Source organism: Lepidochelys kempii, chromosome 21 (assembly GCF_965140285.1).
Source record: "Lepidochelys kempii isolate rLepKem1 chromosome 21, rLepKem1.hap1, whole genome shotgun sequence".
NCBI classification, from domain to species: domain Eukaryota; kingdom Metazoa; phylum Chordata; order Testudines; family Cheloniidae; genus Lepidochelys; species Lepidochelys kempii.
In genome coordinates, this window is record NC_136400.1 from 11,153,697 (window position 1) to 11,395,174 (window position 241,478).

At 50.8% G+C, this 241,478-nt stretch overlaps 6 protein-coding genes and 1 long non-coding RNA gene across 22 annotated transcripts; 5 read left to right on the forward strand and 2 right to left on the reverse strand.

Annotated features, from left to right (window-relative positions):
* The first annotated feature begins 5,772 nt into the window (after window positions 1–5,772).
* SCUBE3 (signal peptide, CUB domain and EGF like domain containing 3) lies at window positions 5,773–104,198 on the forward strand. 9 transcript variants are annotated; one of them, XR_013634867.1, is made up of 24 exons: window positions 5,773–6,312; window positions 24,023–24,145; window positions 27,935–28,060; window positions 40,045–40,179; window positions 53,131–53,256; window positions 55,965–56,081; window positions 64,200–64,247; window positions 74,845–74,961; window positions 79,217–79,339; window positions 82,449–82,565; window positions 87,269–87,391; window positions 89,296–89,412; window positions 90,022–90,114; window positions 90,220–90,336; window positions 90,481–90,642; window positions 91,623–91,826; window positions 92,105–92,266; window positions 92,992–93,159; window positions 94,641–94,802; window positions 95,298–95,495; window positions 96,581–96,733; window positions 98,299–98,378; window positions 99,046–99,796; window positions 102,655–102,726. XR_013634867.1 is itself a non-coding variant. In XM_073319490.2 (23 exons), exons 1-23 carry the CDS (start codon window positions 6,228–6,230, stop codon window positions 103,897–103,899), a joined length of 2,937 nt encoding a protein of 978 aa, XP_073175591.1. In that variant the 5' UTR covers window positions 5,773–6,227; the 3' UTR covers window positions 103,900–104,198. The 9 variants fall into 9 exon arrangements, 8 of the variants coding, with proteins under 8 accessions (XP_073175591.1, XP_073175592.1, XP_078705858.1 ...); XM_073319490.2 differs by lacking the exons at window positions 99,046–99,796; window positions 102,655–102,726 and adding an exon at window positions 103,819–104,198; XM_073319491.2 differs by lacking the exon at window positions 99,046–99,796 and having other exon boundaries at window positions 102,655–103,910.
* Window positions 57,374–76,863, reverse strand: LOC140901159 (uncharacterized). Its single transcript, XR_012155787.2, has 3 exons — window positions 76,626–76,863; window positions 76,377–76,530; window positions 57,374–58,355 (listed from the first exon to the last, which is right to left on the reverse strand). It is a non-coding gene; the product is annotated as an uncharacterized LOC140901159 (long non-coding RNA).
* A 1,338-nt stretch (window positions 104,199–105,536) lies between the features above and the next one.
* LOC140901158 (large ribosomal subunit protein uL1) lies at window positions 105,537–110,449 on the reverse strand. Its single transcript, XM_073319495.1, has 6 exons — window positions 110,393–110,449; window positions 109,084–109,158; window positions 108,784–108,864; window positions 108,239–108,387; window positions 107,549–107,721; window positions 105,537–105,735 (listed from the first exon to the last, which is right to left on the reverse strand). The coding sequence occupies exons 1-6, from the start codon at window positions 110,395–110,397 to the stop codon at window positions 105,565–105,567; spliced, it is 654 nt and encodes a 217-aa protein (XP_073175596.1). The 5' UTR covers window positions 110,398–110,449; the 3' UTR covers window positions 105,537–105,564.
* A 1,611-nt stretch (window positions 110,450–112,060) lies between these two features.
* Window positions 112,061–139,630, forward strand: ZNF76 (zinc finger protein 76). Its single transcript, XM_073320287.1, has 15 exons — window positions 112,061–112,223; window positions 118,913–119,103; window positions 122,701–122,781; window positions 123,544–123,621; window positions 124,692–124,894; window positions 130,027–130,101; window positions 130,915–131,031; window positions 132,151–132,226; window positions 132,588–132,713; window positions 133,765–133,944; window positions 134,762–134,995; window positions 136,248–136,363; window positions 137,494–137,646; window positions 137,736–137,849; window positions 138,524–139,630. Exons 2-15 carry the CDS (start codon window positions 119,031–119,033, stop codon window positions 138,626–138,628), a joined length of 1,731 nt encoding a protein of 576 aa, XP_073176388.1. The 5' UTR covers window positions 112,061–112,223; window positions 118,913–119,030; the 3' UTR covers window positions 138,629–139,630.
* Window positions 139,631–139,708: 78 nt separating this feature from the next.
* On the forward strand, window positions 139,709–175,381 carry DEF6 (DEF6 guanine nucleotide exchange factor). 3 transcript variants are annotated; one of them, XM_073320285.1, is made up of 12 exons: window positions 141,576–141,665; window positions 144,081–144,146; window positions 158,401–158,541; window positions 161,500–161,685; window positions 165,022–165,249; window positions 166,529–166,675; window positions 168,139–168,247; window positions 170,192–170,490; window positions 171,386–171,552; window positions 172,162–172,360; window positions 173,697–173,787; window positions 174,370–175,381. In XM_073320285.1, exons 3-12 carry the CDS (start codon window positions 158,509–158,511, stop codon window positions 174,579–174,581), a joined length of 1,671 nt encoding a protein of 556 aa, XP_073176386.1. In that variant the 5' UTR covers window positions 141,576–141,665; window positions 144,081–144,146; window positions 158,401–158,508; the 3' UTR covers window positions 174,582–175,381. The 3 variants fall into 3 exon arrangements, with proteins under 3 accessions (XP_073176385.1, XP_073176386.1, XP_073176387.1); XM_073320286.2 differs by lacking the exon at window positions 141,576–141,665 and adding an exon at window positions 143,265–143,505; XM_073320284.2 differs by lacking the exon at window positions 144,081–144,146 and having other exon boundaries at window positions 139,709–141,665.
* An 11,009-nt stretch (window positions 175,382–186,390) lies between these two features.
* Window positions 186,391–224,171, forward strand: PPARD (peroxisome proliferator activated receptor delta). 6 transcript variants are annotated; one of them, XM_073319584.2, is made up of 10 exons: window positions 186,414–186,472; window positions 200,453–200,553; window positions 201,220–201,370; window positions 207,193–207,366; window positions 211,069–211,299; window positions 212,332–212,483; window positions 213,416–213,554; window positions 215,053–215,255; window positions 218,193–218,643; window positions 219,081–224,171. In XM_073319584.2, the coding sequence occupies exons 5-10, from the start codon at window positions 211,170–211,172 to the stop codon at window positions 219,326–219,328; spliced, it is 1,323 nt and encodes a 440-aa protein (XP_073175685.1). In that variant the 5' UTR covers window positions 186,414–186,472; window positions 200,453–200,553; window positions 201,220–201,370; window positions 207,193–207,366; window positions 211,069–211,169; the 3' UTR covers window positions 219,329–224,171. The 6 variants fall into 6 exon arrangements, with proteins under 6 accessions (XP_073175684.1, XP_078705967.1, XP_073175685.1 ...); XM_073319585.2 differs by lacking the exon at window positions 186,414–186,472 and adding an exon at window positions 199,467–199,983; XM_078849841.1 differs by lacking the exon at window positions 200,453–200,553 and having other exon boundaries at window positions 186,405–186,472.
* A 7,801-nt stretch (window positions 224,172–231,972) lies between these two features.
* LOC140901190 (uncharacterized) lies at window positions 231,973–239,197 on the forward strand. The gene is made up of 8 exons (XM_073319582.1): window positions 231,973–232,184; window positions 233,872–233,991; window positions 234,915–235,222; window positions 235,515–235,609; window positions 236,414–236,622; window positions 237,112–237,222; window positions 237,422–237,554; window positions 238,179–239,197. The coding sequence occupies exons 1-8, from the start codon at window positions 231,973–231,975 to the stop codon at window positions 238,332–238,334; spliced, it is 1,344 nt and encodes a 447-aa protein (XP_073175683.1). The 3' UTR covers window positions 238,335–239,197.
* The last annotated feature ends 2,281 nt before the right edge of the window (window positions 239,198–241,478 follow it).

Consider the following 241,478-nt stretch of genomic DNA (forward strand, 5'->3'; position numbering starts at 1 on the left):
AGACTCGTGCTATGGAGCAGTCATAAGCAGCAATGGACAATTGAACCACTCGCATCGAGCCAAGTTTGCAAAGTAGCCTCCACTCAGCCCCTCATGTGTCCCCAAAGTAATGCTTCCACTCCCTGGGTTTTGGTCATGCACTTTTGGACATCCGTTTTCTCGGTAACCCACAAAGGCTTCGCGCAGGTTGTACACAAAAGGCTTATTCTGGGAGTGCAAGGAAAACAAACTCGCCCTTGTTCAAAATGGCGTCGTCGGCATCATGGTTAGCACAGGTCAGGGATGGCACTGGCTGCAGCAGTGTGAGCTTTCCCCATTCCTCCTCCCAGCGCCGCCTGGGCAGGGCCCATCCTTGAGGCAAGAAGAGTTCAGTCTCTGTGGCCCATTGGGTTGGTGTCCTCTGCGCTGAGCACACCAAAAAAGGGGTGGGGCTCATTGTGGTGGGAATTTTGTGGTGTGGGAATTTTGTGGTGTGGCCACCCGCCAGTCAAGAACTGGACTGAGACCAGCTCATTTCACACAGGCCTTCAAACAGTGTCTGGTTTTGCACCTCCATAGTTAGAAGCTCGTTTGGAAATTGTGGATGACTCATCCATCCCATTCCCACTGAGATCCCTGCCCTGAGACACAGACCACTCTGCTGAGGGAAACCAGCGAAGCTCCAACTATCTACATCAGCTGAAGATCTGGATCAGAGGGTCAGATTCATCTCCAGTGGAATTCCATTGGCTTCGCTGGGAATGAGGAATTATTTTGGGGCAGTTTTCTGGCCTGTGTTTTATGCAGGAGGTCAAAGGAGAGGATCATGGTGGTCCCTTGTGGCTTTCGAATCTAGAAAATGATGAGCTTGGCGCAGCACTGTCAAACCTAAATTCAGTCCTGAGCATGTTGCTAATACTTAGCTTTTCATCCAGTGTTGTCCACGAGGCCCGATGGTGTTTTGGCATTTTGATTACATGTGATGCTGTGTATTTAAGGCTGGTTTATGGGTGTTTACACTAGTGCGTAAACCTGTAATTTATAACCTCAGCGTATAAATCAACATAGTTAAAGGTCTTGTCTCTAGTGCCTTGAAGTCTGTCTCCAGATTTAGAAGACAGGTTTTGTTTTGTTTTTTAAAAAAATAGTGTTTAGTTTTCCTCTAGTTATGGTGACAAAAAAATCATCTGGTTGGAGAAGGACAGGTTCTGCTCTGAGTTACAGCATCAGCTGAGGCTTGCTGACGACAGTGAAGAAGCACTGGTGTGAGTGAGAGAAGAATTTCCATTTTGACTCAGGAGAGTGGGGACAGCGACTTGTAAGAAAATCTGATGTTTACATGACAAACCCACGTCTGGAAGGAAAGTTGATGCCATTGCACCCTTGTAGGAGGTGTGATGTCATGAGCTGGATGCTGGTTTCGGAGTGTACTGGGCAGAGTATTTCTATTACATACAGTGTGCAGTAACCTAAAAGGAGATTGGGGTCTCATTGCGCCAGTCCTTGCTCAGATGAAGACCACTGCTGTCCCAAGAACTTACAGTCTAAACAAACGAGACAGATGTTGGATCTTGTTAAACAGTCGAGAGGCGTTAGCAGAAAAATAAAATGAGAAGAACAAAAGCAGCTAGTTAAAAATTATTTCGAGAAGAGTAACTCTTAAGGGCTTGGGAAGGGGCTGACTAAAAACCCAGAGGACGTTCCCAACAGTGTCGTTCTTATCCAGATCTATAATACTCAGTAGTGTGTATTTGCACTGCTCCACTGTGTGTCATGGGTCCGATACTGGTAAGTATTCACGGTGATTTGCTTTCAGCTTGTACTGTGGAGGCCTAGGTTTTTGGAGCAGAAGGAGCCAAGTTCTGTCCCCGATGTTGCTGTGAAATTCCAAGTGGCCCTGGTGGGCAGCACAGTGACAACTGTGAAGTTGCTCGGTAACCACAGATTTGTTACGGCTGTTGTCAACCTGGCCTTTGCTAGTGTGGATTGGGAATGATGCAACTCGACCCTTCTGCCATTGCCTGGAGCCATTTTTGTGTTGTTTCTGCATTAGGGTAGCTACCCTTGAACAAAGCCCCTGTGCAGAAGCACTGTGCCAGTGTGACATAGTCCCGTAAATGACTGGGGTAAATCACATGGGTGCAACTCCTGTTTTGCACTCTGTCTATATTAGTGGCTTGCACTAGTGCAAACTGCCCTATTTATACAAGTCCTTACTCTAAATACAAAGGCTGTTGGCTGCCCCACCAGTACTCTCTGGCCAGTAAGGGATGATAGAGGGGTACTGGAAAGACAATTGTCTTTGGTTCATCTGCAGCCATCCAGCCAGTGAGAACTTGTACCTTTCGAGTTGTGTGTTTGAACACAGCTGAACTAAATGTTCGTATTAGGCTGGGAAGTGTGAGTGCAGCAGCCAGGATGTCGGTGCTGCTAATGGAAAGGAGCTTTATACATCCATCTTTCCTCATTTTCTTTCTCATTCCTGTGAGTGTCTTTCAGCTCTTGCCCCCCTCTCTCTCTTTGGAAGGGGTTGATTTTTGGGTTTATTGAAGGACCATCTCCACTTCGTACGTGTATGTCCCTGTTTGCATGCCAGTGGTGTCGAGAATCTGGGGATAGAGAGGAGAGGTTATGGTGACTCATGAGCACAGTGATTCTCCAGAGAGGGTCTTGATTGTGGTTAGGGAGGGAAAAGGAGGGGGTCTCAGTGGCAGGTGGCTTTTCAAAGATCCATTGTGCAGCAGGGATATCACTAGCAATTTATACACATGCTGCCGTCTTGCCTCATCCACAATATCCAAGACAACCTTGCTGCTACAAACACTCTGATCATTAGTGCCCTGATTCGGCAGCAAGGGGGCCCCTGCTCCTGCATGGAGGTTGAGTGTGTTCCGCACCGACCCTGCAGGACAGGTGCAGTATCCCCATGTAGGTTATAGTGGTTCCCCTGTCACTTCCTGCCCTAGGTTAAATCCCTGATCTCCAGTGCCTGGGAACAGAGAAATTGCCAGACTGGATCACACAAGGAGTCCATCTAGTCAGGATCCTGGTTCCAACAGTGGCCACCACCAGCTGCTTCCAAGGAAGGGGTAAGAAACCCTAAAGGAGGCAGTGATAGGATAACCTGCTCTCGGTTATTTATTCCTCACCCTCAGTAGGCAGAGGTTGGCTTACACCCTGAAGCATGAGGGCTGAGGTCCCTCCCAAACCCCTTTTATTTATTTTTAGAATGTAAGTTTTAACTTTGGATAACTTTGTTAGCCATCTCAGTGGATAACATTCAGCTTTGGTTCCGATTGGATAGGGGACTAGACGGATTCCTGGATCTTCCAAGGGTTTGCTGGGTGATCTTGGGCAAGTCACTTCCTCTCTCTCTGCACCTCATTAGCTGTAAAATGTGGATGATAATACTGAGCTCCTTTGTAAAGTGTTTTGAGATCTCCAGATGAAAAGCACTAAGAACTAGCTATTATTACTAAGCTCTTGGCTGCAGTGGTATCTTGAGGCTAATCGTGCTTGTGTGAAAGATGTCTTTCCTTTTATTGGTCTGGAATGCAGGGATATTTGTTTAGCCAGCCAGCCCTGTTTCGGACAACTGATCTGATTTCAAAAGTGTTTTGCTCACAAAACGTGCCACAAAGTGTCTCCACCCTCACACACTGACTAAGCTGTCCCAAAACTGATGCTGTCCATTTCCTGCTAGGTTCAGGCAAGCTTCCCCTCCTTTCACTGCGCCTTGCACTCCATCTCTCCCTCCTGCCAGACGGTTACATGCCTGGCTGGTCCCATCCAGTTCAGCAGGATGACACAAGTGCATTGCTGAGTCTCTGTCATTTCTTTGGCAAGGATGGCAAAAACAGTTGCAAGTTTGCTCATGTCCTGCATTGCTGCTCCCTGGGTGGGGAGAAAGGGTGGCTGCTTCTAGCAGTGTGGTCTAGCGGCAAGAGCACTGCACTGGGATTTAGGACCTGATCTAGGTGTTTTGGCTTGACAGCTCCAAGCATTTAAAAATGATTAGACTGGCTTAAAAATCTGTGCTTTCACCGAAAAATGAAATGGGGCTTCTTTGTATTTCGCTGCTGGTTTGGGAGCTTTGTGGGTGATGTCTCAGGATTTTCTCTGCAACCAGGAGGGCTAGAAACTTACTTCAAAGAAAAGAAAAATGAAATTCTCCCAACATCATTTGTCTCTGAGGTTTAAGAAAGATGATAAATATCACGAGACTTGGACAAGAACGGTGAGAATTGGCAGCACTGGGGTTCTATTGGCAGCTCTGCTACCGACCTGCTGAGCGACCCTGGTGAAGTTTCTTCCTCTCAGTGTACCTCTTTTTTTCCCCCTCCCACCCTTTGTCTGTCGTGTCTGTTTATACTTTGGGGTAGGGACCGTCTCTTACCGTGCCTAAGTCACTAGGACCCTGATTTCATATGGAGTCTATCGACATGACTGTCCTGCAAATAGGTGTTAATAATGGGTGGCAGTGCGTGGGGATAAAGCCCTGAAAGGAAAGTCCTCCCCACTGAATGTCATTGAAAGCGCATTTCGTTTGGTGCAGAATGTCAGTGCTCAGAGCTTCTAGAGCACCTTTCATCTGGGGATCTCAAAGCACTTTACAAACAGGAACTAATTATCATTTCACAACCCCTTCCCCACCATCTCTGTGGGGGATTTACGATGACCCCTATTTTACTGATGGAGAAACTGAGGCACAGAGCGATTGAGCTGATTTGCCGACATTCACGCAGTGGAGTCTGCCTGACAGAGATAGGGACTGGGACCCTGGATTCGTGCCTCCCTGCTCTAAGCACTAGGTAGCACTGCCTCCCAAAACTGGGAACAGAACCCAGGGTTTTTCTTGCTCTAACATGGTTTCCTGGAGATGGGACTAGTCCTGGCTCCTACTCCCACACTTAGCCCACACTTCCTCCCAGAAAATTGGCTCTTCAGAGGTATCTTGAATGATTCAGGGAGAAAGAGACCCTTGGGCTAAGATGGTTCACACACTATCCAGCGAAGGGGACAGGTCTCACCAGGGTAAGGCAAAGCCCCTGCCACCCATCTTAAATTCGTACACCAAGTGGTGGGGACTGGAACTGAGGAGAAGGGGGAAGCTGCTGAAATGCAGCAAAGATTCTAGATCATTTGCAGACTGATTCTTTTGCTATTTCTGATTCTCCCTCTCCCCGCCTGCCCCTCCCCTACACCCACACACAGAGCAAAAAGAAGAGGGCATATTCTTTGATCTGGAGTTTCCATTGATCCACAGAGTGAGGGTGCATAACATGCTCTCTTGTCTTGAGACTGGGCACCAAAGAGGTGTGCTGCAGATCATGGGATCTGTAAACTGGTTTCTTTAATTCCCTTTTCTGAACACACTCTATTTCCCGCCCCCTCCCGCCCCATACACCTGCCCAACCCCCCTATTCCTCCTGAACATGGCAAAAAGGGATGTGGGGGGAGAGAGATTGCACAGTTCTTGTTTAGTCTCTAAGGTGCCACAAGTCCTCCTTTTCTTTTTGCGAATACAGACTAACACGGCTGCTACTCTGAAACCATTCTTGTTGGGTCTGGAGGTTGCATGGGAGTCTTGCATTGATCCATTGAATGCACATGGTCTCTTGCCTGACCTCCTTGCTCCCAGGGAAGCTGTCTCCATGGCTACTGGCCCTGCTCCCCCAGTGGCAGACTGTAAATTCCTGCAGGCAGAGCAGAGCCTGGGGATGAGGGGGTGTGTGTGTGTGTGTGGAATCAAAGAAGGAGTAGCCAAAGCCAAATAGAAAGAAAGGAAGAAAGGGCGTTGCTTGGATGGATCTCTCCTTTCCACTCCCCTTTCTCAGGTCCCCAGCTCTAGACCAAGGCTCCTTGTTTCCCCCTTTCATTGCTGCTGCTGCTGCTCCCTTGCAAAACTGGAATTGGCTGGGATGATTTAAAAAAAAAAAAAAAAAAACACCAGAGGCAGCAGCCGGGAGAGCGATCAAGTCCACTTTCTTCAAACTGCCCTGGGTCTCCTTCTCTCACTCGCTTCTCTTTAGAATCAAGAGCCTCAAGCTGAACCCAGAGTAGCGTTTCCCATCATTTCAGTGCCTTTCCCTCCCCCAGTCTCTCACACAGCCAGAAGAGAGCTCCTTAAACTCTCCCCCCCACCACCACCTTTTTTTTGTTTCTTTCTTACATGTTTAGGCCGTTATTGAAAAGCATCAGAAAATTCCCCTCACCAACCATCCCCTGTCTTACACACACACACTGCAATGGGGGCTTTGCAGATTGCTGAATTTTGCATTCTCTTCTTTCTCCTCCACTCTGGAAACACGCTGGCAAATAAAGCCAGTCAAGGTAAGAAGAATCTTCACTGCTCTAAGGTTTACTGTTCTGTCTGCATGCAGGCGACTTGTACCTTTCCTTTGGGTTTTTAATTTCGTCTGCCGTCTGAGAATTGAGCAGCATTAACAATAAATTGTGGAAATGTTTGCGAGGTTGATCACAGAATGATCCTGCTCTCTCTTTAGGTTTTAGCCCTTTAATGAATGCTGTGTTCATGTCTTAGGGACTGGTTTAGACTTTCTTTGAGAGGAGAGGGGGGGAAATATTGGGTGGGAAAAGTTTTTGTTGTTGTTTTGTGGCTTTGTTTTGTTTTTAGTCCTAGAATCAGAGGCAAAAGGGAGCTGTTTTCTTCAGTGTCTCTATCTGTAAAATGGGAAGAAGAATACCTACTCCCATGTGGGTTGGGAAGACTAATTATCTAATGGTTTTAGAGTTAACAAGTGATGTTTAGAAAGGCAAAAAAGAGTTGATGTTGGTAATGATGGAAGGTGTAAAGTGCATATTAATATTTATTTTTGTGTATATTCAAGTTTATTTAACCTTGTAAACATTTAGCTACTCCTATGATGATGGATGCTAGAGACAAACTTAAGGTAGATGATGTATACTGCTTTGTGTGTGCCCACGCATGTGTGTGTATACACAACACACACCCGTCTTTATCTGCTTCAGGTTTTTCTATATCACCACTTCTATATTTACCTTTACTTATTTTATATACACGCATTTAGCTTTACGCGTGGTCTATCTGTATTTTAGGTGTTTTTTATAACACCTCTATATTTAGCTTAGATTTTTACACACACACACACACACGGTCTGGCTAGCCAGATCTTCATTTTTTCTATAGTACCCCTATTGGTGTCAATCTCTGTTTTTTCTATACACTCACACACACACAAACACACACACACTCTCTCTCTGTATGTATGTATGTATACATCATTTACATAAATCTGTCACGGCTTTTTTTTATACCAGTATCTAAGCACCTATGGACATGTTGAGATTAAATAGTGTGTAGGAGAAATAATGGGGTCATTAGGGGATGTTTCTAAAGATCATTAATGATAGTCATATTTCAGGCATGGGTATTCTTCCCCCTCGTCCCCATCCCCTGCAAAGTTGGAAGGAATTTCAAGGCTATTGTCTTATCTCTTTAAAAGTGTTTTTAAAACAATAGAAGACTTTATGGGAGGACTGTCTGGGCAAACGCAAGTGGATATTTTCCAGGGTTTGGAAAGAGAAAGTCCAGCTTAATGTAAAGCTTTATTATTTAGGCTCAGAAAGGAATGTTTAGTTTTTTATCCCGCCTCAAATTATCTTTGGTGTATACATTGCTTTCATTTCTTATCATAATATTTATTTATTAAGGCCTTTTGGTTTCCAGTTCCATTTAAGCCTGGCCCAGAATTGCATTAAAATAGCAAAGTAAAATTCCATCCTGCAGAGACTTGACAGATCCCTTCAGGGGAAGAAAGAGGAGGGGTGGGGAGAGACAAAACATTGGGCTAGATTCTCAACTGGGGTAAATCCAAGGGTTTACCCCAGTTGATGATCTGTCCTCTCCCCATTTCAATTTCTGATCCAATGAGCTGATAAATTTAATTATTCTTGCAACTGTAGATTAGCAGGCAACTCTTATAATCAGTTAATTCGGTAGCATACAATAATAGCTTATTCTCAGTGAGGATGTTTCCAGTGAATTGTGAGTGAAAAGTAGCTGTGAAAAAGTTTGAACTTGAGGGTAAGATCCTTCTATATCACTGGAAATACCTGAAGTCTTGAACTAAATGGTATGGAGAGAGGGAGAGACAGGGAAAAAGTTGAACTTGGAAAGCATGGAGTGTAAATTGCATATCACAGAGAAAAATGTATCCTCATTGAGAATCCAGTATCCGCTGGCTTTCAGAATGAACAAGTCACTGTAGGTCTCCGGGAAACTGACATGTAAAAATTAGTGTGGTTAAGGCATATTTTACCGGGAGGTTTTGAAAAATGATGGGCCGGATCCATGGCTGGTGTAAATCTATGAAGCTGTGCTGATTTACACCAGCTGAGGATGTGTCCTTGTATAAAATTATTTCCTCTTCTTTTTTTTTTTTTTTTTTTAAAGGGCTCTTTAAAAATCTACTAACTTTGAAGCTTTTATCCTTCTAATGCTACCACCCAGGCAACTGCCTTGAAACCTGGAGGCAGTTCATCTCCGTGTTACGGGTTTGCCTGCATTTTAATAAACGATCTCCGCATTTGTAAGGCTTGCTGATTCATAACTTTGAATTATCTGTTGGAAGTTTAGTCTGAAAGAAAGGAACGGATTTAGTACAATCATCCTCCAGGCCTCACTTAAGAAGAGCCAGTGTCTGGAAGAGCTTTGGACCTCTGGGGAACTTGTCAGGTTAGTTTAGGCAGGGAAAGGCAGGGGAATTAATAGAAAACCAAATAATCTGGGTTTAATTAACAAATAGACAAAAGAAGATGCTGGCAAGCCAAGAATTATATATACCAAGTTGCTAGTAAGGTCTGTGTTCTTCCCATAAACCCATGGATAAACCAGTCAAAGAGTATATTTCATGATACTTTGGAAGCCAGAGCTAAATGGCAAGTCTCCTTTTGTACTGAAGAGCTGATAAATTCACCCATTCTTGTTTACTCCTTTGTGTACCTGTTAAACCATTTTACGATCCATAAGAGTGTGATGTGGAAGCCACCTGCTCTACTGCTGGGCTTCACTCTTGTAAATAAGCCACAAGTGCAAGCCAACCTCTAACTACTAGGGGTCAGGAGAATATAAGAATGGCCCTACTGGGTCAGACCAAGGTCCATCTAGTCCAGTACCCTGTCTTCCGACAGTGGCCAGTGCCAGGTGCTCCAGAGGGAATGAACAAAGCAGCGAATCATCAAGTGATCTATCCCGTTGCTCATTTCCAGCTTCTTTCTCCCAGGAAGTCTTTCCTCGGGAGCAAGTCATCCCATCACTGCCTCTTGCAGGGTGTCTTGCACCTTCCTCTGAAGCAGCTGGTGCCAGCCTCTCTGAGACGGAATTCTGAGCCAGATGTGGACCCAATGTTTGCTCCAGTCTGGCTGTTCCTCTGGTCCTAGGTAATCATGCATCTCCTTTAGATCCTTCCTTAAGTCATTGAGCTGCAGCCTCCACGTTTTCAGAAGCAATGCAGAATTGTATTTGCCCTTTGATGGGCAAAATTTAGAAAGAAAATAAGGCTGGTGGGGGTGTGGGTGTAAATATAGCATCTATCAAAGGATTCTGCTACTTAGTTCTTAATACCAGCTAGTGCAAAGTCTACTACAGACCCTGTGCCAAGTACAGTAAAGCAAAATGAGGTTTAAAATCTCCTTTGTGTGTGTATGCACATGCATGCATGCACATGTGTGTTAAATAGAGACAACGCATAGCCTAAATAATTGTTAATCTACAAGTAGAAGCATTAATTAGCCTCTTTTCTTAAATATCTATAAAGACATAATACTTCCCTGGCTCCAGTTGCACTAGAAGGAACAGATCTTTCAGCTTCCCATCAAGAATCTTCCCTGTCTACCCAGAGGCATCAATCTCCAGTGTTATTATGAAGATGCTGATTGCAGATGGGTTTCTGGCGTAATGGGTTAGGTTCTCTTTTAATGGGAGTGCACCTGCAGGGCCCACAGCATGGGGAATTTTCAAGAATATAATTTATATGATTGCAGAGAAAAGACGCTCCCCTCCCATCTCAGTGTAACCTTTTCCCCTCACTCCTCCTCTTTCCTCTTCCCCCTGCTTATGCCCTGGAAAAGTCAGAGTATTAATATCACACTCCCCCCACCACCACGCTAAAATATGAGATATAAAACTGTAAACATTTCAACACGCAGCAATTCAAAGGAGGTCTTTGATTGAGGGTGTCTAACATGCCTGGACTTAGATTTTTTTTAAAAGGGGGGGTGAGGGGGAGGGAAGACTACTTTATTTGTAACTGACAACTGGAGTATAAATATCCAGACCCCTTGAATCTTCCCGTGCCAAGGTGCATTGCTGTCTTGGAAGGGTAGAGGATTTTTATTTATTTATTTTTCTGAGCAGAAAGTCACACTGGAGTAATCTATTTAGGAAAAAAATATGCGTGAATAACTTTACCCTTCACTTTCGAAACTGTAAGTCTCTAGAGAGGTGTTCGGAAAAGCTTGTGATGGTAAAGAAGGTTTGCTCTGTCTCACAATGTGAAACTAGTCCCAGTGTGCCATCCAGACTGACTTTTAGTTAAGGCCTTTTCCCTTCTGGAGATCACGTGATCGTCAGTTTCTAAACAGAAAACCTATATATTTTAAAAGGAAAGTTTGATTAGTTTAAAAAATCCACTATCCAAAGGGAAGGGACAGGGGACAGAAACAAAAACAAAAACCCCATAACAAAAAACATTCCTATTTTCTTAAAGAATTAAGGGCTGGTGCACTTCAGAATAGTTGCATCTAAATGGATTTAAAATCAGTCCATTAAACTGGTGCAAAAACCTCCTGGTGTAGACTGAATTGGAAGTAGAAGTGGGTTTAAATTGACACAGCTTTTCCAATGCAGATCAGCCCACAGGGACTGAGTCTGATCTCCTGCGTGCTGGTGTGAAATTGGTGTGAAGGAGAGGACCCAAACAATGATCTTCATTTTCCATCCTCTCCAGAGCAGAGCAAATTATATAAAAAAGAGCTTGGGGGTGTTGTAACCTGTTAAAGAAACAAGCCTTATGGGGGAGAGAAGCACGAAAACCACAAAGAAATTTACGAAAGAAAGACCAGCTTGTAGTGAGGTGTTCGAGATTGCACAGCACGAACTGTGGGGCTAGGACGGCGCAGGGAACCATGGAGCCACGGGCTGATTATAAAAAGCCATGAGAGCTCGTCAGCAATAATACGCAAGAGTGAGCAAGGTGCAATGGCGTGAAAGACTCAGCACTGCCTCCTACCCGCACCACTGAGTGAGGGAGCCCAGGATTGGCCCTCACGTGGGTATTATGGGGGTCAGCTGATGGCCCACTTGAGATCAGACTGTAAAATTGTTGCCTTGTGGCCAGATTCAGCTCTGTTACATGGAATTATCAAGCCATAATGCTGTCAAAGCCACTCCGTAACTGAGAGCAGAATTTGCCCATTCGTTGTCACAGTTTCCCTCCAAGGAACATGAACGCAGAAGAAGTAGCAATGTACCATAAACACGGCATACAGGAGCTTTGCTGCCCCAATGTCCTCATTGAATAGTCTCTCTTCTTTATATAAGGGAGGGTGTTGTTGAGGAGGAAATATGGCTAGTGGATAGGACCCTGGACTAGGCTGCAGGAGACCTGGGTTCAAACCCAGCCTCAGCCTTCCGGTGCATCCTTGAGCAAGTCATTTCATCTCCCTTTGCTGATGGTAAAATGGGGGATGACGCCTCCCGGGGCTTTGTGAAAAGACAGTCCCTTGTTGATTGTGAGGTGCTAAAATGCTGTGGGGATGAGAGCCACATACTGCTGTGATGAGAAAGCTGCTTCTGCCCTGAGATTGGCTGACCACAGTGAATTCATCCTTCCTTCTGTGGCAGAGGCCAGGCGGTGGTGGAGAGCGGCCAGGGAGGAGAGGAGCACATGGCAGCATACGTGCTAGCCAGCAAAAGGTCTGGTTTTGCCCAATAAGTGGTTACCATTCCTAGTGCAGGTGTGAGAAATTCTGCCCTCCTGCTGCATAAAATAGTGCTCACGACAAGCCTGTTGTTCCTGTTCTCCGCTGGTGATTTCAGTGGGTACGTCTACACGGCAGCTTGGCTGATGGGTCCCAGCGTGGGTAGAAAGACGAGCAATCTGGTCACAGTGGCATGGGTGGGCAGGCCCACCTGATCTCCAGGGTCCATCCCTGAGTGGCTAGTTCATGCTGTTGTGACCACTCTGCTCTTTTTAATGCACTAGCTTGTGCAGAGCTAGCATGTCTGTCTGCCCACATTAGGAAGCACTCTTCCAGCTGCTGTGTAGACATACCCTGTGGAGTGACTCCTGATTTATGCCAGGGAAAGGGAAAGGGCGGTCGGGCCTAGAGCATCTCTGCTCTCTCACTCCCTTCCCCTAGTAGCATAACCAAGGATTTTGCCCTTAGAGATTGTGTCTGAGATTTTCATGGCCCTTTAATTTTAGTGGGAAGTGGGTGTCCAAACTGGATGGCTTTGGGAATCTCAGCCTAGCAACAAGGGTACTTTCAAAGCGGTGTGGCCCCTTCTGATTGGTATGGCAGGACGGTCTTGTGGGCAGAGCACAGGACTAGGAGTCAGGACGCCTGGGTTCTGCACTGACTTGCTGTTCAGCTGTGGGCAAATCATTCTTTGCCTCTCCATGCTTTGAGTTCCCCCATCTGTGAAATAGGGATAATACCCCCTCGGAGCGGGAAGGGAGAGGGGGCATGAAAGCCTGCATAGTGGTTTGAGCCATGGGCAAGGAAGGCTATCGCGAAGGCCACTGGCTTGTGGTCATCTGTTGGAAGTGCACATAAATGCCTGCTCCGTCCTGTGCCAGATTTTCAGAAGAGCTCAGAATGTTGGGTGCTGGTCACGTGACATCCTGGCTCCACGTGTCTACTTGAGTTGCCAAATGCTAGGCCTGGCTAACACTGGAAAGCCCTGGGGTAGTGTTTGAGATTTGAACTCTGAGTCTTTGACTGCACACGTCCACTGCCTGTGGGTGTCTCTACCCCTCTCTCTTAACTTTGTAAAAACACCCCCTCACCCCCACCCCCCGGCCTCTAGGGTTGCCAATTTTGTTTGGAGGTATTTCTGGAGGTTTCATCATGTGACATAATCTTTAATTCCTGGAGACTCCAGAACAATCCTGGAGGGATGACAAGCCTATTGCTCTCTCCCCAAAACCAAGACTCTGTAGAGAGTTGTCTGGGGAAGCGGAGAGCTCTGAGGCCTCCTGATAGACCATTCCACTACAAAGAGACTCAGCCAGCCGGCTTCTTTTAGAGATGCCTCCGGAGTACATTCTGAGCTTGTGAGGCCTGTTTCTGGAGGAAGGGGCCATGTGTTCAGGCCGTTTCATCATCTTCCAGATGAAGCAGCGCGTTGTCCTGTGACCAGACCTTTTAAGTGCAATACAAATTGCCCTCCCGAGTCCCTCTGCTCCCTGGCTGTGCTGTGAGCCAAACAAATGATTAATAAACTGCACCGCAGTGTCTGAGGTGGTTCTTAATACCCTGGTGAAAAGGGCTCCTGAAGTTATAAAGCTTAAATTTGGCATTAAGGCTGAGTGGAAACTTAATGAGGCTGCCAACAACTACACACACAAGTGTGCGCGCACACGCACACACAGAAAGGCTGTTAACTTTATTTTTATATAGTGTATATATATTTAATTTAAAAGAAAAATCTGAAGCTCTTCTAGAGAGATGAAAATTACAGGATTTTTGTTTGTATTGGAGCTGTTTTTGCTACCACCCCGGCTTTGCACATTGATTTGGGCTTTTAGCCTAGAGATAAAAACGTATTGGTGGGGTTTTTTTGTCTTAACACAAAAAAGGAGGAGGAGAAAGGACCCATAGCCAGGCTTTTTAAAAAAATAAATGAAATAAAGCTGGTAGCACAGATAATGTGACCTAGTGGATGGAGCACTGGACTGGGATTCAGGAGACCTGTGTTCTGTTCCTGGCTCTGCTACTAGCCTGCTGGGTGACCTTGGGCAAGTAACATGTCTCCGTGCCTCGTTTCCCCATCTGTAAAATAGGGATAATAATAGTGACCTCTTGTGCAAAGCACTTTGAGAGCTGATGATGAAAAGTGGCCACATAAGAGCTAGGTGTTATTATGTGTATATACAACACTTAGTGCAGTGGAACCCTGGAACATCTAGCACCACTGCAGTATAAACAGGGCGGAAGTGAGGGACCACTGGTTAGGGTATTAGCCTGGGGCGCTGGAGATCTGGATTCAGTCCTTGCTCTGCCACAGACTTTCTGCGTCCCCTTGGACAAGTCACTTAGGGTACGTCTACACAGGGATAAAAGTCCCATGGTGGGCCTGGGTCAGCTGACTCGATCTCCTGGGGCTTGAAATCGCTGTGTAGATGTTTGGGCTTGGGCTGTAGCCCGAGCTCTGGCACCCTCCCCCATTGCCAGTTATTTAGGTGCCCAGATGGAAGCTGGGCTCTCTTGAAAATCCAGAACTAAGTGGAGACGCTGAGCCCTTCTGAAAATTCTGGCCTTGGTGTTTACACCTTTCATATCTTTGCAGACGTAAGACAGGGCAGTGCTGGTTTTGATTTTGCCTACAGTTGGCTGCATTTCCTTTGCTAACCAGATAACTGATCCTTGCGCTCCTGTTCCTTAGGAATGCCACACATCCTTGGATCTGCCAGCGTGGTCCTATGGCTGTCTTACCTTCCTGCTCCTATATGAAGAGCCAGCAGACGCTCTAGCTTGCTAGGTAGCTTAGGTATTTACAGGGCCCCCATTAATGCAGTTTCTGAGTGCCTTGCAATTTCTAATGTAGTTTTCCTTGTGGCAGGCCTAGAAGCTATTGTCCTCACTGTGCAGATGAGGAATTGAGGCACAGAGACATATAGCTAGATTTTTAAAAGTATTTCGGTGCCTAAAGGTGAAGATAAACGCCTAGGTGCCTAACTCCCTTTGAAAATCCCACTCGGCACCTGTCTATCTGTACCTTTGGGTGCCTAAAGACCTCTAGAAATTTGGCCCTCAGTGACATGTCCAAAGTCTTTGATGGAGCAGGGAATTGAGCCCAGGTCTCCCAAGTCTCAGGTTAGCACCCAAATCACTTAGACGATCACTTCTCAGTTGGCAGTGCAGAGGGCGATGGGTCCAGACAGCAACCCATAGCCATGAGCTCACTCTGTAGACTCCCCTTGCTATCTACACTCGGAGCAGCAGGAAGCCTTCTGGGGAGTCAGTGGGGCTATGAGGGAGAGGGGAATTCCCAAAGGGTAAAAAACAAGATGGGGTAGGAGAGGACAGTCAGAGTGAAAGTGATGGGGGAGAGCAGAAATGGTTAGGGGAAAGGAGAGAGAGTGGCAGCTGTGCCATGGGGCTGTGGGAACACCCAGGTGCTGGCTCATTGCAATGAGGGGGCTCCAGCTGACAGAGGTTGCGGCTGTCAGCATGAAGAGGAGCTGGAAGGGAGAAGGAGTGGGCTGTGGCTCAAGAGATGTGAGTGTGCAGGGGCTTCCCCCTCCCCCCAGGTTTCTCATTGTATTTATTTTTGCATTTGCCTTGGTGGTTTGAGGCTGTTTTGCTCCAGGAACCCCTGTCCTTGGTGTTCGTTTTTGTTTCTGACCAGCGGCCTCCCCGCCAGGGCCATGTCTCTGCTCCTTTGGGTGGGTGCAGAGGCCCTGAGGGTGATCGAAAGTGGGGGCTGTCCCCATGGCTAGGGAGCAACCCAAATAACTTCACCCTCAGCTTTTCCTTCTGCTTCTCCACCCCCACCTCCCCATTCTCCTCCTGAGTGACTCACAAAATTCCATTTGGGGCAGGCCGTGCCCTAGGCAGGTGCTGTGGTTGCCGCTTCCCAGAACCCTTTGCTGCTGCTGAGAATCCACTAGCACCTGGCCACGTGAAAGAGGAGGGAGAGACAGTGAAGAAGAAATTGTATCCTTACCCTCAGGTACCCAAATGCTTCCCCCCCCCCAATGTGACACCAGCCTTGGACCCATCCCACTGTGGGCCCGGTAGTGACAATTGTTAATAATTTAGTCCTTGGTCAAGATCAGTGTAGGCACGAGCACTACCCAGAGGGAGCTGCTGGCAGGATATTCTCCATGAGTGCCCGTGGGATTCACTGTCCACATGTTGGTCCAAAATACCCTGTGTGTCTCAACCTGCTGGTAAGCTGCAAAGTCAGCCATGTTCAGCAGGCGTTTGAGGGGGTCTGAGGGTGGGGGGGGTGTCTGTCTCTCAGGAATTTGCAGGGCGGTTGAGGGTTTTGAGCTGGTCTCTGAGACGTTGCAGTGACCGTGGATGGGAGGAGAATATGCTGATGTGATTTTTTTTTTTTTGCATTGGATTTTTAATTTCTGTGCCCAGAGCCTGGCATAGGCGGTGCCCGTGTTTTCCTTGCTATCAAAATAAGGCCTGGTGTATGCTTAAAAGTTAGGTCAGCACCGCTCTGGCACTCTCTGTGTGTTGTGGCTATGCCGATCTAACCCCCGGTGTAGGTGTATCTCAGTGCACCTAGCCACCACTGCTTGGAGAGGTGGATTACCTCTGGCAACGGAAGACCCCTTTCTCTTGCTAGAGGAAGTGTCTACATGACGGTGCTGCAGTGGCATACCTACTGCACCCATAGTGTAGACGTGGCCTAAGTGAAGGGTGAATTGTCTTGCAGCATGGGCTGAGCCAGCGTCCGGATGAGTTGCTGTGTTCTGATTGTCTAGAATCGTCTGGGAATGGTCACACAGTGAAAGTTTGTGTCGCTGTTTTACCCAGCACCTGAATTCATCCTAATGTGGCTGATAAGTCTGGCTTTGCCTGGAGACGGAGCTGCGCAGAAGAGCGTGAGGCTGCTAGGAAGAGCTCCTCTGGGAACGGCACCGTATAGTCTCTCTCCTCTCCTGTTCACTAATTCTTGGTGCCTCCATTTTTGGATGGATTTTTGAATTCATCTGGAGGTGTCACAGCTCAGCCCCATTGCAGATCAGACCCATAGGGTCTCCAGCTGGGTTCCCATAATTATTGCCCACTTCTAATCATTTAGGTTGAAGTAGGTAGCCGTGACTCTACACAAGGACAAATGACACCAGCCACTTCAACCCCAAAATGTTGAAATCCTTCCCCATGCTCCTAACTATGAGCCCTACTCATGGTCCAGGACCCCATTGTGCTGTATAAACTGAACAAATGTCAAATGTACGCTGGCTAGCTGCGGTGCTAGCTGTGTCAGGAAAGGATATTGCACACAGGAACTTCCTTTACCCAGAATGCCAGAAAAACCCTAAGTCTGAGGCTGGATTTGAGAGCGGAGACTAAGAGGACTTGCTTTCATCAAGGGGAAGCATCACATAGGTTGTGTCCTACATTTGAGAGAGAGAGAGAGAGAGAGGATTTTACAAAAGCAAATATGAACAGAAACATCAATGGGATGTTGAAAACATTCTGCTCAGCTGGTCTAATAATCAAAACCCTCCTGCCTTCCAAAGTGCTTGTCGTGCCTAGAACTTGTCAAAATTTTTCAACTGAAATTTTTTTCCTGCAGAAAAACGGGGTTGCATTGAAAACAAGTTTTTTTCCATGGGAAAAGGGGGTTTTTTTGGTGAGAAATTTTGAAAGGAAGTTAACTAAAAATGTTTGTTTCAAACTGAAACTTTTGCTTCATTTTGGTTTTCAAAAAAAAAACAACAATTTTTCAGGAGTTTTATGTTCTGCAATATGGGATTTTTAGTGGGAAGGGAGGTTTCCTTTGCCAGTGAATGAGTTGTATCGAGGAATTTGGGTGCGATGTATGTATGTTATTTTGTTTTCCCACATATAGTAACGTCTCAAAATTTCTCCAACTTTGGAAAAGTTACAAAATGGCAAAGTTTTCATTTATCCTTTTTGCCAATGTGTATCTTGACCAAAGTTGGAGATGTTTTGAAAAGCTACAGAATGCAAAAAATAAATAAAAAAGATCAGGGAGGAAAACCTTGGCGTTGTTCATTAAGTTGGATTCACTGGCAAAAAAAGAAAAAAATGACAAGAAAGCGAGGGAGCCCAAAGATGTGGTATTTTGAACATCTTCACTTTTCAAAAACCACATTGAAAATTTCCCACAAAATTATCGAAAAATTTCAAATGCAAAATTTTGAATGAAAATTTTTTGTTTGGAAATGTTCTTAGGAAAGAGAGAGGTTTTTTGACCAGCTTTAATTGAGCCTGTGCCCAGAAATCAGGATGTGAAACAGACTAATATCAGAAAGCAAAATGGTCTAGAACAGCGTTTTTCTCAAACCGGGGTCTGAGGACCCCTGGCTGTCCGTCGGGGTACTCCAGCGGGTCTGCGGGCCCTGATGATCAATCTCTCCCCTTCCTCCGGACGGGGCACACTCGGGGGAGGAGGTGGAAAGAGGCAGGGGTCGAGCGGGGACGGGAAGAGGTGGGGCCTTGTGAGAACGGGTGGAGTGGGGGCGGGGCCTGGGGCTGAGCAGGTGGTTTTGGGGTCTGTGGAAATTTTTAAATCAAAATGGGGGGTCCTCGGGTTGCTAAAGTTTGAGAACTGCTGGTCTAGAGGGTCTCATTGTCCCCGCTGAGTGAAAATGAAGCAGAGTAAATATCAAAAGAGTAAATTAAATATTTAGAATTTTCAAAGCTAATGTGATTTTATTATCAGCACAGGTTAAGAAGCGTCTTGCCTAGAAAGCTGTTAAGTAGCGCATCTGGGGACTGCTCCCGGATGCCTGCCTGTGTCCTAATTCCCATTCTGACTCCGATTCCCTCAGTGACTGTCCGCAAGTTACTTATGCCAAAACTTTCAAGCCCTGGTACCTAAAATTAGGCTCCTAAATCCAGATGTAGGTGCCTATGCATAAATGGCCTCATTTCCAGAAGTGCTGAGAACCCACAAATCCAAGTGAAGTCAATGGAAACTGATGTTGGTCAGCGCCTCTGAAAATCAGGCCACTTTTACTTAGGTGTTTAAATGTGGATTGGGGAGCCTCTGTTTAGCCTCCTCGGTTTGTATATTTTGGCCAAAGGTCTTTTGTTCTCTGTATAGCGCCAGTGGGCTCCTGGTCCGTGACAAGTGCTCAGAAGGAGGAGAGAAAGGTGATCTTGTGCTCTGAAGCATCAGACTTGGAGTAACGAGATCTGGGTGCCTGTGAAATCGATTCCCTGTGCACCTTTTGGGCCAATCATTTCCAGCACTTTCAAGCACCCACAGCGGCCACTGCAGGCCAGTGGAACCCCAAGTGCTCAGCACTTCTGAAAAGCCTTTGGGTCTGTGCCTCAGTTTCCTCATCTGTAAACTGATGCTTCCCTACTTCTGCAAGGCACAATCGGTTAGTGTCTGAAAAGTGCGGTGAAGATGGCAGCCGTGCCTAAGTGCTGAGTCTTGCTATTCTTAGCATCCCTTTCAATGCGATGAAAAAGGTTACACAGAGTTGAATATTCCTTTGAAAGTCTAATTGCAGCTGGACGCGATGCCAAATGGTGAGTTATGGTAATTCCAGCGCTTCCTCCTGCACTGAATGGCCCTTTGAGTGAAAAGTGTTTTAGCTGCAGACCTGTGAATCCTCCCCTTCTCCCTTGTAGCCGGCACCACGCAGGTCCCCAACTCTGTGGTACCGGCTGAGAGAGTGTTTGCAACCCGTGCCAGGGGCGGTTTGCTGGGGCACAAGACACCCTTGTCTGTATTAAGGGGCATCTCTGGCCTTTGCATAAGACTCCGGCGTCCCGTGTCTCCCCAGGGGCCGCATGTCAGGTCTGCGGATTGGTGTGGGCAGCAGCAAGAGTGTTGAAGCGGAAGGAAAAGGTTAGGGGGACTCTGCGTGTCCTGCAGCGACCATTAGCTTTTAACTTGGGATCCCTTCACCACAGCCTGAGCCACGGGTTCCTGGCCCTGTATACCTGAGGGGTTGGAGCCATTCCCGTTCAGTGGCGAGCGCTCTGAGCCCTTAGTCTCCTTTAGGAAATGTGGTCGTGGAGTTCTCTGTGTGATCCTGTGTGGAAATCTCAGCTCTGTTCCCGAGAGCCGGGAAATAGGACTCCGGGAGGGATGAACTTTACACTTTTGTGGGCTTTTGCAGGTTTTTCCATCTTGTTTTTATTTGCAGGCGTTTTTAATTTTAAAAGTGGTGCCTGCGTATTGTTGGGTGCGTGCGCCCTTGGGGGCAGGGTGAGGTGAGGAGGGGGGGCATATATTTCCACAATGAAATGCATGGCCCTGCTTGGGAGGAAATGACCTTACCCCTTGCTCCCGTAGAACTGAAAGGAACTTTGGGCCAGATCCCAAACTCAGCTACGTTTGTGTAAATCAGGAGTAATTACATTGAAATCAGTGGCATTACCCTGGAGTTACACCAGTATCACTGAAAACAGAATCTGACACTCATTTCCTTCCCTTCCATGTGTATCTAAGACCCCTGTGTCCTAAGAGTTCCCTGCAGTGGAGTCCATGTGAGTTCTAAGCTACAGCATTGTCCTTGGCTCGGTAGAAGCCCTTTCATCGTCACCTGTTGTTTGAGGGTCTGCGACGGTGGCTGCCCTCTTGGCTGAGCCTGCTGGAAATACACCGTTTCATAGGAACAAGGGGTTGGGAATCCCAGGAAGGGGGAAGGGTTGGACTAGCAAGGGCTCCCCTTTCCAGAAGTGTAAGCAATAGGGATGGGCAGCAGGGCAGGGACCAGGGTGAAAAGGCAATGAGAGGAAGGATGCAGGGAGTTGGGGCTGGGGACAGCCTTGATCCCAGCTTCAGAAAGGAAGGGAGGTGACCAGAAAGCGTCCCTGAGGAAGCTGGGCAGTTTTCATCACACACAGGCTCTTTATTGCAGCAGATTGGTGAATTGCGTGTGGCAGCAGTTGCGGGGGACAGGGACGGACAACGGGGAGCAGAGGGTAGGTCTGCAGCCGGGGAAGTCTCACAACCGACAGCTTTAACAGAGGGGACCGGCGCCTTCCTTGTGCCCAGCCAGTGCAAGCTATCAGCCGGGCCAAATGTGCTCAGATGAGTCACGCCTCAGAATGTGGCTGTCTCCATGTTGCTGAGTTATGAGGTAACCGCTCGGGTCTGACAGGGGTTGCTACTAGCCGGGAAAGCTTTGGCACAAAGAATCCGATTTCTCTCCTCTGTGCTGACGGGAGAGTGCTCTCCTGTCGGTGTGATTACTCCGCCTCCGCGAGAGAGCATCTCCCGTTGATACAGCACCGGTACGGACAGGGCTCAGATCGCTGTAACTTTTGATACTCACAGTGGTGACATCAAAATGTTGTTTCGTGCTCTTTTCCACCCTGTCTGGATGTGCCATGTGCCTCTTCTGACGACAGAAAGTTGGATCCAATTTCCCCACCCCGTGCTGTAAATCTTCTGTTGTCTCCAATCTGTTGGGTGAGGTTCTAATAGGTGATTAATGACCCTGGGGTTGCAGTGGTGGCTCCCGGCCATGATTAATGTCAGATAACAACAAATCTGAACGTATTGTGTAAATATTTATACAGTATACATGCATGTGCCCGCTCTGCCTTGCAAATGGAAACCTCCCAATAACAGCTCCTGTGATCTCCCTGCAAGTGTGAGAATAAGAGGCAGAGTGAGAGAGTAACTGGGGTTTTCTCCTGCTCAGTGTGGGACTCCCTCCTTGGGATAACTTCCATTGGTCACGTTCACGCTTCGAGTGGTGGCTTCCCCCACTTGGAAGTCTGCCCAGCAGCCCTTTAGATCTCCTGAGAGCAAAGATCTACTAGGCCAGCGGAATAGTCTCCCAAGAGAAGACTGCATGCCGCTTCCCTGCCATTCGGCTTTCCAAGCGAGACTGCGGGATCTGTGGCTTTCAATCTCCTTCCACTGAGATTAGCCGCTTGGGAAGGACCAAATAGTCACGACCCCCAGGCTGAGAGCCTGTGTATTGCAGGGAACCGTCCTGCTGTGGGTCAAGATCTATTTTATTAGCTCCCTTTCCTATGTCTTAGGCAGCTGTAGTGTCTGAGCCTCACAAGTATAAATGGACCTACCCAGGCAACACCCTTCCTATGATCCCCATGGTACAGATGAGGCACAGAGGGGTCAAGTGACTTGCGCATGGCCACAAAGGGAGTCTGTAGCAGAGCCAGGAATCGAACAGAGCTCTCCTGAGCCTCAGTCCCATGCCTCAGCCCAGTCAGCCCACCATTCCTCGAGCTCATGCGAAGGCATCTGTACAATACCCGGCAGTGGAGAAAGAGATGCAGCTATTGACTCGCTCTTCTTTTAGGGATTGTATCGTCATCACAACCCATTATTCTGTTCACCAGCACAGCTTCTGTGCCCTTTGCTCTTGTGCGAACCGGGGGTGCAAGCCAGCCTGGGGAGGAAGCAAAAGCAGAACAAGACCCCACAACAGCTCATCAGCCTGCTTGCAGTTTTGGGGGTGGGGCCTATACCTGTCAACCAGCTGGCTGGGGCTGAAAAGTCAACCCGTCAAGCTAATCACCCCCTCGGTAGTGGAAATGGCAGCCCTCTAGCTGAACGAATGAGACATGCTAGACATGCTAGTCCTACATGCTGCGGCGCGTGAAGACTCGGTTATTCACTTACGTCTACACTGTCGTAAAACACCCTCGCAGCGTCCCGAGCCTGGGCGCCAGCCCGAGCCCGAACGTCTACACTGCAGGTTTACAGCCCCGCAGCCACTGACATGGGCCAGCCACAGGTGTTTAATTGCAGTGTAGACATAGGGACCACATAGTGAAAAGCCAGAAGGGAACCAGGTGAATAGCCTATTACTCATAAACTGCAGTCCGGGGCTGTCTGTGTATAAATGGCCACTGTCATTAAAACCTCCAATAACTCTGCCTCCTGCTGTGTTAAACCTTTGCAGCCAGCAGACTGCGTCCTCCTGGAGCCGGGGTGTGCGGGGTGGTATGGAAGCCAGGCCTTTCCCTCCATCTCCTACTTGGTGTTTCTCCCCTGCCATCGCTAAATCGCCTGCCGGCGGAGCTGCTGCTGCTTCTGAATTGCAGCAGGGCTGGTGGGCACCTACTAGACAGTGAGCGAAAAATGGGGGACATGGGGAGAGGAAGGCCGTGTGAAGCGGATGGATGGAGAGAAAGGGAGGGAAGAAGAGAGTGAGGTTAAGCAGGGGGAGCTGGGAATGGGGACCAGGTTGGTGGGAGAAGGAGGTAGAAAGGGGGGAGGCTGGGGGGGGGCAGAAGAAGGGGGAGATGGGGGAGAGGAGACCTGGGTTGAGAGAGGAGGAGGAAGATTTGTTTGACATCCTCTCCCCCTGGCTCTCCACTCTGGAACAAGGAGTCAGGAGGATGGGCCACGGGTTAAGTCACAGACTGGGATACAGGAGACCTAGGTTCCGTTCTTGGTTCAGCCACAGTCCGACCTTGGGCCAGTCACCGAGTCGCTCCATGCCTCATCTGTGCAGTGGGGATCATAGCCCTGCCCGGCCTCACACGGAAGGTCTGAGGATAAACTCCATTGCTGAAAGGGGGGCCGGATGGAGACCTAGGCAGAGTGGAATGTCTCCTGCGGGGCTGAGAACCCGCTTCTGCAGACATGGGGAGTTTAGTCACTAGTCATTGTGGGGGCTTGGTGCTCTCTGGCTGTGCCGGGGAGAAGGCTGGCCGGGGAATTTTACAAGAACCAAGAAGGGAGCGGCGCTCTCTGACTGTGTGGGGATTCCCGCACCAAGCCCAAACGCTCATGGTTGAACTTGTTTGTACTGATCCTGATCCGGCTCCTGGTGAAGTCACCGGGAGTCTTTCCATTGATGTGAGCGCCGGCTGCGTGAGGCCTGTCCTTGGCAGCCTCAGCAGAGGCCAAGGGCTGGAGGAGGCCTGGAGACTGATGGCTTGGCCCTAGCTGAGGCCCTTTGATTGGGCATGGTCAGTGCACGTGGTGAGTCTGCCCTGCTGCTGCCCGTGCTGCACTTGCTCTGTGGCTACACCGCAAATTTCAGTCTCTCACGCTGATCTTCCACCCGCAGAGCAGCAGCAGCCAGGCGCAGTATTGACAGTCGGGGTGTTTTCAGCGCATCTCCAGGCAGTGCAGAGATTTATGATGTCGCTTCCTCCCTTCCTCCTCCCACAGATGTCGATGAATGCGTTGAGGGGACCGACAACTGCCACATTGACGCCCTCTGCCAGAACACCCCCAAATCCTACAAGTGCATCTGCAAGTCCGGATACTCCGGAGACGGGAAACATTGCAAAGGTAAGGAGCATGGGTTGGTCCAGCTGGGTGAAAAACCAACCCATGCTGTGACTGTGTTCTTAAAGAGTCAACAGGTGGAAGTTTTGTGAGTGCTGTGCTGGCTGGAGTGAAGGTCGATAGGTGGCTCTTTAAAGCCAGAGCGCTTTCTGCTACTGCTGCAGTCAGTTGTGCACCTTTATGGTCCTTTCCTGCCCAAATCCGGAGTTCGCCTGCTATTTTGGTAAATCCGTGGCACGTTAATGCTGTGGCTGCTGCTGTGGAGGGGTGACATTGAATCCAAAGTGGCTCTGTTTATACCACTGTGGCCTTGACTACTCTGACCCAAATGAGAAGCTGCAGTGAAGCTCTACTGTAGGATTGGATGACCGTGCTAAAAACAGTCCTGTCTACACTACTACAGCTGCCCTGTTACTACCAGCTGTGCAATGGGGAAATTAAAGGTCCCGTTTTTGCCTGCACAGGGGCAGCTTCTGGGCCAGGAGGAAGCTGGGTCTTATTTTTAATTGAAGGGTGGAATTTGGCTCTGAATCGAGAATTTGTTAAAACCAAAGCCGGGATGGCCAACCTCCCTCCCCCGCACCACCACCACACTTTTAGGAAAAGACAGATTCCCGCGATTGTATCTATTTAAATTCAAGTAGGATCCACTGGATTTTGTTTTAAACTAATCAGCCTTTTCCTGCTGTGTTTGCAACCCAAACCCTGCAGCCTTGTGCTAGGGCATGAGACCCTGAAAGCATGAAAAGGACTAGAACACAGGAGCGAAATTGACTGCCCATTTGGTGCTCTGTCCAGCCCTGCTCAGTCCAGTACCCTCACTTCTGTGACCCCTGTGTAAGGTCCATTCCAAAATGATTTCACTGAAATGAAGAGCAACAGTAAAATGGTTGCGCTGGAATTTTAATAGTCCTAGCTTTTTGCATGATTTGAAATCACACCCTGGGATCGGAATAGACTGGACACAAGTAGCTGATGGATTCATAGAATCATGGGACTGGCAGGGACCTCGAGAGGTCATCTAGTGAAGTCCCTTGCACTCATAGCAGGACTAAGTATTGTCTAGACCATCCCTGACAGGTGTTTGTCTGCATACAATCTAAGCTCAGAGATACCTCACTGTGGAAAAGAGTGCATTAGTAATCATCTTCAGCAATTTCAGGAAATCCAGTTAGGACTACTTCTTGTGCCAGAGACTCCATGAAGTCCGCTAGAGATTTCACTATTGCTGTTGATTCTACATGGCGCAGATGCTAAGATACTGTGATGATTGGCAGCGGGGGAAAAGCTAGAGGTAGATATTCTCTGCTCTGAGCAATTCCTGCCTCAGGACTCTATAACTGATTACACAGAAGAGATTCAAGTTTGATCTCTGTACCTTCCCTTCCCACCTTTTTCATCTCTCTAGGTTGTTGGCACCATCCATTTTCTATGCCCCAGCCAGGGACACCTTGTGGAAAGCTAATGTAAAGATCTTGAGGAACTTTCTGCAGTCATTCCTAGCCTAAGTTCTGGGACCTCCAGAGGGGTCTGTAGGGTAGATACGTGGTCAATAGCCAAACGTAGCTCAATACAAGATGCTGTGTAAAGTGTTATGTCTGAGCATTACAGTGGCTCCTTGGGCCCCATAGTGCTAGGGGCTGTACCTATACATCACAAGAGACAGTCCTTGCCCCCAGCAACTTATGATCTAAATGTAGAAGAATGGAACTATTATTATTCCCATTTTTCAGTTGGGCAATGGAGGAACAAAAAGATGAAGTGAGTTGCCCAAGCTCACACATGGGGAGTCTCTGGCAGAACCAGGCACTGAACCCAGATCTCTGGAGTCTGAGTCCAGTGTTTTAGCCACAAAACCATCTCTTCTAAAAAGTTGAGGGTTCCCACCCAATCACACCGCTCTTTTAGCTGTTGTAATTGCATTTGTGGTGCAAAGCAGCCACCATCTGCAGAGATATTAGCCCCAGTGCAGTCCATGGCTGGAAACAAGAGGGCATGGACTGATAGTGGGGAACCATTGTACAAGGTTGGTTTCCTGCACTCTGATTACATTGCCTTCCATAACGCTTTCCTCCTGAGCATGACACCCATTCCTTTAAGCACCAGAACCAACTCTCACCCATCTCTGGAGTATCTCAGCTTCCACTGACATGGTGAATGGTGGAGAAACAAACAAAGAGATTAAAGAGACGACAGCCAGTCAGCTGAGGTCCAAAATCTGGTTTTGTTGTGAGGGGAGGAAGGCATTCCTATACAGCTTAATAGGAAGCGAAACATTGCTGTGAAGTTCAACAAAAGAAACGAAAATGAGAACCAATTTTTAAAAATGCAAATGACCCCCTATATTGCCACCGCCCCACACACAGCAGCTTCAGACTGAGGGCGAGAATTTAACAAGAGCCAGGAAGGGATTGGATATTTACACGGATACCAAGCATATCCAGACTTACTGTAATTAATGACGACAAAAATTTGGAAGGGATATTAAGCCTCATGCTTCAGGGCTTATGCTGACTTCTAACTCTTAAAGACCAGAATGAGATCTGTGAGGTTCTTACAACTTTCTTTGGATGAGTTGGTTGTGGCCACGGTCAGAGATGGGATACTGGGCTGAATGGACCTTGGATCTGATCCAGCGTGGCCGTTCCTGTTGTTCCAGCCTTTGTACAGAAGCACAAACCAAGAGAATGAAAAACAGGCTTTAAACAGGGGCCAGGCTAGACTTGCTGTCACAGCTGAGAGAGAAGCAGAAAACACAAACTGCACCAACAGTGGAAGGTTAAACTGGATTTAATAATCCAAGGTGGTTTCGGTGATGATTCAAGTAATGACTTGTGGTTTTTCAATTGTACGTGGGTATATCCGGAGTTGTTTTATGTACAGTGCAACTCCATGGAAGATACGACTGTAAGTTGGCAAAGAGGTCAGCAATTTTATCTGCACAGCGTTACTTTAAACGTATCCGGTTCTTTACTAGACTAGCTTGCTCAGTGACCCATCCTGCCCTCTGTCCCATGGGCCCTACTGTCCCACAGCGAGAGTCCTGCTAAGGAGGTGGGGGGAAGAGAGCTCCCCATGCAGGATGTTTGCATCCCGTGCGGAGCTCCATGGGAGCATCCTCTTTCCCCATGCACGCATTCACCAGCTGCTCCCCGGTGCGTTAGCAGCAGGGGCTGCTGCAGGATCGGCTACTCCTCTGCAAACACCCCCTGTGTCAAGCCCAGCTATCCTGATTTGGTGCAGAATGGGGGTGGATTTTTCCCTTGGAGCCCACCACAAATGTCACGCTGTCTTTGCATGGCTTGTTCGGGTCGTGAGCCGAAGGCTTCCTTAGGACTGCGACCGTATCTGACATTTGAATGCGTGATCCCTGTTTTGCATCCCGTGCCTGCTGACTTTTGGCAGAGGCTGATAACAGGCCTGTGGTTATGGTGCTTTGCTCCTGTGGAGCTGCTTTTGGCTGGTCTCAGTGGAGATGGCATGCCCATCTTTCCTGCCGTACTGTTGCTGTCATGTGATAGGGAAGCTCCGGAGTAACTGGGGCAAGCAGCACCAAAATGCAAGTGGGTGGCACTAGCCCACACTGGGATGTGTGATGTTAGGGGACGTGCATGTCGCCCTGACCACAGCCAGTGTGGTGACCAAGAGCATCACATGTGTAATGAGTTAGCAAGTCTCAGTGAACCCCCATCCCGCTTAGGAAGCATGTAGCTGATCTGAGGTACAGCAATGGGCCTGGGGAGGGGATTCAGGTCTCTCACTGCTCTCTGGGGTTCTCTCTCCTCTCGGCAGACGTCGATGAGTGCGAGCGGGACGATAATGCTGGCTGCGTCCACGACTGTGTCAACATCCCGGGGAATTACCGCTGCACCTGCTATGACGGCTTCCGCCTGGCGCATGATGGCCACAACTGCCTGGGTAAGGATTTGGCAAGCTGCTCGGTGCGGGCGGGGATGGGGCCAGGTGTTTCCCACGAGTCTGAAGCCAGGGAATCTGCCCTGGCTGCAGAACTGTGCTCCGGATCTCAGTGCGCACCTTAATCATAGGATTAATCATAGAAATACAGGGCTGGAAGGGCCCTTGAGAATTCGTCTAGTCCACCCCTCCACCCCCCGGTCCTGAGGCAGGACCAAGTACCCCCACGCGCCACTGGCTGAGTCCTCAGCAGGGATTGACCCCACAGCTTCTGGATCTAAAAGTATGAGCCTGAGCTGAAGGACCAGCTCTAATGGCTTGAAGGCAGTAGCAGTCTTATAAAACCCTTATAGGTAGTCTAACCACTGTGGGATGCACATAAAGCTGGGCTGTGTTAATAGGGGTTACATTTCAAAACAGGGTGTTTCGAGCTTTCACAGTTGCAGAGAAAATGTGACCCCAGTGTAGTTGATAGGTGGGTGTTTTCCTGAGTCGGCAGGCAGCCTGAAAAAGCCTGCAAGAGGGATGGCTTGTTCCTTTCATCTCATTGGGGTGTTAACCCTGAATCCTGATTCTGGGCTTGAACCTGGGACATGTTGAGTGCTTCCTATGAGTTGCTGAGAACCTCCTGCTCCCATTGACATCAGTGAGGTAGGAGGGTGGTCAGCCCCTCAAGCAGCAGGCTCACAGTTCTCTGTTACATTGTGAGGCTGGGCACAGCAAATCAGTTCCTGTGGCTGAGAAGTCTCTGGTGGAGCAACCAGTCTCCGAGCCATTGCAATGTACCACCTCCCCCCTCAATGTCCTGCCTCACACGGGTGCAAGGAGGAGTGGCTCGGAGCTGCAGGGTGATCCATGTTCCCTCCTGCACCGCCAGACACGCAGTATGGCATTGCACAAATCCTCCAGCTGTGAGATTTTACTGCAGTGTTTATTGCTGCTGTGTCCCAGAGAGGAATGCAAGCTGCTCTAAGTGGCCAGTCCAGCTGTCCGAGTTAAAGGGCCCCCCGCCCTTTCTCTAAGGTCAGGCAGACACTGCTGGGCTTCTTCACTAGAGGATTTATCATGGGAAGGATTTGTTGTTGTTGTCCTACATCTGTGTTTAAACAGACCCTTGCAGATCTCCATTCTCTGTCCCCTTTATCCTGATGGGAAACAAGCTTTGACTCTGGGCTGTGGAAGGATGAAGCAAGAGTTGATGTCTGGCTCAGAGCCTCTGCGCGCGTATTATTGATGAGACAGCTACAGCTATTTTGTGCGTGGACCTGCCATTTATCATGTGCAGCCAGTAGCACAAAGGGGCCCAACCTGGAAATACTGCAGTAGTTATGGAGAAATAACAATACATGGTGATTCTTCTCCTTGGATTGAGGATGATGTGCCTTCAAGGAGGCAGAGCTCTGTGTCTCCCCCTGGTGGCAGGAGCAGCGGTTGGACATGGCGGTGGTTATACTGACCAAAGAAGCTGAGTTTCCTTCCTGCAATCATCCCATCAGGCCAATGATTGCCAGGGGATATGCCGGCCCCATAGGCCTGATAAGTGGGGAAGCTGAATACCTGCAGGATACATGAGTCCCGTTTCCGCCCCCCCGCCCCACACACACATTGTAGTCTAAAGGGATGAGTGTGAATCCCAGTAAGTGAACCTGGACAGCTCCTGCCCCTCTGAGTCTACAATCTGTACTGAGCCCAAGTGGGCAACCCCCCACACTGGGGGTCAGTGGAACAATGTACTCCATGGTCCGTGGTGTAAATCCTGGCTGGCGGAGAACCTGCAGCGTGTCTGTGTCCCTGCTGTAGTTTTTGCCTCCCAAGAAGCATAATCGGGAGGGTACCAAGCTGGGTAATGACCATCTGAGACCTTCCCAGACCCTCTGTTTTCATCTGGAGCTCCCAGGTGTCTGGACCAGTGCTTTGCAAATGATCAGGACAATGGGGACTTGCACAGGGATGGGGGAAGCCTGGTGTCCTCAGTCGATGTCAGGAATGGGTATCTTGGAGGAAGCTGGGTCTCTCGGCTCTTCCTAGCCGAGCCAAGGTTCCTTCCTCCTGCAGAGCTGGGATCCTCAGTGGGTCTTTGTGCACCAGCAGGGTAGATGACTCTCGCTCAAGAGCTTGGTGTAAACTCAAAAGCAGTTGGTCCAGTAAAAGATATCACCTCACCCACCTCGCCTCACTAATACCCTGCAGCCAACACGGCCACAACACGGCAAAAAAGAGAAAGTGTCACTTTTCTGCAGTATGGATGGAATCCAACTGAGATGAAACAGAGCCCCCAGGATTGGGTCCGGACAATCCCTTGACGTCTCATTTTGCGCCTTCTGAAGAATCTTTTGAGCCCAGAAAACTGGCTTTGGAAATGTCCAGAGTCCCATTCCACTGCACAAGCTTCCCAGCTGGTGTGACGCCGGCAAGGCCCTGCACAAGGTCTCGTGGAATGAAACAAGGGAGGAGACTCCTTCAGTACGATAGCAACTGTGTGGCCCGTCCCCAGCCCGTGGCGAATTCAGAACCGAACTACCAGTTCGCTATTCCGGTGCTATCCTAAGATCCCCCTTCCAAGGCTCAGGGTCCCCTTGGTACCGCCAACATGCCGTGCAATCTGTCATGTAGTTGTACGAAGGGCTCCGTGCAGACAGTCTTCACGGCCAGCTCCAGCGGGCGAGCAGTACAAGTATCACAAGTTTTCCCCACTGAACTGGGAAACAGCATTCCTAGAAATCTTGCTTGTCGTCAGCAAGTCCTGGCAGGTCCATGGACACCACCAGCCAAGAACTGGGACTCCCAGCTGCCGGGGAGTCTCGCTGAGCCGCTCACACGGGGAGCAAATCCTGGAGCGACAGAGAGAGACGTTTTAAGCGGCGTCAGAATTTGGAAAGAACTAGAAAATGGAGAAGCAGGAGCCAACAGAATGGATGCGGGAGGGTGTGATGAGCTGCTATCCCCTCTCTCCAGCCGCATCCTGCCATGCCCCCTTCCCTTCCCAGCCTTACGCCTCCCTTGCTCACCCATTCAGCCTTGTCAGGCAGCATTACACGAGCTCCCCTGTGATCTGCTGCCCAGTTTCCCCCATCTTCTCTGCTCAGATCTGTCCTGGAACATTCTAGGAGCTTCTTTTGCTTTCCCATCTTCCCGCTGTGCCCTCTCCCCGGCTCAACCTGGCCTGTCAGTATTGCATTCAGTTACCCAGCTCGGTCATGCCTTCCCATCGTCCCCCATCGCCGGGCCCTGATCCCTTGCTCAGCCCTGCCCAGCCGCATTCTAGCAGCATCCCTGATTTCTCAACTGTGGTCTATCCTCAGCTCTGCGGCCTAGAATCCAGTGTGTTAGAAACCAACACAAAAATGTATGTTGGGGGCAGAGCATCTTTTTTTTTTTTTTTTTTTTAAACCAGTTTTTGTTGTGTCTGGATGCAGCAGTAAGAACGGCCGCAACAGCTGGGAACCTTCAGAGACTCATCAGAGTTCTTTAAACACTGACATATCATCAGTGAAATGCTGACTCCCGCCCACCGCCCCTGCCCTGGACCTCGTGCTGAAAGATCGTAATCTCCCAGTTACGTATTTCAGACATGTTATTTGGGAAAATTGCTGACAGGAGGGATAGCCAGCCCCGGATCTCATCCCTGTGGTGGTATCTGTGAGCACGGAGCTCCCTGGGGGCTCCGAAATGGCAGCATCTAGTGATCAGTCCCTGCTTGGCCTGGGGTGGTTATTCCCCACGTAGGTGACAGTGGTGTCCTAAGGCTGTTCCTCATTCTGTGGCGGCACCCCAGGAGTGCGGATCTCCTCATGCCAGGAGAGAAGATCTGTGCTTCCCCGCTGCCCTGCCCCAGCCCTGGAATCCTCGGAGGGGCCATGGGGTCCAGCACAAAGGGGTCTGAGACGCAGGGACAGAGCGCGAGCCATCACGCAAGCAGAGGCTGCCTGCCATAGGGGCTCTCTGGGGTGGGTGGAGAGCAGGGCAGATGTCGCCCTGCACCAGGCTATGCAGCTACAAATAATGCTCATAGCCTCCTTCATCCTCATGTGGCTGCATGCCAGGCAAGCGCTAGCTGGGTTCGTCCTCAACCACCCCCTCTGCAAGGCTGGTTGCCTTTACAGGTGGAGAAACCGGGGCACAGGGGGCGGGGGGGTCACAGTGATGTGCATGGTCACACAAGCAGCCAGTGGCAGAGTTGGGGGTAGACTCCAGGAGATCAGCCAGCCAGCCAGCTCAGCCTCGGGGGGAGAGGGGAGCCCATCACACCGGGTCACCATGTGAGATGGTCTCTGTCTGGGAATAGCCTCCTGAATCCTGCTTCGGAGGCTGAGGAAGCTTGGTTGCTGTGTAGCGAGTGCTGAGTTGCAGGAGAGTAGCATGAGGAGTCAGGAGGGCGGCAAAGGAGCAGAAGTTCCCCACGTCAGCATGCACACACACCTGCACAGCCCTGGGTTTTGAGAGCTGCAGACCCCAGCTGCCAGGAGTGCATCTGTGTCTGTGGGGGAAACCAACATGAGCTGCCTCCCCCAATGGCCCTGCTGGCATGTGGGTGTGCGTCTGGCAGGGACATTCTGCTCTTCCCCTGCTACCCGAGAAGGGACCAGCCTTCCTCGGATGCAGGAGCCCCAGCTGCCCGTTCCCTTGGCTTGTGCTTGAAGGTCAGCCCTGCACCTGCCAAAATAGATGAGTTAATAGCAAATACAGCAGGGATGTTAACCAGCAACCAGGGTGGGTAAATAATCCCCGGGCCAAGACAAACCCTGCATCTGCCTACAAAGAGGTCGCACATCCTGTCCCCTATTGTGATTAGCACTGCCTCAACGGAACTAGCAGGCCAGCTACCCTCCTGTAGCATCAGCACCCCTTCCTCCGTTGGCACCCTCTGTGGTCGCGGCGGGTGGGGGAGAATAGCACAGTGGCTATTAGCACCCGGGGGGAGGGGGGTAGAGAAGCCAAGGAGATGGAGCAATTTACAGTCCCTCTCGCATCAGATCTCCGCAGAAGAGGTGGAAGTGGCCCCGTGCTGATTTCACTCTCGTTAGCGCCTGCAGCGGGGTCGGTAGTGAGCTCATCGCTGGGGGTTTATGCACACATACGTTTCGCATTAAGCCTCATCACCGGGATCGTGCCGTCCTCCCCGTTAATAGCGAGCCCGAGATTTACACAGCTGGAACCAGAGGCGGGAGGGGTGGCCCTGCCTTCCTTTCCCAGAAGATGAAGAGCCCAAGGAAAGAAAGCAGTGGACGTCATGTGTTTACAAAGGTCCTGGCTCCAGTGGGAGGGCCGGAATTCCACAGGATGGGTGAGAAGAGACTGTCTGCAGGAACTGGGAGCCACCGGTGCTGAAGGGTAGCTGGCTTTAGTAGACCTTGGCCAACAACAATCAAAGCATGGGGAAGGGGGATTATTTCACTGTTCTTCCCCACCCCTGTGAGTGTCCAGCTTTATCTTGATTCCTCCCAGTCAGGTGCCTCAGCCCAGGAGCTGGGTGCTAGGTAATGGGGACAAAATGAGGTGGGAAGCTGAGATCCTGCCTTCTCGTGCTGCTTGGGGTCTATGGGGCAGCGACCAATGCTGTAAGTGTGCCCCCTACGCGAGCCTCACCCATCCTCTCTCATGAGCACTGAATGTTTGGTTTTTTGGACGAGAGTTGTGGGAAGCAGTATAGCCCCGGGGACGGGGAGGAGTTTATCAGACAGAAAAAGCCCACTTCCTCCTCGCATGGATCTCTCTGCCTTGTCCCTGCGGCTCACCCAGGGACCATTGCTCTTTGCTTGCCCAGTGACGTTCCCTTCCCACTCACAGGGGTCTGTCACTCTGATCAACTTCCCTGCTTCTTACATTTCGCACCGTTTTTCCTTGGTTGGGAGACCCCCGCCAGCCAGGACAAATTCTTGTTCCCCTTGTATCAAACAAGCTCCCCCCAAAGTTTTCTTGGGCACCATCTCTGGTGGCTCTTCGCTCTAAAGCAACAGCGGCCTTCTTGGTGGCATGGAGAACCTGCTTCCAGCCAGTCTCCACCTCCTGTGAAATGGCAGCCAAGGTCAGGGTTAGACCAGTGATTGGCAATACTCACTGCTCTTGATTTACAGATGTTAGCTGTCCTCCCAGGAGGAAGGCCACATTTCACAGAGAGGGTGTGGGTAAACCAGAGTAATTAAGTGACTTGTCTATGCAGGATTCCTATCTTGAGACTCCTGACCTATCTGATTATTCCTCTCTTAGACGAGTGGGCAGTTCCAGGCAACCAGCTGTCATTAGCTTTAGGAATGCAACTGCTGGAAAATAACTCTAGGTTGCACGTCTAAAGGCGTCTTTTGGGCTAGGTTATCAGCGGGTGCAGGTGCTGTAGCTATGCCAATTTACACCAGCTGACGGTCTGGCCCTTTATCCGTGGCGCTCAAAGGAGGGTAGGTCTCCATTATCCCCATTTCACAGGCAAGTAAACTGAGGCTGTGTCTTCACTGGAAAAAATAAAAAGTGGTGTTCTTTCCATCTAGAGAGTTTTCCTGGTGTAAAATCCTAGTGGAGACAAGGCGCAGATAGTTATTACCTAAAGCTGGCTAGTTAAGATCAAACCTATACCCCACACCTGGGGTTTACCTTGTCTAGCTGCATCCAGGTGAAAACTCCTGTGCCTTTTTTGGCAGTGAAGACCTAACCTAAGGCACAGAGAGGCCCAGTGACTTGCTTAGGGCGTTGCAGTGAGTCAGTGGCAGAACTGGAAATAGAACCCAGGTGTCCTGACTCCCAGCCCCATGCCCTGTACGCTGGACCATGCATGGATCACACCTGCAGAATGGGGCACAAGGCCCTTGGCTTCAGCACGACATCTTCAGTGCTGTGGGGAGGGCGTGTGTGACAACGAGGGTGGGATCTGAGTAGCAGGCAGAGCCCGGGGGTTGCTCCTTCCATCCAATGAAGTGAGCTGTAGCTCACGAAAGCTCATGCTCAAATAAATTGGTTAGTCTCTAAGGTGCCACAAGTACTCCTTTTCTTCTAGGACTTGTAGAGGATTGTCTGCAACTTAGACGTTATTAAAAGAAATTCTGCCATGCAACCCCCGCTCCCCACCCCAAGATCCCGAGTGACCTTTTGAACCAGGATAGGAATTCAAGCCCTCGTCTCGCCACAGCGGCCTTTTGGCTTCTGGCTGTCGCCCTTGCATTTAATAAACCAGGCATTAGGGGCTGCAGAGCCTCATTTCAGCCCTTGGGTTTGAGCCGGTGCCTTGTCGTTCCTGTGCTGAGTTTGAAGAAGAAGTCGCAGGACGCTAAGCTCCTGTTATAAGTGAGGGATTTGAAGGGAGTTATTGGCCTGTATGGAACATGGCTTAGCTGGGACAAAAACTCAAGCTAAGGAGACAAACCTCCTGCCACGGAACGGGGGGTCCCTTTTCTGTCTTGCTGCCGGCTTTCCAAGCTGGCTACTGCCGAAAAACTGGCTGGAGCTAGCTTGGTCTGTGGAACAGTGAGGGCAAAGAAAATTTCCATGAGGAAAATTCTGATGTGGGGGTACAAATCCAAATGCCTTTTCTGAGGTGATGTGGTCTTTTATTTTTCTCTCTGGCTTTTATTCTTGCTCAGTCCCCAGGTTGAGCCACCTTGAGCTGTAATCTGGGTTACGTTTGCTAAGCTAAGCAAGGTTAAGCTGGGGAAGTGCATGGCTGGGTGATGTCCCTGGAACACCTGGGTGGGAGTGTTGTCCCAGACCGTGGGTGTCAGAGCTGAGCCATCATCCTAGCGGCGGGAGGCGCTGGTCTGGACTCTGAGTTGAATCTGAGTGGTGTGAAGGGGCCAGAAGGCAGCTGTATCAGCCCATCTGAGAATTCCCCTGGTATAGGGGAGCTCCTCCCTGGCCCTGGCCTGTGTAACTCCACGCCCAGGTCTGGGGTGGGAGACTGGGGGGGAGCATGCCAGGAGTGGGTGATGCTCAGCTGGTGCATAGTCCCTCAGGGACAGCTGGCCTAGGTTGGAACAGGGACTCAGGAGAGTCCAGGTGTGCCTGGAGAATTGTAATTGGTTCTCTTTGCTCAGCAAAGAAATGGGGTTGCTGCCTTTTGGGTTAAGTGTACAACTGAGGTACAGGTCCCTGTGTTCAGGGCAGATCTCCTGGCCCTTTTTCTAAAGGTAGAGATGCTAGCCACCATATCCTGGGTAAATCCCAACTTGGGGGTTTATGTTCTGCTGAGTTAAATTTCCCCTGTAGTTTTAATTCACTCTGGTCAGAAGCTGTTGGATTCCATCCCAGAGGTGGCTGCACTGCAGTGGTGGGTGAAGGGCCTCCTGCATCTCCTTCATGGGGTGCTGGAAGGATGAGCAGAGAAGTTGTTTGGGATCCTTGGATGAAAGCCAAGCATTTGTGTATTCTCTCTTCTCATCTCTTTCTCAAAATCAGTGCACCTGTGCCCTTTCAGCGAGAGACACCACCCCGTAGTGATAGGCCAAATGAAGAGCAAACCCCTGAAGATGGGGAGGAAAGTTACTAGCACTGGCCGTAGCTTTGGACTGCGTGCTGTTTTCAGGAGATAGCGAGTCCTGAGAATGCCATGGGATGCTACTCTGTAGGAAGCCCTTCCAGGGGGCAGCCTTGCCCTCCTGCTTCTCTTAGCCATTCATGACCCTCCCATGGGGGTTTTCCCCCTGGGTTCCATTCGGAGAAGCAAGTGATTGTGCCTGGCGCCTGCCAGCAAGGATTGCACAAAGGGTGCTGTTTGAGCGTGAGAGCCTTGCATGTGCAGGTAAGGGTGGGACGTCACACGGTGTGGCTGTGTACCTGGTGGCTCTCAGCAGGGCCAGCTCTCGGTGTTCTGCCAGCTGGAGCGTAAAACATTTTCGCAACCGCCACAGCCCAGAGTGGCTGCCAGCCAATTAGGGGAGGAAAGGGGTGTGGGGGAGCAGCACAGCGCTGTGACGCGCCCCCTGGCAGTTGTCACTCAGGCTGACCAGTCGCCCTGCTCACCTGCCCTGCGTCTCAGCATGAGTGTGTGCCTATGTGTGTCTCTGTGTAAGAGTGTGTGTGTCCTCAAATATCTGTGTGTGTGTCCAGCTGTCTCTGTAGGTGTGCATATATTTGACTTGGCGTGAGAGGGTACATGTGTGCACACATGTGTCTGTCTGTAAGAGGCCATGTGTGGACTTTGTGCATCCTTGTGTATGGGGGACCGTGTGTGTATTTTAATTAGCGTCTCAGACATTTGCTCAGGTTTTCAGACCTGATCTGGAATTCCTTCACTCCACACGCTGTCATCAACCTGCTAGTCCAGCTTTTCCGGAGTCCGCTCCACAGCCCCACTGCTGATGTCCGAGGGGCTCAGCTCTCCTCTTAGCTGCTGGGTTTGAAACGCTTGAGTTCACAGGAGGTTTTCTTTGGCACCGGGCCTCTCGCCTCTCATCCTGCTGCTTTCCCTGCACGTTTGGAGGGGAGAGGTCTGGTCGTATTTCTCCTCCACTCTTCACGGCTTTCTAGAATAGGGTCCAGGGCAGGAAGAATCCCTGGATGGAGAAGCCGCATCATTCCACAGATCTAAGCGTTTCAGGCCAAGGTGGTAAAAGGGGATCTTCAACTCTGTGATCTCACTGCAGACCAGTCCGGCACCCAGTGCAAGCCCCTGCCATAAGCTGGCCTGGTGCCTGAGAGAGAAAACAAGCTGAGAATTCTGTCCCCAGAACTACGTATTTGTAGGAGCCGGGAGATGCTGGAATCACTCATCCATAGGCAGACCTACTAGTCTGTTAGGTTCAGAATGACGTGGTGAACTCTCAGACATCCCAGGATTCCCCTCTGACAAAGCAACGGCGTGTTGATTTTGGGTAGGCAAGGGGCCAACTGAGACTTCTCTCTTTCTGCTAAGCCTGGTTCATTTTGCTACCTTCTTCTGCTCACCCCACTAGTCTGTTTTGTCGACCTGTCGCATCCTTTCTGACACCTAGATTGGGGTGACCTCGGGCGAGTCCCTGTATCCCTCGGTGCCTGGGTTCCCCATCAGTACAATGAGCATAACAGCCCTGCCTTACCTCACAGGGCGTGGGAGGAGAAGTATATCTAAGATTGTGAAAGCACTCAGATATTAAGGTAAGGGAAACCAGATAAGCACATAAGGTAGACAGTGAATTCTCTGGGATAGGAATTGTCCTCTTTGTGACTCTTCTGTACGGAGCCCACCACAATGGGGCCCTCGTCTTTGACTGGTGTTTATAGATACTGTCGCAGCGCAGACAAATGATGATGGGAATCCTCTCTATCTGGAGTTGGTCCCATTGCCATCTTTCCCCTAAAGGACTGTGATTCTTGTCGCTAGGAAGTGGATGAATGAGTGCATCTCCAAGGCATGGCTTGCAGTCTTCTATCCAGCCAGCCTTCATTTTTAACCCCAGGCTAGATCTTTGGTCCTCACCGTCAGGCCATGTGGCCTGAAGAACATCTGTGTGGCTCATTCAGAAGCGCAGTTCTTCACCTGCCCAATGTGTTTGTGTACTTGTGCCCGTATCAGAGGCAGCTGGGTTCATGTCCCATCCCCAGTGGCTGCCATTGCTGTCTGGGTAATAATTCGCTGGGATCGTGGCGGTCTGACAAACTTGTGGGCTGTCGTGAGGACAGGCTGAGATGCTGAACACTGTCACGGGGTGTCAGTGGGAACCGTGGGGCTAACTGCCCTGGTTCAGCTTGAACAACCTCACCCATGGTTTGCAATGAGTTGGAGTGCGGGGTGGGATCTCAGTCGAGGTCATGGTGGTCAGATGTCCAGTTCACAAGCTCAGCATCATAGGGGGCGCTCACCAGACCTCTGTTAGTCGTTGCAGGGGAGTGTGTGTTTGTGTGTGTGTGTGTGTGTGTAAAACTTCCACAATCTCTGCTCATGCTGTACTTGTGCTGGGGGCACTAGGAGACTCTGTTCTCCAGAGGGCAGTTAGGAAAGCAGTTCGGCTCTTGACCAGGGTATGGAGCAAGGGAGGCTGGAGCTCCTCTTCCAGCCAGGCTGATGCTAAGCCAGTCACGCTCCATGAGCAAACAGCCTTTGGGCTTCATTTTATTAAACCAAAATAGGCAAGAGGGCAGCAGCCAGATGAGGCTGCTGGGGATTTGAGTCTCTTCAGAATTAATTCTCCGAGCAAGCACTAAGCTGAGGTTTCTCTGCTCCAAGTAACAAACGTCTGGCATTTTCAGGCCTGTTAAAGGGCCAGAGAAGTTGGCTGGGCAGCGTTTCGGTCCAGATGTTCAAACCCAGTACCTAAAGTGAGGCTCCAGGGTGCATATTCAGGCAGTGGCTGTGAATAAGTGGCATGGCTCTTCAGAAGTGTTGAGCACCCAGCAGGCATGTCAGGTACAGGAAGAGGCTTCCCAGGGATCTAGCAGACAAAAACCTGGCCACTTACATATTCACAGAGGAAGGGAATTGAGTTTCGGAGCCAGTGTATTGTCGTGCAGCTAGAACAGGGACCTGAAAGTCAGGACTCCTGGTGGTTCTTCCACGTCTGCCACAGACTTCCTGTGTGACCTTGGATAAATCACGTCCTCGCTCCATGCCTCAGTTTACCCATGTATAGAGTAGGGATTATACCTGCTAGAGGAGTTGTAAAGCTTAATTAACCCTACTATTAATATACATAGTGCCTGTTCCACAGTGTTTTACACAAGAGGGTAAGTACCCCACCCCCATTTGTATAGAGGGGTCAGTCAAGGAACAGAGAGAGGAAGTGACATATTCAAGTCTCCACAGTGTGGCAGAGGCAGGAACAGAACCCAGATGTCCTGTTTCCCAGCCCAGTGCCCTAGCCACTGAGAAATGCTGCCCCCCATGTAACCACTATGTGCCTCAGTTTCTCCATTAATAATACTGAGATGGCTTTCAGCCATTTGTCTAAAGCACTGTCAGGTCCCGCTGCAAGCGCCTGTGGGACTCCCTAGCACACTGTGGTACTCTGGTGTACTCGTGCTTAGACGGAGGGTGAATGCGTGGTGGTGGTGAACGTCGCACTCATTCCCTCTCTCGCTTGCTCTGGCAGATCTGGATGAATGCTCGGAGGGGAACGGCGGCTGCCAGCAGACCTGTGTCAACATGATGGGGAGCTATGAATGCCACTGCCGGGACGGCTTCTTCCTGAGTGACAACCAGCACACCTGTATCCAGCGCCCAGAAGGTTGGTCTTTAACGGCTCTCACTCTCAGCCCAGTCACAGAGCGCCTCTCCCTACCTCCAGCATCTCCTTTACGGACTGCAGTGGGCAAGGAGGATGGGCAATCGCTTGGATGCTGGCGGTGTCTCAGGCTAGAGAGGGGCCATGATCTATAGGCCTTGTCTATGCTTGGGAGTACAACTTCCAGCATAGCTGCACCAGCGCAAAGCCCTGCTGTCGATGGGCAAAGCCACCCTTTGCCCCCTATGGAGCTACCTCGGTGGCTGGCCATTGATTGGGAATTGGCCCTGATTCCAACGATGTAGACAGGGTCTTAGCCACGATGACTCTCGCTCATGTGCAAAGAGTTGAACCAATCCCTAGCGCAGGGCTGGGACTGACCCCTTTGCACATCAGCCGGGACTATGGGGTCCAGTCTCCACCTTCTGAGGCCCACAGCAGGAATCGGCTATTGGGGCCGGGTGAGCATCCATCGCTTGTAATGGTAGAGGTCGGATATTGGCGAGTCTTGGTCTTCCCATCAAGCTGTGTGTGTCCTAGCCCTGGCAGAGAGTTTTTTACCCACATTGTGGCAAAAGTCATGTTTTGAGCAGCTCCTATCCACTGCTTGTACATTTTGCATTAGCCTGCCAGGTTGGGGAAACCCACCTCTCGGCATCACAGGGTTAAAGCACCGTCAGCTATCCTTAATCACAGGACTTACTGGTTGTGCCCTCTGTCTAATCAATGGTGCTGGAACAATGTTAACAGTGGGCGTGCCGAAGGCAGAAACCATGTCCTTGGGTTGTTGTTACTACTTCAAGCCAGGGGGTATGGCAGCACCCCTACTTCCAGCACCTGTGTATCTAATTTACTTTATCTGGGGATTTATCCCATGCCCATCACCATGGTATCTGGCATCATACCAAGGCATCTGCCTCCTTTATGGCTTGCATTCTTCCACCACTGGTGAAAAGGGTAGGGGAACGGTTGTCGTACCAGGTCAGTGGGTGGAACAGCTGTTGCAGCCAAGCATTCTAGACACTTAATAGAGTAAGACACCTGTCATGATGCGCCATAGCAGACATTGAGCATGGCCAGTTCGGTTTACACCCGTGGGGCAGTTGTTCCCAGCAGCAGCCTTGGTGGGCGCATGGGCTGCTGCGTTTGGATGCTGGCTGTTGGGAAAGTTTTTGGTGGAGGGTCTGGAGTCACTTGCCAACGAAACTAGATCAGCTCTTTGATCCATGAATCAAAGCCCTTGCAGGCCCCTTAATAAGGCACCTGAAACAATAATACCAAACGGAGGACGTTAATCCATATCCAGGATGTTTTATTAAAGGAAAAGGTACCAAAAAACTGCATGCCAATCCACAGGACTCGTCTTTGCTTGCCAGTACTTGTATTGATCCTGCTGTCTCATTGTCGGTTCTAATTCCCTATTGTTCGAAGTAACCTCTTAGGTATGCTGGAGCATAGTGGGGGTTTGTTTCAGTGGGTTTTGTTTTTTCTGCTTGGCAAGCATCCGTTTTGGTTTGCTCTTTGTCTCTCTGCTTCCCTGGCTGCAGAAGCCCACGTAGCAGCTTTTATCCTTTGAGTTGCCATGTGAATTTCACCCACCTGGTGCCAGATTCCGAAAGAGCCATGTGGTTTAGTGGGTGGAGCCGGGACCTCCTGAGTTCTGATCCTGGCTCTGATGCGGTGAGAGCTGAGCATTAGGAGTCGGGAGTTGCTTTTCTATCTCTTCCACTGTGGCTCACGGTGTGAACGTGGGTGAGTCCCTTCCCCGCTGCACCCGTTTAAAAGGGGGATGATGCAGGTGTACTTCTCAGGGGAGCGATGAGGATTATTTAAGGCTGGGAATGTGCTATTGTAACCCGCCATTCAATGTTAGGCGTCCCCTTCTGTGCCCAGTCCAGAGAAGAAATTAGTGCTTTACGGCGCCCAGCTGCAGGACTGGCCCTTTAACTCAAGCTCTAGAGGCTCATGCTCTCGCTCTTGTGATTCCCCTTGTAACCAGCATGGAGGTTGAGATGCTATTTACCATACTAGGCGTTTCCCTTCTTCAACCCAGAGAGCCCCTTCCGGGCAGAGGCCACCTATGTGGGGAGGAAGTTTAGCGGCTGTGCGCTGGATCTGGCCACAGTGCCAGCCTCCTGTTGAAAGTGTCTGAGCCTGGCCAAGTTCCTGCAGACCGAAGACCCTCCTTTTGCTGCAAGAGCTATTGCGGAGATTGACTGGTTGGGGGGCTGCACGCCCTGGCGATACACATCACTGCTGAGTATCAGAGGGGTACCCGTGTTAGTCTGTATCCACAAAAACAACGAGGAGTCCAGTAGCACCGTAAAGGCTAACAGATTTATTTGGACATAAGCTTTTGTGGGTAAAAAGCCACTTCTTCAGATGCAAGGAGTGAAAATCACAGATACAAGCAGAAATATACTGGCACGTGAAGAGAAGGGAGTCCCCTTACAAGTGGAGAACCAATGATAACAAGGTCAGTTCAGTCGGGGTGGATGTGGTCCACTCCCAATAATTGATGAGGTGGTGTCAATACCAAAAGAGGGAAAATGGCTTTTGTAGTGAGCCAGCCACTCCCAGTCCCTATTCAAGCCCAAATTAATGGGGTTAAGTTTGCAAATGAATTGTAGCTCTGCAGTTTCTCTTTGGAGTCTGTTTTTGAAGTTTTTTTGTTAAGGATGGCTACTTTTAAATCTGTTATTGAATGTCCAGGGACATAAAGTGTTCTCCTACTGGCTTTTATATGTTACCATTCCTGATTTGTGTCCATTTATTCTTTTACATAGAGACTGTCTGGTTTGGCCAGTTTACATGGCAGAGGGGCATTGCTGGCACATATCCCATTCATAGATGTGCAGGTGAATGAGCCTCTGCTGGTGTGGCTGATGTGGTTGGGTCCTACAATGGTGTCGCTAGAGTAGATATGTGGACAGAGTTGGCATCGGGCTTTGTTGCAAGGATAGGTTCCTGGGTTAGTGGTTCTGTTGTGTAGTGTGTGGTTGCTGGTGAGTATTTGCTTCAGGTTGGGGGGCTGTCTGTAAGCGAGGACTGGCCTGCCTCCCAAGGTCTGTGAGAGTGAAGGATTGTTTTCCAGGATAGGTTATAGATTGTTGATGATGTGCTGAAGAGGTTTTAGCTGGGAGCTCTACATGATGGCCAGTGGTGTTCTGTTATTTTCCTTGTTGGGCTTGTCCTGTAGTAGGTGACTTCTGGGTACCCGTCTCACTCTGTCAATCTGTTTCCTCACTTCCCCAGGTGGGTATTGTAGTTTTAAGAATGCTTGATAAAGATCTTGTGGGTGTTTTGCCTCTGTCTGAGGGATTGGAGCAAATGTGGTTGTATCTTAGGGCTTGGCTGTGGACAATGGATCATGTGATGTGTCCTAGATGGAAGCTGGAGGTATGTAGGTAAGAATAGCAGTCAGTAGGTTTCCGGTATAGGGTGGTGTTAATGTGACCATCACTTATTTGCACTGTAGTGTCCAGGAAGTGGATCTCTTGTGTGGACCGGTCCAGGCCGAGCTTGATGGTGGGGTGGAAATTGTTGAATTCCAGGTAGAATTCTTCAAGGGCCTTCTTCCCGTGGGTCCATATGATGAAGATGTCCTCAATGTAGCGCACGTAGAGGGGCGACGTGGGAAGGAGGGTGGAGTGAACCTGCCCAGAGTTCTCCAGCCCTACAGGAACCTTTCCACTGGACTCGTTCCCTTCCCTCCGTTGTCTTTTCCGTCTCTTCCTCTCTCTTCCTTCTCTGCTTCTCATTCTCTCCCTTCTGCTCCAGTATGCTGCTCTCCACCCTCCTCTTGCTTGGGTTCACCTATCCTCACTGTTTCTGCTGCTCTTCTTTCTGCTGGACTCGCTCCCTCCTCACTTGACAGCTGGACTCCCCATGGCCGGGCTGGGTCCAGCATAGGAAGCTGTTTGCGGGAGTACCATGTGGTGGGCTGAGCCAGCACTGATTCAAAGAGGCCAGTTTGAGATGCCTGTGGCCTGATTTATTTTTTTATTTTTAGCGGAGGTGCTAAGCGCCTGCCACGCCCGTTAGCTTCAGTTAGAGCTGTGGACGCTCAGGGTTTCTGAAAGCAAGATCCGCAGTGTGCTTAATGTGGGACAGCCCATACATGGAGGTGCCTCAAATCATTGACCACTGGGTGACAGCTCCACGGGCCACTGCACAGGAGCCTCTGGGTATATTGTTGGCGGGGCGTGGGTGGGGGGTGCTGTTGACTCATTTGGGGAGACTGCAGCCTCCTGCTGCAGCATTGGTGTCCAGCATGGAAGGCAGCTGGGGAGGTCACTGCAGTCAATCCCAGCCACCAGCAGAGGGGAAGATCAGGAAAGGCCAAATTCTGGGACTCCTGTCTCTCTCAGCTGGACTGAACCACAGTGTGATAACCTGTGAGATGACGAGTTACAGTTCTGTTGTCCCTTGGCCCGAGCGCTTAGCCAATATTCAAGGCCCTTGGCAGGTTGTAGGAAGAGAAATGGATCATCTGAATCTGGTATTTGTTTGGTGTAATCCTATTGCTTTACTGAGAAGGCACGCTAAGTCCTGGTTCCCTGAATGCAGCACAGACCAGCAACAGCGAGCCGTTTGCTTGCTCGCAATTCTCAAGCCTGCCTCACCGGCCAGTCCTGTGCCCCAAGAAGTTCTGTATCTGCTCCCTCTCAGGGCCATGCTCATGACTGCTTCTCAGGCTTTCTGCCTTGCACACCCACACAAACAGCTGCAACCAATCAATGCCCTCACCTCCTGCATCTGTAATTAGTAATGCAGAGGAGTAATGCAAGCCCCTGCCTTCTGCCCCAAACAAATCAACCCTCAGATTGGGCCCCCTGCCCCTTGACTTATGTTGGTCTCTGGTTTTCTTGCCATCTCTACACTTGCTGAGCTTCTTTCAAATGGGTGAAAAATACCCAGCAACAACTCACAGCTTGAGCACAACGCTTGAGGTCTGAGTTAAATCATCATTAAAGCTGCCCTCCCCCATCTGCCTCTTTCAGCAATTGGATTTACCTTTATTATCAGCCGGAGTTGCGTGTCTATAGATAAATGGTTTAAGGAGCAGGAAACATTGGCTAAAAGCGGGGGGATTACTCGGTTGGCAGGAAGTAGAAGGCAAGTGGGAAGTGCAGGAACAGGCAGGTGTGAGGTTTCTGTGGCTGATCCAGAAGGAATCCTGCTTTCCTGGCAAAGCTGTGCTCCTCAGAACCCTAATCCCGCTCTGGCGACGGAGGTGCGGAAGGAATGATTAAGAAACCTGGGAAGGCGGTCTGTGCAGTACAGGAACAGAACTGGCCGTTCAGTCCGCTCTCCTGCCTCCAAGTATGGGCAATTCCAGGCGATTCAGTGAACAGAGAGGAAAAGCCCATAATGCACCTGGTCAGTTGGACAATGCAGACAGTGGGGAGGAGCGGGAAGAGACCGTCCTGACCTTCTATGGGTGATCAATCGGTGTCCCTGCAGCATGAGGTTTGATCGTCTCTTTTTAAAAGCTGCTATTTCCTCGGCACCTAGAGGGTGGTAGCAAGGGAAGCCTTGAAGCTGAGGCTGTGGCCGGGGTGTGCCTGCAGATTTAGGAAAACCAGAACCGAGACACAATAAATGCATCTTATGCAGCGAGTGAGTTCTAGGGTGGAGGGTCCTTTGCCGAGAGGGGAACGTGCTTAGGGGAGGGAGAAGGGTGATGAGGTGTGAGCTTCAAAGAAGGGATAATGGTCAGTAAATTGACAGCCTGCATGGGGCCCTGCTGGTGTACGCAAGGGCAGAGCTGGGCCTGCTGCATTTCAGCGTGGCACGCAGGATGCCAGGGGAGGGGCATGGCTGTGAGCTGGAGGATGGATGGCTCAGTGCTGGCGTGAAGGTCCCTTGCCTGCGTTCCCCATGGGCGTGTCTTGCACAGCGGTGGACAAGGGGCCTGGTTACAGCACGGCATAAAGGAGGGGTGCAAGTGGAGCAGAAAGTGGGGCTCAACTGGGAGAGACTTGGTCAGAGAGAGTCTCTGGGAGAATCTCTGTGTGGGAGACTCCTGCGCAGAGATGTGAGACGATGCTGTTCAAAAACGGGGTCCCTGCTGTGAGACCAAGGCATTGATGGGACACAGGTGGCGGATCGGGAGGTGAAGCAGGGCAGCTCACACTTGCTCTTCTAGTAGGAATGTGCAGTGTGGCTCCCAGGAGGCACCTGTTGCCAAAGGGGATGCCAGTTACCTGTCCTGACTTCTACCATGGCTCTGCACAGAAGGGCTGCCAGAGTCTTCTGTTAATAACTTCTCCACAGTACTGTGGCTATAGTAACTTACATTCTCTATAGTGCCAAGCATTTTACAGGCCAGATGCAGGGGAATTGCTGCTTACCCCCTGGACGCGCAGGCGAGAAGCCGGGATGGAAGGCAGGAGCTGTCTAACAGCTCAACATGATGCTTTAGGGGAGCGAGTGGAGAAGAATCCTACTCCCAGGTGAAATTGCCAGCTGCAGCTCTCCTAACCTGGAGCTGGGCCAGCACGCAGGAACAAAAATCCTCCTGCTCTCACATGAAATCCTCGGGCATATTTAATGACGGCACATGTCCTGAAGATGCACCATCCTTGGGCATTGCATCAGTACTGACCTGGAAGAGAGAGTCAGCAACAGGCCCTCTCGGCAGTCCTGGGGTTATTGTTGGAGGTCTCCCAACTCTGTATTAACCCAGCTTAGCTGGTGAGAGGTGCCAGGATCAGAACCCAAGGTGGTGTGGCTGCAGGTTGCATAAACTATGGCTGGTAGTAAATTGAAGCAATAAAAAGCAAGACAAGCCACCGTTTGGATGAGAGGCAAAGGGCTGTGGCTGCTTTTCCCACCAACAAACAGCTCAGAAGTGCTGCGTGTGCAGAGCAGGTCTCAGAGGGCAGGGGCTGGCCAGGCAGGCCTGGTACTTGCTATTAAAGGAGAGATTGAGCAGTAAGACCGAAGAGAGGGATCTCACTCCAGGGACGGAATTAGGGCCACTGAAAAGGAGCTCGGTTCTGAGCACAGTGGGGGTTTTCAGAGCCAGCCCGGAGGCCAGGACTCGTGTGGTTTGAACACAGGATGGTTGTAATTATGGACAGCTTGCCTGCCAGTGCAATTCGAGATGATCACCATTATCTAGAGCAGAGCTGCGCTGGATTTGCCATGTAGGTGATGCAAGGACAGCATGTGCAAGGCAGACAGGGTCTGGGCCTAAATGTTTTAACCCCTTCTGCACAGACGGACGGTGTAGCCTTGGGGGGATCTAAAGAAGTGAGACGAGAGCACAGGCTCAAAAAACCCAGCCACCTGTACCACAGCCAGAGCCCTGGCACTGCAGAACCTGCTACCCCTATGGCTGGCGATAGGCAACCCATCCCTGCAAAAACCAGTATCAGTTCCCATGTCCCCCACGCTCTCACTCAGCAGCCACCTGCAACCCCAGCTAGGCTTGGAGGGGAAGTCCCTTAGAGTGGTGAGCCCTGGAGCCCTCAGTTCAGTCCCGTTAATACAGTGTGGGTACACTCCTGCTAGCCCCACCTGTGTGCCTGTCCCCACTGCCTTGTGCTGTGTTCATCCCACGTGGTCCTTGGTGATCTGGGGCACAGCCAGGGTGTGGAGCACCTGGAGTCTCAGCCTTTTGGACGTTGGCACTGATACGGAAGCGACCCCCACAAGCCCTTGTCAGCTATAGCTTTGTAATGGGGAAATCCCAGGGGCTTCCCTGCTTGTTCTGTGACTGTGGAGAGGCAGGAGCATGATGGTGGATGTGAACTGTCCCCGTTGCTGTACAGCCAGACCCCTGGGGGGGGGCAGTCGCTCCATCCAGCACTGCAGCTTGTGCCCGGCAGGCTAGGCAGAATGCTCCCTCGGGTCTGCCCCCCACACATTCACCTCTTCATGTAGCCACTTTGATGCCGGTGCTCCCGCATCCCTGCTCTGATCTACCTGGGAAAGAATTGCCCCGCTACCCTGCTCTGGTGTGTTGCACCCTGCCTCAGAGTGCCTCCTGCTGGGAAAGGCGTAGGCTCAGGGCAAGAAGACAGGCCTCCTACCATGTTCTAAACCTTGCCCTGGCTCCCTGGAGCGACCCTGTGTTGTGCATGGAGCCCTGTGTGCCTTCGAGTGCTGGATTTTCTGGGATCTGGAAAGGAGCTCCCGTTTCTAAAGAGAGACAATTAAAATGTAGCAGTAAAAGGCGAGAGAGCCAGGATGGGAGCAGGCCCCGTGGCAGGGGACTCTGGCCTTTCCCTTTGAGGAGGGAAGGTCAGAGCTGGCTTCGGAAAGGCCAGGACACAGCCCCCTACGACAGCAAAGTCCTGGGGGTCGGAGAGGCATGCTGAGGCATTTCATAAAGGGCACACCCTCCTGCAGCCCTGCTCTTAAAGAGCAGCTCCTTAATACTGAGTGCTGCCAAGTACGTCACCGCCTCAGTGCCTCCATGTGGGGCAGAGAAGCACCAGGCTGTCCTCATTTGAAGATCAGGTTTAATGGAGGCAGCCAGAGGGCTGACACACCGGGTCAGTGGCAGAAGTAGGGATATAACCCAGGAGCCCTGAATCCCTGCCCCCTTCCTGCTCTGATCACTAGGCATCACTCCTCAAACCAGGAATAGAACCCCAGAGTCCTGACTTCCAGCTCCCCCTGCTCTAACCACGAGACCTCACACTCGACTCCTATTCAAGATGAGAAAAGAACCAGATACTGACTCCCAGAATCCCAGCTCTCCCTGCTCTAACTACGGGACATCACACCCCTCCCCACGCTGAGAACAGAAGCCCGAGGCCTGACTCTACCCCACCTCCCCTCTGTGTTTTTAAGCAGGGTGCCTCTTGGTATATGAGACATCTCACCGACCCTATTCAAGGTATTCCGACCCTATTCAAGGTATTCCAACCCCCTGAGGTGCCTTCTCCCAACACCTTCCCCTTGGGATCCCTCACTTTCTTAGCTGCTGGCTCATTTTCCAGTGAGTTCTTTTCCGAAAGGCTGCCATTGCTGACACTTCTAAGCTGAGCCAGTTACCTGTCCTGTGGCGCCCATAAAATGTTCACACAGTTAGTTCCCCTTTCCCCACCATAAAGCACCCCAAGAAGGCCCTGGGTTTGTGACTCTGCATTCGCCAGAGGGAGCCAGAGCCTCCCCCCCTTGAACTGGCCACATCTGCATGTCACACAGCGGGCAGACTCGTGGGGTCTGAGCACTCAGCATGGAATCTCTTCCTGGAACCGGGCTGTGTGTGTACACACCCCAGGTCCCTGCACTTCCCCCAGCTGGCTGTGGGTTTTGTTAAATGTTACATAAACTCCTGTCAGTGCTCCATTCAGCACCCGCTGGACCTAGCTTTTGGCGGCTGAGGTTACAGGTGACCTTTCCTTGTCTCCCGTCTGGCTCTAGCCATCAGCAGCTCCTCAGCCTCGGGACCGGGACCGAGTCAGGGGGCAGGCGGGGAGGGGCAGAGAGGAAAAGGAGACTGTCCGGTTGACTGGGATGGGGGAAGTGTGTGTGGGAGCAGGGGAGAGGAGAGCATGGCTAAGATAACAAGAACCATAAGCTCAGCAGCTCCCCAAACCCTCCCCCCTCTGCCCTTTCCCCTGCTGCTCCTCAGGGCAGGCAGGATGTAAATCCTGCCTCGGTTGTCAACACTTCATGCAGCTTATGGGCACAGACAGACGTTACCTTGCCTCCCGCACCATGCCGCTGCCTTAGGATTCCCCTGGGGCACACACTGGAATGGGAATGTGAGCTGCCACTGCCTGGTCCCTGGCTCCTTTCCCCTCTCTCCGGGCGCTTTATTACCCAGCATAAACAATGCTCTGATTGATTTTGTGTGTGTGTGTGTGTGTGTGTGTAGGCCTCTAATCACAACCATACCCGCCGCGTTCCCATCTCCCCGCCTACACATGGGGCACGGCTCTGGAAAGCTTCCCCTTGCAGGCAGCCCCTGCAGGGCAGTCCTGCTACATGAGGGTGTCTGCCCTGGTAGGCCAGGTCCCGTACGGCCCACCATGAGATGATGAGTTACAGTTCTGTTGTCCCTTGGCCCGAGCGCTTAGCCAATATTCAAGGCCCTTGGAAGGTTGTAGGAAGAGAAATGGATCATCTGGGTCAGGTATTTGTTTGGTGCAGTCCAATTGCTTTACTGAGAAGGCACGCAAAGTCCTGGTTCCCTGAATGCAGCACAGACCAGCAACAGCAAGCCGTTTCCTTGCTCGCAATTCTCAAGCCTGCCTCACCGGCCAGTCCTGTGCCCCAAGAAGTTCTGTATCTGCTCCCTCTCAGGGCCATGCTCATGACTGCTTCTCGGGCTTTCTGCCTCGGGCACCCACACAAACAGCTGCAACCAATCAATGCCCTCACAACCTGCATCTGTAATTAGTCCCCAGGGAACCCCCTCTTATGTTCTCCAAGTTCATGCATGTTCTGACTTGCCCATGCAGCGCCACGCCATGGGCAATGGCTTCTAATATTTGTTACTTTCCTCCATAAAGGAGCTTAGTTGCTTCTTCCATTGAGCTGGAATGCAGGGTGGGTGGCAGCCGGATCAGTGTCAGCAAGGTCTGCGATGTGGCTCAAAGACACACTTGCTGGCAGCCGTAAGCCCTTTCCAGCATAGCAGTCCAACATGTGTTGATCACATTGGGCCAGGCCTAGCTGAGTCTGAGATTCTCCTTCATGGCTCTGAACCGGCTGGATCTCCGCTTTCCTCAGGGGCCCAGCCTTGATGGGTTTGGGGCTGCATCTTGGTCAACCCCAACCTGAGTAGGGGTGGGATGGGATGAGCTGAGCTGGAGGTTGGAGCTACCTGGGGGAGAGGGACCAGGAGGTTGATTAGACCTGGTTGGTTGCTCTCGGCTTTCAGCACTAAGAGAGGCCAATGCACTGGCTTTCTGGCCAGATATAGGGTGTGTTAGGGTAAAATGTTCCTCCAGATGTTGCTTTCCCCTTGCATGTGTCCCTCTCATGGGCAGTAAGAATCTTGCTTTGGGCTAATTCACACCAGGGTCTCCAGTCGCTTTACAAAGGGGACAGGGGGCCAGCATCCCTCTCCGTTGTTTTACAAATGGGGAAACTGAGGCATAGCAAAGGGAAATGACTCCCTCTAGGCATTTCAATGAGCCATTGGCAGAGCTGAGAATAGAACCCAGAAGTCCTGGCGCCAGCGCGTGTGGTCTGACCGCAGCCTTCCTCCGTGGGCTGCGGAATAAGCTGGGCTTCTGCCTCCAAATTGCAGCCTTCCTAAGGCTAAGGCTTCCCTGGCAAAGTCTCCAGTTGGCGTTTGTGCCTGGGCATTACAGAATGACGCTTTGTGCCTTTGGAGTCTCACATGGGGCTCAAGGCTGCTCTTGTGCAGACCCTTCCAGGAGCCGAGGCACCGTGAGGGGAAGGCAGGCCAGGCTGTGCATCTGCGCACCAAGGCCGCGGGTCAGGGGTGGCAGCTTGTGTGGAAGAGGCTGTCGCGTGCCGCCATCTGGCGGGGACGGCTCTGCAGGTGCAGAGTCGAGCCCTCTCCCACTCCCAGCTGCAGTGGCCTGTCAAGGAGAACAGCAAAGCGCGGAAGGGACCCATGCTGCTGCCAGCAGCAGAAATCTGAACCGTGGGATCTTGGAGGGTGCTTTGTGGCTTGGCCTGCAGGGAGCCGTTCCCCCGTGGCGTTCCGTGCCAAAGGAGGCTCCATGACAGGAGTGCGTTGTGGGGAGGGGCTGTGGGCAGACAGGGTGCCATGCACACCCCACCCCTGGCCTGGGTGGGAACTGCTGCCATCCCACATAACCTCCACCAGGGCTGAAGTCTGCCCCTGAATGCCTCCCTGGGGCTGGCTGTTGGGTCAGCACCGTGACCCCTAGTGCCTGCAGCTCCTCCCACTCCCTGGGGTGGCTGGAGCCAACGTCAAGGCCCCACGGTAACCCCAACAGCTGCCCCATACAATGTGACAGGCCTGCCCCGCCCTGTGAATCCAGGGGGAAGCCTGGCTCCAGCTCCTGTTGATGGCAGGTGGCCGATACAGGGTGATGGATGCTGTCAGGCTGGGGACGGAGCTCTGGACACGGCCTCCATGCACCAGAGCAAAAGCCAAAGCAATCCAGGGTCGTGAGTCAGCAGCGCCCTGTTTAGTTTGCAGCCTGGATAGCCCAGACAGCAACGTCAGCAGCTAATGCTGCCTCTGGCATGTTGACAGCCCAGCCTCCTAGAGCTGTCCAGCTCCTCTCAGGGAAACAGCCCTGGGCACCTTGGCACAACCTCTTGTTGCTGAAGCCACTGGGGAGCAGAGCAGGGGGACAGGCCAGAGCGGGGGAGGATAATTAGAGGGGGGCTGTGGATGGGCACTGGGTGGTGGCGAGTGGGCAGAGGGGAAGGACGTTGGGTGCAGAGGGGCGCGGTGGGGATGTATGGTGGGGGCTGAGCGTGGGGAGGAGGTTGAGGGTGAGCAAAGCGGGAATGGAGGGGAAAAGGGCACTGAGGGTAGAGGGGGAGTGGGCATTGGGGCAGGAGGAAGAAGTGATGGTGGTGTGGTGGATGGAGGTGGGGAATGGGCATGCCAAGGATGAGTGGCCTGTGCGGGAGGGGGAAGGTGGGGCTGGTTTCAAACGTGGGGGAGGCATGTCTTGGCTGGATCTGTCCCAGGCCGGCAAGAGGGGTTTGAAGGGAGTCAAAGGTGTTTTGGGGTGAGGGTGGGGAGCATGTGGGGCGAGGAGGAGGTTATAGGCAGGCTGGTGTTAGCTGGCTATGTGGACAACTGTCCTCAGAGAACCCTAGGTAGGGCTGTGGGATACTTCCCCCAGGCACTCTAAGACAGCCGAGATTTCAGTGCAGGCTGTGCCCGAGAGACTGGTAATCTGGCCCCTCTGAGATAGTGACCATCTTGTATTCAGCCCCAGCCAGCATGAGAGAAACTCACCCTTCATCCTAGACCCCCAGTGGCCCGAGCCCTGCAGGAGCTTTTATGTGTTTTCTTCTCTCTTTTAGAAGGAATGAACTGCATGAACAAGAACCACGGCTGCGCCCACATCTGCCGGGAGACCCCCAAAGGGGGCATCGCCTGCGAGTGCCGGCCAGGCTTCGAGCTCACCAAGAACCAGCGGGACTGCAAACGTAAGAGCCCGGTGCCTGGCTGCTCCTCTCCCCGCCTTTGCTGTGGCTTCAGCCTGGGGGATACCAGCCCAGCTTCGTGTCATGAGACCCACCTTTCTCGGGGAGCTTTGGGCCTTGACGCAGCTCCATGGCCACCACCATTCCTTTATTAAGATAATATGTGTCTCTCCAGACTCCCACCCCCTGCTCTAGGCCACCCTCTCCACCTACCCAAGGAAATGAACCCAAGACCCGCTAGTGCCCAAACTTCCTGCATTAAGCGCTAGACTCAGGAGTCCTGACTCCATCTCTTCCTTCTCTGAGCACTAGACCACACTGCTCTCCCCAAGTCCAGGGACAAAGCCCCAAATCCTTGACTCCCAGTCACCCTGCGTTATGCTCTAGACCTCCCAGATCCAGGTAAAGAACCCAGGAGCCCTGACACCTGTTCCTTGCGCCCGCCCCGCCTCCCCCTCTCCCCCCCCCCCCCCCCGGCTCTAACCATTTAGACCACTTCACCTTCCACTGCTCTGCACTTTCCTCCCACCGTCTAGAAATAAAACCCAGGAATCCTGACTCCTAATAAAAGCTTAATAACACCCAATTGTCAAATGGGTTGATTTTCTGAGGTTTAAGGGCCGTGTTTCCAGCCAGTCTCCTTCACTGCTTTTGCAGCGTCTGTTGCAGACGTCTCTATCTGCCTGCCCAGCTTTCCAGTGGTTTGCGTGTGTCGTTGTGTCTGTGGGTGTGGGCTGCTGTCGGCGCAGGCTGAGGCAACCCCAGATAATGCAGAAGTAATTAAAATGGGGTCCCGACAGCTCAACATCCCCCAGTGAGATCTTTACAAAATCCCGTAGCTCGTTCTCTTGCAGAGACAACGGGCCAGAGTCATCTCTGGTATAACGCTGCGTGGACTTTACTGCTCTTCCTGGGCTTACACCGGGGCCGAGCCTGCTGTCTGATCAGCTTTAGTCTTAAAGTAGAAGATTAGCGCACCAGAGAATCACAAGAATCATCTACCCGGGGACTCGGTGTTGTCAGCCCCTCTGATCTCAGGCCAGGAATTCACTGGTGCTGCCAAGATTTTAATTTTTTTTTAAATCTTTTATTTATTTGATTGTTGTTTTATTTTCTCTCGGCAGAAAGGATGAAATGGAGCTTGAATCCAGCAAACTGATTCTCGCTCTGGGATAAGTTAAAAGAGCAACTTGCCTCCTTAAGAACATCGGGTCAGATTTTCAAAGCACCTAAGTGACATAAGAGTTTTTGAAAATCCCACACATCCCTAATAAATTTTTTATTACTGAGTAAACATTACCACGCTGGACCAGATCAGTGGTCCTTCTAGCCCACTCTCTGACATTGACAAGTAGTAGATGCCTGTGAGAAAGAAGCAAGAAACCCCATGGTAGTGTCATTCTGCTAAGATTTCTGCAGGGAAAGTCAGAGACTTAGAAATGGCTTCTGAGGATTTCTTTTAACCATTGTGGCTGAGACTTTCCCAGCTGCCTAGGGGATTGGGAATTGGGCAGCTAAATCTACTAGGTAGAATTACATCTCAATTTAAAAATTTCTGTAAACCCTGGATTTTAAATCCTTTCATAAATTTTAAGTTTAAACCATCCAAGATCTCCCTGAGCAGTCTTGGAACTAAACCCTGTTGTTCTGTGTATTTGGGACTGTCCTATCAGTTCCTGTTCCTATAGAGTTGAAGGCCAAATGGGACCGTTGTGATCATCTAGTCTGACCTCTTACATAACACAGGCCAGAGAATCCCACCTGTTCCAAGCTAATAACTATAATTTTCATTTCTGCTACTTGGGTTTCCTTGGGATTTGCACTTGATACCTCCAGCACCGTAGGCAGGAAGCCCACCACTAGGCCATGATGCCAGCTTACTACTTCCCCTTTGAATTGTGTAAGGTATTGTCCTCCAAGTAGCGATGAAATGGCAATGACTTTGTCACTACCAATTAGGGCCAAGATTTTCAAAACTTTAGCAATTTTGAGGGCCCAACTTGGGGCACTGATTTTCATGGGCGGGTGTTCAGCACTTTCTGACATTCAGGCCCCTTTAAAGTGTCTGAAGTCAGGCACCCAGAATCACTTGTCACTTCTGAAAATCTTGACCCTAGGCTGGATTTGAACTCACAACCTAGGGTGACAGGATCTAGATCTAACTAACTCTAGAGCTGCTCATTCCTCTCACCTCACCTCGGCTCGTTTTCTCACGCGGCTCTCAGCCTTCCATCACTAGGACACCAGTTTAAACATGGCCCAGCTGGGTATTAACTGAAAGTCGCTACCATGGGATGGTGCGTTGGCCAGTGTGAATCGAGCTGGGGAGATGAGTTCCTAGTAGGCAAGTGTCCACATGACAAAAACTGCCAAGAAAGGCCAGAGACAGAAGGGTCCTTAGGAATAGAACATCTCTCTCACATCCCTAGAGATGATCTAAATGGCTTGATCATCAGGTACTGGGTCAGTTGGACCAGTGCCCTGCTCAGGATGCCTGACTAAATGGATCATTTAGCCTAATTCAGTGTGGCAGGAGATGGGATGTTGGCATAAAGGGACCGTTTGGTGTGGCAATTCCAATCTCCAGACCGTCTGCATTCCCCTGCTCATGTGCAGTCCAGACCAAGTGCGTGGGATGATGATGTTTGGAACCTGCTCCCTGCTCTAGGCTGTTGCCGACTTCTTGACTGTGGGTTCTTTGCCCCCTGCAGTGACCTGTAACTATGGAAACGGAGGATGCCAACACACGTGTGACGATACAGACCAAGGGCCCAAGTGTGGCTGCCATGTGAAGTTTGTGCTGCACGCTGATGGGAAAACGTGCATAGGTAGGTGAGAACTGTAGCTTAGATCACACCTGTGTGTGTATGAGTTTGCGCTCTGGCTGGGCTGTGGATCTCAGCGCTCTTACACTAAGACTACTTGCTTACAAGGCTGCTGCCCCAGACTCCACTGAAGTTCATTGAATGCTCCCTCTCCTACCTGTAACACGCACCGACCCGGGATCCAGAGCTGTATAGAGAGGGTCAATACTGCTGTGAAAGGTTTATTCTCTGATCTGGCTCTGTACAGCCAAACAGTTGGCTCTGGGTCCTACTGAAAGTACCAGCTCTTCAGGCTTCCAAGATATAGTGGAGTTTTTCCCCCCACAAGAAATCTAGGTATTCTAAAGAGCAGCACAAGTTTTCATTGTAGGGGGGGTGTGTGTGTGAGTGAGTGAGTGATCCAGCTGCACATCATAAGCCCTGTACTGCTGTCCGGTAATTGGAAAGTCTCCTTTAGTTCAAATGGACCAGCAATAATTGGTGGTTTAATAGAGCTGGACCAGAATTGGACTCAGTATGTTTGAGGATGTTTCTAAGTAATCTAGCAAGGGTGGGGAAGTCTTTTGTACAGGCTTAATTAATACATAGATCTATATATATATTACGTGACAGCATGTGTTGTAATTGCAGACAGCTGTATGGGGTACATATGCATTCATTCACGGGCTCTTGTGCACATGGTCATGTGGCTAGTTGCATGTGCATGCCCAATCCTGTTCTCACACTTGCACATTTTCGAGCAGACACATAGGAGAGTGCTCTGGGAAAAGAACGAGGGATCTGAAGCTTTGTTCTGGGCTAGCTGTTGTCTTCCCTTGTGTTGTTATCCTCTAGTCTTTGGGGAAGAATGATGGGGGAGTTAAGATTTGGATGTGAGTCTGTTCCCAGCAGGAACTTGGCACCATGAGGTCTCAGCCCACCAACAATTGTCTTGCAAAAATGAAAAAACAAAACCCAACAACCCCCAAAATCAGCTTTTTTTTCTCTGTGTGTTTTCAAATTGTAAAACATCAAACGGAGATAGAAGTTTTACTAGTTTCAGATGCTTGAGCAGCTTAACAGCTGATTTGATTTAAAAAAATGTTACATTTGGGAAGTGATTAAGTCCACAAATTGCTGTAAACATGTTAGCTCTTACTGCAAAATAAAAAAGGAATTAAAAGCAACTGAGAGATTTAGCTCTTCAAGCCCCTGCTGTGCAGGCACAGAAAATGCCCTGCACACATTTCCATGAGGCAGCTTCATTCTACAAGCTCGCACCGGGAAAGCCCATCTCATCCCTCTCCTTGGCCTATGGGACTGTTCCATGTTTCACACACGCGATCTGTCCAGTCTAACTTTACACCTCCCAGGGAACAGGGCTCCCACTCCTGCCTCCTGGGAGATAATTCCCCACCCTCAGAGATCTTACTGCCAGGAAAACTTTCCTGATATTCAGACCCCAAGTTTTCCCTTCCTTAATTTCATCACATTACGCCTAATTCTACCCTCTTTTGCCTCCCTAAATAATCTCACTCCTTCCTTGGTGTTTACAGATATGTGTGTCCTGTTCCCCCTTAGAGTTTAGTGAGCAAATCTCTATGTAGTATCAGGGAGTAGCTGTGTCAGTCTGTATCCACAAAAACAATGAGGAGTCCGATGGTACTTTAAAGACTAACAGATTTATTTGGGCATAAGCTTTTGTGGGTAAAAAACCCACTTCTTCAGATGCATAATCTGTGTATTTATTTCTATTCATCTCTCCCTCTTACCCCCCTGAACATCCGTGCTACTCTCCTGTGCACACCCTGCAGTTTGTCAGTATCTTTCTGGTACCAAGGTATTTACCCCCGGGTGCTCTTGCACGAGAGCCGTATAGATCCTGTTCTAACACCTCTTGAAATCAATGGCAAAGCAAGCTCCCATTAACTTCAGTGGGAACAGGATCGACCCCATGGGGAGGAACTAGTGCCTCCCTGCTCCAGGATGTGATGCCTCTACCTATGCAGCCCCAAGCTGCTTCAGGTGTCTTTTTGTGGCAATACTGCACTGCAAACGCCTGTCTAAATTATTGTCCACCATCACCCCTAGACATCTCCCTGCCCTGCTGCTTCTCCAGCCTCTCCTTCCCATTGTATATCTGTTTGGGAAGTTAGTGGGTATATAAGCGCTTGCATCTCCTCTGAGTTGAATCTCATTGTGTTCGTGGTGTTTTCTGATCACGTTTCCAGTCACTCTGACTCCCTTGGTATTTCTCTGTCCTCCTTGGTGTTTTCAGCTCCTCCGATATAGAATTATCTGTAAATGTAATGAATGGGCAGCTTAATCCTTGGTTCTGCGTCATTAACGAAGAGATTCAACTAGACCGGAGCTAAGCTCTCTGAGACCGGGACTGTCTTTTCATTGTGTGTTTGTACAGTGCCTAGCATTATGGGCTCCTGGCCCAGGACTAGGGCTCCTAGGCTCCACCACAATACAAATGATAAATAATAATGAATAACGCTTGTCTCTGGGGTACCTCCCCTTGCTTTGATGCTCTTGATTACCCTTGTTCCGCGGCCCTTCAGCCTCTTTTCGATCCTCCTGCCTTCCACTTTCTAATTACAGCTGTGTTACTCTAACCAAAAAAAAGTACAGTTGAGTGGCCAGATCTAGTCTTTATAAACAATTGCTGCTTATTGCTCAAGTTTTCATGATCTTCCAGGAGTTTAGTGATTTCCCCCCACCCTCCCTTATTGATTGAACTAGGAATAAAATGAAACTAACAAGGCAGTCATGGCCAGGACTGCCCTCCTCGCCTTTCTTTGAAGTTCAGTACCATATTTGCATTTCTCCACCCTCATGGCAACGCCTCAGTTTCTCTCTCTCTCTCTCTCTCTCTCTCTCTCTCTCTCTCTCTCACACTCACACACACACGCGCGCGCGCGCCAGTGGTATGGTAAAGTGGGTTGCAGATTCCCTTGAGAGAATCTTTCTTCTACAGACACCAATTTTTTTCTATGGTCTTAACAGGGGAAAAGATGAGGGGCCAGATTTTTCAAGGTTTTTTATTTAGGTGCTTAAAGATGTAGATTGCCTAGCAGAATTAGGTGCGTAACTGCCATTGACTTCAATTGCACTTAGTCGCCTAACCTGCTGAGAGCTTTGTCATTCCCACTCGGCCCCTATTTGCATCCTTAGGTGCTTCCATATCTCTGTAAATATGTTTGGTTTTTCCAAATATTCCCTTGCATTCTCTGTGCACAAGTCAGGCAGGGCTCCTTCCATCCTCTGGCCTAACCATTCCTTCTGTGGCTGGGAAGTCTAGTGGTTAGAGTTGAGAACTGGGTGCGCTGGACACCTGGGGTCCACTCCTAGCTCTGCCACTGACTCACTCGGTAACCTTAGGAAAGGTAGGTGCTTCTGTTTCCCCACCAGTAAAATAGGGGTAATACCTACCTCCCAGGGCACCAGAGCCTAATGCTTTAATGTCTAGCTAGTGTTTTGAAATCCTTATCTGAGGCCTGTACAAGGCTTCAGGATAATGTTCTGATAAAGGATGCGGGTCAAGATTTTCAGAAGTGTCTAGGGATTTAGGACACACAGCTTGTGGGGCCTGATTTTTAGAGGGTCTCTGTACTCAGACATTTTAAGGTATCTTATCAAGTTGAACCCCCAAATCAAGTCACTTCCGAAAATCTTGGCCAAAGAATCCCCTTTCATATTTTCCCAGCCCCTTAGAAAACATTTTCCTGTGCGATTCAGGACATGTAGTTTATCTTCCCACTAACTCACCTCCATGCATGCAAGTAAATACAGCCACGAAGCATTTTAGTAGTAACACAGGCCACCCAAATCCTGACTAGCAGCTGATGCCCCACTCTGGACTCATCCCAGGGGGTCTGTTCACTGCATCCACCCTGCCGCTCCTTCCTCCCGCAGCCATGTGAGTTACGGACACAGCATCCCTTTCAAATGGGGCCAGCTTCCAGCATTGCCCGTCCCTTTGTCTGATGAGCCATGCTCTGCCCTTGGCTACACCTGGCTGTGCTGATCAGTGCGAGTGAGGACAGGATCCAGCCCAGCACGGTTGGTAGCATCGGAGTGCATCTGAGTCCCCTAAACTGTGAACAGTGCGGGATTGTGCTGCCGTCTGTGACTAACAGGCAGCCAATCCCGCCTTCCCCGCAGGGATGCCCGGCCGACAGATTTATACTCAGGCAGAAGCTTAGGTACCTGCTTGGATATTTATAACTGCTCTTTTTTGTTTTACGGCCGGGTCTCAGCAAACAGCTTCCCTTGCTCCCCCAGCACTCCCCCTTCCTTCTCCATTTCCTCTGAAATACTTCATCATTTCAAGGGGAATAAAGTTTCCAGGGAGGGCAGTGCAAACCTGCTCCCCCAGCCGAGTGCTTTGAAATTGAATGCGGTGCGTTTGAAGGGCCGCTGGGAGCAGGCTCCTCATGCAGGTCTCCTTCAGCTCACACCAGCCAGCAGGAAGCGGGGTGGCTTCATTTGAATGACAGTTTCATTAGGCCGCGGCCGGTGTTTTTCATTTTTCTGCTTTTTATTGCTGCTTTTAAAAATGCAGATAATGAATAACATGCGTCCTAGCGGAGCAGGGGCCAGCCCTCATGACTCCCACCCTGGCTCCAGGATCGGGGGAGGGGAGGCCGATGACCTTATGTATTTGTTTATTCTCTAAAGCAGCCTTTTCAACAGCCCCCAAACCCGCCCCGCCCTGTTGATTAAAGTGCTCTGCAGCGGGTCAGGTCAGCCTTGCATGATGGGAGGGGCTCTTTCCCTCCGCCGTTAGAGACGCCAGAGGAAAGCAGCAGGCCTGCAGTTGTGTGCTCAGCTCTGGACTTGAGGCTTTGTGGTTCCATATGGAGAAAACATGTCTGGGAGATGCACTGTCACTGGTGGAGGTGTCAGTCACCCTGCAAAAGTGCTCCCCCGAGGCGTGGCTTGTGCTCCCCAGAAATGGCAACACTGCTTTATAGCACGCTCCCCAGACGGCCCAGCGCTGCCCCTCATCGCAATATGGCCCGCTCCCCAGACAGCCCAGCGCTGCTCCTGATCGCAATATGGCCCGCTCCCCAGACGGCCCAGCGCTGCCCCTGATCGCAATATGGCCCGCTCCCCAGACGGCCCAGCGCTGCCCCTGATCGCAATATGGCCCGTTCCCCAGACAGCGCTGCCCCTGATCGCAATATGGCCCGCTCCCCAGACGCCCAGCGCTGCCCCTGATCGCAATATGCCCGCTCCCCAGACGGCCCAGCGCTGCCCCTGATCGCAATATGGCCCGTTCCCCAGACGCCCAGCGCTGCCCCTGATCGCAATATGCCCGCTCCCCAGACGCCCCAGCGCTGCCCCTGATCGCAATATGGCCCGCTCCCCAGACGGCCCAGCGCTGCCCCTGATCGCAATATGCCCGCTCCCCAGACGCCTGATCCCCTGCAGCTGGACTCCCCCATCCTGCCTCGTATCCCGCTCATTCTGTTGGCCAGAATGGGGCGAGCATATTACAGGCAGGTCTGCCTCCCTTAGAGGGCCTGTCTTTTCTCCAGTGCTCCAGTCTGTTCCCCCCTTTACCCCAACATGAGGAGTGCAGACCTGTGCCCAAGGTAGATATATGACGTTTGCATCAGTGCAATTGGCTTGAGCAGCTGTAAGATGTTACACGGTGTTCTAATGTGGGAAGGAGCATGGGGGGCTGGGGCAGCCGTTCCTGGTGCATCTACAAGATGTCTTCTGCTCCCTGGTGGACGCCCCCACAGTCACAAGAGACTGACCGTGCAGGAGACACTCCCTCTTCGTTGCTGCAGAGCAAGGGAATTAAATCCCCTGCGCAGGTGTCCTGGGGGCATCTATCCTTCCCAACCCCTGGTTTGTCCAGCCATGGACATTTGAGGCAAATCCTGGTGGCAGAGTAAGGTCCCAGGTGCCCGTTAGGATTTGCCCGGTACTGAGCGCTGCAGAGAGCCGAGGACCTGATGCGTCTGGGAGTAGATTGCACTCCTCTCTCTTTTCCTTCTCACCTTCCTCCTCTCTTCGGCTCCGTCCTGGCCCCTCCAGTCAGTCTGGCCTACCTCTGGAGTTTGTTTCTCATTAAGCCCTTTGCTCAGACACTCTGATTGTCTCTTGTCGCCTCGCCATCCCTGGGGGATAATCAGTTCCACATGGGCTGTGCACATATGGGGGAAGCACTGCCCAAACGCTCGCCTTCCCTGTACTGCCTGGTTCCTGGTCCTTGGGTCAGGCCCATCTGCTTGGCTTTTCCTCTGTGGAGGGGTGAGGAATTGGCTCGGGCGGCCCTCAGGAGGCCCAGCGTGTGGAGAAATGACTCCCCCAGCTCCTTCTGGCCTGCTACGGTGGATCCGTCTTACTAGGCAGGGATCCACACAGTCATATGGTACCCATGGGGGAAGCAAAGCCAAAGCCTGACTCAGGCTCAATCCTGACCCTAGTGAAGGCGAAGGCCCTGGGACCTCTGCCATCAATTTTAATAAGAGCAGCAGTTGGTGCTTTATTCCTCAGCCCCCAGGCTCCCCCGGGTGCAGACTGCTCCAGACCTCACTGCCGGTGCTGCCTAGACCTGGTCCATTGTGGTGCCCACCCACCCCCGGCTTGCCAGGCCTCGGCCTTCCCCAAGCAACCCCACCAGCACGTGTGTGTCATGCGCTTACCCCAGAGCCCTCTGCATTGGGCCCTGGCCTCCCTGGAACCCCCTGTACCAAGCCTCAACCTCCCTGGAGCTGCCCGTCTCACGTCCCCTCTCCCTGCCCCAGGCAGCAGCGTACTGCCTGCTCCTGAAACCTCTCCTCTAGGACCTCTCTTCCTCATACTTATCTTCGCCTTCTGTGACATGTCTGCCCCTCCCTGAGCCCCCTGCAGCCTGGCTCAGTGGGGCTGTGTCCCCCTTCCCTTTGTCTCCCAGGATCTGCTCCAGCCCCTGTCAGGCTGGTTGGGTTCATTCCAAGGGTGCTTTCCATGGGATTGTCCCGGGGGGATATTTGCTATGCAGATTATGACAGAATACAGCTCCAGGCCCTGCTACTGACTTGAAGCTGGTGACACAAGGCCAGATTCCCAGGTGATGGGCAGTTACGCATCAGTAGGTGGGCACTGGGGGTCTAAATTTCTTACTGGTGAAGGAGCAGAAGAAGGTATATGTTAAAGTGTGCTCAGAGTTACTTGGGCTTACTCCTCCTTACACCTCCCTCCTGCTTGCGTTTCCTGTCACACTCTTCTTTTGCACCCACGGGGCCTGATTCTTCTCTCTCACCACTTTTACACCAGTGTCACACCTCATTTACATCAGGGTGAGTGAGTGTCACACCTCATTTACATCGGGGTGAGTGAGGGCAGAATCGGGCCCTTGGGGTGTCCATAACACCGACTGCCTTAGCCCTTGCCTTAGCAGGAAAGCTGCAGTTAAATGGATTGAAAACTGATCTAGTTAAACAAGTGCGACCGACCTAACAAAGACCCACTTTAAGCCCATTTAACCCTTGCTTAAATTGGTTTAGTTTGGTATATTACTGGATTAAGCTAAACTGATTTAAGTGCCTCTCCATTAGGAGGTCTGCACTAGTTTAACTACATGGATTTTTAAATCAGACCAGTGCACCTTTTCTCATACAGACAAGACCATATGGACTCAGATCCTCTTCATTGCCCTTACACTCAGTCAGACTCCCTTGCACCCATCACACACGCCTGCTGTAGCTCGCAACCTCTTACACATCCCCCCAGATTTGATCCTGTTGTGTGGGCGACACTCTGCTGCCCAGATAGCGAAGAGCTAGACACCAAACGAGGAGACACGTTAAATACTAACCAACTAACGCTACTTCTCTTTGCACCCCTCGGTCTTTCATCCCCTCGCCTCCAGCCTGTAGCATGAGAATCCTGCCTCTTTGCGTCAGAGGACATGGGAGGGGACTGCCTCAGCAGTCTGCTATGTGTTGTGATGGACCGGGTGACGGAGTGGATTGATGATGCAAGCTCAGGCCTCTGTGCCAGGCTCATTGGGGTGGGGGAAAGGGAGGAAATCTTTGCAAATCTGAGAGGCAGAGAATGAGAAATAATTGAAATTTTAAAAAGGCAGGCTTCTTGCTGGACACTGTTTCTAAATCACTTTTTTATAATGTTAAACAGGGGAGAGGCACCTCCAGCAACACGTTACCCCCCAGACGTTTTCTAATGGTAAATATTTTTGTTCTCTCTCTATCTCTTCGAGGAGTTCTAACCGTAGATGCATCTTGTCTTGGGATAATAACCGGGCATGGGGCCTGAGCCGTCCACCTAACTTGCATGCCACACTTCCCGCCCTAGCGCATGTGGCTGAGGGGTCATTCATGATGTGCTTTCCACCTCCGATGCTTACTAACCTCCCCCGCCATTGCTACTTCTAAACCCGCTGCAGCAAGGCCAGCCTGGGATCCAGCCGGGAGTTGTCTCTGCTATTGGAGAAAGAGAGAGAGAGACAGGGCCATCCGACGAGGAGCAGAGCTTGTGTGGGGCTCTGATTAGCTGCCAGCTTTGCTTGTGCTTATGGCCAGTCCTGCTGTCAGAAGATGTAACTGGCTTTCAAACTGAGGATTAGTGTCTGTAGGAGGGGCACTCAAACTTTGCCCATCTCAGCAACATAAGGTCCTCTCTTCAATTTCCATGTAATGGAGAAGATCATGGTTTCTCTTGTCTCTTAGTGCAGAGGTGCAGTTACCAGTCCCAGCATGCAGCGTGCCTAGCTGCCCTGGTCAAAATGGAGCATTGCATTGTGGGAAGTGTGGTCCCCAAAGACTGTACCACTGTGTCAAAGACTGAAGTGGCTGCAGGTAGCATTTTCACATTTTTGAGGCCCCCTGTTCAAAATAGATGTGGGCAAAATTTTTCACTCTAGTAGTTTGTTTGCCCAAAAATGAAGTTTCAGGGCAACTTTAAACTATTTGCCAATTCAGGTCGAATTCGGCAAATAGTTTTGGTTGAATAAAAAGAAAATGAAAAACAAAAAGTGAGAAAAAGTCAAAATGGCATTTGAGACTTTCAAAATTAAACTTTCTGACTTTTCGTTTTGAAATGATGTTGCGTTGAGAAATCGAGCTAGGTTTTGGTTTTTAAATTAAAAAGGTAATAAACACAAAGGAAACAAAAAAATTTGTTTGGGGTCAAAAGAGACATTTTGTTTGACCCCAAACAATTTATTTTTCATACTGGTGTTTTGTTTTGGTGAGTACAACTGGAAAATGTCATTTTCCACCCAAAGTGAACGTTTCTTTTCTGATTTATTTTTTCTGATATTTTATTTTTTGACTACCAATCTGGAAACCCAGTGATTCCCTCCGTTCTAGTTCTAATCCCCACTGTAGGCCTGCCCCAGCCAGTGGGCAAGTGGTGGACTCCAGCGTGGCTCTGATGTAAGAGTGGAAGGGCAATAGAGTGATCTTGTAGTTAACTGAGATGCCAGGTACCCCCATTATGAGGGTCCCAGCCCAGAGAAGAAAGGAGCTTGCCACATATGGAAGGTCAGTGCCAGGACTAAAATCCAAGTCTCCAGCTTTCTAGGCAATGATGTAACTTAAGCTGAAGGGTCAGCGGTAGCTAGCTACCGCTGATCCTTCTAATCTAGTTCTAGGCGATTAGAACTAGAGCAGAGGGAACAATTGGTTTTCCAGAGTCTCTATTACTTTTGCCCACGATGCTGTTTTGCTGGACCACCTGTGAGCTTGGATGTTAGTCAGGGAGAGTGGTGCTGAGAGTCTGTCTGGAAAGAGCTTTCTCCGAAACTGCTTTCCCCTCCGCAGTGGGAATTTGGGGAGTGGCTGGTGTCCGTTTGGGGCAACCAATTTACAAATAGGACTTTGCAGGAAGGAAGGAAACACAAAGCCCCTGGGGTCTCTCCCAGAGACAGCATACTGGGTAGCTTCTGCAGTGGGTGAGGGTCCCTTCTGCATTGTCGTTGGTGATAGATTCCAAAGGGTCTAGCTGTCTGGAGGACAGAGCCAGATGTCTTTTCCCCCTTTGTTTGCTGAAAGGGGATAGTGCATCAGTGATGGCCAGTGCCCTCTCCTCTTACAAACAGGGAGTTCCTCTAACTTGGCGCAGCTTTGATCCCTGTCCAGATGTTAAATGGAAGCCCGGGGCACCTGTTCTGTCCTATATTTCACTCTCCACTTGGTAAATGATAATGCTCTTCTCTATGTTGATTGGCCTTTGCTTCTGGTTTGGACTCTGGGGAACATTCGAGCTATGTGCATTCCCTGTGGAACACTCTTCTTCCCCCAGTCTCTGCTTCCTGGGCCACTGAGACCGGGCACTGCAGGATATCCTCTTCCCATCATCCCCTTCCCATGCTTTCTCTCTCTCTCCCCTTACAACCGGGAAGACGCATTTATTGCAGTGAATTGTTGAGTTGTCAATGTCCAAACCTCCCAGTGTCTGTAAAATGAGTTTCTTTCCAATCACAAAAGAGCTGCTTGGCCCAGGATCGAGCGGATAAAAGTTCCCCTAACAGTTTGCCCACACTAAGTGTTTGCTATGACACAAGCATCACAAATGTGACTAACAGTCACCAGGATTCAGTGCATTAACCATCATTGCACTAGCCTCCGCTGACCCACCACAGGCTCTGTGAAATAAAGCCAAAGCTCCGATTTTTTTCCAGCCAGCCCCCTGAATTTCCCGCACACAACCATTGTTTTGCTTGTGCAAACTGGTGCTCGTACACACCGTGTTTTCACACATGCAGTCTCCCTGTCCGCTTGTGCACCAAAGCACAGGTTTGAAGCGTGCAAACCTAGGCAGGTGTGCAAATACTGTGGATACAGTAGAGGTGGCTGTTTGAAAATGTGTCTGTGTCTGTTAGACAAGCCCTTGAAGCTAAGGAAACAGCTCCCCAGACATAGGCACAAGGGGAAACACAACGTTATGGCGACTTCTCATTGGGTTTGGCAGCTTTAATTGGCCCTTCAGAATTTTTGCATAGGATACTTTGCACTTAGCGCCTTTCGTCTGAAGATCTCAAAGCACATTACAAAGGTATATAGTAGCCCCACTTTACAGGTAGAGAAACCGAGGCACATTATAGATGAACTGACTTGCCCAAGGCTAGAACCCAGGAATCCCCAGGCCTTATTTTCTGAGGTGCTCAGCACCAGTAGAACCCAGTGACTTCAATGGGAGTTGCGGGTGCTCAGCACCTCTGAAAATCACATCCTTCCCTTGTTCTGAGCACTAGAGAACACTGCCTGCTGGCCTTTAAAAGCATGTGCCAGGGTCTTGATGGTTTTCTCATGAAGATTTGTTGTTAATTTTGTGGGTTGTAATTTTGGCATAACAGTTGCAGTTACGCAAACTGCCGTGATGAAGATTTGTCCTCGGAGGGATGTGATTAGAACTGCAAATGCTGCTTTTGAGGGGAGGCTCTGCAGAGCATTACCCCAGTTTTTTGACCACCCTGCATTGCATCACACATTCCCCTGCATCCCAGTGATCTGCCTTTCCTCCCAGGCAGGCTTAAATAGGCCTGTCCGTAAAGCCCATCAGCTCAGCACTACCCTTAGATCACCCAGAAAGATCCTTGTGCTGTGAGGCAAAGGACTTTCTCTTGCTGTGGAACCTGCTGCGTCCACAGCACCTCCTGGCTTGGGAGCCAGGGCAGATCCGGCATTTAGAAGTTTTCAGTAAGGGGGTTATCGCTTTAGACATGCTGATTAATCGCTCTCTGCAGTTACTGTATCTCAGCAGTACAGCGATAGCAATTGGTTCAGATTAGCTGACAGCTGATTGGATGAAAGTCGCAGGATTAAATCCTTCAGCGTCTGGTTTCAAGCCAGGTAAACAGTCAGTTCATCTTGACTGGCCAAGGGCTTTTCTACACTGGTACAGACTCATAGTATGGACAGGGCAAGCAGCCATAATAATAACAACACATGGCTCTTATTTAGCTCTTTTCATCCACAAATCTCATAGCGCTTTAGAAAGGAGGTCAGTATTCTTATTCCCATTTTACTGATAGGGAAACTGAGGCACAAGGAGGGTAAAAGACTTGTCCAAGGTTGCACAGCAGAGGAACTGGAAATAGAACCAGGTCCCCTGAAGTCTAGTCCAGTGCACTCTCTACTAGGCTACGCTACGTCTCTGTAGGATGCACTTGTACAAAGTGTGGCTTATTCCAATTTCAAGCAGGGCAAACCTCCATCAGTGCAAATAGCATCTTCGCCTAGCTGCACGGAGGGTTTGCACTGGTGCATCTAGTCTCTTCTGACTGGAATCATCTGCATAGACGTGGCCAGACCTAACCTCCTTTCTTGCCCGTTCTTCCTTTTAAGGTTTTTCGAGAATTGTTTTGTTCCTCCTTGGATGCTTTCCTTTGGCAGAGCACAGCTACTTCTCTCTTAGCTGCTGGGCCCAGCTCAGCGGTATTTTAATTGTGGTTGGTTTCACTTTTGTACAGTGCCCAGATACATTGTGATGGGCTCAATAGGCATTAATTAAAACAGTCCCTGCTGACGAGGGCATAAACACAAAAATCCTCGACCTCCATTTATGTAAGGCAGATGAGAAATCAAGGACGGCAATGTGACTTCTAAGATGGTGGCCTGATTCTGTTCTCACTCTCCCTGGTGCAAATGAATTATAGTTCCATTGAAGTCAATGGAAGCACCTCAATGTAAGTCTCAGAATCGGTCCCTTTTTTCCCCCCTAGCCCTCAGCGTGTGCTGCAGGGAATTAACCTTTCAGTTCCATATGAACCAAATTTATTCAGAGTTTTCAGTAAAAACACAGGCAGACACAAGATGCACAGAAAGTGTGATACTGTGTTAAAAGGCTATAAACCAAGGACTTTAAAGGGACCATCTGAGGTTAAAGATATAATGGGCCTGATTTTCCACTGCTGTGAACCTTGTGTTGTTATTTACATCTTTGCAGAGTGGGTGTGAAATGCTACCAGATCAGAATAGCAACACTTTACCCCACCTTGCGCTCACTTTGCATGGGGGTAAATGACTGTAAGATGCAAAGTAAAGAAAATCAAGCCCCACCTACTAAAAAATAATAATACCCAACAAGTAAAATTCCTAACCTCTTTTACAGAAAACACTGCAGATGTTTAAAAGTGACAGCATTTTGAAAATCTCATGTACTCTGCGCCCCTCTTGTGGCTTACTTTAAGCATTTTCTTCAGCTCAGATGATAAAAACTGAGTAATTAGTTTGTGTTCATAACTGCTGGTCAATTTCACATGCACCAGCACAGATTCTGTTTTTCCTTACACAGGTGTAACTCAGGAGTCAGTGGAATTACCCCAGTATGAAAAGAGGATTGTGAGCAAACATTAGCACAAGGCTGCAACGTATTGGTTGCAAACACAGCAGAGGAGAGTTTATGGTTTTTTTTGTTTTGTTTAAAAACAACATCTTATGCTTTGCCTTGCAATGGAAATCACAACGTGCTGGAGAATTTTCTCTTGGTCTTTGTTCTTGTCAAAGCTTATTTTTACAAATCTTAACTTTGAAGACAAATTTGACTTGACGAGGCCTCTTTAATATTGGTAGTCTGGTTTTCTTTCAAAGAGTCTTTGATTTCGAACTGAAATCTCAACATAGACCACTCAGAGGTCGAAAAGTAACTTCTGCTGGGGTATGAGTTTCTTGAAACCTTCCCTTCTGAAACAGACATGTGCCCTGAAAGCAAGTTTATCAAGTTGCCCTGAAAGCAAGTTTGGAAACTGATTTCAGATGAGGCATAAAAGCACTTGCAGTTATTAAAGGTCTCATGGCACTTGAAGAGTATGGATGTTAACCCCACTGTCCTCCCTAAACATCCACACTGCCTCAGTTTCATTTGAATACAACGGTCTTCTTCACTTCCCATCCTAAACTATTGTGCAGTGTTGCTTTGCACTGTTAAACAGATGCCATGTTCCACCCCAGAGGTGGCCGTGTTGCAGTAGTGGTTAAATGATCCATATATGCTGATCATCGTGGTCCCTTCTAGCGTTCAAATCTATGCAGTTTTATAATCTAGATGTTTGCTGTTGTTTATCAGTGAAAGAACACCCTTCTTAAAAAAAGACTCGGGATCCTTTGGGGAAAGCATGTTAAATGAACATGCTGGCCCAGGGAATGCAGGAAAATGTCGTAGTTTCCTTGCCCCGATAGTCCCAAAGGTCAGTGCAGTGGGGAGTAGGGATGCAGCCAGGAATAATAAAGGAGGGAGAAGAGCAGTTGTTGGCTGCCTGGATCCCATGGAACAGAGAGGAAGGGTAATGTCGGGGCTGGTATCTGAGTTGTTGTTTTAACGCATAAGGCTCTTTTTGTTTGTCCGTGAGCTGTGCTGATTGCAGCCTGCTCCAGCTGCTGTGTCATGGTCAGGAAGTGAGACAGCGGCTTTCTGTGGGGAGGTCACTCTTGTGTCTTTCCTCCCCCCCCCCGGTGATTCAGCCAGCCCTTGCCAAAACCCTGTGTGGTTGGGTGAGTCATGTTTACATACTCCACGCCTGGAGAGCCACATTCCCTCAGCCACTCAGGGCTGATATCACCACAGAACAATGGATTCCACCCCACACTGCAAGCAAATTACTGTCTCCAGAGGCCTGAGACAGGCAGGGGCGAACCCAGAGCTATAATTAGGTTTTGGGTGTTTTAGGAGCCGGAGTCTCGATTTCAAAGGCTATTTGAAGTCAGTGGGACTTAAGTTCCTAAATCACTTAAGCACCTTTGAAAATGTTGCCCTTTGTCTACCCAGGAGATTTGCCCTGATTGCAGCCAGCCGCACTGGTGGCAAACCACAGATCGGCAAAGCTGTTCTTTGCACTGGTGGAGCTTGACACCGGGGAAGTGGCACCGGTGCCAGTCCCGGTGTACAGCAGCTTTGCCTGCCTCCGCTAGGGTCCAGGCCCAGATCCTCAAAGGTGTCTAGGTTCCTAACTTCCAGTGATGGGCCCAGGGTCTTATCTGGTGTAAATAGGTGTCACTCCATTGAAATCGGTGGCGCTATGCCAGCTTACTGCAGCTGAGGGGTCCGTCGTCTTGCATGCACCACTGCAAGTATCCCAATAGCGGAGTCTGGCTGACTTGGTTCTTGCCTTCCTCCGTGTAAACACAGAGCATCAAGGGTCAGATATGGATTCCGTTAAGGGAGCACATGGCGTGTAATTGTCTGACGCGTCCCGTCTAGCCACTCGCTCTAGGGGTGGGGACTTGGAATTATTCTGTGCGGGTCCCCTTGCTTCCAGTGTTTGTGCTGCCTCATAATAAGAGATGCTCTTGGTTTGGAGGCAGCATGCCCTAGTAGATTGGGTACTAGGCTGGAAATCAGGAGAGATGTGTTCTAGTCCCCGTTAGACCACTGATTTGCTAGGTGAACTTTGGATTAATCTGTACCTCAGTTTCCCTTCCAGCCCATTTGTCTGTCATGTCTGTTTATGGCCTACACTCTGTGGGGGTGTGATGGTGTCTTACTGTGTGCATCTACAATGGGTCCCTGACCTTGGTCGAGGCCTCTAGCTTCTACTGTAATGCTACATGATGCTCTCGGTTCTGCATAGAAAGGTCTTAGGGAGGTAGACTAATCACTTGGATGTGGGAGGCGCACCAAGAGCCCAGAGGCAGCCACTAGAGAGAGATACGTCCTCCACCTCTATCAAATGTCGTCATGCCATGTGTTCTCTCCGTTCCTCTAAAGGACGGTCACCCTGATGTCTCAGTCCTCTACAGTCGCACTGTTCCTTCGCTGAGCAAAAAGGCCTTTGTGGGACTAGAACTCAATAACCCCTACCTCCCAGCTCAGAAAACCGACTCAAACCCAGCTCTGACCCCTTTGACAATCATCACATGAGACATGCCATTTGCTCACCTCCAGCTCTCGCATAGCTGCAGGTGTCAGTAATGGTTATAAAATTATCCAGCCATAGTATTAGGCTATCTGCTTTCCTGCGGAGGGTAGTTCCGGTGATTGGCTGCACGCTATGTAAGCATCTGGGTACATAGATAGGTGAAGAAATATGTTCTTAGCATTACATTTTGTAACTCTACTGGCCACTAATTTCATAGAATGGTCCCTTTGTTCTCTTGTGATGAGACAGCATAAAAATAGCAGCAGCAGGACATTCACAGAATAATAATCCCAAATCCCCAGCACAGCAAACAGCGGTTAGGCCTTTCAGTCAATTACACTTTGTGTGGTTCCCGCAAAGAGAGAGAACCTGGAATTTGCTCTTTTCCAACAAATTTCTTCGGCAGGTTAGCACATTAGGGTCCTTGACCCCAAATGTCTCAGTCATCCAAGCAGCTAATGCTCTGGAAGGGAAATTTTATTGGTCTTCATTAATGAATTTCAAAGCATTGTTCTAATGGTTAGTACAAAAACCAAAGATTTGGTTTCACAGGGACATTGGGCAAGATGAAAATGTTGCATTTAAAATAATGCCTCTTGCTGTTGTAACAGCAACGGCTGAGTTTGACGACAGGAAGTAATTAACATTGTAAAAAATCGAAGGTGCCCTTTGCCATTGCTGCAGTGTGTACATGGTTTTGTTTTGCAAAGCTTCATTCAGCTTGGACAGTGCAAATAGATTTTCATTTCATGGGGCCAATCCCACTGTCCATACCTCTGTTTACTCTGCCAGGGAACTATTCCTGAAGCAAGGCGCTGCTGAGCATGAGTAAGGATGGCAGAATCTATTCCAAATTTCAGAAGAGCCTGGCACACAGGGGATGAGCTCTTTTGAAAATCAGTCCAGCAGTGCCACGGTAGGAGCCTGAGGGCTTTTGAAAATCTGATGGTGAATGCTGGGTAACATTTTCAAGTATGTCTACCTAATTGAGGAAGCTAAATCCCACTGATTTCAATGGGAGTTAGTATCTAAATACCTTAGGATCTGACTTCAAAGTCACTTCTGAAAATGGGGCTTAGGCATCTTTGAGAAGTATTCTCTGCTGAGCACTTGTAAATCTGGCCCCATGTTTCTAGTTAGATTCACTTCTTGTTTTCCCCCTGTAGCCCAGCACTGGTGTGTGTGGGTTGCAAACAGTGCCCTGGCATCGTTAAATCATCCCCAGAACTCTATTTCCCTTGAATTATAATTTTCTTTAAAGGGAAAAACCATTTCTACTAGCATTGAGGTTCGTAAAACTTTTTATTTCACCACTCCCTGTGCCTAGCTTTAAGCATGTGAGGAGCCCCGTGGAACTCGTCACATGCTTAAAGACAGGCACATGTGCAAGTTCCTTGCTGGATGGGGACCAGAACAGCCTGCTCCTTTGGGAAGCCAAAACCTCTTCCAGTCACAAACAAACTCCACTTTCCCAGTGCCTGGGAGTGGCAGGTGGCCTCCTACAGGGATTTAACTAGCTCACATGTGCTCCCCTGAAACCTGCCAGCAAACTGCTACGTCTCAATCTCATCTCAAGTCCCATCTCCAAACATTCCTGAGCAGCCGCTCTGGCTTTTACCTGTGTTACTGCCTGACATGTTGTTTTAATAGACCGAGAAAACGTCTCCTGATAGAACAGACCAGTTCCCCTTTCCTGTCTGCCGCGCTTCAACCAAGATACTCTGATGTTATTAATGAGCAGATTCTTTGAAGGAGAGAGGGTTATCTAGGGGCTAGAGTCGGGGACTGGGAACCTGGACTCCTGGGTTCTTTTTCCTGCTCTGCTGTCGACACACCAGAAGCCCTGGGATTAGTTACTATAATTGGGATGATAATGCCAATGCGCCCCTCAGGATGTGGGGAAGGCTAACAAATGCTGTCAAGTGGTTTGAAATCCTCTGAAGAAAGGCATGCTAGAAATGCAAAGCATTAGGGAGGCTGTGCTCAAGAGGGATGCTGCCAAGTAGATTTATGCCCCCCATCTGACCTGCCTTAAAACTTCTACTATCGTATTTTAATTTAAGCTAGTAGCAATTGTTCTCCAGAACCTGAACATCTATTAAAAAGGAAAACCCTCAATTCTGTTGCTGAGACATTAAAGACAACCAGTGGCAACAGCTGTTCAGTGTTTATGTAGGACCTACTGTAAAGTTTTGTGGTCTCCTGGTCCCTTTGTCGGCTGCTCAGCAGTAGGTCACTTAGCGGGCCCTGTGTGGTCGACATGTGTGATGTTGGTGCACGAACAGATGTGTACGTCTCTCCCACCCTTCCCCAGCTTTCTTGGGAAACTCTCAGGCAAAGAATCAGTGCTTTCCAGATGGAAAAAGCCAAACTCCATGTTTCCCTCCAAAGGGAGGTTAAAACTAATACAGGGAGAAAAGGGGTGGGTGTGTGTGTGTGTGTGTGTGTGAGAGAGAGAGAGAGAGAGAGAGGTGTCGCTAGTCGCTATTAATGACTGTGATTGCTCTACCAGTCAGTCAGAAGATTTGCTCTCTCTTCCAGAAGCACAGGTAGGTGTCCTCTTTGCTTGTAGAAAGCCCTGACCCGGGTTTTGTTGCTCTGCCATTACGTTCAGACAACCACTGAGCTGTGTGACAAGACTTTCAAAAAGGGATGAGTAGGCACCAGCTCAACTCAAGATGCCCAAAAAAGGGGCTGGATTTGCAGAGGGCATTCAGCTCTTCCTGGAAATCTGGCCTGTTTGGGTATGTCTAACTGCAGCTGGGGGACCGAGCTGCCCAGCCCGGGTAGTGAGACTCATACTAGCTTGCTAAAGATAGCAGTGTAGATATTTCCGCTTGGGATCTCGAACCCACCCAGCACGAAGTCGCCTCAGCAGGGTGTTTGCACCTCACTCCTAGACTGGGCATCCTTTAAAAGCATTTATTGCTAACCTCTCTCTCTTTCTCTCCCCCCACCATGCAGAGACCTGCGCTGTGAACAACGGGGGCTGTGACAGCAAGTGCCATGACGCAGCCACAGGTGTACACTGCAGCTGCCCAATGGGCTTCATGCTGCAGCCAGACAGGAAAACTTGCAAAGGTAAGGGACCAGTGAGCGAGGGCCTGGCAGCTTTGAGCCCACCTTACATGTGGGAGCATGGAGCCAGCCGCTCTCCCATTAGAGGATTATTCTCCGCTGGGAGCAACTTTTACTCCTGGGAGAATTCTGCACCACTGTGCATGTGCAGAATTTATATTCCCTGCAGATTTCTTTGCTTCCCCACAGAAAAATTACTTTCTGACAGGGACACAAAAGGAAGCCACAAGAGCGGTCATCTAACCCTCCCTGGCAGTATGTTTTGTGTGCTCAGGGTAGCCTGCAGAGAGGTAAATCACTGTGGGGCAGGACTGGGGAAGATCCAGCTGGTGGCTCCTACCCTGCACCGGGCTCAGCTGCTAGTTCCGGCTGGGCTGGGGAATTCCTCTTCCCCTGCATGGCATCAGGGGCCATGTCAGATCCACCCCCGGCTGTAGGAAGCTCTGCACCCACACACACCGCCACTGCACTTCCTGCACCCATCGTTCCTCAGCTGCAGGGGGAGGGATCCCTGTACCAGGAGCTGCACCCCGATCCGCCAAACCCCTGTGCATCCAGACCCCCTCATACCCAGACCCTCCTGCCGAGCCACAGCCACCCCCGCGCACACACACCTAGAATCACACCCCCCCCCAATAAACCCCAGTCCCCCTACACTGGTCTGTCTCTCTGACTGGCCAGGGCTCTGAGAGCAGGTGGGGATTCTTCAAGGTCTCCGGATGGGATCCATGCCTAGAGAAATGTTTCAGTGGCCATGGAACAGATGAGAGAGCTGCATACGTCTCCCTGGGGAGCTCCGGTTCTTGCCTTTTGCATTAAGAAGCCGTCTTCCTCTCTGCCCCCAGTCCCTCTCTCTTGCCCATCAGCCCCACCTCAGTCTGCTCTGCAAGAGTTCAATAACAACATTCGCTCTAAGATTAAACCCCATGCGGAGGAGCATTGCTGTGCTATAAGAGAGCTGGGGCTGTCCCCACCACCATCTCGCCAGTGTCTCTGGAGGCTTGGTGGGCCAGGCAGGGCACTGGCTTTTAAGAGCGGAATTCGCGGTGGAGGTGGATTCCAGTACTAAGTCTTCCTCGTGCGTGGGGATGGTGACATGTGGGTGCTGCGTGCCAGACCCTGTGTTTGAGGTAGATCTATACTGAGGTCCTATGGTGATGGGTATTACACCAGAGATCTGTGCCTAGATACTATGGTGATGGGCACTGTGGTGTGCGCGTGGGTTGACGGGCTGGGGCTTGAGTATCTCAAAGAGTTTGGGCAAGATGTACAAAGGGATGTAGGTGCCTACCGATGCAGATGGGCGTTGAGTGGGATTTACAAAAGCGCCTAAGTGCGTTAGACACTGAAGTCCCATCGACTTTCCTGGGAGTTAAGCACCTAACCTGCTTAGGCACCTTGTGGACAAAAGCACCTACCTGTATCATCCAGCACCTAAGCACCTGGCCCTTGGCAACATGAGGCGCTCTCCTCTCTCCGCCCCCGTCCTCCGACAGACCAATGTGGTTAGGCCTGAGGGCGAGGGCTGACTCCCAGCCGGAACAAAGGCCTCTATCCAGACTGTACATCAGACTGTGGGAGAAGAAACGCTCATTGGGAAACCAGTTCACCTTCAAAGGGAGGGAGCTACGTTTCCCACCTGAATGGTCCCTGCTCCCCGAGCTTACCTGGGAAGGTGCACCGTAGCTGGGATTGCGGGCGAGGCGCACTGCACCCTGTCCCCTGGAGCAACTTTTGTCGTTCAGAGGTGTTAAAATCCCACTTCCCAGCCCCCACCCCAGTTCTGCCTGGGAACAGCAGCCCTGTTGTTCCGATTCCTTTTGAGTCAGGGATTGTAGCTGCCTTGTGTCAGTCCCGTTCCCTGTGAAACCCCGAGGCAGGGGGAAGGTTCAGTCTGGCGGCAGTCATGCAGCACAAACACTGTGGTGGGCTAGCAGTTAGAGCAGGGCTCTCAGTGCCAGGACTCCTGCATGCCAACCCCAGTGACTCACTGCTTGACCTTCAGCACCATCCTGTGAAATGGGGTTGAAACATCCCAGGGGGGATCGTGGGGAAGGTTGATCTTGTGATGAAACCAGAGGACTGGGAGCTGGGGAATCTGGATTCTGCTCCTAGCTCTGCTACAGACTTCCTGGGCAAGTCACACACTGTCTCCCTGTTTGATGGCTCATCTTTAAAGCGGGATAACATGGCCCTATGTCAGGTTGTTGAGAGGCTAACTTCACTCTTTGCAATGATGACTAATATTCTTGCTGGTGGTAACGGTTGAGTCCTAATGTGTGGGTGTCAAGGAAATTGACCCATTATCCCAAAGTCAGAGTGGACGTATTGTTTTGTGCAGTGTTTTGAGGTTCCTGGATGGCAGATCTAGAAGTATGTATGCTATTCGTGTGGTATTACTGAGTAATAACCCATGCACACCCTTAGTACAGCAGAGGTAACCTGGGGGATGGCTGCATTACATGGGCTGTCTGGGCGATGGCCAATCTGGTTGCAGGAGGGTCTGTGAAATTTGCACCTGTGACATGAACTGTAGGAGCAAATACAAGTCTGCTGCTTGCTGGGGCTGTACTTAAACAGAAATGCGGGCCAAATGGCCATCAATCCATCGTGTTTTAAATTAGCAGCAAATTCACTCCATTTTTTTAAAGAAAAGAAGGAACATTTGGAGGAATTGGGGGTAACACCAACACATGTGCATGTGGGTGGGCGTGAGTGAAAGAGACAGATCTGGTCTCACACACACACACAAGCTTGGGGTTCCAGATACAACCGCGCTGCGTGCTGTCCCTTCAGCGGGAGACCCTTGCCTCGGCCAGCCCCCAGGAGAGAAGGTGAAGCTCCAGAAATGGAAGGCGCCTGCATTCTGTCTTTTGGCAGCTTGGGGTCCTTGGCCGTAGTTGAAAGGAAAGCACCATCCTGCTGAAAGCCATCTACCTGCCTGACCGATTCCAGACCTCTCTGGGCTTCATTATTATTGTTCAGAGCACACCACCTTTCCCATTCTGACGTTCCAGGAAAGCATAATAACCCAGAGCCATATCCCCTGTGTCTGGGATTTTATTACAATTGCGAGCTGTTTTACTGCTAATTCACTCACAATAATAAAAGAAAAGCCACAACCCCAGAGAGCCGCAGCTGTTGTCCTGGAGCTGAAGGCAACACAGAACTGGGGGAGGGATTCAAATGAAGCTTTGGGCAAGGTCTGCCCTGAGCTCTTACCTGGGATTTGTCAGCCCAGGCTCGTTCTGTTTTACAGGTCATTTCCTAGCAGTAAATTTTCTGGCTAGTACAAAACCAAAACCGACCGCTTTGTAGGTTATAGAAGCTCTTTGGAAATGGGGAGGGAGGGATTGTTTATTTTTTAGTGTCGCTTATTGCCTTAAAGTCAGGAGGTTTTCGAAACCTGCATGTTTGTTTTGTCTCACTCCTGTTCTTCTGAGGGTGATTTTTCCCTTTCTTGTTTTCTGCCAGTCTCTCTCTTTCTAACGCACGCGTTCCCCAAGAGCCCTCAGCCCCACTTGCCAATGGCGACTCCCCAGAATCTTTGTATCTGTGTTAGAACGGATGCTGTCCACCAAGGACAGCCAAGCGTTTGGCAGATATTCATTCATCCTCCTTCCACCCCTGTGAGCTGGGTGCGTATTCTAATTCCCACTGGACAGATGGGGGACCTGAGATGCAGCGATTCGCCCAAGGACTCAGAGCTGGGAATAGAGCCCAGGTGTCCTGATTCCCTCCTGACCTCTGACTGTATTGTAAAAAGAACAAGGAGTACTTGTGGCACCTCAGAGACTAACACATTTATTTGGGCCTGTCCCATCACAGGAAGCTGTGCTCATCAAAGGCCCCAGTCCTTCTCCCGTTCAAATCAATAGCAAAACTCCCCTTGACTTCAATATCCTTCTAGCTGAGGCCCTTAGATGGCAGCTCTCATTACTGTAATATCGGAGCGTCTCACAATCTGTGCCATATTGAGCCTGCCAACACCCACACGAGAAGACAGCACTGTTCTCCCTCGCGTTCTGATGGGGAGCTGAGGCACAGAGAGACAAGGGCCATCACACAGGGTGTCTGTGACGGAGCAGAGACTTAAACTCAGGTCTCGTGAGTGCAGGGCTAGTGCCCTAATCGCTGGGCCGTCCTTCCTTTTCTTGGGCGGCTGGTTCCTTCACCTCTAATTGCACTCCCCTTGCTTGTGTCGCCAGTTCCAGTCAGTCTGTGTAATGGGACGTTTTGTGTCTCCCCCTCCCCGCAGATATCGACGAGTGCCGGCTGAACAATGGCGGCTGCGACCACATCTGCCGGAACACGGTGGGCAGCTTCGAGTGCAGCTGTAAGAAAGGCTACAAGCTGCTGATCAACGAAAGGACCTGCCAAGGTGAGAGCCGCGTGGGGCCTGCAGCACGGCTGGGTTCCACGTCCTGTGGAGGGGCTCCAGGGCTGAGAGCTGGTCCCAGTCCCCTGTGAGTGACGCAGTGTCGGATGGGGTCGTGGAGGGGTGCTGTGCGCCTCCCAGTGAGGAGTTAGCCACGGGGGCACTTCCGTTGACTAACACATGCTGTGCTGACAGTGTCACCCCCGAGCACTCTTGGCTTTTCAGGTACCAAGGACTTGGGCTTAGCATCAAAAATGTCCCATGTCTCCAAAGCAGAGGTGGCCAGGGTTGTTCAGCCGCTCAGCCTTGTTCTTGGTGGGAGTGTGTGGGGGAGGGGGTTCCCCATTGTTCTCAGTGTGTGTGTGCACATGGGGGAGGGGGTCCCCATTGTTCTCAGTGTGTGTGTGCTCGGGGGAGGGGGTTCCCCATTGTTCTCAGTGCATGTGTGCATGCATGGGGGACGGGGTTCTCCATTGTTCTCAGTGGGTGTATGTGCATTGGGGAGGGGTTCTCCATTGTTCTCAGTGTGCATGTGAGCGGGTGGGGAGGGGGTTCTCCATTATTCTCAGTGGGAGTAGCCAGAGGCTGGGCACTTTTGAAAATCTGGCCCCAGTTGTGGATTCTGAGTACTTAAAAATCTGGCCCCAGGGGACTCCCTGAGTCTCAAAGTTCAACTCCTAGACATCTCGCAGGCCTGAGGCCATGAGAGAGACTCAGGGGCCCAGCGGTGAAGGCAGGTTCCTGATCCAAACCTCTTCACGCTTCAGAGGTGTTTGGATTTTGGGCTCTGGTCTGGGCCCGTCCCTTGAGTCTGTGAAACTGGGCTGAAATTCCAGGCGTGGCTCTGTCCGCGGGGTTACTCGGATCATCAAGCCACTGTGGATATGGCTGCAGGAATCCCTGGGTGAGGTTCTTTGGCTGGTGCTACGTGGGAGGTCAGACTAGATGAGCATAATGATCTCTTCTGGCCTATGAATCAACTAACAAGCTCACCAGGCATGCCAGATAACATCTCAGAGACCACAGCTTACAACCAACACACGAAAGCTTGCGAGCGTTCAGTGTTATCACACCTTGGCATGTCTTTCTGCGGAGTGTGTGTATCTGTGTAACAGCAAGATGTTGCACGCTAACCTCAGGGGATCTGACAACACCGGGCATGGGATGCCGTCTGAACTTAGGGGAATGTGTGCAGCCGAATTCATGTATTAACACCCTCAGACACGTCACTGTTTTTACAGACCACGAAAGTTGTTTATTGCACAAGACTTTTGCAGGGAATCCGGGGGATGGGTTGACATCTCATTGGCTACAGCACACGCACGTACACATTCACACACGTGTACACACGCCAGCCATTTTCTTTTTCCGAGATCTGTTCTCTTCAGAGGCAGCCAGGACTCTCAGGAATAAACCTCCTGGCCCATCCCCTCCTGCCCTCTTCCCTGGGGGATTGCCCTTTTTCAAGTGACCCAGCTGGTTGGAATGAACAGGGCTGGGGTTATGGCATGCGCAGCCTGGGATTGTACTGTGATTTGTAACCATTTGTTTTCACCGTGGACCATAGAGGGAAGGCAGGCACTGGCTGGGTGGGCACGGGGGGGTCAAACCCTCAGTCTCTTACAGAACACTTCTATCCTACTGCTGCTTTTAGCTTCCTCCATGCTCATTGCACTTGATCTGCTACCTGGGCCCTTGCCTGGAGCAGAGAAGGGAGGCAGTGTGTTGACTACTGGTTAGAGCAGGGGACGGGGAGCCAGGACTCCTGGGTTCTCTATTCCCAGCTCTGCCATGGACTCGCCTCTCTCTGCCTCAGTAGACCCATCTGTAAAATGGCGTAATCTTTACCTCTCTCCCTGGGTGGGAGAGAGTTGTGCTTTGTGATCTTCTTCTGAAAGGCCCCATGGGCATGCAAAGTATTATCCGTCTGAGGCCACGCAACTCATCTAACTTCGGAACGAGACCAGCCTTGAGCTAAGTATGCAGGGGGGCCGGGATCTGCGCCTCCCCTCCCCCCAGTGCCAAGGTTCCCAGGCCTTCCCTGAATCAGCACTTGGGCCCTTCATCGCTGGGTGAGTGTCTGAAGCCGTGACTCGCTGGGGTATGATGGAGCACAGGTGTTACCTGCTGAGTGCACAGGCCCAGGCCCTGGGGAGGTCGGCAGGGAGGGTTGGTGTGCCTTTGTCGGGCACCTCTTTCATCTCCATCCAGGTTCTGCATTGCTGGAAGTTTGATCTGATCGTGGCAGTTAAGTTAATGAAGCTAATGAAATTAAAAGAAACCTGGCAGGCCAGGTTCGTCCCTGCAGACTGTCCCGCCCTCCCACAGTGAGGGCCCCCGCAGGGCAGAGCGAGTGATGCTGGCACTTTCCTTGGAGGGGGTTCTGCCAGGGAGCACAGGTTTGGTTTCCATGTGGGGCGGGGCGGGGGGGATGTGCTGGATCCGAACATGTTCCTGGATCCATGGCACTGGGGAGCTTGCAGCTGCTTTCACCCCCACGCCACGGGGGACTTTCCATTCCAGGCTGGCACCTTGGGATTTAACCCTTTGTCTCACAAAGCATCTCTGCGGTAGGGTAAAGGCTGGGCTTGGGGGCGGACTCATAATCCACCCACTGTGGAGTTCTGTCACCCTCTAGTGGTGGCTGGGCTGCAGGTGGAGGTTGATGAGCCTGGCAGAGACGGGTCTTTTAGCTCCAGCTGTAGAGATCCCAGGTTCGTTGCGGATAATCCGCCCAAGGGCACAGCGTTGCATAGGCCTAGGGATGCTCAGCATGGCAGTGGGGCTGGGAAGGGGGTGTGTTTTGAGGTGCCCCCATCCTATGCAGGGTAAAGGAGCAGATGTTGGCATAGACGCCCTTCCCGGCTGGCTGCTTCTCTGCAGGGCTTTGGACTTGGACCACCTCTCTGGCGCAGTGGGAGAGAGCTGTGCATGGACCTCACACGGCGGGAGTATTGATTTCTGTCTTTCTGGGTGACGCTGGAGGTGGGTGGGGAAGGAATCGAACCCTTGAGAAGCCAGCCAAACTCCTGGGATTCGAGACCCCTGTGGAGCCGACCCCCAGGCTGGGACGGGCCTCATGCTCTCTGCCTTTCCCTCTTCTTCTTCCCAGATATTGACGAATGCTCCTTCGACAGGACCTGTGACCACGTCTGCGTCAACACCCCAGGGAGCTTTCATTGCCTGTGTCACAAGGGCTACACGCTGTACGGGCTCACCCACTGTGGAGGTATGGGAGTTACTGTCCCGTTTGCCCGCTTCCTGGTAGTGGGATCTCTCTGGCAGGGGAATCATCTCCCCAGGGAAGGGCTGGGAGTCCCATCACTTGCGCTACCTAAGACTAGACTGGACCAGGCCCTGGAGAAGCGATTGTATGGAACAGTCTTGTCTTGTTGCCTGGGGTGAGGAGAGGGGCTGGGCTAGATGGAGCCCAGTAGGGTTTTTCCAGCTTTAACATGTACGATTCAGTATAATGCCTGGGTAGGCTGTGGAACTCATTGCCACAAGTTATCATCGAGGCCAAGAGGTAAGGATTCAGAGAAGGATATGGATAAAACAAACAAGTGATCTAAAGCTTCCTGCTTCAGCGAGAAGCCAGTCTCAGACTATTGGGAGACCGGAAGAAACTATCCCAGGCAGGTTTTCCTGGAACTGCTCACATCAGTGTTTCTTGTGCTTTCTCTGGAGCATCTGATACTTGCCACTGTCAGAGACGAGATCGTGGACTAGATGGATCGATGCAGTCTGGCCATCTCTGTGCTCCTACCAGGGATACATTTCTTGCTACCCAGCAGGGGGGAGGGATAGTTCAGTGGTTTGAGCATTGGCCTGCTAAACCCAGGGTTGTGAGTTCAGTCTTTGAGGGGTCCATTTAGGGATCTGGGGCAAAAATTGGGGATTGGTCCTGCTTTGAGCAGGGGGTTGGACTAGATGACCTCCTGAGGTTCCTTCCAACCCTGATATCCTATGATTCTGTGAGACAGGAACCATGTGCTTGTTGGGGGATCATGCGGCTAGCATACAGGTGTTCAGAAAGGGCTGGATGAGCCACGAAAGGGACTGCTGCCCAGGTGTCCCTCGAGGAGGCGTGGATGGCAGAGAGATCTTTGGGACGCAGAGACTGGGATCACGGTTGTGGGGAAGTCCCATACTGCACTCCTCTCCAGAGCAGCCGAGTCCCTAGTATCCCAATCCGGTCTGGGACTTTGATTGCTTCTGTCCTAACTTTTCCAATGGCTTCACCTCTTCAGATAGGAAAACAGGGCCCCCACTGCCACGTTTGCTTTCCCCTGTAAGCAGCGAGGGGGATGCCAAGCGGGGAGGGGATTTTTCTCTTTCTGCTGATTCCTAAGTAGTTGGAAATGGAGCTCCATAAGCCGAGTGGGTGCAGGGAGCCAGACAGTTGTGTCTGCAACTTCAAACAAAGCGACCGGAGCAATTTGCGACTTGTCCGCTCAGGGAAAGAGAGAAAAAATCCCCAGAGTTCTTGGCACAAAGTTTCGGGGGGGACTTCAAAAAGGTTTTGAGCTGAGTTTCCTGAGTCAGATAACTCCCGAGCGCGAGGGAAGGGGAGGCCTGCGCCCGAGGGAGTAGCAGGGAAGATGAAAAGCGCAGAGAGGTTTGTTCAGGCGTGTTATGGCAGCAGTGCAGTTTGAAGCGGCAGGTTTCAGTGCGAGTTACGTATGCCGAGATACCCTGGATTACCTAGATTAAGGCTTGTGCACCGACACAAAGAAGCCCTCACGCACACAACGTATGCACCCCTTGCACACTCACAGCAGACGCTTGCACAGACCAGTGCAAATGCCTCTACCTGTAAACCCCTTTGATTCTGTGACGGCCTGTGATAGCAGGGGACTGCACTCAGTGACTCAGGAAGTCTCTTCCCATCCTATGTAAACACAGTCCAGACTGAGAACGCGCCTCCCACGTCCAGCAAACAAGTGCCCATGATGGGGCATATTCTCGGCTGATATAATTGACTTCAGTGGAGTCAATGTAAATGCAGTTTGGTTCAATCAGACGTCATTAGCATGGCAGGCTGGACTAGTGCTGTAAAACTCACATACCTAAATGTGCAGTGAACCCTGTACCCAGGAGCCCCCCTGTTAGACGCCTGGTCCCTGCCAGCCCCAAATAAAATCCTGGCCCTGCTGAAGTCAATGGGAGTTTTGCTTTTCACTTCAGTGAAGTCAGGATTTCACCCACTGAATGCAACTCTGCTCCATCTTTCTTGCCAGGCTGCCTCTGTTTATACAGCCAGTGAGTCCTTGCAGTGATTTCATGCCCACTTGCATGCAGACGCAAACACACAAGCAGGTCAACACAGACAGGCAGCTACACTTGTCCATGAGCACTTGCTCACACCATGTGCTAAACGCGCTGGACAGGGAAGTGCTGTCCCTCCCACTGGGAGCAAAAGAGTTCCTTGAGGGAGGAGGTTTATAAAACCTCTCGTAAAGCCAGAGGCCAGCTTAAACCGCCTGCTGGCTGCGGTTTGCAGAGAGAGTGAGGCAGGATGTCGGGAAGGGCTCTTGGTTTGTGTCACGCCGCTCAGGAGTACAAACGTTACTGGGCTCAGTGCAGGGCTCATGGGGTGAATTTCTCTGGCCTGGTATACAGGAGGGTCAGATAGAATTGCCAACCCTTCAGGATTGTCCTGGAATCTCCAGAATTAAAGATGAATCTTTAACTAAAGATTGTGTCATGTGATGAAATCTCCAGGAATTCGTCCAAAGAAAGTAGGCAACTGTAGGGTCAGACTAGGTGAGCTAATGGTCCCTTCTGGCCTTATGCTTGATGAATCAACGAATGTGGAGTGACTGAAATAGATGATGCAAAGCGAGCGTTGAGAGCATAACTGCTAAATGGAATCTACTTTCTAAGTCCTCTGTCTGTCTCTCTTTCTACGTCTAGCTGGTCCCCTGCCCTAGCAGAGTGTTTGGTTTTCACACTGACGGAGGCAAGCTAGACAGAGGATTTAGTCCCTGTGAGCCAAGTATTTGTCACTGCCTGGCTGGGTTACTTTACTGGGGTAAAGGTGGAGCCGCACAGAAATTCCAGCTGGTGGAGAAAGCAGCCACTTGGTAGTGAGAAAAACCACCTAGGAGACAGTCTGGGACAAGGGTGGTGCTGGTGACTCTGAGTCAGTCCTGGATCCAGCACCCCAGCAAAGTTGGTGCAAAGGCTGCTGTCAAGGACGAGCTGCCATGATTTGGGCTAAGAAATAAAACCAAGGCCCCAGGTCCTTCGGCTCGTGACAGACCCCTCCACTGATGGCACTTGTGTCAGGAGTCGGCACGTTAGCCCGCCACAGCCTGACCAAATTCAGTTGAGAAATACCTTCCCACCTCCCTGTGGGTCAGTCGGATACAGTATTTGTCTTCACTTCCTGAAATGCAGCGTTGCTGGGCATTGTAACACAGCTGCCGCTTTCCACCCCAGAGGTGGATGCATTTCAGTGGTGGGTGACATGAGCCCTAATAAGATCGGCCCATTTGGGCAATCGAAAGAGCTGTGAGGAAGGGAAGGCAGAGCAGCTCCCCTGCCATCCGCTATGGAGCTCGTGAAGTAATTGACACCGTGGGATTGGGTCAAAATAGGTCACCCACCATCCCACTCTATTCTCTGCTCACCTGGGATCTCTGCCCAGCCCTGCATTCCCCTTCCCTTTCCCTCTTGCCCAGCTGGGAGGAGCTGGTTCTTGCTCCGCTCGCAGACCTCCAAGGCCATGGTTGGAGTCCTAGCAAGGTTGCGGGGTTTGCTCCCCAGGCAGGGGGATTGCTCAGCTCTGTATGGAGACCCATTGCTCTGGTTGCTGTCCCCAGCCAGTGGGCGCTCTGTTGGCTTGTGGGAGGAGTGATCAGAGAACGGCTCCTGATTAATAGAAATTGCAGGGAGCTCTTGGGGTGGGGATGAGGATGATTACAGGGCTGTGCTCACGCCCAGCCTGGCTCCCAGCAAGGGGACAAAGGTGAGAAGACACTTCAGGGAGCTGAGGAGACTCAGGGTCATGAGGAGTTTGAGCAGGGAACTTCTCCTACATCCTACCCGAGAAGCCGCTGGCAGTTTTTCTCCTCTGACCCTGGCCCCCAGGGGAGGCTCTGCGAAAAGGGGTCTGGGTAGCGGTTAAAGTAGTTGACTGGGCGCCAGGACCCCTGGGTTCTCTCCCTGGCTCTCCCCCTGACTTATCACAAGTCCCTTTGCCCCTCTGTAGAGTGGGGGTTATGCGGCTGCCTGAGGGGGGCTGGGAGATGTAATGGGTCCCTGCTCACGGGGCTTTGAAACCCTCACAGGCAGTGCTGCTGGGTAAGTGCCGGGTCTTGCGCCTGCTTGTTACCCTGGAGCAGCTTCATTTTCTGCCGTCCTCCGAGCCTTTCTCCAGAGTGTCCCTCCCCAGGGTAGTGCTTAGTGGTCATCACACCCTGGGAGTCAGGGCGAGCTGCTGTCTGGAAGTGTGTGCCCAAGTTTCCTCCCTATGGAGAGCGCTGTCCTGAGTCACAGCTGAGATGCGGCCGGGCGCTGTGAAGGGGGGGACTCACGTCCCTGCACGTGTTGGACTAAATTCTCCTGTCATTTCACGTATCCTTCCCTACTGGCGCTAATGGGAGCTGTGGGAGCCCAGCTCCTCTGAAGACCCAGCCCGAGGTGTCTCAGGTTGGACCCCCAGAATTACAGGCCACTTTGAAAATGGGGCCTAAAGTGATTTGGTCAGGATTGCTCAGTGAGTCAGTGGCAGAGCCAGGATTAGAACCCAGGAGTCCAGGCTGCCAACCTCCGCCCCACCAGCTCTAACCGCTGGAACACTCCAGGAGCTAGAAATAGAACCCAGGAGTCCTGCCCCCTTCAGCCTGCTGTAACCTCTAATAGAGCTTGCTTTATGCAGCATGGCAATTCCAGTTCTCAGTAATCCTCTCGCTTTCCTCCCTGCAGACATCGATGAATGCAGCATCAACCGAGGAGGCTGCAAGTTCGGCTGCGTAAATGCCCCTGGCAGCTACGAGTGTACCTGCCCGGCCGGCTGCAAACTGCATTGGAACAAAAAGGACTGCATAGGTGGGTAAAGAAAGCCCATGCTGCCATCTAGTGGGTGAACATAGGTCAGCCGGCAAAGCCTGAAAAGAGATCTGTGTTCTTCTGTTCTGTCATTGCTGTGAGGTGGTGGATAGACTTTTATCCAGGCGGATTTTGCTGGGAATGTGTGGAGACGGTGCAGCAGAAAGCGTGCTGCTTATGGGTTGGATTTGGCCACTGGGTGCACGTTGACCATGCACCCCGGCCTATAGCGTTCTCTCTTGGTCCGAGCATCATGCTGAGTGGAAACCTTTTCAGTCTCAGCCTAGAGCTAGAGCATGTTTTATTTTTGTGCAGATCCCCATGCTGCCCCAGTGCTGTACTTCTGGCAGAGACAGGGAGTTCAGGCTCCGTTCCCCAGTCTGCCTTTCGCCATTCTGCTGAGATGGCGAGCACAGGAGGCCAGATAATGCAGCTTGTAGAGCTGGTTTTCATGCTGTGGTCTCTTGACCTGAGAGCCCCCTTCCTCCCCCAAACCCATCTCACCTGGGCTGCTGGACTCAAGAGAAGAGAGGGTTTGGGATGTGGTGGAGGAAATTCTGGCACCTCGCCTAGAAAAGTGCACATCAGAAAGTGTCCTTCACCTGCTGAACTTCCCTGGCTATTTCAAACCTGGGTCGAATTCGGTATGTTCTTTACATAGTGCTCTTCTCCCCAAGGGATCCCAAAGCACTTTGCTAATAGATATACCTATAAAAATCTCTTTACCTGCCCCTGACTTGCAGCCACCTCTGGGAAGGGACACAGCAGCTGTTCTTAACAGCCCACAGCAACACTGTGGTGCCCAGTTGATTCCCTTCCATTACCTGCCAAGAGAAGGGACAGGAGATAGACTGAGCAAAGCCTCCTCAGAATGAAGGGGTGAGTGAAACCCCAGCAAGTGCTCTTACTCCTCAAGATGATCTGCTGACTCAAGGCTCCAGGTTGAGTGTTTGAGTGTAAAGCTGTGTGGGAGAACCCACAACACCACATGCACCCCTGTCTTGCCAGGATGGCCCACGGCAGAAGCAGGTGGCTGAGGGAGGAGGATGGATGCTGTGGTAGGAGTGGAGTTGGGAGCAAGGTTAGAGTCCCACTGTTGAATTAATTTGGATAGAATAAATGGGCTTTTAGCTGCCTCTTTCTGGTCCCGGGCTTCCAGCAGTGTTGCAAAGTAGGCAGTCTTGGCCAGCTAAGCCAGACTCTCTTTCACCGGAAGGAAAAAGGAGAGAGGGAGGAAAGAGAAGAAAGAAGATGGGGAAGGAGAAGGACACGTTCGGGGGAGAGAAAAAGTCTCACATCCCAGGTGGTGTTCGGGATTCAGCCAGTGGAGGTGGTGATGTCATGTGGCTCCCTCTTTCTCTGGCCTGGTGTGGTCAGGACATCTCTCAGGATCAGAATGACAAAGGCCCAGGGACCCAGGAGATGGTGGGGGTGGCAGCCAGGATGGTGAAACTCACTCCAGTCGCCTATTTGTCTTCCAAAGTCTCTTTCTGCAAGGACCCCAGAAGGAGCGATTGGGGGGAGTAGCACATCCCTTCACTGTTTCGCCCACCAATTAGGCCTAATTTCCGACCCACCAATTTTGATTAATTGATTTTTCAGTTTCACAGTGCTCTGTTTACCAGGGATGATCGTCCTCGACTGATATCTGGAGTTCTTTTTGTTTCTACTAATGCAGTCTCTCTGTCTCCCTTTTGCAACTTTCCCAATCGCTACGGAGAATGCTAGATTATTGTAAATGAAGTTTCACTCCCTTTTTTCAGTTGCGCCCACAATTGCGCTAAATCTTTAGGCCCAGTTATGATAACTCCCCTCCCCCAGTGCCCGGAGCAGCTCCTGCTTGGCTGGTCGGCCCCGAGTTGCCCCCTGCTTGTTGTCACCACTCGCTGCTTGTTGTCCTTCAGAGCTGGTGAAATGCCTGACGGGCCCCATCTCTCACCGGGCCATGCTCACCTGCAACAAGAACGGCAAGAAGGACAGCTGCTCCCTCACCTGCACCTCCAAGGCCCGCTTCCTGCCAGGTACCAACCCGTGGCCGCCACATCTCCCCTGAAACCTACCCGGGGCACTGGCCTTCTCGAGCGCCCTCTGTCTGAAAGGGATTTACAAATATGGATCTCTCCCTGCCCGTTACTGAGGTGGCTGCTTAACGGTGCCCCGCATTGCCGTGCAGAACGTCGTATGTAGTGGAAAGCACAGAGGGGGCTTAGGGAAGCAGGATGTCACTGAGCAGGCTAGATTTAGGCCTGGATAATGCAGAAGTCACCACACTGTAGAATGCACCCCCCTAGGGGTGTGCAGAGGACCTTTTGGGGGGCCATGGCTGGGGTCCAGGCCAATCCCCACTGAGGCGGGACACAGGATCTCAGGCTTTGCAGGGCCCTGGCTTTGCCTGAATTGACCCTCGGGTTGTGCTATCGATGAACCAGTCTCTAGAACTTCAAAGGTTGGGGTCAGATCAGCACCCAAAGCACATGTGAGCTGCTTAGATGCAGAGCCAGGGCCTGATTTCCAAGGGTGCTGAGCCTCCAGTGACCTCCCTGGGCCATGCAGTGGAGTAGCACTTTGGAAGCCAGGCTGGGAGTGAGCCCCAGGCTCTGTCTGAATCCCTCCTTTCTCCCTCTTTGCAGAGTCCGACAGCAGCTACACAGTGAGCTGCGGGACACCCATCCTGCGCCAGGGGGCCCAGCAGAGGCCTGGCAACAGCAGCCATCACTGCATCGGTAAGATCGCTCTCCTGGGCTGGTCCGAGCCTCCCCTGTCCCCAGCTGCCATCGCGGGAGGCTCAGCTGGTGCCGCTGATGTTTAGCACCTGCCTTTTCTTTTAGAGACTGCCGCTGCTCCAATCAAACAAAAGGCTTCCTTCAAGATCAAGGACGCCAAGTGTCACCTGCACCCACGTGTGAAGGGGAAGCAGGATGAGTCGGGGAAGCATGGGGCCCCAGGTGAGGCGTACACCCTCCCCCCAACCAGCCGTGTAAGCTCCTCTATGGCTGTGTGGAGGGAAGTGGCCCCATTGACTGCCTGGGCTTGAGTTTCCCAAGGGAGCTGTGGGGAGGATGCTGACGCTCTGGTTCCCTCTCTTCCAGGCGGGGCGGCCCCCTGCTCGGATTGCCAGGTGACCTTCGTGAACCTCAAGTGCGACTCATCAAAGAAGGGCAAAGGCCGCCGGGCCCGCAACTCCCCCAACAAGGAGGTGACGCGCATCACCCTGGAGTTTGAGGCAGAAATCAAACCGGAAGAGGTCACAGGTGAGGGACAGTGCTGGGAGGACCGGCTTTCCCAGAGTGCACTGGGCCTGAGGCAATCCCAGGTTGGGGGATATGGGACTGGGAGGACTGGTTTTCCCGGAGTGCACTGGGCCTGAGGAGAGAGGCCTAGCTATCCCAGAATGCTCTGGAACTGAGGTGAGCCCACGTAGCAGTCGGAGCCCTGGCTTTCCCGGTGTGCACTGGGCTGAACCGCCGACAATTTGGAAGGAGCAGACAACTCTCCAGTAACACCTGCCTTGTGCTGTTAATTACCTTCACACGTTGCTAGGCACCATGTTCCATGGCCTGTGTGAAATGAGCTTGGCAGTTCTCAGACCAGCTCCTTCTGGGCAGATGTCCATGTCACAAAAACCACTGTCCCGGCTTGCACTGACTGGCCCCCTCACCAGCGGTCTGGCCAGAGGCCAAGGGTCGAGTAAGACCATGGAAACTGAACCCCTTCCGCACCTCTAGAAGGGGCTTTCCCAAGATGTAGATGAGGCAGGCTGTGGGGGAAATTTGCCCTGCCACTCCTTGCGCTGGTTCCAGGTCTCTGGCCAGTGACGATGATGCACGGAGCCTCTGCTGTCCACAGTGCAGCTTTAACAGTCACATTCACAGCCGTCCCAAGTGCGGGGATGGGCACTAAAAGAGGAGGGGGGTAGAATCGGCAGAGATGTATAGTCACCCCCAGAGTGTGGACATACAAGGGTGGGCAGCAGCCCAGGCTCGGGCGTGGGGACATGGGATGAGTAGTCAGGAGGAAGCCCCTAATCCAGCTGAAGATGCCCCTTTGTTGCTTGAGTCCCCCCCCGGTCCCTGTCACCCCACTCACACCTGATAGAAGATTGGTGAGGAATCACACTACTAGCTTTGGCAGGGAGCTGCAGCAGTGATGGGGAGGGGCAGTCTAGGACGGCATCTGCTTTCCCTGTGCTCACCCTGATAGTCTACCCCCTCCCCCCGTCTCTGACCTCTAGCCAGCTGCAATATTAACTGCCTGCGGCAGAGGGTGGAGAAGAAGCTGAAGTCTGCAATCAAGGCCCTGAAGAAGTCCATAAACCAGGAGCGATTCCTGATCCGCTTCGCGGGCATGGATTATGAGGTGGCGCGGAAGCTGAGCATGTCCCCGGAGAGTCAGGAGAGCTGCGGGCCGGGGCAGCAAAGGCTAGGATCCAAGTGTGGTAAGGGAACAGCCGGGGGGTTAGGGACCTGGGGCCAGTTGCACATTAAGCTGTACGTCCCTAGTGCCGAACTACAGTTCCCAAGCACCAGTGCTCCACGTGCTGACGGCCAGTAGGGGAAGTTACCATGTGTTCTCCCTTTAGAGGCACTGACTTGTCAATATTAGGAGCTGGGGACCCCGAGGGCCTCTCACCTGCAGCCAGAATAAGGCATATTGGGGATAGCTTGGTGGGGGTTCTCGCTACATGTGTCCCTAACGGTTCTGCCTCTCTCTTAGTTAGCTGCCTGCAGGGAACGTATTACCACGGTCAGCTGGAGCAGTGTGTCCCTTGCCCCCCAGGGACCTACCAGGAGAGAGAAGGCCAGCTCTCCTGTGACCTGTGCCCTGGAAGCGCTGCGTATGGCCCTGCTGGAGCAACAAACATAACCGCCTGTGCAGGTACGGTGCGGGGTCGGTCGGTTGCTGTTTGTGACCTCGGAGAGGTTGGCTGTGGAACCAAGAGGCACCTTACAGCTGTGGCGTTCTGGCGGTCTTGATCACCTCTTCCATAGGGCCCGGCCAGGGTCTTTGTGTGGGCTCGGCGCTGTGGGATGGGGTTAGGAGCACCAGCGATGCAGGCGTGGCGGCTTGACTGCAGGGGGCTGCTGCTTTTGGCTGTTCTTCCTGCAGGGTAAACTTTGATGCATCCCAGTCATGAGCCAAAGGGGGTGAGGTGTTGTAAGAGCAGAACCATGGGGGAATTGGATCCAGTCCATTTTATCAGAGTCCCCGAAGTTCAGGGGAGAAGGGGACAGAGACCATCTCTTTGTCCTGTTGTATAGTACCTAGCACAATGGGGTCCAGACCCACGACTGGGGCTCCTAGGGGCTGCTGCAATAAATTATAAAGATCTGGCTGAACGGTTCTGGTTCTGATCCACCTGCAGCTGTCACCAGGGGGTCCCACAGCAACAGTGGCAAGAAGGTGGTAATTTCCAGGCTGCTGCAAGGTGCTTGCAACCAGTGGGGCTGCCCCACGGATCTGAGGAGGAGCCAGAGCTGCCTGTGGCTCCCCCTGTCTGGGGTTCAGCACCAGTGATATGCAGTGTGGAGCTCAGGGCACAAGGAGGCTGTGTTATTGCACAACTGACCCACATCTCTCTTTGATTTCCGAATGGGCCTTAGGTCAGTGTCCCCCCGGCCATCACTCAGTGGATGGCTTCATACCCTGCCAGCCGTGTCCCCGGGGCGCCTACCAGCCCGAAGCTGGGCGAGCTCTGTGCTTCCCTTGTGGTGGGGGGCTGACCACCAAACACGAGGGAGCCTTCTCCTTCCAGGACTGCGATACCAAAGGTACGTCCAAGCCAGCAGCTCCATCAGCAGCTGGGAGGGGAACAGCCATGGGAGATCAGAGCAGCAGGGCAGCTCCAGGGGGTGTTGGGGGTCTGAGTTCCCAGGACTGAGCCTGCTTCATTATGGCTACATCCCCCAAACCCACCCTCTGCTTCTTCAGCTCCCCAGGCCCTGTCACAACAACGACGCAGGTGGCAAGGTGGGAAGCTTTCATTTTGCAAAGTGCTTGCGGGGGGACAAATCCCACCCTTGCTCCGCTGCTCCCTTTTGCCCTGAACATCCATCCTTCACCAAGACTCTTGGCTTCAATCTACCCCTCCACCCTCCCAGCGGTATCCGCTCACCCACCCTATTCCATTTTCCCCGCTCTCCTGTTAGACTGCAATCTCCTTGAGAAGCTACGTGCTTGTCGAGCTGCCTTGCACAATGGCTGTACGAATCCACCAGCCCAGGCGCAAAATCCGCCTGCCCACCCTTTAAATAACGGTGCCAAAGCGAACGAGAATTGGTGTTTGCAGGGCTGTTCTAACACTGCACCGATGCATTTAGGACCCCAGAAATACTCTTACAAAGGAGCACTCCAGCGTTGTCCAGTAAGGGACTCCCAACACCGCCATGTTGCTGTTACAACGCTGTGTGGGGTCTTGGGCCTTTACTGTGTTTATTAAGGTTAATAATAACAGTGTAATAATTGGGTGCTTATTTTTAGGCTAAGCTTTATTACAAGGAAATCTGGTCTGCCGAGTTTTGCAGTTAGCTGTGCAGTGATGATGTGGATGCAATTTCTCCTCTCATTAAAGGGGGGATCGTTGAAGTTAATGCAAAATCCGGAGTTTGGCATGTGACTGTCCAGTGAGGGAGAGAGAGAATAACCATTCTAAACAGGAAGGTCCTGGCAGCCTAAATGAACACTTCAAAAGAGCCTTGAATGGGAATGCAACTGATGAAGTGAGCTGTAGCTCACGAAAGCTTATGCTCAAATAAATGTGTTAGTCTCTAAGGTGCCACAAGTCCTCCTTTTCTTTTTGCGAATACAGACTAACACGGCTGCTACTCTGAAACATGGGAATACCTGTGTCACTTTAAATAAAAGAAAGAAAGGAAGGAAGAAAGAAAGAAAAGTCTCCTTGCACATAGCTTCCAGGGAGTGTGAGTGGGAGCTGTGAATCGGAACCCCTGGGTTCTACTCCCAGCTCTGCCACTGACTTGCTGCTTGATCCTGGGCAAGTCACCTAACTTCTCTGTGGCCAGGTTTCCCCAGTTGTAAAGCAGGGAAAATACTCATCTCTCCCCAAGGAGTAGCAGAGCTGGGAGTGGGAACCAGGAGCCGGCTGCTCTGATCACTCATGTTTGCTTAATAAAATGTCTGATTGGCTGAGATACAAGAGCTGTGGCTCCTCGACAGCTGGGACTGACTCAGTGAGCTGATGCCTCCTTGCCTGATCCCTGTCAGTACATTTTCCTCTCCCCTCTCGCCACAGTTCAGTGCTCCCCGGGTCATTACTACAATACCAGCGTCCACCGCTGCATCCGCTGTGCCGTGGGCACCTACCAGCCAGACTTCCGCCAGAATTACTGCATCACCTGCCCCGGCAACACCACCACGGACTTCGACGGCTCCACGTCCGTGTCCCAGTGTAAAAGTACGCGCTTCAAGCAGCCCGGGTGCTGTGTCCATACGTCGCGTGTGCAACCCAATCTCTGCCAGTTGCTGTGTTTCTCTGTTAGCATGATGTCCATCCAGAGGGTCCTGTCGGAGTCCTGGCCCTGGCAGAAGGCCACCTCCTCTTGGTGTTTCCCTTTATGCATCTCCAATCATGAGCACAGACAGCTGCATCCAGCTATTCATACATATGTCCACACTTACACACACACACACACACACACACACTTTCATGTATGCCCCTTGCACTCATGCCACCAGTCAGTGCCTGGGCATGCTCTGCATGCTGACCCACATGCTTGTGCATATGCACACATGAATATATGTGGGCATAGGTGCGTCCGTAGGCACAGATAGCCTGCTGCATACAGGATTAGGATGGCCTGATCCAATTCTTCTGCCAACAGATCATTGCCTAGTGCCCCCATGTCAGAGAACTAATTCCCAGTGACCACTGGTCCTTGTTGCCTTGCAGACCGCCAATGCGGAGGGGAGCTGGGCGAGTACACTGGCTACATCGAGTCTCCCAACTACCCTGGGAACTACCCCGCCAACATTGAGTGCACCTGGAACATCAACCCCCCGCCAAAGCGCAAGATCCTCATCGTAGTCCCGGAGATCTTCCTGCCGTCCGAGGACGAGTGCGGGGACGTCTTGGTCATGCGGAAAAACTGTAGGTAACCGATTGCTGTGGCGTGGCCATGCTGGGCAATGGGGGTACTAGGTAATCCCGCGAGAGCCCCTCTCCCCCACCTCCCAGGCTGTCTGGTCTGCGGACACCTCTGGGAGCAGCGGAGCCCGGTAAGTGATGGAGCAGGCATGTGTGGAGGAGAGGGTGACCGCGCCGCAGGTGAACTCGATGCATCCCTAAAGAGCTGCCTTCACCTCTGGCTTGATCCCAGGTAGGACGAGTTTGGTGCACTCAGCCTAAAGGGGAAGCCTGCATCCTTGGGCTGAGCATGGGTAACTACTATGGGGAGTGGGGTTTGTAGTGAGTGGATCCACCCCGCATAACTCACTACCTGGGGCTGGCTTCCCTGTTAAACCCCACTGCAGAGCTGGGTGCATGCCCATCAGTAAAGGCTCCTGGTTGTGCATTGCTCACGGCTCCTGGCCTCAGGCAAGGAGATGAAACCAGCCTGCCAGATTCCTTGCTGCCGTTCAACTCCCGAGGTGGCTGGGCTTCCTCTCCATCCAGATGTCTTCCCAGGTGTTGCCCTGGTTATGGCAAAGCCATTCTGTGCCCTGCGGGTACAGTCCCTGGGGTGCTTTGAGGCCCGGAAGCAGTTCCTGGGGCTTTGCCAACCTAGTCCCAGGCGTGGTGTTTCCACATGACACTGTTATGGTGCATCACCTGATGCTGAATCTCATGACGCAGTCCCGTTGGGCCAAGGGGCCCCAGCTCCGGGTTTGCAAAGGTGGCCGTGGAGTTCATTGAACTCCGTGGTGCTCAGCACCTCTGAACATCGGGCCCCCGGCTGACCAACGCTGGCCATCCACAGTCAGCGCCCACCTCTGAAAGTGTTGCACGCGGGTGCCTCAGTACCCATACTGAATGGTGGAGGAGGAAGGTGGCCCCCGGAGTAAGGAGTAGAACCGGAGCCATACAGTCAGCTCCTGTGTATTCTTAATGTGGCCCTTCAGCAAGGAGACCCCTGCCTGCAATATTGAAACAAACCAAAAGATGTCTGGACCTGGGTGTTTGTGTGGCTGAATGATTCCAGGCAACACCTGGTCCTTTCCTGTCCCCCTCCGCAGCCTCCCCCTCCTCCATCACGACCTATGAGACGTGCCAGACGTACGAGAGGCCCATAGCCTTCACCGCCAGGTCCCGCAAGCTGTGGATCAACTTCAAAACCAGCGAGGCCAACGGCGCCAGGGGCTTCCAGATCCCCTACGTCACCTACGACGGTAAGTGGGGGAGTATGTGTAAGGGCATAGCAAGAGCAGGGGTGGGACTGCAGTGTAAGTGCTCATCACGCGGGACTGAGACGCCTGGGTTTTATTGCCAGTGCTAACACGTGGTCTCGGAAATCTCGAACTGAGCATTGTAAAGCGATTTGAATGATATTACGCACACAAAAGGACAATGTTAAGGTTGCAAAGTCAAGCACTCACAAGTTAGGAAATGCCAGAATTAAGCTTGTGTGTGCACAACCTTAACCCGGCCCCTTGAGCCTATGCATTACGATACAGTCTTTAATGACGTGATCGTCTAAGATTTTTTCCACAAGTACCCGAGCGAATCCACCAGCAGGGGGTCATTGAAAGCTCAGAAGCGACAGTCTCCCTCCTCTCGATTCAGGCCCCCGGCCCCGGCACAGTCTGCAGCAGCCCAGAGGGGCATTGCAGGGCAAGTCGCGCTCAGCCCCAGGCAGGAGCATGCTCAGTGTGCACGGGATCTTTGGGGACTTCAGCCGCTAAAAACGAAGAAGTCTGTCCGAAGCATGTGCAAGCTGCCAGGTGTCATTTGGCCAAATTTGGGATGACGAAAGGTGACAGCGCCACCCTCCCGCCGGATTTCAAGTCCCTGCTCCAAAGCACGAGGGCACTAGGGCTTTTCAAAGAAAAGGTTGCCAGAATTTTTCTAAATGGGCAAAACCATATATTTTCCCTAACTTTGTTCTTACACGTGGCTGAATCGGTTGGGGTAAAAAAAATTCCCAAAACAATTCAGCCTGAGACAGACACCTGGCATGGGAAATTTCAGTCCAAATGGTTAGCATGGCAAAGTTATCAGCAATTGAAAACAGGGTCTTACAATGGGAAGTCTCAGGCGATCTTAATAGACAGAGCTACCAACCAGCTTATAACGGAATACGGTACACCTCAGGAAGTTTGCTACCAGTGTACAGTCCTTGTCGAGACACAGTGAAAGGAACTCAGGGGTTAGAAATGAGACTTAAGAAGTGACCAGTGAGCAGATGATCGTTTTTAATACTATAAATATTTGTGAAGTGCCAAGTAAATCTGCCCCTACTCTCCCAATCCGGGTGGGCTTTCCCTCTTCTCTCCCAGATGGTTTTGTACCTTGCTGGATGATTAAGTGCCTCACCTGCACTCCACCCTCCTGCTTCTGCCCTGTGCTCAGTTCAGAGGCTAGTCCCTGGCCCTCAGGTTGACCTCATGACCTAATGTCCTGCTTCCTAAGTTTCCTCAATACTGCCATGCACCTGTCTGGGGCATTCTAAACTTACCCAAGTGTAAAGTGTCTTGCCTGATCTATTAGTTTCTTGAAACACCTGTGTACATGTGATTGGTGTTCTGCATGGACAGGGGGGAACCACCGCAGCTTTTGGAGCTCCACTCCAAACAATAAGGTGTGGAGTGAAGCTTTTTGGCTCACGGCAGAGTACAATTTCGCTGTTTTCTGGAGCCCAGAATTCCATCTTTACAATAGCATCCTGTCGCTGAATTAGCCGAGCACTCCTGCCACCTGCTTTCCCCCTGACGTCCTTTCTCGCTTGGCTTTGCAGAGGATTACGAACAGCTGGTGGAGGATATTGTCCGGGATGGCAGGCTGTACGCCTCCGAAAACCATCAGGAAATATTAAAGGTGAGACCATCCGTGAGTGGGACTGGGAATCAGGACTCCTGGGTTCTGTTCCCAGCTTTCCAGGCGAGTCACTTCCCCTTTGTGTTACCTAACTGTACAATGGGTACTTCTCCTAGTGTTGCCCCTGTCCTGACGTCCTTAACACACTCTCAGGATTCACAGGTGTGTCCTGGGAGCTACAATAAGGAGCTGAGGATTAGAATTCATCTACTGAAGTACAATGGCTTGTCTTGTGGTCCTGTAACCCATCGCGTGTCCAGCAGCTGGTCTAGTTCTCCCACATACACTCCTTGACTCTCTCTGTTGCTTGTTGTTTTACTATGGAGCCTCTTGCTCACATTCTTCATGTCTAGTCAAAATTGACTGAGGCAGCCTTGTCTAGTAGCTAGAGCAAGGGACTCCAAGTCAGGAGATCTGGGTTCCATTTTCAGCCCTGCCCTGGGTAGGGCACCCCTCTGTGCCCTTATGGCAAGGCTTTTAGATGCTTTGTTCCTCAGTTTCCCCATCTGTAAATTAAAGCGTTTGAGCTCATTGGATCCATGCAATAAGATCACAAAGTATGATCTTTTAGACCGACCATCAGTCAGACCACATCCATTATGCTTTAATTGTGGATACCAGCTTTTACCTGGAGGTGATGTGACTCTTCCGTTTGTTTCCCTCGAAGGACAAGAAGCTGATGAAGGCTTTCTTCGACGTGCTGGCTCATCCACAGAACTACTTCAAGTACACAGAGAAACACAAGGAGATGTTACCACGCTCTTTCATCAAACTCCTCCGCTCCAAAGTCTCCAGCTTCCTCAGACCTTACAAATAGCCCCCAGGCATTCCCACCTGCCTCATGGGCCACCCTCCAGCCAAGGAAACTTTCTTTTGCTCTTATTTGATGGTTTTTGGGGTTTTTTTTCTCAACAGCTTTTTAAACAAACAGAATCCCCGTCTCTCACTATGCAGATGACTCTAAACAATTTCTCCTTGGCTTTCTTCAAACTCATCTCAGTGCTGACTTTGTCTCCAGCAGGGGCGGTCTGTAATCTCAAGGCATCCCATGCTCTGTTCTTTTCCTACGGAGTGTGCAGCCCATAACAATTACCAGTCCCGGAGGGTGATGCTCCGTCTCAGCCCAAGTGGCCTCTACACGCAGAGGCAGCTGCCACCTGCTCTGTTTTATGTAACTTAAGTGTAGTCACTCTGGTTGCCTTTGTGGCCCTTGATTACTACACATCTGCGTCCAAATCTGTCTCCGTTCCTAGGCGCCATAAACACACCTACAGTCGCCTGCACTCCTGGAATATAGTTTGGTATTTTTGTTCCTGCCGTGGGCCTTTCTCCAGCTGCCAAAGCAAAGGAAAGCTGCTGCAGCCAGAACAGGCTGTTTCTCAAAGAACTGAGCGCAGAGGAAGCCCTGAATGTGGAAGGTAATGCCTTATTATTTATCGCAGTGTTGTGGTTTAAAAATATATATATATCAACACAGCTTTGCAGGGGGGATCGGGAAAAAAATATACTTTTTTTTTTTTAAAAAAAGAATACTTAAAAAAAAAAAAAGACAAAGCTGAAAAGCATCACGGCAAATGGCAGTTCCAGTGGATGGGAGATCTGCATCTCTCCAGGGAGCTGGGTTGGTCTCTCTGCATTTGAAGAAAGCATGGCCAAGCCACGGTCTTGTAGAACGTCTGGATGAATGGGAGGAAAAAGGTAATGAACGAGAAGCCTTTCAGATGGATTCATTTTTTTCCCCCATGGACACTTGTGCCAAGAGACCAGACTCTCTTACAAGCTCTGCCAAAGAGTAACTCGTCGACAGAAAAGCAAGCGATGTGAAGAGCAGGAGTAAATGTTTGTGCACTAGGATATCGTCCTTTCTACCTTTTTCATATGTATTAAGTGCAATCATTTGAGTCTTCTTTATATTATTTAGAGGGAAGTTTTTTCTACTAGAAACTACAATATTTATACCTGCCTGAGAAATGAGAATGTGTGTTTGTAACAACAAAACAAAAACAAACCAAGGCTTCAATTAACGTGATGACGTTTTCAGACTTTGGAAGCTTTTCTTCTGATATTGGTCCCTAATAAGGCAAATCCACTTGATGTTCCTTTTACCAGTGAAGCTTTTATTCCCTCCTCCCCCTTAATCAGTTGAATCTTTCCCTGACGACTGGAAAGCACAAGCTCTTTTCCCATCCACAAGTGTCTCCAGTGTGGTCAGTTTGTGCTGTTGGATGCAGTTACCAGTTTACACTTGGTTGCCAGTTATACTCCTTCGCTCTGCAGCATGAATTCTAGAACCCGGAATGCTACTCAGAAGGCTCTCAGACTCTGTCATTCAGTCTAACAGATCCTCTCCATTAGCTGCAGTAGTATGGAGGCTTATCTTGTCATCAGTAGGTCTCCAGGCATGAACAGCCTGATTCTCGTCTCATTCACCCCAGTGTAAATCAGGAGTTACTCCACTGAAGTTAATGGGAGTTACATAAAAACAGCATGGGGGGAAGAACGAGGCTCCAGACATAGATCGCAATGCTGGAACGGAGCAGATTCTGTCCAGTAAAGAACAGTGACGAAATATAAGACGCGGAAGCTAGTTTGTTCCAGTGGAGATTCCCTTCACGCTTATTGGCTCCTGTGTCTCAGCCTGCTGTGAACTTCAGTTTGGTTTGTAAGCAGCCCCTGGTGCTGATCTCACCAGCCTTAGATGTTGCCTGCTTTATGCAAGTGCTTGTTTATATTTTCATGAAGAAACCAGCTAATCTGTTTCCATTTCCTGAAGAGTTGGAAGAAGCAGGGCTGGCTATTGAGGCAGAATTCCCATTGACTTTTGTGGGAGTTCCGTGTGAACTAGGAATCGCCGAATGAGGTGCAGAGAAATTCAGGGTCCGCCCGAACATGTTCCCATGACTGCTCAGTTTGCTGGGACATTGCGGTATTAAACCGCTTGGGGAATCTAATGGCCAAAGCTCCATCAGTCCCTTAGATAATTCAACCTTGAAAAATCACCATGTCTATGGGGGAGATGCACAAGTCCCATTGACATCTGATAAAATGTGCTTCTAAATCGCTTAGGTTTTTTTGAAAATCTGCTGCCTCCTGCAGGGGTTCTCAAACTTAGTCACAGTGCGGGCCACATCTCACTAGGGAGGTTGTCTTGTGGCCAGCTCCCCTTCCATGTGCAATCACAGAGCTTCCCGGGGCCAAGTCCAGTAGTTGCCTCCCTGAAAAACACTAATATTTAAGCCAGCGTTTTCAAAAGTGGCTACTGACCTTGGGAGCCTCCCTTTGGGAGCCCAGTGAGAGACACCTTAGGCCAGCTGAGCTCCTGCTTCTCCCTTTGATCTTGACTGGCCTTTAATGGCTGAAAGTATCACCTCTCTGTCGATGTCTTGCCAATCTCCACCTCTGCCATAGCCCCACATCTCATCTAATATCTCATCAGCTTGAACTGAACGTAGCCAAAACTTTTCTCCCATTCCTTCTCTTGGTCCCCATTGACAGCAACCTTGAGATGGTATCTGGCTCCTCACTCTCCCTTGCCCCAGGCACGCAGGCCATTTCCAAATCCTGCCACTCCTTCCTTGTGAACCTCAGACCTGTTCTTTACCTGCTATCTCCGCAGCCAGATCTGTCAGGCCCTCATGAGACTCTTCCTATGGCCTCCCGTGTCCACGCACACCACTGTGCAAAATGAAGCCACTTAACAACTCTTCCATGCAGATCGCACCAGTTTGCTGGATCTCCATCCACAATCATATCACCTCTTTGTCCGAGGTGCTATCTAACTCTTCCTCTTCTTTCTTATCCTCCCTTGTCTGGCTTCGTGTCACCCCCGGCCCCCACTCCACCACCATTCCCTCCTATGGCTGCCCAGTTGTCAGCCTCTAGCCTTTGTGCCTTCTTCCGGGCAGTCCCGTATGTCTGGTGCAATCTCAGTGACCACATCCTGTCCAAATTTACATCTCTCTTTAAAGACCCACTTCTGCCGTGTGGTGAATCCAGTTGACTTGTATACAGGTTTCCTATTTGTTGCTCCACTTCCCGCAGTCACTGTCTACTTGTGTCCTTTGACTATGAGCAACTCGGGGAAGGGACCGTTCCTTCTTGAACGTACGGAAAACACACAGCCCATCGGAGGTACCACTACCATTTGATTATTTATTACACAATACACTCTCATGGCTGTTAGCAGATAGAAGGGACAGGGAGCTAGGGTATCTCTTGAGCAGATAGCAGCTGATGTCTCATATTTTCTTTCTCCCCCCAACGTCTGTCTCTACAGCTTTGTTCTACTGCTGCCCCCAGGAATTCATTGCTGTATCGTCTCGTCCCACCAATCGGATGAGCACTGGCTGAGTGTTGCTCAATTCTATCCCCTTCTTCCTGATTGCATCTCTTGTGAGGGGTTGTGCTTTTTCATGCCATCTGTGTATTTGCCCCCCGCTGCTGGGTCTTCTCAGAAGTTGGACACCTGTGGGCTGAGATGCCTGCCACTTCCATGGTATCTGCAGCAGACTCCCCAGTGGAAAAGGCACATGGGTCTATTTTTGGGGTTCAGAATGCATGCAGCAGTGTAGGGGTGTAAAGGGACATGATCAAGTCTAAAGGCCAAATTTCAGGTATGGTTTAATTAAAAAACATCCCTGAACCTGCTGGACAGAGAAGTGTGTCTAGTGCTATTTAAAACCATGGAGCATCTTGCATTTCAAAATGAGACTGCTGCATTCTGAACCTAACCACAACGCTACAGGTTATAACCACTGTGAAACCCATTGCTCTGGCTTCACGGCCCCTCTGAAGGGAAACATGGCAACAGCAGCGGGGGAACAGGTTATTTAGGCTCATTGGACAAGATTTTCAAGAGTGACGTGTGACCTTGGGTGACTTGTGGGATGCCTTAAAAGTGCCCTGATTTTCACACAGTGCTCTGCACCTCCCTCTGGAAATCAGGCCTCAAGGTGACAGAAGTCGAGCCCTCAATCTCCAGGCCCTTTGGAAATTCTTGGCCTTTCAATAAATTTTTTGTTTGCATAATCTACGGGCTTGATATTGCAGCCTTTGTGCCACAAACAGGCCTTTGACATCAGTCCCATTCAAATCAACAGCCCTGATCCTGCAAAACCATGGTATGTGCTTCAGTAACTAGCCCTCAATGGCTTCCTTCGGTCTGGTCACTGATAAAAGCTACACGCTAGTAGTAAGCATTTGTAGGCATGGCACTACTCCCTTGAATGAATTGCAGGTTCAGACATATAGCTGTGACTTACTACCACAGGTAAATAATGATTTCCTCCATAATCTAGAGTCCTATGTTAACTAGTCACTTAACATTTGCCATTGTCAGTAAATGTATTGAACTGTATTATGCAGCCAGCTGTTAGAATGGACAGAAATAGTTTTAATGGCCTGATTTGTAGAACATGCCACTGACTGGTGTTTCCTTCAGACAACCCTTTTGGGGACTATGAGGAAGAGCTTACCAGATGTTCTGTACACCATCAAACCCTGCTTCAGTTCCTTGTGCTAAACCTGCCCCAAGACAAGAAAATAGAAAAGGTTTGAAAGCCTGAAAACTCCATCACCCACTTTTTGATGTAGTGAATGTTTCAGTGTAGTAAACAAAGGGTTGGTTTAAAAAAATAAATTGGAATATTTATATCTGCCTTTTGCAATGGGCCACAATTTAGCATCTCCCACAAAATGATTAAGTGATGAAAAAGATGTAGTTCATAAAGTTATTTGCACTTGATTCAAAAAATTGTATCTGAACTTTGTAAAAAGAAATGTTTGCATTTTGTATTGTCTTTTTAATTATTAAATTGAATTTCTTGGTGTTGTTGATCTTTTAGAAATTGGTTCTGCTACTTATTTTGAAGATTTCTAAAAGTGGGACCTGAGATTTTTCTTTCAGAGATTCGAGAAATTTCAAAAGCACCTCAGTCTCATGGATGTCATCCTAAAGTACCGATACTGCAAGTACCCCTAAAGTAACTTTACACCATGAGGAGTCCCATCCCCAATGCTAGTACAGATTCTTCAAGGCAGAGTTATTGGCCATCTCTGCTTCTATAGCAGCTGGGAGTTCTCTGCTGCCCATGAGGTGGTGATGAGTGGTAGGTGAATGGGGAAGCTCAGGTTGGTGCTCTAACCTCATCCACTCCAATTCTTAATCCCTTCCAATACCCAAACCTGGTTTCCATTCTTAATCCTCAAACACTGCACTACCCCATCCCACTGCTGCTTACTGCACCTAGCTCCTATCACCCTCTTCTCATCCTATATTTCCTATCACTCATTCCTCAGCCCCCATCTCATTTCCCATTGCTGATCCTCCCTCACTATCCTCAGAGCCCTAGGATTAGGGATGACCAGCTGTGACAGTGTAAACCATCACAGGGTAGGAAAGAGTCAGTCTTCCAAGCAGCAGCTGTAAATAGTGGCCAGGCCCAGGAAGTTAGAACAAGAGGGTGGGGTCCAGCTGGCTCTAATTAACCATTAATGCAGAGGCTGCTGGGAGGAATTTGGGGCCTATATAAATCAGGCTCAGCTCAGGGCTGGGGTAGAGTTCATTTCAGGAAGGTTATGCTATTGCTGAAGGAGAGCTGGGTGAAAAAGCTGGAACTGTGGAACCCAGCAGCAGGGCAGACCTGACTATGGAAAAAACAGGCCAGACCCTCAAAGGAAGGTACTTATTAGGGAATCTGGGTTCAGGCAGGGCCTGCTTCCCCTTCATTTGAAATTTTTCCCCCCACAAGGGGAAGGTTTTAATGGCACTTGTGCACAGGACCTCCAGAGCTTCTAGGATTAGATATAAACACTTCCCCCACCACTGCACCAAGTGTAGCTGTTCTGTGGATAGACCTGAGAAGATGTTTTCTGCATTTATGCTTTTGTCTGTCCCAGGCGCTGGTGAGGTGGCTGCTCCTGGGCCCCTTTTCATTCTAAAGGGACTATTAACCTATTGCATCTATATATCTATTAAAGGGTAGTCTGAAATCTAGTGACCATTTTAAAAAAAGTTTAAATAGTTTAAAACTGATGATGGGGGTACAGGTAACATTAAAGTGAAAATATGCTAATTCTCCCTTGTTTGTGGGTCTCTCAGTAAAAGACAAACTAATCAAATTTCCCACCCAACTCAGCAGATAAGAGACAGCAACTGGGTAGTCTAGAACCATTTATTACTGCCAGTTTAGTAGAGGCGCTGTGGCTTGCCCATGGTGCTTTTGATGTACAATGCACGCACGTTCTGCCAGTTCTTCTTCAGCAAGGACACCAGGAAATTGATGGCCAGGTGAATGTTGTAGACTAGCTCATCCTCCGTCATTTTCACATGGCCAACAGCCACAGCCAGACAGAGCACCTGGCAACATAGAAAGCAGTGTCATTAGACTAAGGGTGTAGACTTTGCAGGGAACTGCCTTGACTGGAAAGGAACATGTATTAAACAAGGACAGTAGGATCAAAACTTAGCCAGTAGAGTTAAAGTCTAACTATCGTCCCTTTACAGACCACCCTGCACTAGCTGAAGCCTACAGCCACCAAAGACTTTTTGCAGGCAATTAACATTAAGGGCCTGACTGCTCTTTGGAATTTCTCTCTTGGGCTGGGTTTCAGTCCCAATTTTTTATTTTTTTTTTAAGGGATAAATCAAATGTATGTGGTTTAAAATTTCCCCCGTCTTTCTGTGGCCTGTAAAAGCTACTGTATACATTCCAACCATTTTAAAAAGCTATGGACCCAGTAAATACAAGATCTGTAAATTCATACATTCTAGAGCTGAATGATGTTTAACAGCTCAAAACCTACTCCTCCAGTTTGCATATCTGTAGCTAGAAGGCTAAAGAGCTCATGTTAAGTTTGACAACTGGCTTCCACACACATTAACATCTCACTGCAAACTTTGTTGAAAATCTGACAAGGTACATCGCTGTGGTTTCATCCTCTGTTCGAAGTGCTCTACAAAGACAGTAAATATCATTCCCTATCTGTAAAATTAGGCTAATCTCAGGCATACAGAACCAATAGCACAGCAAGGAACAGAACCCAAGTCTAACTCCTAATCAAGGGCCTGATTTATTAACAGTCTCATACACCATGGCCTCCACAAATACTGCCCAGCATTAACCCATGCTGCACAGATTAGCACAACCCCCCATACGAACTGCTTAAATTTTTCATATTGTAAAATACAGAGCTAACATGCTTTTTACCCCTAACCACCGAAACAAGTCTTTCTAGTGACCGAATAAAGAACATGCACCCAAGGCCAAGTCCCTGATGCCAAGCATATAGCCAAACTACAGACTGAAGAAAAAGGGGCTTATAAAAACCTTGACTTAATTTTCTTTCAAACTGTTTTAAAGCTGGTGCCCTGTTAAGGTTGATCAGGAATAGTTCTCTTCAGATAGGCTGGAGCTGATTTAACAGAGTAGTTAAATGTGTGCTTAAGCCTTAGAACCAGACTTGCTAACTGAATTAATGAGTCAGGTTTACACCATCTTGGTACCCAACAGATGACAAATATGCATTTGAATTAGAGCTGCTTTCATCTAAAATATGATTCTGCTCCCTATAGTGACTTTTCTTCAAAGTCAAGATAGGGCAAGACTCTAGAAAGTCAAAATTCTGCACTGTAGCTGCTGTGAAATTCCCTTACACAGCCTCATGCCCGAAGCTTACACTACAAAAGCACTGACTTGTATGGTACAAGCCTGTTCTAATTCCTGGCTAACTGAAACTGAACCACATCCCTGCAGTGTCAGGAGCTTATCACACAGGGCGCACATCTCTTCCTTCAAGATGCCAAACGCCCTCAACTCCCATCCACTTCAGTGAACATTTAGGGCCCCCCAGCATTCTGCAATATCAGGCTCTCCTCCAGTTTATTTTGGGGGGGGGGGGGGGGAGAGAAAGTCAGCTATTGACCAGTTACATTCTCCCCTCAGGAGCTGAATGCTCTAGTTTTGTTCCCTAGATGCACAGAAGGTGACTGACTGGATACTGATCAGTGGCTTTATCATTATCTTAAGAAAGAAGCTGATGGATACCTGCAGTTCAGCCCTGAGTGTAGAAATCCACATACCCTGGCAGACAGCCAGTTGCTTCATTAAATCCCACCCCCCACAGGCCACATAACTGACTTCTGAGGTTGGCATTTACTTTTTTTTTTTTACCTTCTTCATTTGAAATTTGATGGTAGACTTGACCTCGTCAATCTTGGCCACCATGTTCTCATTGTGGGTGAGGAGGGAGGGGAACTTGCCAGCTTTGTTCAGACCCGGACCCAGGATACGAGGAATCTGTTTGATGAGAGACTCTGAAGCCAGGAAGGCGTCATACTTCTTAGCTATGGAGGGGAAAATGTAATGCATGGGTGATTGCCGTTTTATCCTCCTTTTAATTCCGGGTTTGATTTCCTCCTCAACTAACAGCAGTTTGCAAGTTTTTCTAAGAGCAACTAACTAAAGCATTCACACCCAAGGCTCCTTGTGTATTTACAGAATCTTCAGAGACTTGAACTAAGTCACAAGGCAGGCCAGGCCTACTAGGGCTTTTGCCAGTATCTGTTAGGAATGTGATTTTATACCAAATGACCTAGTGCAGATGCAGTTATACCACAAAAGAGAAGACCAGACAATATGAGTAGATGCTCAAGCAGACAACCATACTTCAGCTCTGGGTTGCCCTGTCCCTTTAGCCAAGTTGTCCCTAACAAGGCAGTGAGCAGGAGTCTGGCTGCTGGGGGAACTCCCCACTGGTCAGATTCGGTATTGCAGGAGCGTTAACTATCTGTGACACCCCTTCCCAGCCAGAGATGTGTTACAGACATACTGGCAGCTCTAGCCCTTCAGAATTCTACTCACCCAGCTTTTTCACCAGCTTCTTGTTCTTGTTGAGTTTCTTCAGAGCCTCGATGTCCATGTGAGGGATTTCAACTGCTTTGGCCTCATCACAGTGTTGCTGGTCCCCCAGCACGCAGACTGAGAATTTGGGGCGTGGGGTGGACTTGAGCCTGTCAGGAAGGGAAGAGGACACCACATACTGTCACTATGCACTGCCAACACCACACACCTTGAGGGGAGCGCACAAAGCCACAACAAAGAAACCTTACCACAGTCCCCTGCGATTCTTCATCCACCAGCCTCTAATCTGGCTTCTCCAATTGGTCGGTGGGATCAGCACAGGAGCCTCACCACACCTCCCCTCATGTTTTAAGACCCAGGGTAGGGGTCCGTCCAGCCACACCCATTGAGAGATCTGGGGGGTCTGAACTACCCGGGCAATTCAGCACTGCACCCTCCTGCCATTGCATCAAGCAGTCAATTGCTGCTCACCACACATACATCCAAAGTCCATGGAGGGAGTGGGGTGCAGGCTGAAGGCTGGGTGGGATCAGAAAATGCCGAACCTGACTGTGCCAGAGAAACGCTTGTCCTTCTGCGGATCATAGTTTTTCAGACTGATCTGCAACTCCACAGTTTCCGTAAACCTGAAAAACGGAAAAAGAAAAAGGCCAGGTCAGAATTTAAGACCCTAGTAAAACAAGATGAATAGCAAAAGACATGGGGAAAAGCTGCAGTAACATCTAGCAGAGCACAGACACTCTGCCACAAACCCTTCCCCTCACCCTCTCTCTTCACCAGAGACTTCCAGTCATGGAGCTGGCATTTGGGGAAGGGCCCAACCCACAGCAGAACATTGTTCTTACTTGCGTGGTTTCACTTGAGTCCCTTGCAGGACTTCCTTCACGGCTTCATACAAGGTGTCGCGGGAAACTTTGCTGCTGTAGATGTGAAAGGCACAAAGAGCAGGTCAGGCACTTGAAAGGATCAACTGAATGAATCCCTCTGAACAGGTTGCAACTGCGGGTACATTAGCATCTAAAACCACCTTTAATCCCGCCAACCAGGGTAGCTGTTTAGCCCACAGCATTCTTAAACAGCATTCTGGGGGAACAGAATGAATCATTTCCCTGTAATGAGGTGAACTCAAATACAGCCCTCTGGGGCCAGTGCAGCCCTGATAAAAATGAAATGGACACGCCCAGGTTCACTGTGCAGGCCCAGAAAAGTACAAAAATAACTGAAGAGCAACCATGGCCAATTGTAAGTGAGATCCACCGACCTTTCAGAGTAACAGCCGTGTTAGTCTGTATTCGCAAAAAGAAAAGGAGTCTTGTGGCACCTTAGAGACTAACCAATTTATTAGAGCATAAGCTTTCGTGAGCTACAGCTCACTTCATCGGATGCATATCGTGGAAACTGCAGCAGATTTCACTCTCAGGCCGCTCACAGCAGGGGGACTCCATTTTCAAATGGAATAAAAATGTCTCTTTTCAGCCCCTTTCATCCCACAGCCCCGGAGACACTGAAGCCAGAAAAGCAGCCACAGTGACGGGGTCTCCCTCCCTGAGCCTGAACCCCACCATGGAGGGGCCCATTCTAGGCGCAAGAGTATAAAGGGTTTGTAAAATATAGCCGGGTCCACAAAAGAACGAGCGAAGTTCATGGAGGGCAGGGCGATCAACAGCTATGAGCCAAGACGGCCAGGGACTCACCCCCATGCTCCGCGTGTCCCTAAACCTCTGCCTGCCAGGAGCTGGGAGTGGACAACAGGGGGACCCCCCGCTCTGTTCTCTCCCTCTGCAGCAGCCGGCCCCGCCTGATCCGACCAGCCCAGCCCATGGCCGGCTGGCTCAGCGCGGGGACGCCCCAGCTCTCTGCCCCGGGATGCACCTGTACAGAGCCGCCCCCAGGCTGGCGGGACCAGCGCTGAGCCCGGGCCAGGCCGGCGCAGACGGAACCCAGCCCGCCTGGCCAAGGGGCCCCGCGGCCGGCCGGGGAGGGAGCAGAGACCCGCCCCTCGCCCCCCGGCTCAGCCCCCGTGCGGAGCCAATTCCCCCGGCAGGGCCGCACCGGGGCCCCCCTCTGCCTAATGCGGGAACCGGGCCCGCCGCCGGGGTCATCTGGGGGGCGGATGGCACCGGATTGAGTCTTCCCCCCCCGCCCAACACGGACCTCATCTTGGGACCTGCCGCTCGCGGACTCCGGATACCTCGGGCGCCGCCGGGCGGAAAGAAAGGGGCGGGGCTCAGATCGCGCTATAAATAGGGCATGGTCTCGCGAGACGTGGCGGTGGTCTGGGCGCCATCTTGAGAGAGGCAGACTGTAGGGGCGGGGACAGCCCAGCATTGGGATGGAGTTGGGTGCTGTGGGAGCATGGTACGCTTGTGAGCAGAGAGGGCTTTATTTCCTTTACGTGCAAACCATAGGCTGCCTATTTATTGCACGCTTTTCTGCATCTTTCCTAGGAGCTGGTGCCTGATTTTTGAGCAGATGGGAATGAGCTCCAGTTTACAGGCAGGGGGTTGGCCTGGTTGGGGGGGGATTCAACCCCTGAGTCTGTTGTTCTGAGCCTGTAGAGTCTGCTGGACTCGAGTGGGCTGGGTGCAGATGCTTTTGCACTAGAAGGTGGTTCTGGAGGTGGGTTAGGACCTCTGGGAAGTCTCCCATGCTCGCTGCTTAACACCAGTTTGTGCCTGGGGGTAAGATTCTTTTGTTTGTTACGTTGGAAGTGAAAAGAGCTCAGTCCTACCATGGCCCAGTGGGGGACTGGCTGCAATCAGTATCTCAATGGCATCTCATGGCTTTTAAGCTCTTATTTTGGTTTCAGCTGGAGTTGAGGGTGTTTGGCTCTTTGCAGAATCAGGATAGGGGCATGTGGCCAGATGTGAGTCTTTTGTGGAGCCCTGGGGGTTCTGTACAATTTGCCACAGGTTTGCCTTTTAAACAAATAGTTCCCAAGATTACAATTGGCAGTGGCTTCACCCACAATTAAAGATTCCTATCAAACAAAATCTAACATATAAAGTTGCAATTTAGGGCATGTCTACACTGCAGTAAAAGACGTGTAGCTGGCCCAGGCTTGTGGACTTAGGCTCTGACACCACACAAAGAGGGTGGGTCCTAGATCCTGGGCTCCAGCCCAGGCTCTAACATCTACAATGCAATTTTATAGCCCCACAGCAGCCAGAGCCCTGGAAGCCTATGTCCGCTCACCCTGCTGCCAGTCTTTTAGTTCAGTGTAGACATACCCCTAGAGTCTGTGGCATTAGACCTCGTGGTGAGAAGTACACATTTATGGCTACTGAGGTATTCGCCTTCCTGCCAATCAGTGGGAAGAACAATAAAATGTATGTTTGTTGTCCCCACCTTAATCCCACTGTTAGCTGTATTTTGTCAAATAGTAAGTGCCACTGGATTCAGTAAAAAGAAAAGGAGGACTTGTGGCACCTTAGAGACTAACCAATTTATTTGAGCATAAGCTTTCGTGAGCTACAGCTCACTTCATGTGGTGGCTTGACACTGCCATTGGTAATCAAGTGGGGGTCAGGGGAAGGGGTGACCTCCTTTGATCTGTTTCTGTTTTTAAAGGATGCAATTTTGCCTCCTCCCCTCTGGCAGTCCTGGGTCCCCTCCCTGGAATTAGAGGCCTGCAGCCGTCCCCACCCCAGCTTCACACTGAGTGGTCCTGGGCTGTCTCGAGGGGGCCCCCAGGACACTGTCAACTTCCCTCGCAAAAGCTGAGGGCAGAGGCCTCAGTGCTGTTAGTGCGCATGCTCCTGATTTTTCGCACATGCGCATGGGTGGCAGAGTTGAGCGCGTTCCGAAGGCCGTCTCGCCGTTCCGGGGGCGGAGTTACGAGGCCCCGGAACCTGGATGGGCGGCGGCGCACGGTCGGAGCCCCAGGGCAGAGGCCGGGCCATGCAGGTTGCGGGGCGGGGCTCCAGGAGCTGGGCCCGGTGCATGGCGGTCAGGCGGCGGACTCGGCGCGCTCGGGCAGCCTCAGGTGGGTGCCGAGAGCGGGGGTGGCCCGAACGGGGCGGAGGGAAGCGGCGGAGCCCGGCCGAGGCGGCCTGCGCCCAACCTCCGCCCGGGCTCGGTCCTGCGGTGGGGAGACCCCATTTCCCGGCCCCCTAACCGCCGCCCCCTTGTACGTCCTCGGGCCCTGTCCCCCGCCCCGGCCCCCTTCTAACGCCCCCGTTAACCCCCCCGGCCCCTGCTAACGCCCCCCCCGGCCCTGTCCGTCCGTCCCCGTTAACCCCCCCGGCCCCTGCTAACGCCCCCCCGGCCCTGTCCGTCCGTCCCCGTTAACCCCCCCGGCCCCTGCTAACGGCCCCCCCCGGCCCTGTCCGTCCGTCCCCGTTAACCCCCCCGGCCCCTGCTAACGCCCCCCCGGCCCTGTCCGTCCGTCCCCGTTAACCCCCCCGGCCCCTGCTAACGCCCCCCCCGGCCCTGTCCGTCCGTCCCCGTTAACCCCCCCGGCCCCTGCTAACGGCCCCCCCCGGCCCTGTCCGTCCGTCCCCGTTAACCCCCCCGGCCCCTGCTAACGCCCCCCCGGCCCTGTCCGTCCGTCCCCGTTAACCCCCCCGGCCCCTGCTAACGGCCCCCCCCGGCCCTGTCCGCCCCCCCCCCGTTAACCCCCACGGCCCCTGCTAACGCCCCCCCGGCCCTGTCCGCCCCCCCCCGTTAACCCCCCCGGCCCCTGCTAACGCCCCCCCCGGCCCTGTCCGTCCGTCCCCGTTAACCCCCCCGGCCCCTGCTAACGCCCCCCCCGGCCCTGTCCGTCCGTCCCCGTTAACCCCCCCGGCCCCTGCTAACGCCCCCCCGGCCCTGTCCGTCCGTCCCCGTTAACCCCCCCGGCCCCCTTCTAACGCCCCCGTTAACCCCCCCGGCCCCTGCTAACGCCCCCCCGGCCCTGTCCGCCCCCCCCCGTTAACCCTCCCGGCCCCTGCTAACGCCCCCCCCGGCCCTGTCCGCCCCCCCCCCGTTAACCCCCCCGGCCCCTGCTAACGCCCCCCCGGCCCTGTCCGCCCCCCCCCGTTAACCCTCCCGGCCCCTGCTAACGCCCCCCCGGCCCTGTCCGTCCGTCCCCGTTAACCCCCCCGGCCCCTGCTAACGCCCCCCCGGCCCTGTCCGCCCCCCCCCCCGTTAACCCTCCCGGCCCCTGCTAACGCCCCCCCCGGCCCTGTCCGCCCCCCCCCCGTTAACCCCCCCGGCCCTGTCCGTCCGTCCCCGTTAACCCCCCCGGCCCTTGCTAACGCCCCCCCCGGCCCTGTCCGTCCGTCCCCGTTAACCCTCCCGGCCCCTGCTAACGCCCCCCCCGGCCCTGTCCCCCCCCGTTAACCCCCCCGGCCCTGTCCGTCCGTCCCCGTTAACCCCCCCGGCCCCTGCTAACGCCCCCCCCGGCCCTGTCCGTCCGTCCCCGTTAACCCCCCCGGCCCCTGCTAACGCCCCCCCCGGCCCTGTCCGTCCGTCCCCGTTAACCCCCCCGGCCCCTGCTAACGCCCCCCCCGGCCCTGTCCGTCCGTCCCCGTTAACCCCCCCGGCCCCTGCTAACGCCCCCCCCGGCCCTGTCCGTCCCCCCCCGTTAACCCTCCCGGCCCCCTGCTAACGCCCCCCCGGCCCTGTCCGTCCCCCCCCGTTATCCCTCCCGGCCCCCTGCTAACGCCCCCCCCGGCCCTGTCCGTCCCCCCCCGTTAACCCTCCCTGCCCCCTGCTAACGCCCCCCCCGGCCCTGTCCGTCCCCCCCCGTTAACCCTCCCGGCCCCCTGCTAACGCCCCCACCCGGCCCTGTCCGTCCCCCCCCGTTAACCCTCCCGGCCCCCTGCTAACGCCCCCCCCGGCCCTGTCCGTCCCCCCCGTTAACCCTCCCGGCCCTGTCCGTCCCCCCCCCGTTAACCTCCCCCGGCCCCCTTCTAACGCCCCCGTTAACCCTCCCGGCCCCTGCTAACGCCCCCCCGGCCCTGTCCGTCCCCCCCGTTAACCCTCCCGGCCCCTGCTAACGCCCCCCCCGGCCCTGTCCGTCCCGTCCCCCCCCCCGTTAACCCTCCCGGCCCTGTCCGTCCCCCCCCCGTTAACCTCCCCCGGCCCCCTTCTAACGCCCCCGTTAACCCTCCCGGCCCCTGCTAACGCTCCCCCGGCCCTGTCCGTCCGTCCCCGTTAACCCTCCTGGCCCCCTGCTAACGCCCCCCCGGCCCTGTCCCCCCCCCCCGTTAACCCTCCCAGCCTCCTGCTAACGCCCCCCCGGCCCTGTCCCCCCCCCGTTAACCCTCCCGGCCCCTGCTAACGGCCCCCCCGGTCCTGTCCCCCCCCCGTTAACCTCCCCCGGCCCCCTTCTAACGCCCCCGTTAACCCTCCCGGCCCCTGCTAACGCCCCCCCCAGCCCTGTTCCCCCCCCGTTAACCCTCCCGGCCCCTGCTAACACCCCCCCCGGCCCTGTCCCCCCCCCCCCCCGTTAACCCTCCCGGCCCCTGCTAACGCCCCCCCCGGCCATGTCCCCCCTCCCCCCCGTTAACCCTCCCGGCCCCTGCTAACGCCCCCCCCCAGCCCTGTTCCCCCCCCGTTAACCCTCCTGGCCCCCTGCTAACGCCCCCCCCGGCCCTGTCCCCCCCGTTAACCCTCCCGGCCCCCTGCTAACGCCCCCCCCCGGCCCTGTCCCCCCCGTTAACCCTCCCGGCCCCCTGCTAACGCCCCTCCCGGCCCCTGCTAACGCCCCCCCCCGGCCCTGTTCCCCCCCGTTAACCTCCCCCGGCCCCCTTCTAACGCCCCCGTTAACCCTCCCGGCCCCCTGCTAACGGCCCCCCCAGGGACCTTCCCCCCCCCCCGTTAACCCTCCCGGCCCCCTGCTAACACCCCCCCTCCGGCCCTGTGGCCCCCCGTTAACCTCCCCCGGCCCCCTGCTAACGGCCCCCGCCCGGGCCCTGTTCCTCCCCCCTGCTAACGGCCCCCCCCGGGCCCTTTCCCCCCCCCCGGCCCCCTGCTAACGGCCCCCCCGGGCCCTTCCCCCGCCCACTAACCCCCCCCCACTAATGCCCCCCCCCGGCCCTGTTCCCCCCCCAGCCCCCTTCCCCCCCCAGCCCCCTGCTAACCCTCCCCAGGCCCTGTCTCCCCAACGGTCCACACACATACACCCCTCTACACTCACAGACCTCCTCATCCGAACCGCCACAGCACCCCCTTCAGCACCCCCCACCACCGCCACAGGGCCCAGCCATCCCTGCCCCCGTCACCCCCTGCAACAGCCCCCCTCCCCCGGGGCTCCGCCATCCCTGCAACACACACCCCTGGGCCCAGTTACCCCTGCCCCAATCACCCACTTCTACTCCCCCAAGCCCAGCCACCCCTGCCTTGTAACCCCCAGGCCTTGCCATCCCAGTGGCTCCATTACCACCCACCACTGCCCCAGGCCCTGCCACCGCATTGCCTCTTGCTGCCCCAACACCTCCAGCATCCCCATCACATCTCCCAGGGTCTGTTTCCCAAGCCCTCATCACCTCCTGTTACACACTCCCAACTCCCATCATCACCACCTTTGCCATTTCCCCTGGCTCTGTAATTCTTGTGCCCCCAGCTGGCCTTGGCCACATTACCCATTGGCCACACACCCTTAGGCCAATGTCACCCTTAGGCCAATGTCCCCCCAGCATCACCCTTGTGACCCAGCTTCTAATCAACCCCTGCCTGATTGCCTGAGACATCATCACTCCCCTGCCCAATCCTTTTCACTACCATTCTGATCCCTTTAGTACCCCTTTGTAATCTGCCATGCACTATCTTTGTCCTCTCACTCCTATTACTGGTCCCCTTTTTCCCCTAGCCCACCCTAATCCTTTCAGTAACCAGACCCCATCATCTCTTTCTGGAAGCCTCAGCCCCTGTACCCAATTCCTCTGTCATCCCAAATTCCTAGCTCCCTCAATACCACATCACACCAATTCCCCAGCCCATCACTGTGAATTCTTAATACCCTCTAGTGTCTCAAATTCTGTCATTCCCATTTCTAATCCTCTCTAGTATCCCATTATCTTGCACCCTGATTCTTAATTCCCTTAATATTCCTAAACTCCAGAATCCTGTTGCCCCATCCTTAATCCCTCAACACCATCCTTATCTTGAATAACACCCAAACTCCCTATCTCACCAGTGATTTCTAACATTCCCAGACATCCTCAACACTCCTAAACCTTATTCCTGCCATGACCCAATTCCTAGTCCATTTACACACAGTTTCCCCTTTCTGATCCCCTTCAACATCCTCTAACTCCCTATAACCTCGTTGCTAATCCCCTTAACTCCAACTCTGCCACATAATAGCCCATTCTGAATCTGCAATTTGAATTCCCCCAACTATTGCATTAAACTTCTTCTTAACTGACTTTATGCCTCTTAAATGTTGTTTTTGTCCTTGTTCATCAAGGGCTTGTTTTTACTAGAACACATGTCAACAAACACATCGTCAAACAGAATTTGACACAGTGACAAGGACTGTCACATTAACCAAAACCAGCTGCTAAAATAGTTAACCATAGGATTACCCATAAACAGCTGGCACAGTGTTAAACGCTTCATGGCCTTCTGGTGCTTGAAAGGTCTGTCTAGATGAAAACTAACTCAATTTCAAAGACCAGCTTCTTTCAAAATAGTTGGAAATCCACATTAATGGCTCTCTCCCAGTATTATCCCTTTTCACCCTGTCATGCACACACAGATGGCAGAGAGAGAGGACGTAAAGTGCTTTGGATGGTTGGGGGTTGGATGAGACATAAAACTGAGATCCTGACTGCTTTTGATTATTAAAAGTCTAATGGCACTTGACTCAGAGTTGCGGGGTGTTAACATTCCCATTCAAGTAATTCCATTCTGCCTTCTGACATTCCCTCATATCAAGTGTGTGTAGTATTCTTCTCTGTCTTTCTAAACAGTCATGTAGTGTTCTGCACTATCAAACAGTTGCTCTGCTCCAGTAGAGAGGTTGTTGCATTTTGGGGGTGGGTGAAATAATGTTTGGGGTGTCTGAACGTTATTAATTTGCTTTATAGTGGTAAGAAAGGATTATTTAATTTGATAGCACCCACAGGTTCCAATCCTGTTCAGAGGTCCGCTGCAGCTGGTGCTGTACAAACATAAGAGGACATAATCCCTACCCCAAAAAGCGTACAGGAGTGTTTTATAGTGTTAGAAAAGATGCTGTATAAACACAAGACTCTATTATTAGAGAGCTACTGTGGTCTAGTGGATATAGCACTGAACTGTGATTCAGGAGATCCAGGTTCTATTCCCAGCCTTGCTGCTGACCTGCTGGGAAACCCTGGACAAATCATTTAATCTTTCTGTGCCTCAGTTTCCCATGGGGATAATGATATTGACCTCATTTGTAAGCCTTTGAGATCTATTGTATTATAAATGATAAAAGCTACAGATAAGAGGAAAGTGGTGGTATTAGTATTATATTATTCTTTCAATAAAAGTTACATTCTCAATTAGAGTTCATGTTTTGCCCCCAGAGATCTGATAATTCACAGGTAAAATGCCAAAGTTTCAAACCTACGTGGAGTGAGCTGTAGCTCACGAAAGCTCATGCTCAAATAAACTGGTTAATCTCTGAGGTGCCACAAGTACTCCTTTTCTTTTTGCTAAATTTTAAGTAATTTCTAATTGCACTTCCCACAAGTTTCCTTTGGGGCCCATCATCACCGCTGCTATCTTGGCTAATGCCACATTGGAACTCTTGGTTTTTGGAAATTGCAGCACAATGATGCACAGTGGCAGTAGTGAGCATGCTGCCCCTTCCATTGCTGCTGATCTGGGCATCAAGGTTTGATTTATGTAGGACATACTTAGATATGACAGGTTTCAGAGTAGCAGTCATGTTAGTCTGTATTCGCAAAAAGAAAAGGAGTACTGACGAAAGCTTATGCTCAAATAAATTAGTTAGTCTCTAAGGTGCCACAAGTAATCCTAAAAAGAAAAGGAGCACGTGTGGCACCTTAGAGAGTAACCAATTTATTTGAGCATAAGCTTTTGTGAGTTACAGCTTAAAGTTTATGCATCCGATGAAGTGAGCTGTAGCTCATGAAAGCTTATGCTCAAATAAATTGGTTAGTCTCTAAGGTGCCACAAGTACTCCTTTTCTTTTTGCGAATACAGACTAACACAGCTGCTACTCTGAAACTAGTACTCCTGTTCTTTTTAGATATGACAGTGAGATGCCATAGAAAACCCTAAGACATATGATCAGTCCCTCTCCTGGTAATAAAGAGCATAAACTGCCAGGATGCCCCAGAAATAACTTTTTTAAACTGCACAGACCTTTCACTTCTATAAGGGCTTGTCTATGTAGGAAAGTTCTTCTGGAATAAGGTAGGGTGTGAATTTAAAGCACATTTCTGCAGTAGTTCCTTCCTCATGGGCACTCGAGTTTTAGATTTTAAAATGAGCTGTTTACAGTGTACCTGTAGAGGAAAAATAATCTGCCAACTCACTTGACAGATGAGCTTTGTTCTCCCCATTTTTGTCCACAGAACTGGGCTTTGAGCCACATGTTAGAAATTCACATGACAGACACTGGAAGGATTATGGACATTATCCTATAATAACTTTCCCCCAAACTGTGGTTTGACATCCACCCATTTTTATGTGCATGTACAAGTGTGTTTGGGGCGAAAATATAGTTTGAAATGTTCTTTTTAATCTAAGATTTGTAACAAAGAAGAAAACTCCTTGCCTGTTCCAAAAAGCCCCTGCTTCCCACGCTCTCCCAAGTGTGTGCTGATTAAAGTGAAATTCATGTCTGAGGAGCAGTCATCAGGACACTATGGAGAGCTTGGGCCTGCAGGCAGTGACCCTTACTGATGGGACAACCGCCTACATTCAGCAGGCCATCAAAGGTAAGAGACCCTTTGCAGTACTGAGCTTGCCCTCTCTGATATGCTGAGTGACGCTGCAGAAAATCAGACCTGTTGGCATCATACACACAATACTTGCTGTTTCCCTTGTTGACTTGGGCAAGCAGCTTGTGGTTGTCTGTTAGGTTTCACTGTCTCGTTAACAAAGAGGAAATGTACCACTGATCTGGAAAATTACACACAGGAGCCAAGAGAGCTGCTGAAACATAAACAGAGGATAGTTTCAGAATACACTGATTGGCTTTCTCTCTGCAGGTTAGTTATAGACTGCAACTCCTGACTCCTGTTGGAGCCAAGCTAGATGTTTTGTGTGGCTAAGGAGCATAGAATTTGGTTTACGCTAACACCTTTCTCATTGAAATGAGTAATGGGTTAAGTGTTGGTTAGTGAAGTAAAGCTGACGTAAAATGCAACATCTGTTGTTTTAGTTTGGGAGTTATAAAATGCTGCCCTCATGCAGTCTCTAGGAACTTACACAAAATACACACTCCATGAAGTATTGGATGTCAAATTCATAGCTAAACCCATCCATTAGATGCTCCCACAATCTCTCCATCTTGGGCAAAAGCCTGAGGGAATAGATAGGACTTGTGCTGTACCCTGAACAGCAGGTGTGAACTGTATCCGACCGGGGGCAGTGTAGCGGGATCCAGAGCACAGAGTTCTCCACCTGGAACACCCTGCCTCCAGCCCCAGGCATTCGTTGCTAGACTGTTAGAAGGAGCACCCAGGCTCCACTCAACTGTAGAAACAGAGTGCAGGGAGGTAAGTGGTATGTTCATTCCGTTTGATTTGCACCATTAGAACCTGTTTTATTAATGTACCTTGTTGGCCAGGACATTAGGATTGTCCCCCACTTTTTTCAGAAATAGCTGCAGGATGTGTGTCTTCGCCCAAAGAGCCACAAAGGATGGGTACAAGAGATCTCAGCTTAACTCTCCGATGAAACATGGCATCTCTTTATAATATACATCATACCTGCTGCTCTATAATGTCAGCACTGGGTTTGAATCAAACCTTTGGCCCAAAGGTAAAGGTGCTGCACCAGATGTACATCCAGGCACCGCAGTGATTATTGCAGAAAACCTTCTCTTCTTTAAAGCGATGAATAACTGTGTATTTTAGTTAGAGCAGGCACTCTGAGTCAGGACTCCTGGATTCTCTTCCATTGATCTACTGTGTGACCCCCAAGCAAGTTTCCTGTCTTTCTGTCCCTCAGTTCTCCCATCTGTAAAATGGGGGTGATAATACCTCGCCCGCTGGCATGTTCTGAAGCTTAGCTAATTGAAATCCTCACATGAGAAGAGCAGAATGAATCCAAAGTACGATTATTTTCATTATTGCTCATGTCCTCTGACAGGCTTCCAAGGGAGGTTGTGGTATCCCCATCATTGTAGGTTTTAAAGAACAGATTGGACAAAGTCTGTCGGGGTGGTTTAGGTTTATTTGGTCCTGCCTCAGTGCAGGGTGCTGGACTAGATGACTTCTCGGGGTAACGTCCAGCCCTACATTTCTATGATTACATAATTTCCCTACTCATTTGAATGAGAGCAGTTTATTTGAAAGAATTAATATACCACCCAGCATTTCTACATTCCTGGGGAATGACTTCTGGCAGAACATAACATTTCCTTATTGAGAAAAATTTCCTTAGTGATCCTTTGATCAGTAGAAGAAGGCAGCCCTAGTTCACATAGTCCTCCATTTCTGATTTTCCTTCGTTATTTCCAGTTTTGATATGCTGCCTGGAGAACCTCATTCTGTATTTTAACTGGTCAACAAGTGTATAAGTGGAACACAATTGATGTCTGCTTTGATCAAATCTATAATTTAAAAACACTATTAATAAAGAAGTAAACAAATGAGAAGTATTACTTAACAGCAGGCCTACTTTTCTTGGTCCGAAGATATAATGGTCTCCTACTGGGTATGTCATTTCCACATACTTTTATAGTTCTGTTTACAATGAACCTTCTTAAATGCAGATAGGATTAGTTCTTGTGGCAGAGTTTCTTTCCCTGGTCATTCACTGGAGCCTGGCAATAGTCAGGTATTATTGATTGATTTAAGGTGGTTTGAGGTTCGAACCAGATACAACCCCCACCTCCCTGTTTTTTGTTAAATGCAAGAATAATAGTTCCAAACACTATCTCATGCCGTTGTGGTACTGCAGTGTTCTGAGTGATTTTCATAGGGACTGTGTCTACACCTGTGTTTGGGGTGTTCATGTGCTAGGAGCTGTACAATACTGACTGGGCCCTGCTTCTGGGCACTACCTACTTTCCCCTACTAATACCAACTAATGCTAATAGCAACTTTTCTAAGGAGTTGCCCTAGCTCTGGTGGAAGATTAAGAGCGTTTAGTAGCTCCATGTCATCTATATAAATACCCCAGGGATCCAGACTTACATCTGGGGGCCTGTCTGAGCTACATTTTAGAAAGTCAAGGGGGCCCTGACCTTTCTGCTGTCTGGTAGCTTTGCACTGAGTCAAGGTCATTGATGTAGTTTCATGCCTCCTATCTGAAAACATAGAAATGAGCTATAGGAGTATTGAAGCAGGGATTGAAAATTACACTGATCAGAGATCTGGCATTTGTTCTTTAGACCTGCTATACAGAAGAAAGCTATAAGGTCAGAAATCTCACAATTAACAAACCAAAAGTGTGATAAAGGAATGTTTCATCTCATGGATGTGTGTCATCCTATGGCATACAATACATGCTTATAGTTCTGGTAAATCTGGCAAGTCATGTTCTTCTGATTACCCTCTTGCTTTCTTTTCCACTTGGATTCACCAAGTTTCTTTCTTTATTAGATTTATATAAATGCTAAAAAGGGTGTGCTTATCCATATACTCTAGACATCTTTGACATAACTTAAAAATACCCAGGTTAGCAGTCCCTAGCTTGAGATCCCCGAGGGTCTCGACCCAAATGCTTTGCACCCTCTGAAAGTAGCATGGGCTTTCCTAGGTTACTAAAATGTCACAACTGGAAATGTATTTCAGAAGCAAGATGGTAATCCTAATTATATGATTGTAAGGTTTCATTTCTCACAACCTGCCAAGGGTAGAGGCAATTAGTGCTTCAGGACCTGTAAAATTTTACAAGAATTGGTCCTTGACCAAGTGAAGAAAAATAAGCATTCAGTCCCTCATTTATGCCATTAAGAGGCCCCATCGGTTGCTGGTTTAAGCCCTAGTGGTATTTGCTAGAGCATTTTTGTTCCATTTACTTCTCTTTGTTTACATGGCAAAGAGAGCTGGCTAAAAAATCCTGGACCCTGTAAATAAATGATGGTTGAGATTGCCTTAGACTGTTTCCTCCATTCAAACAACGTAGGAAAAGGAGGTTTGCTCTTCTCTGTGGTATTCATAAGTGTCCCCATTACTAATGGTTCTGAATGCAAATAGGGGTTGATAAAATAAGGGCCTCATCTGGTGACTGTGACCCCATGAGATTATTTCTCTTTAGGAGAAATACCAAAAGGCTTTGAACAAAGGGGAACAATCCTGTGTGCTGGAAAGTTTATCAGTACTGCAGTCAGCTATGATGGTTTTCTTTTCACACTGTTGCAGGAGAGAAGCTGCTTGAAGGGCAAGTGATTGAGCTTGAGGATGGGACGACAGCTTACATCCATCAAGTGACAGTCCAGAAAGGTGAGGATGAGTTGAACTCAGGTGGCATTTGGAATGTATCCCTACTTTGCTGGGGAGATGTTACCGGTGTGACTCAAGGCTGATCTCCTTGACAATTAGATCCCATCTCTAAATTCTAGCCTCAAGGTTTAGAATCTGTGTGTGCGCTTTATTCCCCCTACCTATTGTTTTAGTGCTGAATGAAAAAATAGATGCTTTTTCTATAATATGTGACTTCCTGTGAAATATGTGGTAAACTCATCTGAGGCCAGATTTGCTGCTGATGTAAACAGATGCAGGTTAAAATAGTGCTCTCTACAACAGTCTGTATCTGTCTGATCACAAATCTGATAAGTTCACTTCACTGTGTGTCTTTATACATAGCCTCCGTGTCCATGTGAATTAAAAACAACATTAGGGCACTATACGTTTATCCCTGAACAGTCTGATATGAACTCTGCTAAATAAATAAAAGGAATTAGAGACAGAGGATGCTAACTGGAGTGGGAATCAGGATACTGGGGCTCTATTATCTGACCTAAAACTTGTTGTATGACCTTGGGCAAGTCAGTTAATTGTAATTTCCTGCAGTGGTGAGTGCTGTAGAAAAGCCAGTAAAGTAGGGAGTAGTTCAGGCAAGTCCATGGCAGGTTTTAAGAATGAGCAGGACATTTTTGAACTGAGCCTTATATGTGCTCTTGTATGGTTAATTGAGCAAATTGACTCTGAGATCCAGACATGACATTCCTCACTCTGGTGTCTATGGGTTGTGTTGCTTTACAGAGTCTATAGCTTTTGAAGATGGGCAGCAAGTGGTGTTGGAAGATGGCAGCATGGCTTACATACACAACACACCTAAAGGTAATTATTAATTCGTCCATCCTCTCCCAGGGTCAAACATCTAATTAAACAAAATGTTGCGGGTTTCTAAGAATGTAGCCCGTGTGATGTCAGGTGTAGGAAATCCAGATGTGACCGTACCATCAACAGAAACACAATGTGAAAGCCACATTCTGTTGCTACTCATAAAAGCCACATTCTGTTGCTACTCATAAAAATCTATCAGGTTCACTTGGATCAACCTTTAACCAAGGATTCTTAAAACTTTCCCTGCTAACTCTGCATGTTTTTTTATAAATTGAGGTTATTGGCTTAGTCATCATCTCTAGCTCTGATGTGGGTTATGGCCCAACAGAAAGAGAAGGGTGCAGAACTGGCTCAAGACTCTTACGTTCTAGCAGAGCTTGCAACACAGGGAATTATTGTTGGTCCATAAAATAAAAAAGGTCATCTTTACTATTGTGAATGGATAAATATTAATAGCCACAGACTGATAATGGGTACTGTGGTGGAAAAAATTTAACCCCGTGTTGTGTTTGGATTAGAACCAAGCCCGAGGCTCCTTTATTGATTATAAGCACAGGGGGGTAACAGCTTTAAGTAGCTGCCCCCTGATGCAAAGCACACACAGCTTTTTAAAGCTTAAAACCACAGACAAATTACACATACTTTTGTTTTAATTACCTTATTTGGAATATAGCAAAACAAGCTTTTTTTTGTTATTGACGGGTGTTCTTTTGCGGTTAACATTTTTTAAGCTCTGCCTTACAATGGCATTTTTCACACTCTTTTTTTATGCTTTATATACACAGTTAGCTTCACCAAAGTTTTAGGCCTACTTGGGTCCACTGAATTTTTCCTCCACAGCACTGATGGGGTAATAATGTGCCTTTTTAAGAGTGCTTGCTTCTCCTGTACAGAATAATTACACACACAAAAATTAAGTTAAAAGAACATGAAATTTGGAAAATCAAGCTTCAAAGGTTAGGAAATGCCAGGATTACATTTTCCTGTGCCAATAGGTATGTAGCAATTGTTAATAAGCACTTATCAGCTTGACTACAGCATTTGATTTTTGTTGTCCCCTCCAGAGGGTTATGATGCCAATGCCCTGGAAGAGGTCCAGCTGGAGGATGGCTCCACTGCCTACATACATCGTCCTGTTGTCATGCCAGCTGGCAGCACCATCCTGGCCGTGCAGGCAGAAACAGGGCTGGAGGAATTGGCTGGGGAGGAGGAAGATGACACCTTTGATGCTGATACCATTAATGCTCTCAAGCAATATGCCAACAAGGTAAGGATGCCGCACTCCTTTTATGGTCTGGCAGCATGGCTGATTGGTTGGTGGGGAGGAGCTGATTCCCAGACCAGATCAGGACAGGGAGTTAAGTAACCACAACTGCCTGGCACTTCTGTATACCAGCTTCTCAGTGAAAGTGCAGACTTTTAGAAGAGAAATTGCACGGTACTCTTGTGGGAATGTAGCTACTGATGTTAAGATGGGCTTTTAACGGTCCCATAATACTGTTAATGAACATTTAAAGGCTCCCATTGGTCTTATAGAATACCGTTCCCCACCCCCTCTGTTAGCTGACACATGCAGGGAGGTACCTAGCTATAGGCGTGGTGCTGCTCCTGGGTTTCCTCTCTGCGTTGGGCTATTTACATTTAATTGGCTGCAAATGAAGCACCGACCAATGAAAAGCCAGTTCAGGAAAAAGATGCTTTTTATGATCTGTTACAGGATGTGTAAACCAAGGTCCCAAAGCATGAAATCATAGCAACGGGGTGATTTTAACACAAAGGGTAGAAGTAACGATGGTGGGTCAGACAAAGTTATAGGCAAGTGTGGCAGGGATTTGGACATGAACCAAAATGGTGCATGATTAGTAGAAATTTGCAGCGTGAACAACCTAGTGGTAGGTGGAACAATGTTTCCTCATAAAGAAATTCATAAAGTGACCTGAAACTCCCCAGATAATACTACAGAAACCATATAGATCACCTCTGCATGTCAAGAACGTTTTGCAGCTCATTGACAGATGGACATGTGTGCAGGGGAGCAGATGTGGGCAGTGATCATAACCTTTGTATTGCTAAATTGAAGATCAAGGTAAAGAGGATGGTGAAGGTTAAAAGAAGACCGCGCAATTAAAAGACCCAAACACAAAAAATGCTTTTTAGCTTGAACTTAAGAGCGGGTTCAGTGTTCTGATGGAGTGAACTGAAGAAAACTCAGACTGATACTCTGTGGGAAAACATCAGTGTGTGCTATCTAGAAAGTGCAAAGAGAGTTCTAATAACGAAATATTAAGGGGAAGAATCTATTTGCAATGCTACTTGGGCAGCAGTGGAAAAGAGAAGAAGTGCAAAGCAAAATTTGAATCATGAGACATGAATAGACAAGCAAGTGGCAAGAAGACTGCAGAGCACTAGACAGAGAGGTAAAAAGGAGTGCTAAGAAGAAATAAAAGGGAAAATTGATAGAAAATGTCAAGAGGCTGAAGATGCCAACCTCATACAAGACAATCAATCAAACAATGAACAGGGAACTTGAGCAATATTGGAAACCCTATTAAAAATGCAAGTGGAAAAACTCAACACAGAATAACAAAGAAAAAGATAGGCAGAACATTTTCTGGCTGTTTTAAATAGACTAAAGGACCTACTACTAGAGCTCGTTATTGATGTGTAGTGTCTATACAATGGAAAAGGTTAGAAAAACCGTCAGTAAACTCAAAAATGGGAAAGCAGCTGGAGAAGATGACATTACTGGAGAGATGCTTAAAGCAAATGATGAAACAGCCCTCCAGGATCTCCTTGTGTTTTTTAATGGAATATGGAATGAAGAAAAGAACCCAACCCATGAAAGAGAGGCTCATTGTAATATTGCCAAAGAAGGATGACCTTACCAACTGCAATAACTGGAGAGGGATCAGCTTTCAGTATCTGGGAAAATCATGTGTAAGATTGTCCTGGAACTTGCCAAGAACAAATGGACCCTCAACTCAGAGAGGAACAAGCAGGTTTTAGTCCATTGTTATTTGCAAACCATATTGTTCTCAGGTAGAGTGGCAAGCACCTCTTGTGATTAAAAAAATGTTAGATTTCAAGAATGTTTTTGACAACAGACACAGAAACCGTCTTTCATATATTATGGAATATCAGCAACAATGATTAGAATAATCAAGGCTCTATCTGATAAGGCCAAATGTGCAGTCAGAGATGGTGACACCATCAGCCAACAGTTTGCAGTGGCAACTGGAGTAAGGAAAGGGTGTGTTACGTCCCCACTATTGTTTGCACTGGTCATGGTATCATGAAGAAAGTGACCGCAGAAGGCAACTGAGGAATTTTATGGACAAATGATAAAGCACAATTGGATTACATCATTTTTGCTGATGACACTGTCTTGCTTAGCTCAACACATTGCTTAATGGAAGAAAAGACGCACCTTTTCGCAGACAGAGTGAAACAAGTTGGTTTGTTTATGAACAAGGGGGGGAGGGGCGGGAAATTGCTATCAATTTCCTAAAAATAACTTTTAGAATAGACCAAGAAACACTAGAAAAAGTGAGTCATTTTATTTGTCTAGGGCGTGAGATGTACAGTGATGGTGACATGCTAGATTTCAAGCAACAAATATCTAAAGCAGCAAACAACTTTCAGAAACTTTGGATAAATATTTGGATTTCATAAAGATTTGGAAAAGTAGCATCGTAGGCAGTGACACACCAGTATGAATTTTTAACACTGGCATCATGTCTGTCGTCCTTTATGGAGTTGGGTCATGGAAATCTACAACAGAAATTGATTCCAAAATATAAATGCCTGTGGAAGATCGTCAGAGTCCATTGGGAAGAGTTTCTTAGAACTTCAGAAATTCTAAGTAGACCAAACCAACCTAAAACATCACATCTGGTAAGAAAAAGATGGACTTAGAGAAACATTACACAGAACAATAAAGAAAGAAGCCAAATTGATCACTAGGACACTTAGAAGCCTGAACCAACTAGCACAAGACCAAGAGAGAGAGTCCACCAGTTTTCTGTCTATGGACCTGAGGATGTGGGAGAATAAAGAAAAGAAATGCAGCTGCGGAAAGAGCAATGAAATGCAGTGATCTCTATACAACTTGGATTTTGTTTCATTGCTTTTGTGCTTTTCCCCTGGCCACTTGTATGTAATTTCATTCTGTCCATTTAAATTCCCTTTATACTTTCAATTGGATATAATCTTCTTCTTCTTCTAGAAGTGGCTGCATTATAGTGGCAGATGAAATGTATAGTTATAAAGCATATGTGATTCTTCTGGATGGAAAGTGTTCTAGAAGTATAAGATACTGTGAGAATATGTTTCTAGGACCTATGAACCTGCTTTATATTCCTGATGAGCTGCAAATTTCACCAGCAACTTAAAGCAGCTCACAGGCTCTCTAAGTCCCAGCCTTTGTTTCTGTGGTAAAATCCTGCACTCATAAGCAGGCACTTAAGTTCACTGTTAATTTTTCTCTCTCCCTTCCACAAACTACAGACTTTCCTGCTTTAATTACAATTAATGGAGCCCAGAAATTGTGATTGTCTGAGCAATACGCACTCTTAATGTTTGCCAATAGAAGTAATCAGTGATGCTTCTATTGCTTCATGGATTCACCAAGGGAAGGTCATGCCTGACTAATCTAATCGCCTTTTATGATGAGATTACTGGTTCTGTGGATGAAGGGAAAGCAGTGGATGTATTGTTTCTTGACTTTAGCAAAGCTTTTGACACGGTCTCCCATAGTATTCTTGTCAGCAAGTTAAGGAAGTATGGGCTGGATGAATGCACCATAAGGTGGGTAGAAAGCTGGCTAAATTGTCGGGCTCAACGGGTAGTGATCAATGGCTCCATGTCTAGTTGGCAGCCGGTATCAAGTGGAGTGCCCCAGGGGTCGGTCCTGGGGCCGGTTTTATTCAATATCTTCATAAATGATCTGGAGGATGGTGTGGATTGCACTCTCAGCAAATTTGCGGATGATACTAAACTGGGAGGAGTGGTAGATACGCTGGAGGGGAGGGATAGGCTACAGAAGGACCTAGACCAATTGGAAGATTGGGCCAAAAGGAATCTGATGAGGTTCAATAAGGATAAGTGCAGGGTCCTGCACTTAGGACGGAAGAACCCAATGCACAGCTACAGACTAGGGACCGAATGGCTAGGCAGCAGTTCTGCAGAAAAGGACCTAGGGGTGACAGTGGACGAGAAGCTGGATATGAGTCAGCAGTGTGCCCTTGTTGCCAAGAAGGCCAATGGCATTTTGGGATGTATAAGTAGGGGCATAGCGAGCAGATCGAGGGACGTGATCGTTCCCCTCTATTCGACATTGGTGAGGCCTCATCTGGAGTACTGTGTCCAGTTTTGGGCCCCACACTTCAAGAAGGATGTGGATAAATTGGAGAGAGTCCAGCGAAGGGCAACAAAAATGATTAGGGGACTGGAACACATGAGTTATGAGGAGAGGCTGAGGGAGCTGGGATTGTTTAGCCTGCAGAAGAGAAGAATGAGGGGGGATTTGATAGCTGCTTTCAACTACCTGAAAGGGGGTTCCAAAGAGGATGGCTCTAGACTGTTCTCAATGGTAGCAGATGACAGAACGAGGAGTAATGGTCTCAAGTTGCAGTGGGGGAGGTTTAGATTGGATATTAGGAAAAACTTTTTCACTAAGAGGGTGGTGAAACACTGGAATGCGTTACCTAGGGAGGTGGTAGAATCTCCTTCCTTAGAGGTTTTTAAGGTCAGGCTTGACAAAGCCCTGGCTGGGATGATTTAACTGGGAATTGGTCCTGCTTTGAGCAGGGGGTTGGACTAGATGACCTTCTGGGGTCCCTTCCAACCCTGATATTCTATGATTCTATGATTCTATGCATGTTTCTCTTCATAAAGGGATTGTTGGTTGATATGACCAACATAGCACACCAAGATTTTTAATATGGCCATGAGACCCATAACATTGCTAAATCCCAAATGTGCCCGCTTGATCCAAGTGGTTGTGGAGATTACCAGTCCCAGCATGCAGTGCTCCACCTTAATTTGTGTGGCCTTAATATGGAGTATTGGGTGCAGGGACCTGTAGTCTTCATGCAGTTTGCCTTTATATTAAACATGTAAGCAGCTGCAGTCAACTCCATTTTATTTTTGGAAATGGTCTTCAGAGTCCCAGCAATTTACCAAGGCAGCCTTCAAGTAGGCAAAGATTGGCTCCACAGACATGCACACTATGCCAATGCGACAAGATATTCCGTCACCAGTAACAGCAGCTGTAGTGTCTAAAAAATAGCAGCCCGACTGCGCTCTGTGGGTGTGAATGTCTCATTGCTTGGTTATGGCTCACCTGTTCTGTGCTCTGCAAATGGGCATGAGCAAATGCTACGGTCTCTCCTCTTGCAGGTCTCTGAGGAGGAAGAGCGAGTGAATAGCAGCAGCCACTTGAAGAATGAGGTTTCGAACAAAGCCCCTTCCCAGGTTTGTACTTAGCCTGAGCTGATTCAAAGGAACATCTCACTATCTTGCCAGCCCACCACTTCTCAGGTTTGGATTGAGGAGGGAGCCGTAAGTGTGCCTTGTTTGACTTAACCAGTTTAATGGCTCATCTTTTTTCTAGTATGGCTATTTTTGTTGATCTCCCCTCTTTATAGAGCTGTTTTCTTCTGGGCTTTTTCAGCATATGAATGTTGTGGATCAGACATCTAGCAAGACTTGCAATTTCATCCTAAAAATGTACTAGCCCAGGCACAAAATCTACTTGTCCCCCGTGAGCAATGAGAGCTAACGATATTCAATCCCCTTGTCAGTGAATGGCTTATGGTAGGCAAAGAGGCCAGTAGAATTTTTCAAGGCTGAAAATTAACCTGAGATCTTTATTCAGCATGAGATATGGTAGATAATCATCTGAGTAACCCTCAGCTCTCATGTAGCACCTTTCACCAGAGATTTTCAAAGCACTTTGCAAACTGTTAATTAATGAAACCTTGCAACTCCGGGGTAAGGCTAGTAAATATTGTGAGCCATATTTTACATATGAGTAAACTGAGGCACAGAGCAGTGAAGTGACCTGCCGAAGATCACCCAGTGAGCTGGGAAATGGAGCCCAGAAATCGTGACTCCCGCTCCTCTTGACTCCCCTGTATATGCGTTGCTGTACATTTGTATGTACCTGAGATGTATTTTCCAGTGGGATCAGGGTACAGGATGAGGGTGCAGGGGTAAATTCATGCTGGCCTTGCAAGGTCTCTTGTGATGATTCTTTAGGCTTAGCCTCACTGTGTTTCTTGGCAGGATCTGCGGGAAGAGGAGATGCGCAGCAACGGGAAGGGGCAGCAGGTTGGTGACAGAGCCTTCCGCTGTGGTTACAAAGGTTGCGGCCGTCTCTACACCACAGCCCACCATTTAAAGGTAAGCCAGCTAATGCACTGACACCCAAAGTTCCATCCAGAGGACCACTCCTTGCTATAATAGCGGCTCCCAGTGCTCCCATGCAGGGGATTGAGACACTCAAACTTGGCCCCATGATGGAAAAGGCCAGGATCCCTGTGTAAGGAGCATGGCACTCTGTGATGACTTTCTGTGGCCATTTTGGGAGGTGCATCCAACTGTCAAGAGCCAGAGGGATGGGGCTTGTCACCTGGAGGAAGGCTGGTGTCTTGAGAATATCCACATGAGAAGAGATGAGGAGCCTCGAGGGGTTTAGAGGAAGGGGGAACCTCGTCCTGACAATTGACGCTTGTAACTTTGACTGCTGAGCTGCAGTGCTTTCAAAGCAGAGCTGATGGCAATCAGTGTGTCCTTTGCAGCAATGAGTGGGATCTCAATCCTATCTAAGCATTAGAAACACTTGTCCTGCTATCCAGCATGTAGCTTGAAGTAGAACACCGCAATCGTATAAGGTCTTATCTGGGCTGGGATAAAAGTTCTTTTATTGGACCAACTTCTGTTGGTGGGATGTACAAGCTTTCTAGCAACACACAGCTCTTCAGGTCTGGGCAAGAAAGCAGATTGCTAAGAAGGTGTAATGCACGTTGGAGGCAGTCACTTGAAATGAAGTTACCTCACCTACCTTGTCTCTCGCGTATCCTGGGACCAACATGGCTACAACAATACTGCAAACAACGTAGGGTAAAAGGTGTATTGTAAAAACGTGTTAGCTCATGAGTTGTATTTTTACCACGTCTTAGTTGGTTGAGGTGAGCCCTAGCAGGAAGCCTAGGATTCACCCCAGCTGGCTAATGACTATTAAAAACCAATATCCCCTGTCACCTAGGGGTTTAAAATGTCTTCACTAATCCTAGCCTAGACCAGGCCCAACCGCACACAGCTGCTACCCGGTAGCTTAGCACTGGAGGTAAACGAGAACCCTGTGTCTGCCTGATGTGAGAATGGGTGGGTTGGAATGTAGGTGGCAAAGCAGCTGGAGAGTCTCAAGTACGCTCCTTCCCCCAGAGCTCCACACGCTGCTGCTCCCTCTAGTCCACCTAAGTCTTGGCTTCACGGTCTGCCCCTTCTCCCTCTCTCCAGGTGCACGAGCGAGCTCACACGGGCGATCGGCCGTACAGGTGTGACTTCCCGAGCTGTGGGAAAGCATTTGCTACAGGTAATGGTTGTAGATCACCTGCCGAAAACCTGTCCCGTGCACATGAATCTCACTCCTGAGGCTGCCAGTTTTGTTGTCCTGGGGAAGCTCAGTTTTTAAGGCCCCGTTACTAAGACACTCTTTCTCTCCTCTCCCTCCTCATTGTCAACTGCTTGAAACTCAGTTTATCTAACTTGGAAGGGTGAAGGACTAAATGGCCCCTGCTGGGATTGGAACCTGTTTCCAGGCAGTCCAGGTGTTCCATCCCTTGACCTCACAGGGCAGAGCTTTGACAATCCACGGAGTGAGAGGTGGTCCATATGTTCCCATGCTACTTGCAGCAGATTGCAACGCGAATTTCCTGTGACCTCTTCCCTTGCAGGGTACGGGCTGAAGAGCCACGTGAGAACGCACACTGGTGAGAAGCCGTACAAGTGCCCCGAGGACATGTGTAGCAAAGCCTTCAAAACCTCTGGGGACCTGCAGAAACACATCCGCACACACACAGGTGGGCTGCACTGCGACATAGCAAGAGGTCTGAGCTCAGTCCTCCCCAGTCTGAAGGTCTTGACGACAAGGAAGCACGTGTCCATCTTGATTATTGTTCATTAGGTGTGTTATGGTAGTCTCCAGGAGCCCATTGTGCTAGGTGCTGTACAAACGCAAAAAGACGGTCCCTGCCCCAGAGAGCTCACAATCGAAGTACAAGGTGAGAGACAGCTGGTGGATATAGACAGATGGGAGTACAAGGAAACAATGAGGCAATGCTGTCTAAACCAGTGGTTTTCAACCTTTTTTCATTTGCATTTGCAGAAAATTTCAAATGGAGGCACAGACCCCTTTGGAAATTTTAGACATAGGCTGCAGACCCCAGTTTGAAAACCACTGGTCTAAACAGATGGGAGAGACACAGGTCAGGGAAAGAACACACAAGTGTGAACAATGTGACTGTAACAGACAGCTGGTAGATCCTTCCCCGAAGTGCTGCACTGATGTCAAACTGAGACAGACAAAAGCACCGTGAACCTCAGCTTTGTGGTCTGATGCATGATAACAAAAAATACAGTGGAAGGCGCTTGGGGTATTAGCTTGTTTCCTACAGACCATGTCTGCAATTGGCAGCCTCGTCAGGGAGGACTGAATAGACCATGGAGACTTTGCTTCCCTCCTGTGCTAAGGAGTCCCTGCAGAGCTGATGCACATTGGTATGCTGCCCCGGCTGTGCTGTCGTCTTAGCGCTAAACTCACCTAGTAGAAAGAGAGCTTTCTCGGGGGATAGACATTGTCAAGCATTAGGTTGGGGGGCATATGAAGAAGACCTGTCAAAAGCATGAAGCCGTTGTGTTTGCCTTGCAGCCCACCCTTTCTGCTTATTCTTGTGCACAGCGCAACTGGATTCTCCGAATGCCCTCCGGCCTTGGAATGGAGGGACTCTTCAGTGTAACAGACATGGTGGCGGGGATGTGATCACTGTTTCAAACCCCAGGGCGTTGTGGGGAGCGAAGGTCGGTCTGAGTGGCAGAAGCCATACCCTGCTTTTCTTCTTTTTGTTGATGAAGGTGAGCGTCCCTTCAAATGCCCGTTTGAAGGCTGTGGCCGCTCGTTCACCACCTCCAACATCCGGAAGGTCCACATCCGGACACACACAGGGGAGCGGCCGTACATGTGTCCTGAGCCCAGCTGCGGGAGAGGCTTCACAAGTGCCACTAACTATAAGAACCACATGAGAATTCACACAGGTAAACTGCGGGAGAGGGTATAATGCCCCCTGGAGGAAAGACAACTGATTCCATAGCCAAGTGACACCGTTGCCTGTACTGGCTGTCCAGTTCCACAGATTTCTATCACCTGGCCAAATTTTCCCTTTCCAGGTTTTGAGGGTAGGTGAGGCAGTGAAGGTCATAGGACTTGCCTTATTGGGCCAGTTTATTCTTCCATCAACTCCAGTATCCTGCTTCCCGCTGTGGTGATAAGAGGAAGACAAAACAACCGTCTGTTATGGACCTGCAGGGTTTTACTGTGCCATGTGTAGTGCAGGTGAAAAGCTCCCTTCCTGACCATGACTTTCTGTCAGTTTATGCCTGAAAGCGTGGTAGCTGAGCGCTCTTACCCTTTTAAACTCTAGTAGCTAACTGCAGAGGGGCTGAGGTTCTGTAGCCCGCTGCTCCCCTGTAAAATGGACAAATAAATCACTCCATAAAGGTAGCAAAGGCTCTACAGATCCACGTGTCTGAGAGAGATACATCAGGCTGTGCAGAGTGGAGGGAGATCTGCCTGGAAAATGCTTCCCAGAGGCGTGGTCTGAGCCCAGGACTGGGAGGCAGAACTAATGGATTCTGTTCTTGGCTCTGCCACTGACTCACTCGGTGACCTTGGCCAAATCCACTGGCTTCTCTGTGCCTTGGTTTTCCATATGAAATGGGGTGAATCCCTACCCTGCCCCTTGGCAGGGTGCGGATGAACGTAATGCTTGGGCAGACTCCAACGTTGGCAGCATGCCTAGTGCTGTTGTGGCCCCACCCTGTCACGTGACGACCGCCTCTCTCCCCGTCCTAGGCGAGAAGCCGTACATGTGCACTGTGCCGGGCTGCGGGAAACGCTTCACTGAGTACTCCAGTCTGTACAAGCACCACGTGGTCCACACCCACTGCAAGCCCTACACCTGCAACAACTGCGGGAAGACCTACCGCCAGACCTCCACGCTGGCCATGCACAAGCGCAGCGCCCACGGAGAGCTGGAGGCTACAGAGGAGAGCGAGCAGGCGCTCTACGAACAGCAGCAGCTGGAAGGTGCAGGCCACGTCCTCCTGCAGCCCAGACCAGGCTCGGATTAGACAGTGCAGCAAAGGGAGAGACTGAACCCCCAGCCTGGGCCTGCAGCCCCCTCCCCTCGCTCACACCCAGCTCTGTGTTATGGGGGGAGAATGAGCCCCCCAGCCTGGGCCTGCAGCCCCCTCCTCTCGCTCACACCCTGCTCTGTCCAAGGAGGGGAGGAGACTGAGCCCCCCAGCCTGGGTCTGGAGCCCCCTCCCCTCACTCACACCCAGCTCTATGTGGGGGACGGGGGAGAATGAGCCCCCCAGCCTGGGCCCTCCCCTCGCTCACACCCAGCTCTGTGTTATGGGGGGAGAATGAGCCCCCCGAGCCTGGGCCTGCAGCCCCCTCCCCTCGCTCACACCCAGCTCTGTGCAGGGAGGGGAAGAGACTGAACCCCCCCAGCCTGAGCCTGCAGCCCCCATCCCTCGCTCACACCCAGCTCTGTGCAGGGAGGGGAAGAGACTGAACCCCCCCAGCCTGGGCCTGCAGCCCCCTCCCCTCGCTCACACCCAGCTCTGTGCAGGGAGGGGAAGAGACTGAACCCCCCCAGCCTGAGCCTGCAGCCCCCATCCCTCGCTCACACCCAGCTCTGTGCAGGGAGGGGAAGAGACTGAACCCCCCGAGCCTGGGCCTGCAGCCCCCTCCCCTCGCTCACACCCAGTTCTGTTATGGGGAGAGAATGAGCCCCCTAGCCTGGATCTGCAGCCCCCTCCCCTCGCTCATACCCAGCTCTGTGCAGGGAGGGGAAGAGACTGAACCCCCCAGCCTGGGCCTGCAGCCCCCTCCCCTCGCTCACACCCAGCTCTGTGCAGGGAGGGGAGGAGACTGAGCCCCCTAGCCTGGGCCTGCAGCCCCCTCCCCTCGCTCACACCCAGTTCTGTTATGGGGAGAGAATCAGCCCCCTAGCCTGGATCTGCAGCCCCGTCCCCTCACTCACACCCAGCTCTGTGTTATGGGGGAAGAATAAGCCCCCTAGCCTGGATCTGCAGCCCCCTCCCCTCGCTCATACCCAGTTCTGGAGGGGAGCCCCCATCCTAGGCCCGCAGCCACTCAGACTGAGCCCCACCTTCCAGACCCACCTTGTGCCATTGTCATTATGATCCCATGCTCTTATCTGTTGCACAGTCCTATCCCTTCAGAGAGCAGGCAGATCCCAGTGTCATAGACACAGAGCTACATCCTGATGCTGCCCTTCTCACTGGCGCTTCCTTTCCTGTTTGCCCAGCTGCTGCAGAGAGGGGCCCCGCACTGAAGCGCCAGCACATTGCTTTCCTTTCGGAGGAGGAGGAGGATGGCATACCTACCCAGGTTTCACTTATCTCTCAGGATGGAACACAGCAGGTACAGAGACCAGGGGGCCCTCTAGAATTCAGGGTGCAGCTGACAGAGCTGGTCACTGCCTCCAACAGCCACACACGTTCTCCGTCCTCTTGGACAGCTGTTGGGGCCTTTCCTTTACCGTTAGATAGACGTGGTCGCTCGCTCGCTTGCATCGGGGTGTGTGATGTGGGCCGGGCTTCATCTTAGCTTTGAGTTTAGGGTTCATTTTTGTCTGAGTCCCGTGCTGCTGAAAGATGCGGGAGAGCAGCGAGCTGTAACCATCAATCTGGTGCAGCCTGGGCAAAACCAGTTCAAGCTTCCGCCAAACGTCCCTGCCTTCATGCGTCAGTTTTGACATGGAGGGCAAAGAAGGTTTCAGTCTCCTTGACCTCTGCTGAGAATGCTGTTAAGAAGGTGCTTTATTTGTCCTATGGGAGCTGTCTGAGACTCACCAAAGACATTTGCCATTGCCCACTGAGCGCTCATCTGGTGGTAGCAGCTTTCAGTCTCTGTTGGTGTTGGCTGGATTTGGATTGTGTTTTGCTTGCGATTTAAATTACATTCCCTGTAACCACTGGCCATGTCCCCCTTGCTGATCAAACAGAGCCTTCTGCAGCAGGGCTTGAGGACTAAATGTGGAAGCCAGTTTCTGCAGCACAGGGCTCAGGAAGTAGCTGCTAAGAATAGCTCCTCAATTTGCTTACAAGGCTGCCACAGAAAATTAACTAACTGCCCCTCATGAGCATGGCAGAAGATGCTTAAAGTGAGAGGGAGATGAGGTCAAATGGTTAGAGCTGGGGACTGGGAGTAGGACTCCTGGGTTCTAGTCCTGATTCTGCCACTGACTGTATGTCACCTTGGGCAAGTCAGTTCACCTCTCTGTGCATTGGGTCATGCATCTGGACAATGGAGTCATGGTCCTTCTCTTCTTCATGGGAGATGAGCTACCAAGCTCAGCAATTACTTAAGGTCTTGCATGGGAAGCACTAGAGAAAAGCAAAGTGGGATCCAGAAGGGGGGCGGGCAGAGGGGCATCTGGTACCACACGGTATCCTCTTTGTCCAGCAGGACAGCCCTCTTGCAAACCCACCTGGGTGCAAGTTGTGCCTTGTTAACCCTTCAATGGCTGACCATTTGTTTTCTCGTCACAGGTCAGTCTGTCCCACGAGGACTTACAGGCACTGGGCAGTGCCATCAGCATGGTAACGCAGAGTGGCACCATCACAATGCCACAGGAAGACCTCGCGGCTTCCGGCACGCACACCGTCACCATGGTCAGTGCGGATGGGACTGAGACGCAGCCGGTAGGGGCTTCTTTCTGCTTACTCAGGACTCTTCTGGGCGTGAGCAGGCCTTTGGGGGCATATAATTTATTTGGTTGTCTGTTTTCCAGGTTACAATAGTCACCGCGGGGGCAGTGATGTCTGAAGGGTCAGCCATCGCATCCCTCCATCACCAGCAAGTGGCGCTGCTAGCAACTGCCTGCGGCACTCATATTGCAGTGCAGGTACCATGTGACACCCTGTCCAGGGCTGAGCTTTGCTTCTGTGCAGTCACTCTGCTCAGATTCCCCCTCCCCCCGCTCACATCTACTTCAGACCTGCTCAAGGTGCTTGCTTCAGCACCTGGATTTCATGGCTGCCTCTGTGTCCCTCTCCTCAGTGTTCTTTCCTTTTAACTCCCATCTGTTTTCTGTGTCCACCTATGTACTCAGCTCCCACCTGCCTTGTCCTGGTAACTTTCCTGGTAATATTTCAGTAATGTCTATTGTTATTTCTGTTATCTGCCTTTCCCCATCGCCCATGTTCTTCCCCCTTTCGAGGTATTGGGGTATTGCCTGCCTCACTCACAGCAGTCTCCTGATCACACAGCGCTCCATTACTCCCCACTGCACCCCCTTTTCTGTGTGTCCTCTTACTCTGCACCCATTCCCACCGATTGTATTCCTCTCACCTATCTATGTCTGTCCTTTCCCAGCACCCGTATTCCTTCCCCTCTGTTTTGCCCTAGCACTGAGTATTCCTCTCTTCTCTGCACCCATGTTCCTCACTCCTTCTCTCCTACCGCACCCCAGCCCCCTTGCATCTCATTCTGCCCTGGGCTGTCCTGGTAAAATACAGATCGACTCAGTCGGCACGTTTGGGAGAATGAAACCATTCATTCGGGTGTCTCCTCTTGTAGCTGGAAGAGCAGCAGAGCCTGGAGGAAGCCATCAGCATGGCAACGGCAGCCATTCAGCAGGAGTCTGTAACGCTCAATGCGGCTGTGTCTGAGAACGGGTGCTGAGGCACTGCACGACCCGTGGCCGGGGAGGCTTGAGCGGAGCAGGGACGGCAATCAAATGGCCCCTCGTGTTCGGTGGGGGGTTTCAGGATCTGAAACAGCCCCGCCGGCTGCTGCACAGAAGACAAACTGTAAGGCGTGGTACAACCCGTGAATGCAGAAGGGGGTCCCTGATAACTGTTACGTGCGTCCAGCTTGTGTGCTAGGCAGGCAACGAGAGCAGATACAGGAGCTCGCTGGGCTGCCAGAGTGACCCTGTTTAAAGGGCTCTCCTATCCAGCGACATCTTTCTAAGAAACCTGGCTGCTGGCTTTGGCTGAAGGCTTCAGAGCTTTCCTGGATCCCAGGCAGTCGCTCTGCTGCCATCCAGGACTGTCCTGCTCATTTTCCAGGGACACTGGCATCCCCTGGGTCCGGAGCAGGGCAGAAGCTCTTGTGTGCCTTTGTGGCCAAGAGTTGGAATTCCAAGGCAAGATGATCTGCTACACCCTGCATGGAACTGCAGAGACCATAGCTTCAAGGCACCACTGGGAGTCAGCGATCATTTCGGAGAGGCAGTTCCTGGTCTCTCACACTAGGTGCTCTAGGGATGAACACAGATGGTCTGACATCCACCCCCCTCACCCCACCCCCGGAAATACGAACACAAGTGGCACGTAAGCAGCATATGCACAGAGGCAATAAAGCCCCATCAAAGCAACCCCAGGCTGTCCTGGTATCCGAGTTTTGGACGACGATAACTTCTTGACGCTGGAAGTCAGAGATTATCCCCTGCACAAGCAGAGGGCGGCAGGATCCACGTTAGCCTGGATATGACAGCACTTCTCCCTTTCTCCTTACCCCACTCCCTTGTGACTCAACAGCCAAGTTCATTTCCAGACTCAGCTGCTGTGGGGGAGGGTATAGCACTCCACATGGGCAGGCCAGCACTTCTCGGGGGACAAGCTAGAGTTAGATGTAAATAGTGAGTTTAAATAAAACTAATTAAAGTTTTTTTTTAATATCCTTTCCTCTTTCTCTTTCAATCCCTGCAGCACACGGGAGGAGGGAGGAGAAAGCGGGGGGTTGACATGAACTTAATAAAGCTTCTACGTTTACACCTCTTCCCTGCCCTGCCTTAGGGCTTGGTCGCCAAACCAGTAAGGATCTAAGCAGCATCCCTGTGCCTCAGCAATAGGATTGTGCCAGTCAGCTGAACATCCTGTCCCAGACTTCCCAGGAGTTCATTTCTCTTACAGGCCAATGTTAGTATTTCAATCCAGTCAGATCCTCAAGTAGGCGGTAAAGACTCTCTCCCTAGGGGGCTGTCTCCCCTTTTCTGGGCCTGGGCTCAGCCTGAAGGTGTTAAAATTTCTGCTCATTGGTCAGTTACTAAGCGCCTTCCCCGCTCCCATTCATTTTCTATCTAATCTAGAAACTTGCATGGACCTTGTTGGTAGTGTCTGAGCACCTCATTGGTCGATTTATCCTCCCCACGCCCCTGTGAGGTAGGTCTGGATTATTATTATTTTACACGTGGGGGGAGTTGAGGTTTAAGGAGATGAATTGACTTGTCCAAGATCACACAGGAAGCCTCCCAAAAGTAGGGAGTGGTGAATGGACAAAGGCACATGTGCCGCTGGCTTCGAAATCTTCACCGTGGGTATTTCCAGGAGTAGAACCCAGATCTCCTCAATTCCTGTCCAGTGCCTTGCCATGAAACCATTCTTCTTCCCCTAGGACTTGCGTAGTCCTGTTTTTCAGTAGGTCATCTCCGTCTCTGCGGAGGCTGTAAAAGGATGAAGATCTTGCAGGGGGCAGAGCCAGGCACACAGCCTCCTCAGAAACACCCCAATAACTCCACTCATCAGACGGCAGATGCCCCTACCTTTCTCCGTCACCTCTCTTAAGAGTGTGTGTCTGTGTCTGTGTGTGAGCGAGCCTGATGGGAGTTAACAGAAGTCCCTATTGGGTTGAGTTCTCCTGGACTGCACCGGGCTGTGCTGGTGCTGGGGTGAACTGTCCTCTGTATTTAAACCTGCAAATGAGGAGCTGCTTCTTAAACTAGCTGGGGCGGGATTTCTTCCTCTTCCGTGGATGAAAGGTTTTGGGGTAACCCTTAGGTCTCCTAGCTCGTGGCTGAGCTGCTGCAGAGCTGGGACACCTTGGCAATTCCCACTAACGGGTTCTTGGGCCTGTTTTCAAACTGAGCCACAAGCGAAATTTCTCTGCCCTTCGAATGACGTTCGTGTTCCCCCTTTGTGGGTGCATTGAAGCTCCATGCCTAGCAGAGGTTGTCGGCGGAATGCATGCAGCCGCCGCAAGGGCGTTGGGACTCTGGGGAGCATGTGCTGAGGCTAATGGTCTGAGTCTTACCAACCAGGCCAGCTTTAGGGAGCCAGCTAACAGATCAATGTGTTTTACGGTGCTTTGAGCATGTGCAGGCTAAGTGCTAAGTATTATCCAGTCCCAAATCCTGTGTCCAGAGCTGTTGTGCCTCAAATCTGGGGGCAGTGGGCTTGAGAGGGAAGGGAATGCAGAGGCGAGCCCGGTGGACTCATGCCCCCTGTCGAGGGCAGAAAGGTGAGTGTTGTCATCTGGGGGCCGGGGGTTTACGAGGGAAGGGAATGCAGAGGCGAGCCCGGTGGACTCAAGCCCCCTGTCGAGGGCAGAAAGGTGAGTGTTGTCATCTGGGGGCCGGGGGCTTACGAGGGAAGGGAATGCAGCGGCGAGCCCGGTGGACTCATGCCCCCTGTCGAGGGCAGAAAGGTGAGTGTTGTCATCTGGGCAGGAAGATGGCAGGGGAGCACCATGGGGCCTATCCGAGGTGTAGTCAAGTAGGTGGCGCTGCTGCTCCTCCATTCTAATTGCAGGTTTCTGAGGACTGTTGGAGCGAGAGAGTCAGTTTCCTGCAACCGGATCCTCCTCGCTGACAGAGCAGGTTCTGTCATCTGCGCCTCTAGCCATGGACCTACGAGCAGAGCTTTTAAAATCCATCTGGTACGCCTTCACCGCCCTGGATGTGGAGAAAAGTGGCAAGGTGTCCAAATCCCAGCTGAAAGTGAGTACAAAATGAGACCCCACAGCGACAGGGGAGGGGCTGTGAGGTTTCTGAGTCCAGCTCCGCTCTCTGTTTTGCCCTTGGGGGTCACAGACATGTTGAGAGGCACGAGGCAGGGCTGAATGCTGCTTTGCAGCTCAGTGGCCTGCAGCAGGAATAAAAAAACCCCATTGCGCACTCCAGGGTAGCCAGTCCCGTGACTTATCAACAGGCTTGGGCTTTGATTCGCATTCATCCAAGCGAGGGGTTCTTCACAAAAAGATTAGTTAGAAAATGACCCTTTTTGGGGGTGGAAATCTTTGAATTCTGGCTGCTCTACAATGTTTCTCACCCACCTTATCCCCAGGTAAGGAAACCCAAACTCTTTCTTTTTTTTTTTCTTTCTCGCTTTGACATGCACTTGTCTCCTTCCTGTTGCATTTCACTCCCCCCTCCCCCCCGAAAGGAAGAGCATTTTTTAAAAAAACACTTCTTTAGGGTTTTGCCACAAGACATTGTGTTTTTTTTGTTTTTGTTTTTATCCTGATCACCCATAAGCTTCACAAAAGGCTCCTGAGTTATACAGAACCCCACAACCAGCATGCCTCATTTTAAAAAAAATGTTTCTTCTACCTACATTATTCAGCTCAGTAGAAATGATTTGATCATACCCTAACGAGAATTGCGGGATTTCTTCCCCAAGCGGGCACCCCTGTTTTCTTTTAAAAGTTACAGCTAATTTAGACACTGGCCCTGGAATTTGGGTCAGAAGAACTTGTTTGGTCAGAGTTTTTGTAATCTGGAACACAACCTGCAATGTAAGCACCCAAAGGAATGTGAAATATTGCACCCGAAGGAGAAGCCCTGCTTGGCAGTGGCTGCATGTATGTGTGATGAGTTTTGAAATTGCCACAGACTCGTGCATGGAAAGTAACAAACCTTGGGACTCCCTCCTTTCACCTTTTCTCCTCCATGTTAGGGCCAGTTCACCCAACAACTGAATAGCAGGGAAATTACCTTGTTCCTTCAGGATCAGATTCTGCCAAACTCAATGGGAGTTCTGCCTGGGGAAAGGCTGAGAAACGGATGAGGGATTTGGTTCTTTGTGCTGTGATGTTGGCTCTGTGGAGGAATAGTCCAGGCCCAGAATAGCACTATTCCACATGCTTCTAAGAAACAGATCTGACGCTTGGTTAGGTGTGCATTTCACTGATGTGTGTGCACCTTCGGCCTTTGTGAAATCAGTTAAAAGAATATCCAAAAGGAATGTCTGTCTGAGGAAATTGTGGGCCAAGCGATGTTTCCCCGGGACTGCTAGCTCTGGTGAGTATTGCAATAGGGGAGAGGATGAAGAGTAACACGTTCAGTGACGTACCATGATGGCTGCTGCATTGTGATTTCCTTGCATTATTGTGTTGAGACCCGTCAGCATGCCCAGACCCTGTATAGAAAGAGAGATCCAGTCCTTACCTGGCAGAGCAAATGACACAGTAGGGGCAGATCTCTGAAAGTGACTGTTAAAACCTTGTTACCCCACAGATCTGCTCCCTGCATGTCCAGAGATTTATCTCTTTGCTTTAGTGTCAACAATACACTGGTGTTCCTTTGTTACTCCAGTCAGCAGTGCCCAGCTGACATACGTCAGAAAGCAGGAGCTGAGTTCTGCTCAGCCTGCCGCATCGTCTATGGAATTGTTCACCAAGGCCTGGGTCTTCGTGGTTTGTGCATTAGCACCAGCATAAGAACTCGGCAAGCCTAATTCTGCACTGTGCAGCACCAGCGTCTTCGAAGTGGGACTGCAGGGGTGAAGCTGAGGGCAGGATTTGGCCCTGCACTTGGAATTGAAGCCAGATTTATAAAGGTATTTACACACCTAAAGATGCAGATGGGTGCCTAATCATACTTCCAAAAGCTCCTGAGTTAGGCAACTAATTCCCATTGACTTTCAATGGGAGTTAGACACCTAACCTGCTTACGTGCTTTGGCAAGTCCTGTTAGGCACCCACCTGCAGTCCCACTTGGAAGCCTCTGGTGTTGCAAAGTGCAGAATTTGGCTTGCAGGATTCTTACTGCTGGTGCTGATTAGCACAAGCCAGAAAGAGCCCAGCTTGACTCTCGGAGCCCCGAATGAGTATGCAGGGCTGGGCTTTGGAGGGGAAGGAAGAGGACAAAAACCATCTTGTAAACTGGGTAGAGTTGATCTGTGAGAAACAATCATAGAACGCCCATGGTGCCATTTTTCCAGATTTTTCTTGTCAGCGCAGAATCCAGGCTTCCCTCCCCCAGCCTTTGCATCTCAAGCTATTATTCCCGCAAGCTTCAGGAACAGGGTGAGAACATTTGCTGGTCAGGGAGAGCAACAGCCTCTTTGCACTTGCCATTGTGTGTGTGTTGCCATGTGCTGTAAAAGGATGTTTTCATTTTGTCCCGTGCTAGATCTCGCCACTCTGAGAGGGTCAACCTGACCGTAGATGGGGAAGATCAACTCTCCCTTGGTACAAGGTATCCAGCCTCTCCTATAGGCCTAGATTTGTTTCCATCCCACACAAGCCTGCTGCTATCTTGTTGCTGGTTCCTACATGCTAATTACATCAGAAATGCAAAGCCATTAAAGCTGAGGTTAGAGGAAACTCTGCATCGGAGCAGAGATTCTGCCCGTTATCATGAGCTTCCCCTGCTGCTCTGGGGTTGTCTTAGAGCGACACGCCATGGGGAGGTGTATGCAGTTCCTTCAGCCTTGTCTGCTGCTGAAGGAAGGATCTCGTTCCAGGGAAGAAAGGCACCCAACAGCCTTTAAAGCGACTGAAGTGACTAACGTCCCTGATTCAGCCCAGGCACACTCTCTATGGTATGGGTGGATTAGATGAAAGCCAGTGGGAGCCAGGCCCCTAACTCCCTTGCCAATCCCAGCCATTGTTTTTAAAGCAATTGGACAGTGAAATGTAGTAGTCTCTTGTGCTGCTCTCCACCGCCCCAAGGCCTGGCAGCCGGGGATGTGGTAAGCTGTTGGGTTGAGCGTAGTTCTCTTAGCACACGGACATGTTCACGTATCTGTTCAGGAAGGAAGGGTAGTCTTGCGGTTAAGAACTGAGAGTCAAGAGATCTGGGTTCTGTTCCTAGTGCGGATATGGAGCAGGTACCATCTTGGACAAGGCAGAGAAAAGGACCCTCAATCTCCAGATCTGTACAAGTGGGGAGGGGGTATAATTTCCTGTCTTTGGCTGGAGGCTAAGTGAATGTTTGCAAAGTGCTCTGAGATCCTCAGCTAGAGTGGTGGTGTGGGTGTGGGGTAAGGACCTAGACAAGATGGAAGGCACCCCGGCGGTCCAAGGTGTTATGCTGTATGTTCCTGTTGCCCTGATGCATGCAATTCTGGTAAACTTTTCTGGCCTCCTAAAGCCAGTGGCCCAGGGAGAGGAGAAAAGAAATGTGGTACCTGAGAATTTAAATGGTTCAAGTTTATAAAGGGGCTTTCAGCTATTCTGAAACCCTTGTAGACCACAGGAAAGGAGCTGGGGGATCGCAAAGGTAGCCCGGCTTTATAAGATGGGAAGGCAGAGAGACCATGGGGATTAAAGGCTCATTCATAATACCTAGCTCTTACAACAGTGGATCTCAAAGTGCGTCACAATGATGTGTCAGTGTTACTATGCCCATTTTACAAGTGGGGAAACTGAGGAATGGAGCAGGGAAGTGACTTGCCCAAGGTCACCCAGCACAGGCCAGTGGCAGAGCCAGGAATAGAGCCCAGGTCTCTTGAGTCCCAGTCCAGGGCTCTGTCCACTCGGCTGCAATGGGACAATAGGGGCCTGGTTTTCAGAAGTGCTGAGCACCAATAGGTCCCGTTAGCTTTGGTTGGAGTTCTGGGCGTGCATCGCTTCTGAAAATCAGGCCCCAAGTCAGTGGCTCCACGAGGCATTTGAAGAAAATTCTCTACCATGCACTAAGCCAGGTCAGGTCCATAAATTGGCTTGGTGTGATTTTGTATTGAAATGCTCACTGACCCCTCCTGGAAAAAGAAACGAATGCAGGATAATTCTGCTTTGATTCAGTCAGCTTCCTCTATTGCACTCCCTACAAAGCACTGGCTTGGAAATGGGATCTTTCTGGCTTTGGGGTTCGTTTCCTCCATATGGTCAGGTTTCTCTGCCCATCCCTAGGACTCTGGTCATATCTTTTTGGGCCTCCTCCTAAGAGATGCTGGACACCTTCAACCCTTATCAACTTCAGCTGTGCCACAAATTGGTAGTTTAGAGATGGGGAAACTGAGCCACGAGGGCTGGGATTTTCAAAGTAGCGTTAGGAGGTTGGGTGACCATTCCTTTCGGCTCCTTTGATAAGCCCAGCCAGAGAGATTAAAGCCTGACCCACAGCCACACAGTCTGTCTTCACTGCACAGGTGAAGCCGTGGCTCCTTAATTGGGGGTTGCCCCAATCCCCCACTCACAGAAATCTCTCACCTGAGTTAAGTGGTGATTTTAACCCGGGCTAGTTAGCCCAGCGTGGGGTGAGTGTTAGACCCCACGTTCCACTTAGACTCAGACTGGCCGCCTGCCCACTTTGCAGTGAGGACACAGGCTAAATCACTGAAATGCTGATATTCCTCCAGTGCCTTCCCACAATTCCTCCCATGTGCCCAGAGTGACGGATGAGTTCTCCCACAACCCACTGCACAGGAATCACAGAGCGGCTCAGCTTACTGCTGCGCATGTCCTGGCGAGAGACACAGGGGAGGGGAGGGCCAGTGAGGATAAGGTAACTCGGGTGTGGTTTGCAGTTGGCGGTTCACACCCAGGGGAGGCTAGCCAAGGTGCTCAGACCCCAGCGCGGACCAGCTGCACTAGCTCTGCAGTGAAGACAGAGTTCCACCGGTTTAGCTAAAGGTGTGGGGTTTTGTTTTGTTTTTTAAAATGGATTTAGTTAAACCAGTGCAAAAATCTGTTCAAACCAGTGCAAAAATCTCAATTCAAAACACCTGGCTTTTTTCAGTTGAGTTTGCATTGGTCAATTTACAGGTACAAGCTGAACCTACACAAGGGAGGCAGAGAGGGAAGGTTGTTCCAATTTAACTCAGACCTGATCTCTACCCCATTTTTATACCTGCTGTGTCGGTTATGGGATTGCAATTTTACTGATATGCCGCTATAACTTTTGTGTGGGCTTAGTTATATGGGTATAAAGGTGCCTAATCCCAGTATACTCCATTCCCCTCCCAAACAGATATTCGCTATACACATTTATACCAATATACCTGCATCTGTCCAAACAAGGTTGTCCCACTTTGACTGTACCAGTAGAGCTAAAGCAGTACAATTTTTGTGTGTAGACAAGACCTCAGTCAGATTGTCAACTCTGTGGAGCAGAGTCTCTTTGTTCTGTGTTTGTACCACGCCTAGCGCAATGGGGTCCTGGTCCGTGACTGGGGTTCTTTGGCATTCCCGCAATACAAATAAGAAATACGTTTAGCTTAACTGGTACAACTTGTGAGTGTGTCCAAGAGTTTAAAAAAAAAAAAAAAGTCCTGCAGTGAATCAGTGACAGAACCAGGAAGAGAAATAATTTTCTGACTCTCTAAGCTGACTCTCTAAGCTTTTGCCAGCAATCTATAAGGGCTAGAGAGGAGGGAAAGCAGAGAATAGGGGATACAGCCTGAGCTTTGTTTCTCAACAAGCTGCTCTTCAGAGTTTTTCAAGAGGCTCATTAATATCGCTCTTTGTCAAGATAAGCTTGGGGAAGGACAATAGGCGATTCTTGATGTCGGCAAAGGCATTCAGTACAGCTCCACATTCTGGTATGGTGGAGAAATGTGGTCTAGCTGCAACTCCTACAAGAAGGATGGAAAAAATGGTGCCTAAGGACCGTGTGTCGTTGTTAATCATGTGGTGCTGAGGTGGTAAAAGGTTAGCCGGCGGAGTTCCACAAAAGAGCTGCACCAAGAACTTGAAAAGGGAAGTGCAACAGTTGGCTTGGCTGGCAGTACAGAACTGGGAAAGGGCAGCAAGCCTTTTGAGAGATGGAATGAACGCATCTCGGAGAATTAGAGAAGTGGACTGAAATGTGTAATGACAGCAGGGCAGATTGGCCTATAGAGGGAAGAAGGAATGCGATGCAGAAGTGTAGAGTGGGCAGTGGGGGGGTGAATTACGAGTGTAGGTTTCTCTGTTGCTTTTCAGCCTGAAGGATCAAAGCACTTGACAAATTGGCACCCGCAGGGATCACAAATGCAGCCATCTCTGGAGCGAGATCCGCAAGTCTTGTGGGACAAAGCCCATGTCAATTTCATGGGGGGTGGGGGATAAGTCTGCCCACAGCAGAATGAGCGAGAGGAAACTCTAAGGGGAACCTTGACATGTTTCCTGCCTTCTGTGTGGCGTTTTCCTGTATAAGGAACAATCTGGAACGTAGTTCCTTTTACATTTGCTTCTCTGCTGGGGACTTAGATTGCACTGTGGGCAGATATGGTGCCTGGCTGCTTTGTGAAGGGGGCACAGTTATAATAGATGGTGAAGCAGCAGCAGGAGAAGCTGTGTATCGTAGGTAGGTGCTGGTTTGGCAGTGTATGGTCTTGGCCTGCTTTGTGATGCTCAGAAAGGCGTTGGGAAAGGCCCAGCCTTAGGAAGAGGGGGGCTCATCCCGTGCTGGGGATGAAATAGAGATGGACAGGGCTTGAGAGAGCATCCGGGCAGCTCTCCAGAGAGCTGCTGGCCCATTTGACCACACCGCAACCGTTAGCCCCTTCCCAGAGTTCTGTTCCTACGGCGGGCAGAATGCGTCCTTTGCGGGCTTGCTGCTGGCGTTGTCTGGGGAGGCATCGTCCACCTGTGGCGCAGTGCCAGGGAAAAGCCTTACCCCCTCAAACCAAGCTGGTAGCACTTGGCTTTTTTAAAGAGAGAAGCTCCAAGTTGCCCGGTTAGGAAATTGGTATGTTGGCATCCCTGCTGTGATGTGAGGAGATTCAGCAGTCCCAGCCAGCTACATGGAGGAGGAGGAGGAGGATCGCATAAGTCCTTTTGCCAACATAGCTCCTTTCCCCTGATGATCTCAAGATGCTTTGCAAACATGCGCTCACTGAGCCTGACAGCTCCTCCATGTACAAGGAATTAACCTCATTTTGCTAGTGGGAAACCCAGGCACAGAGCAGTGAAGTGATTTACTCCAGGATCACACACCAAGTCAGTGGCAAAGTCAGGAATAAAACTCAGAACCTTTGGCTTGGGCTTTATAACCACTAGGCAACAGTCCCTCCCTCTGGGCTATACCGCTTGAATCTCCCAGCCCCAGTCCTGCCAGTTTGGCAACATTGTGTCACCTTTTAACATGCAAGGCCAGCCTCCGGCTTGGAGGGTCATTCCAAAGCCCAGGATTGCCCCAGGCATGGACAACAAGGGAGAAGAAAAGGAGCTGTCATTCTCGGTTGGCATTAACTATTCCACCCCCCGGCTCAAACCAGCGCCTGTTGCAGCTTGTGCATTTTGTGCCACCCACAGACGGCCAATTGTAATTCTACTTTCAGCTTAGTAAAAGGAGGCCAGCCTGCTGCAGATAAGGGATGTGGTTACGCTGGCAAGCAGTCTGCATTTCTATTGCCTGTGCATAAGAACGCCCAGACTGGGTCAGACCAATGGTCCACCTAGCCCAGTATCCTGTCTTCCGACAGTGGCCAATGCCAGGTGCTCCAGAGGGAGTGAACAGAACAGATAATCATCAAGTGATCCATCCCATGTCGTCCATTCCCAGCTTCTGGCAAACAGAGGCTAGGGACACCCAGAGCATGGGGTTGCATCCCTGCTACTCTTGGCTAATAGCCATTGATGGACCTATCCTCTAGGAATTTATCTAGTTCTTTTTTGAACCCTGTTATAGTTTTGGCCATCACAACATCCCCTGGCAAGGAGTTCCACAGGTTGACGGTGCGTTGTGTGAAGAAGAACTGTGCAGAGGCGGGTGACCAGGGCAGTGGCATCAGAGGATCCTCTTTTTACAACTGGGGCCCGAATAAAGGGCTGTGCGAAGGTGGGGGCAGAGGATGGGAGACCTTGGGAGGCTGGACTGGATGTAGAGCCCGTCCCATGAAAGTGGCAGTAGGGGGAAAGATGATGGGCAGTGCCGGTTACTGCGTCTCATGCAAAGACTGGGAGCACCAGTGGAGCAGTAGGGGATGTCCAGGTAATGAAGAAGGAAGCGATCTCTGATACGGCCATGCCGCTGCTCTGAATCCTGCCTGGCTGGGTGGGAGCCCGTTGGATGGCTGTTGAGGGGTCGAGGTCAAATAGGGTTAACGAGTTTTGGTCCGTTTTGCTGTGTCTACGTCACACACAGCACCGCACGATTCCGGCCTGTGTGGGCAGCCTCTCTGTAGGTATTGAAGGAACTCCAGGCCCCCAGGTGCCAAAGGTGGCCCTGCAGTGTTAGTGCCAGGCTGGTGTGGTCGAGGAGGCATCTGTTGAACAGGAAGGGGAGCCGGTTTGTTCTGTGTCACAGTCCAGATTTTGCCTGGAGGGAAGATTTTCCAAAGCAGAGCAGTGTAGAATATTGACGGATTTAAGGCCTGATCCTCCACTGGCCACTTTGCTCTGCCAGTGTAAAATGGCTTTAAAGTGAGGATAAATGTGATTTGTGCCAGAGTAGTGTCAAGTGGCCTTGGTGTGAACAAGCATCAGGCCCTTATCCCTCTGTGATAACAGAGGGGGGATTTGTTCGTTAAAAAATTCCTAAACTAGCACCTGTATGTCAGTGGGAACGCAGAGCAGGGGTCTGCGGTAGCGGTTAGAACAGTGAGCTGGGAATCAGGAGGGATTTTATCCCCAGCTTTGCCACTGACTCGCACTGGGACCTTGGGCAAGTCCCTTTGCCTCTCTGTCGCAACTTACCCCTGCGTGTAAGTGGGGTTAGTGATACTGACCCACTTGGCAGGAGTATGAGAGATGTCATGAATTAAGGGTTGTGAAGCATTTTTGAGATCCACCCAGATAAACAGGCGGGCATTAAAGTCAGTCTTAGCCAGTTGGGAATTAGCATGTGTCTTAAGGTTGGAGGTGGGCAACGCCGTGCCCCGGAATAGAGCGAGCTCCGTGAGTGAAGACACTGAGGTTTGATAGCAAGGTCTCTGATTACGATCTGTATCGATCCTGTCTGCACTACAAGAGTAGCCACACGTCACTCCCAAACTCCTGTACATGCCGCTCCTGGGCTGGATTCTGTGGGGGCTGGTCAGGAATTTGGAGTGGCTGTTCCCAGAACAGTACTGCGTGTGCTTGGACCGGAAACAAAGGAGGAACGAACCCTGGGACGTCTCTAGTTGCTAAGCTAGTCCAGTAAGCAGCCAGTCTTCTAGGGCAGTGCTTCTCAAGCTATCTGATGTGGGGGACCGGCAGATTTTTTTTTTCCAATGCGTGTGCAGACCGGCAGCTGAGTGCCGGTCCGCGGACCACCACTTTGAGTAGCACTGTTCTAGGGGACTGGACGAGCGAAGCCGCTGCCATGTGCGGGACTGAACGATTTTGTTCGTCCCAGCCCATCACGTAGTGCCATAGGAGGCAGACGTCCTGACAGCCCTATTCGCAAAGGGGGAAAGCTGAGTGGCTAGAATTGTATTGTTTCAGAGTAGCAGCCGTGTTAGTCTGTATTCACAAAAAGAACAGGAGTACTTGTGGCACCTTAGAGACTAACCAATTTATTTGAGCCTAAGCTTTCGTGAACTACAGCTCACTTCATCGGATGCATTCAGTGGAAAATACAGTGGGGAGATTTATATACACAGAGGACACGAAACAATGGGTGTTACCGTACACACTGTAAGGAGAGTGATCACTTAAGATGAGCTAATACCAGCAGGAGAGCCCAGGGGCAGCTTTTGTAGTGATAATCAAGGTGGGCCATTTCCAGCAGTTGACAAGAACGTCTGAGGAACAGTGGGGGGGTAGGGGAATAAACATGGGGAAATAGTTTTACTTTGTGTAATGACCCATCCACTCCCAGTCTCTATTCAAGCCTAAGTTAATTGTATCCAATTTGCAAATTAATTCCAATTCAGCAGTCTCTCGTTGGAGTCTGTTTTTGAAGTCTTTTTGTTGTAATATTGCAACTTTTAGGTCTGTAATCGAGTGACCAGAGAGATTGAAGTGTTCTCCGACTGGTTTATGAATGTTATAATTCTTGACGTCTGATTTGTGTCCATTTATTTTTTTACGTAGAGACTGTCCGGTTTGACCAATGTACATGGCAGAGGGGCATTGCTGGCACATGATGGCATATATCACATTGGTGGATGTGCAGGTGAACGAGCCTCTGATAGTGTGGCTGATGTTATTAGGCCCTGTGATGGTGTCCCCTGAATAGATTTGTGGACACAGTTGGCAATGGGCTTTGTTGCAAGGATAGGTTCCTGGGTTAGTGGTTCTGTTGTGTGGTGTGTGGTTGCTGGTGAGTATTTGCTTCAGGTTGGGGGGCTGTCTGTAAGCGAGGACTGGCCTGTCTCCCAAGATTTGTGAGAGTGTTGGGTCGTCCTTTAGGATAGGTTGTAGATCCTTGATGATGCGTTGGAGAGGTTTTAGTTGGGGGCTGAAGGTGACGGCTAGTGGCGTTCTGTTATTTTGTTTGTTGGGCCTGTCCTGTAGTAGGTGACTTCTGGGTACTCTTCTGGCTCTGTCAATCTGTTTCTTCACTTCAGCAGGTGGGTATTGTAGTTGTAAGAATGCTTGATAGAGATCTTGTAGGTGTTTGTCTCTGTCTGAGGGGTTGGAGCAAATGCAGTTGTATCGTAGAGCTTGGCTGTAGACAATAGATCGTATGGTGTGATCTGGGTGAAAGCTGGAGGCATGTAGGTAGGAATAGAGGTCAGTAGGTTTCCGGTATAGGGTGGTGGTTATGTGACCATCGCTTATTAGCACCGTAGTGTCCAGGAAGTGGATCTCTTGTGTGGACTGGTCCAGGCTGAGGTTGATGGTGGAATGGAAATTGTTGAAATCATGGTGGAATTCCTCAAGGGCTTCTTTTCCATGGGTCCAGATGATGAAGATGTCATCAATGTAGCGCAAGTAGAGTAGGGGCATTAGGGGACGAGAGCTGAGGAAGCGTTGTTCTAAGTCAGCCATAAAAATGTTGGCATACTGTGGGGCCATGTGGGTACCCATAGCAGTGCTGCTGGTGTGAAGGTATACATTGTCCCCAAATGTAAAATAGTTATGGGTAAGGACAAAGTCACAAAGTTCAGCCACCAGGTTAGCCGTGACATTATCGGGGATAGTGTTCTTGACGGCTTGTAGTCCATCTTTGTGTGGAATGTTGGTGTAAAGGGCTTCTACATCCATAGTGGCCAGGATGGTGTTTTCAGGAAGATCACCGATGGCTTGTAGTTTCCTCAGAAAGTCAGTGGTGTCTCGAAGATAGCTGGGAGTGCTGGTAGCGTAGAATTGTATTAGCATTCCAGGAAGTCACAGCATCAATGAGGTTTTGTGAAGTAAGAAGATGAGAAGGCAGATAAAATATGGGGAGAGGGTATGTGAGGGTCTATGGGGTAGGTGATATAAAGAGACTTGGTTGGAAAATTGTCTTTGTTCTCCTACGGAAAATTTGGATGAAAACAAAAAATCATTGTCAAAATTTTCTGTGGATTGCAGGCACTTTTCATGAAGAATTTTTATAATACGTTTTCAGGGACTATAATACTGTTACAGCAGGAGTCTGCAGATGGTGCTGTTACACGTAGTCTTTCAAGTTTTTCTTAGTGTGCGAGCAGTGTTCAGTCTTGGAAGAAAAGCTATGTTGTTGTTTTATGATGCAGGTTCTTTGGAGATGCTGTTGCAAACAGCTGGGGAGTTTTCTGGATGCCTTGATGTACTAAATTCTTAGGGCAGAGTAGCTTCCTGGGAATCAGGCTTTGGTATTTAGGCTGAGATGTCAGAAAGAGGGGATTACCCGTGTACTGTGTGACCACTTTTGTGCCAGTTCTGGTGTATAGAGTGTAAATAAAACCATTCAGGCTAAGAAACTAGCCAGATTAGGCATGAATAATTTTCTTTTTCAAGGGGAAACTGACCTTCATGGCCCTGACATCTACCATAGCAGAGGGACTATAGGGAGATATAATTGGTGATCAATAGGTCTTCGATCGATAGGTGTCAATAGGTTTATTTAGTCTATAACTTGAACAACTCCAACTTGAACAAATTCTCTTGCGCATTAACCAGTCCCGGGTTAGATAGAGAGCAGGGAGGGGAATGATTTATATCCAAGGGATTTATGCCCCATCTACAGGGCCTAGTTTCCTGCCCCTGTTAGTGTTTTCCTGCCAGGGGAGGGGTGTTCATGGAGCAATTCCTTGGGCGTGCTGATGCTGAACTGCCAAAGACTTGAGTAACTGGTGACTGCACAGCTAGAGTTTGGACACTCCTCTGGGCAGGAGTCCAGCTACAAACATCCGTGACTGTCAGAGAGGCTCTTCAGGTTGGATATGACTTTTTGCATCACCATAGAGACGGGGACGAGGCTTGGCTAGAAACATAGGAGCCTTGCTCAGGGAGCGGGGAGGAAGCTCCCAGGACCTGTCACGTGTAGCTTGCGGTTTGATGGAGGGTTCTGATAAACCACTTAAATGCAGCTGGGGAGGGGAAGAAACATGGGGAACCGAGTGAGCTGCTCTTGGGGGTGGGAGCCGTCCCAGCAATTTTGGGGTGGGTTTGAGCCTTCGGGTGCTGCAACTTGTACATCCCAGTGAAGGACAACGGAGACCAGGGTCCATGGAGCAGTGACACCCCAGACTCTGCGCTTGGTTCTATCCTGCCATTACAACTTCCCATCTTGTTAGTTATCGCATCGTCCTTCCCACAAACACCCAGAGATACTTTACAGGCCTAGGTGCATAGACACCATGCAGGGCACATGCAAGCAGAGGTATCCATGCCCAGTAACCCAGTGTGCACTCTACCACACTCTTGTCCTGTCTCTCCAGGTTCTTATCTGTTAGGCTTGGCACCCATCATGGCAGTCTCCCAGCTCTAAAACTGATGATCAGTGAGGATTCCTTGCCTTTTTCCAGCTCCTTTCGTCTGCAGGCTTCACACTACTTTCTGGGCATTAGTGAATTTAGCCTCCTAACACACCTGGGGTTGGTAAGAGGTTTTGCTTCCACCACCACCATCAAAATGCAGCTAGCTCTAGGGTGGAGGTGGCAGCTCTTTAACAGCACACAGCAACATAGCCAAGTAGTTTAGCACAGGCGGGGGAAGGGGGAATCTTTAGGAAGCCAGGATCTCATTACCCAAACTGGGAGTTAGTTAGGACAAGGGGGCTCATGCATTTTTTTTTTTTTCCACTCCTGATCTGAGCTAAGTGCTGTGCCAGGTACTTGTAATATATAATCCTAGGCAGCAGCATAATGCTTGTAGCTGTCACACATACACTGTGCTTAAAAGCTGGGTGGAGTCAATATGTTACTGAGAATTTGATTGGTCAAGAAAGGCTTCAAATGCTGAGCACCCCGTGTAACCTCAGACTGATAATTTATTAAACAAGAGCCAATTTGAAAGTGAAATGCCACCCACTGTGCCCAGCCAGCTGTGCTTTCCAAGAGTGAGCAGTGCTCCTGTGGTTAGAAAGGGGGACTGTATGGTTCAGGGGACTGGTAAATGGGAAAGCATGTTCAAATCTAGTGGACAGGGCACCAGGCTGGGAGTCTGGAGACCTGGACTCTGCCACTGACCTTCTCTGTGACCTTGGGCAAATCACTTGCCTGCTCTGTGCCTCAGTTTCCCTTCACCCTTTGTCTTGTCTGTTTTCATTGTAAACTCTTTGGGGTGGTCTCTTCCTGGGTGTGTGTACAGCACCTAGCAGAACGGGGTCCTGCTCTCAGTCAGGGTCTCTGGGAGCGACTGTACTGTGAAACAGGGTCACTGCTTCTCCCTCCATGTTGCCTATGGTGTATCCACCAGCCCTAGTACTCCTTAACCTCCTCGGTGACTATCTCAGCAGACAGGCCATGGATGCCCTGGATCACAGAGGCGAATGCCCATGTTTGCAGATAGGCAAGCAGCCACCCCGTCCTTGCCAAAAGGGCCAGGTGCAGTGTAGGTGGGACGCCCTTCCACAGCATTCTCACCCAGCTGTCTCAGACAGTCATGAGGTCTCAGACCAGTCTGCATTAAGCATGTGCTTTGTTCTTTCCTGGCTGCTTTCTCTAACTCTTTTTTTCCCTGCATGCTCACCCTTTAAAGGCATATTTGAATATTAGTAATGGCTTATAAATATTACTATTGGGTATATTCCTACCCCCCCAGTGTCTATCCACATTCCCCTCCCCTAGCGCCTTTCACGTGAGTATCTCAAAGCGCTTCATGCACAGCCATTAATTTAGCCTCAAGAGCTTCCTAGGAGGCAGGCAAATAAATACAATCCCCATTGCATGGATGGGGAAACTGAGGCAGAGTGGTGAAGGGATTTCCCCAAGATTCCACAATGTGAGTCACCGGTGGACTGGGAACCAGTTCTCCTCACTCCATGGTCTTCAGTTTCCTTCCTTTGGTGGAATGACGGGCGGAGTTGTTCTGCCAGCATCTCAACCTGCAGCTCGAGGGACTAAGGGCCTGATTTGTAAAGGTATTTAGGCACCCAGTGGGATTTCCAAAAGCATTCAAACCAATGGGGGTTAGGCTCACAGGCCCTTCAGAAACTCCCAAAGTCACCTAAATACCTTTACAGATCTGGCCTTAAGTAACTAAGCCAGCCCCTCTCAGTATATCAACATCTGACGCTGCCCCCATGGCCGGAAATGTCCCCTCCCACCCCAGCACTGCTCTGCAGACTGAGTCAGCTTAGGGTCTGGGCTCTTGTGCAGCACTTGAACCTCAGCTCTTCTGCCTCCTAGGCAGGGCTGCTGGAACCTGAGCAGCCCTGACCAATGCTTCTGTGCATCCACTTTGCAAACCGTTTGGCAAACAAACCCACCCGTGCTCTCCCCACCGACTGCAGGCGGGGCTAGACCAGTGGGGAGACTCTCACAGGAAACTGAGTCCCATGGAGTTAATTTACTCAGGGGCACTAACTGAGGCCCCATTGGGGAACTGTGCATCAAAGGTCTGTGTTCGGAGGTCATCTGTCCCTTTCTCTTACTCTCTGCTGCTGTCCCTGTCGTCAGGCTGGCTAACAACCTTGGTTAATATCCAAGGCCCTTAGCCCTTCCATGCAGCCTGCCTCATACTGCACACACTGTGCATGTCCCAGAACGTCAGACAAAGATATCAGGGAGTTGTCTGTAGGCGGCATGTGATTGTCTAAAATGCCTCTGTTCCCCACAAAAGAGCCTGTGACTGACACTCATCCTGTAGCTCAGTTGAGTATGGTTCTTTCTGAAGGTTTGAAATTCGGAATCTGAGCAGCTTTGGTTAGTTTTGATTGGAGGCCTAGGTCACATGGTACGTTTCTCTGCCCTGATTGGTTGAGATCAATTTTTTTTTGCCTCGGAATATGATTTGTGGTGCAGATAGCGTCGGTTGTGAATTGGAAATTCTCCAGTTCACCGTTTCTGCACGTATTCCTGCCAGTAAATGTGATTGTTGGAATGCTCACAGAAAACAAACAGATGCAAATGGACCCAAACCAGTGAACTGTTTTATATGAGTTAACATCCACAGAATATATTTTGAGGCATTCACCTACGTTTGCTGCAAAGTCTGTCTGCCTAGGCATTGCTAACATGCCCATCACTATAGCATCTAGGCAGCGTATACCAAATTAAGAGTAACAGTATTATGATCCAGCCTTTCCCATCCCTCTGATTATTATTATTATTTGTGTTATTGTAGCACCGAGAGAGTCTTAGTGATAGACCAGGATCCCACTGTGGTAGGTGCAAGCGCAGAACCTCATCAAAGTATCTCTGAAGAGCATATTTCCCCCCGTCCTTCAGAATTGCTAAAATCAAATTTCAAAATAAAAACTCTCGAGGAAGGAACTCCGGGTCCCCCATTTCAAACGACACCCATCAAACATCACTATCAATATGCTTAGTGTATTTTCTGGGACAAGTTCTAAGCCACTCCAGCCAAGTGCAGCTGAGTGTCAGTTTGTTTGCTCTATGGTTCTGCGCCTCCATCCTTCGCTACAGTGATGAAAATGTGATTCACTTTAAATGGGGAAATAAACGATGAGATGCCACAGATCTTCCCTCTGCTCCTTGCAGCCTATACTTACCTTTGGAATGTGGGAGTTTATCCCAGGCTAAACTGGGATACTTTTGGGGAATCCGTTGTTAAACAATTAGCATATCACTGACTTCTTGTTGGTATATGAGGATGCTCAGATGAAACAGACACTTGTGTTCACAGCAGGTAAACAGAAGTTAGATAAAATTATCAATACTCGTGCTGGTAAGTTGCAATGTAACACGACTTTACCTCTTACCATGCAGAACAAAAACGCAAAAGAACTAAAAACAGAGAGAGAAAGCAGGCTGCTCCCTAAGGCAGCGATGTCCAATTCATTCTACTTTGTTCTAGGCTGGTTCTTACCAGACTGTCTGTGATTGTACACGGCTCTAGAGCCCCTTAGCCTGCAAATCAGGAAACGTCCCACTCTTAAAGTGATAACTTGCAGTTCCAACACATCCCCGATTCACCACAGCACTCAGTCACACCTGGATAGCTAGGTTGGTGTCTGCATGTCACTGTTCATAGGTGCCTATGGAGTGCTGTAGGCTCGTTGTTGTTAACTAGTGCTGTGCCAGGAAGCTGTGGAGTGCATCTGTTTTTTCTTCCTCTGCCAGGTGCTCTCTCACAACCTGTACACGGTGCTTCATATCCCCCATGACCCGGTGGCGCTGGAGGAGCATTTCCGGGATGATGATGACGGACCGGTATCGAGCCAGGGCTACATGCCTTACCTCAACAAATACATCCTGGATAAGGTAAGCTCCTTCACTTTCTCCTTGCCCTGTCTGCTTGGTTGCTGGTGGAATTTCATTCTTCTCCTTTCTCTTCACCAAGGCCAGTCATCCCTTTAGAGCACCCCCATCTGTGGACTTAGATGCCTTTTCCTTAAGAAAGGACCATTTGCCTGGGATTTAGGAGTCAGTGTGTCTAACTTAGCCAACGCCCTGGCAGTTGAACCGGGCACCTCCAGAGCTAAAAACATGAGCTGTTAACAGCTTGAGCTAAAGCTTCCTACATGAGGCTGTAACAGATTCATATCCTCAGAGGATCGGACGCAGAAGGGGACCTGTAACACACACTTGCTGGTGGGTTACACTGAGAGGGAGGACAACCAGAGGCCTTAATTGACCCTGCGTTGCATCTTGTCATCATTGAGATGTGGGTAAGATAAAATGCTACCCAGTCAGAACTCCCCGCTCACCCTGCCGGTGGCCTTCTGTAGCTGCTTTGCACAGGTGTGTGTGTGTCCACCCTGTGCGAGGCCTTTACGCCTGCTTGCCTGGGGGAGGGAGAGTTCAAAAGACAGATAAAGGCTGAACGTTATGAGTTGCATTGGCAGCTCTTTGCAAACAAAGTCACCCCTTCCGCTCTGCCAGCCCTCCCTGCATACTGTGAGTCAATGTTTCCAGAAGGGGCAGCGTAGCTCTGACAGACAAGACACCCAGCAGTGGAAAACCCGACAGGAAAGCTCAGTCCTTTCTCCTTTAGTAGGAATTTTTTTCACCCCATTTGGTGGTTTATCAGGGCAGGCGAAAATAGAAGTCGGCATCGCAAGGGACAGGTATTTGGGGTTTTCTTGTATCTCAAAGGCATCTTTGTTTCTTAAACTGAAACATTGTGGCTTGTTGCTCTGTGGGCTGCTTCCTCTGGGCATGTGCAGAAGGAAAAGTTACTAGCAACTTTATTCCACTGTGCTCTTTAAAGAAGGGGGCCCCTAGTCTAGTGCTGGAACACATCCCCTTCTTGCCCCGTGATTTCTGAATAGCCAGACTGCCCTGCCCTCGATGGCTCCACCAGCTGGTGGAGTAGGTTTCTGCTCATGGTGGGTCAGAGCAGAATCGGGGGCGCAGGGGTTCAGTGTGCCAGTGTGAGGTGGTTGGACTACCACCTGTGACCGTGTGCGCTTCACCCCTGGCACAGGGTGTCTCGCCTTTCATGGGGGTGCCTCCCTATTGCCCTAGGTTGTGCCTTGGCCCGTTCAGAGCTGCAGCTAATAAAAGAAGCCACGGTTCTTGTTTGTGCAATGCATAGCCCCATGTCTCAGCATCTCACCCTAGGTAATCCACACAGCAAAGCATGTTGCTGGAGCTGAGGGGGTGGCATAGCAGTCAAAGCCTCTGGTATTAAATGCCCCTCCTCTGCACTGTAGTCAGCTGTCCATCTGCAGAGTTCTTAGCCCAAGACTTGGGGATCTCCTGGGTAGTAACTCTAAGCAGTACAGGCTGTTAGTCCGTCAGGGAGCAAGAGAGAGCCACAGGCTCTGGCTATGTCCAGCAGCTCCAGTAAAGGATCTTGTTTATATTAATTACAGCTAAACCTTGTTCCTTGCCTCTGCCCTGCTATAGACTCCAGAGAATCACAGGTTGGAATCCTGACTGGGCCAGCCCAGCCCATTGAGTTTAGATAAATTGAGTTTCTTGTGGGTGGGTCTTTCAGAGGAGACATTTCAAAACCCAGCTCTTGTCTGCGTGGCCACGAAAAATATGAGAGGGCATTTTGATAAGAGTGAGTGGTTTACCCTGGTATTTACAGCCAAAAAGTTTCCCTCCCACCCTGCCCCTGGGCAGTGTGTTGTTTGGATGCTGCCCCACACCCCAGCAGTGGCTGCATTTCACTGAGGGTGGCTGTGCGCAGTTTGTAAAGTACCTTCTGGATGAAAAGTACTATAGAGCTGTGAGATGTGACTGAGCCATTATAGTCACTGTCACGGTATCCCCTGTGTGTCACGGAGTTCTGAAATAATCACTGACACACTGAACCGACCAGCTGTGAAAGCCCCCCCACGGTCATGTCCAGGTCCATGTGCTCAAGGGCTAGGCCAGGCGCTGTAGTGCCTGGCAGCTGTTGAAACATCACACATCTTTAGGGTGACCAGATGTCCCAAGTTTATAGGGACAGTCCCCATATTTGGAGCTTTTTCTTGTCATCACCAATTACCCCCCACCCCCATCCCGATTTTTCACATTTGCCATCTGGTCACCCTACGCATCTTGGATAGAGTTCGGGACTGGGACATAGGAGATCTGGGCTCTATTTGTGGCTCTGCTACTGCCCGGCTGGGTGACCTGGGATGAATCACGTCCCCGCTCTGTAAAAGTTTCCCCATCTGTAAAAGGGGGGTGCTGATCCCAACCCTACTGCATAAAGAGCTTTGAGACCCAAGAATGGAAATGACTCTCTAAATGCCAGGTATTGTTTATTATCTATCTTATGCTGCCTTCTGCTACTTGGGTGCAATGGCAGAATTGCCAGGTCTGTCTGAGAGGGGGAGGATCATGCCTGGCTGACTTACAAGGTAGGTATCGTGACATGATGCCCTAGGTACTCCATTGCTGGGTGCATTAGTAAGAGACCGACAGGCAGCAATTCTGTATCAGAGTCCGTACTGCTCTGCCCTCTGGGTTCATGTTAGAGTGCTCTAGGACTAGAGCAGGGGCCTGGGAATTAGGACTCCTGACTTCTAGCCCCAGCTCTACTGGTGACATGCTGTGAGATCTTGGGCACATCACTTCCCCTCCCCATGCCTCACTTTCTCCAGGTGTCAAATGGGGGTAACGATGCTCCCCTACTTCCCGGGGGTGACAAGCAGCTTTGGGACTGTGGAGTGCTTTGCACTCCTGAGATGACAGGCACCATAGCAGGCTGTTACATTATTCCCAGTGCTTTGTAATGTCACGGCATCGCCTTCACTGGCTCCCGGGATGTGTTTGCAGGTGGAGGAAGGGGCTTTTGTCAAGGAGGATTTTGATGAGCTCTGCTGGACATTGACGGCAAAGAAGAATTACAAGCCCGACCGGAATGGGAACAGTGTCGTGTCCCATAAGGATGCCTTCAAGCTCTGGTGTCTCTTTAACTTCCTCTCTGAAGACAAATACCCTCTTGTCATGGTCCCAGATGAGGTAGGAGCTCCTTGTCTTGTCGTTTCACTCGCAGTCAGTTCCCCAGCTTCCCCCTCACTGAGAAAAGCTCTGGCCAAGTGCAAGAGACTTTTATTGGACTGACAAATAACACAGTGAGCCAATACGGTCTAGTGACGTGTCGTTCATTTGTCTACCTTGCAACATTACAGCCAGGAATAGTGCTACAGGTTGGTAGAGGAAAGCGCAAGGTTTTCCCTGCAGCATCACCAGTTCAATTCCAGCCTAGATCAGTGCTGACCAAGTAATTTGCCGGCTCTTAGCCGGCCTGTGTGGAATTAGTTTATTTCACCTCAGACAAGTCTCAGTGGGGCCAGAGATCACATCTCAAACTCCCATCCCCACACTGAATTGAGAACAAGTGCCAGCTTTGTTGGCCGTCCCAGCGGTGAGGCTAAGGGCTGAATGGATCGTGGAGACTGAATTCCCTTCTTGGGCTTAGAGGAGGGTCCCTCCAGGGCTTCTGCAACTGGGCAGACCGGGGTGAAGGATTGTGCTCTGCTTGTCCCGTGGATAAACAGAGGACTTTGGTGCAGGTTTAACGAAGCCCACACAGCTGCTGTAGAAAGGAGGGGTGACTAGGTGACAGCCGAAGGGAAGGAAGAGGGGTGAAGCTGTTGCAAGCAGTGGTATGAGAAACGCTCTCTAGGCTGATCTGTTTCGTTACCTGGCCACCGTCCCCCTTACATGTGAGAACTGGCTATAACGGCTTGCAGAGCCAGAAGAGAGGTGGGTCAGAATTGTGTGTCCAAGAGGAAGGGAAGTAGCTGAGGCAGAGAGCAGCCCGTTCTGCCGGTGAAGCTGCAGAACAAGCTCGCGGGAGCCAGCCGTCGTTCCCCAGGGGACTGCTCCGTAGCGAAGGTCCTCGCCTGCGGCACGGATAGCCGGATGGCGTGGAAAGGGTGCGAGGAGACAGTGTTCTATCGTATGATTTGCTGCCCTGGGCGTTCCACTCAGCTGGCCCTGCCTCCATCATGGAGGGCAGGCATTTTCAACCCCTCTTTGCAGGGAAAGGCCTGGGGAGAGCCATGTCTGATGCTTGCTATCCACTCCAGCTGGCTTTCATGGTGCGGATGCAGCTGTAGCAGAGAGGGTGAGGGTACAGGGCTCACGTTGCACCTGCCTGATCAGCCAGCACCATGTGCTGGAGCTGCGTGAGCGGCAAAAGCTGTCCGTTGAAAACACGAAAGCCCAAAAGCTGCACTTTTAGTTAGCTTCGAGCCCCCGGGTTTGTCATGGGGATGTAAACGGAGCTGAGCCAGGGACTCCCACCTGGGATTGCCATTGTGCACCTTCAGGAGCTGGCTGAGTGGGAGCCAGCTGCTGGTGCGGACATGCACTCGCACCCTGCAGGGCCCTCCCTAAGGCTGCCCCCCCTTTCCAAAACGAACGTGGAACAATAAGCCTCTCACAGCCCACCTAAACCCACACAACCCCATAAGCTCAGGGTGCTATCAGGGGAACGTTGCTGATCATTTCACTTCCCTAATGAGTAGCTTTATGTGCGTGGTTTTGTCAATAGAATCTCCTGCACCGCATGACGTAGTTGGACCACTGCATGCTGGGATGTGGTGCCCGTGAGCGGCTGCGGAGCGGCGGAGTCCGTGTTTTAGCCAGCGGGAAAGGCTCTGACCACCCCAGATATGCAAGTGCATGCCGCAGGGTTAATTAAAAGAGAGGAATCCCAGCCACTCAGCCAAAGCGGCTAATCATAATCTCTAAATTCCACTAGGCACATGGGAAGAAAGGGAGGGTTTTTATGGTCTCCCGAGGCAGAACTAAAGTCCCCATTAGGTGGTTTGCAAATCCACAGTCTCGGGCGGGGAAAATAAACCCATTGCCCCTGGCTCCAGAGCTGGTCAGCAATAAGGTGATGGTCTGGGCCTGGCCTTGCCCGTCTGACTGACGGGCTGGTGAGGATGGCCTCTGTCATGCCCCCATGCTGGGCGCTCTCTGCTCCTACCCCGCGGCGGCTGCTCTTGCTCCATCTCCCCTTTAGATCAGCAAAAACCGGAGCTGTGCGCATGTATACACAGCAACCGCACTTCCTGTTCCCCAAGAGAGGCATTTCCTGTTCCACAGACCTTGACACACTGAATCATCTTTCTGTTTGAGTGGCGCTGCCGGGGGGCTGGGCATTCGCCTGCTTCTTATAAAGGGGGCAGAATATTGGGGCTTTTTCCTTCTCCTCTGAGTTAGGCTGTTGTGGGGGGGGGACATCCAATCCAGGGGACAGAGTCGGCACTATCCCTTGCGCTGGGTTACACCACAATTAAACCACAATGACTGCAGCAGGGTTGCATGGATGTCAAACTCAACCCTTCACATCTGGGCTCTGGCTCAGCTCTTGGGAGATGAGAGGTGGCCGAAACCCTCAGTTAAAATAACCAAACAAAAACCAAAACTTTCTGATGGGTTTTTTTTCTTATTTTTTTTAATTTCAAGGTGATTTCCTGACATTTTGACCCACTTTCTGGGAGACCATCTCTCCCCCATCTTACAGTAATTTGCTGTGATCTCAACAGCAGCCAGAAAGGGGCCCAGAAATCCCCAGCTAAGACTGAGATTACAGCACTGGTATGAGACACCTGCCTCGTGCCCTAGCTCTAGCACATTTGAGGTTGTTATCCAGCCCCAGTGACGGATTCTGCAGAATCTAAACTTTTTTTTAAAAAAGAAGTTTCTAGTTTTTACGGTTGCAAAAAACACTTCCCAAAAGCAAACTGGCTGTAGACAATGCAACTCTATCTTCCTGAGTCTGCATGCAGCCTGAAACAGCCAGATCTGAGCAGTGTGAGCTTCACCCAGTCATCTGCAATTGTGTGTTTACCCTGAAACCTAATGATGGAAATGGAATTTAAAATATTTTAAGTGTATCACTGTGATTGTCAGCAGTTGTGTGTGTGTGTGTTGGGCAATCGCTACGTGAGTGAGGGGCAGAAATAGCAACTTGATTCTTTCCTACTCGACAAAACTGAGTGCAGTAGTAACTGTACTAAGTAAAATCATAGACCAAGACTTTCAAAACTGATCACTGATTTTTGGTTGTTTTGGGGTGGGCTACTAATGACTGGGGGGGAGTCTCAGGTGGAAATGTGGATTTCCCTACTTCTTTTCAGTGAACATGGGGATTCCCCCAGGTCCCTGGGGTGGAGTTGGGGGTGCCCCCAGCTCTCTGGAAGTTTGGGGGTGAAAGTAGTGTCCATGGGGTGAAATACGGTTGCTTCCAGGGTCTCCGGGTGTTCTGGGGTGGCCCCATGTCTCTGGTGGTCCCCAGGTGGAAATGGCTCTTGCTTTGCCCCCCAACCCCACCTGCAGGTGGAGTACCTGCTGAAGAAGGTCTGCACCTCCATGAACGTGGAGCTGAACTGCTGCGAGCTGGATGACTACCTCTCGCAGGATCCCCAGCACCAGAACGGCATGACGGTCTGGCAATTCCTGGACCTGGTGAACTCAGGGAAACTCCTGCGGGGGATCGAGCGGGAGGCCGTCAGCATGGCCGTTGAAGAGGTGTACCAGGAGGTCATTGAGGACATGCTCAAACAGGCAAGGAGCTAGCAGGGACCCTGGGAGACGAGCTACTGGGAGAGAAGCTCGGGCTGGGTTCTGATCCCCACCAGAAATGGGCTGCACCATGTAACCTTGTCACTGAGCCCAGGGGCTGTGGGGACCTGCCCATCTCGGGGCAAAGCCACGCCCTTTCCTCTCACCCCAGGAACAATCTTTCACCCCTCCCCAGTTCCATATGGACAAGGTCATAGGGCTATTCCGAGACAACCCTACCTGCTGAGTTCATGGGGAGGGGTGAGTTTAGAGCCCTGGACAGGGGGGCTGAGCCTCCCTCCTGCCCCAGTCCTTCCTGGGAAGCTCGTGGGAACTACATGTGCAAAGGGCTCCCCGAGACAGCAGCCACCCCGAGGCAGCCAGGTGATGAGTCTGCCAGGAGCGTCTGGGCACGAGGCAGTCTCTCAGCCCTTCTTATTAGCTACCAGGCCAGTTCTGAACCTAAAATATTTTGCTAAACTGAACACAGACCCTTGCTGGCAGCCAGCATCTCTGATTGTTTGTTGTGACAGCGTTGCCTAGCAGTGCTTAGAGCAAGGAACAGCAGAGTCAAGGCTGCTGGGTCCCATTCCCGTTGTGTAATCCTGGCCAAGTCACCCAATGTAGCCCTGGCCAAGCCAAGCTGCCTCAGTTTACACATCTGCAGGTTGGAGACTGCTTTCGCCTGTCTTGTGGGAGCACAGCGAGAGCCTTGAATAGAAGGTGCTGGAGAAGGGAAAGTGTCCTGTGTGTCTTAAACCTGATCCCAAAGCCCTCTGAGCGATAAAGCGCTTGTGTGTCTGGTTGGCTGTGCCTGTCCATGCTTATAACCGAGTGTGTAGCCAGCTAGCGGCTCAAGCCGTGGCTTGTGGCCATGCCCGCCATGGCTGATGTGCAGTTGGTAATGTGGCTGGGCTGTTGGCTGACGCCTGTTTCTGTAACCAGTTTGGCACACTGTGGATAGGACCTGTGCTAGTCAAACTGGTTTGGCAGGTCCTTCTTGCTCCCAGCAAGCTGTGTGCAGGATCACACTGTGGGGCACATTGCTCCATGCATGTCTGCTGGGCACCCCGTCCCCTCCTGAGGCAATACGGGACAGGGGCCAGCAGATTTCCCAGCGTGCACCAATACGCACACCGGTAGGAAGCACGGTAGCTGCGGATGCACCGAAATGGTTCTGATAGCTGGGTGGGAGCCAGGTGCAAACCCCCCCTTGGACTCATAGCGCAGGGGCTCTCTGGCACGGCCCCTGGTTTGAGATCCCAACTCTGTCTGGGTGCAGGGCTACCTCTGGAAGAAGGGCCAGCTGAGGCGGAACTGGTCCGAGCGATGGTTCACACTAAAGCCCAGTGCCCTCTCCTACTACATGAGTGAGGAGCGGAAGGAGAAGAAAGGCAGCATTGCCTTGGACAAACATTGCTGCGTGGAGGTAACTGTGCCAGGGTCCGGTGGAGAGAGGCTGAGCTGGGCCATCGGTGCAATAACAGTTCCCCCCTGTCTCCCGCACGTGTGCGTGCACCCCAGGTGCTACTGGTCCAGTGGGTGATAGACCCCAGGCAGTGCCTGTGGAAAGAGAGCCGGGGACATACGGTCAGACTGATTTCACCTCCGGTCAGACTGATTTCACTTCCGTTAACACAAGAGCCGCAGGGCAGCTCAAGGCTAGAAAGGCTCCCCAGATGCCATGGTGATGGACGGTGTTCAAGAACCAGAACCAACCGGATTTTCACAGGCTAGGGCACAAGGGTGGCTGCTGTGTACGTCTCCACTCAGCACGCTGCAAAAAACCGGTGTGTTCTTAGCTTGGGTTAAAACAGCAGGGCAGATGCAGCACTTGGGTTTTAACTCGGGTCAGCAGCGTGAGCTCCAGCCTATAGGGCAGCCTTGAGCTGCTAACCCGAGTTCAAGGCCTTGTTGCTGTGTCTTTGCTGCTATTTTAACCTGCATTTGCCAACATGTGCTAAGAACGCACCTTTTGCAGCGTGGACTTACCCTATGTGACATGAGCTTGCTCGTCGTCAGCCCAGCTCCCAGCCAGCCGGCCTCCCTGACAGAAAAGTCCCTGCTACAATTGGCACTAATTGGCAGTCTCTGAGGAAGGGCCAAGGACTGAATGGGCCCTGGAGACTGAGCTCTCTCGATCGGATCAGATGCCTATTGGGCAGGGGCCTGGGTGGGGGAAGTTTGTCCTGTCAAGCCCTGTATTTGGGATAGATGGAGGACTTGGTTCTCCCGGGCTGTCAGTCCAGCACCTTTCACCAGCACTAAATCCACACCAGGTTTCAATCAGTTTTACTGCTGGCTTCTCCTCTCCAGCATTGTCGGCTGCTGCAGGGTCCCCTGGGGGCGTGCAGTGACATCACTGGCACACAGGGCTATGCTCATGGGTCATCTGATCTGACAGACCCGGCATATGAAGCAGCTGTGTGCTGCCTGACATCCCACCTGCCGCATGCATGTGTCGGTGGGGGTGGGGATGGGGATGGGGATGCGCGTCCATTGCTGGTACCTGGCCTAACAATATCAGCTGGGTGTCAGGCTGCCCTTTGTCAGCACGCTGCTCCAAAGGCTTCTGTCCAGCAAAGGAGGGGTTAATACAGGGCCCCGATTTGTACAGGGACTGGGGGAGGCTGATCATAGGCGGGAGAGGAAAGAAACATTTCTCTTCCTTGTAATTCCTGCCCCTTTACGTCCAGAAGGAAAGGCCCTAGGGGAAGGGCACGGTGGGGAGCTGCCTGGGCCAAAGGAGGGGGGCTGGCAGGCTGGGAGTTGTGCTGTGGGGGGCTGTCCCAGACTGCAGGATGCGGGGAGGGGGAATTTGCTCCGTGGGCGCAGGGGGGATTTGCACTATTCCAGGAACGGGAGCGGTAACTCCTTCCCCTCTCCCCTTAGGTCCTGCCCGACCGGGAAGGCAAAAGGTGCATGTTCTGCGTGAAAACCTCTTCTCGCACGTATGAGATGAGTGCCTCGGACACCAAGCAGCGGCAGGAGTGGACGCTAGGTTTGTGCCACAGCGCCCCCGCCGGGCTCTCGGCCTGCCCTCCCTCTCCATCCTGCCTTCCTCTTGCTCCTGAGTCGCTTCAGTGGAAAGAAAAGATGAAACCGTGGGGTGGCAAAGGAGGCAGCCTCTGCCCTTGAGCTCTCTGTGCACCTCTGCACGCTCAGCACCCCTGGCAGGGCTGCCCCAGGCTCATAAAACTGAGACCCCGTTTCTTTCCACAGGATAGTAGCAACTCCCATTAACTTCAGTGGAGCTGGCTGCTTGTACCCTCTGCTGGGAGAAGGGGGAATGCCGAGTCTGATTCTTGGCATTCTCTGTCTCTCTTACATGTGGGTGGGTAGGACATTCCCTTGATGTCCTTCGGAGTTCCCCTTTCCCCTGCTTGTGAGCTATGTGCCACACAGCAGCCTCGCTCCACCCCAGAGGTGGCCACATTTTGTGCTAGGTGCTGTGTGTATCTCATTGGTGAAGCGCTTGGGATGAAACTGAGAGAGATTCTAATTAACTAGCCACTTAAAGCAAACTAAAAGAGGCACTGCAGCCTAGTGGCTAGAGCATTGAACAGGGGCTCAGGAGACCTGGGCTCCTGGCTTGGTCACCTAGGCTGCTGGGTGACCTTGGGCAAGTCACTTCCCCTCGCTGGGCCTCAGTTTCCCCATCTGTAAAATGGGGTTAATGTAAAGAGCTGGGAGATCTACCGATGGAAAGAGCTAGGTTTTATTATTAACCAGCTTTTCTTGTAAACCTCTCCCAAGATTCCGCTAGTGTCTGATCAGCTGGCACAGGTGCCCATTTCACAGCATTCACACCCAAACACTATTTCCAAAATGTTTCAAGTTGTTTGGAGTTAGCTGCTGGACCTTCCAACATCATGTTGCTGCAAACCAGGTCACTTTAATCAGACTGACTCAGAATCCATGTCAAACAGCCACTCCCTTGAAGAGCCATACAGATGCTGCCATGCTTAGCACTTTACAACCGCGAAGTAATTAGCACCCTTGGGACACAAATGAGGATTGTTGCACAGATTGAGAAACTGAGGCATCGGTTGGTCAAAGGCCTGATCCTGTTAAGTGACCACAGCTCCCATTGAAGTCAAGTAGGTCTCAGCACCCTGCAGGACTGGGTCCAGAGCTCATCCTTTGGATGATGTGGATGTATTTGACATACATGTGCATCTAGAGGGGTCAAAATGCAGGACGTAGAACCCAGGAGTCCTATCTGCCAGGCTCCCAGTCTCATTTTCGTAGTAGGCCATGCTCCGGCCTTGTGGCTGCTGACACGCTGGCTTTAGAAAAGGTTCAGAAAAGGGCACCTAAAATGATGAGGGGTTTGGAACGGATCCCATATGAGGAGAGATTAAAGAGGACTGGACTTTTCAGCTTGGAAAAGAGGAGACTAAGGAGGGATATGATAGAGGTTATAAAATCATGAGTGGTGTGGAGAAAGTGAATAAGGGAAAGTTATTTACTTGTTCCCATAATATAAGAACTAGGGGCCACCAAATGAAATTAATGGGTATCAGGTTTAAAAGGAAGTTCTTCGCTCAGCACACAGTCAACCTGTGGAACTCCTTGCCTGAGGAGGTTGTGAAGGCTAGGACTATAACAGGGTTTAAAAGAGAACTGGATAAATTCACAGAGGTTAAGTGCATTAATGACTATTAGCCAGGATGGGTAAGGAATGGTGTCCCTAGCCTGTTTGTCAGAGGGTGGAGATGGATGGCAGGAGAGAGATCCCTTGATCGTTACCTGTTACGTTCAGTCCCTCTGGGGCACGTGGCACTGGCCACTGTCAGTAAACAGGATACTGGGCTGGATGGACCTTTGGTCTGACCCAGTGTGGCCATTCTTATGTTCTTATGACACGCTGCAGCAGCTGGATCTATGGCCCAGCCTGGTGTGGCCCTGCTGAATTTCCTTTCCTTCCTTCCTTCCCTCCCAGCCATTCAGACGGCGATCCGGTTGCAAGCAGAGGGGAAGAAGTCCCTGCACAAGGACCTGAAGCAGAAGCGCCGGGAGCAGAGGGAGCAGCGGGAGAGGCGGAAGGCTGCCAAGGAGGAGGAAATGCAGCGCCTCAAGCAGCTGCAGGAGGAGAAGGAGCGGAAGCTGCAGGAGCTGGAGCTGCTCAAGGAGGCCCAGCGGCAGGCGGAGCTGCTGCTGCAGGAGGAAGAGCAGCGGCGCCGGCTGCAGCACGAGGAGATGCAGAGGACCTTGGAGGTCCAGCTGAAGGAGGCTGAGCAGGTTGGCGGGGAGGGAGGAGAGGTGCCGTCCATGCTGGGAGGTTTCCATTAGCGCAGGGGACAGTTTCTCTCTTGGTCTCCCTTGTAACTCACCAGAGACCCCGAAGTTGGTAAAATCTGGGTCACTACTGCTGTAGCCTCCTGGGTCTTTTAACTGGCAAACTCCAGACCCCTGTGCGCAGCAGCTCCTGGCACAGACCGTCCCAGGCACTGCGTCCCGTTGGGGCTGCACTGGGGCTCTCCCTGCTTTGCAAGCCTAGCACAGTACCTGCCCCCAGCTTGGCTAGTGTTTTCCTAGCCTCAGACTGCCAAGCAGTTCTCAGACCCAGGCTGAAGGGCCACCCCTCCATTTTCCCCGTCATAAGGGGCTCGGTTTGCAGTTGCACCGTGCGTCTTCACGACGGCTGATCGAAATTCAAGCGCCCCGAAAGCCAGCTGGCTGGGCACGCGCGGGGCTTCGATTTCACAGTCCTGTGCAGTCCGGGGCGCTACTTGGCATAGCTGGGACATCCAAATGGCAACGGGGACAGTCTCTGCAGCCCAGTTCATTCCCAATTCAGCAGGAAGGCCTGCTGGGTGGCCAGTGTCACATCTTTGGGGAGCAGGCTGAGGTCCCTGTTGCCCACCCCTGGATTTGCTGGTTAGCTGCTGCAGAGGGTTCAGGTCTAAAGGCACCACCGCCCTGGGGAGCTAGGGACAGGGCCGGTGAATGCGTCTCCCAGCGCCCTGTAGAACCACAAGCCGGCTGCACAGGGGTGTCCGTGGCGGGGGATACGTCCAGCTCCATCTTCCTGGCAGTACAGAGAGGAGAGGCCGGGTTCGGGTGGGGGCTGGGGACCCCTGCGCTTGGCTGCGTGCTGCCCATGCCGATCACCGTCTCCTCCCCGCGGCTCCAGGCTCGCGCCTCCATGCAGGCTGAGATGGTGCTGAAGGAGGCGGAGGCCGAGCGGCAGCGGAAGCGGATCGTGGAGCTGGAGGAGATGCAGGCTCGGCTCCAGGAGGCCCTGCACCAGGAGGTGAAGGCACGGCAGGACGAGGAGTCTGTGAGATACGCCCAGGCCAGGTATAACCAGGAAATACCTTCCTTCCTACTGACTCCTCAGTGGGCAATGCTCTAAGACCTGGCTGCAGCTCAGCTGGGACCGGAGGAGCTGGGAGCTCCTGCACAGCCATTCACTGGGGTGCTTTTCCTTGCCTAGTGGTGGCTGGGCCACATATAGAGGTTGATGTGCCGGCTACAGCCTTGGCTAACAGAGCTGGGTCTTTTAGGTCCGACAGTGAGGCTCGTGCTTTTAGATCCAGAGGTCACAGGTTTAATTCCCACTGCTGCCGACCCACTCAGGGGTGTGGCGTTACTCCAGCACTCCTCCACTATTCCCCACCGCGCCCCTGGCTGGAAGAGACGGAGACGGGGGAAACTGAGAACTTCTTTCAGAGCCGGTGCTCCAACACCGTTCCTTACAGTGCCCAGCCTTCCCTGCTGGTACCCCTTCCCAGCCAGCACCTCTACGCCATTCCCTACAGCAGTTCCCGCTGGAGGAGATCAGGCGTGGAGCCAATCCCCCAGCGTTCTTGCTGGGTCTGGAATAGCTCTGAGCCCCGCCGCGGCAAGGTCGGGTGTGTTGGTCGCTTGGAGGGTGGGGTACAGCCACCTCTCGCTCTTTCTCGGCAGGTTGCTGGCTGAGGAGGAGGAGAAGCTGAAGGAGCTGATGAAGCTGAAGGAGGAGCAGGAGGAATACATCATCCAGACCCAGCGGGAGAAGCAGGTCCTTAAGCAGGAGATGGAAAACAAGAGCAAATATTTGGAAGAGGCCCAAAAGCAGCTGGAAGAAGTGAGAGAGAACAGGCAGAGGGTAGACCAGGATGTCATGGTGAGCATCGTACCAGTCCTACTTCCCAGACTGCCGTTAACCCCCCTGAGAGAGATTTACCAAGCCCACCACCTGGAAAGAAATAGGTTGGCTTTTCTACATTGGAAATCAGGGTTTCCTCTCAGGGAAGATCGCATAATTTACTTTTAGCATGTGATTCTCCTTAATATTAGAGAAACGGGGTGCGATCCTGTTCTCACATACCCTGCTGTAAATGTGGAGTAGCTGTATTGAAGTAGACGGCATTACACCCATGTAAACGCTGGTAAATCAAGGAAATCGGGCCAATGGATTTCAACAGAAGAGAACTCCCCTGTCTAAGCATCTATAAATATACCCATCGCCATATCATCTAGGTGTTCATGTTTCTTGGTAAAGGGGCTGTTGGTGAGTGACTGGTGGCTGCTCTGATGGGCAGAGTTTCAGACTCTTCCGCAGGAGTGGTGTGTTCTCCTCTGTATACGAGGGAGCAGAGTTTACTTTAGCTTTACGGTAGCTTTGTTTGCAGCAGTGGTAGCATCCTCTGAGTGGCAGACCAGCCAGAAGAGTGAGAGATCACAAGGTGTCTTAGCAGCGTGTTACAGCTGCCACCAACTGAATGTTCTCTTCCATAGGTTAAGAACAGGTTCCCAAAGAATATTGGCGGGAAGGGAGGAAGTGGTGGTTTGAGTGATGAGTGGTGGTTGTAAGTTTCACGCCCACTAGGCTTGGCTGGCAAACTCTATTGTGGGAAATCTGCTGGAATGGCACCCCTAAGGGTGGGTCGCCAAACCACCAAGAGGGGGGTTCCCTTGCTACCATGTTGCATATTGAGTCATTTATTATCTGTCCGGCAGCATCTGTGTACGTGGGGCACTTTGTGGTCATCAATCGAGGCCAAAGCCCCGCCTTGAGGGGTGACAATGGACCGTTTATGGGTAGCAAAGGCATCCAGGCATGGGGATGGAGGGGATTAGAGCAGTGAAAAAGCAGAGCTGGGGTGGCAAAGAGCAGCCTGATTAGGAAGGTGTCGGTAGCTGAGCACTGATCTGGCTGTAGCAGACCCCATGCAAAATTCAGGACTGTCACACAAATCAGAGTACCCCTCTGGCCCATGGGGCTTGGGGTCCCCAAAGCTGGCTCTGGTTGCCAGGCTGGTGTTGGTTCAAAGCCCTGCCAAAGCAGAGCCCAGGATAGTTGAGGTCAAACTCCATTCTTCAAGGCAATGTAAGGGTGAGGCCCAGTTTCTGTGCAAAGGAGCTGGGAACTTTCTGTAGCTGGTTCAGGGCACGTGGGTCTGCACTAGGTGGATTTGTCAGCTGCGTGCGTGTTACCTGCCTATTCCTGTTCATTTCAGGCGGCCCAGAGGAAGCTCCGACAGGCCAGCACCAATGTCAAGCACTGGAACGTCCAGATGAATCGACTGATGCACCCCATTGGGCCAGGAGGTGAGAGGCGGGGCTAGGACTTCAGGGCAAAGATATACCTTAATGTCACAGCTCATTATTTTGCAGCCATTCTGCCTTGGGATCCTTTCGTATCTCACAAGCTAAACAGGGTTGGGCCTGGTCGTTACTTGGATGGTAGTCCTCCAAGGAACACGTGTCACTCTTGGGAGCACTGAGCAGTTGGAGACACTCTCTTCCACACAGAATGTATATACAAGATCCTAACTACTTGCGGTTATTAAATATTCCGTTGGGTCCCTTTTCACTGGGGTAGGGGGTGCTAAACCGAGTCTCCTAGCCAAATGCAAGGGAGAGCAATTGCGTTCTGCCTCTTCTTTCACTTCCTGTCTTTGCCTAGTGTTGCTCTGTGCTGTTTAACAGCTGCAAGGCTGCACCCCAGAAGTAGCTGCATTTCAGGAGCAGGTGAAGTGAGAATATACACTCAAGTCAGTGAAGTGCTTTGGGATGAATGGCCGTTACATTACACGGCTGCGGTGACACTGAGAGGCCTATGGCTGTGCTGCTTCCGTCTGAAACTGCACGTGCCGTGGGAAATAATCATCTGTTTGCATCTGTTCCCAGAGAAGCGTACGACAACGTGTGGAGGATTCCCCAGCATCCCACCCGTGCTCCTCACCAGGAGGGAGTCGTCCCTCAAGCTCAGGCAGAGATTAGAAGATAAGAACTATGATCTTGAGAGGGAAGACAGCAAGAAGAACGTGAACAATGGAGAGACCAGGAGGCTGTCGCTATCTCCTGACATGGACACCACGGCCACGGAACCCTCCGACTAGCCTCAGGAGCATGGCAGAGCCCAGCGCAGAACTGTGGGCACCTCGGGGTGTTCAGACTAGCAACAGTAGTCAATGCGGTGATCTCTGTAGGGAGATGAGCTGTATGTAGACACATGCCAGAGAGAAGTACAGATTCTATAGGAGACGTATATAATGCATCTAGGGCAGCGGTGCTTCCACTTTATGCAACTAAAGATTGGTTGCAAAATGCGAGGAGCCCCAGAGCCACACCTGACTTGCGGAGATACTGCGGCTTCTACCATCTGTGTTGCACAGGTGCAGCCCTTGGCGATTACAACTCCCAGCATACTGTGCTCCGTTTTGACCTGAGCAGCCTGCTGCCTTCCATAGTAAAGCCGAGGGTGGCTGTGGATTGCCTTGTAGAATCCTGCAGACTGTTTGGCCCATGGACCCTGCTCTGGCCACCCCCCCCGGATTAGGATTTCCCAGCTAATTGCTATTGCAACCACAGCCATCTAGCACCCCGAGATGTAAAGTGCATGGCTCATGTAAAGGTGACGTCCAAAAGAGACTTCAAAAATTGAGCTGTGCCTTATTTTGCTTATTTTATAAAGACAGCCAAGAAGATGTTTGGGATTTTTTTACCTTAAATATCGGCCTTGTCAAATCTTCCCTATTTTCCCAGGAGGACCCATGGGTATTGTGTGCCTTCACGCCTTTATAGAGGGGGTAGGGAGGGACTCTTTAACAAAGATGTGCTTTCTCTAAGGTCTTCATTAGTCACTGGAGTCAAATAGATGCTAACCAAAAGGAACCAGAAATAAAGCTTTTTAAAACAATGCGACTGTAAATCTCCTTCCCCTCTGAACTGCTCCTCTTTCACTCTCCTCCTGACCCGTGTGATGTCCTGCTTTCACTAGTTCTCCTTTCTCTGTTGAGTCTTCCTGAGCAGGCAAGGTCTGAACTTCTAACGCAGGGAACGATCCATTTAAAAATAAATCCTTCTCAGGCTTCTTTATCCATCATCAAGACCTGAAAAATGGCACAAGTTGGTCATCTTTTCCTTTTCCGTGGACCCTATAGTGAGGGCAAGAGTTGAGTGCGGATGCCATGAAGGGTTCAGAGGTGAAGTCACCAGTGGAAACTTTGCTCTTGGCCCTGATGTGAGATGAAGTAGGTACATTTCAGGATGTTCTTCTGGCTGGCACTGCCTGTGAAAGACGCACTCTAGTGTGGGTCACTGCTGCTGCATAGAATTGATTCAGCAGGAGAATGGTCCCAGGTCTTCACCTGCAGACGCATGCAAACACAACAGGTGTCTAGGCCAGAGAGAACGTCCAAGCCCATAATAGTTTTGGCCAAGACCTCTTGATTACTGGTGTGTAATTCAGAAGCTGCTGTCTGTCCGTTTATGCAGACGGCATCCGGAGTTGTCTGGTTTTCTTTGGGAGCTGGGCAGAGGGAGCTAATGCTAGGACATGCTGGCAAAGGTGTAAAGATGATCAAAGGAAGATGCTGGGGCATGATTCCCTGGGGAGAACACTTAATTGTCTTTAGGGCTGAACAGAATTCCACGTTCCACTCTGCTCTGCAGCGTCTCGGGCTGAATAAAGTGGGGGAGTGATAAGAGAGTGCCTGCCTGGGAGTAGGTTGGCACATGCCCAGGGAGCAGAGGAACAAGCCGCAGCAAGGCGCTAGATGTTTGGCAGCGCCCCCCCGCCGCCTCCGTAGATTCCTGCTTGCCATTCCCAGACTATGTGGGTCAGCCCAGGGACTCCTGCTCTGGCAGTTCTGCCTGCAGTGACGAGAGAGTGGTTGATTTCATCCTCTGACTGCTGCGGGGAAGATTTGGGTTTGACCCTTCAGTCCCCCAGTGAGTTCTGTCCCTCTGGGTTTCATTCTGAGACATGGTTCACAGCCAGGGTAGCTAAGCTGGGCATCCCAAAACACATCTGCTTCAGGGCAGCTTTTAGAAATAAACCCCCTTTCAAATGACCATTAAATAGACACTTTCTGCCCATTGAAGGAAGAAGTCTTGTTGTTGGGAATTCCTGGGCACCTGCAGTGTATTGGTCCGCCTTATGCCTCTGGCACACAGCCCTGGCTTCTCCTGGTGTGATCCTTCCTCCCACGAGGCCCCTCACTGGATTCAGAACAGTCAAGAAACTGTGACCAGCCCTCATCACCTCTGGCATTCCCAGACATCAGCTACTTGGCATTACCCTGGCTCGTGATACTGATCTCCTTTGATAAAACACTTGGAGAGCTAAAGCTATATAAGAGCTGAGTATAATTATTCCACAACCACTGTGCTTTGAAAACACCGACCCCTCTTTTTTGAGCTCAAGGAGAACCCCCAGTCACTGCATCAGGAGGGTTTATGGCCTCTCTGGATGAGAAGCCCTTAGAGCGTGCAGAGAGAGACACGCAAGTCTAGCAGTCCATCCGGAGCAGGGTAGCGGCCACGTGTACTGAATGGGTCATGGTGGCTGAATTCCCCTCTCTGCCCGGGGGGGGGGGGCGTTCCCCTCTGGGTTTGGATGGTGCGCACGGTGGTGGGCCAGGCTCAGGGAAGCCTGCCCTGCCACTGCCCGTGGTGTACCTGATTTAAAGATAGATGTCCCAGTGGTTAGGATGCTAGCCAGAGACCTGGCTTCGAGCCCCTACTGTGTGACCACGGTGGGTAAGTCTCTTATGCCCAGATCCTTTTAGGCTCCTGACTGAAAACAATAGCAGTTAGGAGCCAAAATACCTTTGTGGATCTGAGCCTTAGCCTCTCTGCACTTTAGTGCCCCATCTGTACCATGGGGCTAACTACCCTGCCCTGTCTCACAGGAGTGCTGCGCGGATAAACACATTAATGATTGAGATGCTCAGATACTACAGTAATGGAGGCGTCTAAATAGCTTCGATATCTACCTAGCTTTATAGGCCCTCGGTCTTCAGGACTGTCCAGCCATCCTCATTTCAGGGGCTCCGTCTACTTAGGGGGCGAGCCAATGCTCACTGAAGGCACGGAAAAGCCTCCCCTTGACTTCAGTGGGTGTCTGTGTTGCAAACCACGGAGCAGGTGCACCTGCTGACTCTCTTTAAAAGCTTTGGCCCAGGTGTTGTCTACATCGTCTCATTTACTCCCTGGCAGATTAAGAACACGAGCCAAGTCTTCTGGCACACTTTGCTGCAAAAGTGCCAATGTCAGCATCCCTTTTTCCGAGCACCTCTGTTTAAATAGAGTTCTCCCAGCCTGTGGCTTTGAGTGCTTTATTGCATTGGGCACAGGGCCTCCGCTCCAATAAAGAATGTTTTGAAAGCTGGCGCGGATAGAAAACCGTGCTGTAAAAGGCTAGGTCGGAGTCAGCCCAGTGAGCGCAGAGGAGCTCTGCCAATCTCATTCCTACCTTGAGCTGCTCTGGGCAGTTCCCCACGGAGCTCTGTCTTTTAACGCTGTTCCTTTACTATGAGGTTTTCATTAAACCGAGCGTGAGCGAAGCCATTGGCTGCAGCAGGTTTGCTTACGCCGGTTTGGGGCCGCACAGCTGTTCTCGGATAAAGAGACTGTGTGTGTGACAGCGGCCGTGCTGATTTTTGCTGAGTGGCCCCACTGTAAAAACACCACAGACCCACACTCGACACAAAAGCACCACAGATGGGAGAGGATCTGTCTGCCTCGCATTTCTCCTGACCACCCAAAATAACCATGCTCGTGTGATGTCAAGGGGCTGTCCACCTTTTGCAAACCTGGAGTCTTCTCCCATGCAGCAGCCCGGAGCCTACCTGCTCCTGTTTAGAAAGGACAGGGTGGTCATGACCCACCCCCTGGCTCACAACTACCCGCCTGAGAACCCCAGAGAGGATGAGAACCGACCACCAAGGGGCTGTGGATGTACCTCAGCTGGCAAGCAGGGCATGCTGGATCCCTTCAGTCTTTCACACACAAGGTGTGGAAGAGAGAAGGATGCTCTGATTAGTGGGTAAAGAAACATCCCCGTCAGTTACAGAGAAGCACTGAGGCCTGGTCAATGGACTCCGCTCGCTGACAGGAGACTGGATTTTGCTCGAATGCCTTTTGGAGACAAGGGGCAGCTGCTCTTTGGGGTGGCTGGTCTCTTGCAAAGGGAAATGCCCAGGAGTTCTGACCTGGACGATGAAGTGATGGTCTCAGTTAGCAGGGAGTGGGAGTGAATGGTTCTCAAGCGGGGACTTATCTTTGCACCCAGGGAGGATCTCCTCTGTTGGAGGATGGGTTTCTTAACCCTGGAAAGTGACAGGCCCTTGGGAAATCTTTATACAAGGGGCTTTCCCGGATAAGCCACACTCTGCCTGAAAACGACAGGGAAGAATGCAGGCTTCAACCTCCACTGGAAATTCAGGGACTGGAGCTACAAGTCTTCTCCATCAGCCGCATTACACGCTATCGATGCACTGATCTGCATTTTCCAGGCCTCTGTCATAGGGGTAAGTAGGGGCTGTACCCCACCACACCCATGCTCTAAATTCCTGGGTGTCCTCCCCACTGCAGGAGGAAAAGGTAGCTGTCAGCACACATAGGGATTCACCTTCCCATTGGCTGGGAGCAGCAGCCATGATGCAACTTTTGGATTTACACTCTCCAAAAGCAAGCCTAAGAACCGGTGTGGAATATCTGCTTCAAACCCCTTTTATTTCCCCAGCAGAGGGGCTGCCCCCTGGTTTTTGTTGTATAAAATGGTGTCGTTTTTCCCTGAATTCCTCGCCCATGCAGCACAAGAGGTTGGCAGGTTGATTACTTCAAGTGAGAACAGGCATGGAGTAAATAGACAGCACTTCTGTCAGCACTTTCCTTTGATCAGTGGCTGACTGACTTCAGATGTGTCTTGGTTGCGCTGCCTCCCTGTTTTGGTGGGGCCAAGACAGAGCGGAAAGCGCTTTGACTGCAGGCCGAGTCAGCAATTTTGGGGGCCGTGATTAGTTGCTGCAGAGACTTGAACTAAGAATAGGGTAGAACGCAAGGATCACAAGTGAGAAATCAGGTGAGAGATTGTGAAACACCATGGGTCTTCTCCTGCATTTAAACATCCCCTGCTGTTTCCATACATCCTTTGAGCTGCTCTCCCCCGCCCCCCCCCCCCATCAGTTATTTTGCTGTGTCTCATCCTGTCTTAGTTGGATCCGAGGGTCCCAAGCTGTGGTCCCTAGTCCACTTTCCGGTGGGTTGCAGAGAGCTGGTGGCCAGTGACATGGTGCTGGCCCCACTCCTTGCTTCCACCTGCTTGGATTGCATCTCTGACAGTATTGTCCTAATGTTACTTTGCCAGGTCAGCAGTTACTGTCGCTGTTATGAGGTGCAGCATCCTGCTGTCCCCTCTGGGAGAGGCAGTGCTCAGAGGCCCGTTGCTGTATAGGAACATGGGCCACGCTATGGGAAAATACAAGAGCTGCTGAAGTCGGCCCTGGTCCTGGAAGCTTTTAGGCATCTGAGTAACTTTATGCCCATGAGGGCTCCTGTGTGAAACACCCATTGTGTTCAAAGGGGGAGAGTTGCTTTTATATATAAGTGTTTGCAGGCTCAGAGCCTTGGCGTGGAAACTCCTTAGAACAGAGGTTGTGGTCCTGATTCTGCCTCTGTTTTACTGGTGTAAATCAGAAAGGCTGAAACCAATGGAGTTAGAACTGAGCCCTTTGTGTCTTGCATCATGCCACCTGCCTTGCTGCCCGGAATGCACCCTCTTCTGTTTTCCCCCCTCCCAACCTTTTGGGCCAGTTCCTGAACTTGGGTTACACCAGTGTAAATCAGGAGTCACTCCTCTTCATTTACACTGGGGTAGCCGACAGCAGGATCAGGCCCGACGTTTGTCATTTTTCCATGTGCAACCTCACATCTCTGATCAGCAATCGTTAGTGTGACCAGGAAGCCACAGAGGTACGTGGCTCTGTACAGCTGGTAACCTAGGTCAGTCCAAGAGCAGAAATCAAAGCCTGAAGGAGGTCGGAATTAGTCCAGCACAAGGATGGGGCAGCTTATGGCCATTCAGGGAATGGAAATGGGAGTGAGAAGAGCTCTGGAAGCTGAGCATGGTAGCTGGGAATCCATCCCAGAACCTCCGTGGTGGCCCGGCAGCTCCTGTTGAATTGAAATTGGTGGGAGGGGCGAGCACACAGCTGAGTAGCTCCTGGGATCCAGCCCACAGTCAGGAATGGGCCTAGGAGTCACAGGGGCGTGCTCAGGCGAGGAGGAGTGTAAGGAGAGAGGGGGAGGCGTGGGGTGACGGAGGCAGGAGCAATGCAGAGGCTCTGGCGTGGAGGCAGAGAAGCTGGAACTGCAGAAGCAGGGAAATGAATGCAGTGATCTGAGACCACACCGAGGTGCAGACAGAAGAGGCATCCGCATTGCATGCTAAGGCTCCATCGTTCGTTGTCTTGGGCAGGTAACTGTCTCACTATTAAGTATCTTCCAAGTGCCAGTAGAGAGAGGTATGGTGCATGTATGTTATCTGACTGGTTAGAGCAGGGACCTGGTAGCTAGGACTCCCAGGTTCTATTTCTTCTTCTGGTGGGAATGTGGTCCAGGGATTAGAGCAGGAGATGGGACGTCAGGACCCCCGGCTTCAATTCCTGGTTCTGCCACTGATCACCGCATGACCTTCGACAAGTCATTTTCCTTTCTCCCTCTGTCAAAGGGGGAAAATACTTGTCTCACAGGGCTTATATAAACACTGGTTGAAAAGTGTTTTGAGATCCTCCAGTGCAAGCTGCTGGCCAGGCACAAAGGAGCAGTATTAACAGTGCAATCAGCACAGCCCAAAAGCAAACTCGCAAAGCAGGAGTCCGGCTGCGGGATCCAATAAAGATAGATAAGAAGCAGTACATAGGAGGGCCAGTTCAGAAGCCAGGACTACCCTTTGGACTAAGCAGTCCAGGAGCCTTTGTAACACTTATCTGGGTTAGTCCTGATGCTTGAGCCTGTAAATTTCTTGAGACAAGGTCTGTTTATCCTCTTTGTTCTGCCTAATCTATGGGTATTTACAGGGCTCCCAGCGCCAGAGTCCATCAGCACTAAACCTTCCAGTGCCCAGAATGCTGCCACTGCTCAGTGAATAATTCGTCGCCATTAATAATTTCATGGCCTAAGATCAGCAGCAGCCTGTATCATTTGGTCATATTTTTACCCTCATTCTTACACCAGGGCTGGTTGCGGCTGTGACCAACTGGCCCAGTAACCCCACTGGCCAGTCGCCAGTCTGTTGTGAGTGGACCCAGGGGCTGGGTCCCACAGGCTGCCAAGTCAGGTGGGTCTGGGTAGCGGCTCCTCACTGATTCTAGCCCTGGGTCTTCAGGGCACGCTCCCAGGTGCCCTAAACTCCAAAACCAGCACCTCAGCCCACGCAGTCCTTCCCGCAGCCTCCTCTGGAGCTCCACCAAGGCTGTGAGCACAGAGTTACAGATTTTGGAACAAACAACAAAAGTCCAGAGCTGCCCCGTGCCCTCGTCTGAGCTCGCCTTGGCCGAGGCTGCGGTTTGTCAGCGTTTCAGGCTGGGCCGAGTCCCCCCGTCCCCTGCACGTCCTCCTTACGTGTCCGAGGGCTGACTCCCCTCCACACAGCAGTCCTTGACTCTGAGGAATCATAGAATATCAGGATTGGAAGGGACCTCAGGAGGTCATCTAGTCCCACCCCCTGCTCAAAGCTCTAGCCCTCACCGGTCTTGTGGGTCCCCCCTTGTGTAGAGACTGTAGGTCCAGGTGGCTGGGCCAGCAGCTGAGAGACAATCAAAGTGGATGGTTCCAGCTCACTTTGTGGTGATGTAGGGACCGTCTGTTGCTGAACTGCCTGCAATGCTGTTGGGCAGGTCCAGGCTTGTGCATCACAGCGCCCTGCATTTCCGCATCTAGTATAAGAACAAGACAGCGTTTGGAGCTTGACACAGCCACGTGACACAGCCATGCTGTCACCGTGTGCTCAGGCCCTGATCCTGCATTGCTCACAGTCCCACAAACCCCTCTGCCCGCTCAGTGAGCGCTCCATGCAGAAGCAGGGGGATACACTTCCCTCAGAGAACCCAGGGTGTGCACGCTCTCTCTAGTCACCACACTAGCCATGTGCGGCTGGTTCAAGCAAAAAATTCACAGGTTAGCACACAAGGGGCTAGATCCCTCACCTGAGCCACCTCTGCAGACTCAGGTTTGCCAGATATCCAGGGGCAGCGCTGCCCTCTACTTAAAAGCTCAGCAAGTTCTCAACCTTTCCCAGCCTGAGCCCTTCGCTTAGATCTGCCCCGGCCCCACTTCTTGTTACCAACAGGGGAAGGACAAGGTGGTCGCTACCCCCGCCACCTTCGTGACCCCCAGGTTGAAATCCTATGGACTAGCACAGGGGTCCTCATCCTGCTGATATTTAGTAGCACTCTGCTGCCAGCCAGGGTCCCGGCCGCCGGCCCCCCTGCAGGACGGAACGCGGGGCCAGCAGCCGGGGCCTCATCTGGCAGGGACCAGCAGCCAGAACCCCAGACTGGCAGAGGGCTGAGTGGGGCCGGCGGCTGGGACCCCGGCTGGCAGGGGCCGGTAGCCAGAACCCCAGACTGGCAGAGGGCTGAGCAGGGCTGGCAGCCGGGGCCTCGTCTGGCAGGGGCCGGCAGCCGGAACCCCAGACTGGCAGAGGGCTGAGTGGGGCCGGCGGCCAGGACCCCAGACTGGCAGAGGGCTGAGTGGGGCCGGCGGCTGGGACCCTGGGCCAGCAGCAGGTTGAGTGGGGCCAGTGGCCGGAACCCCAGACTGGCAGAGGGCTGAGCAGGGTCGGCAGCCGGAACCCCAGACTGGCAGAGGGCTGAGTGGGGCCAGCGGCCGGGACCCCGGCTGGCAGGGGCCGGTAGCCAGAACCCCAGACTGGCAGAGGGCTGAGCGGGGCTGGCAGCCGGGGCCTCGTCTGGCAGGGGCCGGCAGCCGGAACCCCAGACTGGCAGAGGGCTGAGTGGGGCCGGCGGCCGGAACCCCAGGCCAGCAGTGGGCTGAGTGGGGCCGGCGGCCGGGACCCCAGACTGGCAGCGGGCTGAGCGGCTCAGCGGTTCCATCTGCTGCCCATGCTGCCAGTCGAGGGTTCTGTGTGTTCTCTCTTCCCACACATGCGCCCTACTCAAAACAATACTCAGCAGAAAGCTCCTGGTCAGGCTCACGCGCCCCTTTTGTCTTTTAGATGGGGGCTTATGCTTACAGTTACGTTAATTGAAGGGTGAGTTCACACCTATCGATCTCGATGGGGCTCATAACAATAATTATATTGAGATGTCCCATAGTAAGGAGAGGACCATTTGCTGCAACATAAAGATGTTTGGGTGGACTGTTGTTATAATGTATAGCACCTGGCTTTTTAATAGTGCTGTTTCATTGGTAGATCTGAAAGCATAATGCTTTTATCTTCACAACACCCCTGTAAGGCAGAGCTGGACTATTCTCCCCCTTTTTACAGATGGAAAACTGAGGCACAGAGATGCTAAGTGAGTTACCCAAGGTCACCCAGGAAGTTTGTGGCAGAGGGGGGAATTGAACCTGTTACAGGCTCCATGCTACTGCCCTAACCCCCCAGCCCATCGTTCCATCTGCTGATAGCAAGCCAAGAAGATGTCTGATGTGACACGAGGTTCGGCTCCAGGGGCCTGAGAGTGTGACAAGCCGAGTGATGTCTGGATGCCATACTCTGCTGTATTGTGCTCTGAGGACACAAGCTGATCGCATTTTTTTTCAAATGAAAAACATTTTTGTCAAAAAATGGTCTTGTTGCCCAAGTGCGACATTTCACACAAACCATTGTGGTTCTCAAATGTTTGATCATTTTTACTTTTAATTGATCAGTTAGGGGGGATTGTTTACGATTTCAGGGAGTTGATTTTTCCCCCTTTGTTGCTAATTAATTATTATAAATTAATAAATTATAAATGGACCAGGACCCCACTGCACTAGGGGCTCTACAATCACAGAATGAAGAGATGATCCCTGCCCCTGTCAATATCTAAGACAAGAGACAACAGATGAATACAGACAGACAGTGGCTTAGTCCTCTGCCACTGACCTGTTGCATGACCTTGGACAAATCACTTTCTCTGTCTGTGCCTTCGTTTCCTTTCCCACCCATTCTCTGTCTTGTCTCTTCAGACTGCAACCTCTTAGGTACAGGGACTGCCTCTTACTTTGTGTATGTACAGTGCCTGGAATAATGGAGACCTCTATGCATGACTGTAGGAGAAATAAGTCATTTGTGTCCTGATCCTGCAAGCACTATGGGACGTCAGTGGGGCTTTTCATGAATACGGTGTTCCAGGCCATGGTTTGTCTTGCAGAATTGGGCCATGCTGGGTCTCTCTTGCACCCCAAAACAACTGAATTAGAAAAAAGTTATTTTGAAAAATTCTACATTTTAAAAACAAACAAAAATTTCAAGAGAAAAATCCACAGAAAAAGTAGAAATAGGAGCAGTTTAGTCCATTTGGAAAGCTAGTGGAAATAAATGTGTATATGTATATATATATATATGTATGTATGTATATATATAATTAATCATCTAGCCCTAGTGCTGGCATTTGGATGCACGGTAGGCATGCTGGCCCAGTGCAAACACTGGAGCACGAATGTTTATCCTATTGCATAAAAGGTGACATCCTAGATAGTTCCTGCTCTTTTGATGTCTCTGTGTTTTTCTGATGAGAGCCTCATACTAATTACCCTCTGCTCCTACCCCTACAGGAGCAGTCCCTCCAAAGCATGTATATATGCCTTTCATCTCAAATGCCTACAAATTTCCTGCTGTCCCCTCTACATAACATCCCGCATTCTGCAGTCTCGCCCCAGATATATGTCCCACCGATGTTCTTCCTACCCCCTTAAGAAGCATCCCATATAGGCATGCTCTCATGGAAGCATCCACCACAGATGATTCACACTCCACCATGGGTCATTCACACATGAAAGGCATCCCTGCCTGGTTCCCTACAAGGTAACACCCCATGGATCCCTCCCCCCCCCCCGTATCTTCTATAGGGTATCACTCCTCTAGGCGCATCCTCTGTCACCAGCTCTGGCCAGTGCCTCAGTTTCCCTGTGGGGTGGGCGGTTTGACTTCGGGCTGACCCAGAAATAGCCCAACTGGATAACAGAGGAACTCCGACCAGGGGTAGAGGGACAGTGCAACCTTTGCAGACCCCTGTACCCCTTGCAGGCCTCTGATTTGGCTTGTGGAGGCCCAAGTTCCACCTCGCTTAAAATCTACTTGCTTACAAAACCAGACCTAAAAGGACGGAAGGGTCGCAGCTTGCTCGTACTGCAAAATGGCTGACTTTCTCGTGTTTACCATATAATTATAAAATAAACCGCCCGGAATGTAAATGGTGTACTGAGATTTCGGCGTATGGTCTAGAGCGCCGGATAACCAAGTCACGGTCTGTGTGAAACGGTTGGTGCGTGCTGACTTTGCTAGGGCTTTTTCTGTAGCCTGTTGTAAAACTAGGCAAGTATCAAGATGAGCCGATGTCCCCCTGGAAGATCCCTGCGTACCCCAGGGGGACACGTACCCCCCTGGCTGAGATTGAGACCTGCTGCTCTAACAGACTCATTGCCCCCAGCTCATTCCCTACCCAGCATGCTTTGCTCACAGCCTACAAGTCCCATGATCCTCCTGGCATAGTTTCCTCGCTGACATTTCCGGCTTTGCCTGGTCCTGAGCGCCCGCCAGGGGGCGCCGGGCCTCCTCCTCCAAGGGGAGGGGGGGGCGGAACGGGCTTGGGCCGTTGCTGTGGCGATATGCTAATATAGCCCAGGCGCTGCTGATTGGCTGGATGGGGCTGGGTACCTGGTGGCGTCAGGGCGGATGCGTGTGACGTATTGACGGGGGGGTGGGGCTAGGGGGAAAAGTTCTGGGCTGAGCTGGAGCTTGACGGGGGGCGGGTTGGAGCCTCCGCGTTGGCAGCAGGTGAGGGGGGGGGGAAGGGACCTCCCCCGGGAACCCTCTGTCCTGAGCCCCACTGCGGGGAGGGGTCCCCTCTGCCGACACCCCCGCCCCCAGCCCTGTCCCCGGGGGAGGATCCCCCTCTGCCCGCCGCCCCCCCCAGCCCTGTCTCCGGGGGGGGTCCCCCTCTGCCCGCCGCCCCCCCCCCAGCCCTGTCCCCGGGGGGGGTCCCCCTCTGCCCGCCGCCCCCCCCCAGCCCTGTCTCCGGGGGGGGTCCCCCTCTGCCCGCCGCCCCCCCCCAGCCCTGTCTCCGGGGGGGGGTCCCCCTCTGCCCGCCGCCCCCCCCCAGCCCTGTCTCCGGGGGGGGGGGTCCCCCTCTGCCCGCCGCCCCCCCCCAGCCCTGTCTCCGGGGGGGGGGTCCCCCTCTGCCCGCCGCCCCCCCCCCCAGCCCTGTCTCCGGGGGGGGGGGTCCCCCTCTGCCCGCCGCCCCCCCCCCAGCCCTGTCTCCGGGGGGGGGGTCCCCCTCTGCCCGCCGCCCCCCCCCCAGCCCTGTCTCCGGGGGGGGGGTCCCCCTCTGCCCGCCGCCCCCCCCCCCAGCCCTGTCTCCGGGGGGGGGGTCCCCCTCTGCCCGCCGCCCCCCCCCCAGCCCTGTCTCCGGGGGGGGGGTCCCCCTCTGCCCGCCGCCCCCCCCCCAGCCCTGTCTCCGGGGGGGGGGTCCCCCTCTGCCCGCCGCCCCCCCCCAGCCCTGTCTCCGGGGGGGGGGGGTCCCCCTCTGCCCGCCGCCCCCCCCCAGCCCTGTCTCCGGGGGGGGGGTCCCCCCCTCTGCCCGCCGCCCCCCCCCCAGCCCTGTCTCCGGGGGGGGGGGGTCCCCCTCTGCCCGCCGCCCCCATCCCCTTCCCAGGGGACCCCTCTGCCCCCAGCCCTCTGTCTGCGGGGGCCCTCTGTCTGCCAGTCCCTTCCCGGGGGGGGACCCCTCTGCCTCCAACCCTGTCTCTGGGGGACCCCTCTGCCAGCTGCCCCCAGCCCCTCTCTGTCTGCAGCCGACCCCCTGCCCCGGGAGTAAGGGGGGAGGGGGAACCTCTCTGTCTGCAGCTCCCAGCGTTCTCCTGCTGTTCTCTCTCAAGCAGGAGTGTGAGGGAAGTGGGCCTGTCTCCGGTAATGGGGCGTTGAAAGGCAGGTGGAGGGTCTGAAGCGAGTGTCATCTCAGGTACAAGGTGCTGGGGGGAGAGGTGTAACCAAGGAGGGATTCGTGGTCAGAGCAGGGAATGGGAGAAAGAGGGTGCCTGGGTTCTAGCCCGGCTCTGGGGCAAGGGTGTGATCTTGTGGCTTGAGTAGGAGACTGCGGACATAGGACTAGTAGGTTCCACTGGCTGGCTCAGTGACCTGCCACAAATCTCATTTCCTCTCTGTGCCTTGGTTTTCCTGTCTATAAACGGAGGGTGATGCTTCCTTATCTCTCTATTGTAGTCTCGAAGCACTGTAGAACTATGTATAGAGATCACACCGCCCACCTAGGACATACAGCCATGTCTGGGGTGGGATCCAGTAGAAATAGAGCAGCTGTGTATCAATGCTACATGGATGTTTAGGACAGCAAGTAAAGAATCTTGTATCTAGATGAAACTGCTTGTAGGTGAGGGCAGAAAAACAGCCCTTGCTTATTTCCCAGGTAGGCTGCAAGTTTTAATTGATTAATTATATGTTAAGTGCCTGGAGATTCTTGGATGGAAGACAAAGGAATGTAAAGATGCAAGACAGCCACCCAGCTTCCTAGATTAGAGACTGGTTTCTTTCACCCCTCACCTCCTTACTCGTTTATTGACTTAGGCTTGTTGCATCTTTTTTATTCCATGCTGACCAGCTCCCAACTCCTTGCTGCAACAGCTGACTCCTTTGTGATACAGTGTTTGGCTCTACCTCAGAACAAGAGAGCTTTCCCCATCCAAGTGTAATAGCCTCTTTCCCAAGCAGATTTCCTCCTGCCTGTCTGCTGTGGAAAGGGATGGTCAATCTGCCTTCCTGACCTTGCTGCTCTTTCGACAGCTGGTGCTGAGTGACTCCCCATCAGATCCTACAAAACTGCCCTCCTCACTTTCAGTGAGAAGATCTCAAAGCACTTCAGACAGTAGAGAATTAAGCCTTGTAACTTTGATGTAGGTGTGTAGTACTATCTATAGGTGGAGAAACTGCGGCAGAGAGAGGGGCTAGGACCTGCATCTCTTGATTCCAATCCTGTGCTTTAAGTGCACAACTGTTTTTCCTCGTTCTTATTATTAAGAAAGCCTGTCTCTTATTATTTTGTACGACTGTAGTTTAGTAGCTGAATTGCCTGTATTGACTCAGTCTGCCATGGCAGACTAAAACAACTTAGAGTGACCCTTTAACAGCCCATCTTGTCTGATCAGACAGGCACACAGGTGTAAATATCTTCCCCTCCAACTGCCGTGTCATGGGCAGAGCCCTTGTGAAAAGGGGCTGGCTAGACAGCCACGGAGGCTGAAGATCTCTTCTGTACTGTAAAGCAGGTAAGTGGGGACAGTAGCACAGCAGATTCTCCCCTGCCCCCGGGTTCCTGCCAACGTACATCAGCGCTGACCTGGAGGGATCGTCTTAGCATGGAAAGGGAATTCAGTCTCCAAGGGCCAAGTATCTCTTAGTCCCTTGTTGGTAGGGAGGCCAGTGGTGATGGTTCTTGTCACCATACACGTGTCCTTTAGAGGCTGGTCTGAGACCTGCCATCTTCATTTCCCATTGGCCTCAGGACAGCTGTCAGATAGTAATGATTTCTGGCCATTCCCCACTTGGATTTTTAATGGGTGGCCCTGATGTGACCCTCAATATCCTATTTCCAATTGCTGGAACCAGCTCATCCTTCTTGCGGGGCCTGTTTTCTTACCGACGCCTTCACTTTCTCACATCGGGTTGAAGGCCCCCAGATACAAATGTGCTGAAAGCTGGGTGAGTTTCTTCCTTAACAGTTTGAGCCTGTCAACCTCGAAGAATAGAGGAAGCTTTGGGAGGTGCTGCGATGTTCGCTGAGCTTTCTTTCATGCTCTGTTGAGTTGGTGCAGGTATCGCCTTGCACCAAGTGGTGATGGGGCATGTCCTGACATTGGGTTGAGAGCAGAGCAAGGTGAACTAATGACTTAATATTGGTTTTCAAACTTGTGTTTGTCTCTGTTGGCAGTTGGAGCTCGGACAGTGTCATAAGGTGTGTGCAGTCAGGGTGTGTCAGCACTCTCCTGTAGAGCTTTGTGTTACAGGGTCTAGGAAGGTTTTTACTGGTAGCAGAGATGAAGGAAGTGTACTTGAGTTCAAGGCACCTGGCTGTATGTGATTTATCTTACTACCCAGAAATAATAATAAATTTGCAGACTTGGACTTACAGTATAGTTGTTTTCCCTTTTGAGAGGAATATTCTGCAACCCTAATGTCCTGTTTACAAAGGCAATTTATTTTATGACAGGTTTCAGAGTAACAGCTGTGTTAGTCTGTGTTCGCAAAAAGAAAAAGAGTACTTGTGGCACCTTAGAGACTAACCAATTTATTTGAGCATAAGCTTTCGTGAGCTACAGCTCACTTCATCGGATGCATACTGTGGAAAGTGTAGAAGATCTTTGTGTCTATAATAAGATCTTCTACACTTTCCACAGTATGCATCCGATGAAGTGAGCTGTAGCTCACGAAAGCTTATGCTCAAATAAATTGGTTAGTCTCTAAGGTGCCACAAGTACTCCTTTTAATTTATTTTATGTAATTTTAGAATAGTTGCTAGAGCAGAGGATTGGGAATCAAGATTCCTGGATTCTCTTCATTGTTCTGCCACTGACTCACCCAGTGGCCAAAGGGCAAATTATAAGACTATAGAAATGTAGATCTGGCAGGGACCTTGAGATCACCTTGAAAAGTGAAATGATTCACAGAGAACACGTTCATGTCACCACTCTGTGCCTCAGTTTCCCCACCTGTAAGATGGGGATAATGCTTACAGGGAGATTGAGTCTTAATTACTATGTGCGAAGTACATTGAGATCCTTGCCTAAAAAATATTCTACACAAGTGTTAAGTACTGTAAATAGTTCACTAGTGCATGCACCACTGTCATGCATTGGATGGAGTCTGAACTACTGAACTACCTATTTAATGCCCTGTGCTGCTAATAGTTAATGGCAATTTGTGACCATATTATGTAGCATTCAAAGGTCTTTCAGACCGACCAAGCAATTGCTATCTTTCCTCTTTAAGCCAGCCCTGTCTTGATAACTGAAGTGGTTTATCTGCAGGCACTCAGGTAGCCTGTGGTTCTTCTAATACTGAAAGATGTCTTATTCTGAAATGGGGGCTTTCTCATTGGCATGGAGGAGCAGCTGAGCCCATATAATACTGGGAAGGGAACAAAGGTTCAAGATGCATCTATGTTCTTAGCATCTTTGTTTAATCTCAGTATTGGTTATGAAACCCAGTTATTCTGCATAACGGTGTGTTTAAAAATACGCCCTATTTTCTCTAAAAAGGAGTACTTGTGGCACCTTAGAGACTAACAAATGTATTTGAGCATAAGCTTTCGTGAGCTACAGAGCTGTAGCTCATGAAAGCTTATGCTCAAATACATTTGTTAGTCTCTAAGGTGCCACAAGTACTCCTTTTCTTTTTGCGAATACAGGCTAACACTGCTGCTACTCCGAAATCTATTTTCTCTAAGTCCCCTAGTTCTGAATTGTTTGTTAGCTGTTTTCTCCAGAACCTGGTAGCTTGTTGCTCCACGCTTCTATGCTTGGAGCTGTTTCCCTGTGTTTCGATGCTATTTTCCTGGTCATCAGAGAAGCCCCTAAGAGCCGTTTCTCTATTGAATCTGTGAGTTTTAGCAACTTGATTGCTCCAACTAGTCACTGGTAAGTGTAAATAGTCACCTGAAGAGTAGGATTAAGTATCGTTCTAATGCATAGATCTTCTCACCTCCCATACTGACAGGACACTCCCTCAGCACCTGGGCTAAGGAAACCCCTCCTAACATTTCTAAAAAGCGTCAGTGTCTTTAATACCAACTCTCTATGTTGTCCTCAAGGTCTAGTGTATTCAGGCTGTAGTTTCTTATAGTGTAAGTCAGTTGTGAAGGTCTAGTTGAGGGTCTTCCAACATTACGCTTGGTCTCAGACCAGTATTCTCTTGATATTTCAATTTCGAGGTCTATGACTTCTGCTGTTGGCAGCTGTACTACAATCCATAGAAACCACGAAAGAGTCTTTAATAAACGTCTGCGACTACTGAACAATTCTGTTCTTCTCAGGCTTTTGCCTTCCACAAGACCAGGGGCATTACCCTAGCGTTCAGTCTGAGCGTGCAGTAAGGGTGCGTATAAACTTCAGAGTGCATATAAACTTCAGAGTTGCAGTTCGATCCACTCCCATTCTTCCCGTGGCATAGAAATAGCTGGACTTCATGCACATTAGTGGAGATTTGTGTTATGTTGTTCTCTTGCAGTTTTCTTCAATATGCAGCTCTTTGTGGTGATATGGTAACTACGTGGTAGCTTTCACCAGCAGGCGAACAGTGACAGCAGCTCCAGAGAGGTAACCCTTCCCTTCATGTGCAATGTGGTTGACAAAGACTTTTGCCCTATTGGGTTTTTTAAAAACTCAGTGTAGGATAAATGTGTGAATTATCTTTAAGATCTGTTCCATGCGTTTTGGAGGTCTTATTAGTGTCTGCAGAATTTAAGCTTTCCCTCTTTCTTTAGTCCGTTTCTATCCTTATGTTTATGTAATTTTCTGACTGTGAACTTTATGGGGCTGCATAGACAGACAGCCTGTTCCCACTCATCTCTCAACTATAAGGAAGACAGGCTAAAAATTGTTAGCTGTTTTTAGTGACTGGAAGTTGAAGCTAGACTGGAAATAAGATGTAGATTTTAAACATGAGAGTAATTAACCATGTGAACAATGTACCCAGGGTTGTGGTAAATTCTCCATCACTTGTGATTTTTAAATCAAGATTGGATGCTTTTCTAAAAGACATGCACTAGTTAAGCAGTGATTATTTAGAGGGAGTTCTCTGGCCTGTATTATGCAGAAGGGTAGACTAGCTAATCACAATGCATCCCATCTGTCCTTAGAATCTATGAATTTCACTGCATTTTAACAGAAACATCAGCTGTTCTGAGATTGTGGGTGGGGCCTGGGGATGTAGAAAGAGCTTAGATAAACTGCTATGACTGTTTTTCCATCACTCCGACTACTGCGTATATTCTTATGTAACTGTCTCCTTTACATGAGACAAAAACAACTGAGTTAACTGCAGAGATGAAATGCGGTTTGTTAGGACATCATGGGACATGTGCTCTGAGAACTGTTGTTGTTTTCCCTAGGCTTCTGAGTTGGCACACAAAGTACAACACAGTCACATGGGAACCAAAACGTTGTGTGTAGGCTTGATTTCTTTCTGCCACAGCGCACATCATAGTAACTTAGCTGAACGGGCTGCTGTTTGCTAGTGCACACACTTTAGGAAAACTCACATTTTATTTTACATCTGTTTCTGCTGGGGTTTTTTTAAGCATTCAAGACATGAGCCTTGAAACATGTTTATAGCATGTGGAAAAGATTTTGTAATGATCCTGTATGAGGCTTTGTTGATCATAAAGCCATTGTTATACAAAATAGCTTATTGATGTTCACTGGTATCCTTTTTCTAGGACGCTGCTTAGGATTTCTTGTTGACAAAACTGTGTGTTTATACAGTACATCTGTTATGCTATGGGAAGTGTATATTCTGTGGCTTTAGAATTATGGATTGGAAATCTGCATTCTTAGAGACCAAGCGACTAGCAGTAAAGGAGATAAGTGGAGGCCTTTACTCAGCAGATCCAACTGCAGTTACCTTCTCTGTGAAATTCTTTAAATTGGGAAGGAGGAGGTCCTAGCATTCAGGACTGAGAGATCATTCTGATGCCAATGAAACTCTGCCTTGTTCTGAATGCAGAACTGTGAGGGGCTTGGTTTGATTTGTGATTTGGATTGTTGTCTACCCAGGTCCAGCAGAGCAGCAAGCTTGCTGAAGTTCAAGCCACAGGTTGGAGAGATCCTTGGCTAGGTATATAGCCAATTCATTGTAAGGTACTTAACAGCAGTGTGCTCTTCTACAAATTAAATGTTCAAAAATGACTTGCCCTTCTTGCAATAAGCTCTTAAAATCTTGGGAGTCATGGAAGAGCAGTAACAACTTCTAGAGCTAAGGATTAGCAGAGATGTCTAAGAGTTGATTTTTTTCAAAGAGCTCTAAAATGCACTGGTAGATTACTTCCAAAATTCCTGTGCCACACCAGGATTCTGGGTAGAGTTAGTAGTATGAATTTGGGACCTTTGGGTCAAGGGACTATGAAATACGCCTCCCTCAATGACTTGATTGTAATGTGGGTCTGTGCGGTACTGCTGAGAGCAAGAAAGAGATTGCAAGGCAGAGAGGTGGGAGGCTGGAAGAGCATGTCAGTTTCAAGACCACTTTTCAAAATGCTGTAAAACATTTGCGTGAAGAGTGGCTGGGAACGTGGTATGCCACTTGAGGGCCTGGAGAACAGTTTGTGGGATGAACTTGAGGGCATTTGGTCAGGCATGTTCCTGAGGTACAGCATCTCCCAACCCTCTCCAAATCATTTAGTCAGTGAGATACTGACCCACACGCTGTACCAGTAACAGATGTCTGGAAGTTAATTGCTGGTGGCAGAGTGAGGGAAGGGGCAGGAGGCCTGCCGTGAATTATAATGTGTCTCTAGATACTGCGTTGTGCCCATGTTTTCTGGGCTCCTGGGTAGCGATAACTGAGTGGGATGTCTGTATTATGTGGGAAGTATCACCTTAATTCTGCATGTTCTGGCTTGCCAATGCTTGTGTTTTGGCAACTCACATTCTTGAGGAGACCAGGGCAGTGCTGGAACTCCATGTTAACAAAGCTTCTCTAGGTGTGATGGGGATGGTAGGTGGCTTATGGAGATTTTCACCTCTTGTCTTTTGTGTGCATTTGGCTCAGGTTGTGAGACCATGAAAGCTGTTACCACGTGGTGACTGACATGTGATGCAAGTCAGATGAGTATGTGGATTCACTGTAGTTGTAGTAGATGCTGACAGAGCAGTTGGCACTAATTGATATCCTTGTTGGCATTAGCATCTTTGACAGAGATTTATTGTCTGGTTTCAGCAAAGAACTGGGAGTCGGAGCTCTTGGGTTCTACTCTGAGCCCTGCCACTGAATTCCTGTGTGACCTTGGACAAGGCACTTAACAGCTCTGTGCCTCCATTTCCCCATCTCCAGAATGGGGATAATACCTAAGTCGCAGGGACGTTGTGCGAGGTTTTACCAAGTGCTCTGTGCTTCTGGAAGGTGTCGTAGAAATTCAAACTGTCAGGAGCATGGACAGCGATGAGAATGCCAAAGCTGCTTTTGCAGGAACAAGGTAACAGAAGAGCTGAAACTTTGGTCAAACAAAACCTCCACCCCTGTTTTAAAAATGGGGAAATCCCACTCCCCTAGACAGTGTTGGGAGAGAGACAGCAAGAAAACTGCCTTACCTTCAAGCTCCCTGAGAGAGGTTTTACACTAGTGCATTTAACAAAGTAGTTAAAAACCCTCTCAGAAAGCTTTATAATTGGCTGTGCCCATATCCTTATGGCAAACGTTAATGTGCTTTTTCTCTCCTGTGGTTTGAATGGAGACTAAGTGAACACTGTGGTTTTGTTCTAACAATTTCAGTCTGTACATTCCCTGGCCCTGCTAAATCCTCTTTCTTTGGGCACAGGCATAATCAATCCATGTCAGCAGAGCCCTGAGAATGGGGTTTACCTGCTGTTGCACAGGGTATTTTGGTAGGGTCTACAAAATCAACAGCCGTTTTTGGTGAGATGAGCGTAATCTCAATAAAATCTGCAGTCTGAAGGATTTCCTCATTTGCAAATGAATGCATAGGACCTAAAATTGGAACTGTTAGGTTAGCTGCTGCAGCAGAGGCCAGGAGAGAGGGACGTATCTGTAGGAAGGGAAAAGGAGTAGCCTTACCTTACAGGATTTTGTTGGCCCACACAACAATGGTGACTGTTAGTGCAAATGTCTTTGGGACTTGCTGGTGAGTGGATAAAATTGCCTGGTTTGCTCCTGTAACTGATGAAACCGGCTCAGTGAGGTCAAAAATACACAGTTTAAAAGCTCTTAAAATGGTAACTGCCTTGGGCTTGTGAACTAGTTTTTACTGGGCTGTTCTGGGGCCTGCTTCTGAGCGTCGCTGTCCACCTACATCTACAGTCCTAGGGAAATGCCGGCACTCAACACCCTCAGGATCTAGCGTGTGTTTAGAGAGGAAGAATGGGCATCAGGACTCTGCCTATGTTCTATTCCAAGCTCTGCTCCTTTGGCCTAGACTCTTGTCTGCAGCTCAGTTTTCCCCATCTGCAAAATGGGGATAATGTGGAGCTAAGACTCAAGAAGCTCTTTGAGATGCTTGGGTGAGAGGGTCTTCAGAAATGCAGGGTGGTATTGTTATTGGACAGCACTTGCTGGGGATGAGTTAGCGAGTGCCATGCTCGAAGTCCGACCCAAACTGTGGCACCGAGCATGGCGGTTTGTTTCACTCACCACTTCCCAGCTTTTCCGTTCAACGACCTTGCTGCACTTGTCGTGCTCTGAGTCCCCTGTTTGCCTCAAGAAATGTTGCGGCTTTGCTTACTCACACCTCTCCGTCTTGTTCTATAATTACTGATCTTGAAACCAGATCCTTTCACGTGGTCCATTCGGATCTGTGAGGACAAGAGGATTGTAAGCAAGCAAATGCCTTGGAATAACACATGAGGGGCCTGCAGGAACTTCAGAAAGCTTGTTCGGTTCAAAATATCAGTTTCGTTGTACTCCTGGAGCTCCTTAGCACCCCTCTTCCCTTCGCCTCCCCCAAGACTTTAGGGAGAGGCAGGCATACATACAGTCCTCAATAGGTCTCATTGCTGCCCTCTCCAAGAGGACTACAGTGGAATTGCATCGTACGCACATTTAACTTACACGAATTCAACTGTATGCGCTTGGCAAAAAAAAAAAAGAAAAATAACAAGATACCTGTAAATTGTGCGGGCGATTCTGCCCACCATTCCACTCAATGAGCATATGCCCCAGAGTGAGCGTTAGATGGGAGATGTGAATCTGCTGTTCCCTCAGTCAGTCTCAGTTCCCGTGTGCCTCTCATAGTGTGAGCATCTTACCGCACTGAGTGTGATTCTAGTGTTTAAAGATACTGTATGGATTTTTCGTACAACATGGCCTCTAAACGCCAGCCAATTACTTCATCTGGTGCTCAACCAAAGAAACCGCGATCTGCTCCAATGCTGGAGGAAAAACTGGCTGTGTTGGACTTATTGAGAGACGGTATGTAGCGCGTAAATATGGCTGCAACGAATCTAACATCCGTGCCATCAAGATTCGAGAGAGAGAAATTAGTCAAGCCGTGGCATCAAGTGCTCCAGTAACTGCTAAGGTGACGAGCCAGGTGCGTGATAAGACTTCAGTGAAGCCTGAAAAGGCATTAAACTTATGGCTGGAAGACATGAAGTGTAAACGTGTGGCTATCAATGGCAACACGTTGCGAGAAAAGGCTCTTAGCCTCTACGCACTGTTCAAACCTGCTGCCGAAGAGGGTAATTTTGACTATACGCGATTTTTGCCTTACGCGCTGACTTTAGAACCTAACCCCACGTAAGATGTGACTCCACTGTATAGCTTAAAGTATGGTTGCTAAAATTTGTAAAGCACTTTCAATATGTGAAATAGCATAATCGGGGCTGGGGATTTATGTGGATAGGTGAGGGAGAGGCAGAGACTTGCCTTTGTCTAGCGGTCTAAGCAGAGGGCTGGGAACCAGGAACCCATGAATTCTAATCCTATTTCTGACACCAACACTTTCTGAAGCCTCCACAGGCAAATCATGGAAGGTTTCTGTGTCATGATCCCCCCTCCCCCACCTTAGGAGTGAGGGGAGGGCTCATTAACGTTTGCAAAGCGCTACTTATAAAGTTGCGAATGTCTTATTCTTATGGGTGTTGTAAAACTGCTGTCACTTGGAGCTCTGTGGGATGCTAGCCCTGTGACGGTGAGCTCAATCCCATATTGTCGTCGTCAAGTCCAGCGGGGAGGGCATGTTGCTTTTTTGACTCGCTGACTAGCACTGTTGGTCATACGCAGTGTGGGGTGTACTTCAGTTTGTGAACAGCCGCTGTACAGAGGTTCTCTGCCTTGCTGCTAGTGCAGTCGTAGGTAGAACAGGTAGGAAGCACTGGAGAGACAGTGCAACCAGCTGGATCCCTTGGCTGCCTGTGCATTCCAGCACCTCCAACTAGACGGGAGCTGCCTGACCGTGCCATGGAATTACTAGGGGACTGTTCCATCAGCACAGTTAATGGAAGATCTTCTACAACATTGATATTTCTCTTTATTTTCAAACACTGTTAAGAACCCTGGTGCCTCTAGTCCAGGGGTTCTCAACTTTTTTCTCTTCGAGGCCCCCCTCGACATGCTATAAAAACTCCAGGGCCCAGAGGGGCCTTGGGCATAGGTGTAGTTTGACTTCTATTGTGGGGCGGGGCTTGAACCACCTCCACATGGTGGGGTCCAGGGAGGGAGTGCCGCCTCCACCCCCTGACTCACCTCAGCCGGCCACCCAGCGTGTCTGTGTCGGGGGGTGGGGGGGTGCAACCAAAAATTATAACTCAAAGGTGGGGGGCTTAGCTCAGAAAATTTGAAAACAGGGAGGGGGTAGCTGGGGCTGTGTGCACCCAGAGAGCGGCTGTGGGTGCAGGGATGGGGGGGCTAGGGGCTATATTTGGGCAGGGGGTAGCTCAGGGTGTAGGGAGAGGGGTATCAGGGAGTGTGTGCTGGGAGGACGTCCCTGTTCCCGGAGGGGTCTGCCAGCCACGGAGCTGGGGCTCCCAACCCAAGGGGATTCTTACTGGTCGCCTCTGCAGGAGCAAAGGGGGCTGGGAGACGAGGAGCAGCTTCAACCTGGGGCACCAGCAGGAGAGGAGGACATGCTGCTGCTGTCTGCTCCATGGCAGCAGCTTCCCCTCGCTACCTGGCTCCAGCTTCCCGCCTCCGACCTTGCCAGGGAGCGGGGAGAGGAGAGGGGGGTGGAGCTGCCCCCGGGACTGTTGTGATCTTGTGCTGCAGTTTTGGTGCAGGGGGAATGCCCTCCATGTCCCCAGTGCTGCCCTTGGGCTCAGGGGGTGCTGGGGATTGGAGCTTCACCCCTGCGCTTCCCGGCTTCAGCCCCATGGTGGTGGGGGCACTGAGGACTGGGGCTTCAGCTGCGGGGCACTGCGGGCCCCTTGAAAGGGATCGCAGACCCTTAGGGGACCGCAGACCCCCGGTTGAGAACTGCTGCTCTAGTCGAACGCCTCTTGGCAATGTCTCGCTTATTCTGGATATTCCGGCTGTGTGCCAGTGAGACAGAACTGCCCAAACTTTCCCTCCCGTCCCTTTTTCACTGGCTGCTCGTGTGGCCATGCTCCTCATTGTGAGCAATGTTGTCAAGCGCAAATACAAGAAGCAGCGAGGCTAATATTTAAACTGTATAACTGCGAACAATGGTCCAAGGAACACTACTCTGTGTTTATAAAGAGGGAGGAGTCTGTGTTGCTGGCGTTGCTATCTGGTGGATCAAGGGACAGGGAGCAGGGACTCTTGGTGTCTATTCTTGTGACCACACTAGCTTTCTTCTTGCCCTTGGGCAAGTCTCATAGCTACCCTGTGTGTAATTTGGGAATAAACAATAACATTTGGAAATGATTTACCCCCTTGCATTTTCAAAACTCTGCCACTATTAACTAACCCTCCCCTCTCCCCAGTAGAGCAGCGCTCTCCTCACTTTTCACACAGAGAAGTGAGGTGACTTGCTTTTGCACCTGGCCATGCTGCAGGAGGTTGGATAAGAACTTGGAAGTGCTGGATTTCTCACTCTTTGCTTGCTCCATTCACCCACTGATACCGCTCTTTGTAACAGGGGTGTTGTGAAGCTCCCTTTGTTACTGAAGTTGAGTTCCTGGGATGGAAAGTGTTTAGAGATGGACAAGGGGAAATACTAGTCTTTTCTAGTAACCGCCGTCTCAAGATCTCACAGCATTTTACACTCCTACATTTCCCCTCCCTAGGGTTAATTTATTATGATTTCACAATTGCAGTGGGGACTTCTAGCCTTGGCTGTAACCGAGGGAATGCTTGGACTGGCAAAGCTCTTTTAACTGCAAGGCAAAAAAGTAACTTCTGGCAAGTAGTGCCGTGGAATGTGTTTCTCCTGTCTAGGATTGTGAGTCCAAGAAGTCTTTTCTTCCCTCCTGCCAGCCCAGGAAACTCATTCAAGAGAAGAGAGCAAAGAGCCCTTGCAGGAACCTGTCCACTAGCTTCTCTCAGCCTGGATGGAAATGTGGCGTCAGGGCCTTGGTGCCCACACCAGTTCTGCTGTGAGGGAGGAGAGGATCCAGCATGTTTTGCAGCTTTTCAAAGGAGTCTTTCAGGAAGTGGGTGAATTTTAAATAAAATAAAGCAAAACGTACATCTGATCTGTGACTCGCCGTGGGTAGTATCTGGTCTGAGTGAGTGAGGAAAGCTCCCTGTGCCCCATCGTCAAATGTGTCTGAATAATTGGCAGTAACATGATCATTGCAGTGTCGGCAGCTCCCTGCTTCTTCCTGTCTGGGCTCGTGCTTCACAGCAGCCAGATATAAACGTATCATAAAGCTGTACTGGGGAGAAGGTCAAAGAACTCGAGTGCACTTGTGGACAGAGAAGTGACTTTGCAGTTCCTTTGACATCCCCCCCCTCCCTCCCCGCAGTCTATATGTGTTCAGGGCAGATTGCTCTTTTGGTCACTCTGTGCAGAGGAACAGGTTTGAACACAAACTCGTATGCTCTTCTGAAACCCGTCAACGTCTGGGCATAAGTGTAGTGACCATGTGACAAATGCTGCATGTCTTTTTCTTTTTACAGTAACATTAAAGGGAGAAGGGTGTGGAGTTTTCTGGAACAAATGTCTCTTGTACACATCGTGGGATTTCTGCAGAGGCAGTGTTGTCTGGTGATTGGAACAGGTGACTGAGCGTTGGGGGCTGGGGTGCAAATATCAACTGTTAGTGCATGGTGTAAACTCCAGAAAAAGCTTGGAGCAGGGAGTTGGGAATTTCCTGAGTTCTAGCTCTGCTACTTACTCAGACTTGGGCAAGTCACTAGCGCGGTGATTTCCTTTGGAAAGGCGCTGAGCACCCGTGGCGCTCGTTGAAATCAGTAAGGGTTGTCAATGCTTGAGGTTTCTGAACATCAGACCATTAACCTTTCTGTGCACCGGTCTGTTCATCTGTAAGATGTGGATAATGCTGACCTACTTCCCAGGGGTCTGGTGAAACTCGCTTCCATAATGTAAATTGCTTTGAGAGTCCCTCAAGAAAAAATGCTATATGGATGTAAAGAATTCTTTTTCTTGGTGGGCTGTGTTTGGACGGAGAGATGTCAGCAACTATTTCTTAGCTCTTAAGTAGGGTATTAACATACCACCTCATAGCAAGTTATGCTGCTATTCGTAGGGTAGAGATGTAAGCAGTTTACAAAGTTTGAGCTTGATCTACAACCAAGTTCATTGCAGATTTTCAGACGCTTGTCTTGTCCAGTCCATTCTTTTAAATATCTGTGGTGTTATGAGCAAGAGAGAGCACCCAAAACTAGAATATCTTTGGCACTTACAACTTAAAATGTCCCAACAGATTCTTTTAAGGACTGAAACGTGACATGCCAAGTAAGCGTCATCTCTGGAGAGGGCTGTATAATGGAAATGCTGAGGGAAGGAACACTCAAGTGACTGCCACTCAAGTGCCCTCTGTTGCAACGTCCAACCTGCATTGCAGTGACTTCCAAGTAGGTGAAAGGGGTGAGGCATGCTAGACTCTGCTGAGAATTCATCTGATAACGAAGGCAGTGTTCTGGGCTTTCAGGACTGAAAGCCGACAAACGGCAGTTTTGTTTGTCCGGGCTGCTGTTTTGCACCTTCGTTACCTCTCCTGAGTCACTCTGTTAGCTTAAGGGAGTTTATTTGGCTTTTACAACTCTGTGTGCAGGGAGCAGTATATGTTAGCATGGTGTAAAGGTTTTACCAGCCTGGGGTGGACCCCTTATTCGATGGACTTCAAATCAGCATTAACAAGTGCCAGCCAAACCCTTTTTATTCCACCACACGCCGTTATGGACTCAGTACATGCCATGTGGTACAGAAACAACTCGCTAGCGCATCATCAAGGATCTACAACCTATCCTGAAGGACGACCCCTCACTCTCACGGACCTTGGGAGACAGGCCAGTCCTCGCTTACAGACAGCCTCCCAACCTGAAGCAAATACTCCCCAGCAACTACACACCACACAGCAAAAACATCAACCCAGGAACCAAACCCTACTACGCACCCCAGTGCCAACTGTGTCCACATATCTATTCAAGGGACACCATCATAGGACCTAATCACATCAGCCACACCATCAGGGGCTCATTCACCTGCACATCTACCAATGTGATATATGAGATCATGTGCCAGCAATGCCCCTCTGCCACGTACATTGGCCAAACCGGACAGTCTGTACGCAAAAGAATAAATGAACACAAATCAGACGTCAAGAATTATAACATTCATAAACCAGTCGAAGAACACTTCAATCTCTTAGGTCACTCGATTACAGACCTAAAAGTGGCAATACTTCAACAAAAAAACTTCAAAAACAGTCTCCAACGAGAGACTGCAGAACTGGAATTAATTTGCAAACTGGACACCATCAAATGAGGCCTGAATAAAGACTGAAAGTGGATGCGTCACTACAAAAAGTAATTTCCCCCTGCTGATACTCATGCCTTGTTGTCAACTGTTTGAAATGGGCCACCTTGATTATGTCTGCCTCTGTGGGGAACGGGGATAAGGAGGGACCTGGACTCTGACATGGAAAGCAGTACTGTGGACTTGCCAGGCACTGCATCTAACTTACGTATGCATTCTGTGAATGTCTGAATTGAAATAAATGCATACACCGTCAGGCTTGCACTCCTGGGTGGAAACTCGTTTGTGTTGGGGCCTGCCTCAGTGGGTGCAGAGAAACTGCCTGTTGGTCAAGTTCATCAGTACCAAAATGGTAACGGGAGGACGTCAGTCACTAATTGTCTTTACGTTTCCAGATAATATCGTCGTTATTACTAGCCCTTCCTTGCCCTCGTCACTATGTCCGCCGGCTTTCTGGCTTCCAGCACTTTGTGTGTACATGCCTATATGCATGTACCTTTCTCATGATGACTTGCTGATGCATTGGTTTAATCGTGGAGAGAAACTGGGACGTCACTCCATTCTTCCTCCTACGCTCGGACACAAGTGAAACGGGCACTTCCTCATTGAACTTCCAGCTACTGCGAACCTAGTCACAAGATCTGGATGCTCATGAACTGCGACCAGCCTTAAGACCACGTTTGTGAGCTGCAGTTACTAACTACCAGGGTGAGAGCTTAGTCCTATTTGAAGTCAATGAAGTCAGTTTTGCCATTCACGTCAGTGGGGTCAGGATTTCACCCTGGGTGTTGGAAACTGCATCCTCTATGTTGGAGTCCCTCAGACCTTTCTGAATAGGTTATTACTCTTTGGAGGTGGAGTCCCCCTTTAATGGGTGGCCAGCTGTGCATCAACGTCTCTTCTCTGTGTTTCATGCCCTGGGCACAGCTGCCTCAGGCTGTCTTTCTGCATGTTTACTCTCCTGTTAGCTGGCTCTGTTCCCTGTTTGCCCTCTGATTTACCCTTTTTGTCTTGTTCCTCCCTCTCCTTTCTCTGTACTGTTCGGGGTGGCGTAGGGGGTCCATGGGTGAGTTTGCATGTGCTATTGCAGCTTAGCTGAGAGAAGCTTGGGCCAGCAGGCTTCTGCCCGAGCCCGCAGCCTTGTACAAACAGGCGGCGCTCGGGGCTGCTGTGGAAGCAGGGAGAGAGGGTGGGTGGCTTTCGAGGATCCACCTACCCCTTTAACTACAGCTACAGGGGTCTATTTGAATGGCGGGGGGGGGAAGGGGAGGAAGGAGGCATGGCAGATCAGGGGTCACGTGACTTTTTCACCCCTTGCTATTTTAACTGTGGGTTTGTGTCCCCTTGCCCCCCCACCCCATCTCACAGGCTAAGAAACAGCTTTGAGTCTGATTCCTTTCTAAACTTCCCTGAGCCTCCCTAAGGAGTCTTGAGTTCAAGGCTCCTTGGAGATTGTGTGGCCTTCTCCTAACCTCTGCACCCCCACCCCCCCGTTTTATTACCATGCCCTTGTGTAGTTTATGTAAAATGGGTTTGTTCTGGTAGAGAGGAATCTCCCCCTGACTATGCAATACCCACCTCCCGGGCCTAGAATCCCCGTCTGCTGGTCGTGATACTGCAATGGGAGCATATTAGGGCTCCTTCCTTGTCCCCCCCCCACCCCCCCCAAGTTCTTTCCGATTGTGCTTTGTGTGCTCAGAAGCTAGACAGACAGACAGACACTAGCTTGACTGGGTGTCTGTTGTATGTAACTTTCTCCCTGGCTTTAATTATTCCCACTGGGAATAAGCAATCATGGGATGTTTCAGGTTCCCTAGTTAGCTGGGGCAGTGAAAAGCATGATAAAAATACCAGCGTTGCAGAAGTGAGCTGTTGGTGTGGCACACACCTCCCCTATCCAGGCAAGGAAGTAGAAGAGAGGACCGGTTTCGGTGTTGAACTGAGCCAGGTAAAACGTCCTCAAAGCCTGAACCCACATTGCAGTTCTTGGAGAGAGTAACTTACGCTGGAAAGAAACTGGAAGATGTGGGGGAGTAACTGGATTATATTTGCTGAAAATCTTTGTAATCCTAAACCCATGGTCCTATCAGCCAGCACCATCCTTTGTGCTTTGAAGGGATTTGTGTGTTAGGAGTTCATTCTGAATTTCATTCATTTTGTCCTACTGCCTTGGGACCATCTATATAAAGCATCTTTGGAGATGGAGACAATTGTCATCCGCTTGCTGGGTATTAAGGCTGCAAATGAACTTTCAGTGCGTGGTGGAAGATTCCAGTTCTGAAAGAAATGGAGAAGCTTGCTACTTTTCTCGATTTTAATTAAAGCGGACTTTGGCATCTTTTGCATGGCACTTCAAACCTTGTGCCTGAACCTTTCAAACTTGAGTGCCTAAAGTTAAGCATCTAAATCTGTATCTAGGTACCTAAATAAAAGTGACCTGAGTTTTCAGAGATGCCGAGCACCTGCACTGGGGCGCATGGCTGCTTAGCACCTCTGAAAATCAGGTGACTTATTTGGGTGTCCTACAGAAAATTGGTCTGTGATTCTGTAAAGCTGGCTGGAGAGGCAACTGAAAGGGGAGTGGTGGTTGTGCTTAGGGACCTTGGTTGGGATGGGGGCCCTGCTGTGTTAGGTGCTGTACAAACATAGAAGATGACCGTTCCTGCTCCAAAAAATTTACCCCAAGTTTTCTGTTGCTCAAATAAGTGAGAAGCCTATGGATTTTACCCCTTCCCTTGGGAGGTTGTTCCACGGAAGGGGTAAAAGGTCTCACCATTGGGAAGCTTCCCTGGTGTTCTGCCTACCTCTGGGCATCAGGGGCCCCTGTTGGCTCTTAAGATTAGGCCCTGTGTAATCAAACCCACATACCGAATGTCAGTCATCGGAGCAGGGCAGGCGCTGGGCCGTGTGGAGGCAGCTCTTGAAGTGTCATCATGTTTGTTTGTTAAGCCGCTTGTAACGAACACGCTTAAATATTTTCATGAAGCAACCTCTTCCTTAATGGGTTCACTACTGTGGCTTCGACTTGGTGCTGGGGAATGCGTCACGCTGACGGCCCTCTGGCCATGGGACAGGTATGGTATAGGCAGCAAGCTGCCCCCACGAGCCCATGACCTCGGGTTTTTGTGGTGCCATTTCTAGAGACGAAAAGGGACTTCAGCATCTTGATGGTTAGTTAGCCACCTAAGCTATGGTATTTGTGTTGTGGACACAATCCCCTGGGAACTATGTAATCCGAGTCTGTCTTTATCCTCATCACACCCCTGTTTGAGGCAGGGCGGTGCTATTAGCCCTGTTGTACAGGTGGGGAACTGAGGCACAAAGACACTAAGGGCATGTATACACTGCGGTAAAACACCCAGGCCTGGTCCGTGTCGGCTAACTTGGGCTCAGGCTGCAGGGCTGTGAAACTGAAGTGTAGACATTTGGGTTGGAGTCTGAGCTTGGGACCCCACAACGAAGGAGTGTCCCAGGCCTCAGGCTCCAGCCTGAGTCAGCTGACATGGGCCAGTCGCGGGTGTTTCGTTGCAGTGTAGACATATACCCTAAGAGGGACTTGCCCAAGGTCCCAAAGGGAGTCTGTGGTGGAGCAGGGAATTAAACCAGGGTCTCCTGAGTCCCAGGGTAGCATCCCAACCAGTAGGCCAACCTTCTCTATCACTAGCCTGAGCCTCACCAGTTCATTTTATAGAGACCACCAAGCAGCCAGCAGATCACTCTGTCACTCCCAGCTAGCAGCCTGGAGGCAAGTCCCCACTAACTGCACAGCCATGTAGAAGTCTGTTTTTTCTATGTTGTGCTCTGCGCGCCAATCATTCAAAACGTTTCACAGCTCTCACTCTGTCTTTGTGCCCCTGCTCCCCTCCACTTCCTTCACTTCATATTGATTGCTTCTCTGTTAACAGCTGCTTTCCTACTTACCGCGTTCGCTTTCCTTTGGGTGCTGTTTGGCTTTACTTTCAACCAGTAAAATTGCGGAGGTTCTTAAGTGTGTACTCCTTTCCAGTAAGAAATTAATCCCTATTTTTATCTCCTTCGTTAATTGTTTAGAATGCAGGGAAATGATGACCAGAAAATACAGGAGTATAAATAATACTGTGGAATTTCCACTGATCAGCTTAAAAAGCTCTTGGCTTTCGCTGATGGGCTAGAATAATACCATAATAGTATTACATAGACAGAGAATGCCTATAGGAGTGCTAGCTGGATCTCAAAGCACTCTTCGGGGGTGGGGTCAGGAACATTGTCCCCATTTTACAGGTTGGGGACATGAGGCATAGAGAAGGGAAGTGACTTCCCAAGATCACACAGCAGGTTATCGGCAGCGCGGGGCCTAGAACCAGGTTGTCTTAGCACTAAGCACATTACTGGGAGTAATTTACAACTTCCCCATAGGTTCCACCTCTAGGCTGGCAGTTCATATCCAGCCCCCACTGATAATGACCAAAATTATTCTCAGCTCATCAGTGGCCTTTATGAAAATGGTTTCATGGGTCTCAGGAGCCAGGTCCATATTACAAAAGCTGCCATTGCAACTGGCATTAATTGGCGGGTGAGAGACCAAGATCAGTGTGGGCTGTGAAGACTGATCTTTCTTCAAACCCAAAGAGATTGTGTCCCTCCCAGATGTGAAGTCCTGTAGGGAAGCAATGTGGGTTGAAGCTTGTAATATAATTTTCTCTACGTTTCCTGTGCTGTGGTTAAATAGTAGACTTCAGGCTTGTCAGTCCAACCCCTTTCACTATCATAACATTCACCCCCAAAAAAACCTTCAGGAATTTAGCTTGGCCTGTGTTGCTCTAGGCAAAACTGGCCCACTTAAAGCAATGGGTGAAGACGATGCTGTCCCTGATTCGGAGTCTAAGCAATGCCTAGCCAGAGCAGCCAGCCATCAGTGATGTGCAATATTATTTTACAGACTGCCAAAAGGTGTGAATTACTGCACGCCTAAAACACATCTGGAAGAATGTGGCAGTGTTGTTCCAATGGCAATGTACTGTGAAGATGACGACGCTAAAGGGAACGACGTAGATGTTCGGTTTAAAATAAGTCCTCTGTGCTTGCCCTCCCAGATGGATCCCAGAGACAAAAGGTAGCTAAGTAGAGGCTGAACAATGTGCTTGTGTGTGGGTTCCATTTGCTTCTCCTACGCAGACCTTTCCTCCCAGCCCCCCACCAGATGTTCCAGGCAACAGGATTTTCCTGAAGCTTGTGCATTCATTTATAGATAGATTGTGGGGGAGGGGTGTGTGTGTGTGTGTGTATATGTATACACACACATAATCTGTGTGTAGAGAGAGATAGGTATTAAAAAAAATTCCACTCCTTGCACACAAACTACGGTGAATAGTTTTCCCTCCGCATGCGCCACATCCTAGCCGGCGGGTGTGCCAACAATAACACCACATGTGAATGGTCCCTCAGTATTCTTGAGGAGGCACTGAAAGGAGGGGTCTGCACTTGTTTAAGACCATACACTACTCTGCCTCTCTGCACGGCTCCACCGTAAAGGAAAACGGGATAGTTATGCTTACCAGGAGCCTGGAATGGACCTTCCCCAGACGCTTGAAATGTATCGGTGCATAGTGCTAAATCCCCGGGTAGAGAGAGAGTTCAGACTTTGCAATCAAAGCACTCCTGCCTTCAGCATCTTGCAATTCCTAGATCAGGGGAACTCTCCCTGAACAGGGACTGCAGGGTCCGGAACTCCTGCCTGGGACTTGTGCTCCAAGTGCTGGCTCTCTACGTGATTCAGGCATCCTCTAGTTGGATTTGTGATCTTTCAACATCATCTTGGGATTCCTCTGTCTCACAGATCTTTCTCCTTCCACGTGAGCTGTGACCTGCCCCGTGCTGCGAGCTCTCATACAAATCAAAGGAGTTGGATGCAACCCACGTGCACCTGCAGTGGAAGAAGGGCAGTATGCGTGCACATGTGCACATCTCCCAGAAATGTGGGATGCGATGAGCTTGAGGATGGGACTGTCTTGTTTCCTTACTCCAAATGAATAATATGCCCAAGGCAATGATGGCATGGACCACGTACAGCGTGGCAGCATCATGGCAAGCTTGCTTCTACTGCCCTGCCAGTGTGTCTAATTCTGCTCTGGGAGGGTCACCACTATAGGGGTGGGGAGGTTCAGGCTCAATGGTCTGTCCAGTCCTTGGCTTCTCTGCCAAGGCTCTTGGCAAGGGGGGCTGATTGGTGCCAATTCCAGTGGTGGGCTTTTGTGGTATGGCCCCCTCTCACCTAGAACCTGGGCCAATATCCACCAACTCACTTCCCACAAGCCACCCCACTGCCAGCGGATGGCAGCCCGCTTTCAGGGCTTGTCTGTGCGCAGGAGTAGCACTGGTTTAACTTAAATGGGTTTAAAAAACCCAGTGTAGTTCAAGTGATGCGAAGCCGCCTGGGGACGCTCATTAATGGATGTAAATGGTTCTGTGGTTTAACTTACGCGTGTAAAGTTACTCACTCAGGCCAACTTGAGGTAAGGTTTCGATTGACTTGGGAGAGTCCGCATCCTGAGTCGCACCGATGTAACAAAATCGGTTTGAAAATGACACCTTCGCTAAAGCTGTGCAGCTTTGCATGTAGACCAGGCCTCTGTGGGTGTGGCACTGAGCCTCAGAAGGTGGGTCAATTGACTCGGAGTGTAGCCGCCTGGGCTCTGAGACCCTGCCCCCTTGTTTGGTCTCGGAGCCCGAGTTCCAGCCCCGCGGCCCAAGTCAGTTGACCCAGGCTAGCCATGGCCCTTGCGTGGGTCTTTGATCGCAATGTAGACGCACCCTGTCAATGTTGACATGGGCTGGAGAATGAATACGTTTGGGATACGGCGCCGATGTCCTGAAACGTCAGGGCTCAAGTTGGTTTTGACTTTGAGTTCTAGGACTTGACAAGAGGTGGGGAGTGGTGTTTGTGCACAGCCTAGCCAAGGGGACTAAGTACCCAAACCTTAGCTAATGGATGGAATGGGAGCGGTGGGGCTAATGGGGCGGTGGAAGAGGTACCTGACTCTGAGGTTTCTCTGTACGAATGACGCACGACTTACACTTTGTATAACTCTGTGACCATGAGGGTTTTTTTTTATCAACTGTATTGTGTGGCTAGAGCACATCTTAGCCCTTGCCCCAGTGTGTCTTGGGGAGGAGATGGGGGCGTCAGAGGGAAGGGAGGGCATGGGGAGGCGAGGAGCTAGTTTGCTAATCCTCCCAAAGGAAGGCTGGGATTAAGACACTAGCTGGACTGTACAGCAGATTTTGTCGCTGTTAGACTTTGTGGTGGAGCGCGGCTCGGCAGCTGCATGGAGCAATAGGAAAATATTTAAATGACTGATTTTTGGCAGAGCAAGGGGGGCCAGTTACAACATAAATGAATAAAAAGAAACATGCAGCAATAGCAATGATGTAACTTCTCGCAGCATGACTGAAACCAGTGTGATCCCAGAGGCCCACAGGAGGCTGTCGCCCTAGCGAGTAGCCAGCAGAGAGACCTGCGGCTTCTTGCTAGCCACTGGGTTCAGTGCTATTGCATTGAGCCTTTGTCTGGCGGTGTCTGTCGCATGGGGCACTAAATTTGTTTCCCTGTCACTCTCCTAGTAACATCATTAAAGCTTTCAGCTTGGTGGGTGTGGCAGGATCAGACCTAATGAGTGGAATGTAATATGTTCAGACAGGCCTTGTGGTTTAGTGGACAGGGCATGGGATTCCCAGCCCTGCCGCTAGCTCCCTGTGTGACCGTGGGCAAGTCACTGCATTTCTCTGTGCCTCAGTTTTGCTGTCTGTTAAATGTGGTTCATGATCCTGGCCTTCCCTTGTGAAGTGCTTTGAGAGCCTTGGAAGGAATGTGCAATATAATCCGGAGTAGTGGTGGCCTCTTGTATGCCTTGCTATTCTCCCTGGCCTCATCTGTGTTTGCGCTTGCCTGTAAATATAAATGAATTAGGCAGTAGCTCCGGTGTAATTCATCCATCGTGGCTGCTGTCTCAGTCCCTGGTTTCAGCAGTGTTGTTCTGGAAGGACCCAACGTGATGATATGCCCAGCTTCTGCCCCGCAGCTTTGGATAGGATTCTGCAGAAACGTGGATTGCTCTGGCCTACTCTGGTGCCTGATTCAGGCAGTCGTGCAGACCAACAAATGTATAATTAGGCGGAAGGACTCTGGTTTACTTTCTCCTTTCTTCCCTCACCCTCATCACATTAATCATTCTTCCAACTGAAGGTGGTTAGCTACAGCTCCTGAGCCACCGACTCTGGTAGCTCCCTTGTGACATCAGACCCTCCGACCCCAAGTTATAGTGGGACATCTCCCTAGCATTCCTAGTACCTGCAGATCTGCAAAGGGAGGAATGGGGCCAGGTTCTTGGGCTCCCGTCTCCTCTGCTGTTTTGCAGTGTGTGTTTCCTCTGGGACAGCATGCAGTCTGGAGCCATGCGGCCATTGGGCTCTATCTGGGGACTGAACTAGAAGACTTGCTGTGGATTTTAGAGTGGAGAAAATCAGTGCTTTCTGAATGAACTACATGAACATGGACCGTTTGTACTGGAAGCTCGTAATTATCCGGGTCTGGAGAGAGAAGCGTCTTTCTAAGGAGGAAGTCGGTGTCTTGGCCATAGCAATAACCTGCCAAAGGTCCCTGGCCCGGCTTCCTTTTTGGGATAGGTAGGAAAGCCAGAGTGGGACGAGCAGGGTTGTAGTCCGTCTCTCTCTCCTTCTCGGCTGCTGTGTGATAGGAGCTCAGCACAAAAGCTGCTGTTCTGCTGATGGCCGCTGATGTTTCCCATCTTTCCCACAGGCTAGCAGGAACAACCCGGGAGGGGTCCATCTCCGGACAGACGCGGATGATGCCAGAGCTATGACAGGGGCTGCAGTCTTGGCACTGAGGGGTGATCAGTTATGGAACAGCTACAGAAGGAAGTACTTGAGGTCAAGAAGGAGGAAAAGGAAGAGGCAGTGATAGCAGCAGATGACACCTCAGACCCAAGTGGAGGACCAGATAGTTCGCTGCCTTCTAGCAGCTATACAGGTAAGTGGGAGGGGCGCAGCTGGGCATCAAGCAGCTGTATCCAGTGAACAATGGGTGCTGGCTTCACAGGGTGAAAACCATTTTTCCCATGGAAAATGCCTGCATTAAGGAACACATCATGCAGGGGGGCCAGAGTGGCACAGCCCTGTCAGGAGTACGTTCCCCAGCTCCAGGCTTTTGGCCGAGAGTGCTCGAACAAGAGGCTGAAAATGACCAGATGTTTGTATAACTAGGAATAGAATTTCCAGCTTAAAGTGAGAGGAATCTTGCCCTGTGCCACAACTTGTCTTGAGATAGGAAGGAATTTTCTGCCCCCTGGACAGTGATGTGAATGAAGGGCTGCAGGAAGCTTGCCTCCCTTTGAAGCAGCAGCTGTTGGCTCCTGCCAGATGTGCCGGGCACTGGTCTGTTCCTGTGTGCTGAGCTGCACAGGGACTTGCGTGTGAATGGAGTCTGGATTGTTTTAATCTTTTTTTCTGAACTGATTCATTGGCAGCCAAGCTCCTGGAAGGCTTAATCATTTCACTGAAAAGAAGGTTATTCGCTCTGCTTGGCCATTTGCTGAGAGTCAGAAGACAAAAATTAAAGGAACGCTCAAGTAATTTTAGGCCCAGAATTTAGTGCCTGGGTTTCAGTGGGGGGAGGGAAAGCTCGCTGTGAAGCAAGTATTTTATTATTGCTTAAATCTCTCTCCTGCCATCCTGAGGAGCCCAGCACAACAGCATCGGGCTAATGCCTATGAACTGGGAATATGGAATTTACCCATTGGGTTTCATTGTCCAGCCTGAATCCAAATGCCAAAAGGAAGAAAACATAAACGATTGAAATTGTTACATATGAAAACTGTTGTTTCCCATCAATAACGTGCAGAAGCCAGTAGCCTGACCATAGAGAGCTTCTGTCATGGGATCTGATGACCTGGAAAGGAGATCTTCTCTGTTCCGTCACTCTTCTGTAGGACTGTTAAATACTCATGTGCATGCTCCACCAGCCTAGAAATGCTTTTTTCGTTTCCTCTTTGTGTCCCTTTAGACCTCTCCCAGAGCTCTTCTCCATCCCTGTCGGACCAACTCCAGATGGGCTGCGAGGAGACGTCTGCTGCAAGTCTGAATGTGGAATGCAGGGTCTGTGGGGATATAGCATCAGGATTTCATTACGGAGTGCATGCATGCGAGGGCTGCAAGGTACGGAGTGCATGCAACAGACCCTGTCCATTGCGAAGGCAACAGAGCGAGGCTTTGCGCCCTTCTGTGTCTCCCCTGGAGAACTAAAACTGAAACCCTCTGAGTTCCTAATAGCCTGGGCTTCTGATCTTGCCCTTAACTCTGTGGGCTGTGGTGTTAATGGATCATGATTGTGGGGGAGTGGAAGGACAGACAGGAACAGAAAGGGCAGAGGCTCTGCCTTGGGAGAGGCAAGAGCTGCCTTGGGTCCTACATTGTGCAGGAGTTGAGCAGCAACGTAGCTCTGCTCTTGTCCCCTCATTGCGCTTCATATAGCAAAACTCCGGGACCACTGGGCTCACTTTTAAAGCAGCTCCTTGGCTGATCTCTGCCGCAGGCCAGCAGTGGACATGTGTTCTTTCGCCCTGTGAGCATGCGGCCCTTGCTTGACTGTGGCTATAAAATTCCTTCCCCCACAGCAGATGCCGGAGGGGCTGCGTTAGCCAGCGCCTGGGTGCTGCCAAACATTCCTTAGGGCTAGCAAATGCTGGAGTCGACAGGGAGGGAGTTGGGAAGTTAGAACTTGTTTTGTTCGTCTCTCCCTCCTGGCCACGTGTGGTATTGCAACCACCTGGTTTCTCGACTTGTGTACAAAACATCAAGGCCTTCCCTGGCCCTCGGCAATGCCTTCTGCGTCGTCCCCCTTGTGACAGAGGCTCTTTTTGTTCCAAGAGGACTGAATGGAAAGTGATCTCTTCGTTTGGTAGCTTCTCTGCTTGCTGCCGGTACCTCCTCTCCACCCGGAGTGAACCTTTAAGAGGGTCAGAGCGGCACGAAGCCTGGAGCACCGCAGGCAGCCTTTTGCAGGCGTCAGCTGATGCTGTTCTGAGGCACTGTTAGTAATGCTGCTTTCTCTCTCCCGACTCCCTCTGCAACACCCCCCTCCCCCGCAGGGTTTCTTCCGTCGGACGATCCGCATGAAGCTGGAGTACGAGAAGTGTGACCGGAACTGTAAAATCCAGAGGAAGAACCGCAACAAGTGCCAATATTGTCGCTTCCAGAAATGCCTCTCGCTGGGCATGTCGCACAACGGTGAGGGGCGCGGGTGGCGATTGTGCGTGTGGTGCGCAGCGGTCTCCGAAAGGATCGAGGGCACCCAACTGAGACACCGCATAGGGGCCAGGTTTCAAGAGGCCAGGTGCCTAGCAGGTTCTGACAGTTGGTGCCGCTTTAAAATGTCTCGAGCTGAGCTCTCAACATCACTAGTCCCTTGTGCAAACAGAAATTGTCCTGCCTGGCCAGACCTCGGTCAGGTCTGCAGTGCAGTGCAGACAGAGGCAGTCTCATTCCTGAATGAAGCCAGGCAGCTACAGAGGTCCCTTCAAGTGACAACAGAGCAAAAGGGCATCCAGAGGAAAAAATAGCAAACAGCATTTTACTTTCCTGTAGCTCCTTTCACCTCCAAAGCTGTGTGTGCCCAGTCCAGCCTCTTCTGGGGGGGAGCAGCAGCTAGCTGTGTGCACAGAATGCTGCACGGGGGGGCGGGAAGGGGGAATAGGGGAAACTTTAGGGGGCGGACACCAGAGCAAATCCCCTGCTCTCTTAAAAAGTTCCCTGGGACTCAAAGGTTTGCCTCAGGGATGCTGAATGTTCTGGGAAGGGGCCTGGGTGGGTGTAAGTGCTTTTCTGCTATATTTCTGTTCTGGTCCTGAGAGGGGCTGGAGGCCAGCTCAGGCCTGGGAGCAAATCAGAGCAGCTTCAAGGTTGCCCCAACCACACCCCTAGCATGCCCACCATATCCGAGGGGGCCAGGAGTGGGGGGCAAAGAGCTGTCTCTGCCCCCTTTACACCACTCAGGGGTTCTCCTGTGCACAGGGACTCTTCACATCTCTGGAGCAGCACAAAGGGAATGGTGCAGAGGCCAGGATGTGGCTCAGAGTTGACTCAGAGCAGAGAGGACCCACGCAGTACGCGACTCACTTTATCCTAAGGGCTGAATTGTCTCTGGATTCAGCCCTGTAGCTCTGGGCGTCTAGCTAGTTCTAAACCCAGTGCTTGGCCTCAACTTTCCCCTTGGTCTCATTCGTCTGGAGCAGCACGGGCTGTGGTCCGAGTGCCAATCCCTTGCAGTATTGACTACTGAGCCAAGCAACTACCTGTCATTGCTGTCTGTTCCTGGAACGTGTAGCGTGCATAGGAACGGACAGTTTTATCCAAAACACAGTAGTTTAAAGCCCAACAATCCTCCTATTGAACGAAGAGCAGTGCCTGTCCGAGGAGCAGGTCTCTGTCTCTTGAGAGCCCAAATTACCGCAGTGGAGAGCTCGCACTGTAGATCTAAACAGAGTCTTCATTGGAACATGAGGTTATAATGACCTCACACTGATGCACTAGGCAGTGTGTAGCCTGGAGGAGCTCTGCACCATGGTGCCTTGATGATTCTGTCACACCGAAGGCTTTAAACAAGAGGTTCCCATGGGAGCCAGGGTCCCGTACGCGCAGGGTGCTTACTGTCAGGAGCTGGTGTCATTGATGCCCCTTGCGGTTTCTCCCAGGACTTGTTGATCATGCCCACTTTGTTACATAACAGCCATTCGTTTTGGCCGCATGCCAGAAGCAGAGAAGAGGAAGCTGGTAGCGGGCCTGACGGCGAGCGAGATCAGCTGCCAGAACCCGCAGGTGGCTGACCTGAAAGCTTTCTCCAAGCACATCTACGACGCCTACCTGAAAAACTTCAACATGACCAAAAATAAGGCAAGAGGCATCCTCACTGGGAAGACCGGCAGCACCCCGGTGAGTGCTCCTCGCAGGTGGGCAAACCAGAGGGCTAATAACAGCGCTAAAAGCACTGGCCTTTATTTCCAAGGCAGGGCAGGACAGGGCATGTTGCTAGGGAAAGAACAGGTCAAAAACTATTTAAATAAGTTACAAGTATTCAAGTCAGCAGGGTCTGAACTTCACACTGCGGTACTTTGAAGCAATCTCAGAACTATTAGCGATGGTCTTTGAACTTATGAAGGATGGGTGAGGACTGGAGATGGGCAAACATAGTATCTATCATTACAAAGGGGAACAAAGAGGACCCTGGAAACTATAGAGCAGTCAGTCTAACTTTGATACTTGGAACAAATTATGAAACAATCAGTTTGTAAGTACCTAGAGGTTAATAGGGTTCTAAGTAATAGCCAGCGGAGATTTGTCAAGAACAAATCATGCCAAAGCAACTCACTTCCTTCTTTGACAGGGTTCTTGGCCTAGTAGATGGGGGAAATCTGTAGACATGATATCTTGATTTTTAGTAAGGCTTTTGATGCAGCCCCATGTCACCTTCTAATAAGGAAACAAGAGAAATGTGGTCTAGATCAGTGGTTCTCCACCAGGGGTACGCAGAGGTCTTCCAGAGGGTATGTCAACTCATTTAGATATTTGCCTAGTTTTACAACAGGCTACATGAAAAGCACTAGCGAAGTCAGTACAGACTAAAATTTCATACAGACAATGTTCCTACAGACAAAATTCAGACAATTTTCATACAGACAATATACTGCTTTATATACTATATCAGGGTTTCTCAACCTGGGGTTGTAATTTGTTTTATAATTATATGGTTAAAAATGAGAAAGTAAGCAATTTTTCAGTACTAGTGGCTGTGACACTTTTTTCTGTATTTTTATGTCTGATTTTGTAAGCTGGTAGGTTTTAAGTGAGGTGAAACTTGGGGGTCTGCAAGACAAATCAGCCTCCTGAAAGGAGCACAGGAGTCTGGAAAGGTTGAGAGCCGCTGGTCGAGATGAAATTACTATCGGGGGTACACACCTGGTTGAAAGACTGTACTCAGAGTAGTTATCAATGGTTTGTTGACAAAGTGGGGTGACTTACTTAGACTGATAAGTTTCAGAGTAACAGCCGTGTTAGTCTGTATTCGCAAAAAGAGCAGGAGGACTTGTGGCACCTTAGAGACTAACCAATTTATTTGAGCATGAGCTTTCGTGAGCTACAGCTCACTTCATCTGATGGATACTGTGGAAAATACAGAAGATGTTTTTATACACACAGACCATGAAAAAATGGGTGTTTATCACTACAAAAGGTTTTCTCTCCCCCCACCCCACTCTCCTGCTGGTAATAGCTTATGTAAAGTGATCACTCTCCTTACAATGTGTATGATTGGAAATGGCCCACCTTGATTATCATACACATTGTAAGGAGAGTGATCACTTTACATAAGCTATTACCAGCAGGAGAGTGGGGTGGGGGGAGAGAAAACCTTTTGTAGTGATAAACACCCATTTTTTCATGGTCTGTGTGTATAAAAACATCTTCTGTATTTTCCACAGTAAGCATCTGATGAAGTGAGCTGTAGCTCACGAAAGCTTATGCTCAGATAAATTGGTTAGTCTCTAAGGTGCCACAAGTACTCCTTTTCTTTAGACTCATAAGTCTTCAGATATATTAAGGGCTGTTATAAAGAAGATGGGTTCAGTTGTTCTCTGTCCACTGAAGGTAGGACAAGCAGTAATCTGCAGCAGTGGAATTTTAGGTGTTATAGTAGGAAAAACTCGCTAACAATAAGGGTAGTTAAGCTCTGGAATAGGCTTCCAAGGGAGGTTGTGGAATCCCCGTCACTGGAGGTTTTAAGAACTGGTTAACCAGAGGTAAATTAATAGCACTGACTATCAAGTCCATTCATGCTAGTGATTTCCAGCACGTCCATTGCTGGCAATTTTCTGACTCCTGCTGCCATGGAGTTAATGATTTGCATATGCCCAAAAGGAATGTCTTTCTGAAATAGACTGTAACTGTCAGGAATGGTCTAGCTGTACTTGGCCCTGCCTCAGCACAGGGGACTGGACTAGGTGACCTCTCGAGGTCCCTTCCAGTCCCACATTCTACGATCCTATCAAGTATTTGATGCATTTCTTTGTTACTTTTTCTTTTGGGGGGGTGGGGTGAGGATAGGGGGTTGTATTGGGGAAATGTCTTTCTAGGTAGATTTTCCCTAGCCTTAGAAGTGCTTTGCCATTCAGAGATGGAGTTATAACCCTGCACCAACACTCTCCACTACCTGTTGTCATGAACTGCAGCAGTTCCATTTAAAACCAGCTGGGGAATTCACCCACTTTTCCTCCTCCTTTCCCTGCTGACTTGATTCATGTACAGCACCATGCTCCCACCATTCAAGGTTTCTGATGCTCTGCAAAGGTTTGCCTGGAGTCGCAGAGATGATCAGCATCTCCAACAGCCAGAGCTAAAAGTAGCTTGGAGGAGTGATAGTTGTCCTCCGCTTCCTGACGTGCTGCAGCCCTCCTCTCGCTGTTGCCGTTCAACAGGCTTCTGGCTGCGGCAGCCCCGTGCAGCATAAAACGCTGACGTGCCGGGTGGAAGCTTGCCACAGCAGTTGACCAACATGCTATTACTGTCTCTGATCTGGTGAGCTTTACTGTGAATGGAGGCCTTGGTGCTTCCAGGCTTCCTATGACCTGCTAATAGCACACAACCTTGGTTGCTCTGCAGTGCTTGCTGCTGGATTTCCAGGGCACAGCTGCAGGCTTCTTGCAGTTGGGAGGCCCGGAGCTGCAGCTGCCATTACTTGCAAGGGAAGGCTGGGGACACATGGGGTTTTGAATGATCTTCCACACCAGGGCCAGGTAAAAGCACAATCACTCTGTATGGCCAGCAGCTCGAGTCCCCATTGCAGAGATCCTGACCGTTTGCTTCTCTTCCATGCAGCCGTTCGTGATCCATGACATGGACACCCTGTGGCAGGCAGAAAAGGGGCTGGTCTGGAAGCAGCTTGTCAACGGGATCCCCCCATACAAGGAGATTGGGGTCCACGTCTTCTACCGCTGCCAGTGCACCACGGTGGAGACAGTGCGGGAGCTCACCGAGTTCGCCAAGAGCATTCCCAGCTTCCTCGGCCTCTACCTGAACGACCAGGTGACTCTGCTGAAGTACGGGGTCCATGAAGCCATCTTCGCCATGCTGGCCTCCATCATGAACAAGGACGGGCTTCTGGTGGCCAACGGGAACGGGTTTGTCACGCGCGAGTTCCTACGCAGCCTGCGCAAGCCCTTCAGCGAGATCATGGAGCCCAAGTTTGAGTTTGCCGTGAAGTTCAATGCCCTGGAGCTGGACGACAGCGACCTGTCTCTCTTCGTGGCTGCCATTATCCTGTGTGGGGGTGAGTTGGGGCCCATCGACCACGCACCTGTTAAAAAGGCCAGGGATGGGGCTTGGCTTGGGGGGAGTGGGTCTGAGGTTGTTCCTGCTGGGAACAGGAGGGGTGCACTACAGAGTGGATTAATGGATTGATAGGGGGAAGAATAACGTACAGCTGAAACTCAAGCCCTCCAGTGACTCCCAAGATCTGTGTTCCCTGGCACCGCTGTGCGGTTGGGCCATAACAAACACAGAAGACAGACAGGGAAGGTGGGGGTGGAGCCCCCATCCCCAAAATGCCCAGTGAAGGGAGTTGCCTGAACACAAGGCTAGGGACCACGAACTTCTGATTCACTGTATGACCCTAACCCTAAGCAGCTGTCTGTTTCCCTCTGGGTAGCACTCAACAGGGGAGTGGTGTAGACAGCGCTCTGAGTCGCGTTAATCCTCTCCCTGCAGACCGCCCTGGCCTGATGGACGTGAAGCAGGTGGAGGGGATACAGGACAACATCCTCCAGGCCCTGGAGTTCCACTTGCAGGCCAACCACCCGGACGCTCAGTACCTCTTCCCCAAGCTGCTCCAGAAGATGGCTGACCTGCGGCAGCTGGTGACCGAGCATGCACAGCTGGTGCAGAAGATTAAAAAGACAGAGACGGAGACCTCATTGCACCCGCTCCTGCAGGAAATCTACAAGGACATGTACTGAGGAGCTTTAAAGCCATGGATCCTGAGCAAAACACTTTGAATGGTGACTGAGAAGCCTCCCCTTTTCCCCCAACCAACGTCTTCCATTTCTTCTACTTGGAACTATTTTCTAGATGATCTCTGCATATGGTACCTAGGCCTACCTGCCACGAGACTTCATGGCTACTGCGTGCTAAGCCCGGGCTTCCGTTAACACACACTTATGAACCTCAAAGGCAAAACATAAGCGAGGCTTCTGTTTCCGCAGCCCAGCTGTCATGCCGCTCCCTTCTGCCTTCCAAGCGACCCGCGTGTTTACGTGCATTGCAGAGAAGGTGGGATTACGGCACCAGCATTGTAACAAGGGTATGGTCTGATGTAATGAGACCATTCCATACCTCGATTATCCGGCAGATCCAGGAGCAGCACTTACATCACGTCTCCGTTGTGCATTGGTTTTGTATTGCACTCGGAAGACTCTTAGGCCAGAGCTGTAAAGCCTAGAACATTGGAACAAAAGGAAGTGTCTCGCATCCATCCATCGAGAGAGAATCTCCCAGAGAAAGGCCAGACTGTTTGAAGGGTACATGATGCTTCATCCGGGGAGAGACCTTTGGTTAGTCCCCTGAATTCACAAGACAGGCATGCCTTCCTCGGCAGATGTGCATTCTCCTCTGCCTTGCGAATCACTCCTGTGGGTTGTAACATGGAATCCTGTACCTGACCCCCTGCTGGGTCTGAGCTGGTCCTTCGTAGCCCTAGATTTCAAAGGGGAAGGCTGCTTTTCCTGTCTCTCCTATATTGGCTTAGAAAATGGAGTAGGGGGGATGGTGGCGGTGGGCGTTAACTCTTTAAGAACCAACTTAGTCTTCAGAGCCGATGCTAAAACCGCAGTTGCTCCCAATCTTTGATCCAGGGTGTCCAGAGGAGACTTGAAGTGTCAGAATGACTCAAGTTTCTGCTGATCTAGGAGAATGAAGGGTCGGCTGTGCTGTGAAGGGGACAGTAGTGAGCAGAGCCGGGTGAGGCAAGGGTGTCACAGAAAACAGTAATAGTAATTTCTCTGTCTTGCTGTTTCCTTTCCCACCCCGTTGATCTTCCTACTGTAGCCTGTGGCATAGCCAGAGGAGGCCTCTCAATGTAAGGCCAACAATGGTGCCTTCCCCATCAACACAGACACTGTAGTACACTGGTGTCCTCCGATCCCTGGGGTCCCGCCTCTTTCTGCTGTGGCTGGTCACATCTGCGCGGTTGGTGTCAGCAATGGCTGGAGCCATCACTAAGCTACGTTGTAGCGTCTCTCCCCCGAACTATCCCAGCATGGGTTGCTGGGGTGACCTGGAAGCAAGTGTGACCTGTGACTGACTTATTTCGGGGGCTTAAGTTGTCAGACTGAGGCCATCCAAACTGGCCCAGCTGAGGGGCTGCTTTGGTAATTTGCCAAGAGCCCAAGACCCACCACTGCAGATCCCACTATGCAACACTCCAGCTTGGTCAGAGCAGCTGTTGAAGGATGGGTAAGTGGCCTTTGGCCTCCAGGTCATGCGCTCAGATCCAGCCCCAGCCTGTAGTGAGTGGGAAATCCAAAGGCTCTTGAGTGGCCTGTGTGCAATGAGCTGGTGGTTCTCAATCCAGTTCCTGCACTGCTACCATCCTTGGCACTAATCGGCACTTTCATTGGCAGTCTCGGCAGGGATGCCACAGCGTGAGTGGGCTGAGGAGACAGAGCTCGCCTAGTGGGGCGAAGGGCGTGACCCCTCCCTGCTCAGAACTGGGCATGTGAGAGGAGCACGCCGGGGGAAGCTTGCCCAGCCGCCACCTGGGCTGCCCCGGCTCTGTGGACAGGCCTTCAGTCTCTGGGGCAGCCTAGACCCTAGCCAGCAGTAAATTCACTTTGACTCGAGGTTCAGGTGCTGGTGTCGTGTGTGAAGCTTTCCACTTGCACCAATCTGCTGAGATGGGATGGGTGCGCGCAGGGGCGGATCTAGCTTTGCAGGCGAGACCTTTTGAGGGCATAGGGCGGGTGGGTCGTGAGGAGACCCTTTGCTTGCCAAGTGGTCTGCAGAATGAAACTGCTGGGGAGCCCCTGGCATAGGGCAAAATGTAGCACCCTGCAGCTGTGCCGTTCACTGAGCTCCAGCGGGGCTGGTGGGGGCTGTGAGGCCCGTTCGCTTTCCAAAGTAAAGGGCTGATGGGGAATGGGAAAGGCCTTCGTGAATGCACAGCTCGAAGCATGACTCCTGCTCTGCAGATCAGAGTGCCCCCAGCTGATCCCATAGAAGAGGTTAGAGTAGCATGGGGAGCAGTCCTGCAGCAGCCAGGCCCATGCACACGATGTGTGCCCTGTTGGATCTCTTCCATGTCAGATTTCTAGGAGAGCGGCAGGCACTGATGCTGCAGTGTGAGGGAAACCTGCTGCTGGAGAGTGACGAGCACTGGTCTGAGATGCCTGAACTCCCGGGTCCTAATCCCAGCCCTGCTACTACCTTTTCTGTGGCCTTAGGCAAGTCAAACTGTCCTGCCTCAGTTTCCCCATCTGTAAAATGGGACTAATAGTTTAATCTCCCTTGCAGGGGGGCTGTGAAGGTTAACTAGTTAGTGTTTGTAAAAAGCATTGAAGCTGTAAAGTGTGATATAAATACCAAGTATTATTTATTTTGGGGGCTGGGAAGCAAAAACACTGCATTTATCATGGTGACAAATGGGGGTTTATGATGGGGTAGAGAGAGAAGCCTGTTCGAAGAGGCCAGGCCAGGCACGAAGCAGCTGGACCCAATCTACTGCCACCTAGCAGTTCTCTATTCATTGATGCCATTTTGGCAGCTGCAAGTACCAATTTAGCTGTCAGGCTTCGTGGTCTGACCCAAGGGCTGCGCACCCTAATGAACCTAGAGCGATCTCATGTCATGACTTCCTCTCAGCTTGTGGTACTGTCTGCCTCTCCGAAATGGAAGTCCCATGTTCTCTCACTTTGTATCCCCAGCCACTCGAGGCTGAGTCGGTTTTCTGGCTGGGACCACAGCAGTTGACCCAAGGTCCCGTCTGCATGCAGCACTTACGCTCCGCCTGTGGCTTTTGGAGTCTGTCTAGTCTTAACCTGGGACAGCTGGACCAAAGCCACCTGAGATCCAGCTCAGGACCAGTAGAGGGGAGGATGGAAGGAGGAACGCCACCTGCCCAGGAGCGGGGGAGGAGGTTGTGCTGCTGTTTGGAGCTCCCAGGTGACCGCGGCGCTGCGGCTGCCTTACAGTGATATTAACGCAACACCACTGCAGGGCCTAGTCCCATGATCGCTCTAAGAAGAGCAGGTGGCTGTCTGCTTACACTGTGCTACCCAATGTAAGAGCCACTGGCTGGCACAGTTCCTAAGGCTTTGGCGCTGGGAGTTTACCTCGATGCTCTTCTCCAGCTTTCTCTGTGTATTGGGGGCAGAGGGAGGCCTGGACATGCAGTTCTCTTCGGAGAAGTGGCAGGCCAGATGGCAGCCTGGAGCTCCATCTTTGTGTCTCACAGATCCCAGAGCAAATGGGCTCAGCTTGACAAGTGGAAAAAAGTTTTCCCTGCAGCCTCAGCCTGGGATCTGAGAGCTCAGCTGGGCTCTCTTCTGCTCCTGCATCCTGCCTGGTAATAAAGGTTCTGTAACAAATCTGCTGATGCACAAGGCAGAACAGACTCCAGCTCCCTGCACGGCTAATGGGGTGTGTGCGTCTCTGTCTCTAAGGTAAGCAAAGGGACCTCTAGAGACACGCATGGAGTAGGTCCCTGGAATAAGGCAGTGCTGTTTTTGCGCACACTTCAGAGAAGACCTGGTGGCTGTGAAAGGACTGGGCAGGGCACATCTGGTGTCCTGAGCAGGCTTGCTAAAGGACCTGGATTACACTCCTTCCCCGCCCCCTTGGGGTAACGGGTTACCCTGGTGCAATAATGTCTTACTGAAGCAGAGGAATAATCTGTTTCCCTTCCATAACTGCTTAGCAATCCCACCTCTTCTGTCCTCCCTAGTAAGCACCCATATCTGAGGTTGGGGCTGGTACAGACCCCGACGTGTCATCTGCACCAAAACTGCAGCCCTATTCCACCCTTATGCTCCTTGTCTTACACACACTCTCTCACTCCTGGGGCGTTACCCCTCCTAGGTATGGTTTATGGCTGCACACACTAGTACTAAGCAATGTACATTTAATGGAAGGAGGGTTGTGTAGTGCAGCAGTTCCCAAACTTAGCTGGTTCCCTTAGCACTACCCGTAAAAATCACTGTAAAGTGAACCAATAGTCCATCAAGCTCCCAATCTGCTGTTTGGAAACCCCTGGTCTAGTGGCTAGTGCAGGAGGAGGCTCTGAGTTGAGACCTTTGTGGCCTGTTCCCAGCTCTTTGCCAGCTTGCTGGGCTCCTTTGGCAAGTCATACCTCCCCTCTTGCTGCAGTTTCCCCACCTGTCTCATGAGGCTAGTCCTTTTCCTTCCCTACTTCAGAGGCGTTGTAAGGCTGGATTGAATTCCCGTTTGTAAAGCACTTTGAAGTCCTCTTGTGAAAGGAGCCAGAGAAGTGTGAATGACGGACTGATGGGTTTGTGATTGGTACCTTTCCAAAGTGTCTGTACTGACCCTCCAGTCCCCTGCTCTGGAGTGCCCCGAGGCTGTGAATGGAGAGGCTGCTGTGACTCCCCGCCAGCCCTCGCCCCCAGAGATGCTGGGCTCTCGTTCTCTTCATCGCTTGAGGAACTTTTGCTCGTTGTCAATGTTGTAACAAGCCTCAAACTGAAATGTATATTTTTGCTAGAAGTACAAACCTCCAAGTGTTTTTAATATAAACGGCGTCACAGACTGACTTACCTTGAAATAAATCTGACCTAAATATTTAAGAAACTTTTAGCGCATTGCCATGCTTTCTTCAGCACTTTGTAGTGTCTCCCAGCCCTGCCTGTGGGCAAAGTTTCAACAGCTCTTTCATTAGATGAGTCACTGGGCGTTACTGTTTTTTGGCGGAGCTTTGTGAGGGTCCCTCTTAGAGCCGGATCCTGCCATTTGCAATGCACAGAGGGGTCCTTGCACCCACATTAATGGGACTCTGCGCAGGGGCAGGAGTCCATCTACGCAAAGCTTGTCGCAGGATTCGGGCCTTGGGTGCCAATCATGTGAACGCTTACTCACTCAAGTAACTTTACTCCCACGGCTAGTCCCATTTATTTCAATAGGACTGTTTGCATGTATAAAATTAGGCAGCTGGCTTGAGTGTGTGTTTCATAGAAGATTAAGGTTGGAAGAGACCTCAGGATATTCTAGTCCAACCCATGCTCAAAGCAGAACCACCACCTAAATCATCTCAGCCAGGCCTTTGTCAAGCCGGGCCTTAAAAACCTCTAAGGATGGAGATTCCACCACCTCCCTAGGCAACCCATTCCAGTGCTTCACCACCCTCCTAGTGAAATAGTGTTTCCTAATATCCAACCTAGACCTCCCCCACTGCAACGTGAGACCATGGCTCCTTGTTCTGTCATCTGCCACCACTGAGAACAGCTGAGCTACATCCCCTTTGGACCCGCCCTTCAGATAGTTGAAGGCTGCAGTCAGATCCCCCCCTCATTCTTCTATTCTGCAGACTAAATAAGCCCAGTTCCCTCAGCCTGTCTTCTGGAGGAGCAGGGATATGATTTATCTTACCGTAGCACGTAGGAGTCCAAGTCATGGACCAGGACCCCATTGTGCTAGGAGCTGTACAGAATTACTTCGTAATCAATTTTTTCAAGCCACTGTTGCATTGAAACAGACTCAGCCAGTCCCTTGGTAGCTGTGGGGCCATCTGTGCTGGACAGTTGTGCTAAGGGCAGTGCTTAGGAAAACAGGCCACCTGTCTAGTGGGATACAGAATATGTGCCAAAGAATGGTGTGCAAATAATATCCATCTCCCCCCCGGGGAAGTTGAGCAGGAGCAAATCTGCTGTGTTGGTGTAAATTGTGCCGACAGCGGTTTCCTGCACTACTCTCTCCTTCTTCCAACCGTGCACAAATACAGGGTTGTGATGCTCCATTTTGTGTTGGGTTTTGATGGTTTAGTGACCGGCTATTTTGTGGAATTTTTTTAAAAGCATATTTTTAGAAGAGGCCTGGGAGTATCCCCACACAGGCCACCAGCGGCATTCCCTGCAAGACCTGTGCCAATCTAATACAACCTTAAATCGTCTTGTCGATGTAGCACCTCTGTCTGTTTGGTTCACAGGCTCCTTGAAGAAGAGCGTTCCTGAGCAAAGGGAAAATTCTCTGCTGTGTTTTCTCCCCACAGGCAGAAACCTCACGTGAGCAAAGGTCCATCAGATTTCAAAAATATTTTTAGGGCAAGAATTCTTTCTATTCTGCACATACGAGAGGCCCTTAGATTCTCTCTGCTGGAGTCCCAAACACTCCCCTTACCACAGACCCAGTCCTCCTCACTGAAGTGAATAGCAAAACTCCTGTTGACGTCAGGGCCGGGTCAGGCACCCACAACATCTAAACCAGTGGTTCTCAAACTTTTTTTACTGGTGCCCCCTTTCACGAAAGCTCATGCTCAAATAAATTGGTTAGTCTCTAAGGTGCCACAAGTACTCCTTTTCCCTTTCACATAGCAAGCCTTTGAGTGCGACCCCCCCTTATAAATTAAAACACTTTTATATATTTAGCACTATTGTAAATGTTGGAGGCAAAGCAGGGTTGGGGTGGAGGCTGACAGCTCACGACCCCCCCATGTAAAAACCTCCCAACCCCCTGAGGGGTCCCGACCCCCAGTTTGAGAACCCCTGATCTAAACCCACCAGGTATTTTGTCACACTTTTTCATAAGTGCCCTAAGAACCTGAGCCTGTGCTGAGTGCTCCAGTCTCCCATGGAGGTAATGGGAACGGAGGGTACACAGCAGCCTGCAGAACTGGGCCCTTAACCATGCAGCTGGAAGAGCACCTGGGGAATGCCCATTCAAACAAAGCATGCTAAGTACCAGAGCTGTTGTAATAAACAAACAAGAGCGGCTGCGTGTGTCTCTTCTGAATGGAATGGGAGCTGCTCTGCTGCGTTACATGCCCCTACACGGCTCCTGTCAGAGATTCTTTGTTACAGCAGTTACTGGAGGCCTCTCCTTTGGAGCAAGAAGATCTGCGTTCGGTGTGCGTCTCTGATCCGTATGTACAGTGATGGCTAGGAAGGCCAAGGACACCATGGGCTTGTTACTGTGCTACGTAAACTTCTTAGTTTAAGAGCATTGGGAAAAACCCTCCAACTTTTCACATTTGCTCTTCCACTCAGCCCAACCAGACCCATTGCTAATTGTGAGCTGTGCCAGTGACCTGCTCCGTACGCTACCTCCGGCATGAGGTTTTTAGCCAAAGGTGGGGAGTGGGGGTAGACAACCCCATAAATATTTGGCTAGGGCCCAATCCTGACCCTGTCAAATAATTCCTCGCTCTGGGCTCAGCTCTGCCCCGTGGAAGTTTTGCTGTTGACTAAACTAGGAAGAGGGGCAGGTTTGTTTTTGGAGCAGATCATCTGATTTCACCAAATAGTTTTGTCCTTGAAACCAAGGAGGGAGAGGAATTTGTGCCACAGGCTTGAGCACGACCTATGCAGATATCTGCCTGAGTCTGCAAAGAGCCTGAAACGATAGCTCTGTGTGAACTGCCTCATTCATTCCAGTGGGTGCTAAAGCCAGTGTCAAGGAGGAGTCTGAAGGGCAAAGTTGTTTCACTGCCCATTGGGGCATGTGGGAAAGGGGAGGAAGTGACATACTTTGCTCTAAAAATACAGGTAAGCCTCTAGGGGCTAAAGGGGGCATAATTGGCTTTATTTTCCTGAAGTTGAAGTTTATAAACACCAGTAACAAACCCATGGTGCCCTTGGCCTAAATGAAAGTCAGGGCTTCTCTACAGTGTGAGTTATTGCAGGGTAAGCTAAGGGCTGAAGCTACAGTCCACCAGTTTGCCATCCCGTAGTGTCCCGTGTGCTCACCGCTGCAGCTCGTGAAAGTCCAGCACGTGCCAATCCACGCAGCAAGGTACGGTGCAGCGAGGTGGCCTGCTGTAAATTCACACCAAGCTTGCTGCCCAGTGACTCACCGGGAAGAGGAGCCCTCAGCTTTGAAAAGTTTGGGAAGGGATGTGTCTCCCTTCCACAGTGTCCGAGGGGCTTGGGATCTCTGTGGCTGTGGTGGTGGGGTACATGAGCTGCTGCCAAGAGTCTTGTTCCAGTACCACCCCATCTGCAAATAAAAAAAAAAAAGAGCCCAGGGCTGTATTTTATTTTGGTAAAGGTAACTTTCAATCATTATGTAGCACTTTGCATTTGCAAAAACCTGTATGAATGCCAACTAATTAATCCTCATGACAACCCTGTGCACTGGGGAACTTCTTAGATCCATTATAGAGGGTGGAGAAACCGAGGTAAAAGAGGTGAAGTGACTTGCCCAAAGTCACCCAGTGAGATGAAGTGAGCTGTAGCTCATGAAAGCTTATGCTCAAATAAATTGGTTAGTCTCTAAGGTGCCACAAGTCCTCCTTTTCTTTTTGCAAATACAGACTAACACGGCTGTTACTCTAAAAAGTGGCAGGGGAGTTGCACCTCTAGGCTCATTTCACTAGCGTATGCTGCCTCACTGAAGTTTTAGAAACCTGCACAACACTGTCAAAAGACAAGCCTTGGGAGCTTACATGCATGACTTTGCTAGGCACTAAAAATCATGGACTGAATAGAGACACTGGATTTATGGCCTATTGTAACAATCTATAATCCACTAAAAAACACACATCACTCTTTTCTTTTCTTCCTCCATTCCCCCCCAACCCCCATGACTGGAGAGGTGTTAACACTCCGCTCCACCTTAAACCACTCCTTGAAAGGTGCTAACTACTTATGTTAAACAATCTATTTCTCCCAGAGCTGAAGAAGAGCTCAATGTAAGTTTGAAAGCTTGTCTCTCTCCCCAGCAGAAGTTGGTCCAACTAAAGGTATTCCCTTGTCTCCCTTAAGTTTTAGAACTCAGGCCCAGATCCTCAAAGTTATTTCTATTAATTTTAATGGGCATTCGGTGCCTTAGTCGCTTTCAGGATCTAAGGCCCTGTGAATGGTCTATGTATGGCCCCACTGGAGGTTGAGTGCCAGTTAACTTGAGTTAAAGCGAGTATGTTTGTATGTGCTAGTCTGGATGCTCCACAGAGCTTTCTGTTCTGGAAGGCTAAGCAAATGAATTCAGTACCGGGCCATGGCAAAAAAAATAACACTTAGCATTTAGCTAAAAGAAAAGGAGTACTTGTGGCACCTTAGAGACTAACCAATTTATTTGAGCATGAGCTTTCGTGAGCTACAGCTCACTTCATCGGATGCATGCCGTGGAAACTGTAGCAGACTTTATATATACACAGAGAATATGAAAAAATACCTCCTCCCACCCCACTGTCCAGCTGGTAATAGCTTATCTAAAGTGATCATCAGGTGGGCCATTTCCAGCACAAATCCAGGTTTTCTCACCCTCCACCCCCCCCACACAAATTCACTGTCCTGCTGGTGATAGCCCATCCAAAGTGACAACTCTTTACACAATGTGCATGATAATAAAGTTGGGCCATTTCCTGCACAAATCCAGGTTCTCTCACCCCCTCACCCCCCTCCCAAAAACCACACACACAAACTCACTATCCTGCTGGTAATAGCTCATCCAAAGTGACCATTCTCCCTACAATGTGCATAATTAAGGTGGGCCATTTCCAGCACAAATCCAGGTTTTCTCACATCCCCCCCACCCCCATACACACACAAACTCACTCTCCTGCTGGTAATAGCTCATCCAAACTGACCACTCTCCAAGTTTAAATCCAAGTTAAACCAGAACATCTGTGGGGGGGGGGGTAGGAAAAAACAAGAGGAAATAGGCTACCTTGCATAATGACTTAGCCACTCCCAGTCTCTATTTAAGCCTAAATTAATAGTATTCAATTTGCAAATGAATTCCAATTCAGCAGTTTCTCGCTGGAGTCTGGATTTGAAGGTTTTTTGTTTTAAGATAGCGACCTTCATGTCTGTGATTGCGTGACCAGAGAGATTGAAGTGTTCTCCGACTGGTTTATGAATGTTATAATTCTTGACGTCTGATTTGTGTCCATTGATTCTTTTACGTAGAGATTGTCCAGTTTGACCAATGTACATGGCAGAGGGGCATTGCTGGCACACGACGGCATATATCACATTGGTGGATGTGCAGGTGAACGAGCCTCTGCTAGTGTGGCTGATGTGGGAGGAGGTATTTTTTCATATTCTCTGTGTATATATAAAGCCTGCTGCAGTTTCCACGGCATGCATCCGATGAAGTGAGCTGTAGCTCACGAAAGCTCATGCTCAAATAAATTGGTTAGTCTCTAAGGTGCCACAAGTCCTCCTTTTCTTTTTGCGAATACAGACTAACACGGCTGTTACTCTGAAACCTAGCATTTAGCTAGTGTGCAGTACGTTCAAAGTGCTTACGATGATTAGGGCCCTGATTTTGCAAATGCTTCCGGGGCATGCTTCCGTGTAAGCAGATGACTAGTACCATCAAAGTCAGTGGAGGGAACTTTTAGGCACCTAACTCCCCTAGGCCCTTTGGCACTACTTTCGTGCTAAGGTTAAGCAAATGCCTCAAGCCTAGTTCCTCAAGGTATTGAAGGGCCTAACACCCATTGAAATCAATGGGCATTAGGCACCTAACTGCCTTTGAGGATCTGGGCCTAAGGGTTCGCAGGACCGGGGCCTGACTAATTATCAGCAGAAGCAAACACGCAGAAATAAAAGTGCCTGGGTCCAACCAGGCTGCAGCTGCAGGGATGCATGTTCTATGTGCCCATCTTTGTTATAATACACACAGACGTGCATGTGATATGATGCAAGAAGCTGAGGGCATTTCTGAGCATGCACGGACTATAATGTAAGGTGGTGTGTAAAGTTTTGCTTTGTGCCAAACCTGGACTACTCCCTTCACAGGCTAGTAGGCCTCCCCTCTTCCCCCTGCCCCTCAAGGCACAGGGTTTTACACCTCCGTAAATAAATGGGGACAAACAGCAAGTCTGATCTGAAAGGGTTTGGGGAGGTAGAACTAATAGGCAGCAACCTGCTATAATGGTCAGGACAGCTGGGGCCCAAGGGCAGCGGCTAACAGGTTACAGAGCGTAGCAGAGAAAAGGACAGAGCCGAAGCCATTTTCCCATTTCCTTGCATTTACTGTGCTTTGTGCACAGAACAGGTGTGAAGCAGGAAGTGGCAGGGGCTCCCTGGAGCCCCTTCCTTTGTGCTGTTGAAAATTCCAGTGCGTCACATCCAATGAAGTGAGCTGTAGCTCAGGAAAGATTGGTTAGTCTCTAAGGTGCCACAAGTCCTCCTTTTCTTTTATCAGTGAAACTGAAACTCAGGCTCTATCTACATGTGAAAAAGCCACCCTGACTGACGCAAGTTACACTGACCTAAGCGCTGGTGTGGACAGCGCTGTGTGGGCGGGAGAGCTTCTGGGGCTGGAGTAGTTAAGCCAACGAGCGAGCTCTTTCCCGACTTCGAGTGGTTATGTTAGAGAGCTTACAGTGGTGCAGCTGCAGCTCCTTCGCTGTAAACTCTCTGGGGCAATGCTTTCAGCTTATTTAAATCCAGCCTGCCTCTCTCCCAGCCCAGTAGACACCCTCACAGAGGCCCTGTCCAGATTAGGCAGCAAAGAATTGCAACAAACCATTGCAAGACACTCGGAGTAGGCACCACCTCACTCCCACCCAGCCCTGGGGTTTCATTATTGTACTGAGGCCCCCAGAGTGCTAGGTGCTGTACATACCGGGAGTTCCTGCCCCAAAGAGCTTACTGCCTAAACAGAGAAAGGAAATGTTATCCCCACTGATCGATAAGGAACAGAGGCACTGAGAGATTAAGACTCAGCTCCTCAAATGTATTTCGGTTCCTATTGATGGATTTCACTGGAAGTTAGGAACCTCAATGCCTTGGAGGAGCTGGGCCCAAGTGATTTGCCCTCAGCCAGAGTAAGGTATCTGTGGGAGAAGCAGGAATGGAACTCAGAGCTCCTGACCCCCAGCCCCGTGCTTTCTCCACAAGACCATCCTGTGAGGGTGCCTCAGGAGCAGCAGCCCCATGGGAGCTCAGCAGAAGATTCTGCCTTTGTTCCATTCTGTCCAGCTTTTTGGCTGGATGCTGTTCTTGGACCGGCCCGAGCTCCTCAGGCTCTGTTTATGTCTATTTCACACACGCGCCCCCCTGGGAAATCAAGCCTTTTTTCAGTCCTTCTTTGTTTCCCTTTAATGCCGGTGTCACGAGGGCCAAACATCCGTGGCCCTGGTCTCGGTTGCAGTTTGAGGTGTCAGTAGACTCCTTTGGTTTCGCAATGTTCTGTTTTTACAGGGACATGTTGGATGGGGGTGGGGGGGAGACCATCCTGCTCTCTGCAAGCATTGTACCAGCTGGCTGCAAGATGAGGCGGTCTTTCCCTCTGGTCTGGCTCTGGCTGCCACCTAAACCAAATTCCAACCTCTCCAAGCGCAGCAACGAAGGGGTTAAGCCCTGTTCGCTCGCCCATTGGCTCCCTCCTGTCCTGCCCCAGCCCCTATGCACCTACCGCAGGTAGCCGATCAGTGGAGGGGTAGGTGGGTGGGGACCATTCCTTACTCCTGCAAACTGGCAAACGAATGGGCAGCTGGGTGTGTCCTCACCTCGCTGTCTTGCCAATGGGCTCGGCCTTGGGGAAGGCTGGTTTAAACCCCTCCCCGCCCCGAAAGAGGTCTTGGGGGTGGGGAGAGGCACTTCGGCCCTGTGCTTGGGCGAGGATGGAGCCTGGCTCGCTGGTCGCCGCTGGAGGGGTTCAGCCCAGCAGGGGCCCCTGCTCTAGGGCCCTGTGCAGGTAGGGGGGGCTTGCAGATCAGCTCGGGGGCAGAGAGCGGTTCCTGAGCTGGGGCTCCGGGCTCTGGCAACTGCCCCTGCAGCCCCACCCAGACAAAAGCCCAGGTGGGGAGGGAGGGCTGCAAGCGGCTCTCCCCGATCCCTTTCTCCTGCGCTATGGGGCGGGAGTCCGCAGCAAGTAACGCCTCGTGGGGGAGATGCCTGTGGGCAGAGCCACCATTGTCTGGCTGGGGCAGGCTCTTTGCGGCGCTGGGGGGGGGGGGGGGGGGCTCTCGGTTTGCCTGGAGTGGCAAAGGCCAGGCCAGGACCTTGGATCTTGCCAGCTGAGTCTGCCCAGACAGCAAAACCTCCAGAAACGGCTGCGTCTGCTTTCTCTCCCCTTGGGTTTCCCCACCGACCCCGGTTCTGACTTCCCTTCTTGTGCTAATTTCAGGCAAAACCGAGCTTTTGTTGCATCGGGCTCTCTGGATGGTTTGGTGTTTAACAGCCAAACTTCTTGGCCTGCTTCTCTTAAACTTCAGGCGCCCCTTCCCCGTCCTCCCACCTGAGAGGGGCTCATGCCTGGGGGAGGCCTGAGGGGCTGCTGACTTTGCAACGATCAGCGCTCCCTGTTAAGCATTTGGGGAAGTTGTATCAGGTGCATTCCCAGCTCTCCTGTTGCTCTTGGAGCCAGCATGCCTGAGACTGGGACTCTCCCTGGTAAAATATTCCTGTGGGTTTTCCCTCCTGCCTCACCCAGCCTGGCCATGCTTCTGCTCCCTGAATCGGATCTGCTAGGCCGGGTGCAGTGGCCTTTCTCCCGCGCCCCTGCCCCTGGCTCTTCCTCTGGGGGCTCGCTGACTCCCTAGCAATCTTCCTCTACCCAGGTTCTGTTGGCAGTGGGGTGGACTCTCTCTCTGTGTGCTGAGATGGGCTGGAGGCTGGGGGATGCCCCTGCTAGCTCTCCCTGCTTGCTCAGCCATCGCATGTAACTGCCCACCCAGATCAGCCAGGCTGCTGTACACCAGCTCTTTCCCCAGGCTGTGTGATGTGCACTGTGCCCTTACCTATAGGACGTGTCCGCCCCCTGGGTTTCCGGTGCACCTGAGCTGAGCTGCAGCCTGAGCCTTCTGCATCTCACTAGTGGCTGCTGTCTCCACTCTCTCACCTCCACTGGCCCCTCATCCGTGGGCTTCTCCTCAGTGCACCCCAGACTGTGCAGCAGGCCCTGAGGCTGGGGGTTTCATGGCAGCCCAGGGGAGTTAAGTGCTCAAATCCTGAATTTCAGTGGGAATTGGGTGCCCAGTCCCTGTCAGCTCCCTTACAAATCCCAGTCCCGTGTTCAAGCTTTGTTGATGTGCACAGAGCGCAAGGGAGCTGCTCTGCTCCCCCCGGCATGAGAGCCTGGCGTTTGATGCCCATCACTAGGGTATCTGGGCATCTCAAAAGGCCTACAGAGTGAATCCTGCTGTCAGTGCAGCCCCCGCTGAGCATCCTTTACCCCCTAGTAGGAAACACTCTCTAGTTTCTGCAGCCTCCCCAGGCAGGGGAAGGCGCTGAACTCCTCTGGGAAGTAAGGAAGTGTCAGGGTGAGCTTGATGGATGAGTGGGAGCTGTATCCCTTGAGGTCCGAAGGAAGCTGATGTGGTGCTGGAGAGACTGGAGGGGCGGCAGCCTGTGAGTCCACATGGATTCTGTTCTGTCTGCAGGAACTTTGCCCGTGGAGCCTGCAGATGGGGTCAGAATTGCCGTTTCTCCCATGACCGGAAGTCAGCCCAGATCTGCAGGTATTTCCAGAATGGGTTCTGCGGCTACGGAGATCGTTGCAGGTAAGATGTTGCCTGGGATGCTGCAGATCTGGGCTTGAGACCAAGGTGATGGGCCCCTTAGAAATACCCTAGACCAGGGGCAGTCACTTATTTTTTTTGTCAAGGGCTGGATTAAAATGGCTGGCGGGCTGTAGTTTGCCCACCCCGGGTCAAGAGCAATGGGGCGGGGGGGGGGGGGAAGGGGCAGAATCTCTAGAGCCTAGTCTAAAGTGGAAACCGTAATTCTCCAGCCGGGTGGAGATTTGGTTAGGTAGGCTGGAGAAAAACACCTGAGACCTGTTTCCTCAGTGGAGCTGCGTGGGTGGAGGAATACAGGGTCCACTCCTGCTGGTGTAGACATAGACACAATCACAGCCAAGAGGTGCAAGACGGCTGTAGCAACCCAGAGCTTGGGAGACTGTAGCTTGTTCAACTGCTGAAAGCCCTCAGCTGAGGCACTCGGCTTGCCGGTATCGGTTTTATGTTGGGCAGGGACATGAAGTGTTTGTTTTTCCCCGGTGCTGTAGCTAGGCTGATAAACCCTCTGGAAGAGTGCTAATGTGGTTTAGGGAGGCGGTATGCCTCCACTGACCAAAACCCCCCCTCCTGTTGGCCTATGTGGCGTCTACACTAGGGCTGTGCCAGCAGAGGCTGGGTAGGGTAGACGTGGCCGGAGACTTCCACAGCAGTGGAGGGGCTTTAGACGCCGCTGCCATGAACTTGAATGGAAGAGGTGTCTAAATCCTTTAGACTTGCTCTGGAAAGCTCCATTGTCATGGCGACTGCTGAGGAGATGAGCTGTTCCCTGGTGTGTCTCTGTCCTCGCAGTGGCATCAGATTCTGCGTGGAACGGGGCGACCCAGTGACCCAACCGATAGGACTGTTTCTTTCCTCCCCCCTCCCCCGGCCCTCCCTGTGTAGCCTGTAACCTTTGACTCCTCCAGCTACCAGCACATCCAAGACCCTCCAGCCCCTGCGTGGAGCAGATGTGGCTCACAACCTGCCTTATCGCTGAGTCGCCGGGGCTCGGAGCCAGCCGTCCGGCCAGAGGCAGCAGCTGGGAGCCGGGGAGGAGCCAGGCGGGGCTCGGAGCCCTCCGTCCCCAGCATGACGCAGCTGAACTTCAGGCAGCTGAGCACCGAGTTTGAGGAGGAGGAAGAGGAAGGTCAAGAGACGGCCCCCGTCCCCACGTATCCCCCAAACGGGGCCGTCAGCAGAGCGTTTGTCCCCAGGCAGGCCCGGCGTGGATCAGGTGAGGGCTGCTGGCACGTTAACGGTGTCAGGAGGGAGGCTGGGTGGGCATGCCCTAGGGGGCTCTAGCATGGATGGGGCGTGCTTCTGTCCAGCGTACCCTATGTTTCTTCCTGCTGACGAGACCACCTGCCTGGAGAAGGTTGCAGCTGCTGATGGGTCCCACTAGGGAGGTGCTGTATGGAGCCGGGATCCAGCCAGTAGGGATCTGCCTGTGCTTTTGTGGGCTGGCTTTTGAAGGCCCTCTGTCCTGTGTGAATGCATCTCCTCCGAACTCTTGTGTTGCTGGTCAGGTTCCCGACCACGGGATCTGGGATTGCAGAGAACTTCCCTGGCACCAGAGGCCGCAACTAACAAGGCGATTGTCCCGGCACCTCAAACCCTAGAGGTGGGTGAGACTCTCTGGGTGGGAGGGTGGGGGAGAAGATGATATTGCCACTCGGACGTTCTCAATGGGATGCTCTTACGATGTCTGTCTATTGTGCTTACCTGGCCCTTGTCACCATGGTATCTGAGCACCTCTCCATCCTTAATGCATTTATCCTCCTGACCACTGTCAGGCCGGGCAGTGCTATTGTCCCCATTTCACAGATGGAGAACTGAGGCACCGAGAAGCTAAGTGGCTTGCCCCAAGGTCACCCAGGGAGTCTGTGGCAGAGCAGGGAATTGATCCCAGATGTCTCGAATAGGCTAATGCCCTAGGACCATCCTTCCTCTGAGTCCTCCCCCCAGACACTTGCAGTATATGGCTGAAAGCAATTGTTTCTGTAGGGGGAAGCTGGTGCGATCCTCCCACTCCCCTGTCTATGGGCCTGTTTGTTACCTGGCAGGGGTCTGCGGAAAGCCGGCTCTTCTCATGCCCAGAGCTGAGGCACTGGCCCTCTCCAAAGCAGGGTGGCTATTCAGAGGAGCCCGGCCTGGGGAAGATGAGGCAGCCCACCTGTGTGGAAGGGGGGAGAGAGAGCTCAGGGGTTCGAGCATTGGCCTGCTAAACCCAAACCCAGGGTTGTGAGTTCAATCCTTGAGTGGGCCATTTAGGGATCTGGGGCAAAAATTGGGGACTGGTCCTGCTTTGAGCAGGGGGTTGGACTAGATGACCTCCTGAGGTCCCTTCCACCCCTGATCTTCTATGATTCTATCAAGGAAGGGGACTCTGTCTCCAAGTGATAGCTGGCTGTATTGCTCTGTGCAGGCAGCTGGTGGGCTGGGAGCAGCTGCTGCTTCGGTGGGGGAGCTGCGGAGCGAGGACGTGGTGTGTGGCATCTGTATGGACAAGGTCTACGAGAAGGCCTTGCCCGAGGAGCGCGTGTTCGGCATCCTCCCCAACTGCAGCCACGCTTACTGCGTCGGCTGCATCCGCAAGTGGCGCAAGAGCAGGGAGTTCCAGAACGCGGTGATCAAGTACGTACGGGGATCTGGAGTCCTGTTCCTGGCTATCCCACATGGGTCCCACGTGCTAACCTGGGGTTGGAGGCTTGGTCCTATTTCCCTTGTTACGAAGAGCCGCAATCTGATGGGTGGCTTGGGCTTGGCAACTGCACTGATTGCGGTGGGGGAGAGGAGATTTTTAGGGCAGGCCATGGAGTGAGCAACCACGGTGACAACCATCCAGCCCCCGTCTTCCTTAAAGCTGAAGCTGTTGGAAGTCCTGTTGTCTTGGCCCATCCCTGTTGTGGGAAATCTATTCTAATGGCATCTAGGGCACAGCACAGACCAGTGCAATGGGTCTAGAAGGAGGTAGCAGTGTTAGCTGCCGAGGGGCTGGCCTGGAGTCGCTGATTTCTGGAGCCGGCGCTCTGCCGGCCTGGTGGAGCCCCCTTCTCTGCCCCACCCTCTCATTCACGCTTGTTGGCTACAAATGGCCCATGCACACTGTATCTCTGCCCACAGGGCCTGCCCCGAGTGCCGGGTCACGTCCAGCTACTTCATCCCGCACAAATACTGGGTCTCCAACATGGACGAAAAGGAGAAGCTGATAGAAACCTTCAAGGCGCGGACTGGGTAGGTGGCTGGCTCCTCTGCTTGCTGGGATGGGGTTTGCATGATGGGCTTTGCTGTTCAAAGTGTTCCCTTACAGAGATAGCCCTTGCTAGAAGGGTGAGAGGCTGGCTCTCTGGGTCTAGTGTTGGCAGGTACCTGCAGGAAGAACTAACCCCTGAATTTCCATCTGAGTTTAACACAACTCTTCTAACTCTCCCAGGAAAATAAGATGCAAGTTCTTTGCCCGTGGCCGTGGCCGCTGTCCCTTTAAATCGGAGTGCATCTACCTTCATGAGCTCCCGGCCAGGGTGTGGCCCTCTCGACAGAGACCTCCATGCAGGACAGGCCCGGTGGTAAGCAAAAGCAGCTTGAATCTCTCCTAAGTTGTGATCCCCATTGACAGCTGTTGGCACTAGCCAGCATGGGGTGGGGAGACTGCATCCTGCCAGTCTGGCAAATGTGTTCTAGTTAAAAAATAAACCGATAGTGGCTACCAAGGTTTTACTCTGGGCAAGATACTTAAGCACGTGCCCAACTTCCAGCACCCGATCATGTCCCCTGACGTCCGTGATACTCCGTACTCGGCTGGATCAGGGCCTAGAAGAAGAGTGACCATCTGCCACTTAGCGCTTGGAGGCCAGTCCTGCCTGCCGCAAAGCAACTGCTGCATGTCCCCTGAGGAAGCTGCAGCCTCCTTAGCAGGGGGATGGGCTGGTGAGGAGCTCTTGGCTGTTGCTCCTAAGTCTTGCCCGGCTGGTCCTCCCTCAACATCCCGATGTCCGTCTCCTGCTAGTGGCTGTCGGGACACCCTAGTTCCCCAGGGCAGATCTGTGGGAGATAAAACTTCCACCCAGTCGTGGCTGGTGAACAGGATATACCACACCTTGCAGGGGGTTGGGCCGGTTCCATCTTCCCCAGCTGGGCTCTGTGGGCTCCTGCCAGTGTGGGATAAGCACGTTGTTGGTGTCCTGTTGCAGGCCTTCAATCCCTCTCCCTCCGAGAGCTCCGAGGAGGAGGACGATGATGTGTGCTTGTTCCAGTGGGCTCTCACCGTTGCACTGCTGCAGGGGGACGTCGACGATCCGGACTACTACCATGAGATTTTCCTCTTGGATTCCAGTGACTCGGACTAGAAATGCCACTGGATGCTGGGCCAGGCCTGTCTCGATGGAGTCGGGGTCACTCCATGGCTTGTGAACCTATATCTTTGGGGGGTGGGGGGGATGGGGAAAGACAATTTGACTTCTTTTTTAATCTGTCTAGTTGTGTGTCTGGCAGGACTCCTAGTGATCCGAAAGCACTCTGCGCAAGCTGGGGGAGCGCGGTGCCGGCAGTGGGAAGCGCTCCCGTTCCACGGAGCGGTGGGATGCGGTTACCACTGCCAAGCTGCTCTTCCATCCATCCTGGGGCTGATGGGACTGACAGCTGACACGTCGCACGTCACGTTTCCACTTCCCTCCCGAAACGGCACATCTCCCTCTCCACACCGGTTCCTCCCCACCATGGCTTCCCAGCCTGGGATCTGGTGGCGTCCCCAGTCCTATGGCCTCCCAGCTGCCTTGCTCTAGGAGTAGGCTGTACGCCAGGTTTTGTGGTGGTCCTGCAGTCTCGGTGGTGTGGTCGGAGGCAGAGCGTGCTTGCTGCTGAGGCCACGTTGGCGTGAAGGAGAGTCGTTGAGCAGTGCTATTGGCCACAGCAGCAGGCAGTGTCTGCGTCTTGGCAGGTTGATCTAGTATTGATTGCAGTGCTGCCAGGCATCCATAGCAGGCTTAAAAGGGGGAGCAGTCTGGGATTAGTGGGTGGGGGTGTTTGGCTTTTTTTATTGACCCAGGCATCTGTCTGAGGTTTCATAATGTAAGCAGGGAGACCCAGCTCCACATGAGCCGGAAGGGTCACTGCCTGGTCGTCAAGCTGCCTGTGCACATACTTAGCAAACCTTTTAACTCTTTCAGAAGAGATCTGGAGACATGAAATAAAAATCAGCTTTAAAAACTAATTTGCCAAGTCTCTTCTTCCCGAGGGGTATTTCACAAACCAGCAATGCTGGCTCTTGTTCCTTCCTTCGTCTGCCTGCAACTGGAAAGCAGGCCGTTGCTAGCACTGGGGCAAGGAATGGGCTAGGGTAAGTGGCCCTTGTCTATACTGGAGCCCAGCACTTGGGCCCAGTGGCAGGGCTGCTGTCTAAGAGGGATGTAAGGAGGGAGAGGGGGGAGTCATCCCTTCTGCTTTACCCTCCTTCCAACGTAATGCACATTGGAAAACATAATCCCAGCGATACACGTAAAACGATGGGGTCTAAATTAGCTGTTAACACTCACGAAAGATCTTGGAGGCATTGTGTATAGTTCTCCACTCCATTCCAAAGAATGTTGGGAATCATTAGGAAAGGGAGGGATAGCGTGGGGGAGGGGGGAATCCATGGTACGCTCACATCTTGAACATGTACAGATGTGGTTGCCCCATCTCAAAGAAGATATAGGGGAAAAGGTTCAGAGAAGGGCAACAAAAATTATTAGGGGTGCGAAACAGCTTCCCTCTAAGGAGAGATTAATAAAAGGGGGATTTCTCAGCTTGCAAAAGAGATGACTAAGGGAGGATATGATGATCTATACAATTGTGACGGGTGTGGAAAAAGTAAATAAGGAAGCGTTACTTATTCCTCAGAACCAGGGGTCACCAACTGAAATTAAGAGGCCGGAGGTTTAAAACAAACGAAAGTATTTTTTCACACAACGCACAGCCAACATGTGGAACTCCTTGCTGTGGGTGTTGTGAAGGCCAAGACCATAACAGGGTTCAAAAAAGAACTATATAAATTCCTGGAGGATAGGTCCATCAATAGCTATTAGCCAGGATGGGCAGGGATGGTGTCCCTAGCCTGTTTGCCGGAAGCTGGAAATGGGCAACAGGAGATGGATCACTTGATGATTCCCTGTTCTGTTCGTTCCCTCTGTAGCACCTGGCACTGGCCACTGCCGGGAGCCAGGATGCTGGGCTGGATGGACTTTTGGTCTGACTGCCCCAGTCTGGCCGTTCTTAAGTCCGTTTACACTTCACTTGGGAGCGTGCTTCCCAGGCTGAGGAGACGTGGGCTAGTTCTGCTTGCACTAGTGCATTAAACACAACAGTGGGGTCAGGGGTAGCTGCTTGAATCTATGCAGTGGGTCTAGCTGGGTTTGTGCTCGGGGGCTAGCCTAAGCTGCCCCCTGTGTTGCTCCTGATTACACTGCTAGTTTTAATGTGCCAGCTTAAGCAGAATTCCCACTTGTCTTTCCAAGCTGGGAAGCTCTCTTCCCTGAGCCGCCCCCTGGAAGGCTCGTGTGTGTCCAGACGTTCCAGGCTCCACTCCGCTCACCTACGCTTACGGAGGCCAGCCCGGCCTTAAATTCTGATGGTGGGACGTCTGAGCCTGGTGTCTCACCACCGAAAGTTACTGGGATCTAGGACAGACTCTCCTGCTGTGAGAAAAAGATGATAAAAACAGCCCCTGCTCTTGCCAGGGGTCTGATGAGAAGTCTGTGCACAAGGCACTTTATTGTGAGCATGCACTGAGTTGGCTTGTCCCATGCAGTCCGTTTCATCCCCGAGGGGGCAGGATCAACAGAGACTGTGTCCCAGCCTTCCATAAAGTATGAAATGATCCATCTTGCCCCTGTCTTTGCTGGAGCCATTGCCGGAGCCGTAAACACATATCTATATAGCACACAGTCCAGTTCCAGAGCCTCCATTAAGGCAAAGGGAGTGGAAAGAGAATTCTGCAAAGTGCAAGTTGCTTCCAGCCCTTCAGCCAGGGAGCCTATGGCAGCGGGGCAGGGGAAATGGGCAGGCCAGGCTGCCTCTCCTTTCTGGGAGGCTGCACCTTTCACACTGTTTTGTGGGGCAGAAAAAGGGGGATTGCTGGGGGGTGGAGGGGGGTGGGAAGAGGAGAGAAGCGGTAAACTACCTCCCATCCCCTGAAAACTTAGTGTGCTCAAGTAAGGCATGTTTCACTACGGTGTATCAGGGGCTGGGCCACTTTATCCGACAAGGGCTGCTGTACTTATAAATACTAACTACAGGGATGAATTACTAGCTCATGACTAGAATATGCACCCACTTCATCCACAGCCAGTTTTGAAATGTCACAAGGGAGCCAGTCTTCCTCCAGGGCGTGGGCCTGTGGTCTGCTCTCCTTTCTGAACTGCAAACATGCTCTCATGCACGGCTTGCGAGGAGCACTGGGCCAAGCTTACGGCTGCTCTTCGAAGATGTAGCAGACTCTGCCCTAGCAGCTCCGA

Coding starts and splice junctions, on each gene's coding strand:
- SCUBE3 (XM_078849732.1), top strand. CDS start 6,228: ATGGGGGCTTTGCAGATTGCTGAATTTTGCATTCTCTTCTTTCTCCTC. Junction 91,827..92,104: donor AAGGCTAGGATCCAAGTGTG/GTAAGGGAACAG, acceptor CCTCTCTCTTAG/TTAGCTGCCTGCAGGGAACG. Junction 95,496..96,580: donor CTTGGTCATGCGGAAAAACT/GTAGGTAACCGA, acceptor CCCCCTCCGCAG/CCTCCCCCTCCTCCATCACG.
- LOC140901158 (XM_073319495.1), bottom strand. Junction 108,865..109,083: donor ACTCAAGTGAAACCACGCAA/GTAAGAACAATG, acceptor TCCGTTTTTCAG/GTTTACGGAAACTGTGGAGT. Junction 108,388..108,783: donor CGTTTCTCTGGCACAGTCAG/GTTCGGCATTTT, acceptor CCTTCCTGACAG/GCTCAAGTCCACCCCACGCC.
- ZNF76 (XM_073320287.1), top strand. CDS start 119,031: ATGGAGAGCTTGGGCCTGCAGGCAGTGACCCTTACTGATGGGACAACC. Junction 130,102..130,914: donor CGAACAAAGCCCCTTCCCAG/GTTTGTACTTAG, acceptor GTTTCTTGGCAG/GATCTGCGGGAAGAGGAGAT. Junction 134,996..136,247: donor CGAACAGCAGCAGCTGGAAG/GTGCAGGCCACG, acceptor CTGTTTGCCCAG/CTGCTGCAGAGAGGGGCCCC.
- DEF6 (XM_073320284.2), top strand. CDS start 141,570: ATGGACCTACGAGCAGAGCTTTTAAAATCCATCTGGTACGCCTTCACC. Junction 158,542..161,499: donor ACAAATACATCCTGGATAAG/GTAAGCTCCTTC, acceptor ATGTGTTTGCAG/GTGGAGGAAGGGGCTTTTGT. Junction 165,250..166,528: donor TTGAGGACATGCTCAAACAG/GCAAGGAGCTAG, acceptor GTCTGGGTGCAG/GGCTACCTCTGGAAGAAGGG.
- PPARD (XM_073319583.2), top strand. CDS start 211,170: ATGGAACAGCTACAGAAGGAAGTACTTGAGGTCAAGAAGGAGGAAAAG. Junction 212,484..213,415: donor ATGCATGCGAGGGCTGCAAG/GTACGGAGTGCA, acceptor CCTCCCCCGCAG/GGTTTCTTCCGTCGGACGAT. Junction 213,555..215,052: donor GCTGGGCATGTCGCACAACG/GTGAGGGGCGCG, acceptor GTTACATAACAG/CCATTCGTTTTGGCCGCATG.
- LOC140901190 (XM_073319582.1), top strand. CDS start 231,973: ATGGGCAGCTGGGTGTGTCCTCACCTCGCTGTCTTGCCAATGGGCTCG. Junction 236,623..237,111: donor TTCCAGAACGCGGTGATCAA/GTACGTACGGGG, acceptor CTCTGCCCACAG/GGCCTGCCCCGAGTGCCGGG. Junction 237,555..238,178: donor CATGCAGGACAGGCCCGGTG/GTAAGCAAAAGC, acceptor GTCCTGTTGCAG/GCCTTCAATCCCTCTCCCTC.